Source organism: Salminus brasiliensis, chromosome 17 (genome assembly GCF_030463535.1).
Source record: "Salminus brasiliensis chromosome 17, fSalBra1.hap2, whole genome shotgun sequence".
Taxonomy (NCBI): Eukaryota; Metazoa; Chordata; class Actinopteri; order Characiformes; family Bryconidae; genus Salminus; species Salminus brasiliensis.
In genome coordinates, this window is record NC_132894.1 from 33,613,125 (window position 1) to 33,890,624 (window position 277,500).

General features: G+C 43.0%; 13 protein-coding genes across 18 annotated transcripts in view; 5 read left to right on the top strand and 8 right to left on the bottom strand.

Moving 5' to 3' along the window:
- Positions 1-4,843: 4,843 nt before the first annotated feature.
- On the bottom strand, positions 4,844-119,273 carry furina (furin (paired basic amino acid cleaving enzyme) a). Of its 3 annotated transcripts, none has more exons than XM_072659858.1 (16): positions 118,572-119,273; positions 104,419-104,682; positions 62,940-63,038; positions 53,014-53,109; positions 48,424-48,552; positions 48,070-48,146; positions 36,357-36,445; positions 28,319-28,491; positions 24,246-24,458; positions 21,588-21,688; positions 19,588-19,691; positions 19,174-19,291; positions 15,556-15,735; positions 14,167-14,291; positions 11,268-11,396; positions 4,844-6,909 (listed from the first exon to the last, which is right to left on the bottom strand). In XM_072659858.1, exons 2-16 carry the CDS (start codon positions 104,593-104,595, stop codon positions 6,290-6,292), a joined length of 2,430 nt encoding a protein of 809 aa, XP_072515959.1. In that variant the 5' UTR covers positions 104,596-104,682; positions 118,572-119,273; the 3' UTR covers positions 4,844-6,289. The 3 variants fall into 3 exon arrangements, with proteins under 3 accessions (XP_072515959.1, XP_072515961.1, XP_072515960.1); XM_072659860.1 differs by lacking the exon at positions 118,572-119,273 and adding an exon at positions 118,541-118,559; XM_072659859.1 differs by lacking the exon at positions 118,572-119,273 and adding an exon at positions 117,089-117,245.
- Positions 119,274-122,398: 3,125 nt separating this feature from the next.
- Positions 122,399-143,071, bottom strand: LOC140537790 (stereocilin). Its single transcript, XM_072660044.1, has 30 exons — positions 142,982-143,071; positions 142,492-142,666; positions 141,243-142,379; positions 140,355-140,379; positions 139,827-140,238; positions 137,927-138,814; positions 137,596-137,658; positions 136,809-136,934; positions 136,383-136,549; positions 135,441-135,627; positions 135,231-135,346; positions 135,018-135,150; positions 134,125-134,307; positions 134,004-134,042; positions 133,747-133,923; positions 132,480-132,629; positions 131,628-131,686; positions 130,481-130,604; positions 130,004-130,086; positions 129,786-129,921; positions 129,335-129,531; positions 128,380-128,470; positions 128,119-128,278; positions 127,852-128,021; positions 127,402-127,557; positions 125,617-125,759; positions 125,375-125,523; positions 124,355-124,452; positions 124,099-124,246; positions 122,399-122,526 (listed from the first exon to the last, which is right to left on the bottom strand). The coding sequence occupies exons 2-30, from the start codon at positions 142,568-142,570 to the stop codon at positions 122,438-122,440; spliced, it is 5,685 nt and encodes a 1,894-aa protein (XP_072516145.1). The 5' UTR covers positions 142,571-142,666; positions 142,982-143,071; the 3' UTR covers positions 122,399-122,437.
- Positions 143,072-148,209: 5,138 nt separating this feature from the next.
- On the top strand, positions 148,210-159,906 carry slc39a1 (solute carrier family 39 member 1). Its single transcript, XM_072660921.1, has 4 exons — positions 148,210-148,586; positions 151,596-151,720; positions 151,817-152,119; positions 157,189-159,906. Exons 1-4 carry the CDS (start codon positions 148,472-148,474, stop codon positions 157,540-157,542), a joined length of 897 nt encoding a protein of 298 aa, XP_072517022.1. The 5' UTR covers positions 148,210-148,471; the 3' UTR covers positions 157,543-159,906.
- A 2,764-nt stretch (positions 159,907-162,670) lies between these two features.
- rlbp1a (retinaldehyde binding protein 1a) lies at positions 162,671-168,195 on the top strand. The gene is made up of 7 exons (XM_072660810.1): positions 162,671-162,696; positions 163,449-163,577; positions 163,707-163,911; positions 166,106-166,284; positions 167,233-167,391; positions 167,551-167,661; positions 168,049-168,195. Exons 1-7 carry the CDS (start codon positions 162,688-162,690, stop codon positions 168,193-168,195), a joined length of 939 nt encoding a protein of 312 aa, XP_072516911.1. The 5' UTR covers positions 162,671-162,687.
- A 991-nt stretch (positions 168,196-169,186) lies between these two features.
- Positions 169,187-189,641, bottom strand: abhd2a (abhydrolase domain containing 2, acylglycerol lipase a). Its single transcript, XM_072660101.1, has 11 exons — positions 189,491-189,641; positions 187,986-188,079; positions 187,166-187,381; positions 182,135-182,310; positions 181,686-181,853; positions 181,162-181,345; positions 178,808-178,900; positions 178,185-178,286; positions 177,456-177,525; positions 176,776-176,860; positions 169,187-174,238 (listed from the first exon to the last, which is right to left on the bottom strand). The coding sequence occupies exons 3-11, from the start codon at positions 187,372-187,374 to the stop codon at positions 174,024-174,026; spliced, it is 1,302 nt and encodes a 433-aa protein (XP_072516202.1). The 5' UTR covers positions 187,375-187,381; positions 187,986-188,079; positions 189,491-189,641; the 3' UTR covers positions 169,187-174,023.
- Positions 189,642-196,022: 6,381 nt separating this feature from the next.
- On the top strand, positions 196,023-201,569 carry LOC140538386 (uncharacterized). Its single transcript, XM_072660882.1, has 5 exons — positions 196,023-196,062; positions 196,536-196,907; positions 198,564-198,686; positions 200,045-200,135; positions 201,212-201,569. The coding sequence occupies exons 1-5, from the start codon at positions 196,023-196,025 to the stop codon at positions 201,498-201,500; spliced, it is 915 nt and encodes a 304-aa protein (XP_072516983.1). The 3' UTR covers positions 201,501-201,569.
- On the bottom strand, positions 200,790-207,616 carry rasl12 (RAS-like, family 12). Its single transcript, XM_072660883.1, has 5 exons — positions 207,246-207,616; positions 205,748-205,804; positions 205,354-205,427; positions 204,564-204,754; positions 200,790-203,161 (listed from the first exon to the last, which is right to left on the bottom strand). Exons 1-5 carry the CDS (start codon positions 207,355-207,357, stop codon positions 202,822-202,824), a joined length of 774 nt encoding a protein of 257 aa, XP_072516984.1. The 5' UTR covers positions 207,358-207,616; the 3' UTR covers positions 200,790-202,821.
- A 1,622-nt stretch (positions 207,617-209,238) lies between these two features.
- On the top strand, positions 209,239-210,801 carry kbtbd13a (kelch repeat and BTB domain containing 13a). The gene has a single exon (XM_072660881.1). It carries the CDS (start codon positions 209,296-209,298, stop codon positions 210,799-210,801), a length of 1,506 nt encoding a protein of 501 aa, XP_072516982.1. The 5' UTR covers positions 209,239-209,295.
- A 2,885-nt stretch (positions 210,802-213,686) lies between these two features.
- Positions 213,687-224,355, bottom strand: ubap1lb (ubiquitin associated protein 1-like b). Its single transcript, XM_072660936.1, has 5 exons — positions 224,224-224,355; positions 219,976-220,531; positions 217,353-217,546; positions 214,543-214,644; positions 213,687-213,821 (listed from the first exon to the last, which is right to left on the bottom strand). The coding sequence occupies exons 1-5, from the start codon at positions 224,353-224,355 to the stop codon at positions 213,687-213,689; spliced, it is 1,119 nt and encodes a 372-aa protein (XP_072517037.1).
- Positions 224,356-230,752: 6,397 nt separating this feature from the next.
- On the bottom strand, positions 230,753-235,506 carry pdcd7 (programmed cell death 7). Its single transcript, XM_072660020.1, has 5 exons — positions 234,373-235,506; positions 233,850-233,988; positions 232,657-232,887; positions 232,366-232,453; positions 230,753-231,323 (listed from the first exon to the last, which is right to left on the bottom strand). The coding sequence occupies exons 1-5, from the start codon at positions 235,390-235,392 to the stop codon at positions 231,203-231,205; spliced, it is 1,599 nt and encodes a 532-aa protein (XP_072516121.1). The 5' UTR covers positions 235,393-235,506; the 3' UTR covers positions 230,753-231,202.
- A 1,902-nt stretch (positions 235,507-237,408) lies between these two features.
- clpxa (caseinolytic mitochondrial matrix peptidase chaperone subunit Xa) lies at positions 237,409-252,975 on the bottom strand. 2 transcript variants are annotated; one of them, XM_072660018.1, is made up of 14 exons: positions 252,552-252,975; positions 250,446-250,597; positions 249,331-249,448; positions 248,264-248,418; positions 247,987-248,149; positions 245,021-245,062; positions 242,397-242,573; positions 241,782-241,946; positions 241,566-241,654; positions 241,214-241,378; positions 240,586-240,888; positions 240,213-240,305; positions 240,017-240,123; positions 237,409-239,445 (listed from the first exon to the last, which is right to left on the bottom strand). In XM_072660018.1, exons 1-14 carry the CDS (start codon positions 252,604-252,606, stop codon positions 239,355-239,357), a joined length of 1,875 nt encoding a protein of 624 aa, XP_072516119.1. In that variant the 5' UTR covers positions 252,607-252,975; the 3' UTR covers positions 237,409-239,354. The 2 variants fall into 2 exon arrangements, with proteins under 2 accessions (XP_072516119.1, XP_072516120.1); XM_072660019.1 differs by lacking the exon at positions 245,021-245,062.
- A 2,750-nt stretch (positions 252,976-255,725) lies between these two features.
- Positions 255,726-261,511, top strand: spg21 (SPG21 abhydrolase domain containing, maspardin). 2 transcript variants are annotated; one of them, XM_072660830.1, is made up of 9 exons: positions 255,726-255,807; positions 256,683-256,747; positions 257,012-257,173; positions 258,810-258,890; positions 259,013-259,158; positions 259,234-259,342; positions 259,719-259,826; positions 259,935-260,075; positions 260,956-261,511. In XM_072660830.1, exons 2-9 carry the CDS (start codon positions 256,685-256,687, stop codon positions 261,079-261,081), a joined length of 936 nt encoding a protein of 311 aa, XP_072516931.1. In that variant the 5' UTR covers positions 255,726-255,807; positions 256,683-256,684; the 3' UTR covers positions 261,082-261,511. The 2 variants fall into 2 exon arrangements, with proteins under 2 accessions (XP_072516931.1, XP_072516930.1); XM_072660829.1 differs by having other exon boundaries at positions 260,276-261,048.
- A 1,661-nt stretch (positions 261,512-263,172) lies between these two features.
- The window catches only part of ankdd1a (ankyrin repeat and death domain containing 1A), a 16,182-nt gene continuing 1,854 nt past the window's right edge, over positions 263,173-277,500 (bottom strand). The window contains exons 3-16 of one of the 2 annotated variants that reach the window (XR_011977734.1): positions 276,055-276,153; positions 273,925-274,023; positions 272,708-272,812; positions 271,840-271,938; positions 270,356-270,454; positions 270,164-270,262; positions 269,367-269,465; positions 268,470-268,568; positions 268,257-268,355; positions 268,040-268,135; positions 267,210-267,411; positions 266,485-266,616; positions 265,146-265,368; positions 264,621-264,631 (exon numbers count right to left, since the gene is read on the bottom strand). Coding sequence is in view for 1 of the 2 variants with exons in the window: in XM_072660780.1 (XP_072516881.1) it covers positions 265,307-265,368; positions 266,485-266,616; positions 267,210-267,411; positions 268,040-268,135; positions 268,257-268,355; positions 268,470-268,568; positions 269,367-269,465; positions 270,164-270,262; positions 270,356-270,454; positions 271,840-271,938; positions 272,708-272,812; positions 273,925-274,023; positions 276,055-276,153 (1,389 nt within the window). In the remaining variant the exon portion in view is untranslated. Of the gene's footprint in view, positions 265,369-266,484; positions 266,617-267,209; positions 267,412-268,039; positions 268,136-268,256; positions 268,356-268,469; positions 268,569-269,366; positions 269,466-270,163; positions 270,263-270,355; positions 270,455-271,839; positions 271,939-272,707; positions 272,813-273,924; positions 274,024-276,054; positions 276,154-277,500 lie in introns of both variants that reach the window. The other variant, XM_072660780.1, reaches the window with a different exon arrangement.

A 277,500-nucleotide genomic window follows, 5' to 3' on the forward strand; every position in this document is an offset into this window, starting at 1 on the left:
TTCTTAGCTGGACAGTAGAGACAGTTACCCCAACAAAAGCAGGATCAACTCTTTTGGATTTCAGAAGAAACAATGAATGAGCAGGTGTCCCAATACTTTTGACTATACAGTATTACTACAGGATTAACAACTATTACCCCGAATTGGGTTTCTAAAGCTTTACGCTAGTGTGCTTTGTTTGAGGGGCTCCTTTGGAAATGAGGCCTCAGCAGGACTCCACCAATTAAAGATTCAGCATCACTCCAGCTGGCCTAAATTTCACTCTGCCCCAGAGGAGTCGGCGCATATAGGATTTATTCACTAGCTGGGACGAACAGAGAGGTCTTTTCAAGTCAGTCAGCACTTCCTTTAACCATGGCCTAGTGCCAAAATGTATATCTAGTTCTACCTCCACTTTATATAGAAGGGTGGTTGTTCTATGATCCCGGTATGACCCCGGATCCCAAATATCTATAAAAGTTTACATATCAGAATCATCAGACACACCAATCAGTCCTGACACAGTTTAGGTTCACCTTGTGCCACCAAAACAGCTCTGACCAATCAAACATTGACTCCACAAGACCTCCAAAAGTGTCCTGCTGTGGTCTCTGGCACCAAGACTAACGTCAGCTGCTGATCCTTTAAGTCCTGTAAGCTTTGAGGCTGGATCTCCATGAGCATCAGTGAGAGCCTTGGGCGGCCGTGACCGGGCCACCAGTTCACTGGTTGTCCTCCCTTGGAACACTTCTGGTAGGTACCGACCACTGCATACAGGGAACACCCCTGATGTTTTGGAGATGTTCTGATCCAGTCGTCTAGAACATCAAAGTTTGGTTCCTGTCAAAGTGGCTCAGATTCTTACTCTTGTCCATTGTTCCTGCTTTTAACATCATCATCTTCATCACCTTCTAGAACTGACTGTTCACTTCTTTATGCCTATTGGATTCAGCCCTTGACAGGAGCCACTAGATCCAGATAAACAGTAATGCACTGAACCGGTCAGAGGGTTTAATGTTATGGCTGATCGTTGTATGTTAACGAGAAGTAGAAGAGCTCGGGTTTAGCCCAGAACACCTTCATCACTGCACCCACACGAAGCCCTAAGCTTTATGAGATTCAATCTTTTTTTGGAAATTTATAGTAGGGTCAGGAGTCAAAGCACGCACGCACGCACACGCACACACACACACACACACACACACACACATATATATATATCACACATTTTTTTTTAGTGTGTGTGTATATATATATATAAATATATATATATACACACACACACACACACTATATATACACACACTATATATATATATGTGCTGTTGCAGCACGTAGACGGGCCTGCTTATTCACCCCAGTGATCATCTTTCCCATGCACTGTGCTATATATATATATATATATATATATATATATATATATATATATATATATATATATATATATATAGCACAGTGCATGGGAAAGATGATCACTGGGGTGAATAAGCAGGCCCGTCTACGTGCTGCAACAGCACTACACACTGAAACGTGAACTGAGATCAGGAAATGATGTTTGCTAGTCCTCCCGCCGGCTGTTCACTCCTCACAGGTCAAAGCTGACATGGCAGTCGCTTGGGCCGTGAGGACAAGATGGACAGAGGACAAGAGGACAGATGTAATCACCAGCTCAGCGTTCCTCATTCCTCTCAGAACACCTTGACCACAACAGGATGCAAAAGGCTTCAAGTAGAACAGTTTCTAGGAGTGGTTTCAGCTGTCCAGTAAATACAGACGAGGCAGCCAATCACCCCATCCTCCTAAATCCTCACTGAATGTAACCAAGAGAGACGAAATGAACTTTGCATAGATCTTTATTTTTGTAGAATCTATAATCCGCGTATTGACATCAATTAAATAAAGGAGAAAAGAAAAATAAAAAAGGCAAATTCTTTAAATTACATGTATGACAATACACAAAAATAGGCCTTATTTTATATTAATGTAACTGTCCTGTCTCAGATATATACTATAGTCTCTCAAACCACAGCTCTCCGTTACTAAGGTACTAGATGCAGGCGTTGGACGACGGAGCGGTTCGAATCGGGCGGAATCCAAGTCCAGTGAAGTCCAAAAGGCTTGGTGTGAGCGAGACTCGGCCGTGCCAAACGTGGATGGGCCCCCTCTAGGAAGGGGGTGGTATAATAGGAGACATTCAGCCCTTTGGAGCAATGCATCTTCTAAGCGTTGTGAGGACGACCTCACGTTCCTACGCTAAACTGGGAGTTTGCAGACAGATTGCGCCAGTGGTGACTGCGAATAGACCGTTTACGCTGTATAACAAGGGTGGGCTGGGTTTGGGGATGGGACAGGTTGGGGGGAGTGGGGGAGCGATGACCCTCAAATTATTAAAAAAAATAAAAATAAAAAAGGCCAAAATCACAAGCATCCTAAAGGAACACACCAGTAGTTTAAACTGTTTGAGGTTTAAAGAAGTGGATGTAAAGGTTCTTGAAGGTTCCTTACACTCACAACTCTGTTAAAACTGCTTCTTAATGGAACTAAAGGTGGTTCTTCTATGGCATCGCTGAAAGAACCCATTGTAGAACCTTTAATTCTAATAGTGTAGGCTACCTTAATGCACTCAGTGCTTGCTTCCAACTCCAAGCTCTTTTAAGTCCAACTCCAAGTCCTGCGTTAAAGGTCCCGTTCATGGTAACTGGTCGTACGCTAGGTTTGGGTAAAACCCGTGGGACACTCCTTTAGGTCTCCTAAGGTCATCCATCTATGAAGGTGATCTCCTTATTTTTACCAGCCTGCCATCAAATCTAGGGCAGATCTTCACACTCCTATGTCCTAGTCATGCCTTCCACACAGGCCACCAAGCACGTTTACTGCTGTAGTACAACTTCTACACAGCAGGGGGATGAAGCTGATGTGCCGAAGCGATTAGTTAGGGCTGAGCGAATGTTGTGAGAAAGGCTCCTACGAAGGCTAATATTTGCACTTAAGACTTTAATATTGAGACTCGTCATGCGGTTAGGCTGCATTATTTAAAAAAAAAATAAAATAAAAAGTTGAACTACGGAAATGCATTCCAATAGCGCCCCCTGGAGAACAACAGTGGCTTAACAGTGGCCTATTTTATAAGCTTGGTTTATAATGTGGTATTACATATCCTTTCAGGATGGAACTCAATCATCCAGAAACCCAATGTTTCATGCATTAATCCAGGACTATTTCATATTAAATGTTTTGATTGTATATAAAAATTGACTGAGGTAATTTCAGAATGCTGGATGAAGGTTGTTCAGAAGTCTTTCCAACAGCTGTTTATAAATGGAAATCTGAAAGAAAGAAGGCCCTGTGGCCTAGAGGTGACTGCGTGGACCATCATACCGATGCAGGAGGGTCCATGAAGTGGATTAAGGAAGCTTTTCGATGGATAAAAACACAAGCATTTCCTTCGGAGCACTGCAGCTCATTCTTAACTTCACGCAATAGAACTGCTCTAATTTTTGGTTGGTTTTATGTCTACTGAGCGGAGAGGAGCTCTCACTTCTTTCCTGATCTCTATAAAGTAAAGTAAGGTACTCTGTATATTTGCTAATGTATGCTTGAAAGGGCAAAGCAATGAGAACAAAAATGAGAAAAATAAAAGTTGAAAAGTGAATATATACACATAAAATTTACATTAAAAGCTGGGAAAATAATGAAAAAAATTAAATATTAAAAAAATAAATTGAGGTAAAGGAAGAAAAAAAAACTGAAAAAATACATTTTAAACAAGTAAAACATTTTGAAAGTACAATAAATCATAAATCTTTCCAAGGCAGGATTTAATTATCTAAGATTTAAAAGATAGGGAAGCTCATATTCCCTATTCCCTAAAACAATATTTATTAAACACAATAAGTCAAGATATCTGGCTGCCATAAATATGGATAGATATGGACTCTCAGAGAAACCCTATTGCTCCAACAACCTTGGCACTATAATTAAGGTTGAGCACAAATACAGTCCAGAAAGAAAGGAGGGAGAAAAAAAAAAAAACTTAAACCAATAAATAAAAAATCGTGACAGGAAATGAATAACATCTGAAGGATGGCGGTAATGTCTGACACATAGACGGAGCAGAGCGTCTGCTGCAGCTCATTTCCAATCGCCACAGTGCTGCGAAATGCATATTGTAGTATCATCATCATCCACAGCAGACTGTGAAAGAGTAGACAGTGTTTTAGCAAGTAGGACTGAAGTTACACAGCTGCGCTTACTTGAGTGCAGTCTGATGCTCTGCAGCCTTGAAGAGAAGACCTGTGGACTGCTCTTAGTGTAATGCTGCTAGAAGAAAACCCGGCTATTTATGCTACTATTAAAAAACACCCAGAACTCTGATTTAATGGTCTTCCGCAAGCAAATGCATCCGATTTAGGCATTTGCTGTTATTTTTCTAGCCCTGTGTGAGACCATGGTTATTAAATAATAATAAAAAAAAATGTCAAACAATGTCAAAACATTCACAGCCTTGACCGAGCACACCAGTCAAAACGGAGATGATGTATATATTTACCTGACGGACTAATTCCTTACTTATCCAACCAGATCAAAGTTAAAAAGTGACGATCTATTCCGACTCCCTGCCTCGCTCGACTAGAATAGCTGCAATAAAAATGTTCATAGGATCACTTCAGCCCTTGTAGTTTTTTCAAAAAGTCACTTAAACAGCAAATCCAAAATCCCCGCCCCAACACGCCACGCCCACCCCGTGTCTACATGTGATACAGTCTGGACTTTAAGAAAAGAAGGTAGAGAGGCTCATCTCAATCCCCTCGAGGCGTCTGTCCCAGCTCTGATAGTGTTTTAATTCTTTTCTTTTTAACCCCCCCCCCCTCCCAGCAGAAAAAGGAATTGCCAAAGCCTTCACTTCAGCTCTGAGCAGTGCTGCTGAACGAACTCGGAGCAGCTGCCAGAGTGTACGGAGACAACTCCCCTACAGGGAGTCGAAGAGAGAGCACGAGGTTACTGCAGTTTAAACTGCCTTCAGAAAATGAAGAAAAGAAAAAAGGAAAGACAAAAATCATAAGAGATCGGCATTTCAAATGCTTGGTGGGAGCGTTGCACTCGGGGTATGCAGTGGATCTGTGTGAACGCAAGTGTGTATGGGTGCATGTGTGCGATTTGCATGCCAATATCATGACTCCAGACTACGAATCGCAAGAGAACGCACATAAAAGATATGATCCTTCACAAAAACAACAAAAAAGGCCCCCAGCGTTGGCAAGGCTAAGATTCAGCATTCAGACTCCTCCACTGTGATTCACTTCACTCTAAACGAATCACCTGCGATTCATTTCACTCACCACCCTTTTTCCCCCCAGCAATGACCGGTTTTCTTCTTAAATCTCATTGGGCAATCTGAGACGTGACTAAAACGAAATGAAGAAGGGGAGACTAAAAAAAACAATCATGTGTTTATTTATTGTGTGGTTTTTTTTTTTGTTTTTTTTTTTTTGGAGAGCCCTGCTGGCAAACTGCGACAACCGACTCTTCTCAGTTACGTTCCAGCCGTTCAAGTGTTGGAGGCTTTCCTATAGAGGCACAGACGAGTGAGCTGGCCGGGCAGGTGGGGTAAAAAGTGGGTGGATCAGGCTTACTGAGAGTGGTCCTGACATTCTGTTCAGCTCAGCTCACCAAAAATAATGAATAAATAGCAAGACTGAACCCTAAAGCCCAGGGAACACTGACGCAACACTCTCCAACAAACACAGACAAACGTTTAGGTTGGTGTGTCACACCTGTGTGCTTCTGCTGGAGTGTCTGAATGATGTTTTTTGGCCTAAACATTCTCTTGCAGAAATGGTTGCAAGACTGGACAAGTCTGACAGAGCACTGGCAAAAACAATCCAATCCAATCTGACCAGTTTCAGTTAAATCAGACAGGAACCACAATGGGTCTATGGGCCTATGCGACAGCTCCAAGCAAAGTGCACTACAAAGTGCACACCAATGATCTGAGGGGCATGTTCAACCTGGCAACAGTAAATCTAAAAAGAACACCCATTTGTGGGCGGAGCCTGAATAGGTCAATTCACACTGGTTCATTTGGGTCGCTGTTCTTGTGGAACAGTACAAATGCCAACATTTAAACGTTGGTCTTTGCTGGAAAATGTCGGGTCAGTGCTGCACAATCTTAAGAGAAGCAGGAAAATCGAACCCGTGAAGGAAAGTTGTGACTAAAAAAAAGCAGAAAAGAAAAAGGGGGAAAAGAGGGGGACAAACGGCGCAATCGTCAAGGAGAGGCCAGGCATGGGACTGGGTGGTCGGGAAAGGGTTAAAGAGCACTTTGTGTTTTGATAAAGGCAGTCCTCTCGTTGTGGATGTCAAACTCCTCGTTCTCGGACTCCGAGATGCCCCCATCCTCGTGCCACACGCTGGGGATGCCCTTGTAGGACACGACCCCGCTGCGGCCCAGGCCGAAGCCCGAGCGCATGATGGAGCCCGGCCCGGCCTCGACGGGGTACATTTTGGTGTGGCTGCTGGAGCGCAGCTGGAGCAGTGCGAACACGCCCACAAATGTGGCCACGATGAAGGCACAGCTGACCACCGCCATGGTGGCAGGCAGGCTGGAAGAAAGCTGCAGACGGAGGACCCCCGACGAGCCCCTGGCCGTCTGCTCGTCTGGGCCGCCATCGGGCGACTCGCGCTGGATCTGGTTCTGGTGCAGGCAGGTGCTGGTAACCGGGTCCAGGTGGCTGTGAGGGGGGCAGGAGAGGCAGTCCTGCTGGCCTGTGCCGTTACAGGTCAGGCAGAGGGCGTAGCAGGACTGGCAGGTCGGGTGGAGGACGGGAACCACATCGTTGTTGGAGAGAGTGGAGCTGGAGACTGGCGTGAAGCCTGGGGGACATTCTTGTATGCAGCGCTTCTGGAAGAGGTAGAAGCCTGGGTTGCATTCTGAGGAGAGGAGAGAGAAATCATGTTATTCATTAGTGACCATTCAAACATCACCAACCATTAGACTCCAGGTTTGTCCATTGTTCTTTTGATTGACCACTGATCACCTCCCTCATCACCTTTAGAACTCAAAGAGCAACAATTGATTTCCCTGGACTGTCTATGCCTACACCTAACCCGCAACGGTCAAGGAGAGGTTAGACAGGGGATTGGATGGTTGGGAAAGGGTGGAAGAATAATTTGGCGGACATCAACCTACTCATTTTGCCCTGTCCTCATGCCAGGAATGCCTTTGTAGGACATGACCCTGCTGTGGCTCAGGCCAAAACCAGAGTGTATGATGGAGCCCGGCCTGACCTGGCCTAGCCTCGGCTAAGCAAATTTTGGTCAGGTTGTGGGAGCGCAGCTGGAGCAGTGTAAATTTGTCGGCAAAGGTGGCCATGATGCCTGGGGACGGGCCCAGAAGACCCAAACAAGCCCCTGGTCGTCTGCTGATCTGGGCTGTGTAACATACTGTATATAAAATTGAGCCTTGTTTATTTACCCCCGTCCTCGTGTCACACTCTGAGAAGGACTCCCTAGTAGGACATGACCCAGAGTCAGAGCGCATGATGGAGCTTGGCCTGGCCTTGGTCAGGCTGTGGGAGCACAGCTTAAGTAATTCAAATACATCCACAATGGAGGCCATGATAAAGGGACAGCTGACCACCTGTCCATGACAGGCATGCTGGAAGAGAGCTGCAGGCCTCTGAGACCCTGACGAGCCCCTGTCCGTCTGTCGATCTGGGCTACCGTAGTATCGGTGCAATTGCACCATGGTTATTTATACTTGATGTCTGCCCTATTGTAATTCCATGACTATTGATGACCTCACCCACCATCTGGCAGAGCGGGGACACTTCAAAGCTCTGCAAAATCAACCACGGCTGAATCACCTAGACTGACTGTCTGGAGACTGACTTCACACCTCAGATGCCTTTTACTAGACATATACAAGGCCTGCTCATAGTCCGCAGAGTATAGCGCGCTACATGGTGGCCCCGACACTGCAGATGTTCTCCCTTCTCTGGTTGATGGTAGTTCAAAAAGGTCTGCAGCAAACTTCTGCAGAGGCAATCTTCACCCACCAAGTCTGCTGGTACAGCAGGAGCGAAACTCGCTTGACATTGATCCCAGTTAGGAGCATGTAGGTCAACCGAGATGCTGCATAGTGGTACTGCTAGTTGTCTACTGTATTGCCCCAGAAGATAACTAGTGCACAGAGGTTGTCTGGTCTTGCACTAATAAGATGCTCAACACATTGAAGAACAACCTATTAAAACAACTTTGTCATTATTAAAGCCTGCAGCTCAAACTGCATATCAGTTGTGATCCTGAAAGACCACCTGAAATGGTCCTTTATGCAGCAGAAATAAGGGGCAGTAAAATATTTGAAGGCCTAAATCCATTCAAAATGAAACTATTCATTATGACATTCCTGTACTAAAGTCGTCCAGTCCATTCAACTGCTGGGGCAAGCAGCTGTGTGTGTACGTGGCATCAATCTGCACAATTTTTTCTTTGTGAATGATGAGTTTTGAAGATCTTTAAAGGAGTTATTCCCCCCCAAAAAAGCAGACATACTGTTTTTAGCTCAGTGCCACACTACATGCCCCTTGTTTCAAAAGAAAGAGTAAAAAGCAGAGCAGATATACTGCTTAAACCACTTGGGGGCTATTAAAAAGGGTTGTACGGTTCACCCAATAGAGACGTAAATCCTCTCAAATTAAAAGTGACATGCTGTAGTTTATCCTCCGTCGCCGTTTCAAATTTAAATCCGAGTACGGAGCCAAAAACATACTGTGTCACTGTCCAATTACTTAGAGAATGCACTGCAAGTCCCCCAGAGCACACCCTGCAAAAAGTAGCATATGCCAGCTGTGCTGTGCTGAGGCTGAAGGCATCTCTCCGCAGGGAACAAGAATTCACCTAGCTTACCTTTGCCTTACAGATGGTACATACAGACGGTAGTTCAAAAAAGGTCTGTGGCAAGCTTTTCTCAAAAGACATCTTCGCCCACCAGGACTGGTGGTACAGTCACACAAAGTGTGAGGAAGAACTCACAGTTGGTCACAGTCAGGAGCATATGGAGCGACAGTGGAGCTGCACAATATGGGCAAAATGCCACACTGCACTGCTACTGCTAGATGCACAGCCTGTGCAATCTACCAGAAGAATGGTAAACCTTTGACATGACGTGGCTGAAGAAGCTTGCTTTAGTCTGAATACCTCCACAGACCTGGCTGATATGCTGCTGGCCCTCCACGTGCCACCGAAACCACTCACATCACAAGACTACTGAAGGTGGATCTGAGGCATCTGGACCAGCCCAAAAGCTTGGCCATTTTGGAGATGCTATGACTGCTCCAATGATCTGAAACTCATCGTAATTGCTCAGATCTTCACACCTGGTCATTTCTGCCAAAACTCGACCATGGGAACCGACTGTTCAGCTACTATCTAACAGGTATCCCAGAGGGAGCACTGCACTGGTACCCTGGTCTTAATGTTTTGGCTCAGGAGCAATACTGTTTTCATCTATTTTCCTGGTCTTTAGCTGTGCAGTTTGGATGAGCCTGTGCCCACCGCAGTCTCAGCTTTCTGTTCCTGGCTGACAGAAGTGGAACCCAACTCAAGGCAGTCCAGCAGTAATATTATTGGTCTATTATACCATAGGCGTCCACTAATAAACTCATCAAATACAAGAAATGCTTATGAGGCATATTTTCAGACCTGGGCTAACAGCTCACGGCATCTGCGACAGTCTGCGAACAGCAGAGTGGACAACTAGAGCAGGGTAGTTATTTAGCCAAGCAGCAGGCAAGACAAACATTGTGTCCAATCTTTGAGAACGGAAGCCAGACTCATTTCTAACCCAGCGTTCGAGCGCCGAATGGGTCCTCGGTGAAAGGTGCAGTAAAAGTTCACGCTGCTGTCCACAAACAAAAGCTTGGCAGCTGCAGCCAATACAGCCTTTGCTGGAAACTCATTCCAGAACGGCATCACGAACAAACAGTATAAAAGCACAGGATATGATCATTAAACACTCATTAAATCAAGCAAGGGACAATAAAACAGCTGTTGGGTTTAAATGTGTCATGAGCTCAAATAAATCTCATTTTTATATCATCGCTGTCAATTTAAAATCTCATAAATTCTAAATAATTTCCTTTTTTTTTTTTACACCCTGTAAAAATGACAGCTGTTCTTTATATTGAACATTTCATGATGAATGAACATTAAGAAAGTCATGAGAGATACAATATCCACAGTATTATTTTTATACACCAATGAACCACATTACGGCCATCTGCCACACGCTGTCAAAACAGCTCACTCTTCACGACCTATTGAGGTGGTCGCAGCGGTGCCTGGATCCAAGACATCCCATTAAGTCCTGTATGGTGTGAGGTGGAGCCTCAGAGAATTGGGCTTGTTGTTTTTAGCAAACTTGCCATTTTGCACTGCCTGCCATCAGCAGCCGGAGCCAGAGGGAGCACAATTGGCCTTGCTCTCTCTGGGTGGGCAGATGGCTCACACCCTCCCCACATCACATCAATGCAGACGTCCACTAGCCAAAGCACCAAGCACCTTTCCTCCAAGTGCTTTGGTTGCCCGGTGGCAGTCTGAAAATAGGTGGTGGCTGGCTGCGCATGAGTCAGAGGAGACGGGCGTCATTCCTCACCTTGCCAGTGTCTGGATGTGATAGGAGGAGAGTAGCAACAAGCAGGCTGGGTAACTGGCTACTTAAAATTGGGGAGGAAAACTGGATGTGTCCATTGTTGGCACTTTTGACAGTGGACAATGGCAAGCATTGGCACTCCCACTAATCTGCAGCTACAGCAGGGGCCACTGGATTCCCTCAACCGTCATTAAAAATCGACGCCTTGTGCTACAGTAGCTCTTTTGTCATATAGGCTCAGACGAAACAGCCTTGTTGCCCACCAACTTCTTCCTGGATATATCTGACCAACGTCAAGAGTTGCTCTGGTCTTTACACCTGTACCCCTATACCCAATACACTGACTGAGAGCTGAATATTCAACTACCATCCAACATACTGTATATCCCAGACCTTCACATGTGCTGCTGCCAAGATAAATAGAAAATTTGCCTATATATATATATATATATATATATATATATATATAAATATTATCTTAAATGCTTATATTTAAGTGTTCTAAAGGCTAGCAGCCATATCGACAAGAAGCAGATCTCTGCCAGCAGTTAACCAGTCAGCACTACATAGTTCCTGTGGTGCAGGTGCAGGAAAGGGCCTGCAGGGGGTGCCCTCTCCTCAGCAGTCAGGCTCTCACCTGTACACATCTGACTGAGGTCGTAGGTCTTACAACTGCCATCAGAGGGCTGGCTGGAGTCTGAAGTGGACGGGCCACCGGACGAGGAGGCAGTTCCGTAGAGGATCAGTGTGAACTGGGTGAGGGTGCCTGAAAAACAAAAAGAGAGAGAGAGAGAGAGAGAGAGAGAGAGGGTGTGAGAAAAACAATTCAGAATCCGTACTGAGGAAACTCCAGGCGTAGCTCCAGCTACTGTAATGATCCACAACAACAAATCAGCACTCTCAGATTGATCAGACGAGGGCGCAGGTTCAGCGTGCACCCCGGCTGCGGACTGGGCCGCTTTACAGCCTTTTAGAATCGGCTTGCTTACCGAAAACACTGATGGCTGAAGACTGATGGTCTCAAATTTAGTTCTGCCCCCTTTTAAGCACCACCATTAAAACAGGCTAGGACTGTGAAGAGTCTACAACTCGCAAAGCCATTAAGGCTAATGCAGTCAAAACATCAAAGTAATTCAAACAACAGATGGCCTACTTAGGTAAAACAACACACACCCACACCCCAATCATGTGTGTCGGTGAATTGGGACAAACCAACAAGGTAAAGCTCAGCGTATATATTTACGGCATGCAAGGGTGGCTGTGGAGCCCTATAGCAGAGAAGGGAGGGAGGGGGGGAGGGGGAGAGAGAGAGAGAGAGAGAGAGAGAGAGAGAGAGAGAGAGTGTGTGTGTGTGTGTGTGTGTGTGTGTGTGTGAAGGATAGTGAGAGACTCAATCCTGTGATTTACTTAGCCAGATTTAATTAATAAGATTTACAACAGGGTGTGGAGAAGGGAAACAGCTAAAGCCAAGACCACTCATAAAAAGCAGAAAAGAGGAGGAAGGAGGGAACAAAGGGAGATGGATTCAGAGAGAAGACACTCCTAACTCGACGTGAAGTTCACTAAATTGGGAGCCAATTTCTTCGAGCAACATTTTTAACACCACCCTCAGCTGCTGTAGCGCAGACCGTGCTTTTGAAGCAGCAACCCCCATTAGACTGCTATGAAAGTCGCAGGGACCGGCCTGAACGAAGTCGACCTGCTCGATTGTAGCAGTGGCAGATATGGCATGTCGGCATGGCTGGGTGTGGGAATCAGTCCGATATTAGGAGAATATCCTTGACGGGATATCAGAGGTTCAAAAATCTACCCTGAAACTTCTCTGAAACTCACCGTGTGTGTGTTCCTGTGGCGTAGTCGACCGCTCAGACACGATGGCCTACTTTTAGATGCTCATCGTGGGAGAAGTGCTTTAATTAAGAGCAGCTAATTGTTAAAAGTTAAAAAGTTATTGAGGATTTGAAGTCTGGCTTTGATGTATAAATACTAACCATGTGACAATGGTTGATTTAACAAGCCTGTTTACAACCCTGTTATTCTGCCTCAGCATGAAAAGAAAGAAAGAAAAAAAAAAAGCTCTGTTTTTATTGGTTGCTTTATGGCACCGGCGTCGGCTCACAGAACCCACCCACATCTTATAGCACAGTTTTAACGCTGTAACAAAAACACCTCCCACCCCCAGAGTTGTACCGGATAGTGCTGCTGTCCTCTCATTGCACCCTCTCAGCGTCATGTGCTGTTAACAAGCTGAAGAGATTGCAGCCAAGTAGCTTTTAACCTTGCCCCCACTCGCTTCCCTGGGTTTGGCTTTCCAGTTAAACAAAAATAAAATAAATAATAATAAAAAATAATACTAAAAAGGTGCTTTTCGGTTCAGTTTGGTTCAGCTGAGGGAGCACAGAATGGAGAGACTAAATTGTAAAAGCTATCGTTAACAAGTTTTAGCTTTTAGCATAGCTTTGATCACCGTCTGGTCCCCACCTGGCTTTTGCTTTGTTACTGGGGACACTGGCACAGGAAAAGTCGCGGTCAAATAGCCTGGTTCCAGTAGCAACCCGTATTCCCATACGAGTCTGGAGGTGATGAGCTGCTCTCTAGAATCAACACCATCATATTCCCCAGAAGTCGCAGTCTGGTTATACGGTTTGACCTGCTTTGACGGTCGTTTTCTCTAGGGGGCGGGATTTATGCAAATGTAAATGTGTAAATACAACAAAGCAAGGCTGTGATGTAATAGTTTAGGGGTTTTGGAATTGGCCCGTTTTCCAGCTCTGTTTTGGTTCTGCTGCATTTGTCAGTTCTACACACATGGGGGGGGGGGGGGTGTAAAGGACAGAAGAAGAAAGTCCTAATGTCCCCTATGGAGACAGAAACCATAATAATAACAACAATAACTGACACTCTTGGAAAGCAGGGACGTGTTAATTGTTGCCATGACAACACCTTTCCATTGTTTTGCCACTGACTAGCAATACTGTGAGTGCTACAAACAGGAAACACACCCTTATCCTTATGTTTGACCATGACACTACATGACTTCACCTGAGCTTGTAAGAAGACGAGCAAAGAAACTGTTCAGAATTCTGACAAATTAAACCTGCATGTCGCTCACATCTCTCAAGCTCAGCCTTTAAAAAGCAAGCAATTTTCAGAACAGCCAAAGCAAGGCTACTGACCTTGATGAGAAGAAGAAATAAAATATATACATATAAAAAAAACAAGAGAACCTCGCTGAAGTTCTCTCCTCGCTGCCACTCTCTCGTTTATGTAAAAATGCGGAACACTTCGCTAAGTCCAGCTAGTTACAATTGCAGAGTGTGCAGAGATGCAGCACTGTGGAAAGCCAGAAGCAAGGCTTATCACTTCAGCCGAAGTGCCTGGCCTACGCTCCTCATGCATTAATCACAGTATAAAACAAAGGGTGGCTAAGGCTGTTCTGGAGGCTCAGGCTATTCTGAAGCGTGGCAGTACATAAAATGTAGTACAGGCAGAAGGGAGAAGGAAAAAAAAAAAAAAGAAAAAAAAAAAAAAGTTACCATAGTCGCTGGCTCCAGCCACATTTTCAATCTCCAGGGTCCACTCGCCGCGAGGGTCCTCGTCCCAAGAGTGGGTGGTCATGAAGGCCCAGTCGCTGAAGCCTTCAGAGGAATAGTCATGAGGTCTGAAGGAAGACGGATATTGAACTTTAGTCTTTTAGCAAAACAAGCAAGTCGGTATTTGGCTAGAGGAAGAAAAGGTCTAGAGGTGGCGGGTTCACAGAAATCTCACTAGACATGATAAGACTCCACTGAGACTTTTAAAGGTTTGTTATACGCTATGAGACGCTATGCCTGGAAAAGAAGACTACTAGCCCACACGTCCTTTATCTCACTTCTATCTCTACTTGCTTACCAACAAAAACAATGTCAGGGGTTTAAAGTAGCTCAGAGGTCTAGAGTGCCATCACTATGGCCTGGGGGTCCCGATGGAAATACTGCTTTGCCATCAGCTTCCGGTGTCGAAGAGAGCACAATTGGTTGTGCTCTGTCTAGGTGGGTAGATGGTACTCTCTCCCCTCATCACCCTTAAGCCATGTTGGCTGGCACAGCAGTCTGCCAGCTGGTTAGGTAGAGTTGGGTATCTGATGCTTTCCCTATAAGCGTGTCTGCTGTCAGGCACACTTGAAAAGCGGTGGTGGCTGGCTATGGTTGTATCAGAGGAGACGTCCTAAATCCTTACTCATTTTTGTCAATTTGCATAATACAAAAACTATTCACTATGTTGAAAGAGGAAACTACAGATTAAGGTTAATTAAATCCTATAAGTTGGGATGTACAGAACTTTGTACCCCCCCTTCCCAAATGAAAGTGTTATAGAGGTGGGCATAATGATAATATTTTATTGTATCGTCCTAAATTACATTATTGTGATACACTATGTTTTTTTTCTGAGCATATTATGGACATCGCCAGTGCACAAACACACTGACCATCTGCATGTTTCATTAATAAAAGCATAATTAGCTCTGTCTGACAATATTGTTTTATTGTAATATAACATTTTACAATTTAGCACAAAACCTATATCACATCAGGATAAATGTTTTTCAGAGCATATTGTGGATAACAGTAGTACTCAAACCCCAGCAAACTGCACATTTCATTACACTGAACACAATTAGTCCTGTTTCAATAGATTTAGTACAGCAAAAATTGACTAAAATCACTGTACTAAGTATGAGGTAGCACTTTAATGCCATTTTTAAAATAATTTTGTGTTTGTGCCAAAATATTGTGATAAACACTGTTGAAATATCTTTAAATATCATGATCGTATTCTTTTTTTTTTTTTCCCATAACGGCCAGCCCTAGTGAAACTGCCTGTCTCTTGGTTTTGAATTAGAGGGGAAAACGACACCGTGTAGAGATAGGCCGTTGCCTCCTGACCTGGGAGCAAGCAGGGTGGATCGGGTGCCCTGTGGGCTGATCAGGTAGATGGCCAGGTTTCCTCGCCGGTTGTAGGACAGTGTAAGCTGGGCTTGAGCATGCTCCAGAGAGCTCACAAAGTTGGGCTTCCCTGCACATGCATCCACGTTCTTGGAGATCACCAGGTGGCTTCCAATGTTCCTGAAGGCAAGACAAAGCACAGGTGAGTGCATGTAGTAATTAAGCTCGATTTAACATCCACCTCTTCTCTTCTGAAGCGTGCTTGGAGCACTGAGGGGTTTGTGAACTTTAGACACAATAGAAATTGACAAGGACTTGCCCCTGGACCCCCTAATAACACTTATCTACACTAACAAGCAACGCTGTCTGCAATTTGGCAGCATTTGCATCACAATCCAGCTTTAATTAGCTCACAATCAAGTTACCGCCTTGAAGTTGACTCGAGTCACTAATTTGTTTGGCTTGCTTTTGCACTTGAGGGCCAGAAGCTTCTACGACTTGTTGCTCCGTAGCTCCGTAGCTCGAAGCTCCCACCAATATGAAGGCATAGGGCACGAAAACAATTCCACCATCCTGAACCTATTTTTACACACTAAAAAAACAAAGCTGACAAACAACCTGAGTGTACCCGTCAATCGTCCTGGTTAACAGCGGGGTTTCCAAAACACCCCTTGTAGGACCACCCACTGCTCCACGTATTTCACAGAGCATTGAGAAAGGTCATAGAGCACACAAACACTGCATTTTTAGCATCTTCGTTTTTTCACCTCAAAGGACATGTTCGTTACTTGATAAGTGGGAGTCAGGTATACTGGGAATGTGGGGAAAATGCACAGCATTTGCAGAAAAGCATAACTCTGGGAAGCCCTGGCCCAGACAATGGCTTGTTGGAAGGAGAAAGACTGCACAAGGTTGGCACACACGGTGAGACCCCTGGCGGCCTCCGAACAGCTTCGAGTGTGATAAACATTTACATCTGGTCAGATAAGACCGCGAGAGGCTGCAAGACTCTCAGCCAGCAGCGAGAGTCCTACTACAGAGCCCTTTCTCAGTAGCTTAGGTTGTGGTATGTGTCCCTAACTCCTTGCCAAATCTCCTGTAAGAAGCTTAGTACAGTGCAGTCCTATTCATGAAGTAGAAGGTGGGAGAAGGGCTTAACGTAAAGCTATGGAGACAGGAGCCTGCCTATAGTAGGTGAAGAGTCGGAGAACATGAAGGAAGACTGCTAGAAAAGGGTATGGCTGAGGGTGGTGCAGGACTTGCAGTCTAAATGAAGGCAAGAGAAAAGGTTGTCGACGCGGTTGGGTAATCTCTAAGCCGAGCCAGAGTAGAGTAGTGCTGGCTTCGGACTCAGGCTTGAGATATTTGTTCGAACCTGAGAACACTGGCCTATTCCATGTCTGGTTGGGTTGGGTATTCCAGAGCCTCTATTTTTTTTTTTTTAATAAATAAACCTTTAATGGATTTTGGCTCCAAATTTCTTTCCATATTTTGTTCCTCCCAGGTTTTATTACCATAGTCTTAAATCTGGCCAGCTGGAATTCATCAGGTCTATGACGCCTAGTGCCGGGCATCGCAATAAACTCGCAGATCACAATATTTTCTAAAATATATCGAAGTACTTAATGATTTTAAGCCTTGCATTAATAAAGTTAATGAACACATGCTCATACAACAACGCGTCATAAATAAATGTGTGCTGGGGGTTGGGGAGTCCTCATACCGTCTCTAAGAGTTACCCAAAAGAAACATGCTATTCACTATTTATGTATTCTGTACTGTTTTAGAACAACCCGAAAGACTCATGAAGGTCATACAAGGGAACTTGTGGTCAGGTCATATATATTTCATATCATTTATCATAGATAAATAAATAAAAAAAGCACACAAAACACATTTATTTTACAGACATGAAAAATTAAAAATAATATATACACACATGCATGCACACACACTCCCTATGACTACCTTTGATTTCAAAAGAAACTCTGGAGATGCAAGTGTCTACAAACTTTTGGACAAGTGTATATACATTGTGTAAAACTGATTGATGAAGACAAACGAGGTCTCGATGTTGCCGAATAATCTGATGCCAGCGGTCACGAGGGATGTCCCCATCTGATCCAGCGACTCTGGATCCAGGCATTTTTAATGGATCGGGTATCAGCTTTTAAAGTCCGATCCACTTGGGATACTTTGGTTTTGTCACAGCAGAGCACCCTCTGGGCTCCTCTAGGCACCATTTAAGATTCTCAGCTGCCGCCTGCCGCACTGAAGGACTTCAGAACTACCCTAAAAAGAGCTTTATCAGAACTGATAAACGGGCTGACTCAACCCTCGGCAGCCAAAACCAGGCGTAAAGGTCTTCTTTTACTCAAACTCTTCATTCCACCTTAAATAGCGCAGCAGTTACACTGTTAAAATGCACACAATATAAACTGCTGCGCTATTTAAGGTGGACTGGGGAGATAGAATCAGAATGTGTTTTGGGTGCTAACAGGTAACGTCACAACACTTCTGTTTAGGGTACTTACGTCTACGGTAGGGTACTTGCGTCTAGGGTATTTACTAGTGTAAATTAACAGCACGTCTTGCACATCCTGTTATTTGTATGAACGCACAGATCGGATCAGATCGGTTTCGGCCAACAGTGAGCATTAGGGTACTCTCATTGAACTAGGGGGGCCAAACGAACTGGAACGGGACATCCCAAGCTGTTACTGTTGCCATCATTAAGAACTTCAAGTTCTACTTGGTCTCTGATTGGTTTTGGTTAGGTGGAGAGAGTGGAGAGAGATGGCCCTCAGGCTTCAGTGCGAATTTGGATACCCAGGCTGGGTAGAACATTGCTGGTTCTGGGTTTCACCCGGTTTGATTCAAAATTGCAGGCCCTGTTAAAGCTCTACTCCAGGCAGCCCTCTAAACTAAACTGGGCTCAGCTCCAAAGCTCTGATCTTTTCCATAACGTGGAAGGCTAAAGAGGCGGAGCTCTGCTTAGATGAAGGGCGTTTGTGTACAGCCTAGTGTACATGGGGGCAGGGGGGGATTGGGGACGGGGGACGGGGGGGGGTGAGTTGCAGTTGTCAGCAGAGACACGAGACTGGTGTATACACTCATCTGCAAGTAATTATTTCCTTCAGACATGCACCACGGGTGGCACATGCGATCTCCCCACCTTCCACCCCAACCCCTCCCGCTCCCTCTCCCTCACGGCGGAACATCAAACCAAGTCGAGCGTTTCAATCTTCTCTCGCTCCGACTGCAAATGCGACGGGCTATCAAACACGGTGTGCCGTCACTTGTGAATACACCGCTCACTTCCTATTACAGCCTGGCTCTTCATGCACAATCCCCAGCTTCCCCAAGGGCAGATCCGCGCAGAATCTCAAACACCGGTTTATAATGCACCGCAGGGAAAGCCTGTTAGCCACATGTTAGTAGTAGACGGAATTCTAATGGAATTGTGACTTCGGCCCAAAAAAACCCGCAAAACACAAAAACGGGGCTCAGGAATGCATAAATTAGGCTAGTTAGGGGTGATCTTGTGGGTGTAAATGTTAACCGGACCTGGCTGGCTATGGGTCTGTGGATGAGGTGTTATCGCAAGTGCTGACTCACCTGGGCTCGGACACTAAGGAGAGGACACACTTCTGCTGAGGGCCAACGTTGGTCCAGTTCTTGGCCAGGCCCACGATCGCAGCGGCATCCAGCAGGCCGTAGCCGTAGGAGTGGCTTACTAAACAGTGAGCGAGGGGGAGAGAGAGGAAGAGAGAGGGAGAGAGCGAGCGAGCGAGAGAAAATCAATATCGCTGAAGGCAATCAGGCAATGACAGGAGGTTCGGTTTAATAGAAGGCAAAGCACATGGTGACATTATGAGACAGCCAGGGAATTGAGGAGGACTGCTTATGCATTCCTGATTGCTATAATGAATGTTAACATCAACATTCGGCAAGGCGGAATGCTCAGCGGTTCCGTCAGCGGCTGTGGAAAACAAGAAGCAGGACAGAGCAAGGAGAAAAGGCGCTCAGTACCTTTACGGCCGACCCCGTTGGTCCTCCAGTCGTTGGTGATTAGGTGGGCTGGGTTGGAGGTCCTCACCACCAGGTGCTGCATATCTCTCCACGTCAGGTTTTTGCTGCCAGAGCAGAACACAGAACAACGTTCAGAGCAATTCACCCCCCTTAGAGCTTTTATTTAGGCACAATACACTGACATTTCAGTCCAGGGTGTCAGGTACAGAACTGCGCTCTCTTTGGTAAAAACCCAAAAACAGCTCTGTCTTAAAGGTCACAGGTTAGAGACAGACTCAAAGGTTACCCTGTCGCTTGTGGGCAGGTTTCATGGAAGGAAACCTCAAGAGCTGTTGAGAAGCTCTATGAAATGACTCATTAGCCGGGTTTTTATACAAAGGCTTTTTTCAATCACAAATATCTGTTTTCAGAACAAAGCGATAGAAACGGAAATTGTTCGTAATGATTAACGAATATTTATTAAGCGTTTTTTTCCATTCGGCTTTAGCAGATAAACAGTCTGACGATAGAAAAGACCACAAAAACCTGCACTGGAATCTGACAAATTTGATGAAGCATCAACCAACAGAAATGCTTCGAAATGACTCTGCAGTGTAACAGTAAACAGCTGCGGCTAACTGACCGGGTTTAAAACAGTGGTGCATTAATGTGGAACGCCGATGTTGTGAGGCGGTCATATGTGTGCGTATATCATGTATTTTACAACTGGTTCGAATGTGGCTCAGCCAATCAGTGTTTAAGCATTTTCTTTCTTTCTTTTTTAGGGCAGATCACTTGGGATACTTGGTTTTGTCGTAGCAGAGCACTCTCTGGGCTCCTCTAGGCACCATTTAAGATTCTCAGCTGCCGCCTGCCGCACTGAAGGACTTGAGAACTACCCTAAACGTTGTTAATTTGTGAGCTTTTTACAGTGAACCAAATTAAAAGAGCTTTATTAGAACTGGTAAGTGGGATGAGTCGACCCTCGGCAGCCAAAACAAGGCTAAAGGGTCTCTTTTTCACAAACTCTCCATTCCACCTTAAATAATGCAGCAGTTACACTCTGCTGTTGAAATGCACACAATATAAACTGCTGCGCTTTTTAAGGTGGACTGGGGAGATACCATTAGGTTTATAAACCGGGACCAAGTGTGATTTGTATTTACGGCAGTGGTGTATAAGTGAATTACACTCCTCAGCTGTAGGGGGAGCCCAGGACCAAAAACGATTCTTTGAGTTGTCCTGGTTATGTTGTATTGCTGCGGTCATGCAGAAACATTGTATGTCCATTTTCGCCGTTTTTCACATTTGGACATAATTTAAAACTGACAGTTGTTCTTTATATTGTATCAGAATTTCAGAAAATAGTAAGTGGACCGATAGAAATGCTTCAAAATGACCTGTAAAGTTGCAGTTTTGAAGATACAAGGTTTTTGCATGACCAGGAATATAGTGCACCACCATTAGAAGTGCATGTGTTCGTGTAAATGCAGGTACTGAAAAGTGCAGGACAGAGTGGGTGACAACACCGCCTATCCCAAAGCAGATTAGCCTTCGGTCCCACCTTCTAGGCAAGTCCACCACTCTACACTAATAACAGACCTTGGGCAAGATGATGGTTAACATGGGTAACATGATGGTTCACAAACCTCTCAAAAGTCCCTCCATAAGCATAGCTCTTACCTTAAAATCAACATGCTGCGCTAATAGCTTCAGGTACTGAAGTCATAACTCCTCCCCCTACCTTGAGAAACCCAGCAAACCTCTAACATTCTGGAGCTTATTCAGAAGATCTACAGGCCTAATGTAAAACTGCAAGACTATTCCTCATTTCAATGGCCTCAGGTCAACCACTACAGAAACAGCTGCTGGAATCTGGCGTCCTCTCTCTGCCCGTGACTAGGCTGCGTCGATGTCCAGAGCGCATGGCGTACAGTTCCCCTTATAAAAAGTACTGGTAATACGAGGCTGTTTCCCAGTGCAGCACCTGTGCAGATATAATTGATGAGGGTTAGACTTACTTGGCCTCCAGAGCGAGGGCGATGATGCCGGCTGCCAGAGGCGCTGAGGCCGAGGTGCCGGTGTGCGAGTCTGTACACTTCTGTCTGAGATCTGTAGTGATCTGGGGGGGTAGAAGATGCAGGGAGACCACAGTCAGAGAACATTCTGCACAGCCCACAGTACTCAAGAGGCTTTTACACCTGGCAATAAGGGGAGTTTCATATCTGGAGAGTATCTGGATCTGCTTTGACTGGATTTAGTTTACACTTACTACACTATTTTACTTTCCTGCATACAAATCACTTCAACACAAACCCTGGTGGTCCCGCTCTGTTGGGTGGGTGGCTGTTTTGGTGTCAAACGGTTTAGAGGAACAGTGATGGTTCCACAACAAATGTCTCAAAACACTGCCAGCTATGGTTGATCATCTACTGGTAAATAAGCATGAGTGCAAACACAAAGCGAGACAGACAGAGAGACAGACAGAGAGGTAGGCAAAGACAGGCAGACATATAGAACAGATTAGACCAGCAGACAGGTAGGCAGGCAGACAGACGTACAGATGAGCTTAGGTAGACAGGAACTAGACAGAGATAGATTGGGGCGCAGAGAGACAGATAGATTAGATGAGCTAGACAGGCAAACAGACAGACAGATGGTCCGACATGTAGGCAGAGAGACAGCCAGACAGATATATTAGATTAGCTGGACAGACAGCCGGACTGACACATTAGATATATGGACATGTGTGATCCAGTCACTAGAAAACGCACATTAATGGGAGGTGTAAACAGCCTCCATGAAACCATACGGAAGCAAGAAAGCCGGGATGATTCTGACGGAGTGCGTAAGGGGTCTCGGAACGGCTGGAAGGACGGATCTCTGCTCTGACTTGCTTCCCAATGCATCACAGAGTGCGGAAAGTCAAAATTTGAGGCGAGTGTGATGGGCTTTCTCTCCCCCCCTTTGTTTAAGGGCCAGCAGGTCGGCCTGATTAGCCCTGAGGTCTGAGATGACATGGAAAAAGGAGGCGAGAGAGGGGGTGGGGGGGTATATCCTGGGATGTGCAGTCACTGAGACAGAGCTGCCTTGGTTGAGGCTAAGTGCCAAAAAAAGGCCAAGCGGCTGTGTGAAAACGTGACAGCTCGGAGACGAGCGTGCAGCTATTCACTCTTCCTCATTTAAATGGGCTTTCAGTGAGCAGGGGGAGAGGAAGATTGCCTGTCATGGTCCCTGCTGGCTAGACGGAGCTGCTAAAAATTAAAGTTTGAAATCTGTGGTTTAAAAAAACTAAACAAACAAAAAAAAAAGTCCAGGGAGAACTTGCTGGGCTTGCTGTGCTTTCTAGCAGAGCCAAACTCCAACAAATGAAAGCGAAAACAAGCGCAAAGGAATGACGGAGCAGAACAGCGAGCCCTGTAAGAGTATAAGATTACCGCTCTGACTCGAAACGCAGACTCGTAGTCCTGTACAAAGCATCAGCCTGCACGCCGAGGACACGGCCGGACGGTCTGGAAAAGCGCTTTGGCAGTGGACGCCACGTTATGAAACACAATACAGACCCTTAGGGCGAACGCAGGCACCCTCCCTCCAACTGAGCGCCACACATCACATGCTTTCCTCATCGGCTCCCAGCGTGCTGCGGTCCACCCTCGAAACCCTGCGGGACTCGCTGCTCAAATACCGGCTGCTTTTATCAGAGCCTCAAAGCGAAGGCCTCGCTAACAGAGCCTCCCGGTCCGCACATTACCGACATTAGCATTCGGACCTGCTAATCCACACAATTACATGTGGTTTCAATCACTGAAGCCTCAAAGAACGGTGTCAAAAAACAACAACAAAGGGATGGCATTGGAGAAACCGGCTTGAGAGGCCTACAGGCGTTTTCTACAGTTTCTTTGTGTCGCCCAAAAAATTGGGCCACTATGTTAGATGCTGAACACGCTCAAACACGACGTTTCGGGACATAAGGAAATCATCACAGTCTTAGTATCTAATATAACGGCTAAAAAGGGTTCTTTGAGCGAGGTCTGAAGAACCAATTCTGGTTCTGTGAAGAACAATGTCTGTAAAAGAGATAGTAAGTGCGAGTAGCTGAGTGGTCTAACATGCTACCACTACGGCTCGGTGGTCACGTGTTCTAATCCCAAAACATGCCATTTAGCCATCAGTGACCGGAGCCTGAAGGAGCACAATTGGCCGCGCTCTCTACAGGTAGATAGATGGCAGTCTCCCCCCTCACCACTCATAAACGATGTTGGCTGGCACAGGCGTCTGTAAGCTGGTGCGGTGGAGCTGGGGACCTGGCACTGTCCTCCGGCACAATACAAGACTTCACATGTATTTGAGGAGACATGCGTTAAGCCCTTATCCTCCTAGTGTAAGGATCATTGCTATTGCTAGGGGGAGCTATAAAGGGGTGGGTTAAGTGACCCTACCAAAATCCCCTTTGCAGCAAAGAATTATTAAATAATCTGAATACAGATTCAGAGCGCCGTATGAGACACAGTGTTACATTCACCAAGCCTTACATGATGTTAAACTGTTAGCTATTAGCTTCCCCTACCTCACAGCTCCAGCGAAAAACCAAAAAGCCGTCTGATGGCTTGGCTGATGAACTACATGTGGGGTAAGCTGGGGAAACGAGCGAGCTGCTCGGTGTGGTAAGATGGACTCACAATCTGCTTCTCGTTTAGGCCTCCGCTGCTGTAGGTGGTGGCGAGGGTGGAGGAGCAGGCCTCGCTGTACCACGGCACGTTTCCATACTGCGTGCTGCTGCTGATGGACAGCGTGTAGATGCTGTTGGTGTAACCGTCACAGTTGCAGCTATCCTTCTCCCGGCCGCCGTTACCTGATGCCCACACAAAGATGGAGCCGAGCCCTCCGCGACCCTGGACAACAAAGGGAAAAAACACAGGGAAAAGGGAGGGGGTCAACACCAACACCTTTTATGTGCCCCCACCCCACCACACCCAATGGAGGACCGCTCAGATTTGGCCACATAGCATCAACATCTGGTTCTGAGTGAACGTCCTAATACAGTCAAACACTTTGGGCAGAGAAACACTAAGACCACTGCAGCATCCGAGGACACCAATACACAGTCTGGGCTGGGACTGTTCTGAAATCTGGGGAGGGGGGCTGTTCAGCTGTATCTTCGGCTGAACAGCACGGCCGCTCTGTTTAAAACAGGGCGCTGCTGGACAATGCTGGTAGTCTCAGGTCCATTAATCTTGTCTTTTCATATCCTGGAAAGACAAAAGATGCAAAATTCCACTGGACGTTTGCGGGCTACCTCAGCGGCGGACAACTGTCCAAATCGATAAGACGGACGGAGAGAAATTCACGGGGCGTGTTTTAATATCCCACATGGCTTTCATTTCGGCCCGCTGTCGCAGGGAGAGAGGGACCGGCGGCGCCGATAATTCAATTCAGATGCTGTTTGCTCATTACCTTTGATCGGGCTTTGTTTGCGCAGCCCTCCACCGCACCTCGGATTCTCAACAGTGAGGCCATAAAACGTCCGCAGAGAAAAGGTGAAGAGCGTGCCACAAAACAAGCCCCTAAGGTAAGGGACATTTCAGCGCGCTCTTTGGAGATGTAGCTTCTTTGTCCATGTACGCACCTGCTGGACTGCGGGCATCCACTCGCATGTGTTTGCACAGCCTCCTGCTTTGTTTGCTTTAGGATTTACTCTGCAACATGGATCTCATTTCCTGAAACAGATCTGACTGCTGGCACAGCACAGCGTTCGTGAGCTGGCCGACGGAGAAGGCTCGCAAGTTGGATTAAAGGCCATGGGGGGGTGGGGGGAGCTGGGCAGCTCCGCGCCAGAGCTCTTAAAGAAATGACGCGAGGCCGATAGATGGGTGGTTCACCTTGTAAACGGGGGAAATATTAATGGCCAATGACGGACAATAAAAACGGGATCTTCAAAAGGAGGACTAGTGTTGAGTGGGCCTCAAGACCTTTGGCTTGCAAAAACAATACAATGACTAATATGACATTAATATTACACTATACATGGACAAAAGCTAGGGACACCTACACATACTCTGGCCCAAATGCTATTACTCCCAGCCGCCAACTTGGGCCAGCAGCAACGTCGATGCCGCTGCTTCAGGTGGCTTGGGTCAGTCTCGTTTAGCTTGGTTTGAACACCATATCGAAGGGGGAAATAATGCCATTATATAATAATAATGCCATTCAAATAACACCCCCCCCACCACCACCACACCCCACCCCCCTGCCATTATTCAAAAAGGACCGTCAATGGTCACAGTTAATGACGTCAACTGAGCCAACATGGAATATCCGATGGTTGGCTCTAAGCATGTGTCCTAGCTCTCCTAACAGGGGAATTGTGGTCATCTTCACCTTCCTAGTGTTGGCGGGCACTGATAGTGATAGGGGGGAGTTGGGTTGACCTTCCAGGTTAGGAAGGTTAGGTCACTCTGCCTGTATTTTGGCAGTGTTTTAGAGACACCCTCTGTGCCGGTGGAAGCAGATCCATTAGCTTAACTAGTTTAACGTACGCGTCGTACGTTAACGGCAAAGCGTTTTACATCGAGCATCCCAATCCCAACCCAACCCATGCCATGCCAACCAGAGACCAGCCACGGCACGTCCCACTGGCGAGATGGCGCTTATGAAAGGCTTAAGCCAATCTGATATTTCTTCTCGCAGGTTTCAGGTATACTTAAGATTCGTAATCTTGCATAAAAACATCGGTAAGACTCAACCCAGGGCACCTGGTCTCGTGTGTGTGTGTGTGTGTGTATGTACCTGCGTCATAAAGCTTCCACAGACATGCACTAGTAACACAGCTTCGCCCAGGCTCACACAGGCTTCAAAGCACCTGCCCATTATTTAGGGGTAAAGCCTCTATGCAGACACAGGTGTCGGAATACTTTAGACGGATTAGTCTGTACATTGTGTGAACGCCCCAAAAGCTTGCCCCACAGATGAACGACCACTCACTGCACCTATAATTACAGTAAATTAAAGTCTTTCCTAGTCCGCGGCGTATTCATTAGTTCGAGCGTAACAGCTATTTTGCTTTGGAAGTCCTAACACAACACACAGTGTGGTACAGCAGACAGCAGGGAAAGCCTTGGCTCTACTGTCTGCCATTGTCTGCTGGCTGGCCTCAGGCCAGTTTCACTACTTCAGCAAAGATGGCTGAGTGTGTATATGTGTGTGTGTGCGAGGGAGGCAGGGAGGGGGGGTGGTGGAGGCTGAAATTAATGCCGTTCTTCTTCTCTTCATGTTATGGCAGTTTAGCACGAACCCCGTGAAGCAATTAGGCATTAAGAATGTCTACACCACACACGCTCCGGAAAATCTGCATAAAGATTTGTGTGTGAAAATCACCCTTTAATGTGACATTTAAATTAAACCAATGTCACTCCAACTGCTAACTGCTAATATGACTCAAGGCTCTCGCTAGCAGAGCGTGCTGGAACCGAATCAAGCAATCAACCGAACCTCTAACCAACCGTCCTCCACCGCCCCTGCTGCCCCCCCCAGCTGACTTCAAAGCAAATAAAAATAATAAATCTCTCTCAGGGCATTCCGGACTGTACATTCCTGCCCTGGATAGATGCCTCCCCTGGTAACAGTTGGAGATTATGAGACTCAGTGATGCATTTAGGACCTAATTCAATTGAGCGATGGCCACCAGTCACAGCCGGTTAGAGTGTGTTCAACTCGGACCGCGCGCTAACGCGGCGTAGCGGTGGAAATACAGCCGGAGCTTAAAACGAAGGAGAAGAATAAACACCATTTGAAAGTGCAGGTTTCACTGTGATTAAGGACTGCAGCGCCGCAGTTACGACATTAACTACAGGTCGAACAGAGAACCGCTCAGCATTTTCTTGCAGTTACAAAAACAAACAAACAGTATATTCTACTGGATGCCCCCCCTTCAGTCCAGCCAGCACAGCGCAGGGGATGTAGGTGTTCAACTCCATCAGCAGCAGCAGCAGCTTACCTGATTTACCATCATTTAGCCCTGATTTACCACCAAACCAGGTGTTGATCTGAGGAGAACTCTAAATAATACTAGACTCCATGATAGAGGAGAACTTTGGAGATGTTCTAATGATGAACACAGTGATGGAGAACCTCCACCACTTTCTGTAGGAGTGTTATTATTAGTGTTTATTCTAATATCAGCGATTTACTGAGTTCATAAACACTCCCTGGGAACCCAAATCTGAGTTTTCTTCCTATTTACCTTAATCTGGTTCCTCAGGGCTCCAGTGTAAATGTACCAGCATATAAATATCTTTATAAATATCCTCCCAAAGTGTAATATCCTCTCCATGTGGAATGGCCGGTGCCAAAAGTGGGTCAGGTTTACATCAGCATACCCCTGACCAATCACAAGGCTAACATGGCTCCACCCTGGAGAACTGAAGCTACCAGGGGAGGGGCCGTCCAGCATGCACCGGCGTCTCTCATGGTGACAGACGGGAGGATCCAGACGCAGCACCATAGCCAGGGTGGTCTGCTGCTACCCTGCCCTACCGGCAGAGCTCAGTCCCGGATCTCTGTAAAGCTGCTTTGTGACAACGCTGGTTGTGAGAAGCTATAAAAATCAATCTGAATTTGAATGGAATAAATCCATACAGAGTCTGGAGCTTACAGAAGCTGTTCATAGCAGTCTCTGCTGTATATTTCTGGAGCTAATTATGTAGTAATAATAATAATAATAATAATAATAATAATAAAAATAAAATAGGCAGACCTCAGTCACTCCTCGCAGAAAGGCTTCTTTGGCCAGCTTGGCAGGCCCATCCACGGTCTTGCCATCATCCTCTGGTCCCCAGCTGGCACTGTAAATGTCAATGTGCTGAGGGTTGAGGCTGAGAGACTGGGCCTCCACCACATCCGTCACCTCTCCATCCAACATGCGCACTCCTGTCCAAAACACAGAATCAGTCGGGTTGAAAAGGCGCACGCTCATTAGGAGTGTTTATTTGATTGAGCAATTAGGAGTGAAAATCACATCATTTTAATCCATTCTGAAACTGAAGATTTCACTGATATTTGTCCGTGGTCTTGCCTGTGGAGAACTCCGAAATGGATCCAGTTACTGTAAGTATCAGTCTGCCTTGTTCGCCAGTAACCTAGCAACAACCAGAAACGGTTGGTGTAGCCTAATGGGCAACACCACCACCTTCCCATTGGCAGACTAGGTTCCGATTCCCCAGCTGGGCAAGAACATCACACCACATCACACCAGCAAGAGTCCTTGGGAAGACTGCTAAGTACTCGCCATGTTATAAATGACCTGAAATGAAGCTTCCTAACTAACACAGCCGCAACGTGGAAATCCAAACCCAAACGCTCCCATTACAAACAACAAAGGTGGAGCTGAGTGGATGGTTGAAGGCTTCCACCCAAACGTCCACACGTCAGCTCTTACCAATATGTGGAGGGGAACCCAACACCAGGACATCCTTATCCGTAGAAATGGACGGTTATGAAGCACTGGTGAAGCCGAAGTGTCAGAGAAGCATTGGTGGGTCAGCTCTTAGGCTTCCGTCTCGCCTCACAAGCACCAGACACCTTCGTTTCACAAACCCCATTTTGTGTGTTAAATTGGTTCGTTGAGTGATGCCATAGAATCACCCCTTTTGCAATAGAAAGGGCGAGTGTGAAGAACCTTTAGGAAGGAATCTGTACATCAAAAGAAGGTTCTTTAGAGCTTCAAAAGGTTCTTTACCCCCATTTAACTACTAACTGCCTTGTAATTATATTATTATTATTATTATTATTATGACGATGATGATTTCAGTAGTAGTTATTGTGTCAGGCCTAATATACATATGGGGGGGGGGCTTTCAGTGCTTCCTGTAATAAACTTGCATTGCCTGCATCAAAACTGCCAGACAAAAAGGTCCTGATCTGTGATCTACTTTTGCTTTTCATCTCCTCACAAATATGTTTAAGGATTAAAGATAAGAGGGTTGACCTCTGGTGAGATCAGATTATCATCCTAATTCCCACAGAAAGAAAGAGGCCCAAAGTGAAGAGGACCTAAAGAGTCGGATCAGAGTAGGATCGGGTTCCTCCCCCGTTTCTGGCGGGGGTGCAACCCGAGGCCCTCCCTGCTATAGAAATGGTTTAGGAATACAGGTCACGGCCATAAAGTTTTATGGATTAAGTTGCGACCACAATACGTACAGCCCTTGGGGGTGAAGATGGAGCGGGACATAAAAATCACCTAAATGAGAAAGTGGCCCAGTCTCCACTGCTGGATGAAACAATGTTCCAGATGGAGACTTTCTTTACCTTAACTCCAAGGGCTTAAAAGGACTGCGGTACACTGCTACAAGACATCACAAGAGCCTGTGCAGAATATAAAGTCACGCTGAAAAAGAGACGGGAAGAGAAGAGGAGGACCTCAGTTCCCGAGTTCATTCAGAGATGACAGTCCACTGCTTTCCCCAGCGGTGCCAGGCTTTATAAAGGCTGAACAATGACCGACTATCAGTTTCCACTTCCTCGTACAAAAAAGAACGGCAAGACCTAAGAGAGGCGCGATGAGCAGACGAGACCCCTCAGGCCAAAAATGTCAATTGTGTTTGAGTTATTGCTATTGATTTGGGATCAAATATGTGCTGTTCTGTCGCCTGTGGGCAGAAACCGCGTACAGACGCCTTGATCCGATAGCCGAAATAACGTGCTGAAAAATATCTGGGAAATCTATGGCAGACATCCTCTCAACAAAGTGACTTCCATGCACAGCAGGGGAGATGGTTCTCAATACCACCAGCTCCACCCAAACAGCCAAGCCCTTTTAGGATCACCAAATCATAGTTTTCCATAAAAAAAAATAGCACTTGTCGTTGTGTTGAGGTCACAGATGGATCTGTCTTCTGCTTTTACCCAATCTGTGCAGTAAACACACACACATATACACACACACACACACACCAGTGAAACACACACAGTGGACAGTGAGCACATGTGCCCGGAGCGGTGGGTAACCATTGTTGCGGCGCCTGGGGAGCAGAAAGGGTGAAGGGCTTTGCTCAAGAGCCCAACAGTGTCAGGTATCGAAGCAAACAAGCCCGGGTATAGAACCCACAACCCTGTCATCAATAGCCCAGAGCTCTAACCGCTGGGCCACCACTGCCTGGAGCGGTGGGCAGCCATCGCTGCAGCGCCTTGCTCAAGATCCCAACAGTGGGAGCTTGCCGAGCCCGGGTATCGAACCCACAACCCTGTCATCAATAGCACGGAACTCTAATCCCATAGAATTTTCTGATCCGTAGTCAGACGTGTCATCCATTGGGACACTGGCCTGACGGTGTAGACAACGACCAGCAGCGGTGAAATGCGGTCAGTTTCAAACCTCACAGTAAGAAGTTTAAAATGACCCCTGAGAATGAACCATTTACCCAAAGTATGAATCTGACGGTGGTTGGATGAGAATTCTGACCATTCTGACTCCCTATTGGTTTGTAGTCGATCCATCACACCTGCACACGTCCCGTCCCTCTCCAGCGAGCTCACAGCAGACGTCTGTAGTCTAGTATGAAGACTGTGTCCGTGGCAGAGACTCAAGAGAGCTGCAGTGAAACGTCCCGACTGAGCCCCACATTTACATTCCAATAAAGCTTATTGATCACACGCCTCTGAAGTCTGACTTTCTGCAGCTTTACAGAACTTCTAGACAACGACTCCTCAGTAGTGCACTATAGACCCCTGTGGCGCGGCCCAAGCTTTCGGCCTTTGTTTTCTTTCCATTACTTTTACTTTTCTACTTGAAGTCGTTCTGAAACCAGTACTTTTACACTTTTACTGGAGTAAAAAGCTTCAGTTGATACTTCAGCTTCTATAGAAGTCTTTTAAACCCTAGTATCTCCACTCACTTCTACCTGAGGAATGACTGTGAATCATTTTACACCTTTGGTTACGGTAAGGATTAGGGTTAGGGTTGCATTCAATAGACAAGCCTTTACATTCAACTTTTGCATTTTACAGGCTTTCAGTTGAATGTCCTGCAAGCATCAACAAGGCATCTATAATGGATCTATAATGGAAGTACTGGGATACCCTTACATCCAATAAATAAAAAATATATTACTCATTAATCAAAATTTGATTGATTGTTTACAGTTTTGCTGGTGCAAAGTCCATTTTTGCCATATTCTGCATCAACCAGCAGCTAAAGCAGGGATGGCAGCCAGGTCCTTTATCTACATTCCAAACGTCTTTAAGTCAGTGGAGCACATCAAGAAACCTGTCCGTGTTCAACCCGTCCTTAACAGAAAATAAAAAATGCATGACTGAAGATCGGGCAAAGGATTTTCACCTCATACGAATCTGAACATCTACTTTGGAAGGTTTCGCCCAACACTTGTGACAGATCTGCTACCAAGTTCTTTCCAACAGTGGATTTTCCCCCCCTTCTCCAAGTCCTTCCAGGCCAATATGTTGGGCTAATGAGTGCTGGCAGCGGAATACGCTCTGTACGCGGTGTCTAAACTAGAGCACGGCCCTCTGCTGCTTCCGAGGCATCCCTTAACAGAAGGCAGATCCGGGCAGACTGAGGCCCTCGCTGTGGGTCAGCTTTTCAAAGCAGCCCTTCTCTTCTTCCCCAGTTCCTTTCTTTCTCTGGACCTTTCGGAGAGGCCTCTAAAACTTATTAGGGCAGGGCTTCCCCTTACGGACGCAAGGTGAAGCCTGACTGCGGATGGTTGCTTGGCACCTGCTGATTCTCATTTGGAAGCGAACCCAAGTAGAAGTTCTGCTACATGGAAACATAGAAGGTGGGGCGGATAACTGAGCTGGAGCTGGGCGATATGACCGTATTTTATCGTATCGTGATAAATTTGATCATCGTGGTATACAATACATAAATATCGTCATATTTAAGTAAAACTCACAGTACTCAGTATGGGACAGTATTTGGTCAGCAGTTTTTAATAATTTTACACCATTGATGCATTTTGTCTACGTGGCGAAATATTGCGTTAAATATCGTATATCGTAAAAAAAATCGTAAAATAAATATTGTTCTATACAATTTTAAACATATCACTCAGCTCTGCGTGGAGCTTTATGGGCGAGCGAGAAAGAGAGAAGAGAACTTCTGTACGAGCTTCAAAAGGGGGGGAGAAAAACTGTTCCATGACCTAAAAACAGATTCAAAGGAGGAGGGTGGCCCAAAATATTCCCCGATGCTCTATGGGGAGAAAACGATTGCCAACAGTCTCAACTGGGACATTAGAAGAGGATATTACAGGGCAGCAAGAGGGGGAAAAAAAGAGCTTTCCAACCAAGCTTTTTCCAACCAGTGAGGGCAGCAGAAGACTCGGAGAACTGAGTGAGCATATGTTCCAAAACCTGTGACTTCCCACAGCTTCACATTGCTGTGGTCTTGATTGGAGTGTTCTAGCTAATGCAGATATCCAATTTCTCTCTTGTACAGGAACAAACCCAGCTAACGGAGAACGTTACAAGAACGTTCAACAGTGTTCTTGAAGGGTTAGCCTGTAAGGTTACAGAAATAACATTCCAAGAACATCCAGAAAACAAATGGTTTTCTCACACAAGGTTCCCAGTTTGACCGGTTACATAAAAACGTTCTCAGAAGATCCAGAAAACTTGACGAATTTAACTTTCTAGGAACCATAAGCTGTAAAGTTGAGAGAACGTTCTTCTGAAGTTTTCCGAACGTAAATAAACCTTACATAAAAACATTCAAAAAAGTGTTTAAGAACCAAAACTTTGTAACGTTCAGAAAATGTTCTACTAACCAAACATTGTTAGCTGTGTACTACCAATACTGACACAGAAACGTTTGGATTAGAATGAAAAAACGTAGAAACTGCAACCTCCCTGAATCATTACAGCATTACAGACGAAAATCAACCATTTCTGCAGGGTTCTAAAAGCAGCATCATGAAAAGTGGATGTTTTCGTGCGGTAATCAAGCCTGAACCTGGTCTGCTCAGTTCTGGAGAGAGGTTCTCGTGTAGCTCCACCAGAGTTCTACAGTGCAGTACTGTGACAGATGCACCAGTCAGGCTTCTATAGACACGACTCTGAAGCTGCTGCTTTAAGGTAAAATTGCTGCAGAATGTTGCTTTAACGTCAATTTAAAACAAAATTAGACTAATACTTCTGCTCCTACGATATTATTACCACTATCAGTAGTAGTTACATCATTATTCCTCATCAATAACAAAGCCTAGACGTTTAGGTGGACCTCATATGGTAATCTTTAGCTTTCACAAAGCGATGTATCGTAATATTGTATGACCATGAGTTATATATTAAACATTAAGCAGAAAAACTGACAAAGCAGAACAAACAAAACAGGGTTACAGCTTACAGCTTTTTTTCTTCTGCTGATTTTCTAGGTTTTGGACACTTCTCTCTGCCGTGCTGAAACGAGCTACTCACGGTTCCTTGAATACTGAGCCAGTACTCACGGTTCCTTGAATACTGAGCCAGTACTCACGGTTCCTTGAATACTGAGCCAGTACCCACGGTTCTTTGAATACTGAGCCAGTACCCACGGTTCTTTGAATACTGAGCCAGTACTCACGGTTCTTTGAATACTGAGCCAGTACCCACGGTTCTTTGAATACTGAGCCAGTACTCACGGTTCTTTGAATACTGAGCCAGTACTCACGGTTCTTTGAATACTGAGTCAGCACTCACGGTTCTTTGAATACTGAGTCAGCACTCACGGTTCTTTGAATACTGAGCCAGTACCCACGGTTCTTTGAATACTGAGCCAGTACCCACGGTTCTTTGAATACTGAGCCAGTACTCACGGTTCTTTGAATACTGAGCCAGTACCCACGGTTCTTTGAATACTGAGCCAGTACTCATGGTTCTTTGAATACTGAGCCAGTACTCATGGTTCTTTGAATACTGAGCCAGTACCCACGGTTCTTTGAATACTGAGTCAGCACTCATGGTTCTTTGAATACTGAGTCAGCACTCACGGTTCTTTGAATACTGAGCCAGTACCCACGGTTCTTTGAATACTGAGTCAGCACTCACGGTTCTTTGAATACTGAGTCAGCACTCACGGTTCCTTGAATACTGAGTCAGTACTCACGGTTCTTTGAATACTGAGTCAGTACTCACGGTTCTTTGAATACTGAGTCAGTACTCACGGTTCTTTGAATACTGAGCCAGTACCCACGGTTCTTTGAATACTGAGTCAGTACTCATGGTTCTTTGAATACTGAGCCAGTACCCACTGTTCGTTGAAAAATGTGCCAAATGATCCAAAATGTCCAGATATGAATAATGCACACTGTGTATCCAAGATATGAGTAAAATAAATTATACTGAGCAGATATAATCTGACAACATTGCAGATCCTGTGATTGTGACTTCTGCACATGGACACATCGCGGCGGCGATGCTGAAAAGGCATATTGTGCAGCCCTAAGCTCTGGATCCGAGGTGCAATCAGACGACCTAGCAGAAGCCTAGAGCTAAGCCTAGCATCAACAAATGCGCTCGCTCAGAGTGCTTGAAATCAGCGCACACCGCTAAAAAAAGAAGCACATTAAAAGACAACAACAGTAATGGCACTTAAACCACGTCCATCACGTTCTCCTCTGGCCAACAGATCTGACGCAGCAAGGCTAAAGCACCTCCAATTTGCAAATATGGCTCTTCAAGAGGACGTGTGCAGTCATCTGAGTGTTTATTTACAGAAACTGAAAGAATTTGCACATATTTGCATTCGTATTTGAATAAATCACATACGCCACCATCAAACCAGCGCACGAATCCTAAGTTATGATGCCAAAGCACATCTCGCACGCTTGGGGAAAATAAATAAATAAAATAAATAAAAACGTCCCCAGAGATTCATCATCTGATCTTCCTCCATCTACACATACAGGATCAGAAGCAGCAGCGTACAGGTAGGAGGAAATGTGCGGCAGTGTAAAACCCTGTTGAGGGTGGGGCTTATATGACCTCATTAGAAACGCTTTTAAAAGATGTACAAACCCTGGGCTAGCATACGTCAGCCGCTCCTGTGTGGCTCATTCATCTTGCCACACCTCAAGGGCTAAGGTTAGCCCAGCGCTTGCTTACGGATCACGTTGCTTAGCTTCAACAACAGAGAACCCGGACACAGAGGGTTACGCTCTCCCTTTCGCCCTTGTAGTGCCTCGGAGAACCCAGAGGATTGGATGTCACCTAGCCAGCCTCCAACAATCGAAGGACTTAGCTGGGTCCCAAAGCCCAAAGATGGCAGGCAACACACAGAGAGGTAATGAGATAAAATATGCAGTGAACAGGATAAAAGTGCCTCCGTCAATTAAAAGGATTACACATGCTTACACTGAAATCTGCAGCTTACAGGGGCCAGCGCTGGGGCCTGCGATAAGAACACACTTTCACACACTTCTGCTACTGAGGCAGGGCTAAAGCTAATGACTAGGACTACACATATATACATATATTTATATGTGTGTGTGTGTGTGTATATGTGTATATGTATGTGTGTGTGTGTGTGAATATATATACACACACACACACACACACACACACACACACACACATTTATATATATGCAGAAGCGCCTTTGCTTTGGAGTAGAGATTTCACTCCTAACCTGCTTCTTTCTGATCAGCATGCCGACGCTAATAAGGCCTGTGGGACACGATAACAGCTTGACAAGAGAGCAGAAGAAGAAGAAGAAGAAGAAGCAGCAGCAAACAGGGTGATGGAGCAGAGAAGACCATATGCCTCCCCAAACTGCACCAACTTCAAACCTTCAGTCGACTCACCTCCGATCTTGGCATTGTAGGCCACTCCGACCCCACAGATGTCATTGTTGGCAATGGCGGCCACCTCTCCGGCACATCGCGTCCCGTGTCTGATGGTGAAGAAACGGAGAGAGAAACTAATGGTTAGGGTTTTTTCTCTCTCTCTCTCTCTCTCTTTTTCTTTCATTTGTAAACACACAAACTTAAAGGAAAAGTCTGATTAAAAATCTATTTCACATGATTGATCACTGACCTCAGATACAGTCGACCAGCAGAGACATGTTTGACATCTGAGGTTTGCTTCTGTAGTCCAGAGCGGGAGCTGCTAGGCTAACATCGCTAACACATAGTGGACTTGGACTGTCACCAATCTCATTTGAGTGATACGGCCCAAAAACTAACCAAACTGTATTTATTGTCTGGGGGGGGGGGGGAGTCTCTCAAAGCTGCAGAATTAAAACTTTAACAATGAGCAGAGTGATGCCACATTGTTCTGAGGTCTAAATTGTTACGGTTCCTTAAAAATGGCTCTTTTTTGGTTGTTTTTATAGATCAAGTCGTGCCATGCTCAAAAAAACCACATCAATCTGTCCGCTCAGAACAAACCAACATCTGTTTGCGTTTTGAGAGGGTTTAGAGATGTTCCTGGCTGTGTATTCAACAAGAGGAGATTGGTGACAGTCCAAGTCCAGTGTTTCTTAACAATGTTAGCCTAGCAGCTCCCGTTCTGGACTACAGAAGCAAAGTTCAGGCAGTAAACAGGTCTCGGGCTGATTGACTGAGTTCGGCCTCGGTGATCAATCGTGTTCATCTGATTTCAACTGTTCCTTTAAGGCCCCCACACACACACACACACACACACACACACACACACACACACACACACACACACACACACACACACAGTGACCCAAACTGCAAGCTAAACACTGCTTGTTACGTCCTTGACACGACAGCGAGGGTTCGAGTATTCTGATGATGTCTCGTGGAGCACAGTCCCGCATTTCTCTTGTGTATTTGTACAAGTACAAGCTGGCACAACAGAGCTGGGGGGGGGGGGGAGAAAATAAATACACCGGGGCCGACAGGTATCTGGCTCGCTTCTCCCTCAACTCGAGGAGCTAAAAAAATATAATAATAATAATAAAAAAGAGCAGAGTAAGCAAGCCTTGCCCACAAACATCTAAACATTTCTCTACATCAAGGACGACCTTGAGTTTCCGCGCCTCCGTTGCTCCCATGCGCAGTCACGAACCGGGGAAAATGAGATGACATGCTACCATCAGACTGGCAGAGTTGCCAAATTAGATTTACGTAGTCAACAGAAAGCTTAGCTCACAGCCTCCTGCTCCCGAGGATTTCAGCCCTTTCTTCCCCGACACCACCAGCCAGAGACTGAGGGCGAGGGGAGCTCTTCAGAAATGACGGGAAATGGAGGAAACGGCAGGTCGTCGCATTTCTGCTGGGTTTATTGGCCTGCGATACGGATCAGACACGCTCAGCCTAAAGCCTGCCTCTGCATGAGGAACTGTACAGTGGTCCAGAAACAGCTGGAAGGAACTTTGGGAATGTACTATTCAATCAACTGTGGGGTGACTGAGGCCCTCATTTCTACTGGAGATGAGCCTGGATTCTTTGCCTGGGTGAACGAGTCTAACAGTGATGTTAGTCAGTAGGCACGAATTTACATTACTGAGGAACCCGAGGAACCCGTTGTGAAAACACTTCAGACTTCAGGAGGAGGTTCTCTGAACTTGAGCTTCACAAGCCTTTGACTTTGATGTACTGCTAATCAATGCTGTCAGGCAGCCAGCGAGCGATGTACTCTGATCGCTGCTGATTAATGGCTAGAGCGGGACTCTCGAGTGGCACAGCCACCTAAGTGCTGGCTCCATCGTCAGCAGATCGGCCGTTCGATACCTGGTAATGCCACAGCTATGTGTGGCCAGGGGTCCCAGAGAGGAGCAGTTGGAGGTCTGTTACAGAACAGGCAGTTAGTGTTGTCCTCCAAGCGTGTTAACCTCCAGTGACACTGTCCAAAAGATATGGTTGGTTGGCTGGGAAATGACTAGCCTTTACTATCCCAGCACTGGTGCCATCATGTGATTGGGGGTTGGGGAGTCCTAGTCATGGTTGGGAATTGGAAGAAATTGGTAGAAAAGCAGAAGAGGCAAACCACCTACCTACCATCTCGACCATGCTGTAAGATGTGAGCATCTGCTGAGCTGAAACCGATTGGTGACCACTTCACCATCTATGCTGCCCTTTAGTCAGCGGTGTGGTCATATGGAGGCAACACCCAACAGGCATCACTGCAGCTTCTCTGGGACCTGGCTATCCCACACTGCGATTCTCCAGCTTGAAAGCAACTGTCCCAAACTACCTCAACCTACTTTCGATGGATGTGTCTGGAATATTGTAATCCAACAATGGATCCAAAGAAGCCTCAGCAGTGTGAGCAGATCAGGACGGAGAAGAACCGAGGTCTATGTTGAGGTACATAACAGAGCGTGTTCTTCAGGGCACTGCTAAGCAACAAATTTTGGGTTCCCACAGCAAGAACTTTCCAATCGATGGTTGGGTGGGACGACACCTCGGTCAAACTGGTCGAAGATCACCAGTGGAGCTTGAGCATTAGCATCAATGGAAGGATACTGTTTATTGGCGAATATCTACAGCCTATTCTGGTCTAATCTTCAGAAAGCTAGGTCAAAGATCTTCACTTCAACATATTGCAGCATATTACACAACCCGAGACAGACGAAATCTAGGTTTCCTCAGAACAGTCTGTCAGGTCAGCGGGGTCAGCTCAACTCAGAGTCAATGAATAGAGCCAAAAAGGATCAATGAAAGCTCTGGAGATCGCCTCCAGACACCAGTTCTAGGAAAGCACAAAATGTCAGAGGTTAGCATTGTGGCCGTATTCACTTCTGTACGAACTCCAGTAAGTATCATCATGGGATGCAGCTTACAACAGAACAGTTAAAGCCTAGAAAAAGTCTCCAAGTGATATCCAAGGGTCTAAGGGTATATGGGTTCAAACAAAAGCTGCCAATAGGGGTCTTTGGGGCACGGCCGTAGCATGTCCTCTATAAGCGGCTATTGCGGCAACTGAGGTCCTCGGGTGTGAAGGGCCTTTTTAAACGTCACGTTTCTTCTTCTATACAGAACTGCATGTCCAAATCAAGAACCTTTGGGGAGCCTTTACCGTTGCGAGTGCGTCTTCCACTGTATAAACGTCTCTCAGAGTCTCTCGCGCAGGAGATTACTAAAAGCAGTGGTGCCTCCTTTGACAAAAGCCATCACTGACAGCATATTGTTCTGTTTGACAGTCACCTTGCTGCTCCAACAAAATGAGCTACAGGAGCTACAGTTGCACGAGTACAGAGTCAGTCCAAGAACCTTCAATCTCGCACACGACTCTGCCTTGCTCGCAAACTCTCTCCCTCGAAAAAATGAAAAGCCAGGCCAGTTCAAAGATAGTCGCGGGCTCCTTTTGATAGATTAACCTAATAAGCCAATCATGCAGCATTAACAACAGGAGAGAAAATGAGACTTTCTGCTTTACTCAACTGAAGAAAATTCATCATTTTAAAACCCACGACCATCTGCTCTCTAATAGTGCGTTTTAGAAAGAACTGATCTAATCCCTGGGGTGCTCGAACGAGATGCTAACCAGCAGCGTCCTGCCAAACCCACAGTCTTGACTGTCATGTTGATGAGAAAAGGATAATCTCTGGACGTCTCCCGGGAGGACCGCTGCTTGCCTTTTTAATAATATAAACACAATATTATCATCAATTTATAAAAATAAAGGAGCTACAAAGGGTTCTTTGGGAAATGCCATGGAAGAATCACTGATGGTTCCATAATGAATAATGGCAAAGAACCTTCACACCCACTTCTTTACAATGTTCAAAAGGTTCTTCTCACACACACACACACACACACACACACACACACACACACACACACACACACCTCTTGCAGGAAATCAAATCTAATTAAGGAAATATAGCTAAAATCGCTAAAACTGAGGTCTGCAAGCAAGGTTGTTGGTCTACTGGTGTGTAATAACTATATATACAATTATAGCGGGTGAATGTGCTGTGTGTGTGTGTGAGATTGGGGTTTCTATAGCTAGCGTGTGTGTATTAGCATTAGCGTTAGCCTCCACTCACTTCTGAATGGGCTCTTCAGTGCTGGTTTAAGAACAGAGAAAGGCGAGCGTCGGTTCTCCCGCTGGTAAAACGGAGCGTTTCAGTGGAAGTTTTATAAAGGGTCAGATATTATGGTCTGTTTTCAGGTTCCACTGTAAAATAACTCCACACTGCAGAACCTCAGCTTTGAAATGTACCGTCTGAGAACGTCCGCACTGCTGCTGCTGCAGCCGGCTGGGAGTAATGTTCGTTAATGGTGGTTTGAGGACACCAGATGGCGCTCTGAACACCTTGGTTAAAACGAAGACTTGGAACTGGATTGAGATTCAAATGGTTAATTAAAATTAGCCTGGACATCAAGACATCTCACAAACCCAAAAAAGGAGTTTCCCCAGAAATGCATGCCCACGTCAAGAACCGCTGTTGATCGGTTATGGTTAAGGGATAGAACTAACTCTCTCTCTTTTTACCTTCTCCGATTAAATGGCCACCCAGCCCGACCTGTTGGAAGACTGCCCGCTGAGGTCCCCTCTACCTGCGTCAGACCAGCTGCCACCTACCAGTCCTAAATGGACCTAAATGGACTCTTAACTATCTGCCACTATTAATATTACCACTATTAACTATCTGCTGTATCTGGTTTGGTAATTTTTATCAATAATTTATAAATAGTTCTGATCAGAGGAGGACGGGCCGGGTACCCCTTGTGAGGTTCTCAGGTTCTCTCCATTAAAGACCTGGTTCTCTATGGAAGCGGCTCTTCTATGGCATTGTTCAAAAAAACTTCATTTTCTCAAGTCCAAGAGCAAAATTCACTGAGAATCTGCAGTCTCAGCAGACCAGAACATTATTTTTCAAGAGGCCAGACACCGGGCATGGAAATAACCCGCAGAACAGTACATTAGCAAAAGAAAAACCTTCCCAGAATAGCAATCATACTTTCAGCATGACATGCATAAAAGGGCAGCATAAATGATGCACAGGAGAACCCCACGGGGCCTTTTTCATTACCAGACTCCAAGCTGTGGCGTAAAACTATAGGGCTGGCCCGTCTCTCCCAAGAGACAACACCGTCTTGGTCTCATCCCTTCATGCAAGCAAACCGGGGTTGACACGGACCTCTCTGACATTAACTGCTCTATTTAACAAAACAAACAAACAAATAAAAACAACAATCTGAACGGGCCGCGAGCCATTCGCCACAACCAACTGCGGTAGGTCCAGCCGCACTTTTTATCCCATTCAAAATGCAGTCCAGGCACAATGGGCTGCCAGCAGTAGACTGAAAAATTACCCCACGCTCTGGCATTCAAATGGCAGGCTCGCTGCCGCCGAGTAAAGGCACAAAGACTCTGCGAATGATCCAGCTGCCACCCCCGAGAACCGCTGGGTGACTGAGGCCCAAAGGCACAAAGCAGAGCAGGCGCAGTAAAAGGTCTCGGACATTTTCAAAAAAAAAAAAAAAAAAAAAAACACTTTTAAAAAGCATCACCGAGTGCCACGGGGGTACTGTGATTTGTTTGTAAACCTCTGAATGCCAAAATGTGCCCGTGTTCAACAAGGCCGTGCAAACAAAGCAATCAAATGCTGGCATATTGCACAGGAATGAGCCGGCGATTGAAATTTTTGAGCATTTCATTTAATCTAATACATTCAATACAGAAGGATCCATGGCCAGCTGAAATTGGATTAGGTGGTTTCCCAGCTGGCTTATCATTGCCCAGATGCAACAGCTCCAAAGCAGCAGCCTCAGTTCGGTCAAGTAGCTGCACATTTATCACTGGCTTTTTAGATAGTCAAAAAGTCAAAGCATGGCATCGGTCAGCACAGCTGGGCCTCTTAATATTATAATTATTAAGATTATTAATGGCAATGAAATAATGTGAATAAAATGCTACTAGTTACTAAGATTTGGAAAACACTAGACCTCAAATTCACAGCAGACATTCCTGTTAGAAACGGGATGGGAGACTCAGTCTCTGAGTTCTTGCTGCTGGGGGGGGGGGGTATTTGAAATAAATCCAAAATCTCAGTGCACAAGGTGTTCCCTCGCTCTACGAGGGCGGCTAAAGCAAGAGGACCTCTTAGTAGGTAGAATACGTCCTCTATGCACTACCAGTGATGACCTGGTGTGATCTCTGGTGGGTTCACCAGAGGCAGGGTCAGATTTCCATGGCAGGGTAGATGTACTCTGGGTAGATGAGTGGGTGAATGTAACTTGACAGAAAGGATGCACAATGGCAACAATACTGGTATTGTTTGTTTATATATATATATATATATTTTATATATATTATATATATTTGTTTTTTTCTGGTATTGGTTTATATATTATACATATATATAAAAGATTATATATCAATCACACACATACACAGAGCAATCCTAGTGAACGCATGATTTTATTTGATGTATTTACTGAACTCAGGCATGACTAGGTGACTAAAATTTTACGCACATTATTAATATTACAGATTTACATATTCCAAAATCATATTCCATCTGGCCCAAAATCAGATCAGCACAACCCTAGTTAACCTGAAACGAATATTCGTTTTTATGGTACAAGGCAACATCTCTGTGAAGCTTCCCGGACAATCCTCCAAAAATATGCAAGCAAACTAGAAGGACCTTTTAAAACCAATTAAGGACCAATTAAAATTACTAAAATGCTACAACTACCATCAAGTACATTGAGCCTTTAAACGTTATAACTATAACTATTCTTTTCTTTCTTTTTTAATTACTTTTTAAATTAAAATAATTCAGTACAAAAATTATTGTTGGCATTTTCAAGGTTCTTCATAGGACCACCGGCTCTTGAAGAACCCCAATGGAAACGGAATTATATTGGTGTGAAAGATAGATTTACGGCACGGACGTGAAAAATACTGCATGTCGACATCAGCCCACAACTGCCATATCGCAGCATCCCTATTATAAGCTCAAATATCCGATATCTGAAGTCCACAGTAGACACAATGCTTCCCAATGTTGAATTTCACCTTTCGCAGCTTTAAACAGCAGCAGCTACTCTTCAAATGGAGAAAAATCCATACACTTATTCCTCCCTAAATCCTTCACTTACAGGCTAATATCTAAACATAAAAACCCCGTTTGGCAGCCAGACAGTTCCACCAACGAATGCAGAGGCAGACTTCTGTACAGTGACTCAAAGCTGGCAGACGGACCAAAACACATTCATACTTGTACTGTAACTCCAGTGACAGCCAAAAGGCCTTTTCTTCTGATTGTGCTGCCATAACGCCGCCGAGAAGACGACGTGCAGGCGGATGATTTATCACGAATACTTAACCATATGCAGCAGGACTACAGAAAGCTCGGCAATAAGGAGGGAACTTCGGCTTTTAGAGAGCGAGAGTGTGTGTGTGTGTGTGTGTGTGCTGGGTGCATTTCGTTTGTTTCATCCCGAGGAGAAAGACTTTTACGCGTTATTAAAAAACGATTTGAAAGTAGCGCTCTCTTAAGGGAGATAGATTTCATGCTGTTATTGTTCCTCTTAGCTCCACTAACCTCATCTGAGCTGTCGGTTTCTTCACAAGAGCCACGCTGAGTAACTGGGCCACTTCTATAGAAAAAAAGGGTCTTAAAAATTCAAGCGTTTAATGCATTATTCACTCCATCCTGCACACAATACAGGAAGCCTGTGTGCACACCAACAGCACTCATGTCATGGATTTCTCAGAATCTCCAGATTGGAGACTCTAAAAGAGCGAGCGAGTGAGTGAGCGTGCGAGAGAGAGAGAGAGCGAGTGGTGAAGAGGCTTGGCAGCGGAGAAGATATTACCTTGAGTAAACATGCGGGCTTGGACAAACTTCTTGCTGAGGTAAAACGGGGGTGTTTGTGGGAGTTGCCCTCCGCCGGCTGCTGATCCGAGGCCAGTTTTGCGGCTGCACCGAGAGTATTTAAAGCTCACGGTTTGCGGAGGGCAAAAAAACGGTCCTGGGTCAGCTCAAAAATTGCATGCTTCCACATGGACCAGGGACGTGGAAGAAGAAAGAGGGCTTTATGGAGGTGAACAGAGATGGGCTTTCTCACAGGGAGCGTGCAGAGACTCAATGCCGTACAGTCTGCCGACAGGGCACTGCAGCACTGAGGCCAAAGGGAGCAGCATTAAGCGGAGACCTGATTATTAGAAGCATCAGCATAAAAATGCACAAAACAACACTTAAACACTGATTAACTAATCAGTGGATTGTCTAAATGTTGTTTATTTTAAGGCACAATTTTATATTTAAAAGTTTCATAAGCAAGCAAGAAAGTGACTGAATATACTCCTCCTATGGTCTCAATCAAGCTCTCTGAATGTGGCATGTCCAGCTGTTGCTATAGGAATGAGGCGGCCATTGAAATTTTTGAGCATTTCATTTAAGCTAATACATTCAATACAGGAGGATCCATGGCCAGCTGAAATTGGATTAGGTGGTTTCCCAGCTGGCTTATCATTGCCCAGATGCAACAGCTCCAAAGCAGCAGCCTCAGTTCGGTCAGGAGACCAGGATCTGGACTGGACAAGGATGGAGGTGTGTGTCAAGTAGCTGCACATTTATCACTGGCTTCTCAGATTTCTGCAGGAGACTATTAAAACCAGTTGCCCTGCTCTTCGCAGAGTCCACTACGGTCAACACACTGGCCATTTGCTTGAATTCTGCACTCAGATCCAATACAGGGTTAATCAAAGTCATTGATTAAATAATAAAACTAAATGGTATTACACAGCCTATGGAATGATGGTCCTGGTCCTGGAACCCCCTCCCCCCAAAAATTAAAATTTGCTTAGGGCCCTATAAAGGCTTGGGCCGGCCCTGGCACTGGTTTCATTTATTTACCTGCAAGACGAAGTGTGCTGGCAGGGCTAATAGCTAACCTCTTCAGCTTGCCAACAGTACACCATCCTGAGAGGACAGCAGCACTGTCCAGTAAGACCCGGGAATAGTTACAGTGTTTGTTACAGTGTTAAAACTACGTTATTTGTGGATTCTATGAACCTATGAGTCTTTCTTCTTATTTCAGGAGCCCTCCATAAAAGGAAAGCCAGTGTGCTTCATTTAGATGCAAAATAACAGGGTTGTAAAACAGGCTTGTAACACCCCCCTCAACCAAAGCCATATACCTCCTACTTATACATCAACAACAACCTCAAATCCTCCATAAGGCTTTCTGTTCTATGGCCCATTTAAAAGTTCAGCTCTCAAGCACTCAAGTTCACTACTTTTCAAAAGCACCCATTTTGCATGCCAGACTAACCGTGGCATGCCCGAGTCGCTGCACTGTGGGCTACACACTGAAGTTGCTCTCAGATAGCCGTCCCGCTGCAAACTACAAAGCTTAGCCGTACAGCGCAGGACCTTTGATTTCTACCCGCTTGTAACTATAAGCTTTTCTGCCTGTCATCACTAATCATGGTTCGCCTCGAGATAGAAACGGCTCGCTGGCCAGCGTCCCAAACACCAGACAGATTGAGGAAAATCCCAACAAGTCGGGGTAAGCGCAGAGTATTAACAAATAGCTGTCCGTAAGCTTTTATTTATTTATTTATTTATTTTTTATAAGGTCTTGTTGCTCCTGATAAACTTAATTCAATCACTTGGGTCTAAGAGGGAGGACGAAGTGGGTGGCAGAGCTCTGCTGGTAAAACACTTCTTTAATACAATCTGCTCCCAACACTAAAGCCGCCCTCTTCCCAAATTTACTTTAATCCGAGGCTGTTTACCCAACTTAAAACGGGCCACAGAAATCACTTACGGGTGTGGGTGTGTGTGTGTGTGTGTGTGTGTGTGTGTGTGTGGGGGTGGGGGGGGTTTGGGGGGTCATTTCACAGCTGCCTTCATTCTGGACAAGCTGGCTACACTGGGTTTAAGTCCTTAAATTGATTTCAGTATAAACAGGATTACAGTAATGGGAGGGGTACTTGCATCCCATAGGAGTTTAAAACACAGTGAAAATTAAAAGGCATCTTCAGTTTACATCATATTAGGGGTCAGTACTAGTGTTAGCGACCAGGCTGGAGATGCGAAGGCCTGTATTTGCCATGGTATGCTTCATTCAGTACAGCTTTATTGGATGCTTTAACCGGACAGCAAGACAAGCACACATTTGAATATAACTATTTGAATATGATATAAGCCACGTTTTATGTAAAACAACATACTTCAAAGCTCCAGATCAGCCACTACGTAATTTCTTAAAATTCTAATTTCAGCTAAATTTCCCGCATTTCTGTAATCTTGCAAAAATTGTGAAATGAGAAGCAAAGAAACTTTAGCGTAGAAAAAGTTATGCAGAAATTCAAAGGCTTGGCCTGTTTAGTTTCGATTTTACGTAAGCTTTTAACCATTCAACCCCTTAAAGGAGCTGTATATGATTCTGGACAACAGTTAAAATCCTTACTGATACCCTTGCTCCATTAAGGGTTTAAGCTCTGCCCCTAAAATTCATGCATGTGCGTTGCCAAGGTATAAACACCGGGCTTGTGGACTGTGTTGCAGTCACGGTGATTAGCACTGGCTAGGTTGGGAGTTAGCAAACAGTTGTAACAATAGCTGTGAAACAAGTGTAAAAGTTAAAACTTGCCCCTGCCCTGTGCACGAGCCTGAACGACCCCTGTTGCTGATTGGCTTGAACAGTGTACGCCCCCCCGCCCCCCGGTCACGCATACAACATACCAGAGAGCTAGCGAACCGTGAGGAAACATTCACTGAACTTTAGAAAAAGTCTTTTGCATACAGTCTTTCGCAACTAAATCGCATACAGATCCTTTAAAGGTGAAAATAATGTAGTCATAAACTAACCCAGACATGAAGAACCTTGTGTACAGTTTTTTTGAGCGGCTGCAGTTTCTGCGTAGCAGTTGCCCCCCCCCAGAATACACTGAGATTTGTCCAGATACTTTAAAAAAAAAAAAAATGTAAACCTTCTCTACAGAACAGAATTTTCTACAAGCTACAAATACCAAATTTGGCTAAACTAGTACTCGCAAAACTAGTAGTGCAGTTTTAAGTTTTTTATTGTTTGTTTATTTTATTTTATTTTTTTAAGCAATACAACACTAGAGGGAGCTAATTACCGTGAATTAACAGCACGGATATGATGAAGCAGACACAAGCTGAAGGCTAGTGACGTATTTTGTCACAGCAGAGCCGTTATTTCACAATAATGGACAACCTTGAGTGTTCTGCTGCACTTTTCTAGTTCTTTATGCAATGAAGAACCTCTTTTGGTTCCAAAAATGATCATGTTCATAGCATAGACATGTGTGTGAGAGTAGAGTGTGAAGAACCATTAAGTTGCTAAGGAACTTTTACACCAAGGGAAGGTCCTTTAGGCCTTTAAGAGGTTGTTCACGCTCATATTGTACATCTCTATTACCAACATGGATCTTCACAGAACATCGAGGGTTCTATTCCATGGCATTGTTTAAGGAACCTTTAAAAAGGTATTACGACGATCTGGACGACGTGATTTTTCAGACTACGAAAATATCTTCTCAGCTGGGTAACGAGGAGCTACTGCAGCATAACAGAAGCCTTAAAAGCATCTGCTGCAAACTTGCCTGTTATCGTTGAGCTGAGTGTATCGAGGCTGCGGGTCTGGGTCACCATCATTCACGTCATAGCTAGCATCTGGATCCTGGAAAGACGACATGCAGGAAAAAACAAACACACATGTTCGTGTTTCATTCTGCTCAACCAAAGTACAATAAACACGCCCGCAAATATCGGATAAATATCAGATAACACGTCGGACACTGGTCAACTCATTTATAAGATACAGGCCCTTTTTTTTTTTTAAATGATCAATTATCTGGTAAAACTGCGAGATCATTATATCATCCCTAAAAATCCAGTTCTAATTTCGCCCTATTTTAAAGCCTAAGGAGGGGTGTAGCTTTTCCTTGCACACTCACATAATTCCGCTCAAGGTCTGGATGGTTCTTCTCGATCCCGTCATCCAGGATGGACACCACCACACCCTGTCCGGTGACACCTTGCTTCCAGGCCTCCTTCACATTGAGGTCACGGTGGTTGCTATTGTACTGAAAAACAACAACATGGGAGACGTGTAAGACACTTTCACAGAGTGAAGGACACCATAGGCTACAATGAGGTGCTGCAGAAGACGTTTAGGATTGGGAAGTGTATCACAGTCTGGACAAAGCACAATACTGCGGCCATGCTGGCTGCCACTGCTCAGACGACGCGATGAAAGCACAGCATGGCATGCTTCAGGAACCCCCCACAGAAGAAGACTATGATGATTAGACGCTATAGAACACGTCTGAAGCGCTTACGGCACTCGCTCGTTTACTGCAGATGACGGTCTTCTTGCGAACACACAATAGGAACTCGAGATGCTAATGAATACGCAGAGATCCGCCAATTTCCTCTCATTAACAAAAGCACACTTTAAACACACCAAGATTCCAATTTAAGATAAAGACCTCCAAACTCAGCTCTCCCTCATTCTCGGGCGGCTCTCTGGAGACCCTTGCAGCAGAAATTAATCAGGATTTCCAGCAGCGAGCGGTTTCACAAGTGTTTCGCAACGAATCCACAATAGAGGTTTCTAGCTCCAGCTCTCAGATACGCAGTCGCAGGCCAGCGACCTTGAGGCGACCTCCGGTCGGACAGAAACTGCCACCCGTCCGCCTACCCGCCCGCCGTGGGACTGTGGGGATCTGACCTTGGTACCCTTCTCTCTGCCTCTGCACCGGCGCTGCGGCTCGCACTGCGGCCTGGGCTTATTTAAGCAGAAAATTGAATTTATTTCACAGTGAGCCTCCTCTCTCTCTCTCCTCTACCTTCATCGTGTCAGTTAACATCCCCTGGGTGGGTTGGGGGGATTGGGGGGGGTTGGCGCATAAAAGGAAAAATAACAGCCAAGCTGGTTAGCTTGGGTTCAACCACCCAAGACCCCCTTCTATGAGGGTTGATTCCAATTGAAAGGGCAAGCGCAAAGTGCGGCGTAAAGGAATCTTATCCAATTCTGATGGTGACGACTATGAAAAATTGCAGGTGTTGACCTGTGGTGATGCTCGGCTGGTCATTTGGCGTGATAGCCCGTCATCACTCTCATGCCGAGTGAACGTTACATGACTTTCGCCACATATTTGTGTGATCGAGCTGCAAGCGAAGCCCTCGAGCTCTGCAACAGATCGCTGCCAAGAACTTGGGGTGGGGTGTGAGCACCTCCACGAAGAGCAGCAGCCAATGAGAGTGTGAGAGGAAACTGTTAAACATGGTGGCGGGAGGGAGTCACTGGAGAAAAGATGCAGGAAGAAAGGTCCAGACAACATCGACAGCAAAAATTCAACAACAAATCAGCAGATTAACAAACTACAAATAAATAAACCGTAGCACTAGACATTAGAACCTTAGCGTTAGCCTCCACCCGGTTCTGAATGGGTTCTTCAGTGCTGGTTTTAAAACAGAGCGGTTCAAAAAAGGCGAACGGTTCTCCGGTTCTCCCGCTGGTAAAACGGAGCATTTCAGTGATGGTTTTATAAAGGGTCAGATATTATGGTCCGTTTTCTGAGAACGTCCGCACTGCTGCTACAGCAGCCGGCTGGAAATAACGTCCCCTAATTGGCGCCTTGAAGACACCAGATGGCGCTCTGAACACCCTGGTTACAACAAAGACTCAGAACTTGATTGGGATTAAAACAGCCGATACCCCATCTGTTAAAACAGGCCTGGATCGGTCCAGAAGCCGATGGATCTGATCGGGACAGCCCTGACAGCCCTCGTCTTAATATTACTCTATTTATCATTTTCTGACTTCTATATTTCAATTTAGAAATATAAGATATGCCTTGAAATGCTGCTTGCACTTCATACATGGTGCTTTGCTGGCTGTGACTTTTGAGGGTGTTGCTTTCGTGAATTTCTCTCTCTTTGGCCGCCACCTTAGTGTAAGATCTCTCTCAGGCGTTCCTCAAAATAGAATTTCTGCTTAAAATGGAACAAACAATCAGCATGTTTACAGTGCAGCGAGATCTGTCCAGATTAATGCACATATCAACTTCACAGCTTTTTTAAAAATACACACATCACTAACAACTACAAAAAAACCCTGTCAACTTTGATGGCTAATCATTGCAGTACTACAAAATGCAGCACTGCGGTTACACCAATGCATACTGTTATCGTGATGCATTCTGTACTCTACACAACGCCTTAAGAGAGCCTATATTCAACATTTCTTACTCTTTTCCCCTGCTGAGAGAGTAGAGCTGGATGATGATATTTTATCGTATCGTGATCAATTTGGTTAATGTGATGCACCATAAGCTTTTCTAAGCATATCGAGGATACTGTAAGTGCACATTTCATTGTTTTATTAGATGAAATGCAGTAGTTGTTGAATAGAAAGTATCTGAATAGCACTTCTTAAGAATCGGTCGCTAGTGATGTATTTAGTCTGTTATGATAAATATTATAAATATAAAAAATATTGTGAGAAATGGCTTTAAATATCGCAATCTAATATTTTACCATATCGCCCAGCACTATGTGTTCTCCACGACCCTTTTCCAACCCTCCTTTATCCCTTGGAATTACACTTGGATTAATTTTTTAATACTGATCTATGTAAATAAGCTCTGCTCTGACTGGCTGCTCTGTAATTTGCCTCATTTAAAAAGGAGTCCAAATATTATAAATATCATAAATATCTTGAGAAATGGCTTTAAATATCTTATCTAATCACATCTAATATTTTACCATATCGCCCAACCCTATGTGAGGGTTCTCTATGACCCTTTTCCAACCCTCCTTTATTCCTTGGAATTACACTTGGATTTTTTTTTATAATATATTTTTATATTATATTATTATAATAAAGTATATCTTATACTGATCTACATAAATGAGCTCTGTTCTGATTGGCTGCTCTGTAATCTGCCTCATTTAAAAAGGAGTCCAGGCTGTTGCAACGCAATTACTACAAATGGGTGGAGCTAAACTGCTGTAGGCTGAATCTACAGAGATATGTAAATACTTTGGGTTTGTTTTGGTCATTTAAAAAGCCCTGCTTAGGCTCCGTATATGGACTGGGTTCTTTAATGCAGTCCTGACCGGATGTTGGTCAGGAAACTAAAAGCACACATTGAAACGATGGGATTTATTAAAGGGCTTATTTGCATAACGGTCAATTTTCAGTATCAGTAGTGCAAAAGCCAACAAAAACAACATATTGTGCAGCCCTAAGACACACTGCACTGCAGCACAGAGCAGCAGCGCGTTCATATTGCTGGCAGATTTTCACACAGTCACAAAACAGACAGGCCCTCTTTTACTAAATGAGACAAAACCATCTATTGTTTCCTCAGTTCATTAGTCGGAATCCGGCGGCCTAATTCAGTGGATGCTCTCCCCACTCACTCAAATGACAATGCTATTTTCTTGACAGTTAATGATTTTGGTTACATTAAGAAAGTTAAATTAGAATAAGGAGGAAGGGTTGGGGGGGGTGATGAAAGCAACTCAGCCTTTTTACACCCTTTAAATTTATGTCTATAAATTATTTGCGAAGATGGGTCACGTTATCAGAAGCGAGGGCATACATTTTAATGAGTTCTGCGCCATTCCAGCATCTGCTTATTCCCTCATCATAAACAAAAAAAAAAACACTGCAAAGTGCTTCGTATAGCAGAATTAAAGTAAAATCAGCATATTTAATATACTACACAGAGGAGGACACTCGCAATGCCTTGACTGAGCACCTTCAGCTAAATGTGGAGATGCAGCTCATTGAGGAGCAATCTATAGACCATGGCTGTAGTACGGTCTTCGAAGTAAAGGTGCTACAAAGGGAGATGCCATAGAAAAACAACAACTTTTGGGCCCATAAGAAAGGATTCTGATGAAGGAGATGTCTGCGTGAAGAGTCCAGCCCAGTCTGCAGAGATTCCTGCTCCCACAGACCTCCTGTGCAGGAATCCAGCCCTCCAGGACCAGAATTGCTCACCCCTGTTCTATGGCATAGCCTTCGAAGAACCTCGAAGAACCTTTTGTAGCACCTTCATTTTTTAACAATGTCGTATCAACAGTAGTATGCTGTAGATACAAGTATGCTGGAAGTATGCTGGAGATACAAGTTTATTTTATTTATTTATTTTTTTTGAGTGACAGCAACGACAAGCATAGCCGGCGTTCCAGAATAACAGAAATGAAGACGGTTGAGCGACTGACAGAGCAACATGTCAGCCATCAACCTGCATATGTGCTACACAGTACTGCCACGGTCACACTGACAGCTTGTTTGTGCGCTTGTTGTTTGAGGAGGCAAAGCAAAGCATGCCACACTGATTAGGAATTACGCTCGGCTGGGTGGTCACGTCAATGAGTTCTGCGTTGCATAATTCAGGGTTTAATAGAAGCAAACCGAACACAGCCGACACAAACGGAATTGCGTCCTTCTACCCGGATCTGATGGAGCTTTCACCTTCTCCTGAACGTCTGAGGGAAAGACAAAGTCTGCAGACACTCTCACTCACCAGGTACCACTGCTGTGCAAACTTGGGGTCATCTGGCTCGGAGTAAATATCCCTCTTCTTCCGCTGTTTCACCACCTGCTGTTCTGCCCATTTTACCTGGAGAGAGACAGACAGACACACACACACAAAAGTTAGAGTGGAAGAGAGTGTGTGTGTGTGTGTGTGTGTATATTTTGAGATGACCCAGTGTCATTATTCGGGGCAGCAGAGGCCAAAAAGTTGGAGGCGGCAGCTTGGAATCAGAAGGTCACTGGTTTGATCCCCATCCTCCAGGACCGGCATCCACAGCTTAGGTGCCCTAACCCATAATTAACCCTGGTGCCGAAGAAGCCACCTCTGGTGTGTATTTGTGTGTGTGTGTGTGTGTGTACCAAAATAGTGGAATTTTATAGAAATGCGAGGATCAGATTGTATCGGGATCGGTATCGGCCGATCGCCAACACCTCGATCGGGACAGCCCTAGTTGTCGGCCACAGGACATCAAACTCAGCTGTTGCAGCGTCAGTAACTCTGCAAACACCAGCATCCTCTCCGTCCACACCTGCTAACCTGAATTCTACACGCAGCCGTACGGTCACAGCGCTGCAGCGCTCCCCACGTCTAATCACAGATCAATCTCGCTAGCTTGTGTAGAAATGTGATCAGCAGGAGAGCGTCAGCAGGACACGAGGCAGCACTTTTCTGCCCGCAGTAAAAACCACCGAAAATGTAGGTGACAAAATGCAGCCGCACGCTTGAGAAAGTGACTACAGGATCAGAAGAGCGCTCGGCTGGGACGTCACACTCGAACAGTGTGTGTGTGTGTGTGTGTGTGTGTGTGTGTGTGTGCGTGCGCTGAGCTCTGTAAACTGCAGACGAATGCAGAACTGCTTCCTAAACGGTGGAACGTTTAAAGAATAAAAAGTGAGAAAAGGGTGAGTCTAATATTAAACTAATTAACCTAAAATAATGAGAGAGCGACAATCATAATTGTTTTAATGAATGTGAGAGCAGGAGAGAGCGTGCATTGAGAGAAATAAAGAGAGAGAAAAGGAGAGAGTCCTTTTCTCTCCCTCCTTTTCTCTCTCTCCAGAAAGACAGACAAGGAGAGACAGAGAGAGAAAAGGAGAGAGAGAAAAGGAGACAGACAGAAAGACAGACAGAGAGACAGACAGAAAGACAGAAAGACAGACAGAAAGACAGACAGAGAGAGAAATAAAGAGAGAGAAAAGGAGACAGACAGACAGAGAGACAAGAAGAGACAGACAGAGAAAAGGAGAGAGAGAGAGAGAGAGAGAGAGAAAAAAAGAGAGCAAAGGAGAGCAAGAGAGAAAAGGAGAGAGGAGAGAGAGACGGAGAGAGAAATAAAGAGAGAGAAAAGGAGAGAGACAGAAAGACAGACAGACAGAGAGAAAAGGAGAGACAGAGAGAGAAATAGAGAGAGAAAAGGAGACAGACAGACAGAGAGAGAGACACAGAGAGAGAGACAGAGCGAGAGAGAAACAGAGAAAAGGAGACAGACAGAGAGACAGAGAGAGAGACAGAGAAAGCAAAGGAGAGCAAGAGAGAAATAAAGAGAGAGAAAAGGAGACAGACAGAGCGAGAGACACAGAGAGAGAGACAGAGCGAGAGAGAGACAGAGCCAGAGAGAGAAAAGGAGACAGACAGAGAGACAGAGAGAGAGAGAGAGAGAGACCACATGGTGTACTGTACGAAGTCCCTCCACTGGGGGGGAAAGGCTAGTTTGTCCTGCCCCAGGCGCGTCCCCTGCAGGTCTGCAGCAGCGCAGCGGCGAGATCAACACACAGTCAGATCCAGCAGCTTTAGTTCTTCCACCACGTGAACGTTAGCAACATTAGCAAGCTAGCATTTGTAATAGCAAACATGAGTAAATCTGTCCCACCGTTCAGCCCCGCGTTCACTCCGGTTCAGCTGAACTCTCGTTTTATTGGCCGCCTCCTTAAAAATGCCGCATTACGGGCGGAGTTTTTCTGCTGGAGCTGAACATGGATAAACAGGGTGGAGTGGAGACTCTGGTCAGGGTGTTTGGGGGAATTATGAGTGGGTTTATGAAAGGGCAGCGGCCTCAGCCACTGATTACGACACGGCCGGAAGCAGTCTAGCTTCACTACTGACATTTCCACCTTAATGTGGTTACATGCTTTAAATACAATATAATCAAAGTCTTTCAAGCGTTTAATGTCTGTTTAATCTACTACAGCCAAAAAGATCAAAGACTTCATTTATTTCATATATACTGAATATTATTAAAAAGACGCTTCTGTATGCTGTCGATTATAATTCTTAGAAAGAAAGTTGGAAATTTGAAATTGGCTGGTCATGTTTTAAATAAATAAATAAATAAATTAATTAATAAAGTCGACCAAGAAAACTGTAAACGGTGCATCTCTAAAAGAGACCTCGACAAACATATAGAAAACAACTGCAGAGAGCGCGAGAACTTGCGAGAGACCGCGAGAAAGGTAAAGAATTAAAAGAGTGGAGAGAAGGAACGAGAGAGAGAAACAGACACAGAAAGCGAGAGAAAGCGAGGGTGAGACCTGAAAGAGAGACAAATTGAGGGCGAGAAAGAGAGAGCACGCGAGAGAACTAGCAGGGAGGAGCAGTTAAAAAACTGCCGACTGCAGCAGATCGCCCGCCCGGCCACCCTGACGCTGCCCCCCCCCTCCTTGCACTGTGATGTTTCACTTAAGCAGCTGGAGTGTCCAGAAAATGTAATAGAACAGCAAAGGCCAGCGGAGCAGGAGGCGTAAGAAACACAGAGCTGATAGCACGGCCAGGACGGCGGTGGCAGCCCTGAATGAGGATGACTAGAATACACCACAGCTTTCCCCACAGCGACTGCTGGAGGGAATTACCCGCTACCCAGCGCTCAGGTTATGAGTGTTCAACTCCTCGGCCCACGCTCATAAATCACACCCTGACTTCACTTTCCCCCCGATTAACGCCCTTCCTCTTGCTTTTACTGCTCGCTGACGAGCGATACTAGCCTGGAAACGACACTCGCAACAAAAAAAGTGTGAAGAGAGGAGCTCGGTTTGACGTCGGAAGACGGAAGAGACGTAGGTAACCGTTAACCGCATTGACCCAGATTGTGGTTCGAGGTTCGGGTGACTGGTGGGGGCCGTGTACTTCAAAGGCAATCACAGATCACCCTACATGACCTGCTTCCACAGAAACAAGCTAAATATTGTCTGAGCTCGGTTTAGATCCATAGATGATCCTCCTCTGGCGGGCCAACGAGGCACGGAAGCAATCAAAAGCAATACGCTCATTTCGATCGGTCAACAGAGACCAACAAAACCCTGGTTTATTACCTTCACGCTCGTGTCGAAAGCTTTCCGATAAAAAAGGGTGGATGGAGGAGCGGTGGACGCTTTCAATTTCTCTCTAATCCTCTACGAGCTTCTGGAACTGAGAGGAGATGACCTCCGAATCTTCTCCCCGACGTCAACGAGACTCTAGAAGTGTCCGTGAACGGCGAGCGACGAGTAAACAACACGAACCCAGAGCTTGGAAAGGAAGTCGTTTGTCCTCAAACACCTTGTTGGCTTGTTCTTGGTCATGTTATTAAAGAAATTTTCACTGAAATGAATCATATTGCAGATATTCTCCCATTTCATCATTTTTCCAGAGGTCATGTTTTGGGCACTGTGCCTTTATGACTTCTAATCATCACCCCCACAGGAATGAAGGCTAGTTCGGTCGCAGGTTCGTCAGTTGTCCTTCTCTGAGGCACCTTTGGTACTGTGGAGGAACCTCTTAAACCTCTTTCTTCAAAAAACCTTCTAAAAACATCTGTTTTGCAGTACACTGTTAAAAGTAAAAGATCCTTGAGGAACTTTGGAAGGTTCTTGAAGGTTGAAACTGTGGAGGAACCTTCAAGAACCTCCCAAAGTTCCTCAAGGATCTTTTACTTTTAACAGTGTACTAAAAAAAATGATGTTTGGGAGATGTTCTGACCCAGTCGTCTATCCATCAAAGTTTGGTTCTTGTCAAAGTGTCCAAGTGCTAGTTGCTACGAGTAAATGGTTGTGTGGGGAACCCTGCAATGGACTGGCGCCTTGTCCAGGGTGTATTCCTGCCTCCTGCACCCAATGATTCCAGGTAGGCTCCAGAGCGAGGACATGCCTGACCAGGTTGAGAAAGGTGGGGGAAGATGAACGGAAGATTCCCTTTAAAAGACCAAATTCACGTTTCTCTGTAAACTTATAATAGAAGTGTACAGACCTCTGCATGCGTCAAAGTATTCCGACATTCCTCCTCCATAGGTGGGAAAAACGAATAGGAACCATCATCATCATCATCATCATCATCACCACCAATACCATTGCATGTTGTCTCTCCTGTTGTTCCTCCCCAAAAGCTGATGCTGGAGGTGCTGCAGCAGCAGTCCTGTAGTCCTGCAGAATAGCATCCACGTCGCCCATTAAAATACTGACCGTCCCAGCCAACTCTAGAGGACACAGGGAAGGCCCAGCCACCTGGTATGATGGTCAACAAGAGTTTGCCAGCAGAAGTGTATTCGCTGCTTCTGGAGTTTTCATCTGTTTGGAGTAGGAAGTGATGACTTCTGCAGGTTTGAACAGCATTGTTGGTCCCATCGTTGAGATGTCAGGAAGCGGAAACCTGGCGATGCCACAACGTACCTTGGCTTGAAAATCCACAAGAGAAGCCCAGGCTACCTTGAATTTGACAATTAGTGATCTCATCCAAGTGCTTTGAGCTGTCCAATGACCTTGGAGATTCACATGATGCACGCACCCATTCTGACAAAATGCAATACACTACTGGAAGGGTAGGGGGCAACATGGAGAGCTGAAAAAAAAAAAAAAAACTGTGCCTCAACAGGCACCAGATTCTTCGACTTCGAAACATTGTAAATCCAGAAGCACATGCTCAAATCAACACGTGTGTGTGGGTGTGTACGCTCCTAAACATCAATAATCACATTCTGTTGATCGATAAACCACTTTTACGCTTAAGCAGCTGCTGAGGGAAATATGGTAATCACACTTCCACGCAACACCTACACCGAGCCCCCACAAAGCATTCCGCACCCACTACAAAACATGCTCAAGGTTCTGCAGCCAATTCGCTCATATTAAAAGCGATTACTGATAAACAAGTCAAGCTCAACATCCCAGCATTTCAGGTATATTCTGTCTGTGCCGGTACGCCTTAACAGATGATAGACATTGGCAAATGCCTGGGGCGAGCAAGTTATCTGAGCTATGGGGAAGGACTGAGCGACGCAGACCACAGACTCCAGCACTGGAGATAAAATCTCCATTATAAATGAGTCTGCAAGCTGGTAATCTGGAAACGCTTAAGAACATCCCTGCTCACCAGGCGTTTCCAATATAGCGAGTAGTGGGTAAAAAACCTATTTGAAGGAGATATCTGAAGCTCTAGGCCAAACGGCTCATGAAAAGCGAAGCTATGATGTCAATCAAACAGGCCAGAAAGCTTCTCTTTTGGAAAAGCTTGCACAAAACAATGCTGGCGTCCTCCTAGCATGTCCCGCAACGGATTTCAAAGAGTGTAATAAAGGTAACAGTGTTCAAGGTGTCGCTCAATCAGTGGCCTTTTTCATGATCGGGTCTGTTTAAAAGCTGGGAGGCTCCCCTTTCAGCTTGGTGCTAAGGGAGCAAAGGAATTCAACAACAGGAAGCGGAGAAGGGCAGCCAAAGGAAATCCCATCAAGACTTGTTGAGAGGGAGGACAAACTTGTGTGCCACAACTGCACTGGTGTAGAAGCTCCTCACGTATACATTCAAATCACCTGCCTAGGGATTCTGCAACGTAGCGTGATCGTACGGGTGACATCAATACAATATTCCTTTACCTCGCTGCTAAATTTGAAGGGCTTGTGGCTTAGCTAGTAACGCCAAGGTAGCAATGCTGGGTGAGGCCAGTATGGTAGTAATGCTAACATTGCAATACCAGTGCTTACACTGCAATAGCAATGATGGCAGCCAGCACATTAACATCGCGGTAGAGACGCAGGGCAAGGCCAATGAGGTTGTAATGCTAACATTGCAATAGCAGCCAGCATGCTAACATCGCGGGGGGGCAAGGCCGGTGGACAGCAACCAGACTCCACCAAACATATGACAAAGGATATCCACACCCAATCAAATCCAACATCTCCATCTCCACCAGTACTAAAACAGCCTGGCCTCCATCTTCACTTGATGAAGTGGAGCCATCACTGAGGCACTCGCTCACCGAATCAGCTTCAGGACCTGTCTTTGTCCATTACTCTGGTCTTGGCTCTATTAGTCACGGTTTAAGGAAGTGGTTTTCCCAATCAGTCCCATGAACCCAACCCCCTTCACTGTTTGTTCCAACGCATAATTGAACTCATGAGGGACCGAGCTGGTGAGCTGAATCAAGAGAATCGAGAACAAGGCATCACGGAAAGGCCCCAGCCCCCCCCAGAACTTGAATATGCAGCCCTGAAGTGTGGCCCAACGTCTGCTCAAGCTCAAGGACGCCGCTTGACCACAGTTCCAGTATACTCGCTCGCATTCGAAAAGACAAACGAGCACGCCCAGGCCACTCTGCAGCCGTTGTGGCGGGATCCCAGGTGGCCTCATTATTCACACACCTCATCACTTCTGCACACTGGACAATGGAGTGCTTTTCCATCTCCGGGCAAGTTACGCTTACTCCTGCAGGCCATTCCAGCAGCATCGGGTCGCAAGCACGTCGAGGCAGGTTTTCAGCCCCCTTCTAGAAGGTGAGTAATAGCCCATGTTGATCCAGTCGGTGATTTCCATTAAGGAGACTTCTATAGCCCCAGGAGCTGAAAGTGTGGGGTTAGGGTTGCACACCGCCTCACATCTCGCCATCTGGACCGGAGCGGGCCGGCGACCGACAAATATTCAGGCGCTCCTGAACGGCTGCAGATGTCAGGCCGAGCCATTGAAGGCACTGAAATCACCTGAACTTCAAACGGTCACCTTTTAGACTTCAGAGAAGCGGGAAGGCTGTTCTTACGGCTGGGGAAACAGGCCGGGGGTAGGTGGACAAGAAAAGGGCAGCACAAAGGAGCTTCTGAGGTGTCTTTCAACACGAACGTGGCACACGACGACATGAAAGCAAGCGCAGCTGCGCGGTTCGAGCCGACGGCTGACAGGGAAATGTTTCAATCACGTTCAAAAGAGAGCATCAGAGCACCAGGAGAAACGGACAGCAGAACAAGTAAGCAAGGCTCATCACTGCGGAGATAAGAGAAATCTATTTCCGAACAGGCAAGAAATCTCAGGCCTTATGGGGCAGGGTGGGAGGGTAGGTGAATTTGGAGGGGGGTAGGGGTGCTTAAGTTATGCTGCTGAAAGACGCATGACGTGCTTTAATTCATTTGATCAAACACTTTTATTGATGCAGCATGTTCGTAGCTTTCATCTCCTGAGCCACAGTCAGTATCTCCATCAGTGGTAACTCGGGGCGTGAAGATATACAATTTTTTGGCCAAAATCAGCCTCAGTGTCTGATAAAAGCCTAACAAACAAGTCAAGTTTGATTACACAACAAATATAAATGTAATAATGATATTTAAAATTATTACGGTATATATACCCCCCCTTCCCACCATCAGGGTTGTTCAGCAGAACAGTGGAAACCATTGCAGTATATGATAGTATTTAATATAACTTTCTTATTAATATATTTTTTTTAACCCAATTACCCCCCCCCCCCCCCAAAAAAAAATAAAAAAAAATTAGCCGACCCAATTAACCCAATACACCCACCCACTCACTCACTCGCTCACTAGGACTCCACCCAATCACTTGTAACGCTCCTAACACCAGGACGGAGAAGACCAGCACATGCCTCCACTGGCACATGTGCAGTTAGCCACCGCCGCTTCTCAAAGTGCTGCCAATGCATCATCACTAGGTAGCCAAAGCACTGCATCCCCATTTCCTATTATGAACCATCACGATTCTTTAGATCACAGACTGCTGGCTTCTTACTATTATCATCTTCACCACTACTCTTACAATCTCTTCATTATAGTACATTACTTATTATATTACTATATTATGATGATTACATCAGCACACCTGAGCAGTAGAACAGTAGTCTTATGTGGCGGTTCGGTGACTTATCAATAATTGGGGTTATTCGTTGTAACCATGGTGAGGACAGCTGAGAGGATCATCGGAGTCTCTCTCCCCTCCGTCATGGACATTTACACCACCCGCTGCATCCGCAAAGCTACCAGCATTGTGGATGACTCCACCCACCCTTCACACAGACTGTTCTCCCTCCTGCCATCAGGAAGAAGGTACCACAACATCCGGTCCAACACGACCAGACTCTGCAACAGCTTCTTCCCCCAAGCCATCAGACTCCTCAACACAACTCAACTCCTGAACTGTTGCCTTTTCTGTTACATGCTCTCTCTCTCTCTCTCTCTCTCTCTCTCTAACCATTTACCCCAGATAAAAGGGGAAGCATTTTTGCACAAAGCATTTGCACTAATAACTTACTACCTCACTGGACTCTATTTATTACACATTGCACAATTTGCACACTACAGTCATTATTTATTATCCTCTGTCTGTACTGCGTTGTGTTGTCTGTCCGCACTTGTATTGTGTTGCAGTTGTGTTTTGTATGCACTGGGTCTATGTTGCACCATGGTCCTGGAGGAACGTCGTTTCGTTTCACTATGTACTCTGTATGTAGCTGAAATTACAATAAAACCCACTTGACTTGACTTTGGCTGCTTGCTGGGGGTCTTAGGTTTTCATGTTTTGTTGACCTCTTGTCCTTTTACTGCTTCCTATAAAGATGCTTTGTGACGTCGGCTGTAAAAATCTATACAAATAAATCTGATATGAGATTTGATCCCCAGCTCCGATGCATCAGCTAACAGACACCCGTGTCAGCCAGTATCGCTATGGGAGTCAGTAAGTAAGAATAAGTAAGTAATACACTGAGGCGTGAGCGCAGCACTTCATATGTTAGCATTTCCTTCCACCAAATCATGGTTCCTTAACTGGCAGCTTGTTGCTTCATCACAGCAGCAAACTGCACTCACTCCTCCTCCAGACTACAAACTAATTACGCTCGGTTTGCTCGCTCACAGAACCGTTTTCATGTCAGTTTGATCCTTCTCAAGGCTTTTAGTTTCATTTCAGCTCAGCTTCTTTTAATCAGGGCTTTTACGTCTTAGTCACTCCTTGGTTCATTATAAGATCATATGAGCGGAATGATACAGTGCTTGTGGAGGAGAGGAAAAAGGAAAAAACACCACCCTGTTACGGCGAAATAACAGCACGAACACTGCATCACTCCACTCATTTAATCTTGGCCAGAACGCCCAAACAGCTTGAGTAGCCGGAACGAACTGTTGTTTGATGCTATCCGTTTACTTCCCCTTACAGACAACTACCCTGCCGCTCCAATCCGGCTGGCACGCTTCCAAACTAGACAGCACTGAAATTAAAATCGGAGTTAATTAGTGGTCCGATATCTGTTCTCATATTTCCCCAATATACCACACACACTCCTACTGGGATTCATTTCGAAGGATTCTTTGAGGGCTAACCACTTTTGGATCCATAAGAACCCCTGTTCTTCTCAAACTTCTACAAGGTTCTTCGCTCATCTCACCAGAGCTGATGCAGAACCTGTGCAACTTAAGGTTTTTCACCAATTTAAAGGTTCATTGCTCACTCGTAGTTCGTTATGCTACCAGGAGTGGTTCTTTTGGGGCACCACTTGAAGGAACCCTTTGTAGCACCTTTATTTTGAGGCATGTAGAGCCTAGATCTGTTCTTTTACCAGTGCCATTCCACTCTGAACAAGATGACCCATCGGCCTCAGAGGTTTCTGGCACGCCCAAAGTGAGCAGCACCATGATGATCACCTGCAAGAGAGCTGCATGCACTGTATTGCACTCATACCTGGGGTTCTCTGTGCAGGCGAACGTGTGTTCCTCTGTGTTCAGATAAAGACCTCTTCACCACCCTGCGGTGCCGGAAATGATAGTAATCTCCAAATATCTGCCCAGACACACAGAGACAGAGGGGGAGAGAAAGAAAAAACACATTCAAGACATTAAAGCGCATTCGGCTAAAAGACAGTTATTTTAAAATGGAGTAAATAACACACACACACACACACACACACACAGTGTTTTCTCAGAAAACAAGATAGCGCTCAGATAACACACACTAAACCACATCCTTCCACCTACAGCAACAGAGCACGGCCTTTCTGCGTGACTCGAGACTTCTTGCTAATTCGCCTCGCGGAAAAAGAAGGATACTTTGGGTAATACATCACTGCCAGACACGGACCGAGCACGAAAGCGTCAGCCTGAATCACCGGCACAACGGGCCGAGGCAGACACAGAAATCAGAAAGATCAAAAGAGTAAGTCAGAATGGCAGGAGCTGTCTGCTCTCCAACATAAAGGAGACAAGACATCAGAGAGAATATCAGACCACTACACTTAATGAGCCTTCCGACTCCAGGCAGCCTTAATAGAGATGGTCAGCATGGAACGAACCGCAATGTTCACAGGTCATCTGAGAGAAGGCCAGCTGTTGCTCGTTTGGGCAAAAAAAAACAAAAAAACAACACAACCACCCAATACCTGAAGATCCATCTATTCATTCACAAAAAAAAATCATGGCACTTTTTTTCTTAATATGTTACACTGATGTGCATCAATATGTAGTAGAATTGCCAGATTAAAAAATAATAATAATAATTAAAAAAAAAATTATTTTTAAGGTTGGGAATACCTACATCATAAAATACAACACACACACACACACACACACACACACATATACACACACATACATGCAAACATACACACACACTTATTATTTATTTATTTATTTATTTATTTATTTATTTATTTTAAAAAAATACATCAAAATCATAGCACTTTCTTTTTCCTTAAATGTTATACTGATTAAAAATAAATAAGCAAATAAATAGTAAAAAAATATATATACACAAAAGACAATGTTTTATACTTTGTTTTATTAAGGTTTTTAACCATCATAAAATACAAAATGTGCGCATTTAGATTATATACACATAAATAAATAAATCATAGCACTTTGGGATTGGGATTTGGGATTTAACCGGCCACCCTTTCACCACCACTATCATTATTCTACTACTAGAGAATCCACTGACCCACTCATACCAGCGCAACACCCCCCGCCCCACAGGTCAGTCCTGTAGGGCGCTGAGCACTGAAGAGAACAGGGTGGAAGGAGGCTGATAAACAAAGCATGCAGAGAAGCAGATGGAACAGTCTGGAATTACAGATCTACACAGCGCTCCAGTTTGGGAAGTGGGAACAGGATATCACTGTGCATCTCTACACCTGACGAGCCTGCCTGTAGTCAGCTGAGCCCAGGCGTAAGGAGCAGTCCAAAGGCCCGAGCTTCAGAGCGGCAGCAGAGCAGATCGATTCCCCCTTCTGATGAAGGCGAGATGTCAGACGTAAGCGGCGGTTCATGCACTGCTAGGCTCCTGATGTGGGCTTGAGAGGCCAAGAGGCATCTAACTGTAATAAAAAATAAATAAAAAAAGACTGCACGGCAAGAACCCGGCCTAAAGCTCCTGCCCAGAAACCCTCAGCAGCGCTCCAATAAAAAGTTCTAATGGGCCCTGAATGACAAACTGATGGTTTCATTAGCTGGGGAGCAGCTGAATCCATCACTGTCAGTTCTAATGGAAGGAGGAAAAATTAGATTGTAAATCTAAAAGGAAAAGAACGTGGCAGATGATCAACAGTGAAGATCTGAAGCAAAACATGCCAAGCTCTAACCATCTACCAGTGGACCTGGGCTACGTTCAACGACATTAAAAAGAACCTCAGGTTTTAAAAAAAAGATTCACGAGGACCTCGGAGCAGTAGCCTGGAATTGATTCCGAACTTCTCCTTCAGTTAAATGCACTTTTTTGGGGTTTTATTTTACTGAACATAACCATAAAGCCTCCTCTTAAATTTACAACAGGAGAGCAGCAGAAGCCTTGCTCACAAGATCAGGACCGGGACCGGGACCAGGGCCGGGACCTCTGCGCACCCGAACAAGATGTTCCCAGAAAGTCAATTAAATAAATCAGAACGAAAGCAGGGATCAACTCCGTGACTCAAGGTGCTAAGCCTCTTGCGTAGGCTTTTGCGCAATACAGCGAGAAGAATTACGGGGCACGTAATGTGATCCCTATATTCTGGGCTCTGATTACACACTGAGATAATGGTGCTTTGCTAGAGGGGTAGCAACCAAGCGAATTCCATTGAAATGGGAGGGATTTCGGGGCCTGGATCTCTTCCCCTCCCCTCCCATTTAATCTCCAGTAAACAGGCAGGATTACAGGACGTGGACACAAATACCCTCACCCAAACAAAACCAGCGTGGAGAAGAGCTGCAGGAGCCCCTGAGAAAACAGCTTTGCTACTGTGTAGCGGTGATGAGGCGATGGGAGGCGAGGGGAGAAGGATCACGGGAAAGAAGGGAGACGGACAGAAAATAAAATGTGAACCCCCAAAAAACAATAAAAGCTACAGAACAGATCGCAGTGAGAGATAATGAAACAGGAAGGGAACAAAAAAAAAAATATAGAGGGGAATGGAAACTGAAGAAGTGCTGACATGTCGGATAAGAGTTCGAGCTGCTCCTCTGAGAGCATTGTTCCACACAAAGCGTGGAGAGGGGAACGTGGAGTCCAGAGTGAGCCCCACTGCGGGCCAGACGAGATAAGAGTCTTGAAAGGAAGAGCATCAATCTCTGCTGGACCGCGGAGCTCGGCACCACAGCGAGCCAAGATGGAGATATGGAAATCATGTCAAATCAGACCACCATCGCATCAACAACACGCTCAGCTGCTTCAAGACGTCCGGGAGGCTACGCATATGGCAGCCGTGTGTCGGGCCCTAAAAGACGGCAACAAAGCTCGGGAGACGGCGGCTCTGCACTTCGGAAATAGGATGGAAAACTGGGGCTTTTACAGGAGTTTCTGTAATAAAAACACACAATTAAGCCATATTGCTCATGTGCTGCATTAAAAGACCCTATCAGATTATGTGTGGGGGGAGGGGGGTGCTCAGAACCTACATTTCCTAAAGGGGCTCTTCCAAAATGAAGAGCGAGCCTGAGCAAGGCCTTGGTAAACTTCTTGTAGAGCCCATGTTCATCCAGCTTTGTTGGTACTTTACAGCATGCGGTCCTATTCTATTAGTCCTGAAATTGACCAAAGTTGCATAGCGCCCCCTGCAGTACCACAGCACTCATTCAGTAGAAGTAGAAGTATACAAAAGGTGTTGACCATTGAATGTCAGCTGTCGAACGTCGCCAGGCTATTGGCAAGGCCATTGATGCTCCCCAGTGTTGGCCCTACTAGATCGGTCAGCACTGTTTTAGCCAAGAGAACTGCAGTGGCACCATTCATGTTTCGCAAAAAGGCCTTCAAATGCTGGCATGTCAGCGGGTCAGGAGAAATGAAAAGATGGCCTAACTACCTCGCTGTGTAACGGTGACCTTTGTCTGGGTCAGAAAGGAGGTCCCAAAAGCTCTAGAGCTCAGAACGAGAGTTCGCCCAGCCCCATGGTTGCCTAAGCTCAAACATCCACCAGTAGAGCTGAAACCGACTAGATCATAGCGGCACCTGCAGTAACGGGGTGCTACTGGCACCTTGCCTAATGCCAGGCGTGGGCTAGAGGGGTACAAAGCCCCCAGCATTAACTGTGGAGGAGTGGAAGAACAATGTTCTCTGGAATGAATGCTTTGGGAGGAGTTGGGGAGTTGCATCCAACAGCCTGACCTCCCTATCGCTGTTGTGGCTGAACACAATTAAATCCTTATGGCAATGCTCCAAAATCCAGTAGCAGAAAGCCTTCCCTGGACAGCGCTCCAACAAAAGCAGGATAAGCGCTCTCATTATATCGGAAGAACGATCGAACAATTCACGAGCAGGTGTCCCAATACTTTTGTCCATTTAAGCGGCTACACTCTCAGCCCGTTCCATGCCCGTATCGTGCAGCCCTGCTGCAAAACATTACGAGAATGACTTCGCAAAGCGTGTTCCTCATGTTATGACTGCTAACCTCATCAACCAAATGCAGCTGTGGCTCAAAAATGTGTGCAAGGCCAAGTCTGAGAGGGAGTGCTCTGCCTGGAGACTCGCAGTGCAACGAGAAGGAATGCAGGGAATGCAGAGGAGCCAGATATTTATGGGCAAAGTTGAAATCCTTTCGCAAAGAGGCCTTAAGATGTAGCCAAGAGACTACGGTAATGCTAGCCTGTCAGCGCTAGCCTCCGACGCCGTCTAAAAGCAGAGCCGTGTCAGAAGAAAAGAGAAGGCGGCCTAATTACCTCCCTGTGTACCTTTGACTCATCCTCTTGGGTCAGACAGAAGGCCCAAATAGCACTAGAGCTCGGAACGGGAGCTCGGCCGGCCCCCTGGTTCCCACACAAATTAGCGCCATTATCTACAATTAGCCTATGCCTAGCCTCACGTCTACCATTAGACGTGGCTCTACCTAAAAATCTGCTCTGCAATCTTCGGGAGGGCACGTCTTTCTGCTAAAGTTTAACCGGTACGCAGATCTGAGAGAACGTGAAGCAGATAAGACGGAATCTGTGGAGAAAAGGCAAAGAAAACAAAAAGGGACAAGCAGGCTTAATGTTTCCAGAGTCAGCATGGAGCAAGCTAAATTTGTGACAGCCCCGAGGGACAATTACTGAAGCGGAGGGGCTATCCATCAACATCATGGGATGCAAAGCAGCACATGCTTTAAAATAGCCCTGCGGTTGTTTATTTAATAGTCAAATCAACGCCAAGTTCAACTTGGTACAATAAAACAAACAAACAAACAAACAAACAGCTCATACTTTTCATTTCTGCCAAATGAAAGTTTCAAGATCTCTCAGATCCGCCACCATACATGATATGAGAAGATCTAGGGTGTCCGTTACGAGCTACAGCATATACCCTTCTCCACCTGCAAAACATCAACACCACCAAAATCACATCTTCTCTATAGAGCTAAAATTTGCCTGAAGACAAAGTCGTCAGAAACCACACCCCATCTCCGCTGTAATGGAAGAGGCTGAGGTGGCAGGCTGGAGCCACACTGGCAAACAACAGATAACTAGCAGTTTCCCTTAATACCAGAGCACTGAATCTGCAGCAGACGGCCATCTGGAAACTTTTCTTTCCTCTCCTGCTCGTTCACTCCTTCCCCTCTGTCTGTCTTCTAGGGTTTCTCCTCCCTCACCTTAGCCATTCTTGTTATCCATGCTGTCAATCTTACAGCATACGACAGCCAAGGGTTCGCTACTCCAGTTGATGTTGAGTAGGTGTTAGCCACTCTTACCAACGATGGCTAGAGGTTCGCCACTCCAGCCGGAGTCGCCTAGGGGTTCGCCACTCCAGCCGGAGACGCCTAGGGGTTCGCCACTCCAGCCGGAGACGCCTAGGGGTTCGCCACTCCAGCCGGAGACGCCTAGGGGTTCGCCACTCCAGCCGGAGACGCCTAGGGGTTCGCCACTCCAGCCGGAGACGCCTAGGGGTTCGCCACTCCAGCCGGAGTCGCCTAGGGGTTCGCCACTCCAGCCGGAGTCGCCTAGGGGTTCGCCACTCCAGCCGGAGTCGCCTAGGGGTTCGCCACTCCAGTTGATGTTGAGTAGGTGTTAGCCACTCTTACCAACGATGGCTAGAGGTTCACTACTCCAGCACAAGTCGCCTAGGGGTTTGCTACTCCAGTTGACAATGAATAAGTGTTAACCACTCTTACCAACGATGGCTAGGGGTTCGCTACTCTAGCTAACATCGGCTAGGGGGCTTTGCTACTCCAGTTGACGTTGGTTGCACATACAGACCAGCATTAGTACAAAGAGAACACTTAAAAGAAAACTTGAAAACAACAAATCTGAACCACTCAGCACCTCACGCTAGGTTCCAGGCAATGGTGCGACAAGTCTGAGCGAGCACTTCTGCTAACTCTCAGAATTGCAGATTAATACACATGTACTCCGCACCACAGGTGATCCTTGAAACCACTAACCTCTCGCTCTGCGCTTAACCAAGATTACACTGCAAAATAGAGTCCAGGTGTGCATGAACGATGACCAATTAGGGCCATTTCTCAACACAGCAGCTGTGGCGGGAATGGCCCGATGCCATGCTAACCCCGGGAACGCTTAATGACTTGTAACAGCACATTTTCTCCGAAATGCAGGTCCATTAGCATTTCTCCTCCTGCAAACGAACCCCCAGAAGATTTGGTGCAAATTTACGAGAAGGACCGCAGAGGAGGCGGCAGCAGCTGCACGCTACCTTCCCTGGGGATGGAGCAAGGAGAACACACACACACACACACACACACACACACACACACACACACACACACACACCGGTCACTGTGCTTTACAGCCAGCACCTCTCCAGCAGAGCCAGCGGCTCCATCCAGCTCGGCCCTGTCCGGGCTGCCTTATGCCAGGGCCGGTCAGCTTTATGGAGCGCATCAGTACGTAAAAAGTTATGGGTCTTGTAGCAGAGCAGAGCACTTCCAGAGACGGACGAGAGACCACAAGTCAGCGGAGGTCTTCAATTACTACATTCTGGACCCTGTACAACTGCAACATTCTGGAGGCCTTATCTACAAAAGGTCCATTGTAATCAATTAAAGGTGGATCGATGCGCCGCCCAGCACAGTCCTCAGTGTCTGCACTGGTCAACTGACTGCTGCACTGGAGAATGTCTGCTGGTCAATCATTCACCCAAACAAAATGAGCTGGAAAGCTCTTAACATACCAACCCACCCCCCAACCCCCCCCCCCCCCCTCCCGCTCCCGCTCCACTTTAGGAAGGAACAGTAGGAATAGTTGGGGGCAATCACAACCGAATCAAAAGGCCAAGACAGCTCCCTTTTTCTCTCTGGAAAAAGACCCCAAACACTTGACCATTCATGGTTACTATAGAAACAGACAGGGTGCGCATCAAATTTGACAACTTGGTTATAACTGCAGCAAATCAGCCCAGCTGATAACAGTGTCCAACCAGACGCGGGCGTGTAAACTGTCTGCTACACTCTAGCTTCTGCTTTCACAGAGCTGAGAGCCGTGCGATGGGCGGTGGTGCTGCGGGAAACTGGACTCTCACGGTCAGAAACCAGGGGATTCACTTGACCCACTGAGGTTTGGGAACGCTGGGCGGAATTTCGGCTACTGTGAATAGAAATCTGCTAAAAGTATCAAGTCAAAGGTGAAGCATTCTGCTACATTATAAGCAAGATTAGGGGATTTTTTTCGGTTTTGTTTACGATTTTAAAGCGAAATTTGAAAAGTAGCCCCACGCAAAAGTTCGGCAATTCAGGAGATTTGAGTGCTCAGATACGTTTTAAAGAGATCTCAGACCTTAATGAGCTTGTTAGCGCTATAGCTTGTTCACGATCATCCTTGAGAAAGACACAGCCATACTCTGACCCCTCAAACCTCATCCCAGCAATCAGCAGCCATGGGCTTCTTTAAGCAGCGGCCTAGCACTCTTAACGTCAAAATAACCGATAGCTACAAAGCAGGTTGCAAGGTAGCGGTAACGTCCGTTTGGGATGTAAATAAGACCTGGCAGCTTAGAGGAAAGGTGTCAAGGTCTTGAAGGCCAAGAAAACTTAGAATTACACAAACCTCCATCCCAAAAAACTGCAAACCGCTGTTTGAGCGCAAAAGATCTACAGGAAGAGCAGCGGTGCACTGTTCTACTGTGCAGCGATATTTGCACAAATTACATTCACTAAAGAATCAGCATGTCAGACAATAACCTTCCCAGCGTCCTCACCGTGAAACTCTGTCATAGAAGCATCCAGAACCAGACTGGTGCTTAATTTTAGAACGTTTAAACGGCACTGTTCGTTCACGTTAAGCGAAGCCATGTCTGGTGGGAAAAGGTGCAGAACTTCATTACGAGAATACCTCTTCTACTGTTAAGTACAGGGTGGACGGATCAAGCCTACGAAGGAACAGTGCATTCAATTAAAAAAAAATTCCAGCATTTTCTCAGACGAAGACCAACAGAGGGCGGCTCCTACAGCAGGGTAATGGGCCTAAACGCAACTGTGGACAGACGTCTAAAGAACGGCGCATGCAAAACAGCCCAAGAATCCCACAGATCCCACAAACTAGAAGCCTCTTAAAAGAAAGAGTGGGCGAAAACCAGCCAGACAGAAACGAAAGGCTCTTAGCTTCTCCGAAAACTGTTAACAAGCTGCGGTTCTCGCCAAAGGCCAGTTACTAACATTTGCATTAGTGAGTACTGACCCGGAAGGATGCCTGAACCTTTGCTTCGGGCCCTTTTCCTTTTTCGTTATTTTGACACTGTAAAAGATGCCAATGCGAAAAAAAGTCTTGCTTAAAATATTAAATATTTAAAGTCACGTCTTTTGGAATTTGGGCCGTCTTTTATTCGCTTAGCTATTCAGAGTAGAAGAACCTTTGATTGGGGAGGGGGGTTCCCAAACCCCAAATGCCACTGTACATACATTATTCGGCATCCTGCAACTGCAGCCAAGCGGCCATGGAGAAAAGGCTCTGTTACAAGCTTGCCGGACGTTACGTAAAACCTTAGGTCTGCACTTCCGAAGAGTAAATTACAACTTCTGGCACCATTAGCAATGTTCTACTTCTTATAGTTGAGAAACCCACAACGGTTTACAATCCTGGCGCTGTTGCAATTGACCTACATTCAGACTTTGTGTGCATGGGAAGCGAAACCAAGAGATATTTCTCCAAGAGAACTTTCCGGAATGGGCTATTATTTTAGTATTATACATTTATTCATATGGTAATACTACATTTTGTGTTCAGATTTTTTATTTTTTTATAAATAATTAAATAAGTCAGGTCATTAAAACATGAGGTCCATCTGCCCAGAACCAAAATTAGTGGATGGATAGAGGACAGACAGATGGACATGGTGATTACTGTGTATTAGCTCCAAGTGTTGCACTCTTAAACACGGCTCAGTAGCTCTCTCGCACACAAAGAATAAAAGAGAAATAACTGAACTAGGTCATTATCTCTCTCCCGGTCAGAAACCAGGGGGTTCAATTGACCCACTGAGGTTTGGGAACGCTGGGCGGAATTTCGGCTACTGTGAATAGAAATCTGCTAAGGTGATGACCAGGCAAATTTCAAAGCTTTAGCTTTTTTGGACACCACAGCTTTGGACACAGCCATACTCTGAACCCCCCTAAAACCCAGTCCCAGCAATCAGCAGCCATGGGCTTCTCTAGGCAGCTGCCTAGCGCTCTGAACGTCAAAACAACCGACAGCTACAAAGCAGAGGACGACTATATACGTCATCATAATTGTTTGCGATACATAATATTTATCACGATACAGTAAATTAATCAATATCGTCAGATTCTACTAATCAGATCCTCACTCATAATGAATACAGTCATTTATCCTCGACATCTGCTGCTCTTCATCTAATTAACCCAGTCTCTTGTTAGCACTATTCTTGCTCACGATCATCGTTAAGAAAGACCAGGTGATGACCAGGCAAATCTGACCGATAGCTACAAAGCAGAGGACGACTATATATGTCATTATGTGTCATAATAGAACAGCTAAACCAATTTAGGACACGGGGCGGGAAAAATAAATTTAAAAATAAATAAATAAATAAATAAAAATCAATCAAATCAGCAAAGAGCTTCAGCTTCGATTCAACTCCACTGCCTTTATCAACTGTGCATATTTAAAATCAGAAGCGCACAGCCTTTCTGTCGGGAGCAGTGGAAAGCCCCGCGTTGACGAGCCAAAGCTGATGCAGCACAGCAGCGCGAGGAGCACTCAATTTAACTCAACTTATAGCTGCTGAAAGCAAAGATAGACTATCTGAAACCATTTGTCTTGTTTAAGCTCAGAAGACCTCGTTTAACCCAGACGACATCTGACCTGCACATACGTTAAGTAGTCTCGGGCTGATGACTGCCTTTAGAGGTGGGCTTAATGACCATTTTAGTAGACTGTGGATGTGGCCAGTACTTAAACGATGACCAGCTGCGCTGCTCGGGTTCCATTATTAATGTATAAATGTATAAATAATGATCCAGTGTATAAATAATAAACCAGCCTCACAGTTTAGATCAGACGAGCTGCTGTTTAATCTGATCAGTAAAATCCCTTTTTTTAAGCATCAGTTTCTATAGTCGGACGTTCTGGACTGACTGATTTAGTTGAGACTTTTCTTAAAATGACCGTTTTTGTTGTTGCTTTTTTGGACACTACAACACAGCTTTGGACACAGCCATACTCTGACCCCTCAAACCTCGTCCCAGCAATCAGCAGCCATGGGCTTCTCTAAGCAGCGGCCTAGCGCTCTTAATGTCAAAACAACCGATAGCTACAAAGCAGAGGATGACATATATATATATATATATATATATATCACACACACACACACACACACACACATATACACACACGTCATCATGTCATTATAGAACAGCTAAACCGTTACCATTTGTTATAAGAGAGGAACTAGGGCTGGGCAATACGGTAAAAAATACTATATCACGATATTTAACGATTTTTTTGGCGATACACGATATTTATCACGATACAGTAAAGTAATCAGTAGCGACAGATTCTTAAATACTACTATTCAGATCCTCTCCCGTACCGAATCCAGTGATTTCTACTCTATAACATCTGCTGCTCTTCGTCTAATTAACCCAGTCTAATCACACTGCTAGTAATGAAACCTGCAGCTGATCAGTGTTTATTAAGCAGTAATAACAGTCTCCTCCATATGATTAGAAAAGCTTATTATTTGTTACAATACCAAAATTTATCACGATACGATAAAATATCGTGATATTGCCCAGCTCTGAGCCTCACAGTTTAGATCAGACGAGCTGCTGATTAATCTGATCAGTAAAATCCCTTTATTTTAGTATCAGTTTCTATAATCAGACATTCTGGACTGACTTAATTAGTTTAGTCGAGACCTTTCTTAAAATGACTTTTATAGTGTTTAATATCGTATAATTCAGTCTGACTCTCCTCCCTGACCAATCAGCTTCTTACCCTTCAAAGGAAGTCAAGGTAGTGATTTTACCCAAATTAATTCGGATAAAAACATAGATCAGCAAAAACAAAAATGGAGATACAAGTTTTGTTCCGGCAGCGACGACAACCTAACACACACACACACACACACACCCTAGACATGACCTTTTGGTGTGGGAGGCATATCAAACAGTTTAACCACAAAATACAAATGAAGGTCACTTGAAGGTCAAACGCCTTTGCTACATCAGATACTATTCTTCATTCCATCCACATGCTGTAATGACCACGAAACACGCCGCTCCCGTCTCGCTGGGTCAGCAGCATCCAGATTACGCATCGGTAAACACTACAAAAACAGTTGCATTGTGGGATGAAACCACCCCCCCACCCCCCCCAACAACAACAGTATGCTGGATCATGATGGATCACTCCATAAACACGTTTCTGATGAACGGCGCTAAACGTGTCTGCAAACTACAGAATGGAGACGTCAGCGTCCAGTTTGTTCATCCTGCCGTCGCTCCCTGAGCCGCGATCTCTGTGGGAAAAGGGTTTTTCCCACAGAATAAATAAATAAATAAAAAAAAAATAAATAAAAAATTCGTTATGACCACAGGCAATTAAATTTCTCTCAGTGTGAAAACTGTGAAAGGAGCTGAAGGAGAGCGTTTAATGAATCCAAGCCCCCTGCCACACATGCAAGATTATCACCTGCCCACCAGACATGAAAGGCACCAAGACCAAACGTGACATTTCAGAGAAAAGGTGAACAGAGCTTTAAAAAAAAAAAAAAAAAAATTACACATGCAGGCCTTGAGGATGGATAACGGCCTCGGAGATATGAGGAACCGGCAGCACATCCAAATATGACCATTCAGAAGAGCACAAAGCATCTTCTATGTATTTGTCGGAATGGGAAATCGTACCATTTGTTATAAGGGAGAGGAACTAGGGCTGGGCGATATGGTAAAAAAATACTATATCACGATATTTAATCACAATATTTAATCACAACTTTTTTTTCACGATACACAATATTTATCACGATACAGTAAATTAATCAGTAGCTGCAGATTCTTAAAAACTACTATTCAGATCCTCTCCCGTACCGAATCCAGTGATTTCTACTCTATAACATCTGCTGCTCTTCAGCTAATTAACCCAGTCTAATCCCACTGCTAGTAATGAAACCTGCAGCTGATCAGTGTTTATTAAGCAGTAATAACAGTCTCCTCCGTATGATTAGAAAAGCTTATTATCTATCACGATACCAAAATTTATCTTGATACGATAAAATATCGTGATATTGCCCAGCTCTGAGAGGACGCGGCGAGGGCAGATCATTTCCTGGATGCCACTAAAAACAAACAACTCCTCGGGCGGCAGCTTCCCAGGCATGAAAAATCATTAGCGTCTGTAAAGCCGAACCTTCATTCCAGACCTGGTCAGGGAAGCCCTGTGCAATGATTTCCTCCCATCAGTGAAATATGGCGAAGAGCAGGACGGTGTAATTTTTGGGTAATGGGACAATCCGTCTGACAGCAGAAAGCATTATTAATCAAACTTTTTTTTTTTAGTTTCAGCTGCAGATAAGCAACTGTGCCCAGAAAGTGCTGCACTTTAAACAGAGGGTGCACAAAAAGATGGATGGGGCGAGGGAGCTCACTGGAAAGTTAATCTTTACTTTTTCCGAGGGCCGGCGCGAGACGCAGAGCCACTTCTGCCGAGCCACCCCATTAACCGGCGGCCGTGCGTCAGCAAGTTAACAAGCTGCACCAAGGGCCACCGCTGACCTCCATGCTGAGGGCTCACCACGCAGGCTTTACTGTGCATCGGTGGCACATCTCAGCAGCACCCGTTTCAGGAGATGCGTTTTCAGTCTCTGCTGTAAAAGGACACAGCATATAATATTACTGGCTCCTCGTCGGTTTCCCCTTTCAGAGTGGTACAGAATTCAGGCACACAGAGTCCTTGCTGAAGGGGGGGGGGGGGGTGATTGAGGGTAGAGCTGGGCGATACGACTCGAGCTGCTCAGGTGTTTAAGTTCTCCTCCATGTTGCTCCACAAGACCTCTGAAGGCATCCTGTGCCACCTGACCTGTGACCAAGGCTGTCCATAATCGGCCCAGTAAGTTCAAGTGAAGTGGGGCTGTGAGTGTCAGATCCTGTTTGGCCTAACCTGGAGCACGTTTTGTAGGTACTGACCACCGCAAAATGGTCACTACGAATGTAGTGGATAGGCAAATGCATGTTTTGTGTCTGAAAGTTGCTTCTCAGTTTTAACTATAGAGTCAATATAACAGCAAAAGGTCAGGCCATTAAAAAAGGACTTGGGTGATGTTCATTATTGATTAGCTACTGCAGCCCTGAAGAGACTAGAGAAATGGACATTATCTACATTATCATGTCTTGGCTGATCTTCTATGTTTGGGGTAGGGTTGCAACAGTATGAAATTTTCACAGTATGATCCTCATCATTTCAGGGGGAAATAAATAAATAAATAAATAAATAAATAAATAAATAAATAAATAAATAAAAATAATAATAGTAATTACGTTTTCCAATATCACAGTAGAAGGTGTTCACAATGCTTACTTAATAATAATAATAATAATAATACATTGACCCTTAATGGAATTTGATGAACAAAATTTACTATAGTTAAAACAATTTATTAAATAAAATATGTAAAATGTCAACATACCTAAATCTGTTAAACCGCTGTAATCCTAGTGTGGGACAATGTGAAAAAAATATTTTTGTTGTTGAAGCGCCTCTTTAAATAAACTATCATGGTCCCAAATATTTCACATTAGCCGGATTCTAAAATTCCTCTGAGTCAACAAAACTTGAAGTCACAGGACGTGGCCGGAACAGCTCCCTCCAAGCAGCTTGGGGTGAAGCGTTTGGCCGGAGGGCGAAACAGCAGTGGACAGAAGGCCACTTGAGCTTTCAAGGAGCACCCAGAGCATGGCTTGTTTAAAAAAGGCCAAATGCTACACTCTCAGAACCAGACTGGATCACATCCAGAACCGACCAACCATCAACACCACGCCGAGCACAATAGTTTGAATAGGTAATCCAGATGCAAAACGCGCCACATCACAATGACATGAGGCAAGATGCCATTAAAATAAGGTCAGGGGACCTTAAGACTAAGGTGTGCACAAACACGTGCTGGTCAAAACTTCAAGGCCTTCTGGCTACAGACAGATCAGATGAACAACAATCGGTTCAGCGGGCTCTAAACACGCTCACTGGATCCTGTCGGAAACCTCAAAACACTTAAACCGTCTGAAAGTACAGCAGCCTCCCCTTTTCCAGCATTGAGAGTTATTTTCAGCGAGCGGCGAGAAGAACGCCTGAAGTGTGGACTTCCAGCTGCATGAACATAAGCAGAGAGAGAAAGAGAGCGAGCCATCAAAGAATGTGGACGGTTACATAAGCGGTCCTACATTAAAAACAGCCTGTTAAAGACAGAACTGGCTTCCCCCAGTATTTTTATTATTTATTTATTTTTTTCTCCCAATATGTTACCTAGGAGGATAAGGTCTATAAGACCTATCCATCGCCAAAGCCACACTGCCGGGCAGCGCCCACACTCTGAGGAAGGTCGCCAGCTCTACCACACCAGCTAACAGTCACCTGTCGCAGGCAAGGCAACACTGCTTTAAGAGTGATGAGGGGAGAGGGAGAGAGAGAGAGAGAGAGAGAGAGAGAGAGAGAGAGAGAGAGAGAGACAGACAGACAGACTACCCACCCACAGCCAATTGTGCTCTCCCAGACTCCGTCCACTGATGGCAAAGCAGCATGGTTCGGAATTTAGTCGCGACCCCCGGATCACAGTGACCGTGAATTCAACCGAAAAAACAACAACAACAACAAGAAGCAAGTCCAGCAGTGCTTAAAAGGTATGAGCTTGAATGGTCACTCATGTGTCCCATTCATGAAAAATGAGTCATTTTTAAAAACCTGACGCTGCCGTCCAGGAGAGCTCCAGGCCGAGGCAGCCGGCGGTGACATTATTATGCAACGGTTGAGTCAAAGGCGAATTCATTTGCTTTTTCCTTCCAGCATTTGGACCCATTCCCGAAAGAGCAGGCTTGATATGACATATGATTAGGGTTCGCTCGAGCCTCAGGGGGAAGGCTGAAGCTCATCTCGAGTGCAGATGTGTAAAAGTGAAGAGAAAGTGACATCTTAAGACAATTCAAACTGCAGAGCTGGAATAATGGGCTCACACATGTGCTGATGTCATTTTCACTTCATGAATTTACATGAGTAATGAAGTCAGCTGAAGATGTAAGGCGGGCCTCCAAAACCACACCAAAGCCACAGTCAAAAGAGCCCGGAGCCAAAGCCCAAGTAAAACTCTGTGGAATCGGATTTACACTTCAATAATAAGTAAAGGTCAACCTCAAGCAATATGGGGAGAACATGAAGCACGACGGCAGGTGATCAATACTGTTTTGTAGCAGAATTAGGGAGACCGGATTCCCAGCCCCTGTCCCGACTCAGAAACCAGCATTAGCAGCACACACACCAACCAGTCAGGACATTAAAACCACCAGTACTCTGACCCATCGAGGCATGGTCTCCACAAGACCTCTAAAAGTTGATACCTGTGGTATCTGGAACCAAGACAAATGCTAACAGCATGTGGGGTGAGGCCTCCATTAGCATCAGTGCGTCTGGAGCGCCCATGACCCAATATTGCCCATCCTTGGAGCTCTTTTCATAGCCACTGACCACTGCATACCAGGAACCACTCAAAAAGACCTGCCTGATTTTTTGTAGATGTTCTGACCCAGTTGTCTCAATCTGCCTCTTGTCAAAGTATCTTACGCTTAGTCATTTTTTCTGCTTTAATATTTAGGATTAAAATGATTTAAAACCACCCACTGCTTCATATTTAGGAGAACCATTAATGATCTCAGGTTCTAGATAAGCTTGCACTCAATCTGTAGGTGCGAATTGTAAATATTGGTGAATAAATCTCAAAATCACGTCATATTTTGTTTTAAAAATAAAAAAAAAAATCATTTCCACCAGATTTCCCCAGATTTGAGGCTCCAATTGGCTCACCACTATGGCCCAGGCCTGATGCCACTTTGCCATCAGCAGCCAGAGTCGGATAGACCAAAACTGCCCCCCCCCCAAGTGGGTACATGGTGCTCTCTCCCCTAATCACTCTTTTTAATAAATAAATAAATAAATAAATAAATAAGGCACAGGTGTCTATTAGCTAGTGCAGAGGTTAGCCGTACCATAACCTCTTGACTTATACCTTGGCCCTACCTGACACTCCTTCATACTTCTCACCGGATGGAATTCCCCTTAGGACTCCAACCCCAGCCTAAAGACCAATGCCTGTCCACAGCCGCCTCAGAGCTTCAAATTAGCCCACAAACACAATCTTAGTCATAACATGCGTAAAAAAGATTCACCAAAAACTTGCTGACGCTAAATTCTAGAGGACAACACCCACTTTCTTCCCCTTACACGTGGAAAATGTGAGCAGAAGACCTACTTTCAAACACATGGACACTGCTGGCAAAGCCATTCTAATGGAAGCTGGAGCCAGTCCTGTTCCACACAGTCAAAACAGTACAGAAGATTCCAGCAGACCATCATGTCGGGTCTTATCTGAGACATAACTCCTGTCCTGTCCTTGATACAGCATGTGCAGGGTCAGATGAGAACTACACACTCGCAGCCCTCCCTGTTCTAATGGCATGCCCGTGAGGCTGAAGACGAAGGCCTATAAGTGGACGGCAGTCAGAAGCTCACTTCGCTGCTTTGCATCTGCTTCCTTCAGCACTGCTCCCATCATTTCCCTGGCAAATTAGAGCAAGAACAAAACTGGTCTGGTGTCAGTCACATGGGCCGGCAGGGACAGGGCTTAATGAGACCCTTTTCTCTTTTTTTTTTGAATGCTTTCCATTTATAATGAGGAGGCTCCTATTTCAGGCTTGCGCTATAAAACTCCATAGGCTCCCCTACAGGGACTCCATCCAGCCTACAGAGACAGTAATGGTCACTGACAGCAGAATCAGAACACGCCAAGCCTTAACAGGCCAAGCTTAAACGGCCTTCCACGGTTATGGTAACTTTTTTTTTTCCCACCTCGAGACATTTAACAGGGGATTCCACAGATTTTTCACATTTTCCGAATAATTAATATGAACTCATTCAGAGAGGTTGGGTGTGAAAGGCTCTGTTTATGAGAAAGTTAGTGGAACATTTAACGCCTCCGTCACAGACAGTTACGATCTTACGATCAATAGTCCTTTTTTTTTAGCACCATTTCATCATTTCCAACATCACTCATAGGGCCAGCTTAGGACCAAAGTACCTATTCTTTATAAAAAAAAATTAAAATAAATAAATAAATAAAAAAGGGGCATAAAATGACCTCCGTTATGTTTCCTGACCATTTCATGGGACCCTGCCTGGTGAAGGACTCAAGTCTTGCCCTCCGAGCTTTAAGACGGAGACCACATATTTACTAGTTTTAAAATTTGAAGGGCCCAGGCTTGTGATTAACACCAAGGAAGCAATGGCAGGGATGCTGGGCGAGTCCGCTGATGTAGCGATGCAGGGCTCGGCCAACGGTCGACGGGGTAGAGATGCTGGGCGAGGTCGACAGGGTGGCAATGCTGGGCGAGGTCGGCTGGGCAATGAGTCCGACAGGGTATCGAGGCCGACGGTCGACAGGGTAGCAAAGCTGGGCAAGGCTGGAGAAGTAGCGATGCTAATGCAGCGTTAGTGATTGAGTGCTAGGCAGGCGGTAAATGGGGTATCAAGGCCGGCGGTCGACAGAGTAGCAATGCTGGGCGAGGCCGGAGAAGTAGCAATGCTGGGCGAGGCCGGAGAAGTAGCAATGGTAACGCGGCATTAGTGATGCAGTGCTAGGCAGGCAGTAAACGGGGTAGCGAGGCCGGAGGTCGACAGAGTAGCAATGCTGGGCGAGGCCGGAGAAGTAGCAATGCTGGGCGAGGCCGGAGAAGTAGCAATGGTAACGTGGCATTAGTGATGCAGTGCTAGGCATGCAGTAAACGGGGTAGCGAGGCCGGAGGTCGACAGAGTAGCAATGCTGGGCGAGGCCGGAGAAGTAGCAATGCTGGGCGAGGCCAGAGAAGTAGCAATGCTGGGCGAGGCCAGAGAAGTAGCAATGCTGGGCGAGGCCAGAGAAGTAGCAATGGTAACGCGGCATTAGTGATGCAGTGCTAGGCAGGCAGTAAACGGGGTAGCGAGGCCGGAGGTCGACAGGGTGGCAATGCTGGCTGAGGCTGGCTGTCGATGGGATAGCGGTGCTGGGCGAGGCCAGAGAAGTAGCAATGCTGGGCGAGGCCAGAGAAGTAGCAATGGTAACGCGGCATTAGCGATGCAGTGCTAGGCAGGCTGTAAACGGGGTAGCGAGGCCGGAGGTCGACAGGGTGGCAATGCTGGCCGAGGCTGGCTGTCGGCGGGATAGTGGTGCTGGGCAAAGCCGCAGAAGAAGCGATGCTAACGTGGCGTTAGCGATGCAGGGCCGAAGCAGCGATGCTTATGCACAGGTTCCGTCACTAAGCAAGGAGACACAACCTCACCTTACCAAAGATCATATCTCCTCTCGGCAACAAAGATTCTTACTAGCTCTTGTGGTCCTCAGACCGCCAGTACGAGAAAACGTCTTCTTACACGTGTCTCTCAACAAAGTCTGTCACTCAGCCGATCAGTCAGCCTCAGACACTGCCTCCTCTAGACTAAAAAGAACAGCTAGATTTGAGCTGTAGACACTGAGACCCAGGGTCCCATCACAAACACTGAAGAAAATGAGAATTCTGAGAGAATTCTCCCTTTAAGGCTGAAAGGATCTCACAGGGTCACATGTGCTCATCAACCCTTAGATTAAAAAAAAATAAATAAAAAAACAAAAAAACAAAAAAAAAAACACAAGAGTGAGGAAAATGTTCTGCGGTGGTTCAGGCATCAACACAAGCTCCTTCACATGCACTTGTTTTGCATGGGGAGCTGGAATATGACTCAAACTCCACAAGAGAGGGAGTGCGAGGCCAGTGAGACACAAATCCTACACACCTAACCCAGATGTTACGCAAGCGTGTGGGAGTTTCAGCAAATTGTTTGCTTCTGTGGTTCCCATGGAGGCCAATATTACGTGATAAAAATCACGTTAGGATTGAATTTGGTCATTCAGCCTCTCCGGAGGGAGACGGTTATCTCGTGTTTTCTAAGCGGTCTAAGAGAACTATCTGCTAGTTTGTAAGAACAGAGATTTGGTGGGACAACAACAACAACAACAACAGCGGATGGCTGCATGGTTTCACTCTGCGCTACGGAGAATGGAAAATGCAGGAATATTCTGATTCCATTCCCTGATATACCGTCCAAGTCTGGGAAGAGGAATGTTAAATGTTAAGGCGTTGGCATTTAGACTGGGTTTTTTGGGGGGTTTTTTTTCCTCCTGGGGGGAAAAAAGAAAAAAGAAAAGTAAGAAGAGACTTAATTCGCTGTAAAGTCAGAACAGCAGGGAGGACGAGCAGGGAAACGGGATTGAGTCACATCCGAAAGCGCTCAGCAGGGAATCTGACATGATCAATAAGCATAACCCCAGCAATCTCTTGACCTTGAGAAACCCACGCTGGCCATTCACCCATGGACACATCTGGCCTCAAGGTAGAACACATGCTTCTGCTTTTAGTAACGCTGCTCAACATCTGGAGCAACTTTTTCCCCCTTCTTAAAGACGGCTGAGATCAATTAGCATATTAGGATCTCGGCATCTGATAAACATCACAGACATTATGATGGAAAGCGAAGACCAGGTGGGACCAGGAGGCCATTGGGGAAGACGTATATTGGGGGGGTAGTTATATACTATAGGGCCAAAAGTATTGGGACACCTGGTCATTCATTGTTTCTTCTGAAACCAAGGCTATTAAAATGTCAGAATCCTTTTGAGTAACTAACATTTTTGAGCATTGCTGTGAGGACTTGACTGCATTCAGCAACAAGAGCGTTAGAGGTCAAAATATGGACGATGATGACTCCACCTCATCCTCAACTTCCCAACTAATCCCAAAAGTACTGGATGGAGCACCAACACATTTCTTCCACTGCTCCACAGCTCAACGCTATGGGGAATTATACCCCTCTAGCCCACGTCTGGCATTAGGCAGCATGGCGCCAACTAGTTCAAGTCATGAGTGTCCTATTCTATCGGCAGTACTTTTCTACAGGGACTAGACAAGCTGTGAGGGCATATGTATCAGCAATGCATTTCTAATGAACTAGATTGATAGACTAGATGATTCTGACTCTGATTCAGATTCAGAATAATGATTCTGATACATGTTTAAAAGGCCTGTATTCAGTTGTGGGTTTGGTCCCATTACCTCCATCTCTCAATACTGTTCACAAAGATCAAATGTCCAGATGTTTGAATGTAAAAAAAAAAAAAATGTATACTAAATTTTTTCACTTCTATAAATCCTATAACTCCTCCACCGACGGTACACTCATTTAACATACTGCCAAAGAACAGCCAATTTGCATTTTTAGCGAAACACACGCCCACACGAGAGAAGCCTTCAGTGCTTTATATTACAGTAACTGGTGTCAATACATGGGACGGGGGGAGGGGTTGGGCTATAAAGACATGGGCCACCTGGGCCCAAACTTTATTTTAAGCTCTGGCAACAAAATCCCCCATGGTTAGACAAGTGAATAAATAAAAGAAGGCACTGAATAATTCAACAACAGGGAATTGGGAGGAGACAATACTACCCATATCAGCAGCACACACACACACACACACACACACACACACACACACACACACACACACACACACACGGCATCATAGCTAGCAATTGAGGAGACGCTAATGGTCACGTTCAGGGGAGATAATAACATGGGTTTATACAAGGCCAGTTTTTTTTGTATTTTTTTTTTTTATATATAAAGCAGGTCCCCATATAACCCAGGCGCACGCCTCTTGCTCAGGACGTACAGAACCACACCCACAAACCAAAGCGTGCAGAGAGGAGAGCAGCTGAAACTGCTACTTTCTTTCGGGAGCGTTCCGCTGTCGCTCTAGGGTATCGGCCGCCGGGCGCTGGGCAAACACATCTTAGGTAACCCGAGCACAAACTGCATCTAAATTACAGTCATTAAAATGCAACGGCTAAGCTAAACTTTATATAGCAGAGCTTATGTAGCAGGTTTTTAAAAGGCGGCTTTAAAAAAAAAAAAAAAAAAAAAAAAAAGCCTCATCATCCAGTTTTCACACAGTTCTTATCTTCATAAATGGCTTATCTGTTCATCCAGATATGATTCAGTGATCAGAAGAAAAGAAGAGCAAGAACAACTGTGTGTGTGTGTCTGTGTGTGTGTGTCGCAACGAAGCTGTGGGTTCATTAGCGCTCTTGCTAGCAGTTATTTCAGTAGTGGAGTAATGGACTGATCTCTTTGAGGATTCATCAAGTCATCCTTATGGCCGTTTAATAAAACCAGGCTTAGGGACGTCCCGCTCCGGTTCAGTGGATCGGGATCAGAGCGGATCCAGGCATATGGATCGGGTATTGGCCATTTTAATGGCAGATCCAGTTCCGATTCTTTGTTTTAACCCCGATTTTCAGAGCGCCACCTGGTGGCCACGAGCCGCCACTACCGGACATTATTAGTGCGGACGTTCTCAGGAGGTAAATAAGACAGTTCAGAGTCTGCAGTGCGGAGCTACTTTACAGGGGAACATGAAAACGGACCACACATAATACACCCCTACAACCAAGAGCTCCCTCTTGTGAAGAAAATTTAGACTGTAGAACACTCAGTCATATTGACCTGTGGATATTGCACTTATAATTCAAATGACAAAGAAATCAATACGGCAAATCAGATCAATTACATTTGAATCCTTTTTATTTTTATACTGTATTAGATTTCAATTTGAATCATGGGAGCTCTAAAGGTAATTAGGCAAATTGTTGTAGATCAGTGTAGCTAATTAGTCCTACTTCTGCTGACCCTCAAGCTTTCCCCGACTCGACACACCTGACCCAGCTCATGAAGAGGGCTGGACGATCAGTTACATTTTACATTTATGGCCTTTAGCTGGCGCTCTTATCCAGAGCGACTTACAAGGTTACTGGTATTACAGAGACGGGTCAATGTAGTGTTGGCAGTCTTGCCCAGGGACTCTTATTGGTGTAGTGCAGCCTAGTCACCCAGACCGGGAAACGAACCCCAGTCTCCAACGTGGTGTGGTAGCTCACAGGCAGGTACAGGGGTCATCTGTTGCACCACACGAAGCACCAGTTCATAAGCTGAATCAGGCGTGTCGAGTCGAGGAACCCTCGAGACCATGCAGAGGACAGGAGGAGCAGGACTGAAAAGCACTGTAGCGGCGTCCGAAACCTGGTGCGCTATTTCGGGCTTCCGTAATTTCGTAGCTGTGTCCAAAAACGTAGTGCAGCGTTACAATCTCACATTGACTACAGTATATAGTGGACAAACAGCGAGCAATACCCATAATCCATAGCATTGTTTAGTTCGAATAATTGTGTGCAGCATCTCTGAGGAAGACCGACACCCATTTCGTGCCCGAGATCGTTCTTTAGAATAGTGCTCCATGTAGCGATCTGGTGTTTTACATGTAGGGGAGCGTATAGGGCACGGTATCGGACACGGCTCGTTTTAGAGGATTTCCAGCTCAATTCTTTCAGCTACATTCTTAAATGGCTCTTTGAGCGATGCCACAGAAGAACCGCTTTTGGTTCCATGAAGAACCATGACTGCAATAGATAGAACATTTAAGCTTGGTAAAGAACTTTCCTCACACTCCTACAAACTAAACCATGGAATTTATGGAACCAAAACAGGTTCTCCTATGGCACTGCTCAAAGGACCATCTAAAGCACCTCAATTTTACGAGTTCGGGGGAGGTGGGCCTAGCACCTGATGTTTAAAAAGCTCCTACCACTTCCATCAGAGCCTTTTTTTTTCCCCCCTCTGAATGAAATGTCCTTGCAGTCGAAAGGCAGCATTTCCCTTTTTTGGGGGGGGGGGGGATTAGAACCCATGTTGGCGTTTGCAGGTGCGTCGGCAGCACTGAACCGTGCTAATGAATCGTGCTGGTCTTCTCCGCTCTGGAACATTCCATTCCCCAAATGGGGCCGGTGGCGGTTCTGCGCCTGTCAAAGAGGAGGTCAGCCGGTCACCATGGCGACTGGTCGGAGGTCACAGTTCAGGCCCGTCGCCCTGCTGCTTGGCGATGGGGTCTGGGAGAGAGGGAGAGAGGGGCTGGGGGAACTTTTGAAGTTCTAAAACCCCGCTGCTGCTGCTGCTCCATTATGTTCCTCTCATGAGCAACAAATTGCCTCTCCTAAACTCGCATGAACTCTCCCTCGCTCTCTGCTGCCTCGGCAACTCGCCTGTAATCGATGGAGCATCCCATTTTTCTCAGAGATCGCTGACCATAAAGTGACAAATGGGCATCGGACACTGTAACCCTGATATTTTACCAGCGAGGTACTTTGATGGAGCGTTAATGTGAGCGTTTTCTTATATAAACACTTTTTTTATTTTATTTATTTATTTATTTATTTTTGAAAGCCCTATAGAGCAGACCTGCCAACAAAACCAGATGATAGATGGCTCCTCTCGAGCCAGCCCACAATTTCAGCGCGTCCATCAAGGGCAGCTTTGGTGGGAAGGGACTGAGGAGAAAGCTGTCAGCAAAATGTTATGAATGTTATGAAGAAAAAAAAAAAACAAACAAAAAAAAACAAAACACTGGTTGTAGAATCTGCACCAGCGGCACATAGCTTAGCTATTTTCAAGGCACTGTAATTGCTGGCCGTGTGGTTTTGCGCCATGTAGGAGTGAGCGAGCTTAAGGATGGCAGGGCTGGACGTCCAGCGAAACCAGAGCTGCCTGATCCCAAACACCGCAGTGGACAATCCAAACGGAGACGGCTGGCCAGGGTCCCGGTACAACATGGAGATGGGTACCGGTGAACCTGGCTGGCTGAGGCACTCCAATTATAACCTCCCCGGCTTCCTGTCCCAGACTCCGTGGTCAACTTCGCGCTTGCCAAGTCGCAGAGCTGCGGACTGAGCCGAATGCACTTCAGATGCTGAAAAAGACCCAAAAAGACCCAAAAAGCCAAGTCGCACAAGCTCTCCATGGGGCAACGAGCCCTTGGGGCTCTTTTCGGTTTCACTAAAATTCAACAACAGATTTCCTCCACAAATCCAGCGAGCTTGAACCCGAGACAACCGAGAAACCTTTCAGGCTCACCTGCCACTGCAGCTCACATTGTAAATCACCTCAAGGTCTCACCAGATCTCCAAGAAGTGAAAAAAAACCCCACAAAAACAGAAGGAAAAAAAAGCCGACCTGACAAAAGATGTTTTTGGCTGAACGAGAGCTCGAGATGCTGCTCAGAGGGAAGCAAAAACGTTCAACCACTCCAAGCTCCACGCTGAAGTTCAACCACGTCATCTGGTCTTCCAGGATCTTCTAGGTTAACTACAGTCAATACTTTAGACACACCAGTTAAACACACACACACACACACACACACACACACACACAGAGTACACTGGTGCTTTCTTCATAGCTGGCACCATCTCTAAAAGAAGATCCAAGGCAGAGTGGGGGTCAAGGAAGGTGACGAGAAGGTGGAACAAGGGGTTAGCTGTGACAGTCAGGCATCGACAAGCCAAAGTGGCAAACTGCAGATAGCAAAAACTTAAAAAGTGTGTAGCTGTAACCATGGCAACGCGAGGCTTTAAGCATCAGCAGGGCCGAGAAGTGGATAACTGGGTCAGCGGGGGCAGGCAGGCAGGCCACCACTGCATGCCTTCATACAGCGACTGGTATTTACAAGCCTTAGCTAGGGGGATTTTTTTTATTTTTTATTTTTATAAAAACCTTGTGAGAAAGATTATTTCATGCAAGACAAACAAAAAAGATGTGATCCTAAAAAAAGGAAACATCACAGAGTAACTTGAGCCAAGCACAATATCTGCACTCCTGATGTAAAAAGAACTTGAGCGAATGAGAAGAGGAGAAGGACGACTCCCATCGCAGCGAAGACCACCACCGAACACTACAACACCACCACGCATCCCTGGCATCTGGGCAGGACGGAGACAATCAAACAGCAATTTCTCCAAACAGGAAATGCCGTTCCACAATGTAACGAAGCACGATGTCGTTTCTGCATTAAGACATGGCCGGCATAGAAAGAGCTGGTTATCAACACCAGCATCCTTCAACAGCTCCCGCTGGAAATGGGGCCTACATTTTCTCCGTCCCGACAATGAGAACAAAAATCACCAAGCAAGTCAGAGTTGGCCTTTGTAACCTCTTAATGAAATGCTTGGAATTACGCCCAGCAATTTTAAGTGCATTATGAATCAGACAGCTGATGCTATCAAGGCTACAAAAATCAGACAAGCTCTCATTACCATAGAAATGACACTGGTGACGCTTTCTAAATGGTCCTTTTTGGACGGAATAAGCACTCAACAGTCTCTCAGGAACACATCATCAACAGCACGACCACGGTGAAGCCTGGGAAAACTCTCCACATATTAGGAGAAGACCTCGGAGGGGTTAGGATTAGAGGATTAGGGGTCGGTAAAGTCCGTTAAGGTAAGGTAGAGGGTTGAGATTAAGGTTAAGGTTGGGGTTAAGATTAGAGCCAGGGTGAGGGTGGGTGTTAAAAAATAAGGCCAGTCATAATTAAGGCCAGTGTTCGGACTTAGGACTAGGACTAAGCCCGCAGACCCTGTATGCAAGTCCAAGCATCAATTCTTTAGCCCATAGCTACCTACTTCAGGTTCATCACAAGTTTCATAGGGCCTAAAATTGAACCCTGTGGTACTCCACAATGTATGATACAGTAAATGGTTATCAAATAATGCAAGGGTTATAATAAAATAATAATAAAAGATTAAGGGTCAAAGATTAAAAATTAGGATTAGGGTCAAGGGGAAGGTTGGGTTTTGGGTTGAGATTAAGGTTACGGCTAGACTAAGTTGAGGTAAAGATTAAAAATTAGGATTAGGGCCAAGGGGAGGGTTGGGTTTTAGGTGTTGGGTTGAGATTAGGGTTGGGTCTAAATTTTGAGTTGAGGTAAAGATTAAAAATTAGGATTAGGGCCAGGGGGAGGGTTGGGTTTTAGGTGTTGGGTTGAGATTAGGGTTGGGTCTAAATTTTGAGTTGAGGTAAAGATTAAAAATTAGGATTAGGGCCAGGGGGAGGGTTGGGTTTTAGGTTTTGGGTTGAGATTAAGGTTAGGGCTAGATTTTGAGCTGAGGTAAAGATTACATTTAGGATTGGGGCCAGGGGAGGGTTGGCTTTTGGGTTGAGATTAAGGTTAGGTCTAAATTTTGAGTTGAGGTAAAATACTAAAAACTGGGATTATGGCCAGGGGAAGGGTTCAGTTTTAGGTGTTGGGTTGAGATTAAGGTTAGGGCTAGATTTTGAGTTGAGGTAAAGATTAAATGTTAGGATTAGGGCCAGGGGGAGGGTTGGGTTTTGGGTTGAGCTTCTTAACAGTACGTCCTTAAGATATCTACTTCAGATGCTTCCCTACTGCTAATTCACTGCTAGTACTGATAGTAAGAGTCTATTGATCATCTACTAAAGGACCATTTAAAATGCTACCACCTTAAAAAAGGAAGAAAACCATGTACCATCCGGCCTTCCTCAGGCTACTCCCACACCGTGATTGTGAGCAACGTGCCCTCAGGCTATGCTTAATTATTTAAATTCTGATAGGCTACTCTTCCAAGTCACGACCTCCCGCAGCCACAAATATACACAAACACGTGCCTGAACTTGCAGATGCTTGTAATTCCATGTCTGAGGTGCGTTACAGAAACAGGGCAGATGTTCTTGCACTTAAGAAGGCCGAGGGCTGAATCTGAGGGGGTTCAGGTTTCATTCCAGGAAAGGTGGACCATGACAAAAAGACAAGCGACCAGCACCAACCTGGAGGAGTTATTCAATCTGCCAGCTCAGTCTATGGATAGCACGGTCATCCCAAACAGGACAATGAACTTCCTTCCACCTGGACGACTGACCTCCCTGTCACAATGGGACAGGGCATCTGTTGCGCCCAATATTAGGAGATATTTTTAACCAGCCGAGAGTCGGCTGAAGTGTTCGCCTTTCTCTCAAGGTTTGGACCAATTACGTCCTTCCTGTAAACTTTCCCGATGATTTATCTTCGTGACAGACAGCAGGTTAGAGCACGTACTCAGGCCAGAACTTGACGAATTAAGCCAAAAGCTGCGGTGAACACGATGCAGACGCCCTAATGAAACCCCACTCGCTCGGACGACCACACCAGACATTACAGCTCAAGCAAAGTCCCGGAGCCAAGTGTTTTTCTGGAGAACTGGAGCCAGAGTGGGCGGAGGGTGGGGACATGTGATGAGAGGGACGCTAGGCAAATACCTTAAAGACATCTGGGTTTGGTTACAAGCCCTCCTGACCTGTCTGAGGCTCAGCTCCATTAAGTGAACCCATCACTCACTGTGGGATGCCTCGGCGGCTGCGTTGGGCACTCTTTGGGGGAAGCTGGTCGGAGCTGCTCTGGACAGAGTGTGTGGGGGGGGGGGGATACAGCCACAACATTAAAGGAATGGGTTCCATGTTTTCTGTGTGTTCAGATGTTGGGAGCATGATATCGGAACCACACAGTAATCCACATATAAACCCTGATCACTTCAGACCCCAAAAATTCACCTGCGGAGTTTGAGATTAGAGGCGTATTGATCCCTCTTCAAAACCCATCAAAGCTGATTTAGTATTAAAGCCCCTACGGCCCCATGATTGCTGGTTCAGTCCCTAGTCATGCTGCCTGCCATCAGCAGCCGGAGCCTGAGAGAGCACAATTAACTGATCTTGCTCTCTCCAGGGTAAGTATATGCTGCTCGCTCGCCATCTCCCCACATCACTTTAGTGTAACGCTGGCCAGCATGGGCGATTACTAGCCGATGCATCGGAGCTGGGTACCCAGCTCTTTCCTCAGAGCGTGTTGGTTGCCCGGTGACGTTGCCTTGGCGACAGGTTGATTGCACATGCGTTGGAGGAGGCATGTCAGTCGTAATCTTCCAGTTCCGGCAGTATTACATGTGATGGAGGGAGGGTACTAACGAGTGGGCTGGGTATAGGGCTGCCAGATATTTTTATATATATATATATATATATATATATATATATATATATATATATATATATATATATATATATATATATATATATATATATACACCCGGAAATGATCCAACAGGTCATGATATCAATAATGCACTCTGTGTATGGATGACCATGATGATCATCTCATGGTGGATTAGATGAGGACTGAGTTGAAACTAAAATTAAATCCAATATTCTAATATTCTAATGACAAAGCTGTTATTTGCGTGTTAGAATTCTCCTGCCCGCAATAAATCAGACTTAATAACTGATATATTACATTATGAGCATTTCACACAGGCCATCAGATACCCCAACGTTCATAAGTGGTCATATAGTCAGAATATTATGGCCACCAGAAAGAATCGGCCCATCCCATCAGCTCCACTTCCAATATCTGATCACTGTAGTCCTATAACTCCAGACTGTAGTCCATCTGGTTCTCCTGTAGTCCAGCTGTTCTTCAAATGGCCAGGATGCCACAGGACTGACCACCACAGAGGAGGTATTATATTTTATTATATTATACTCTACTCTATTAAATCTAGTCCCAATTTCTACATTGTGCACCACCAGCAGACATCAGCGACTGTCCAGGATTTTCATATCTGTTCATCTGTGGGTTAGAATTTGCGACCAGTCCACACCCCCAGACACTTACAACACACACTCCAGATCACTCCCAAAATCCACACTGGCATGCCTCTCATGTGTTGGAGCTTGTCTTTCAGTCAGAGGTGTAACCAAACTTCTCACGGCTATCACGGCTTGCTCTGACAGAGCTGACGGCTCTTAATATCCTTAACTCTCGTATTTGAGCCTTGGGCTTTTGCAGCTCCCTACTGGGAGAAAAAAAGATTAAGAACTGAGGTTTCAAAATAATAGCTCAGCTCCGACTGCTTACTGGAACGTATCTCTCATCAGCTGATGATATTTCCACATTTAAAAAAAAAACGAAAAAAGCAACACTTTCATACTGCAGAAGAGTCTGCTGGTAAACACTGCGAACCTGGCAGCAAGGGTGTACAAACAAGCCGAACTCACGGCTTAGCGAGCTAATTAGAATGCCTCGAGGACGTCATAAGCCGAGCTTCGATTTAACTCAGCGTTTTCTTCATCAAAGCTCCTAGTTAACTTCTTACGTACACGGCACAGATGAGAGCGTGTCCACCAAGATAGAATTCCCAAAGATGATGCGGGATGATTTACGGATGTAAGAAGACGAGGAGGAGATCTTCCATTACAGCTCATCAAGGCTCGAGGAACTAGAGCTCATTAAATCTTTCGTTTGAGAGCTCCGGCACCAAATAAAGCATTCCTCGCTTGAAGCTGGAGTAAATAGGCTTTTTAAAATTTAGACCACATTAAAGGTCAGCAAATGAGGAGAGCTGTTGAGAGGTAAACATCTGCAGACACTTAGTCAGGAGATGTACGTGTTGCTGGTGCTGCTGCAGGTCATCCAAACTGACATTAAACCTGAGGCGTTCACTTCAGCGCTAAAAGACTTCAATTAGGCACTCTCAAAACACCAATCGAGGAGAGCGTGGCGATGATCTCCAGCTTTGAAGAAGCTCTTAACCATGCAGTAAATACAGTGAGTCATAGCTGAAGGAGTTTCCTCCACTTGATACCAAAAACAGCGGGTTGTAGAAAGCAGGAATGTAAGCACTTTAGCAAGAGTCTCTTAATGACGACCTGTACAAACCTTTATCAAGGTAAACTGCTACTTCACACGGACGGGAATTCACACTCACGGTTTATGCATTTACAGAAACGCAGCTGGAGATAACCTGGATAGGGATGTTCTGATACGACCCAGGCATATATTTTTAAATGGATCGGGTATTGGCTATTTTAATCCCAGCCCAGTTCTGAGTCTCAGTTTTAACCACTGTATTTAACCAAAGCTCCACTAACGGACATCATCCCCAGACGCCTGCAGCAGCAGTGCGGACGTTCTCAGAAGCTAAATAAAGGAGTTGAGGTTCTGCAATGTGGAGCTATTTTACAGTGGAACCTGAAAATTGACCATAATACCTGACCCTTTATAAAACTCTCACTGAAACGCTCCGTTTTACCAGCGGGAGAACCGGCACTCACCTTTCTCTGTTTAGAAACCAGGAGAACCCATTCAGAAACAAGTAGACACTATAGAAACCCCAATCTCTCACACCGTACATTCACACACTATAAACCAGTTATTACACACCATTAGACCAACAACCACAGATATCAGTCCAGAGTGTGTAGCACTACACACTTAACTACACACCCAGGATATGATTAGACTGCAGTGCTGTAAAGGAGCTGGGAGCTGATTGGTCAGGGAGGAGTGTAAGACTGGATTAGAAGATATTAAACACTGTAAATTAGTCATTTTAAGAAAAGTCTCAACTAAACTAAATCAATCAGTCTAGAACGTCTGATTATAGAAACTAATACTGAAAATAAAAGGATTTTACTGAACTGATTAATCAGCAGCTCGTCTGAGCTAAACTGTGAGGCTGGATTATTTATACACACAGAGATCAGACTGAAATTGGCTGATATTAAGAGACTCTAGGGGGGCAAAACAGCCTAAACCTAAACACACCGGAAAAAGCCATGCATTGTATTTTGCATTGGAAGTGGCATTTGAATTACATTCCAGTGCAATTCATCCTGACAGCTCTACCCTATAGGCTACAGAGACAATAATTGGCAGACTGTCAACACAATCAATGGGACTTAATGAGAAGCATTTGCGCCGACTTTTTTCCCCTCGTTCCCCACCCAAAACAGGACGACAACAAGCTCAAGGGCACCACGTCTAACGCTGCAGTTCAGAAACGTGCCTTGGTTGGAACACAGTGTTCGACAGACCGTTTGGTTTTTCCGTCCTGCCGGCGCTACCGTTCTGAACAGCGAACGTGCAGACATGCAGACGATTACGACGATATCTATTGACATAAAGCTTGTCGGGTTTGGGAATCAGACACAGAGTGCGCAAGGATAAATTGAGCGAAGAACAATACTTTGTGCTGCCTGGCTGCCTTAAGAGCACTGCCCTTGATGCTTTTAGAAGACATTCACCACCCCCACCTAAACCCCACCACAAACACCTCCCTCTATTACTACAAGCGACAAGCCCATCTAACCAGGCCATTAGCTTCTGCTTGGAATATGCCATGAGGTTTCTCTACTAGGGATGTAAACGGTCTAATTTTGATATTTTAGCACCTATGAAAATCAACCGCAGGGAAGGAAGCTATTGGCTTACTTTCTAGAAGCGATCACGGAGTAACAGGTAATGGAGGCTGACTTCTGATGAGCTGGCACAAACTCTTTATGTGGAGGGACTCAGCCCTCTGCCCTCTACCATCTACAGTCCACAGCTATCCATTTTGCAATTGTGTTTCTAAGTGGGTCACTGGTAGACCTGGTTGCCTAGTCTGCATTTGAAGGCCTGATCCAGTGCGGCCTGACGAGGTTGGCTGCTAGCTCTAGCATCAGACGCCGTGCAGGCTTGGACCTCCAAATTCGCGGATAAATGCTTTGTGGTTGAGGTGATCTCTCTGATCTTATGAGACAAGATATACCTGCAGAGGACAGTGCTTGCATCATTATTATTTTTTTTTTATATAAAATGGAAATGTGCCATGAAGGAGAGGCCAAGTAGTCCAGCTTTATTTGCCTCAATCATGTGAAAGTGACCGATAAGGTTTGCTCATAATTAAGAAGGCCAATGGAGTAGCAGAACCCTACACAGATAAACCCATTGAGAGACCCCTCCAAATTATTGAATTCAGGTGTCTCATTCAGTGGCATTGCTACAGGTGTGTAAAATCAAGCCCCTCGCCATGCAGTCGGCCTTTCCTACACACATTAGTGAAAGAATAGGAGGTTCTAAAGAGCTCACTGAACTCCAGCGTGGTTCTGTATGTAATAGGAGACACCGCTGCACCAACAATAACAAGTCAGCTGGTGAAATTTAGACCTTCCCTCCTAGATCTTCCTCCATCAGATGTGAGTGGTGTTATTATTGAACAGTGGAAGCGTTTAGAGGAACCACAGAGAGGGACTCAGAGCCACAGAGTGCCTGTCAGACCACGTGAAGTTACAGAGCGGGGTCAGGGCCGAGCGCTGAGCTCGTCAGAGCAGAGTCCAGAAAAGCTCCAGACCTGCTGCTGCTGTTAGAGCTTAGAGCAAAGGGGGACCAGCTGCATATTAATGCCTATGGGTTTAGAATGAAAGGTCATAGAAAAGCTCCTGTAGGTGCATTGCAGAGGTGTCCCAATACTTTTGTCTATATAATGGTTTGTTGGTGGTTTAAACAGTGCTCCTGCCCCAGCATGCTCAGTTGTGAAAACACTACCAACGCTAATCTCTAATGCAATATTTACACCGGGGTGATTTTAAATGTTTTTGCCGTGAGTCCCAGAACTGAGACGGCGATAATGTGAAAACCATTCTAACACGAGAGAATAACGGCATTAAAGATTAAAGCTTGAATAATTATTATGCTATTTTACTCGACTGAGGCGCACGCAGGACGAGAGGAAGCACCTGCGCAACGGCACTAAACCAGTCAAACGTCTCGCTACTTTACTTTGCCTTGCAAGCCACGGTCAAAGCTCTCAAAGGACCAATTATGTGCTCCGTAGAGTTTTCCTCCCTACGGCCTATTCCAGTCCAGTCACTTCTGATGCTCAGACGTCTGTTTCGCATTATCGGCTGAAGCTCGGCTCCATTTTTAGGGAGAAGAATTTCTGCGAGCCGAAAGGGCTGAGACATCACCCACAAAATCAACAATGGTACCGCCACCATCGAGAGAAGGGGTGGGGGGGGTTAAATCGTTGGAAACATAGCCACGGTTCCCATGAGTGTTTGCTTCATTTGTAAATTGCTCAAAAATAAGCAGCGCTCAAAACGAGGCATGGGAATTCACCAAAAACATTTTGCCAGGGTGGCATGACAAGGACATGGGCCAAGCTTTGTTTTTCTAAACTTGCGCAGTGCCGCCACAGTGCTGTACAGTCCTCTTCTACCCCAGCAGAGAGGAGTTCTTTGAGGACAGGCAGAAGAAACTGTATAGAAGAAGCACAAACGGACTACACTGACAGACAGGAAACAGACAAGCAAGATATGCGTGTACAGTTATCAGCTCCAAGATCAGTGTAAGCCATAGCTACAACAACTGTGCAAACACACACAAACACACACTCTCTCTCTTTCGCGTACCCAACATGCCAACCTATGACGGCTGTTAAGTACGAGTTCTTCATTCTTCAGGAGAGATTTCTGAGAAGTCTAGATCGGAGATAACTCGCTTGCAGAAGGAAAGAACAGCCAAGAACAACTGAGCAGTTACTCTTTTAGCACAACCAACAAATAGCAATAATAGCCTTAGAAATAGACCAACTCATTGGTTCAACTTGGACCCTACCAGCCACGACATCTACGATGGATACCCATGTGTCCACAGTGTCCTCTTCTCCGAAAACAACTAAATAAATGGTCTCCCAAGCATTTGGACTAGAGGTTGTTAAGATGATCCGCACAGATTCAACCAGGTGTGTGTATATATAGAAAGGAGGGCAACGCTATGGATCTGAACAGATGTGGAGATGGTCAAGAGCAGCTCTTACTAAGAAAAAGAGAAGATCCTCCTGGTCTCAGAATAACAGACTTTGAGAAGAGCTTAACGTTAGCCTGCCTTTTCCGTTCCACAACCACCTTTTATGTATGCTTAAAAGGTCACCGTCCTGCTGGACCACCCAATTGCGTCTAAGTTTTAAACGTCTAGCTGATAGTTTGAGGTTACTGAGATGGTCCACTGAGTTAAGGCCTTATTCGCCCTAGTTTGTGCAATGGGCCAGTTCAACCACAGTGCCAGAACATGATGCAACCAACACCATGCTTAACAGCTGGTACAGTGTGTCCTTCAACTCCAGTCTTGGGGCCTACTGCCTTCCATTTATTCTGCAATTCCCATCCAAAACAACCCAAATTCAGATCCTCAGCTAATTATTAAGCCCTTATTGAGATCAATCAGGTGCAGAGGACTTCTAGAGATTTGCAGGGCGAACTACAGAAGCAAACCTCTGACACAAAGTCCATCCAATGTGTTTCAGTGAGGTAGAAAATCCATGAGTCCTTCAGATCTCTCAGTGAACCACTCCTTTAAAACGACACAAGATCACGCCAGTTCATGAAACTTCACCGAAAAGGTCATCAGACGTAGCCTCAAGGCATTTTTTGATGGCGATGGCGGGATTCCTGAAGCCCAGACACTGCTTAGTACAGTAGAAGCCCAAGTAGCAGAACAATGTTGTCTTTATTTTCTTGACAATCTGCGCACTGGAAAAGAGCTGGAGGGCCCTGGTCTAATAAAACCGAGCTGAAATCTGCTGACCTTCTCCACCAAGGCCATCTCATGACACCCGCTCTACAGAGGGCCCTCTCTTCAACCCACGAGCCATTCCACTACTCCATTAGTCACGTACCGCAAACCTGAGGAGAAAGAACGCAGGAAAGGTTCCAACAACTCGCGCTCTGACGCTACTTTGAAGTCCTGATGTTCAAGGTGGAGCTTCGTGAATTACTCAACATCTGTTCAAGATGAAAGCCCAAAGCCTCCTGAAGAGCTGACAATGCTGTAACTACTCAAGTATTTATTGGAAAGCTCCCCATGTCTCAAAATGTAGCAACATACAAGGAGAACGCTAGGTAAAATTAGTGCTGGGATCATCAATGACCATATGTTGGAACGGGATCGGGATTGAGCAACAGTCCTGGCATAATATCTACTGGAACGAACAGTAAATACTTGAAGTCAAATACTCTCCAATGGACCTTGACTGGGATCAATTTCTTCGTGAACTCTTTAATCAAATATTTGCAAAGGCCAACAGCAAAACAACGGCCATGACATAGGGAGGGAAGGGGGGTGTGGGGGGCGAGGGGTACGGGAAGCTACAATACAGCGTCCTAAATAACAACCTCTGATATAATCACTATATTTTGTGCTGGACAGCATAACGGTCTCTGGCATACACAAGTCCATATTTGGTACCTTATAATGGTGGACGGGAACCCTCCCGGGACAATAATATGTCATAAAAGCTTCAGCTGCAGCCTGTGATCTCGCCTTCTCTCTGCGTGAGCACGGCACCTGCGACGGCCTGCTTTCACACAGCTGCTCGAATTCCTCCGCAGATCCCTTCCTGGGAATTTCAGCAAATAGCTTTGATCAAACTGTACAAAATAAGAGACGTGAGATGTGAGGTCTATAAAAAGAATTACTACATCTTAATCACTCAAATAAAAACTCCAGGTCAAGGTTTAAGAAGAACAATTTAAAGGGATCACGAGAGACCACTCCATACAGCGCATACGAGACCACTCCATTATTTTGGAATGAGCCGAAATGCCTTTGTTCAAGGCAATGCCAAGTCCTGAGCCACGAGATCCAAACACAAGAGCTTGATAACATAATGAAACCTGACTCAATAAGCAGTAAAATAAAGACAAGGCATCTGGACCGCTTCCAAAGTCCAGAGGTACCCCCTCCCACCCCACAGTCCACACCCCCCCACCCATAACAGACTCCACAACAGTCTCCGGACTCCACTACATTTAAAGGCCGGCATCATAAATCTAATCACAACGCTCCTCATTACCATAACCAAATCACCTCATTTATTACTTCACTTAATTCAGTGAAGGCTTCCGAACTGTTGCACTTCCCAACATGGCACGGCCTGGCTGGTCGGACTTGATTTCCTTAATGGGATGTTTTAATGGGGAAGCGGAGGGGGGACGAGGAGGCTTGCGCGTTTTCGTTTAACAGTATATCAAGTGACCTGCCCAATAGGAGCTCCTATGTCGCCAGCTCAACCAAGGATGACATAGGAGCTCCCATTCAACGGGTTCTGACCTTCTGAGCTATCTGGCGTTCTCAGAGAGCTGGGGGGGGGGGGGTCCTTGGCTTTGTTTACCAAAATTGGAAGTTAGGTTTTGAAATGGCTCTCTGTCTTTTAAGTGTCGGCCCAAATCACCGGTAGATTGTCAGCGAGATCTCCACTGATGCGGTTGGTGTGGTGCAAAGGATAAAACCACTACCTGCCAGTGAGCTACCACACAATGCGGAAGACTGGGGTTCGATTCCTGTTCTGCGTGACTGTGCTGCACTACGGCAATAGGAGTCCTCGGGCCAGGCTCCTAACACAGCATTGGCCCATCTTTGGTGCAGGAGTAACCCTGCAAGTCGCCCTGGATAAGAGCCATGGTCGGGAGTCCTAGAGAGCATAAACAAGTATAATAACCGGAACGCAATGTTCGGCATGATGGTACATACCACATTAAGAGTTTTTCTGTTTAGGGACTAAAAGATTAAGTCTAGTCATGTTCTAGACAAAACAAATGAAGATCTGGAGGCTTTTCCCATGGGTTGAGAGTCATTTTTGGATGTATATTTACAGAGATCACATTGTGGACAGTCTAAAACCAGTGCCCCATCAGCAAAGTTAGCCTAGCATCGCCAATTCTAAACTCAAAAAAGCAAACTTCAGATACCAGACATGTCTTGACTGAGCGAATTGCATCTGGGATCTGTGATGAATCAGCTTACTTTGATGTTTTTTTGCCAGACCGCCTCTTTAAGGTTGGTCATCGAGGTATAGGATAACACTCCTAGCCCTGTAGATGGCCCAATCACCTTGTTCACTTGCCTCAGGCAGGCTCACCTACGCCTAGTGGCAAAATGTACTTGGAAAAAAGGCTACGCCCACAGCCATTACCTACCTATGAGACATAGTCAATAATCGCTTCTCCATGCATCTCCATTCTTGTTTCTCCATGCTTATAACCCTGTAGCTGCTCTGAACACTGTGTAAATAACTGGATAAATAGACCAATAGAAATGTTAACGTTGGCGTTCAGTCTTTAAAAGCGACGCTGCAGTAAAACCACTCGATTCATCAGAATAAACGTGCTTGACGTATGAAACCATTGGATATTGCATATTCCATGGAACCACTTCAAATACTGTTTAAAAAGAGATGTCTGGGCTTGTTTGCACATCATTTAGCTTCAATACAAATCCAATAGCTTGTCTTCTCACAAAGACAGCTGCCAATTCTTTCAACATTCCATTCACTCCAGCTGTACCACTGCAATTACGACACCAGAGGCCACACAGCGATGTCCTCTGAAGCTATAGCGCGGCCTGGTTTATTGGAACTGCCTGTTCTATGGGCAGTCTCTGTTGAGGGGACATTTTAATCAAGCTAGTTTACATAGCTCCGACTCCTACCCCAAAAGGCACCGGATGGGAATTTCAAACTCCTTCCCTCCCTAATAAGCCTACACTCCCACAGCCGCTGCCCCACAGACAGATCTTCTCGTTACAAGATCATGCCCGGCCCCACAGGACTAATTAAACTAATGAAAAACACTAGTTGCAAACACTTAGGCTGGATGAGCCTTCTGACCACAGACCATATATCTAGACGTATGTATCTAATCTAGAACTGCAGCTAGAAATTAGTCCAGGGAGAAACAAATAAAAAGTATAATTAAAAAAAAAAAAAAAAAAAAGCTGTTAGCATTCAACTAATGCTTCCAGGGGCTAGGTAATTTCACCTTGATGGAATCAGACTTTAAGACGCACCAAGAAAAACAATAATATTTCACTTTTCCCCCCCAAAACAAAAAAGCCTGCAAACCATTTTCAATTATGTACAGAACAGAATTGGGTCTGAATCCAGAGCTACCATCAAGCAAACTGAACTGCAAGGTTCAATTCTTAATGTCAAACGAATAGAAGTAACAATCTTCTGGCTAATAACCTTTCCATCCAGGGAGCCCTACAGGCACGCTAAACACAAAATGACACATTTCAAACCGAGCCAGCAGAAACAACCCGTCAAACACCGCTGGGCTGGGTACAGGCCAGGTGCGATTACCATTTATTCAAAAATACAATGCTTTCCCAGCGCGAAAGGTCAGTGAAATTGTATTAGCACGACTGAATTACAGATTTAGCCAATGAGCCCGAACAACTGGGGGGCCTATCCAACAACATCATATTGAGTTTGTGCTCGTGTAAAACCTTTGGCTTCGAGAGAGCATTTCAGAAAAATACAAAAAGGGAAGGATTATAATTTAACAAGGCACAATCAGGAGTTCTCAAACCAGCAGAGTTGGGACAGAGAAATATATATAATTAAAAAAATATATATATGTGTGTGAAGAATGCTGGTTTAGTACCCATTCTGAGGAACAGCGTTAATTACAGCTTCACTGCATTCCAGCACTGGCCAGCCCATCTGACCATTCCAAAATAATAAACTGCATAACTGATCAACTTGGCTCAGATTATATATCCTAAAAAAAAAAAAAAAAAAAAAAAAAAAAAAAAGGCATAAATGATGGTGCTAGCCTGCTGCTTCGAAACACTACAGAACGGAGAGTGAACCGACTTTCTTGGCACAGGACAGGTCCACCTCAGTATCAGCCTCGAGGCACTTATTTCCATCAATTACTAACTGCTGCACATTCTGCGCCATCCAAGAAGCATGTTAGGTGGAGGGAGCCATTCATCATTAGGCTTTACTGTACCATCTGGTTATGAGACTGGTTTACTGTGCGTGTCTGAGTCTGTATAAAGGGCAAGATTGAGCAACACTCACTTACTTAAATGAATAATTCAGTACATGGTCTGCATCTATTTACGTCCGGCCCCTTTTTAAACCGTTTATAGTTAATTCATTTGTTAACACTGAACACCAAAGTCTAAAGTATATGGTGATCGGAGCGGCAGAGTGGATCGAGCAGTGACATGGCTGAGGATGAACAGATCTGGGACGAGTTATTAATCCTAAAGCGTAAAACTACTTTCTGTATTTTGCGGCGTCCCGCAGGGTTTCATTTTAGGGCCGATGACACTGTCGTAATCTTTGACGGTGATGACGTGTGGGCTTACATACAAGGTTTAGGGGAGGTTAAAAGGGTTTTTAAGGGTTAAACAGAAAACAACAAGTAACGCTTTAGAGACTGTGTGCTGTTAAATCTGTTAACCCTCCTTTATCTAGAAGCTATATGAGATGAAGAAGTGGAGAAGGCTGTGGAAATGACCTGCCATGGCCTGCAGCAAAGCGCCTTTCAAAATAGCAACCGGACAAACATAATGGCGCCCAAGCAGGCAGGAAAATGTTTTATGCATTTTAGCACCCTCCCAGAGTGCTCCAAACATCATACATGAAGGAAACCATCCTAAATTTATGAGTTTCCTCTAAAACGAACAGAGGTGGAAGAGAATCTATAATTCTAATGAGACCCCAGCTTGTGCAATGACCTTTTGTGAGTGCTGTTTCAGACTAAATAAATAGGCCAAAGTCCTTTTAAAGTCCTTTTTGTTTTCTTTACCTGGTAAGAAAGTTGGATCATGTGTATCTTCGACAAACACGATGTTCAAATACCAGCACTAGAAGGGACATCCAAACAGCAGTGAAACGCAACTGCAATGATCCAATTCCGAGAATACCACCTAATGTTTTACTGTAACAGAAATCCTGGGCTTTCCATGGAAGAGAAACTGAATGAGCCCTGTTTGGGAAGTCCGCTCCTCTGATCTGGCCTTTCTTTTACTGGAACGCATTTGGTGTCGGGCGACATTTCAGCTCTTTAGCCTCTTTGGACTCCATGAAACCATGAAAAGGTGCCTCCTATGGTATGTGGAACCAAGGTACTAGCAGCAGATAGTTCAAAAATTGCTGGTTGCAAGACGGAGCCATTGTGGATCGGACCTGTTGGACTGAGAACTGGACAAGGTCAGGATAACATTCTCGAGGAACCAACCGGTGGTGCAGACAGAGGTCGCTGCCATCAGGTCACTGGGAAAACCAGGGTCATGAAGGAGTGTACCACCTCAAAACCAGGTGACCTCCTTCCATTGCTCCAAGGTTTGGTCCAGTTAGAGGGTTAGACAGCACCGACAGGTGTAAAGGACCACATATGCAGCAGGCGGTGATGGGAAGCCTTAACCTACCGTGACCTACCCACAGGCCTTCACGAGTTACAGGCATCCAACACCCGGTCACTAGCTCTTGGTTTGTCTCACATTGGTCCACTGCAGGGCTGCTCAATCCTGGTCCTGGAGATCCAGCACCCTGAAGAGTTCAGATGTTAGGGGTGTTCGATTCAGGGTGGAGCTAAACTCTGCATGGTGGTAGATCTCCAGGACCAGGATTGAGCAGCCCTGGTCTGCTGCGATCGCATTCTAATAATATAATATAATATAATATTATGGTATACTGTAGGTATGCTCCACCAGTCCACAAGCCTTGCTCCATTTGAGACGTTCCAACACAGTTATCTGGACAGAACGATCTGGCCCTGCTCATTTGTCGAGCATCCATCCATCAAATCCACTACGAGAACCGACTGTTCAGAGACCTCCTAAGACCTTGACATGTGCTGCTGTTGCGTGATGATTAACGCTCATCACTCTGTGAATCGTTGAGTGGTCAAGGTTTGGGTGGTCAGGGTTTATCAGCATGCACGTTCAATTTCAGAAAGATGAAAGTGTGCTTTGCACTGCAAATTTCAAACAGAACCAAAAGCTCTGTCCATCTTTGGTCACCAAGCTAACAAAAGGGCCAAGAAACAGGAAATGGGGGACAAAGGCACTGTCTATGTCTGCGCTTCAGTGAACAAGACATTTTCTCCTGCCAGATCAAGACATTTTAAGGGGAATCTGCCTTTTTCTTCATAAAACATGAAGGCTTTATTAAATTGTCACCTTGATGGAGGTGAGATGAGCATTGCACGAATCAAACTTCCTTTGTTTTAGACGTTTCTAGGACATGGTGTGACAAACACTTCCATACAAACTATGATGTGAAACGTCAAAAGATGATAAAAAGTACTTAAATGAACCCCAAAAAATATATTAATTGAAACGTAACCATGACAAGCTAGAAGAATAACGAGAACCCCCTCAAATCCCATCAGAGACATCACGTTAAGGAAACCTTCTGGTACCTTCTCTCCTTCTAAAAACGACTGCACTGCAAGCCTCACAGTAACCAGGACGAGAGCTCGCAGTGCAAACGCTGCATACTCACATTGCCGTGGTTGATGAAGTCATGCTTTCTGGCTAATCTGTTGGCTTCCTCCTCTCCGCCAGCGATGTGGACGGCCCATGCGTTGGTGTAAACCTTCTGTCCTAGGGACGGTGTCACCTCAGAGGTCAGGAGGGTCAGCAGCGTGGCAAGCACCAAGGAGGCCAGTCGGAGCTCCATCAGAGAGGGTGGAGGTCACTGAAACAGGAAGTCCTGATGCGACCAAGATCCCTCCACACGGCAGCTTCCTGTCAGGTGCGAGATGTCCTGGACACACGAGGGAAGGAGGGGAAGGGTAACGTTAGTGATCAAGGTATGATCTAGACCAGTATACCAGAACAGGTTTAAATTTTTTTTAAGGCCTTCCCCGCCCCCCCAAGCCCACTGTAGTTGCAAATTTAACGACATTAAGTTTAAAAGGGAAATCAAGCAAACCTGGATGAGCCAGTCTACTAAATGTGCCTGAAAACAGTCGAAAGACCATTCACTCGACTCTGTGCTTTCAGATACGAGGCTTTATCCTCTAAACGGGTGAGATTTGAGCCTCAGTTAGCTGGCCATTCTTGGCTACACATCGCTGTCCATGGACCGTTAGCTCTTGGGTATTTGGGATGGACCGCAGTAGAGTAAATTTCCTTAATAAACACCCTAAAAAAACATGGTGCAGAATGTTTTGGGACGTGGCATCAATGCATACCCTCCATTGTGTCCCTATTCAGTTTCATAGTAAAGCCCAAATGTATGGGCAAAGAAATGTGGCCCCAATATATTATTATCTGCCTCCTTGTCTAGTGATAATCAGTTATGGCTAGGGCTGGACGATATGGTAAAAATACTATATCACAATATTTAAAGACTTTTTTTGCGATGCATGATATTTCAAATTCTTAGAAACTACTATTCAGATCCTCTCCCGTACTGAATACAGTGATTTCTACTCTATAACATCTGCTGCTCTTCATCTAATTAACCCAGTCTAATTACACTATCAGTACTAAAACCTGCAGCTGATCGGTGTTTATTAAGCACCAACAGTCTCCCCCAAAGCTTATATTGTTATCACAACAACAACATTTATCACAATATAATAAAATATCGTCATATTGCCCAGCTCCAGTTACGGCCTCTGTGAAATTCACCCGAGAGAGAAGGGATGGCATTGCTCTGAATGAGTCATCCGAAGCACCAATGCACTCCCCATCAGGGAGTTTATTCCAGTCTATAAATTACCTATGAGACTTGAGGACGTCAGGCAGAGGCAATAGATTTGCAAGTTAGACATATGCAGAGTCTGCACCTCGCTTTAGCGTGCCTAGCAGAGTGATGCTGAAGAGCGTTAACTATACAGCCCAGCTTACCACAAAGACTGACATTTCCACTGATCTGTGCATGAGCACAGTGCACGAGCTCGACTGCTAACCAAAAAATTGTGGAACCAAAAAAAAAGAAAGAAATGAACTGGCAGAAATGTCAGCAGTTCTAAGCCACTTGTCAGCCTAAAACTGGAAGTGGTAAAAAGAAGAGCCCTCATGTCATCTATTACAGACCGACGAGTGTCGTCCGGCCTTGGAGCTTCCCGCACGAAGCAGCAGACTGGAGCGGTCTGATTGAATCCGATCTTGTGTTTGTTTAGTTTAATCATTTGAGAGCTATTAGCCTACAGGGTGATTGAATAGTTTAACGAGCAGGGGGGAGAACGATAAATACAGCCAGTGTTCACATTTGCAACGCCCTGGAAAATCATTTTGCTCTGGTGGAGGACTAATTCGCCATCGTACACAAACACCTGTAATTGCTTTGAGTTCGAAGTGTGTGTGTGTGTGTGTGTGTGTGTGTGTGTGTGTGTGTGTGTGTGTGTGTGTGAGAGAGAGACAGAGTGAGAGATAGAGGCTGGGTGGATGGCAATCCTGAAGACAAGCTCGTCCTTGGAGCGGTTTGTGTTGTGAAAACCTTCGCTTGCTTCTTGCGAGCATTTCAACACAAGTCGTTTTGATTGCATCAGCAATGCTATGCCCTGCGATTAACTGCAAGGGAAGTAAGCATGGCCATCAGCTGACAGTTAGCATCACGGCCACCTGTGTCAAGTGCTAATGCGTGATCACTGACATACAAGGTGGATAAAGGTCAAGGTTGGGGGGGGGGGGGGGGGGGGTTGGGGGATCAGGGACATGTAATAACTCTGTTCTCTTCCACTCAAACGGCCAAATATCAAACACTATGGAGCGTCAGCTTTCCCACCCCTCTCAGGATTCTATTCTCCACAGCTTCAAAAGGATGCAACCAGACAATAGTGATCGCCAATACTACTTGTCATGCACAGGCGTAGATTCTAGATGGGTCGGTCGAACATCAGCGGCTCAGATAGTCTTTGACTGCTGGTGAGGCTTGATACTATTTCCAGGTCTTTAAATTTGAGTCAATTTGAGTCCAAACCCAGAGCGGTCAAGCTGAAAAAGGCATGGCCACTATGATCAGAGGATCGCTGGTTCAAACCCCGGCCAAGCTGGCAGCTATCGGCAGAAGGAGCCCCGAGAGAGCACAATTGGCCTTGCTTTCTCCAGGGGGTGGGTGGGTAGATGGCACTTTACCCCACCCCACATCACTCCAGTGCAGTGCTGGCTGGCACTGGTGTAGCTGGCTGATGCGTCGGAGCTGGGTACACAGTGCTTTCCTCAGAGCGGGTCGGCTGCCTGGGGATGATGCGTAGGCTGCAGTTCGGAAAGAGAGGCCCAGGCTCTCGGTCTTAGCTTCCCAGTGATGGGGAATGGAGAGTACGTATGGGTTGGGGTTGGGTAATTGCTGATCCAAATTGGGCAGAAAAAAAAGAGAGAGAATTATCAAAAATATAACTAATAATAATAAATTTGAGTTTTGGGAAATTTCACAGGGCCATTAGACTTTGGACATTAGATTTATCTTTTTCAATAGCTTGTAAAACCATTGTCCGGGGGAGGGGGGTGTAACTACTCATAACCCCTCCTCTTGCTCCACTTCAAACCCAAAAACACTAAAGTTGCTTTCTTTGGAATAAGGCATTGTGCCTTATCTCTGCGATCAGCTGCCTTATTTCCTCCACTCCCTCTGCCAGACAGCAGCTACCTCTACAGCAGTGCCCTCAGACAGGTTCTTCCTCTATCTGTGCCTGGGTCTTTAAACTCCTGGTGCTTGTTCCACCCTGTTAGAGCAGACAAAACATCAATGCAGATACCGGAGCGTTCTCAGGAGTTCCAGACCACCGAACCTGCTCAGCTGCTCACGCTGCCTATTGTGCCCTTATCCTGTTCTTCTGCTCACACTGCAGCCCAGCTTCTTTATAAACAAGTCCACGCTCAAATAGTGTACACTGGTACACTAAAACCAGCGTGGATAAGGCGCTAAAGTATCGACAGCTGATTAAGATAAAGCAGACATGATGTTTTTGGTCACCATTTTTAAGTAAAAATAAATAAATAAATAAATATACATACACACACACCAATAACGTGAGCAATAACCAACATACTACTACTATATAACATGCTATAATACTACCATGACCACACAGTCCTGGATACCCTGCCTAAATTAAACCAAACTGTCTGCTTGTCTGGATCTACTGCACCTGCCCGCAGATCATCATCAGTTTCCAGCCTTTTCATCAGTTGCTGGAATGAACTGGACCCTCATTGTTCAGAGAAACACATCCGCAGCTGTCCAGGCATCACAGGTCATGTACAATGGTAACAGTTGGATTGAAATTGTGTGTGTTCAAACTACAACCCCAATCCCCAATAAATAAATCCATACTTGTATGGTCCTTCTGGACCATTGGGAGGTCAACTCGCGTACTAAACCAGACTTCGGATGTTTGGGCTAACTATATTGTACCGTACAGCCTGGTGGAAATAACGCAAGTGATGGAAAAGCAGCAGGACAGGGAATCAAACCTTCAGTCTTCCAAGAATGGGATGGTCGTAGACTTATTGGAAAGTAACAACGGGCCCAAATAGCATAAATACTGTTAATACTGGACAAACTGGGGACACGTGTCCACTAGGTTGTGTTTTGTTTTTTGTTTTTTTTAAAGCAAAGGTTTTCAAAGGGTTCTGCTTTCTGGGGATCCTGGACACAGATGGCTGTGGCATCACTGGCAACCTCCCAGTGATGGGGCCCAACGCTTAGACAGTTACACCACTCTGGGCGCTTACAAACATGGTTTGTTTTAGGGAAGCAAAAATGTGGTTCTTCTGTGTACCGTTCTCAAATGACCATTGGAAAGAGGGCTGTGTGCTAGAAAGAACCTGGCGATATGTTGCACATCATGATACAGAGGTTATTATTAATAATCTGCGATATGTCACAGAACTGTAAGGCCTAATTTTCTTAAAAATCTAATTTCAGGAAAACTGCTGTAGTAGTAAAATACACCTTTTTATTATCCAATCCAAACAGTGGGATGTGAAGACTGAGCACAACACTGCTCTCTAGTGGCCGTGGTTTAAACCATACAACATGAACCACTGTCGGACATCAATATTTACATGTAAACTAATCTAATACTCAGTCAAAATTTTAAATGGTAGTTTTTGAGAATCGGTACAGTACTGCAAAGCATAATATTGAGACGTCAATCTATCAAGATTGTCTTACACCCCAATAATGCCAGAAAGCGACTAGGACAGTCTGTTTAACTTTCCTATTAAAACAGACACTAAAGAATATGTTTACGTTTACTGGGAGTCCGTTTCTCATCGACTGTGAACAGTCATCCTCTTTATTGTCCTGGATGTTTTATTATAGTAATAAAAACAGCAGTAAAAGTAGCATCACCACCATCATCATCATCATCATAAGGATCCATATCCGTGTCCCATGGAACTTCAGTTAGGACCAGCCACAAGTCAGTGTGTGCATTAACCCAAATAAGGTAGCAGCTTCATCAGTGATCAAGTGACTGGCCGTTCAGATCAGTGAGTGATTTTAGAATAAGGTACTGGCTGCTGCCATGTCATTCAACCCCAACTACAGTTTTCTACCATCAACACATTTGATTACATTCACTTCCTCCTAAAACCAGGCAGTGACGACAGTGCTCAGAGTGGTATGACAACCAGAGCCCATGCCTGCAAAACAACAGAGCATTTTTGTTACAGTACAGGGAAGTAGATGCTTTACTGTCACCACCTCCAAAAAGAAGTGCAGCTATATATATATATATATATATATATATATATATATATCTCAACACACATATAATCACCGTCCTGAGGTCTCGTCTCGTCCAGCCCTACCTGTTCTACCACTACACTCAGCCCTCCTACCTTCAGCTTCATGGAAACACTCCTTATTGAAAATCTGGAAAAAAGAGCATTACTGCTTCTGGGACGCAGCAAAGGATTTAGCAAAACAGTTGAGAAGAGCCGAGAACTACAAGTATTCCAGTACTGGAATTCTCAGTCTCTTAAAGCTGACCATCAGCCGACACAATGCACAAATACAGCCCCACAAGACGGGCTAGTCCACAATAATAAACCTCAGTAAATCCCTATTTTAGCACCAGTTTCTAAAATCAGACTAAACTCTAATCTGATTTACTTAGTTTGGAGCAACTTTTTAATCTCTATAGAGTTTAATATCTTACAGTCCACTCTGACTGACCTACCTACCTGGCCATTCAGCTCCCAGCTCCTTTACAGCTCTGCAGTCTGATCACTCAGACTCAGATTCTGAATGCGCCGTTCAGAGCTGGCTTAGAACCAGAGAAAGGAGCATGGTTCTCTCGCTGGTAGAACATCATAGCTTTTCTACCATGGTCTGGGTTCAAACCAGGTGTTATTCTAGAGTACAGGCGGGAAGGGAGGAACGTTAGATCTTCCCAAATGGAGATATGGTATAAAATATCTGCGCACGGACAAAAACAGCAGAAAATCGACCAACATTTTCTGCAAGAGTGACGAGTTTAGACCCTCCTCTTCTGTCCGATTAGCTAAATCACTCTTTACCTGCTGCTCTGCAAGACGTCTACTGTTGCTGCCGGGTCATGTTTACAGCGAGGCTCTGAGCTAGTGAAGTTTTCCTCTTCCCCGAACTTCTACGTTCCACCTTAAATAAAGCAGGAGTTAAGCTCAGGTGTTGAAGTGTTTTAAGGTGGAATGGAGAGTTAGCTTTAGAACCGACTCTAGCTTTAGTTTCGGCAGCTAACATCGCTGCTCTCATCAGTTCAAATAAAGCTCGGTTTAGTTTTCCTCACTGAAATAATGTCCCAGATGAACTGTGTGTCTGTCTGGGGCCGTTTTAGAAAAAACGAGAAGCTCATCTGCAGCAGCTGAGGATCATGTCTAATAATGGTGCGTGATGGCACTCCGAAGTGGATCGGAACCTTAAAAGCTGATACCAGATCCATTACAAATGCCTGGATCGGCCCTGATCCCTAATCACTGGAGATTAGAATGCTCAATGCTGCATTTCTCCTCACGCTCCGCCTTCTCGCATTTACAGCACCGCCTGCAACAGTGAGGGATGTTCACAGCAGGTAACAAACTGCTTTGTGGGTTAAAGCTTCCAGAACCTGCAGTTCCAGAGTTTCTGCTGTTTAAACATATACGTTAGGCTACGTAGCTCTCCCTGAGAGACAGAATGATGTCTTGGGCATATGTCGCGAGTCACTACTGGTTTAAAAACGAAACCATCACAGAAACATCCTGCTTCTGTGTAAAAACCATCATCTAACCACACTCTCCAAACCGAGAAAGCACCAACCTCTTCTTCTTACAGCAATATAAAAGCAAAGGCTGAGGCTCAAATGCCTCCCTGCTTACTATGTAGGGAACGAGGCTCGTAAAAATGATGAGGCTACAAAGGGTTCTCAGAGCAATGCAATAGAAGAACCAGCTTTGGTTCCATAATAGATGTTATGAGATGTTGATCATCTTTCTAGAACCAAAAATGGTTCTTCTACTGCATTCCTTCAAGAACCCTTTACAGGGTGCAGTTCATGAACGAACAGCTTCTACACCCAAAACTGGGCACTGTGTGTTAGCACTGGTTGCATGACCTTGTATTTAAGACTTGGCGACTATCTGAGTGGAGAAACCACATCTTCTGTGACTCATGTAGTGCACTACATATAGCGAGGAGGGAGCTAGGAGAGATTTGGCCACAGTGTCGCAAAAAGTTACAGCATGGTAGAATAGTTATTTTAGATAAGGTGTCCCACAACACAGGAGACATCAATCCATCAGAGTGAGCATTATCCGGGCCGGGTGATTTCTCTGCAGCATTTTACAGTCTCAGGCAAACAAATCACCAGGATGCAGGATATCACACACACACACACACACACACACACACACACACACACACACACAGAGAGCAATGGAAAAACATCTCTATTTGTGTGTTTTCAGTTTTCTCCATCATGTGAACCCTCTACACAGTGTAAACCCTTCTGTACACAGTGTAAATACTTCTGGATGAAAGGACCAATAGAAATGCTCCAAGTTACCTGGAATAAACTCTAATTTTACACCGTTTTCCATTTAAAGTTCTTATACACTATATTTCCGCCTTCTCCTGTTACGTCCCCGTTTTTAGTATACAGTATTCTTGCTTTTCATTGGACAGCGACGATTATGCAAATCAGAAAACTTTATTGACCCCAGGTGGGAAATTGCAGTTGTTAGAGTGGCAACAAGAATAAAAATAAAACGTAAAACAAAAGAGAAAATTTAATTTGTACATGTTTATAAATGTGAATATAATAAAGTGGCAAAGTGGCAGTAACTGTGATATAAATCTAAATATAGAACATGCTGTATACAGCAGTTCAAATATTGCACATATGAACAGTATAATTAGTGAGTATTTCACAGATGAACCATAGAACCACAATTACATACATGTGAGCTGTATCTTGTTATAATGACCATATTTAGCATGGATTTATTCATAATACTTCTCATATTGACTGCACATTGCTCTTTGTTGCATGCTGACACTATTTGCACTACTGTTGGAGGCCAACTGTATCTATCTAATCCATCAGTAATCAGCGCACACACACACACACACACACGCTTCTAAAATAAATTTTAAAAAAAATAAATAAATAAATAAATGGTGCTAAAGGGTTCAAGAGATGCCATAGAAGAACCACTTTTGATCAACTGAATAACCGTTTTGTACATCAGGTGTGTGTGTGTGTGTGTGTGTGTGTGTGTGTGTGTGTGTGTGTGTGTGTGTGTGTGTGCGCGCACGCATAAGAACCTTTTAAATGGTTTAAAAATTTATATTTAAAAGGTTCATCACACAAAAATGGTTCTTTATGGAACCGAATATGGTTCTCTCTCATTCTTCTAAGGCACAGCTCAAAGACCCCTCAGTAGCACCTTTACGTCCCAGTGTAACACAAGCTAAAAACACTGGTTGGGTACCGGTTGATACCGAACCTCAAGGTTCTCGAATCAGAAAACTCTGAGCAGAACCATCAAGGACACCTTCACTGGCTGTGCTTGACCACTCCACAACCTGCAGACACTTGATTTGTAGGTGCACTTAAAAGCGAGCACATGACTACTCAAGTGTACTTCTCAATACCGGACACCACACAACGCCACACAGTACCAAGACATCCCGTTAGGTCCACTTTGACTCATGCAAAGCATCTGAATAGTTCTCCCGCCTCTACAAAAAGCCATTACAGCTCTACTCGTGTCATTTCCCTCAGGATAACTGCAGAAGTTCGAAGTAAGCTGCTTGGAGCCGGCGTTAACCTGCGTTAATTAAGAAGTGCTCACATGGGCAAAGGCATTAGAGAAAAACACCACCAGATGCCAACGACCATTTCCGATGGAAAACAAGGTGGACGGGACTCAACAGCAGTATAGTATATACAAACATCACCCCCAAAACAGTTACGAAGAGGTTCAGGTAGCGTACCTGTCAATTACGCAATACAGACCAAACGTTACCTTTAGAGCGCTCAGCATTTGCCGTCCTAGTTTGGCTAGTTTTCATATTAAGATTACTCTTCCACAAATCTCACGGTTCTGATCGGATCACGGATCAGACCATTTTTGAGCATGTATTTTTTATAAATACATACATACATAAATAAATAAATAAATAAAGGGAGTGTGTCATTTTATTTTCAGTTGGCTGGGTTTGTGTTAGGGAGGAAATTTCACCAGCTGGCTTCTTCTTGTTGTTGCAATGGTGTCTCCTATTACATACAGAACCACGCTGGAGTTCAGTGAGCTCTTTAAAACTACCCGTTCAAAAACTGCATGGCTAGGGACTTGACCTTATACACCCGTGGCAATGGCACTGAAAGGGGTGTGTCCCAATACTTTTGTCCTGTAATGTTTCTGAATAACTGTAGACTCAGTAAGTAGTACAGCTGAATAAACAAACATTCACAGCACACAATTTCAGATTCTCAAAACAACTTATTTCTTACATCATTCGAGATAAGTATGCGAGACCGGTCCGGGAACTCCGAGCACCCAATCAGAAAGTGTGTGACTTGCTAACGCACTGATTTTTTTATTAGTGCCATTTAGTAAGCACAAATGCTGGAATGTGACACAGCAAGCATGTGACCAAAGCAAAAGCAGTAATTGCAGTCAGTCGTAACGTAGCAGTCACTGCAAGCCCCAACCAGTCTGAAATAATTGCTACTGCAGAACAGAAAAGCAGCAGATAGAGATTAGGCCTAAATAGCAAAGATGATATACTGACATAATGACTAGAGACTAACAAAGGAACACACTGCCCCACACACACACACACACACACACACACACACACACACACACACACACACACACACACACACACACACACACACACCTTTCCTCATTCTGCAGCAGTGCTAGGTAACAGGCGGACCCTGGACCCTTGATCGATGAACAAACTTAAGAATTATTGAACTTTCTCTAGTCTCAACGATACAGGTAAAGCTGGCCAGTAAGCTCAGGCAGATCACATGACTCTACTTAGCCAATCAGATCTGTGCGAGCGAGTGACACATATATAGGGAAGAGATCAAAAACAGCAGTCAGAGAAGAAAGTGAGTAAATTAGAAAAAAGCTAATTCATGTGGTGGCTATTAAAAAAATAATTAAATAAGATTATAATTATAATAATTATAATAAAATAATAATAAATAAATAAAAAAAGATAAGATAAGTCATCAAAAATGGACTTACAGGTACAGGTTTACTCTTCCCACGGTCAGTTCTGTCCTAACCAAGTATGTCTCATGTCAATTATTAAAAGCAGTGACGTCGAGCGGGATCTATTAGGATAGTTCATAGGCTTTTTTCTATTTTATTTAGAGTATTTGTTATTAAAAATGACAAAAAGTCACATCAAAGTCTTTTTTTTAAACATATCATAATCATCTGGACATTGGATCGGCATGTAATCAATACTGAGAGGTGGAGGTTATACAGCTAAACTCACAACTGAAGACGTGCCTTTACAAATAATCTGTAATGAATAGAAATGTAACGTCCCTGTGAGGATCAAATTACTACACCCTACGCCCCAAAGCAAATCACATTCATTTCTATGGCGCTTTTTACTGCCGCGGTCTAAAAGCAGCTTTATAGGATCAGTAATCAGAAAGAGGACAAGAGACCAACAGACATTAAAACCCAACACTATGACCCCAGTGAGCAGCCGAAGACAACAGCGAACAGTGAAATGTCTGATTTCTGATTGTCCAGAGATCTGTTTAACCCTCTTCCCAGCCTCCTCTGCATCTACAACCTTCTTCTGAAGGCCTCAGAGATCTCTCTGGATCTGGCTATGATGGTAATGATCTTCACCCCTCACTTCAACCATCAATCCAGAGCAGACCAGACTAAACGTCTGAGGTTTAATAAGACCGGCTCCTCCAGAATAATCCTCTCCAACCATGTTCTGATCATCTGCAGCTGATTAAGAAGAGAACTGCATTTCTATTCATTATATTTTACAAATTGTTTCTAAAGCATTTCTTCAGTCTTGATCACATGCTGATCCAGTGTCCAGATGTTTAAATAAGTGCAAAAACACCAAGATTCCCATGGCTGTCCTCATTTCCTCACATGACCCTACTGCAGAAATATTCTGAATTATAACTGCACATGTAATCTGACGGGACATTCAGGTGCTGAGTAGATAAACTACTAGGATACGGCACGTCCCGGACCTCGGCTTGAGGAAATTCTCTCCAACTGAACCTTACTGACTTGTAATTAAACACCCCGATCCTACAGCATTCCAGCAAAGTGTGATTATCACCACCACCACCAGCACCAATCCTAAAGCTTCTCGGTCAGAAGATCGTCAATATTCAGCTTTCAGCAAGTACATCTACTCCGCTGTCAGAGCCAGATACCGTATCTTCATGAGCTGTTCCTGACTCAGTGATAAATCTAATGTTCAAGATATGCTGAGCAGGCTAAAAAACATAAATACTCATCACTAGATGGGGCGAATTTATAAAGATACATTTGACTGCCCCTTCATGAACTTACACTTAGGCTGGTTTCCACAAATACACACCAACACACCAGTTATACTACACATACATATACTGCTGACGTTGCTAAAGTTGAGCAAGTTAAAGAAACATCTAGAACTAATCAAAATAATACATTTTCAGGTCATGTCACATTAACACAGCGGTGAAGGTGAGTAAATTCATGCATAGTCTCCATATGCTCCCTATATATACACACATACATACACACACACACACACACACACACACATATATATATATACACACACATACATATACATACACACACACACACACATTTACATATAGCATTGCACTGTTTCAGCAAAATAAGCTATAAAGTTCTAAAACACACACACACACACACACACACACATATATACACATACATACACACATACATGAATATACATACACACATACATATATATATATATATATATAAATAAAACATATGTATGCATGTGTGCATATATACACACACACACACACACACATATATACACACACACACATTTACATATAGCATTGCACTGTTTCAGCAAAATAAGCTATAAAGTTTTAAAACACACACACATATATATATATATATATATATATACACACATACATACACACATACATGAATATACATACACACATACACATATATATATATATATATATATACACACATACATACACACATACATGAATATACATACACACATACACATATATATATATATATATATATACACATACATACACACGTACATGAATATACATACACACATACACATATATATATATATATATATACACACATACATACACACATACATGAATATACATACACACATACACATATATATATATATATATATATATATATACACACATACATACACACATACATGAATATACATACACACATACACATATATATATATATATATATATACACACATACATACACACATACATGAATATACATACACACATACACATATATATATATATATATATATATATATACACACATACATACACACATACATGAATATACATACACACATACACATATATATATATATATATATAAATAAAACACATATGTATGCATGTGTGCATATATACACACACACACACACACACACACATAATATATATAGTGGGGAGGTAAAGAAGACAAATACTCACTTTGCCACGTTTACTCACAATTTTCAGCTCAAACCAGGGCCGACACAGACACTACACAGACGTGTCTAGATACTAGACCTTCACCGTCAGGCTTTTAAAGCACCGCTGACACTGATTTCAAAGTACACCCACTCCTGTGACATCACCTGAGTTTGCCTTCACTGCCTCAGCCATTAAAAAATAAATAATCCAGCACCCTCCAACAACACCACCTCCTAAAGGCCTACAAGGCTGTGGATTCCTATTAGCTGGTGTTAATCAGAAGCCGAGCACGCTAGACTGTCCGTCTCCGAGGCCCCTGTTTAAAACACAAGCAGACAATGACTTCTTTTCCCAGTCCAGCCTCACTTCTCCCTCCTGTGAGTCACGGCTTACACGAAATCTTGAATATCAGGAAGCTTAAGGCTAGACAGAAGCGAGAACACTCAAATCAGGTCCAAGGCCGTTAAATCTCAGCTCCTTTTCCCTCTAATCTAAAGGGGGGCTGTACTGGAGGGAGAACAGGCTGGGTAAACAGAACACACGGCAGTTACGAGGGTCCGTAAGCCCCACGGCCTGGGTCAGTGTTAAGGAAGCTCGCTCCAGGGAAACTGGGCGCAGTCCCACGCGTATATTACTCAATACTGTTTAATCATTAGTGAGCAGCGCTGCGGTCATATAGCTACAACCCTCGTATCTCCCAAACTGTACACTAAAGGAGAAGGGGCAACCCCTATGTGAGTTTCAATGGAAGTCAATGTGGAGCATTTCCATTCGTCATGAACTTTTGATAACGTGAAGACCAGGTTGTTGAGAGACCATGACAACGTCCTTCAAGATCATACCAACTTAGTACTGGACTGGATGACCCTCTTATGAGCTGTAGTCCACGCAGATCACTGCAACCAGCTCAGCTGGCTCAGATGTTCCTCAGCTCAAAACACTACAAACTGGCCTCGGTCTGGAAGCTTCTCAGCTACGAAATTAAGGAAAAACACAGATTCAACACAACTGAGCTCAACTTTATAGTGTTATGGATTCATTTCAGATCCATTTCTTCTAATGGTTGCATTAACTGCACATTTCCACACCAGCTGACCAAGCTTTTCCTCAAGCAGCAACTTTGAGAAGTCTCAATTTCACAGCTGGAACAAAGAGACCAGACCCAGACCCTACTTGTTAACATCTGGAAAGGTGGAAAAGTTAGTTCCAGCACTTCTCCAAGCTGATCCAGGTCTAAGTGCTAGGCTCCTTATCTGAGAGCATGGGAGGAACCTTACCGTATCTAGCTAGCTTCCTAACCTAGCTAGCTCAAGAAGCCTCCTGAGATTCCTCCTCCTCCTCTTCCTCTTCCTCCTTCTTCTTATTCTTCTTCTCCAAGACCACCAAGAAGACCACCTGAGCTGAAAGTTAGCCCCAAGCCTTCCCCAAGTGAATTGAGACCACTAGGAAGCTTGATAGCTACCTACCTACCTTCTCTGTAGGAGCATGAGAGCCAGCTTACCGCATCTAGTCGTGCTGAAGAAGACCACCGCTGGGATGCCTCCTCCTCCTCCTCCTCCTCCTCCTCCTCTTCCTCCTTCTTCTCCAAGGATTGGGAACTAGACTGCCTAGCGCTCTGCTCCTGCCCGGGGCTTCCTGCACGTCCCTGGGGGGCAAATAATAACGGCAGGAGTGGGCTTAGTTAGCTAAACGTCGTGGGCGAGCAGCTCCAGCTCAGCTCCGGCTCCTGAAGCTCCCCAAAGCTGCTCACAGCAACAACGGCAGGAGCCTGAGCTGGAGCCCGTGTAGTGTGGAGGCTAGGCTGGGGAGGAGAGGAGAGGCGAAGGGGTGCCGAGGGCTCCGTCGACGGACTGGAGATACAACCTATTTTACAACTCTCTCTCTCTCTCTCTCTCTCCCGCACACACACACACTCTCTCTCTCTCCCGCACACACACACACACACACACACACACACACACACACGCGTGTGTTTACTGTACAACAGGGAAACTTTGGCGGCTCCATCTTCCGCTACGCGACCTAGCGACGGCACGCGGACTCGTCCCTAGCAACCGACACGCCGACGTCACCGTCGTACACATCTCGAATCGTCAAATAGACAAACAAACAAACAAATAAACAAGCAAACAAAAAACGCGATCCAAAAAAAATACAAACAAAACAACAACGCTGCGCACCGCCAGCCGTGCAGAGGGGCTGCCGAGGAAACACGTCACGACGTCACGGGCGGACGCGGTTAGGACACGCCTACTGCGTGAAAACAACTGGCGGGTTTCTGGCGGCATCTGCTGGACGAGCGGTGCAATTACAGCCACGGTCACAAAAACATGACCACGACTGTCCACAAATGTTCGCAGTGTCGACGATCGGCATGGAGTATGATGACCTTAGATATTCTGGGTTGTCTTTCTATTGGCAGGGCTGGGTTTGGCCCAGTTTTATGCATGTGTGAGCAATGGTAAATGCAGATATAGCTAGCTGCTATGCTACCTAACTGTTATAAGCACTAGGTAGAATTAGTAGAATTAAACAAATGGAATTAAAAAGCATTTAAATATAAATAGATTTTTTAAAAAATACAAATAATGGTTGCTCAGTTGAACACCTGAACACCTTGATCCATCACTGTGTTCCTCATTAGAACATCTCCAAAGTTCTCCTCTCTCATGGAGTCTAGTATTATTTAGAGTTCTCCTCAGATCAACACCTGGTTTGGTGGTAAATCAGGGCTTAATGATGGTAAATCATTAATGATTGATGATGGAGTTGAACACATCCTCCACGCTGTGCTGGCTGGACTGGGGGGCGTCCAGGAGAACCCCGGAGGAACCGAGCTCTGTTCTTCAGACTAGCTCACCGACAAGATCTCACTACTTTCTTTCTTCAGAATGAGAAGCTCTTGTTTCTCCTTTTTACTGGATTTATGTTCACCTGCATCTGTTTAAGTGTGATATTTTCTGGTTTTACAAGCACCAAAGCAAGTTTTTCCTCTGTACCGTACTGTATAATGTTGCCATCACACTAAAACCTTGTATCTCCAAAATGGGAACTATACAAAAGAAGGAAAGGATCTTAACACTCAGTGGACATCAATGTAAAAAGATCTTATTCCTACACAAAAGCTAAAATGTGGCCTGTATTGGTAGCTGTATAGATCCTCGGATTCCATGCTGGTCCCACATTTGGATGTCCACCAGGGTCAGTGATGGGACCAAGAGGGGTTGTACACAGCACAAGGGGCCTAGATGGGACCCATGTGAGATTAAGGTGGGCTGAAACAATGGAGCCCATCTAGGAAGCCCAACTGGGTCCTTGTAACAAAGTATGTACAAACCTACCTGAAACCCACCTAGCCCACGTTCCAATAATGTGAGCCCCACAGAGCATGTTGGCTGGACATGTTGGTACAACTGCCAGACTTACACAATGTCAAAAAGGGGCAAAAATTGAGACAAGGCTTTTTCGTGACCGCGACAATATGGAAAATTTCAATCCTTTGCCTACAAAAAAGGGGCTTTTATTACAATTAAATTTATATATATATATATATATATATATATATATATATATATATTTATTTATTTATTTTTTTGTCCATATAATTGACCCTTAATTAAAGAAAGAAAACCTTAAAATCCCACTGTAGTAAGTAACTGGTGGACTGTGCTAGCATTGCTGCACCCTCAGGTAGTGAAACTCACTAAATAGAATAACTCAGGCCTCTTTTGGTCAAACTGCACAGCCTACCTACCTTGGCCCAGTTTTTCATGAGGCTGAGAAACAGTTTGCCTTCTTTTTAGTAGGTAGAGAAAGGAGCTCGTACCGCTGTAGGCGTGAGGTGAGAGGAAGCTCAGCTGAAAGGCCGCAGGCCCAAACAGCCTGCTGTGATTCACTCCCACTCAGCCAATACAACACACCTGACTCAATCAGCGGTGGGAAGGAGGGGGACTGGCTTCATAAACCCCACACCCGAGGAGAAGTGGTGTTTGTTAGTTTGGTAAAAATAATGGCTGAAGAAAAAGTACGTTTCCAAAAACCAACTCAGGTCGAAGTACAGAAGCATCAGGTCACAAACTACAAGTTTTCACTTAGGCCAAACATGGTGTCTCAGATATGGCATGTTTGGTGTCTCAAGTGTGCTTCTTTAGTTTTCCACTGGAGCTACGAGGCTAATGGAAGTCTATAGGCCTGGGGCGCATGAGCTAATCGAGGGCTCTAGGTTTGAAAATGAGCTAATCTGTCATGACTGTTATTGTTTGTACTGTTATTCAAGCTAATTTGTTTGTGTACAGTAGTTCAATTCAGACTATAAGTATAGTGCAGCGTAACGACAAGATACACCAATTAAAATGCAACAATTTTCTTACATTTACATTGGAGGCGTTTAGCAGACGTTCTTCTCCAGAGCGACTTACAAAAGCACTTCACTGTTTACTCAGAAAGACCCTTAGCTAGTTTGTATCGGCTAGAATCCAGAAGATCCTTCAAGCTGAGACTCTACTAAAGATTTTGATACTAAAGACTGAGATTCTACTAAACACAAGTCAATATGGAGACCATAGTACTCTTCTCTTCGCCTGAGTACTCTCAGAAGAGGAGGGTCTTCAGTCTGGGTTTGAAGACAGCGAGTGTTGGACTCTGCTGTTCGGACACCCAGGGGAAGCTCGTTCCACCACTTCGGTGCAGGACAGAAAAAAGTCTGGACGCTCGTCTTCCGTGGATCTTAAAGGATGGCGGGTCGAGCCGAGCCGTACTTGAAGCTGGAAGGACTCTTGGTGCGGATCGGCTTTTGACCATCACCATCAAGTACTGGTGGAGAGGCTGGCTGGTCCAGTCTTGGCTTTGTAGACCAGTGTCAGGGTTCTGAATCTGATGCGGGAAGCCAGTGAAGAGAGAACACAGCAGAGGAGTATACATGTACATGTACATGGGAATAGGACTTATGTAAAATAGTCACTCCAACAAAAGCAGGTGTCCCAATACTTTTGTCCTTATAGTGTATGTAGAAATTAGGTGGGGGTCCATAAATCTAAATCTTAGGCCTAGCTATTGTAGTTCTTCAACACTGAGTATGGCAGTTGATCAGTGGGTGTGTGTGTGTGTGTGTGTGTGTGTGTGTGTGTGTGTGTGTGTGGCTTCATGGCTTCCACCAGTGCTAGGCGCAACAGATGGTGAAATAAAAAAGGACAAAAGTTAGAAGATCAGTGTAGAAAACTCTCCTCTCTGCACTCAGTCCAGACTGTCCTCATGCGACAAAATAAACAGGCCTTCGTTTTTTTCCTGATGTTGGTTTTTAATCAAAAAATGTACGAATTTAATAAAGTAGAGCAAATAAATAAGAGCGAGGTGCACTCCTGTTGGTGTTTATAATAAATGCCACAGAATACACAGTAAAAATAAGGCGCATGCTGGGAGGTTGTCGGCAAACTGCACCGAAGGAGCCCGGTTCCTGCCTGCGGAGACAAACACACCCTGCGTTACAATGACAAATGACGTCTAGACAGCTGTCTATATATAGCGGAAAATAAAGACATTTGCAGATCCTCCTTGTTTCATTCTGAACAGCGAAATACAAAATAGCCACATGGACTCTAATCAGGAGCTATTTAGATCAGTCTCCCTCGACTGAACCCATAAGTCAGCTATTAAAAGAATTAAAAGAACACATCCTCCAAATACAAGTGTGACTGATAATGTATAAAAGCTATTAGGAGGCAATTAGCATAATGCTCATGGTCTAATGCTGACTGGTTTCTTTTTTATTCATTCACTAGCAGTACTGACGTACTACTTCAAAGGCCTACTGATGTAGGTGGACTGTATGTAGCCTAATGTAGCAAACTCCCTCCCCCCCATTGAATATGGAGTACATATCAGAGCCATCAATTAACGATACACTAAACGGCCTTCTACTGATGCATTCAGCTACTCTCAGTTGCGCCTGTTGCTGACACAGATGCCTAGCATGCTAACTTGTTCAGGCTAATGGGCTGACATGGTGATTGGTGAGTCTCGGCCTAGAGTAGGCTAACTTTAGCTAGTAGGTTTAATTCAGGCCAAAACAGACATGCTAACAGATTAGCAAACTGGTTTAAGGGAAGTTAACACAGGCAGACCACCTATAGCAAGCTGGTTTCATTAAGGCTAACATAGGAAGACTAACCATAGCTGACCGGCTTAGTTCAGGATAACAGGGGTGTTGCTAAAAGTGTACTAGCTAATATTACTAGTAGTAGCTCACAGTAAAATCAAGTACGGGGAAATGTGATTAGGCTATATTAAATGTATGTAATTTACATTTTTACATTCAAACTGTTTACAGCAGAGTTACAGCACTGTTAAAAGTAGAAGATCCTTGAGGAATGTTCTCCAATGTCTAACCCTACTGAGCTACACACGTAAAAGTATAGGATCCTTGAGGGACTTTTGGAGGTCCTTCCGTTTGAAACTCTGGAGGAACCTCTTAAGAAGCTTTAAGGAACCTTTTAAAAGAAAAATGTTCCTTGAAGCACTTTTAAAAGAGGTTCCTCCACAGTTTCAAACTGAATAACCTCCAAAAGTCCCTCAAGGATCTTCTACTTTTACCAGTGTCGATATGGTGAGAGCTCAGTTGGGTTAGAAGATGGAGAAAATCTGTGCTGTCCCGGCTCTTGGGAAGCAAAAATTGATCACTGGTGTCTTCCAAAAGATTTAAGAGTGGCTCAAGTCTAGTTTCTCAAACAGATTTTAGAACAGTTTGTTCAGGTATGTTTAAGCCTGGACTGCTAAATGAGATGTGATTCATGGCAGCCACTCAGAACAAAGGTTATTTGCCTATATCAGCCTTAAAACATAGTAGCAAAAACAGCCAGGGATGAAGAAAGGTTGGAAAAGCTCATATAACATATTCTTTGAACTGTTTTTTTGGTACATAAACCCACACAAACTTCATAAACGGACCTCAAGAGATCAAAACCATAAAAAGGTTCTGGGGCTCTGTACAAGTCCCAGCCAGCGACATTTCCTCTAGGCACTGTCTGACCCACCTCTGTGCCCGAGCATCACATCGCCTTCATACTGTGCTATGCTTAGTGCCTGTTTCTGCTCACTGTCCAGTTCCTCCCACTGCTCCTCCGTCACTGCCCACGCTTGTTCAACACTCATCCAGGACAGCTGAGCGGCACTAAAGACCACCTATAAGCAGCAGGGTGAAACACACACTTATGGCTTTCAGCTTCAAGTCAAATCATAGCCATTGTTCCTTATATCATTATCAGAAGAGCCAGACTGTGAAGCTCTTACAGCCATCTTTCTGGGGGGTATCAGGGCTATCGCTGCTGGGGTCAGCCCTCCTATTTGTTCTTCTACAAGGGCAGACAACACCATGTCGTCCAGTCCGGCTGAAAAGAGGGGCTTGGTGTTAGTTGTTGGTAAAGCAATGGTTCCACCAAGAATCTAATTTACACCAAACCAAACATGGTCACGTCTGGAGATATGAGGCTAATGTTGCTAACAAGTAATGGAAGCCTATAGCCACCAATTTAGCATAACACAAAAGGCATGCCTAAGCCTCAAAACACATTGAGATGTTACATCATTTATTAGACATGGGAAGGTAGGTTGGTAGGCAGGTAGGTAGGTATGTGGGTGGGTAGACATGGTGATAACTCCAGCTAATTCCTACTAATCCAACTCTGCTGCAGGAGTCTCGGCCTAGAGTAGGCTAACTTTAGCTAGTAGGTTTAATTCAGGCCAAAACAGACATGCTAACAGATTAGCGAACTGGTTAAATTGAAGCTAAGGCAGGCAGACTAACTATAGCAACCTGGTTTAACTGAGGCTAACATAGGCAGGCTAACCATAGCTGACTGGTTTAGTTTGTAATAGCTAGTAGTGTAGCACACAGATTACACTACAACAGCCCGGGTGTCCTGGGGGAGTAAAATGAGGGTATAATAGATCAAATGAAATAGATAAAGCGGCTAGTTCGTAGGTTTTTAAACAGCATTAGCTGTGCATAATGCTAATTAGCAGAACAGACTGCTTGTTCAGTGTAAAATCAGGGAGAGTGAAAGGCCTTTTAAATGATGTCACTGGGATTGCTTACTTAATAAACTAACGAAAGGTCTAAAGGTTAAGCAGAAGTTCAGATATGAGCAATAAGATCAGCTTGTCCAAGAAGTACTGTGTAATTAATACACTTGGTTTTGGTTTGATTGAGTTTTTTTGAGAATTCTGGCCAAGTCATCACCGTAAGCACAATGCCCAAACTGAATAATGCCCACTACTGTCCTTCATCTTAGGAAGTGCTTGGACCCCTACCTGCCAGAGTCCCAATCTCAGTGAAGACCTCAGAACCCCAGCTGCTGACTGGGCCGAAGCCCAGAGGGTTGGAGAGTCGAGCAGTCAGGGCTTCAGTCTGCTCTTCAGAGCACGGCAGGACCGTCTCCCTCAGGAACAAAGCTGCCACACTAACACACACACATGAACGAGAAGTTTGGAGATGTATAGTACGATCATAATCACAGATTTGTAAACAGTCATTAAAAAAAGGGGATAGTGACCTCAGGCTGGACGGGTCCAGACGAGAGATTTCTGAGGGGCTGAGGCCACAAAGCAGATGATCAAGCGAAACCAGCTCCAGCACTCCAAGGTCTTCTGGCTTCTGCTTACGACGTCTCATTATGCCCTGGAGAGCTGCTCTCATCTGGAAAACACCACGCCAGTGGCTGATGTAAGTGGTGAGTAAATGGTTTTAAATGCGCCTACCCATAATTCCAAAGGTAGTAGCCATTATGGCAATAAAAAACAAGCAATTACCGTATTTAAACCAACATTATGTAGCAGTTGCATGTTAAAACAGCAGCTTCAGAGTCATGCCGAAGCTCCACTGACTGTAACAGGGAGAACGGCGTCTCCGTCTACTACAGGCCTGGAACGCTGCTACTGCACTATGGTACATTGGTGGAGCGGCAGGAGGAGAACCTCTCTCCAGAGATGTTAGCAAAACGCTGCGTAACCCATAGAGTCATATTAGTGTACATTCCTGTAGTATTACTCTACCGCCTACTTTACTCACATGCTTCTATACATTCAGATGTTCACAAGCTTCTGGAGCTCTCAGCTTGTCCAGAAATGCATGTGTACAGCGCTCAAAGTATGATTTGTATTTACAGCAGTGGTGTAAAACGGAATTACACTCCACACCTGTTGGGGGAGCCAAGGAGCAACTTTTAAACCATTATACTTTATTTTGTTGGGTTTTTTAGTTACTTTAGCTTTATAGCTCCAGTGCTAAAACAGGACAAAATTAGCTCCAAACATATCTCAGCTGACCGACTGGGTAGCTATAGGAGCCCCGAACTCGTCCTTTACAGTGAAGTGTAGTGTAGTGTAGTGATAGCACAGTGGATAATATCACTGTCAGCTGCTGAAATTACATTCACTCTGTGGACAAAAGTATTGGGACACCTGCTTATTCATTGTTGCTTCCAAAATTGAGTTGTTGTTTTTTTTAAAGAGTTGATCCTACTTTTAGTAACAACTTTTTACTAGAGTTTGGAGCATTGCTGTGATGATTTGATTGCATTCAGCGACAAGCGGATTAGTGAGGTTACTCCCCAACCCATTCCCAACTTCCCAACTCATCCCCAATTCCCCAACCTGTTCCCAACTTCCCAACTCATCCCCAACCCATTCCCAACTCACCCCCAACTCCTTTACTCATCCTCAACTCCTTTACTCATCCTCAACTCCTTAACTCACCCCCAACTCCTTAACTCATCCTCAACTCACCAACTCACCCCAACCTCCCAACTCACCCCAACTCCTTAACTCATCCTCAACTCCTCAACTCACCCCAACCTCCCAATCTCACCCCCAACTCCTTAACCCATCCTCAACTCCTCAACTCATCCCAACCTCCCAACTCACCCCCAACTCCTTAACTCATCCTCAACTCATCCCCAAATTCCCAACTCATCCCCAACTCCTCAACTCACCCCCAACTTCCCAATTCACCCCAACTCCTTAACTCATCCTCAACTCATCCCCAAATTCCCAACTCATCCCCAACTCCTCAACTCATCCCCAACTCCTCAACTCATCCCAACTCATCAACTCACCCCCAACTTCCCAACTCATCCCCAACTCCTCAACTCATCCCCAACTTCCCAACTCATCCCCAACTCCTCAACTCACACCAATATGCCAATCCAGTATTACACACATTTAATAGAGAATTGCTTAAGAGTGTGTGTAATACTGCACTGCAGAGGGAATTCATCTCTGAGCAGTCTTTGATTCTTTATTTCTTCAAATAAACTGAGAGCACAGGCGTCAGAACTCACCTTCTTTGAGCTCCATTCCTTAAAACTCCCGAGCTGAGCCACCACAGCAAGGTCAGATATGTTAGCTGCCTGCAGCTCTCTCTCACCCATCTCAGTGGCGATACAGCCCAGCTCCAGCAGCTGCTCGGGCCTGAGCGCCTTCACCGGCTTATAGAGCTAGAAAATGAAACAAATCTGATCCCCTATTCATATCAACACTAATCCAGAGTACTTTTACACAATAGGCAAGTTTACAGACGAAGGTTTGGGCCTACTCTGTACTCAAAAGTTTGAAACTGTGGAGAACCTCTTAAGGAACCTTTAAGCAACCTTTTTCATCTAAAGCATTTTCTTAAAGGTTCCTCAGAGCACCTTAAGAAGCAAATTGAAGAACCTTCAAAAGTTCCACAAGGATCTGGTACTTTCTGACTAACAGTGTAGGAAAATAGCTACAAGTGTTAAAGGACTGACCGGTCTGAGCTCTGCCCACAACGCCCCACGTTGCTCAGAATCCAGTGAGGCATCCAGACCCATGAACTCTACACACTCCTCTAGCTCCCTTCTCTTCATTCGACTCAGCTGATACCAGCGCCAGGCCGAGGGGAAGGTTCCTTTGACGTCCGCACAGTTGGGTGTTGGTTCTGATAATCACACAGTCGGTTCACTCACAGATAAGGTCTGATTAAGTTCCGTAAGCTGTAACAGATGCAGGAAATTGAAGCCATAAACAAGCCTCACCTCTCCTTGTCCATCTGCGGCCTTTGATGATTTTGTGAATGAGGCTGTAGATCTTGTCTTTTAATCCTTTCAGGTCAGCACACACTTTACCAAGCGTGGAGTCCTTCCAGTGCCACTGACTCTGCAAAACCTGCTCAACTGTGTCTTTTCCTAAATCGTCCTAACAGAGACATGACCTTCAGCATAATGGAGCAAGACAGGGCAGACTACCTGAGCTATAATGATAAGGACTGTCTGTCAAAGATACTTTTTTATTCTTACCAGCGGTAGAGATCTTATCTGCTGGGGTGACAGGGTGAACACGAGACGGCCTGCATGTTCAACATCCCCCACCGTCCATGATTTTGGCTCTCTGTGGAGGGAAGAGTAACTAGATCAGATGCAAACCTAAATGATAACTGATCAGCACAGTGATTTATCAGTCTACTCAGGCTTTTGTAGAGTTCACTAACACCGAGAAACTAAATAACTGATCAGCTCAGTGATTTATCAGACTACTCAGGCTTTAGTAGAGCTCAGTAACACTGAGATCAATAACTGATCAACACAGTGATTTATCAGTCTACTCAGGCTTTAGTAGAGCTCTTGAACACTGAGATCAATAACTGATCAGCACAGTGATTTATCTGTCTACTCAGGCTTTAGTAGAGCTCAGTAACACTGAGATCAATAACTGATCAGCACAGTGATTTATCAGTCTACTCAGGCTTTTGTAGAGTTCACTAACACCGAGAAACTAAATAACTGATCAGCTCAGTGATTTATCAAACTACTCAGGCTTTAGTAGAGCTCAGTAACACTGAGATCAATAACTGATCAACACAGTGATTTATCAGTCTACTCAGGCTTTAGTAGAGCTCTTGAACACTGAGATCAATAACTGATCAGCACAGTGATTAATCAGTATATTTAGGCTTTAGTAGAGCTCAGTAACACTGAGATCAATAACTGATCAGCACAGTGATTTATCAGTTCACTCAGGCTCTAGTAGAGCTCAGTAACACTGAGATCAATAACTGATCAACACAGTGATTTATCAGTCTACCCAGGCTTTAGTAGAGCTCAGTAACACTGAGATCAATAACTGATCAGCACAGTGATTTATCAGTCTACTCAGGCTTTAGGAGAGCTCAGTAACACTGAGATCAATAACTGATCAGCACAGTGATTTATCAGTCTACTCAGGCTTTAGTAGAGCTCAGTTACACTGACTCACCCCAACAAGCTCCTCTCTGTGAGCAAGGCAGCTATTTCACTGAGGGATTCAGAAGGCATGCAGTATTGTCTCAGATCTTCCAGGCGCAGCTTCAGAGCCTCTCTGTCCACCTGGGCTAGAGCATCCCTGTCCAGAAAGAGCAGGAGAGGCCCTAGCAGGTCCATGGAGGCCCCAGAGAGATGGTCCTCAGATATACCCTGGAAAATGTTTGCAAGTGCACTCTGCAAAATCACTGTCAGCTGGGACAACGTGTAAGAATATTGATTTGATTCAGTTCAATCTGAATTAGGAATAGCGGGGCCTCGGAGCAATAATATTATTTTGACAAAAACAGATATTGCAAAGCCCTAGGGTACACATTCTAATGACTCTTATACACTCTTACTGAGCATCTAAACAATGCCTAAATTCTCCCATTCCAGCAGAGTGTTGCAAAAGCTATTTCTCTTACAAGAACATCAATAGCTTTCTCAGCCAAGGCCATCTGCTTGTGTCTTGGAAGCTGCAGAAAATCGATAAAGTGTTGTCGAATGTGGTTCAGGACGGCCATGAGTGAGGTGTTGGACAGGCGCTCGATCATCATCAGTCTGGGAGACAGCATACAACAGTGAGGCAGGGGCTAGATGAGGAATGAGCTTCAGAGGGAGGAGGGAAAATGACTGATCTTACGGTAATCCTGCAGTAAATGAAGAGCTGAGGCCATTCAGGTCTATATTTGGCCTTTTCCGAAGCTCCTCCACCACACATTTCCTCTGTTGAAACATAATTGGTTAGAAACCACTTATTCATTTTTCCTAAGCCTGTATTGTACTGGCATGCAGTACTTCTCTGAGGCCTGATGTTTGCCTGGTCATTTGTTTTAATAATGAATCAGGCTGAGAAGCCTTTAAAGCGACTGCCACATGGCTGGTAAACGGCTATTAAACAACTGCATCACAGCACAATGATGGTATTGGCGTATTCGCTTATCGTTTGTTATGTACTGGCAAACCGAAATGCAAACCTTCAAGTGCTTTCATTTGTTACAAATGCCATTAGCACTGGCAGAGCACTAGACTTTGCCTTGGCATGACAATCGGGAAAACAGTAGAGACCAGTTATTTTGAATTGCTGCGATTGTCTAAAGCTTGTCTCACACATTCTCACCAGAGCTGGCCTCAGTCCTCCTGGCAATTCCGTGATAAACCGCAACAATTCAGAGAAGTCTGATTCATTGGCCCAGTGCCGCAGCTTCTTACAGCTCATACCGCTCGCAATGCGACCCAAACGTCTGCAATGGAAAGCAACAAATAGCGCAATACTGCAGAAGGCCGTAAAGTAGGAAGCCATAAAACATTAGGATTTAGTCTGCTGTTACTGGTTCAAGTAGGATAGATGGATACGAGTGCTCAGAATAGCTGAAGTGGAAATAACATTGCATATGGTAAAATATAACATAGGTGTTTTATAATGTAGATAAACAGATTCTAGTAAAATGTGCCTCTCACATTGCCATAGCAACAGCAGCTGCTAACATTACATAACTAAGCCTCCATCAGTGAGCACCAAGACATAAGAAAGGCCTGAATAAGACGACTTTCCTAGACGTTCCCGGGACATCTAGATTGGTTTGACGTTTGATGGACGCTTTTCTGGACCTGGACAAAAACTAAATTTAGACTTTTCGTACCTTAACCGTAACCATAACCAAACCATAAACCATGATTTGCTCAAAAATGTCAATAGCATCACAACGTCTTTGTATAGGCCAATTTAGTCAGGCCAAACTGGCCCGAAACTGAGCATCCATAGATAATTAGAGTCGGTGGTATATTGGTGGTGGTGGTGGTGGGGGGGGGGTATTTAGGATGATTCCAAGGGCCTGTGACTGACAGCGGTTGTGCCATGTTGACATTAAGACTTCTACTACGCTTTAAGGAAAGCGCCGGATACCCAGCTCTGATCCATCAGCTAGCAGACGCCCATGTCTGCCAGCAACGGTGATCTACCCACCCAGAGAGAACAAGGCCAGCTGTGCTCTCTCAGACTCTGGCTGCTGATGGCAAGCAGCATGGCAGCGCCTTAGTCTGCTGGACCACTCGGAGCTGCACATACTGTTTTAATAAATTTAGAAAAAAGTTTATCTAGTTCAAACAATGTTGAATTGTATTGGATTCATTGTTTTTCCAATTTTCCAGCCTGGCAAACATTACAGCCCCAGCTGGCCCCTTAGTCTGTCACGATTAACCCAGACTAATAAACAGCTAATAGAAAGAAAGCTAAAAAAGTTGTGGGGCAGCCTTGTATCACTTACAGTACTGTATCTCTGGTGATGTTCTCCGTCTCCTGGATCATTCCGAAAAGCAGCTGAGCCTGTTGAATGAAAAACATGAGCAGTTGGATGGCAATCAAGATGGAACGTGATACGGCTTTGGCCGAGACTGAGATCACTCTAATGCGAGCATTATTAATTCATATTCCCTTGTGGAAGCTATTGTACTACAGTGAGACCAATTTGCTAAGGCAGCTGAGGGGCAGTTTGTATCAATTTACTGAAAGGCTCATCTGCATAACCATCATCAGCTGATTCAAGTACATACACTATATGTCCAAATGTTAGTGGACAGCCCTTCTAATGAATGCATTCAGCTACTTTAAGCTGCACACATTGCTGACACGGGTTGTCTAGTCCCCGTGGAGAAGCACTGCCAATAGAATCTCTGAATCTCTCTCTGGACTCTCTGGAGCAGATAACCATGAACCTATTGGCACCATGCTGCCTAATGCCAGGTGTGGGCTAGATGATTATATAACACCCCCCAGCATTGATCTGTGGAGCAGTGGAACTGTGTTCTCTGGAATGATGGATGGTGCTCCATCCAATACTTTTGATTGGGATGAGTTGGGGAGTTGGGGGAGTATGAGCCAATACTCCTCCCAAATCTAGTAGAAAGCCATCTTCCCTGGACAGTAGAGACAGTTCCTCCAACAAAAGCAGTATACAATCTTTTAATACTTTGAATTTTGGAAGAAATGCTGAATGAATAGGTGTCCCAATACTTTTGTCCATATAGTGTATGACATCAGCCCGTAAGAGTTGTGTTTAAAACACAATGGTAATTATTTAAAAGGAGCTGGTGAGGCACAGGGATGATCAGTGTTTTACCTGCTGATGGGACCAGGGCATGTTCTGGTATAGAGGAAGGCCCTGAATGATTGCCTGTCCATTGAGCTTCATTGCAAGTTGTTTCAGGGACATGACAGGTAGAAGGCAGTGCAGGTACAGCGTGATGTTTGCTGATGAACGCTCCAGACCCTTTAGATAAACGGGAATGAGTAGTTAGATCAGAGAGGGACACGACTGCTCTTACATCTAATTACATAATTAACAGGCCATGATACATGCTGATCAAATAGTAGGGATGTCCTGATCGGGATCGGTCCGACCCAGGCATATTTTAATGGATCAGGTATTGGCTATTTTAATCCTAATTCAAGTCTTTGATTTAACCATGGTGTTCAGTGCTGTTGTGATATACTGACCTGACGTTCTGTTAGCTGGTTGTACTCATTTGGTAACAATTTAACAATTTATCTAGACCTCATCCAAGCCTCACTCTCACTCGTTATCTTATTCACATGTACACTGTTACTATGGTAACCAATCAGGAAAGTAATTGCAATCATAGTCTGAACGTAGAACAATCACTCTAAAAATCTGATTAACCCTGCGGTGTAAATAAAGCCCTAAAGGTTCTGTCCAGATGTTTTTGAAGACTTAGCATTTCTGAAAATTTCCTCATCCACAGAAAACCTTAAAACAGCCTTAAACTCTCACATGAGCATGCCACCCCGGCAGAGGACCCTACCACCTCTCAAAAGTTGATGTTATATTCATCAAAGAAGCAGTGTATCGGCCAAAATAGACCTAAATACTAGCTGCGTTCCAAAGCCTAGGCTGCTGTGAAGACTCTTGCTTAGTAGCCTACTGTTCACACAAATGGAACAACTAATAAGACCATGTGGTGACGTCACCAGAAAGGTCCTGCCTCCTGCAACTGCAGCACAAAACTTAAAATACGATATACGGACAAAGGCTTTAATTATTTAATTATTTAACACTTCACAAGGTATCACAAACTTTTAAGACTCTGCTCTGGCGGCTTCGTTCTCCATTTTCATGTTGCTGTTGTTTTCCTACATCAGTTTTGTCCTCGAAAGGCTGTATATGAAGGGTCCTTCACTTTGGAATGGCCTTCTATGAGGGCCTAGGCTTTGGAACAGCTACTGTTTCTAACAACATCAGAGATTTCCTCACTGTGTGCGAACAGAAGGTCTTCATACCTCAATCAAGGCCTAAAACTGGGGAAAAAATCAACCATAGGCCAAAATGATATATTTATAAGCATATCCAGATTCATTAAATGCAGTACCTGCTGTATTGCGCTGGAGACCATTGCGCGATGGCCCGGCTGCAGGTCAGTCAGCAGAGAGCTCCAGCACCGACATTCAGATGTTCCCATCATGTCAGGTACACTCAGGTTTCTCAGAAAGGCGGGAGTCAAGCCCGTCAGTAATGGCCTGAGCCTACATAATGTGTCTGCACTGATCTAAACAGGAGAGCTGAATGAATACAGCTGTTCTCAGAGCCAGTGCCATTCAAACCTATAGATCCTGTGTCACCACTTACATTCGTTTCTTGGGCTATTTTGCTGAGGATCTGGAAGGCCTGGAATGGAATAAAGAGGTCAACGGTTCAATTCAGGGCAGAATTTGATTGGTCTTAATCTTGAGTTAGATGCTGTGCTTACCTGTGCAGGTGGAAAAGTGGGAATGGCAGGCAAAGAGAAGAGCTCCAGCAACTCAGATGAGGAAAGAGACTGCAAGAACGAGGCGCCCAGCTGGGGTAAGACTCCGTGCAGAGAGGCCAGTGCCGAAGAAGACAAGACGCTGGTGTTCAGAGATTTAAGAGTGAGGCCCAGCCAATGGGAAAGCTGAACACGGGAGAAACTGTGTCAGTTTTATCAGCTGTTGCTGAAGTCACAATGCATAATAAGCATTCCCAGCTAACATGTCCATGTGGGGCCTGTACAGGTAGCCCAACTGGGAACCAGAGCGCTTTGTCCACGTTGGCCCCTGAGAGGGGTTCATCATTGGTCCCATCTGTGTCGTACTGTACACTGCATTCAGGGCCTAGATGGGACCCATATTAAGGTGAGATTAAGGTGAGCTGTAATGATGGGGTCAATTTAGGAAGCCCAGTATAAAAAACACATGTACAAACCCACTCAGAGCCAATCTAGCTCATGTTCCACACATACGAGAAAGGGCCCATAATGTAGTTGGTTCGTGAGGTTCAATTTCCCAGGCAGGTAAGCCCACCAGTCCCTTGGCTTGTATATAAGTCGCTCTAGATAACAGCTTCATCTCCATCCATGAGGCCTGTCGCTCACCCCACCGGTATTTAAAGCCTGATCATCCTCATGCAACGCCATCTACAGGAGCCTGAGGTTACTACCACCTTAAGAAAACGCAAGGTGACTTATTTTTGGTTGAACAGGACAACTTTACAAGAGAAGAAAAACCGGCAGATTCAGATTAAGTCGAAAAGTTAAAAAAAAAAACGAAAGAAAACGGAGATGCGAGGTTTTTGCATGACTGCAGCGATATATTGACATAGGCACTGTAAATAGGGCAAACTCACTCTGCTATTTCCACTGACATGGCCTTCTGAAATACATTTTGCAAGCTGCAGCCACAGAGCCGGCGAGACAGGCGAAGTAGACAAGAAGCGGTGCAGCTCATCTGAATTCAGGTAGCATATTAGGACGCCTAGCCTGTAGCAGAGGGGAAAACAACTGGTTAACCATTTGTCTTGTTGCCCAACTGTCCAATACCATTCAGAGTAATGTATTACCTCATTATTGTCTCACTGGTCAGATTCTTCCTCTTGCTGAACAGAGTACGAAGCACATGGCGCCCTCTTGTGGCATCCAGGCTGCTATTTGCCAAAAAATCCACCAGGGGGCTGAGCTGTGTGGTGCACCAACATTAAACATTTAACTGTGGTCTCTTGCAGATTTTGGTGAAACATCTACAGTTTCGAGTTTCGATCTCTGCTACCCACCTGCTGGGATGTTAACTGCTGGAAGTGGCTGACAGGGAGGTGTGGGAGCAGAGGAAGGATGGCGGTGAGGAAGTATGGTGGCCAGGTGGAGACGTCTCCTACCACGCTTGACTGTAGGAGGCGTTTAGCAAATGCTTGCTTCTGGGGGGACTTCATCTCAGAGCTGTGGTCACGAATGGCCATCAGCCTGAAAAAGAATGCAGGTAATCTGGACATCCGAAGAGAATTGGGATTTTTCAGCAGTGTCAGAAGAGTCAAATCTCTGGCTTTAGACCAGGGTTCTTCAGTTAGAGTTCTGGAGGGCTTATTGCTGATGCACATATAGTCAATAGTGGAATGGACAGCATGGTGGATAACACCACCACCTCCAAGGTTCTGGGTGTGGGGTGGTGGTATTATCCGCTACGCTGTCCATTCCAAATGCACCCACTGCACTACATACACTATATGTCCAAATGTTTGTGGACACCTCTTCTAATGAATGCATTCAGCTACACAGCTAGTCTAGTCCCTGTGGAGAAGTACTGCCAATAGAATAGGACTCTCTTGGGAAGATAAATATGAACCTATTGGCACCTAATGCCTAATGCCAGGTGTGGGCTAGAGGGGTATAAAGCTCCCCAGCATTGAGCTGTGAAGCTGTGGAAGATCTGTGTTCTCTGGAATGATGGATGGTGGTGCTCCATCTAATACTTTGGGTTGGGGATGAAGTGGAGTGGTGATCATCCAACAACCTGACCTCACTAACATCTTTTCAGTGAGTGCAATCAGATCCTCACAGCAATGTTCCTCCAAAATCTAGCACCTAGTCTTCCCTGGACAGTAGAGACAGTTACTACAACAAAAGCAGGGCCGACACTTTTGAATACCCTTGATTTCGGGAAAAAACGATGAATGAGCAGGTGTCCCAATATTTTTGTCCAGATTTTTGTCTCTACTCACACACTGTCGTTGACCATCAGCGATGCAGGGAAGTTCATGATATCGGATACAGACATGTAGGGGATGAACTGTGAGAGGTCAACAAATAGCTCTGGTGTTACACGTGGAAATTTGTGGATGAATGCTGCGGTCATTGTCTCCATGGCTTCCTGTTCCTTTGGGGAAGACTTTGGAGGACACCAGAGAAGACAGACAAGAACTTTGTCAATAAAGACAGTATAAAACAGCGGCATCCAACCCTCCTCCTGAAGAGCTACCTTCCTGCAGGCGTCATCCCAGCCCAAATCGAACCCAAATCAGGCAGTAATTAGGTAGATCAGTGGGAAGGTACCGTAGCTCTTCAGGAGATGTTTTGGAGACCACAGTACTGCTAATTCTACAGCAGAATAAGGCACTATATAAGACCATCTGTAGCCGTCAGACTACCTGTATGGTCTCCACTTGTAGCTGGTCCCAACTCTGATGGACATGAGACAGGAATCTTTTCACTGCGTCTTTTTCTGCAGACAGCACAAGTGAGCGTATGCTCTCCCTGGGCATCTGGAGGTATTCCTAGACCAGCAGCAACCAGGACATCAGAGATGACAGGTTATTGTTTTGTGGACACCCCTTCAAATGAATGCATTCAGCTACCTCAGCTAGGTTGCACTCATTGCTGATTGACAGATGTGCAAATGCACACACACACACACACACACACACACACTTGTCTGGTCCCTGTACAGAAGTACTGCAAATAGAATAGGACATTGAGGAAGACTTTGGAGGACACCAGAGAAGAAAGACAAGAACTTCATCAATAAGAATCTAGAAGTTACCCCCCTGCTGGTTTGTCTAGTCTAGTCTTTGTAAAGAAGTGCTGCCAATAAAATAGGACTCTCTAGAGAAGATAAACATGAACCTATTGGAACCTAATGCCTAATGCCAGGTGTTGGCTAAAGGACTACAAAGCCCCCCAGCATTGAGCTGTGGAAGAACTGTGTTCTCTGGAATGATGGATGGTGGTGCTCCATCTAATACTTTGGGTTGGGGATGAAGTGGGGTGGTGATCATCCAACAACCTGCCCTTACTAATGCTCTAAAGTCTTCCCTGGTCAGTAGAGACTCCAACAAAAGCATACATTTGAATACCTTTGATTTCAGAAGAAGCAATGAATGATCAGTGTCCCAAAACTTTTGTCCATATAGTGTATTAACATTCAGTGAGCTCTACCTGTATAAGAAATCTCAATGCAGATGAGTTGTCCTCCTTTTGAATGAGATCCCAGAGAACAGGCTGTTGATGGAAAAGGGCAGGAAAATGAGCTTAGCGTACTGAGAACTGCAACCAAAAACCAAAACCTGTATCTCCAAAATCTCCAAACCTCTACAGGAACAGGCATGGCAAGTTTCAATGAAAGTCAAATAAGTTATTTTGGATTTTGCATTTCTATTGGTCCATTCAATATGAAATTTGCATTTTAAGGTAAAAATTGTGAAAAACGTCAATACTGGAGATACAAGGTTTATGCAGGACAGCAACAATCAGTTAAAATCGCCCTTACACTAAAACAACTAAGAAGGTCCTCCTTCAGAGATGGGTTCCTCTCTCGTCTAAGAAAGATCCCAACGGTCTGGAGCACGCTAACGGACGCGTCTGGCCTGAGAGTTGCCCAGAAGGAGGCGTTGTCCAAGAGGCTGGAGAGTAGAATAGCTTGGCCAAGGCCTTGCCTCACCTCGCGCTCCCCCTCGTCCAAGCCAGCCGACAGTCCCACAACAAAATCTAGCACCCTGAGCACGTAGCTTACAGTGGCCAGCCAGCCCACACGTTCATCCATGACACCTTCACACAGGCTTAGCTTGTGCAGAGCCTCCTGCAGGATGGGCATAGGGTTCACACAGAGCTGAGACGTGTCAAAGTCATACGGGGCAGGCAGCATGTCAAACAGCTGCTGAAGGACACACCGGGTGCCCTGCTTTGAGTCTGAGTTGGGGTTGCAGTAGTCTAAAAGTAAGGGCTGCCTGCGAACTAGCATGAGGTAGCGGGTCGTGTTCTTGCAAATGTAGTCCCTCAGCCCTACAGCGTCTCCACAGAGGTCAAGCAAAGTGGCGTTGGTGAGATGATCTGCTGTCCAGTTTGAGAAGTCACAAGGCGTGTCTTTGGAGTCGTGGTGGGAGTCTTTGGGCAGTACTTTAGAGCAGTATTCAGCTGCCCAGCCATCAAGGGGTAACGGAGAGGTCCCATTGCCACACAAGGCCGAGATCAGAGCGGAATTGTTGGGCAGGAAGCACCTCCTGAAATCGTGGGCGCTCAGAGATCTGGTGCTAAGCATTTCTAAGCAGTCTTCGGTCGCGTCACTTGCAGAACTTGCAGAACTGTCTACGGAGAGCTGAAGACAGAGGTCATCAATGCTTGACTGGTTGAGGTAATGGTAGTCCTTGGAAATGGCAGCCTGAAAAACATCACAGGTATAGCGTTTATCTTTATAAACTTAAGACTTACAGGAATTATTAATATATTATTTATTAATATTAAAAATATTTTATTATTTTTAACTGTAGACAAAATGTAAAATGACAGACTTTCTCTGTAAATTAATTAACAAAAATTGTTATTTTATGTTTTATTTTTAAATGTATTTCTTTTTTTTATAGAAAGAATACTATAAACTTTTATGCAACCAAAACATGCAGATAATAATATAAATGTTTGTTGGTCATACTAACAAGTTTCACTGTCATTTTAGACAAAATTTTATTAACTAGAGAATTATATACACACTTAAAAATGTGATTATAAAAAAAATAAAAAATGTAAAAGTAAAGTCAATTATTCCAATCAAACTTCAGCAGAAATCCAAAAACATTTACAGAAATATTAAATTGAATATTAAAAAGTTTCTGACGAGAAATGTATTTATTTATTTTTCCTGAATCATTACTATTGAACACCTTCAGTAACGTGACAACACTAAAAGTTCTACAGCAAAAAAATTTAAATGTTTGAGTTGAATTAATTTTAAGGTTTTAAACATATGGTACAACAACGTAAATGCAGTAGGTTAGACTAACTCATAAAGTCATAACACTTTAGTAGAATTATTGATTTTCTTTATTCTAATATTCAGGATTCCAGAATATGTAAAGTAAACGTGTTTCACTGCAGAAATGTGAATAAAAATGTCAAAAAATTCATCTGTAAATTTATTGTTTTTCCTCATAATTTGAATTGGGATATTCCACCTTAATTTTGCTAATGTTTTGTGTTTGGCAGCCACTGCTTCCAGCCATTTGACTGTTTTTTTACAGTGTACAAAAAAGCATGTGAAGAAAAAAGTCCACAAGTCATCCGACCATCCGGACAACATTATCTAGTACCTGTTGGGCTCGCTGAAGCCAGAAGGACGAGTTGGCACAGACTGTATTATTAAATTCTTGCGCGAAGAATTCGCTGCACACGTGTACCCACAGGAAATCTTCCTCCGCGGCCGAGAGGTACCACGCTGCGTTGGTACAACTAGCATGCAGGTCAGGCGTTGCATGGCTGATTTCAGGGTCCAGTGTGGCTTCACCTCCATCAAAAAGATTACAGTAGAGGAACACCGTGAAATTTGAAACCCCAGTCAGACCGGGTATAGAGGCATTGCAGGCGGCCTCCAGAATCTCAGCCGAGGCTGACAGGTCTGTTGCGTCTGTCGGGTCGTGGTACGTCAGCTGAGGCTGGAGAAGTCTAGGCCTTTTTGCTGAGGCCTGTTTTCTTGAATCGTGTTGTTCCTCCTCCGAAGGCGTGCAGGACATGAAAGGCGGCCTACTCGGCAAACCCTGTGAGGTGAAACCCATGGCTTGAGCATTCCACGTCAGATTATGCCTAATACCCCTGTGTGACAAATGGTAGCACATTAGTGAGAGAAGTGCTTAATAAGGTCTGGAGTGCTTTCAAACAGAGCTCAGTAAGAATGAACTGCGGCGCTTTCCCCAGGCTAAGACACTTACCACAAAATCAATTGTCTCAGGTCACCTTTGGGGGGGAAACAGAAAGTGGAAACAGTAATGAGTGAGTTCAGGAGTGCATGAGTACAAATCACTGATAATCGCAGAAGGTTGCACAGGGGGGCTTTACACAAATGGTGCCCCATGTAATACCATAGCCTGGCACATAATGCCAGGGGTATATGGTTACTTACGTCAACAAAGGAGCAGATAGATTATCCAGACCATCGGATTTAGAGTAACAGGGATCTGCCTAATGACTAACATGGCCATTGTGATTTCAGCAGTTCAACAGTGAGCTTCCATGGCTACACTATACGTCCAAATGTTTGCGGACACCCCTTCTAATCAGTGCTTTCAGCTACTGACAAACACATACAGCTAGTCTAGTCCCTGTAGAGAAGCATTGCCGGGAGAATTGGACTCTCTCGAACAAATAAACATGAACCTATGGGCACCATGCTGCCTAATGCCAGGGGTGGACTAAAGAGGTATACAGACCCCCAGCATGTGGAGCTGTGGAGCAGTGGACAAACTGTGGTGGTGCTCCATCCAATACTTTTGGGATGAGTTGGGGAGATGAGGACGATGAGGTGGGGTGGTGATCAATCATCCAACATCCTGACCTCACTAACGCTCTCGTCGCTGAATGCAATCAAATCCTCACAGCAATGCTCCTCTAATTTCTAGTAGAAAGCCTTCCTCTCTAAACAACAGAGACAGTTACTCCAACAAAATCAGGAGACACTCTTTTTAATCTCCTTGATTTCAGTAGAAATATTGAATGAGCAGGTGTCCCAATACTTTTGTCAATATAGTGTATGCATATCAACTCTTACTGGTTATCTACAAATCTGAAAACCGTTCTATAAGTATGAGGAATAGACTTGCCCACAGAGCATCTTCCCTGGTGACTGGTGGACTGTGGCTCCCCCACCATGCTCCCTAGATCATCCAGCAGAGCCATGGTCACACGCGATACCTTCCTCCTCAGGTTACCGTACACAGTGCTGCCCACCCTGTGCAAAAGCCCACGCCTTAGGCCATCAAGACCCTGCAGGAGGGCCGGGTTATGCTCGGCAAACTGCACAGCCCTCTCCCCAGCGTTTGACCTCGACAGGGCCTGCAGAAGCAGCTTGTGCATTGAGGTGAGGCTCTCCGTCTCATGGGTCGCATTGTCCAAATGATAGTTCTCCTCTTGTAAGACCTCTGGGGGAACGCTAAACGGCTTGAAACGCCCAGTCGAGAGAACGCCATCCTTGTGGTCAGTGGCTACACCTGCGGGGTGCAGATTCACCACAGGTTTCCAGTTCCTTGTTTCTAGAAACGTGAGGACCTGCTGCAACCAGCTCAAGTTGAAAGCGCAGTCATTTCGTCCTTTCAGGACACAGATAAATCCCTGGAGACCCGCACTGGCCTGGCCGTAGGTCCCGCTGACCAGAGCCTGGAGCACTGTGTCGAGCAAAGCGCTGATAGTGTTCCAGTGCTGTGACACGAATGTCAGGATAGGTCTTTGCGGCTGCCGCTCCATGAAGGTCAAAATGCTCTGCACCAGTCCCAGTAGTCCATCCCAATGCGGGCTTCCTCTTAGAGACAGGAAAAGGTCCTGGAGCTTGAAGCTCGGCCTAGGAGGAACCCTCCCATCCCACTGTCCGAGTGACGGCCTCCCGTCAGACTGGAGGAAAGAGTACAACAGGTTCTCCCAGAATTGATCATTGCTGAAGGCCTGCTCACCATCATCTAGCTCAGCACTCATCTCCTGAAGATACATCGAGATGTTGTAGAGAAATCCAGAGAGTCTGTTCCGATCAATTGGCTTCTTAAGAGACGGTAGACGTTTGGTCTTCTTGGGCAGAAGCCCTAGAGACTTCAGACCTCCAACTATGTTCCGTACGACCGAATGGATGGGTTCACCCTGCTGCCTTTCTGGAGACGGCCACTCTCTGCGGGGGTACCAACCTCCACCCTTCCGCCATATCTCAACCAGCTCTTTCAGAATGACTTCTCTTTGGTCTTCTGGTTTACCTCCTGGACACAAAGCCTACATGTTAGTCTACAGAGCGTCCAATGGTCCACCGGTGGTTGAAAGGTAAAGTACAACTACGACACACTTCACACAAAAGCCCAGCATTTTCCTTACCTCCGGAAATGGTTGACACTTCACCCAACAGGACCATCACCCACATGATAATTCCGAACTTGCCCATTATGCACGACATTCCTCAGCTTCAAGCTTCAAGTCCAGACGAAGACATATCGCTGCCCCTTTGAGAGCACCTGCTGCTATAGAACTCCTTTAGGAGTCGCCTAAGACGCTGAGGGAGTAAAATGTCACACTGCGGAGTGGATATTAAATCTTAATGACTGCCCACTGTCACTTGACTACACTTTCACAAAGCAGACTGCCATAGGTTTATCTACACAGACTGTATATGGAGACGTCCTTAGTTCCAAAAGGTGGTCCAATAGGTATTTTAATGAAGTGCTAGTCAATGTAAAAAGCACTAAATAGGTTCTTATACATAGATTTGTGGATTAAGCTTTAACCTTTAACACCCTGAATTGACATTTCTTGGCATATTTATATTTCTAAAACCTCATCTAGCAACTTAGGTGTCAGGCATACTTACACGCATCCATAATTCATCCAGTCCATCAGTTTCCGTGAATGAAATGCTGATTAGAACCCCATGAAAGTATAGCAATGCTCTACACAACTTCTTCTTTATTTCTCGCTCACATTCACTCTCTCTCTATTTCTCTCTCTGTTTCTCTCTCTCTCTCTCCCTTCTGTCAGCGAGTGTCACTTGTTCGATCTGTTCCCCCTCCCAGTCTTTGAGATTCAATTGGATGCACAAAAGCTCCAGCTGGAGCTTCGGGTTTCAGCGCCATCATTGCAGTACGTGCCAGCTGGCTGATTTCTGAAGGGAAAGGGATGAAGGCTTGAGGATGATATACGAGACCAAGCAACTTTGAGGGGCTCTTGTTGTCCTGTTATAGAACTTTGTAGCTGGTCAGGGGTTTGGGGATTATGAGGATTGTGGGTATTATGAGTTTATGAGCATCGTTAATAAATACTAATCTCCATTTTTGCCATTTTTCACTTTTTCACATATTGTGAATCCAGCAGTTTGGATCTACATTGTGTCCAAATTCCATGATGAACAGACCAATAGAAATGCTCCAAATTGGCTCTGAATGAAATCTTTTTACATTGACGTCCATTGAAAGTTAAGCAGGTTTTTCCCTCTCCTGTAAAGTTTAAAGAAGCCGGACACATTCTGATTACTGTGGAAGTAAACCACCCAATACAACCAATACAAAGAGTATGATCTGATTCTGAGTTGATCTGATTACCCTGATTCTTCTTCTTTTTGTCAGTTACAGAAAATCCCATTGGCTCTTGATGTGTTTAATTAAAGGGAAATTCCACCAATTTGCTCCAAACTTTCTGCATGATAACTTCACTGAGATGTAAACATCAAACATCACTCAGAGTACATTTGGTGTAAAAGGCCAGAGTAGGCCAAGGTTTAAAGGGACATATGTGGACCCCCCCAGTCATATGTATGACATATATGGCATATCTCTTTAAAAGGCAACTAATTTACTAATATTTAGAATTTACTGAATTTACTGTGATGTCACAAAACATAATGAATCTACATATTCACCTGTTCAACCAACAGAGGTTTAGCCCTGCCCATTTATGCTGAAGTTATAAGGCCAACATCGCTTTAGGGAGTGATGAGCAATTGGCTGTGCTCTCTCAGGCTCTGGCCACTGATGGCAAAGTGGCATGGCTCGGGCCCATATGTCAACCCCCCTATGCCATATTTTGAATGAATTGTTTCAGTTATGTCATAAAACCCAATTAATTCAACATAATTATCTGTTCAACCAACAGCAGTTAGGCCCGCCCATTTATGAGTGTTTCAGTTAGTAGTGCTAATTGTGCTCTCTCAGGTTCTGGCTACTGATGGCAAAGTGGCATGGATCAGGCCATATGGCAACCCCCCCCCCAGGCCATAATGGTAGCGCATTAGACTGCTGAGCCACTCAGAGCTCCTGTTTAATAAAATGGATAAAGAGATCATGGAAAAATAGATAAGTATAAGAAGACAAATTAAGCCAGACAAATGTAGGATATGGACCCTTTGGGCCTTTAAAAGCTGTTGCTGAAGGTTATTCTATAAAATCATCATAAATAGAAACTGTCTAATGTCTGTCTGAGACATTATTTTATGATTTCATACCAAATCCACTCTGAATGGCTTTGTTTTATAATTCTCAAGCACTGAATTATAGAGAATTTCACCATTTTTGAGACATTGGTGGAATTGAATGATAATAAGGAATAGTTTATATATATATAACATTAAAGCAGCGCCTAAAACAAAGCCCAGCATCTGAATCCGAGCTGATCCGATTATCCCGAGCACCTTATTCTATTCTATTTGTCAGTCACACAAATCCCCCAGAATCATTTAGAGCCTGCCCTCACTCTATATAACTTTGGACAATGTCCTTGAGAGTATTGCTTTCCGCCCGGTAGTGCCAGGAGGTCTCCTGCAGCTGTCATAAAAACAAGAGCGGCGCTAAGTCCCCAGCTCCAGACAATCAGGCCCTTCACTAATGTACAGAATCATCTCTCTCATGTCTGAGCGCTGTCTGCTGGGCCGGAAACCTGAGCAGAAGCAGTGAAAGGGCCGGCACAGCCTCCCCACAAGCCCTTTTAATTCTGCAGCAGTGTCGCCTGCAGCGGAACAATAACTTCCTCTTGTATTATTGATGCCTCGGGGAGCGGCGCTCACTCAGCGGCGTGGGGCTCAGTTGGCAGCAGGAATATTAAATGAGAAACTTTACTCTCTCTACCTTCGGCCTAACTTCACCCACATGCTCGTGCTCCTGCTGATTCTGAGACCTAAAAGTGAATAAAGGCTCGAAGGGGCAAGGAAGGTGTATCGCAGAGGTCAGGCCGAGGTCCTGGAGGGTCTTAGTCCAGCACAGTCCAGTTATATCCCTGCTCATACACACCTGATTCACCTCAGACGATTGTTAGTAGGTTTGGTAGGTGGGTCAGAGCAGGAGGATCACCAGATTGTGCCCTGCAGGACGGTCCCCGTGTGTTACTGGATACATTTAGAAAGGCCTGAAGCCACCAAATGGCTATAAAATGCCTTTAAAAAGGAGGTTCTTCAATGGTTCTTCAGTACAGGTCTGCTTTTTTGTTGGTAAAAAGCTCTTGTAGATGGTTCTTTATAGAACCTTACACAAAAAAGCAGCACTACATAGAACCCTCTTTGCTTAGAGGGCACCAATAATCAATACAGCCTTCACTCTCTAGAAAGAAGGTCCTTCAAAAGTTCATGACAACTCAATAAACCATATAAATAAAACAAAATATGGGCAAAAGTATTTGGACACACCTCATAATCATTGAATAATTCAGATGTTTCATTCAGTCCGATTGCTACAGGTGTAGAAAATCAAGCCCCTAGCCATGCAGTCAGCCTGTCTTACACACCTTAGTGAAAGAACGGGAGGTTCTGAAGAGCTCACTGAACTCCAGAAGGTTCTGTATGTAATAGGAGCAACAAGAAGTCAGCTGGTGAAATTTCCTCCCTCCTAGATAATCACAGACCTGACCAAGCTATTCATCCAAGCTAGTTTGACCAAGCTTGTTGACCAGTATGATGATCATCCAGCTTGGTCATACTGGTTGACCTAGCTAGACCATGGTCTATCAGCTTGGTCGTGCTGATAGATCAGCTAAACCATCAAACTCAAATGAAAACATACCAGCTTAACCAGCTGGTTTACCGGAATAGGGAATGTTTCTCCTCTGAATGACCAGCTTTGCAACCTCATTGACCATCAAAGACCAGACAATTATGGCTGCTATGGTGCTTTTAGGCTATCAGAATCCCCACCTACAGCTTATTCAGTACTAGTGTACTCTATGGGCACTATGGGAGGACATCACATCAACTGATTCCTATTATTAAGAGCACTGAGGCCTACAGTAGTCTGATTGAGTGCACTGGGAAGGCTGAACTCTGCACTGCACCGCCTCACATGAACACATGAGGGTGTGACTGATTCCAGTCACAAGACTGTCATGTGTCGTTTCAGGGAGTATGTTTAGCTCTGCTGCCCCCTGCTGACCCAGTCTGCCCCATCCTTTCCATCTTCTCTCTTCTTCGTCATTCTGTCCTCCTAAAAGCTCCTAATTATACTCGAGAGGGTAGCCGGGAATAACACGTGTCTCTGTGACTCGGAAGCTTCCAATAAACCATATTTCTGGCCGCGCAGAGTCAGAGCAGTGAGGGGCGGAAGCGCCCAGTTCAGACAGCGCGGTTTGTTTACGACCCGTTTTCAGACAAGCTCCGCCCACGCTGCGCTGTGATTGGCTGATAAGCCGGCTGATTTCCATGTTGTTTTGTTGTTGTTATTGGTGTTATTGTAACTCCAGAGCTTCAATAACCCGATGATTTCTAATATAAACATCATTTACTGCTTAATCTTAATTATCCGGGACGAAAATATGAAAACATGATAAAAAAAAAAAAAACACGAAAATATTAATACATTTACACAGCAATATTATACAGAGAAGAAAATATTACAAATTATATAACAACAGCAACAACCATAACAATACTAATATGTGTATACTACTATAATTATTATTTATTCTATATTATTAATATTATTATTATTATCATCATCATCATCATCATATAAGTGTTGCACGATCGTTAAATTATTATTACAAATAGTGAAAAGGGTATACATTTACAACAGAATACACTATTAGGTTAATATATGAATACAGAAAGATTATATAGAGGCGAAAATATAAATTACATAATGACAACAGCAATAATAATAATAATAACAATAATAATAACAATACGCACAAATGGTCATTGTTGTTGTTATGATTATCATAATCTATACTATCTTGTGTTGTATAGTCCTTATTGTATTGTTAGCGAATTGCTATAAGCACATAAAATAATTATTATTTAAGTAAAAAACTAAACATAAATAAATAAATAAATAAATAATACATTCGTTTCATTATTATTATTATCATTATTATTATTATTATCATAATCTATACTATATTGCATTGTATATATGCATATTATAATGTACACTATATTGTATTGTTCGGTATTGTTAGTAATTTGCTATGGGCACATAAAATAATTATTATATAAGTAAAAAAACTACAATAAATAAAATAAACAAAAATAAATAAATAAATAAATAAATAATAATACATTCGTTTCATTATTATTATTATCATAATCTATACTATATTGCATTGTATATATGCATATTATAATGTACACTATATTGCATTGTTCGGTATTGTTAGTAATTTGCTATGAGCACATAAAATAATTATTATATAAGTAAAAAAACTACAATAAATAAAATAAACAAAAATAAATAAATAAATAAATAATAATACATTTGTTTCATTATTATTATTATCATTCTTATTATTATCATAATCTATACTATATTGTATTGTATATATGCATATTATAATGTACACTATATTGTATTGTTCGGTATTGTTATTAATTTGCTATGAGCACATAAAATAATTATTACATAAGTAAAAAAAACGACAATAAATAAAATAAACAATTTTAAATAAATACATAAATACAATTAAATAAATAAATAAATAAATAATAGTATGAGTCTTTTAAATATTAAACGCTAAGATCTACCAACCAATCGTAGCGCTCGAGGCGGGGCTTGTCGGAATACGGGTGGAATACGGGTACTGCTGGTAAACGTCACAGGGCGGAGTTTCTCCGGAGTGTGGGGTGCAGCATGGTCCTCAACAGAGCCCAGAGCTCCTCAGAGAAACCCAGGATATGATCAGCCGAGCTTCTTTTAAGGTCCTCTTTCACCCAGAAACACCACAGAGACACCGGTGGCACCCTTAAGATGCGTGTTGCCATGTGACTGGCTGATTTTTTAAAGTCGTTGTAGGGAGGCTAGCGCCAGCTGGCTGTGTTCAGAGGGGGCTTCGTCTCCTCCCGGTTTGTTTACCAGCAGCTTCTGCGTGTTTACTGAGCCGAACTTCAGAGATGGACTATCTTCTGCAGGTCAAAGTGGGCGCACTGGTCGGCCTGCTGCTTCTCACCCTGTTGTTTGGGTTTATCCCTGCTCGGATGAGATGGTTCCGGGAAACGACTGGAACAGGTAAGAACCTGACCAGTCCTCTAGAACTGGAGACCCCGGTTCTGCTGGCCAGTGTAAAGTTCTGAGATTGCTTTGGATGAAGGAAAGTAATGACTGAATCCAGCTGTTGCGCAATCTGCTAATGAGACTAGAGCTGGCAGAAGTGTGGCACATGACCTGGCCATGCTGGAGTGGACTGTATTATATTATAGGGCAATATGACCATGATCAATTGTATTCTTGTATGGAGGATGCTGCTATTGGCAGTGCTTGAAGAACATCAGCTGATCAGCTGTAGATTTCAGTACAGACAGTGTAATTAGTGCTGGTTCATTAGATGACGAGCAGCAGATCTTATGTGAAAATCACTGCTCAGACTGTGAGAAGACTTTAATAGTAGCTGTTAAGAATCTGTGGCTGCTCATGCAGTTTTCCACATATGTCTTTAAATATCGTGATATAATATTTGTACCATATCGCTGAGCCCTGATTATATCTAATATCATACCTTTTCTCTAAAATTTTCTTTTTACAGGAGACGGGGAAACAACTGCCAATGTAAAAACGTTTAAGTAGTTTTGGAGCATTTCTATTGGCCTGTTCCTCAGACCTAATCTAAAGAACAACTTTAGGGTCTTACATTTAGTAGGAAATGAAAGTGAAAGCAACAGAAATGAAGATGTAAGATTTTGCATGAAAGTGACATATCTATATATTTAATCTGCCACTACTGGTGCGTTTGTTTGCATGTCAAAATATCACGGTAAACATTGTGCACTGTAAAAATGTCTTTAAATATTGTGATATTATATATATTTTACTGTATCGCCCATCCCTAGACTTTAGAGAATTAATGGATTACAGATGCAGTAAAATAAATGAAATTCCCACTGTTAAGTACAGTAACCCATTTGAAATATCGCTCAGCTCTAAACATCTGTCCATTAACATGAATGTGATGTCACTGTGCATACCTAATAATATTAATAATGACAGTATACAGATGCTAATACTTGTCCTAATGATAATATTCAAGTGATAATACTTATACGAAAGTATTTTCATGTAAAGATTGCAGCTGTATACCATTTTTAGGTATACCATGATATGACAATCACTAAACATTATTTAACTAATAATAGTGAATAATTAGAACTGTGAAATCCCGTATACTATGATACCGTAAATCCCTGATATTTTCCAAGACCTTATCATACCATTGCAACCCTAATTTATAAGAAAAGGAACCTACATTCCTGAGATCTTTTTTTCAGCCTGTTAATTGTTTAGGTTTTAATTAATACCTTTTAAGCTTTGCTATTTTATTTTACACCACAAATTTCAAAAATAGAAGCACAGATAATAACAATGTTCCTGCATGTTTTAGACATTTCCTCTGCAGTTCTACAGTGCTGCTATTGATGGCTTGATGGCTCCTTTACTTCCACTTCATTTTACAGAAGTAGTCAAAGGTCGTATTAGTTTTAGGCCCTCTCTCCACCTCTGACAGTGATTATTCTGAGTGGTTTACACTTAATGAACATCTTTATCAGTGAACTTTGCTTGTCTGTCTTCCAGCAACACTGCAGCTGTTCTCGAACCCCCCCGTCTTTTTTTTTTTCCCCGTCTGGATCTTATTCTCCGTGGCTTATCTCAAAGTAAATGGAGTTTCTCGACCATTTACTTGGTCTGTGAAAGTGATAGAACGTGGTTTCTATCGTCTCTACACTTGGAGAGCTCCAGCTGGACGAGAAAGACAGTACAGTCAATCAGAAAAGCGAGATCCCACAGGCTGATGGTTGGGATAAAGGGGTGATTGTATGGCTGCTGCAGATATGTATGTATTTTTAGAGTTCTGTGACCACATGTGATGCAAACATCTGGCACAGCACTCTAGAAACTTGCTGGTGTTCTAGCCATTTCATTGCTGGGTGTGGGGGTTTCGCTAAACTGATCCAATTCAAATAGGGCCTTATGATATGTATATATATCATGATACAGGGGTAGGCCAGTCATGATAACCTTGCTATCCAGTTATCGTACTCAATGATGTTTTACTAAAATAGTAATGATTTTTACTACAGAATATGTACAATTAATTTATTTAGACCCATTTATTTATATCTGGTATCTTTCCCCCACTGGGAACTGTCTGTTTCCGAGCTATGAGATACAAGCTGTACAGGGCTAGGATAGTAACACTAGCTGAGGTAACTAACCTTGCCATAACATTTGTTTGCTTCCCAAAAGACTGTCTGTCTTTCTGTGTGTAAATTTTAAGTCACATGTGATCTACTGTGGCGCTCTGTGTCTCTATAGATTGAATTTAATGCAGTACTCTAAAAATGCTGCATTATTGTACAATATATTGTACAATAGAGGACATACCCTGAATAGTTTTGCTTTGCTCTGTTTAAAAAAAAATTCTTAAGCTTTATTTATTTATGATATTTAAACATTTTTATATACCAATTCCAATGTCTGATTATTCTTAATAATTAAACGTTAGTAGGCCGCACATTAAAAAGATGAATGTGAAATATTTTGTTCTGATATAAATTTTAAAAAATATATCAAGACATGCCAAGACTTGTATCGGGGCCCTTCGACCAGAAGATCGTGAGTTCAAATCCCGGTCATGCTGCTAGCCATCAACAGCCAGGGCCCCGAGAGAGCTCAGTTGGCCTTGCTTTCTCCAGGGTGGGTAGATGGCACTTTCTCCCCACATCACTTCAGTGCAGTACTGGCTGGCACTGACGTCTGCTGGTCGATGCAGCATCACGTACCCAGCTCTGATGCATCGGCCAGCAGAAACCAGTGCCGACGGTTGGGGAAACAGAGGTTTTGGCTGACGTACGTCACATGTTTTCACCCTTCCAGTGTCGGGAGCATTGATTTTCATAGTGGAAGAATATGTATCAGATCAAATCTGAAATATAATATACCACCAGGAGTAACCTGTTAATTTCAGTAAGTTAATAATCGTGTCTTGACTCCGCCCTAATTTCTGTTTTTGCTTCTCTTCGTCAGAAACCCATCAAATAGTGCTGAGTTTTATCAGCTGTTTTGCGGGCGGAGTGTTCCTGGCTGCCTGTCTCTTGGACATCATCCCAGACTATCTGTCTGACATAAGCGAGCAACTGCAGGGGCTGGATGTGAGTTAGCTCGTGTTCATAACAGACCGTTGTTTCCACTGGCGCCTGAAGGAACTTCTCTGTCCTGATCTTTCATTATTTTCCTTATCTAAACAGGACAGTTTCCCCATGGCCGAGTTCATCATGGCATGTGGCTTCTTCACCGTCCTGATCCTGGAGAGGCTTGTCCTCAGCTGCCACGGCCCCAGGAGCGAGGAAACCGCCCCGCTGCTGCCCCAGGTGGGCCACGGCCACGCTCATGGACATCGCTCTGTGAACGACCTGGAGGGCAGCGCTCATCACGTTCACGTGGACCTGCAGGCCCATTCTTCTTTCCGCTCCTTCATGCTGTTTCTGTCTCTTTCCCTGCACTCTGTGTTCGAAGGATTGGCCATTGGTTTACAAACTACAAACACTAAGGTAAACACTTTCTGTCGCAACACGGGTGTCAAACTTTGCTCCGCCAGCCGCAATTGATCTTGTCCAGTTGACCGTGTTCTGTTATGGATAAATCATTATGCATTATCGAAGTGGTCTCTAACCCTAGTAGATAGTACCTGCACACAGACTGATTTTGGATGCAACACTAATCCACTCCACCTGAACAAATCAATTACTGCCCTCAGAAGTCCCTGATTTGGTAAATGGGGTCAGTTAGATTTGGGTTGAAACCTCCAGGAAGGTAGGTCCTCAGGAGGAGGCTTGGAGATGACTGCATTATCTCTTCAACCTCTATTTCATCCTCTACTTCAGGAATGCCTAATTCTGGTTCTGGCTACAGCAATAATGTATAAGTAATGATTCATGAGAAAAACAATGTTCCCAGCTGGGTTCACCAACTCTTACACGTTCTCATCCTCTCACCTCCAGCAGAAGCATGTTCACGTCCTAGCTGAGTGAGTAGAAGTGAAAGGTGGTGTAACTGCTGACGTGCTTTTTAACATGGGAAAGTAAAACCCAATCTCATCCTGTCACCCCGGAGATGCACTCTTATCTGCAGAGGCTCGGTTTTCATTTTCATGGAAGCCAAACAGGAGCCCGTCTCAGCTGTTTCACCATCTCTGGAATCAGTGAAATCATGTGCTGCTCCAGCTTAATTGCAACGAGAGCCTGCAGCTACACCAGCTCACTGCGGAGAAGATCGATGGTGACTGGTTGAACGCAAGGTGTAAACAAGCCCAGAGTGAATTCACACTGACTCTAGAGTTTTCAGATTTTCGGCCTCCCGTTCGCTTTCAGACCAGTCGGAGGGCTTCGACTGGAGCGAAACGTAGTAGCGTGTACTGTATGTTACACATTCAAGGAATTGTACTTGGTGTGAGCAACACTTATGAGTTTGACATGTAACAAACACACAGACTGTTAACAAGTATTACACTAAGAGAAAAAAATACACTAAATGAGTAGAATAAGTTACTAAATACTAAAAGTAATAAGAAGTTGTAAAAATAAATAAATAAATAAAATCTGTAATCAGAAATCTATACTGTATGCAGTATGAATACTGCATATCCATATGTAGCCTGAGTAGACATCTATATTCAAACTATTATGTACAGATATAATGATATAATCATTTACAGAAAATTAACATCTGTACAGCTGTGCAGAGAATCCTAGTGCAAATGTTATGTATCAGAACTGTGTAGCAGTGAAGTTCAGTTCAGTGAAGTTTAGAAGCTCAGTTTAGTTACAGATTGGGTTTATAGATTAGGTTTGTAGATTAGGATTGTAGACTAGGTTTGGGTTTGTAGATTAGGTTTGTAGATTAGGTTTGTAGATTGGGTTTGTAGATTGGGTTTGTAGATTAGGTTTGTAGATTGGGTTTGTAGATTAGGTTTGTAGATTGGGTTTGTAGATTGGGTTTGTAGATTGGGTTTGTAGATTAGGTTTATAGATTAGGTTTGTAGATTAGGTTTGTAGATTGGGTTTATAGATTAGGTTTATAGATTGGGTTTGTATATTGGGTTTATAGATTGGGTTTGTAGATTGGGTTTGTAGATTGGGTTTATAGATTGGGTTTATAGATTGGGTTTGTATATTGGGTTTATAGATTGGGTTTGTAGATTGGGTTTATAGATTGGGTTTATAGATTGGGTTTGTAGATTAGGTTTATAGATTGGGTTTGTAGATTGGGTTTATAGATTGGGTTTGTAGATTAGGTTTATAGATTGGGTTTGTAGATTGGGTTTGTAGATTGGGTTTGTAGATTGGGTTTGTAGATTAGGTTTGTAGATTAGGTTTGTAGATTAGGTTTGTAGATTAGGATTGTAGACTAGGTTTGGGTTTGTAGATTAGGTTTGTAGATTAGGTTTGTAGATTGGGTTTGTAGATTGGGTTTGTAGATTAGGTTTGTAGATTGGGTTTGTAGATTAGGTTTGTAGATTGGGTTTGTAGATTGGGTTTGTAGATTGGGTTTGTAGATTAGGTTTGTAGATTAGGTTTGTAGATTGGGTTTGTAGATTGGGTTTGTAGATTGGGTTTGTAGATTGGGTTTGTAGATTGGGTTTGTAGATTAGGTTTGTAGATTAGGTTTGTAGATTAGGTTTGTAGATTAGGATTGTAGATTGGGTTTGTAGATTGGGTTTGTAGATTGGGTTTGTATATTGGGTTTATAGATTGGGTTTGTAGATTGGGTTTATAGATTGGGTTTGTAGATTAGGTTTATAGATTGGGTTTGTAGATTGGGTTTGTAGATTGGGTTTGTAGATTAGGTTTGTAGATTGGGTTTGTAGATTGGGTTTGTAGATTAGGGTGTGAGGTGTCCACTGTGGTTTAGGAGCGCTACAGCTTTTGGAGGGGAGGGCTGTTAGCGTTTCGTGTTGTGCTGATTTTGATGGTATTGATGGTTCTGAGTCTTCAACCAGAGGTGAATGCCTGGAAGATGTAATGAGAAGGGTCAGCTGTAATTTTGCCAGCACGATTCCTCACCCTGCTGGTATAGATCACCTGAATCGTTGGCAGATTGCACCCAGGGATCCTCTCTGCTGTCCTGATGATGCGCTATAAGGAAAGCTGAGCACGGAAATGCAGTGTTTGGGTCATTATCAGGGGACAGATTTTGTCAGATCAAATTAGAGTGATCAGACCACTCACTACCTCTGAATGTGGTTTAAGAGACAGATCCTGGCCACATTGCAGACGAGTGTAAATGGACAGCACATAAAGGTTGGAGCAGAGGGCTGGTTTTGAGTCTGTGAACTGGCAGGAAGTGGCAGTGGGGGGAGTGTGTGCTAAAAGCTGACTAGATGACTGATCAGCAGTTTTGATCTGGTGGTTTAATCTGATATTTGACAGCGTGTACTACGCTGGCAGTAACTCGTGAGAAACCATGTGTGAGTTACTGGAAGTAAAACAGAAGTGGCGTACGTTTTGAGATAGGCCTGGCTGATTAATCATGGGTCACCAATCTTATTTACCATTCGCCTTTATTTTAAGAATGTAAGCCTGCTTGATGCGAGTAAATGTCCCGATACTGCAGCTCCATTTAAGGTGGAATGGAAATTCGTATAAGAAGCCGACATCTGCCTCGTACGTAGGGCATCCTCCAAAATGGGCTGTGCTGGTCACCTCCTCCCACTCTCTCTGCAGTCTCTACAGACCATGCTGACCCCGTCTTCCCACATACGTTGCTCTCATTTTGTGCAGATGGTGGCACAAATCTTAGGTTACCACTAGGTAATGCGAGGCAAAAGGATAGCTGGAGTTTTGGGACGTGTCCGGTTTGGTTCAGCAGCAGGTTGAAGCCGTATAGTGGACGACCCCTAGTTGTTTAGTGTGCAATGGACATTTCTTCCTATCAGCAATCTCTTTAAAAACCTGTAGTGTTTTAGCTGCGTGAGCTTTTGAGTGAGTAAAAGTGTGAGGGCTAACCTTCCCATGCTCACCATGTGACGCTTCATTAGGGTTACATTGACCTCCGTGAGTCATAGCTGAGTCCAAGGTTGCCAAACTTTTCTCACTCTGCTCAGCGAGATCGTAGTCATGGTTACACTTACACAAAACACAGCATGTGCAAATCATCGCCACCTTCAAAACAGACCAATAGAAATGCCTTAAAATGGCATAATCTACATGACAAGGTTTTCATAGAAAGTTTGATTACGACAGTTTGTTACTACAGCCTGTACGGACAAAAGTATTTGGACTTTTACTGTCCATGGAAGGCTTTCTGCTACATTTTGGAGAAGCGTCGCTATGATTATTTGATTTCATTCAATGACTAGACAAGTGATGTTGTTGGATGATCACCACCCCACCTCATTCCCAGCTCCCCAACTCTTCTCGAAAGTATTGGATGGAGCACCATCCATCATTCCAAAGAACACAGTTCCACAGCTCGATGCTGCTGGGGGGCTTTATCCCCTCCCACCTCATGAATGCCTGGTGTTGGATCATGTTCAGGTTATATAGATTTTGTCAGATCAAATTAGAGTGATCAGATCACTCACTACTTCTAAATGTGGTTTAAAATGAGTAGCACATAAAGGTTGGAGCAGAGGGCTGGTTTTGAGTCCGTGAACTGGCAGGAAGTGACAGTGGGGGAGTGTGTTCTAAAAGCTGACTAGATGACTGATCAGCAGTTTTGATCTGGTGGTTTAATCTGATATTTGACAGCGTGTACTACGCTGGCAGTAACTGGTGAGAAACCATGTGTGAGTTACTGGAAGTAAAACAGAAGTGGCGTACGTTTTGAGATAGGCCTGGCTGATTAATCATGGGTCACCAATCTTCTCCTCGAATGCAGGATGTGGCTGCATGTTTTCAGGAGCTTCAGAAAAGGTGTTTCAGTGCCATAGAAGATCCACTTCCGGTTCCTTAAAGAACCATGCTTGTAATAGAGCTATTGGGTGAAGAACGTTTATATCCAGTGAAGGTTCTTTAGACCTCTGAAAGGTTCTTGATACTCAAAAATGCCTCTTTATGAAACTAGCCATGGTTCTTCTACGCCCAAAGCCAAACCATTTGAAACGCCTTTATTTTAAGAATGTAAGCCTGCAGGGCCATCGGTCCTTTGTGGAGATGATTGGTTTAAATGGATTCTGGCCGAAGTACGTCCACATGCAATATGTTGCCAAATGTTTGTGGACACCCCTGCATTTATCTACTTTAAGTTGCACCCATTGCTGTCACAGATGTGCAAATGCACATAACCACAGCTTGTCTAGTCCCTGTAAAGAAGTACTTCCAGTAATGCCAGGTATGGGCTAGTGGAATAGTGGTGCTCCATCCAGTACTTCTGACAACATCCTGACCTCACTAATGGTGGATTGAATGCAATCAAATCCTCACAGCAGTGATCCTCCAAAATCTAGAAAGCCTTCTTTACTCGGCAGGAGAGACAATTACTCCAACAGAAGTTTTTTTTTCTTTTTTTAAAATAAGTATAACAATGCATGTCCCAATACTTTTGTCCACATATGGAAGTAAATAATCATATAAATATATATTAGTTAAAGATAAGCATCAACAACTTTTTTTATACCCAGGTGTTGGAGATTTGCATCGCCATCCTGGTCCACAAGAGCATCATCGTCTTCAGTCTGTCAGTGAAGCTGGTCCAGAGTGCAGTCCGGCCCATGTGGGTGGCCATCTACGTCACTGTCTTCGCCGTAATGTCGCCGATCGGCATCGGGGTGGGCATCGGAGTCAGCGAAGCTCAGTTCCATGCGGGGGCGCTAATCCAGGCGGTTCTGGAAGGGCTGGCGGCCGGAACGTTCATCTACATCACCTTCCTGGAGATCCTCCCTCATGAACTCAACTCTCCAGAGCGGCAGCTCCTCAAAGTCCTCTTCATCTTAGTGGGGTTCTCAATTATGGCTGGTCTCTGTTTTCTGGGCTGAGAGAACGTTGCCCACTGGCCCACAGATGTTTCTTATGAAGCTTGCGTGCATAATACAGCTTCCTGAAATTGGAAAGTTCTGCAAAGAAGAGCGTTTCTGACCAACTGACCGAGTTAATGATCAACTTCAGTCCATCAGAGACGGACACTGATTGGACTTGCTTTAGAGCGAAGGTTCATTTTTGCCGTAGACCAAGAGAAGCAGAACACACACTGTTTACCGTGAAATAGGAAGGTGACATTGTTTGTTTGTTTGTTTATTTGTTTATTTGTTTGTTTTTAAAATCCAAAATATCATTTTAATATTAACTGACACTTTTGATTGACACATTTCTAACAAGTTTCATTCATTTAATTTTTTTTAAGCCAACTCTACATCTGAACGTGACTGAAACACTGCTATCCCAGCAAGTGAAGTCATCTTAAATATTGTCAGTATATCTATAACATATTGGAGGAATAATATACAGAATATTGCATTCATTAATATTGCATTAATTAATTATTAATCTAGAGCCCATATCCAGAATTTGTTTTTTGTATTTTATTTTCTTCCTTGTGGTCCACCTAAAACATTTAAAAGGTTTTATGTTCCAAAAACAGACATTAATTAATTTTTTATGATTTTACCATTTATCAACATCTCTTTATTAAAGGCCGCTGTTTTTGATACTGTACCTTTAAGACTGATATAAGATAAATAGGCTCTCATTCTGATTGGCTTTTCTTCATTGGGCCTCATTCAAAAAACAATCAGAGCTAAGAACAGGCGGGTTGAACTGTGGTAGGCTGAATAGGCGGAGATATGTAAATGAACTGGTTCTTGTGAGGTCAGAAAAACAGGCTGTGTTGGGGTTTTGTTGTTTTTTTAAGAAGAGAAATAAATAAAATAAATAAGTTTAATAACAATTCTATAGTAATGTTAAATCTCAAAATTGGATATTCAGTATAAATAATATTTGAGATGATTTCACTTGCCAATATATTTTTTACAGTGAAGAATATATATATATATATATATATATATATATATATATATATATATATATATATATATATATATATACACACACTATTATTTTTTATATATTTTTTTTTAATGGCCAAAAAGGGTCCTCTGTACGACACTGTAGTAGACCACTTTAGGTTCCCCATAGAAGCTGAGAACGATCTGAAGATCGTTTTGAAGAACAATTTGAAGAACCTCCACATAATGTAAAGGTTCTGTGAAGAACCCTTTTAAAATGTTTAAAATATTTTAGGGAACCAATAGTGCTTCTGCTACACATTTTAAAGGGTTCTTCAAGTGTTTTTAACGGGTTAACATAGATCCATGGCAACTCAGAGAACCATATAAATGCTTAAATGTTCTTCAGAACTTGGGATCTTGGGACCTTTTTCTTTATTTAAGAAAAATTGTTTGATTCAGCTTTAACAAGGGTCCGAAATCACTTTATCGGTACTATATGGAACTAAGGCTGGGCGATATGGTTCAAATATTAACCTTAGACGTACAAAAATGGAGTAAAATTAAAAATAAGTTTATAAGAATTATTCAGATACTTTCCCATAATTAGTAGTGAATTTTATTTTTTAATTAAAATCCTCTGCAATTCATCCAATTAAACCAGACTAATTACACTGTAATGAAATGTGCCATCTATCTATCCGTGTTCTTTAAGCACTGAGGATATCCTCAATATGCTTAGACAAGCACAATAACAAAATGAATCACGATACAATCTAATATTATCACATTGCCCAACTCTTATGTGCTCAGAGAGTATGGCATTGCTTATATAAGTGTAGTATAATCCATGTAATCGATATCTGCTTACATTTGTCTTGTAAGTTGTTTCTAGACTCATGTTTAAGATCTTTTTTTATGCAATTTTTTAAAAACGTTTAACTGCTGATTTGTCAGAGACTCTAATATTAAACCCTTGGTGCTTTTGTTTTTAAACAGTATGTGTATTTATGTCATTATGTGATCAACGACTTGAAGTTCTGAGAAGCATTTAATGCGACGAGGACTCTGTTAACACACTGTTGCTCGCTGCACCGTATTGTTCAGTCTATTGACGTTATTTAATCTGCAACAGATTTCTACATCTATCATGCAGTTACAGCATGTTTACATTTCAGCAGGACAGAAATGCACAGGGCTGTTGAGGCGTAAGGAGTAAGGAGACTCCTTGCTAACGTTGTAAAGCTGGTATCATAGCTTGGTTAATACAGTGCCTTTGATTTAAAGATGGCTTGCATAAATCTGTGTATGCTGTCTATTCACTCGGATACACAGATTGAAGAGAATTGGTTGGGAATTGTTGAATTTTATAGAATACACAATCAATAAATCCACTCTGGAGGAAAGCATTGTTATACTGTGTTTTTTTTTTGAGGGGGGGGGGGGGGGGTTTCTAGGTGGAAAATAGCACTTTGTATAAAAGTACAGAGCGGACAGTAACTAGACAATTGGGACTTAATTCTGAGAATTACTGAATAGAGTTACTGCTCAATTACATTTCAAGGAGATATGTATATAAATATCTATTCTTTCTTTTGCCAATCAGTTGAGTTATGGTGCAGTTGATTGTATCGTTATTTAATAAAAAATACGGTCAAGTTTGTATTAATGTTGAATAAAACTTACCTGTTTAATGACCATGTTAAGACTTAAATGGACTCTTAACTATCTGCCACTAATAATATTATATTATAACATAATATTAGATTATATAATATCATTACTCTCATTCCTTTGACCATCACTGCCATGACTGCCATATTAAGTTATACGACACCATGATTAATATATTAGGATTATGATCAGAGCAGTTTAACAGTATAGATGGTTTGGTAACTTTTATTAATAATTAATAAATAGTTCTGATCAGAGGAGGACGGGTCGGGTCCCCCTTGTGAGTCCTGGTTCCTCCCAAGGTTTCTTCCTCCAGCTCTGAGGAAGTTTCTCCTTGCCACTGTCGCTGTTGGCTGCTCACTGGGGGTCTTTTTTTTTTACATGTCTTTTTATGTTATTTATTTTTTTCGGTCTTTTACTAATGATTAATTATGTAAAGCTGCTTTGTGACAAGAACAGTTGTTAAAAGCTACACAAATAAATCTGCCTTGACTTGAAACTGCCTGCAATTATGTTAATCCACCCTCCCACCAAACAAAAACCACTTTTTATTTGTTTAATCATTAACTTTTGACTTTTACACCCAACAGCCATAACATTAAAACCACTTAAAAACCGCTTAATATTCTGTAGGTCCACCTCCCTCGTGCCAACGAAACACCTCTGACCCGTGGAGGCATGCCCTTTACAAACCCTTTACTGTGGTATCTCAGGACACTTCCAGGTCCTCCAGATCCTTTTACAGGTCCTGTAAGTTGTGAGGTGGAGCATCCATGAGCATCAACGATCCTTGGGTGCCCATGACCCAGTCTCCGGTTCACCAGCACTTTTCTTGAAGCACTTTTGGTAGGCCACTGCATACCGGATGGGATGCTGTGGAGATGTTCTGATGACCCAGTTGTTGTCTAGAACCTCACAAAATGGCTCTGATTCTTAGGCTTGTGCATTTCTCCTGCTTCAACACCTTCATTACCTTCAAGAACTTCAAGAAAGATCTAATATATCCAGCACTTGACAGGAGCCTTCTAACTGAAAGTGTTTTTTTATGTCACATAACTGGTTTTAATGTTATGGCACATTATTTATTTTCACTCTGGTTTCCTGAGTCATTCCCAGGAAGCATTCCCAGGAACAGGCATGAACAGAACTTGCCAGAACATAAAATGTCTCAGTGTGGACAAGGTAGACGTAAAGCTGCCAGCTACAGACCACCAGGTGGCAGTGTTGTCATTACAGTGCTAAGTCGGTTTTCAGCCAAAGGCAGACATCAGCCATAACATTATCACCATCTGCCTAATACTGAGCAGGTCACCCTTATGCCCACCGCAGTAACCTCCACAAGACCTCTGAAGGCATCCTGTTGGATCTGGCACCAAGACGTTAGCAGCAGATCCTTCAGCTTCTGGAATTTGTGAGGTTGGGCCTCCATAGATTGCAACAATGACACTTAGGTGCCCACAGACCCTGTCACCGGCTCACTGGTTGTCCTTCCTTGGAGTACTTTTTTGGTGGGTACTGACCACTGCAATCCCACTGAACACTGGGGTATGCTCCGCCCCTATTTGGCCGGTTTATTATGCAAATTAGACTAAGCTGCTCTGAATTCCTCTCTGTGACAGGTCAGTTCTTCAGTAAGTGACACTTTACATCATTCTGCTCGGCTTGCTGCCCCAACACACACAGCACCGCCCCTCACCCGGCCCCACTGAGTCTCCTGCTGTACCCCAGCCCTCTTTCTTCTGCTCTTCAGTCCAGCCAGTCCAGCCACTGTCCCTGCCCTCCGGCTAAGGTAAGGCATCGGGTCTGATCTCTGGGTTTGATTATCATGTACTTACAATTCTTCAAATGTCGTTGTTCATCTTTCACTCTGAAGTATAGACTGGCTTTCTTAGAGTAGGTGTTTGGGCCGTTATTTCTGATGTTTGCTGGTTTAGGATGATAGATATAATATGTGTAAGAAATAAGGTCATGCTGAAATGGTGATGTGATTGCCAAATTCTGAAGCAGGAACCATGAGAAACAATCTACAAAGCCTTGTATTGGAGCCTATTTGAGAGTGTAGTACTATTATAGTGAGTGTCCATAGGTTCATAGGTTTGCTAATAGGGACTTTAATCTCTATTAATAGCTATAATACAACTAAAATAATCCATTTATACCCTCGTTACACAGAGTTTCTTGTCCTCCACATGAGTTTTGCAGTCCTACAGATCAAAAAAGACCCATGAAACTGGATTACAGCAAAGCGTTCCCTATGATCCGTAATATATTATAATATAATATGTAATATATATAGCTTCTTTTCCAATTCTATTTCATTTCCTGAGAAATAAAAAACTGCACCGAGACTCAGTCCATGGGCTAAATATGAGAGTCAGTCTGAGGCGACTGTGTAAGGCCCGGTGCAATGCAGTAATCGAACCTCCAAAGTTTCAGGCACTGTAACATCTGAATTACACCTCTTTATCTTCAGTGTAGGTGTGGCTGGTGAAAGATCTCGGCATCATGGCTTCCGTAAGTTCTTTTGTATGGTATTTCTATTGTGAACAATTATACATCGATCAGCCACCGCATTTAAAACCACTGACAGGTGACGTGACACCTGTCATGGGGTGCATATGTTAGGCAGCAAGTGACCATCAGGTCTTGAAGTTGGTGTGTTGGAGGCAGGAAAAATGGACAAGCATCTGAGCCACTTTGACAGGAACCCAACTGTGATGGCCAGAGACTGAAGCTGTCAGAGCATCTCCAAAACATCAGGCAGGTCTTATGGGGCCTTATTGGGGGGGGGGGGGGGGTCTTTCCCGGTGAGCAGTGGTCAGTACCTACCAAAAATGCTCCAAAGGATGATGCCATGGCCATGGCACCCAAGGTTTATTGATGCTTAGGCTTAGGCCCAACCATACAACTTACAGGACTTAAAGGATCTACCAGATACCACAGCCACTTTCAGAGGTCATGTGGAGTCCATGCCAGCGGTCAGAGCTGTTTTTGGTAGTACGTAGTGGACCTACTCAGTTTTAGGCAGGTGGTTTCAATGTTATGGCTGGTTGATGTACTGATATTATAGCTGGAGCTGTCTTTAGCAGTGGGTGTTTTTGCAAGCTCCATGTGGTCTTGTGAGAGAGATTACAAGCCAGTTACTGACCTGCATGACTGGCCAGGCTGGGAGTTGGGTGGGGGTTTAGTGGGTTACTGTCCCCATCAGACATGGGATTAGTTTTCTTCATGGGATAGTTTGCCTCTGTTCCTTTCCTTTCAATCAGACCGGAACTTTCCGCATGGTGTCGGAAGAAGAACAGGCCCTGCGGTCCAAGCTAGAGCACCTGACCGTGAAGGACCATGGGCCAGTCTTTGGGTTGTGCAAGAAGCTACCCGATCACACAGTACAGAAGGTAATGTGTAAGCTGCCATTGACCCAGCGGGTCGTCCTCCAACAACCTTATGATCTTTCCTGCTCTACCTTGCCAAAGTAGGAACTCCATAAGACCTCCTGCATCTGAACATAGCTTCTTCACTAACAGGCAAAAGATGAGTTGAATGAGACGGAGGAGAAGAGGGTGTCTACTGTGAAGGAGCTGAGGTCCCTGATCAAGGACAAGGCTGGAGAAGGGGACAGCCTGTCTGTGGGCGTGCAGGAAAAATTTGGGCACCAACCAGACTCTCTGCTTCTGAGGTTCATCCGTGCCCGGAAGTTTGACGTGACCAGGGCGCACGAGCTTATGAAGGGTACTTGGAATATTCCCTGTCTTCACATTTACCTCACACAACAGGGGGGCCCAGTCCTGGTCCTTGCGATCATCCTCCCTGTAAAGTGTAGCACCTAAAACACATGATCCAGGTAATGAAAGGCTTTGGGATCATCTGAATAGTAGATCCAGGTGCAGTGGATCTGAACTTGCCAGATAGGTAGATCTCCAGGACTAGAATTGGACCCCCAGCCCAAGAGCAACTGAGACTTTCCTGTGATTGGGAAGCCACTACTATGAAACCTGATGGAGCTGGGGACCTGGCACTTTTCTCAGAGCGTGTCAGCATTGTAGGGAGCATTGCTGGTGGTGAGGGGAGCTACAAACGGACATGGCAGTACCCAGCCAAGTCCTAACCTCCCCATATGAAGACCCTGATGCTAGACCCAGATAATACCTGGCCCCAACCAAGTCCTAACCCCCCCATATGGAGACCCTGATGGTAGACCCAGATAATACCTGGCCCCAACCAAGTCCTAACCCGCCCATATGAAGACCCTGATGGTAGACCCTGATGGTAGACCCAGATAATACCTGGCCCCAACCAAGTCCTAACCCGCCCATATGAAGACCCTGATGGTAGACGCAGATAATACCTGGACCCAACCAAGTCCTAACCTCCCCACGTGGAGACCCTGATGGTGGACCCAGATAATACCTGGCTCCAACCAAGTCCTAACCCTCCCATATGGAGACCCTGATGGTAGACCCAGATAATACCTGGACCCAACCAAGTCCTAACCTCCCCACGTGGAGACCCTGATGGTGGACCCAGATAAAACCTGGCTCCAACCAAGTCCTAACCCTCCCATATGGAGACCCTGATGGTAGACCCAGATAATACCTGGCCCCAACCAAGTCCTAACCCGCCCATATGAAGACCCTGATGGTAAACCCTGATGGTAGACCCAGATAATACCTGGCCCCAACCAAGTCCTAACCCGCCCATATGAAGACCCTGATGGTAGACGCAGATAATACCTGGACCCAACCAAGTCCTAACCTCCCCACGTGGAGACCCTGATGGTGGACCCAGATAATACCTGGCTCCAACCAAGTCCTAACCCTCCCATATGGAGACCCTGATGGTAGACCCAGATAATACCTGGACCCAACCAAGTCCTAACCTCCCCACGTGGAGACCCTGATGGTGGACCCAGATAAAACCTGGCTCCAACCAAGTCCTAACCCTCCCATATGGAGACCCTGATGGTAGACCCAGATAATACCTGGCCCCAACCAAGCCCTAACCCCCCATATGAAGACCCTGATGGTAGACCCAGATAATACCTGGCTCCAACCAAGTCCTAACCCTCCCATATGGAGACCCTGATGGTGGACCCAGATAATACCTGGCTCCAACCAAGTCCTAACCCTCCCATATGGAGACCCTGATGGTAGACCCAGATAATACCTGGCCAGCAGTGGTTTTATGGTGGTCCTTTTCCACTGACAGATCGGTGGCTGATGAATTGCTCAACAGATTGCTCTACAGTTGGTAATTGTGAACCTCCAACTTTTTTGGTCGATGTTCTGGTATGGAAATGGAAAATGACTTTCTTGGAGTGAAGGTACTTACTGTGTAGATCCCTCATGTATTCCAGCAGTAGTATGCAAGGTTATAACCCTGGGACAAGAAACTGTCTTTGATTATCTGGATTCTGGCCCCTAAAAAGAAAGAAGATGGACTGTGCAGTTATGGCCATCTAAACCTCCTTTGTGTGCTGTTATGCATCTCTGGGTGCTGCTCATCACTTTGGATGAAAGGAATGCTTCGCCTTAATTGGAGCCCTCTGAATTCTTTCACAGAGGCTCTTTGTGTGCAAATGGGGCACGTTTATTGTCACAAAGGCCCGTGGGATAGTTAGGACCAGGCAGACGGGATGCGCTTTGACGCACTGGCCCTTTCACACACATTAGAAGCTCTGGTGTCCTGCATAGGTATGCACGGTTGTCCCCGGAAAAGACATGCGAGCCACACTTCACTGCTCTTTACACCAGTGTGAACGGAACTGCCGGAGTGGTTAATTGGTCCATTAGATACTGCGCTAGGCCACGAGATGAAGCAAGACAGTGAGGCTATTGTGTCTCTGTGTGCTGTTGTTTAAGAACCATCATACGATCAGACAAAGCAATCACCCTGGCACCTCTTAATCTTGCTGTTTTCCTGGCAGGTTATGTCCGTTTCAGACGGGACTACCCCGAGCTTTTTGAGAATATGACCCCCGAAGCGGTCCGCAGCACCATTGAGGCTGGCTACCCTCGGATCCTCTCCACTCGGGACAAGTACGGCCGTGTGGTGATACTGTTCAACATAGAGAACTGGGATTTGGAGGAGGTCACGTTTGATGAAGTATGTCCAACATCGTCACTGACAGTTAGCTCAGCTTCTGATAACATGCTCTTTCCTTTCATTTTCTCTCCGCCCCCGACGAGCCCCCAACGATCCCCCAAACTACGCAATAGCATACAATGTTAACTAACCACACGTCTTTAGGCAACCTAGCCTAGTTCCACCTAGAGGCAGCCAAACGCACATAGGCCTTGCCCTGTTTACTATACAGTCCACTGTTTTGGAAAGTCAGCTTTTTTTGTAGTGGTCTCTAAAAAAAACAGTAGTGGAGAATGTCCACTCTTGAAGTCCCACCATGCACTGTGTCGTACACTATATGGACAAAAGTATCGGGACACTATTTATTGTTTCTTCCGAAATCAAGGCTATGAAATAAGCCTTTATCCTGCTTTTGTTAAAGTTACTGTCTCTACTGTCCAGGGAACACTTTGTATTAGATTTTGGAGGAGGATTTGCTGTGAGGATTTGATTGCATTTTGCGACAAGAGCATTGGTGAAATCAGGAGGTTGGACAATCACCACCCCACTTTATCCCCAACTCCCCACGATCATTTTAGAGAACACAGTAATAATGAAATGACGACACTTAGACAGCAGCTCCACTCAAGACCTCTCAAACAAACCTCTAAGATGGACCTAACCGCTTTAGAAAAATAAATAAATAAATAAACATCCTGCGACAAGAGCATTAGTGAGGCTGTTGGACAATCACCACCCCACCTCACTTTATCCCCAACTCACCACAATCATTCCAGAGAACACAGTGATAATGATACAACACTTAGACAGCAACACCACTCAGGACCTCTCAAACAAACCTCCAAGATGGACCTAACAGCTTTAGAAAAAACAAAAAACAAATTATATATACATGACAGTACTCCTACATATGTTAAATATTAAATATTTCTATTATTTATTGTGTATGTCTTATGTATTATACTCCAGACTCTGCGTGCATACTGTGTCATCCTGGAGAAACTTCTGGAAAATGAAGAGACTCAGATCAACGGTTTTGTCCTCATTGAAAACTTCAAGGGCTTCACCATGCAGCATGCCTCTGGCATCAAACACACCGAGCTGAAGAAGATGGTGGACATGCTGCAGGTGAGAAAGGCAGCAGCCATGTGAGCAGTTCTTTGCTAAATTCAGAAATGAGAGAGCTTGGTGTCGTATCGATTATTTACGGCTCTGTGTGTCCTAAAGTGAGGAACTGTGAGGAGAACATCAGCGAAGTTTATTTTCATGGCCTGTTTCTGTGTACAGGACTCCTTTCCTGCACGTTTCAAGGCAGTGCATGTGATCCACCAGCCCTGGTACTTCACAACCACATACAATGTGGTCAAACCCTTCATGAAGAGTAAACTGCTGGAGAGGGTGAGTGGGGTGAGAACATACCCTGTGCTGGTAAGCAAGGTAGATGACAAGCATAGCGTATGTTTTCATGTCAGTCTGAAGAACTAGCTCGTCAGTCACCTTGCCCTGGTCATCCAGCTTGGTCAAGTTGCAGATCTTGCAGCTAGACCAACTAAACCATCTAACTCAAACAAAAAGACGGGATGACCTTTGCTGGTCGAGAGCTAAGCTGGTCAACCAGCTTAACCGGCTTGAGCTCACAAGGGCTGTTTTCATCAGAGAGGTGTCCGATTGCCATCAAAGTTCACTGATGCTATGGAAATCTGAGAAGATGGCCTAAAGTAGTGGCCCCTACACCCTATTCACAGCATGTCAGTACGTTTGACCTCGTCTTCATCTCCTGCTTAGGTTCTCGTTCATGGCGATGAGTTGGACGCCTACTTCAGAGACTTTGATGCTGAAATCCTTCCTCCAGACTTTGACGGGAAAGGCCCAAACTGTGATGGGAAAGAGACGGCCATCAAGCTGTTTGGTTCTGAGGACACGGCTCTTTAAAAGGCTGCACCAATGCACAAGATCGGCAATATATATTTTTAATATATGCAAAAAAATGCACTAGAATAATCCTCTAGATGTTCTCACTGAATGGAACTATAAGTTGTTATTTTGATTAGTTTATATTAGATTATTAATGTTTTTTTTAAACAGTTTCTTTCTTCTAAATCTGTTGGTTTATGATGTAGAGAATTACTGACATCGTTTTTAATACAATATGATGGAAAAATGTCTGTTTGTGGTTTAATCACCTTAAGGTTGCAGCCAATGATTTAAAAAGTGATTTATTACATAGTTTAAAATATATACTTCTATAAATAAATAAATGTATATAAATACATCCATACATATACACACACACACACATATATATATATATATATATACATTGTGTAAATGTATATTTGTATATGTATGTATGTGTGTGTGTGTATATATATATATACACACACACACACACACACACACACAAGAATCTGAGATACCAAACTGTGATGTTCTAGACGACTGGGTCAGAACCTCTCCAAACCATCAGGCGGGTCTAGTGGGGTGTTCCTTGAAGGGTGAAGTAAGGCTTACTGATGCTTATGGACCCCACCTTATATCATGGTACCAGATACCACAAGATGCCTTCAGAAGTCTTGAGCTTAAGCTGGAGTTCTGGGGGGCTGTGAGCTCATGGAACCTAAACCCAGACCCTCCCTTCCTGGGCATTGGCCTGATCATCAGGAGACGGATGGTTCCAAACAAGGTGATGCTACAGAGACTGCATATCAAGATCATACGTCCCTCCAAATTAGGTAGTAAGTCATTTGTAAAGCAATAATAATTGGGTTGTCTCCAATCACTTCCATGAATAGAAAATTGGGAAACGCTGAAGGACAGAAATGCTTGGCTGCAGTGTGATAGGTCAGTTTTAAGCTCCTTTCAGCCTACAACCACCTACATATCCTTTTATAAACACAAAAAAATTTACAAAAGAATCACCCAATTTTTTTTTTTTTAAAGAAAATAATTTATTTTGGAACACAAGAACCATATTAACCCAATACTTCAATCACACACCATTGCTTTTTTCCCCCAAAACAAAAATACACACACAGGTGAACTAGATGTAGGATTTATGGTCAATGAAGGGTGGGATATGATCTATTGATGGGCACAAACCACTCATCAAACACACAGCACTGTGAAGACAAAGTAGATCATCAGGGTCGAGTCTAAAACTATGCAGTAGAATTTGCTGGAGGATTTATGATTGACGTTTTAATAATGACGGAGTGAGATTTGGCCAATGGTTTCATGAATATTATAATCTAAAATAGAATTAAAAATACTATTTTTTTTTTAATTCAATACTTTGCTGGGTTGGAGATTTCCAAAAAACAGATAGCTCACCAATGCGGTTGGGGGGGGTGTAGCTGTTGGTTCTCGTCTCTACAGTGGTCTTTTAATTATTAATTTTTTTTACAGCAGTTTTAAGTGCTATTTCTCCATACTCCCAATTTGACACTGTTTGACGCTTTTTTTTTTAGGACAAGGCTATTCAGTTTGGCAGAGAGAAAGGAGGTAAAAATAACACCTTATTGCTGATATCATTGTCCAAAAACTTCCTCTGGTCCATATTACATAAGCTGTATGTAGCCAAGCGTTACACATTTCTTTACATTGTGGTTTCGGTTGTCAGAACCGAAAGGTGGCGATATGATGCACACACACCGACAGTCATTCGCTGACAATCATAATCCAACACGAGTAAATAATTGAGTAAGAATAACAACAATAATAATTATTATTATAATAAGACAAAAATATATAAAATACAAACGCAGCAGAATTAAGTTAACCTTCCAAAAGGAGTTGCGATACATCGAAAGCCTGCGTTTTTGTGCAAAACAAACAAACCCCCAAAATAAGGGAAGTGAAAAACATTCAGAAAGGCAGAGGTTCTGAATCAAGTGACAGCAGAGACCGAGACGATGCTGGTGTGCAAGGCCCAAATAGCTCCGATCCCCTGGCGTACGCGCCAACCAGCGAGTCTTCCCTGTCGGAGGTCCTTTGGAAGAGTACAAAAGCTAGAACGCCTATTCAAGTGAAGCACTGCAGAGCAGATCTGCAGGACGTCTCTACAAGGTTCTCCATTTGAGTTTTGACTGATTTTAAGACGTCAAAAAAGGTCAAGAAAGGTCACGTTCCAGTAGGCCCAGGAACACTTGGTGCAAGTGGCAGTACAAAACCTACAGAGTCAAGCTCGTGTTCACCACCGTATCCTCTCTGCTACTTCGGATAGATCTTCTAACTTTCCGAACGATGGGACAGTTCTCTGGTTCAGGCTAAATAGAAGGCTGAGGGGAACAGTCCGGCGATATTCAACCGTAGCCTGATCTGTAGCGTACAGTCGTTTACCACTGAACGTAACGTCAACACAGTCATCTGGACTCGCCTCGAAATTCACTTAGGACTGAAACCTTGGGCCAGTTGGCCAAATCAGGTCCCGCCTTCCAAATGACTTCAGTTTTAAGAGCATTTCAGCTCAACATGGTATTTTTTCCTACATAAAGGGACGCGAGTCAAATGTACCAACTGCAGTAGATGACCGTACGCTACAAGTGAGGTCAACGGAGATTAAGCTGAGGACTGCTGGAAAGTTCCTTTTTTTTTTTTTAACTGAAGGAAAAGGAAATAAAACGCTGTTAAGAAACAAGATTACGATCATAACAATTATCACAAAACCTTACGAATAAAGGACACAACGCTTTGGACGCAGTCCTGCATATCATTTCTCCACAACTGCTCAGTTGATCCATCAAAGAAAAAGCAAAGTCTTGGGGTTTTCAATAAACATGAAATCAGGGTGGATTCTATATAGTGGCAATGAGGCTCTGCAGAGCCTCTTAAACGTTTTAAAGCCAATATGGATTAAAATACAGTGCACAGAGCTCAAAAGTAGTCTCAGGATACCATCAAAAGTACTTAACCGCCTCTTTCCTTAATGTAGATCTGTTTTTGGTGCAGATTCCTTATTTGGAATATAGCCTCAGTCTTCTAGGTCTTCTAAAAGGACCTCCTGCTCAGCCAGACTTGCTGGATTTTCTCTTTTTAATCAAAAATGTCCCTTTTTATTCCCAAGTTGTTGCTGCCAATAAACCCACCCCTTCGTAGCTCAACACTAGGAGGCTAACAGACGGCTGTGCCGGCCAATGTCACTTTTAGAGTGATGAGGAGAGACAGCACCATCAACCCACATGGAGAGAGCACGGACAACTGTGCTCTCTCAGACTCCGGCTGCTGATGGCAAAGCGGCATGGCTCGGGGCGGAGTCTCTCTTTTTTAAGGTTCTGAAGTTAGGAAGTTTAGGACATTCTGATTTGATTTTTTAATTTAGATTCTCTACATTTTTGTTATAATGAAATGTTTTGATTTGGCAAATTAATTCAACTTAATATTCAACTTTTCAAAGGCAAGATCTTTTAGAATATTAAAGAAATTGATTGAAATGGAGTCCATTTATGTATTTTGCAGTGAACTGGGCTGTATTCTTACTTTTCTGGTTTACTGTGGTTCAAAGTGTTGGGTGATCATTTCTAATCCCGCTAGAAAGATATTTTTTAATAAAGTAAAGCATACCTAGACTACTTCTGAGCCCTGTACTGTACATCTTACACTCTCAAAAATAAAGGTAATTCAAATGGTTCTCAGAGCGATGCCACAGAAGAAACACTTTGGATCATTAATAAAAGAAAAAATATATATTGGTCCAATCCATGATTGTACTACAGACGTATAACCAGTCAATTAATAAGGAACCCTGACAGCAAGTAAAGGTCCTTTAGACCTCTATGGCCTCACTCAAAGAACCAATTGAAGTTCTATTACTTTCTAAGAGCGTAGCTTTGCCTTTCCTTCCAGACATCCCATCCCATTTCAACCTCAACACAAAACCTGACAGCAGGGGGCGCTGCAAACCAAGACACTTCTAATCAAGAGCTTCTATTACAAGACAACGAGCACAAACATACAGCCTCATAACCAGGCAGGTTGTAAAGACCAAAAGATCAACCGAACAGGCCAGCTTTCACAGACGCGGGGTTGAAACGCGCACCGACGTCTCCCGCTGGAGCTACAGCTCTTACAACTCTTACACCGATCAACTGCATATCAGAAAGGTCATAATCAAATCTATCAATTAACAGTGCTCAAACCTAAGACACGTCCCTAGGTCTTCTGGAATACCCGAGACCCCTCTGGAAGTGTCTCGGACAACAGTTAACTTCACGGCTACTCTTCTTTTAAAAAAAGAAATAATAAAAAATCCTTTTTTTTTATAATAAAAAAAACAAAACAAAAAAAAAACGCAACAGGCTTTGGTGAACACAAGGGATCATAGAGTCATTTAGTCACTTAGTGTGGACATCTCTCCCTCCGTTGCATCTCTCCCTTGTTGCATTCTACTAGTCTCAGCTAGTCTCGGCTTTTATCTTCAAATCTCTGCTAATTACTTAATAATTATGGCAAAAAATAATAATTATAAAGTGCTTCAAAAGGAACACTCTGGTGTTTTTCTACCTAGTCTCCATACGCAGCATCTGTAGCTTGTGGTCGAGTACCATGCAGGATCTACATGGTCATGGGTCTCTACAGTGGTGGTCACCCTATGACTCCAACCCAAACACAGCTATTTTATTGCCGATCCATCCAAACCCACCAGTGATCCTACAGGTTTCTTCAGGGACTAATTCAGTATTGTGGTCAATCCTCACTCTGGTCACCATCTTCCCCTGCGATGGACTGGCACACTGTCCAGGGGGTTCTCCTGCCTTGTGGCTTATGATTTTGGATAAACTCCAGACCTACCGAGACCCTATCCAGGAAAAAGCAGATAAAAAGATGGACTGCTCTGTTGCACAACGATCTATCTGAATTCTCTACGGCATGAATGTATATTTTTAAAGAATACATTTTAGGCCAAAACGTTATCTGCAAATTACTGTAAGACAGGGTCTCAGTTCTCAGGCACGCTTTGCTTCAAACTACTCTGAATGACTTCTTGTTTTCCCATCTGGTGAAATTCTGAAAACACAAACAAGTCGTGCTCTGCCATTTTCTAGGTCTGAGGTAATCGAGCCAAAGCTACAGATACAGCAGAGGGAGATCAGCCTGAAAAACGCTGAAGTGTTCCCCTTATTTAAAAAAAAATATATAATTAAGAAAGTGGTTAAACTGAGGAAACTGGGAATCTGAATTCCGCCAGTCGAGTCAACACAATCTGTTGGTTGTGTGTTTCTTCAGAATGAATTGTGCAGTTCGAAAAGCGATGAAACGGCCGACAGGGGCAGAGCGGAGAGCAACTTTAACAGCGCAACCAAGTACCAAACCAGCAGTACGTCTGTCCGAGCTATAAGCACACAGTGCCCGCATAACAGCCCTTCTCCGCTGGTTATGTAGAGTGTGGCATGTTGTGGTGGCCTACAGTAGCTGTTGGTACTGAAGTATCTCCGCATTAGCAGCTGTGAGATGCTGAGCGTCCTTTCCTCTCCTCCTCGGAGCTCGATCGTTAATCGAGGGTCTGTGCGAATCTACATATCTAAACTGGACTACAGACTACAGTGTACACGCTGCCCTCGGCACGAGTCCGCTCATTTTTGGTCGTTATGCTTTTCCCTGTCGTTTCTCTTGCTCTGGAAAGGCTACCTAGTCGTCTGTATAGATGGTGAAGGTCATGACGATTCATGTGTAAAGTGAGACTGGTCAGAATATGGGATGTGTGTGAGTGTGTGTGTGTGGTTTAAGGGGCGAGTAGTTATGAAAGTGGTGAAGAAGGTGAAAGGTTAAGATGTGCTGTCCGAGCATTTGGTCTCTGAGGTGTGAGTGCCCTGGCTTTGGCACGCCGGCTTCTGCTTCTCCCACTGACACATGGTGTTGGCGTAGCCCACGATGACCTTGTCCATCCAAGTGAGCGGCTGGGGGAACAGAACAGCACCCTCGAAGAAGCCCAGGTGCCCGCCGTGCAGCGTGAGGGCGAAAATGACATTCTCTTTCTTTTCTAGAGAGAGCGAGAGAGGGAGAAACAGAGACAGGCATTATGTCAGGTCATTAATGCAGGTACACACTGTTCTGTCAGGGTTCACTCAGGGTAATGGACCCACAGTGGGAGCGGACAGGACCTTTAATCTCCACCCATCTGGAGGTTCAGACACAACAGCTGGAAACGCTCTTCTGCACCTGATCTCTGACGGACACCATGACCACATGTCCTCCACTCTTCCACTCCCAATTCAAGAGATGTCTGTTAAACAAGACAGGATGTTCTCCATCCCACACACTGATCAATCCATTACGCACCCTCATCCGAGGACCACACACACACCTTAAACACAATAAAACATAAGAAAACAATGCAAGACGGGGCGTACCGATCCCAGTCAAAAGGTCACAGACACGGACAGAGCTGTTTGCAGTGTACCCCAGGCAGCAGCTGAGACTCCACTCATTTGCCTGCTGAGCTGTAAATGGGGCCAGAGGCCCATAAATAACTCCAACAACTCACCAAATCAACAGTCACGACAGAGCAAGACTCGCACACACACGGTTAATAAATCATTCCCCAAATACTGGACGGCCTACTTCGACCTCATTGATCCGATACTAGTGTAAACAGCTGGACAGTCAAATCAATAGTGTTTTTGTTTTTTGGGGGTTTTTTTTTGGACTGAACACAGGAAACATCTCCCAATGCACCAGTTTCTACATTACACTACACTCAAACTGATTTTTGAGGTACTCCATAGAAGATCCATTCTGGTCCATAAAGAACCATGTCTGTAAGACATTTACATTTACACTGAAGGCTTTTAGCAGACGCTCTTCTCCAGAGCGACGTACAAAAGTGCCTCACTGTTTACCTCACTGAAAATATCTTCAGCTAGTTTGTATAGACTAGGATCCAAAAATAACTCCAAGCTTAGATAATACTAAACACAAAAGTCAACATGGAGACCATAAAACTCAACACTACATTTCACCCAAGTCCTCTCAGAAGAGGAGGGTCTTCAGTCTGGGTTTGAGGACAGCGAGTGTTGGACTCTGCTGTTCGGACACCCAGGGGAAGTTCGTCCCACCACTTTGGTGCAGGACAGTAAAAAGTCTGGACGCTCGTCTTTCTGGATCTTAAAGGATGGCGGGTCGAGCCGAGCCGTACTTGAAGCTGGAAGGGCTCTTGGTGCAGATCGGCTTTTGACCATCGCCATTAAGTACAGAGGGGCTGGCTGGTCCAGGCTTGGCTTTGTAGGCCAGAGTCAGGGGTTTGAATCTAATGCAGGCAGCAGCTACAGGAAGCCAGTGTCGCTGCATTCTGGATTAGTTGATAGAAAGGTGAGAGTGTGAGGAACCTTTCAAAGATCACGTATCAATTTTTCACTAAACCAGCAGCTTCAGAATCATGCTGACTCTTCACTGACTGTAATCGGGAGAATGGAGTCTCCGTCATTCCCATTTCCCAACACACCGCATGGCATCCTCAACTTTAACTCATCCCAAAAGTATTGGATGGAGCGCCAACCATCATTCCAGAGAACACAGTTCCATGGCTGCTGAGATGACCTCGGCCCGATTGTTTGGCATGCACCAGAGTTGGACAGGCAGCTCTAACGAATGCTTAGGAGGAGGTTCCCAAATTTTTTTTTTAAATAAATAAATAAATTAATAAAAAAAAAACTCGTAATACAAACAAGCATCAAAAAAGAGTAATCATAACAGTACAGTAATAGCAAAGCCCTTAAACTAATTTACAAAAGATAGTTAATATATAATCGAAATAAGCCTTTAGCCTTTAGCCTGGGTTAAAGCAAAGCTAACAGTGAGATTAACCCCTCCACACAGTAAAAAGTGGGAGTCTTTCCAGTCTCCATGATTAAGCATTTCAGGAAACACTCATGCTTACCAGAAGCCAGCTGCATGTGAAGGCATCTCTGGCACACATGCCAGTCTAAGAATAGCCATGTTAAAGGGACGGCCTATTAAAGCGGCTATTCTTACGTTTTGCATGGGGCTGGCCTGCATGCTCATCTTCTGGAGTGAATAAGCAACAGCGATGTGTAAATACCTTGCTGGAAGGTGTTGATGTGTACAGACGGTCAATCTATTTAAAGTAATCCCTCGGTAATGCTAACATAGCTGCTGATCATTTTAAAACGTGGTGGTTTTATGAGGTAAAAACGTGAAAATAATGCACGGAAGTGCCATAAACCTTGTAAATGTGGACTTACAGCACTCCAGACAAGCAGAAAGTCACAGGACACCTACGCTAAAATATCTGCATTGTACTCATTTTACTCCCTTTACTGCATATACATGTACATATGCATGCTACATTTCGCTGTAATGCTGATCCCAGAAGATCTAGTCCCAATGCTTACGTAAAACCCTGGATATCAGCATCGGCCCACGAGTCCCCAATTCCCATACCGGTGTATCCCTAATTATGACTCACTTCTGAACCAATTCCTGCAGAAAACAGTTCTACTCAGGACACGTCAGTATAGGTCTAATAATAAAACATACTCAGCAGAAAGGTGGAAGTACCTGCAAGGGTGCGAGGAATGGTGAGGAGTGAGCCATGCACAAGAGGATCATCACCAGAGTTCACCAGCAGCAGAGGAACATTGACCTACAGCACACAGACAAAATCTTATTAGTATTATTTTATCTTATTCTAATATCTAATCTTATCTTATTATCTGTTCAGTAAGTGTTTATTAGCCCAGGAAAACACTGATATTAGAATAAACACTAATAATAATAACACTCCTACAGAAAGTGGTGGTGGTTCTCCATCACTGTGTTCATCATTAGAACATCTCCAAAGTTCTCCTCATGGAGTCTAGTATTATTTAGAGTTCTCCTCAGATCAACACCTGGTTTGGTGGTAAATCAGGGCTTAATGATGGTAAATCAGGTGAGCTGCTGCTGCTGCTGATGATGGAGTTGAACACATCCTCCACACTGTGTTGGCTGGACTGGACTGGGACGTCCAGGAGAAACCTGGAGGAACTGAGCTCTGTTCTTCAGACTAGCTCACCGACAAGATCTCACTACTTTCTTTCTTCAGAATGAGAAGCTCTTGTTTCTCCTTTTTACTGGATTTATGTTCACCTGCATCTGATCTGATGAGATCTGGATATTACAAGCAACTGCACTGTACTGTACAGTACTGATTTTACTGACTGACCTTAAAGCAATAGAGCAAAGTTGGTTGTACTCACATTGTGAATGTAATGCACACAGCTTTCTTTCTCGTAGTACTCCTTTAAGGAACTGTGGCCATGGAATTTCCTGAAATGTGAAAATTAATATGGATTACAATCCAATCGTTTTAATAGTTTATATCCCACACGTATAACATACATATATATATATATGATATTTAAAACTATAGTAATTTTCACCAGAATTCAGCAGAAGTCAATAATCAAACAGGTCAGGATATTAAAAACGCAGGATTGGAGCGAAATTAACAATAGTAGGCAGCCTCTCATGGAAAATGTGTACAGTGCAGAGTTTCCGTTTCCGTGAAGCTGTTAAAAAAATAAAAATTATATATATATATATATATAAACAGGGTGTTTTAGGGGTGGCCTTCATGTCCACTGTAACCAGGTATGTCAACACAGACAGACGAAAGCAGCAAAATGTCCTAGTCTGTTCTAGAAGAGGAACACGACAGTGTTTGTTAGTTCTGCAGATGAGAGTTCATGTTTGCATAACAAATCCAGGCACTTGCAACTGCTAACAGGCCGGATAGTCCCTTTTGTGGGCCATTTCTGACAGCTTCCTCAAACCTCTTCAGAAACGCCTCAATTACAGTGCCGACCAGAGGATCCAGTTTCGCTCTGACGGCAGTTAGGCATGCAGATAGAGCGTGGGTTTTCACATGAGGGTGACGGAATTGCATAACGCCTGCTCGCAAGCACAAAACGGCGCTGAGCACGCACCTCATGATGTTGTCGTCGATCTGCATGAGGGAGGTGGCGGTGAAGAGGCGTCTCAGATCCGCATCTGCCATCTTCGGGGAACCTCCCCCGAACAGGCTACCCCTAGGGAACAAGAACAAATAGAATTCAACTACAGTCAGTACCGTACAGATTTCACTGAGTGGAACAGGAGCAATAATTTAATGAAAAATCGAATTTACAGTTTTCCTGTGGAATAGGACTCTCCGGAGCAGATCAACATCATGACCCTATTGGCACCATGCTGCCTAATGCCAGGCGTGGGCTAGAGGGGTATAAAGCCCCTCAGCATTGAGCTATGGAGCAGTGGAAGAGCGGTGTTGTCTGGAATGATGGATGGTGGTGAAGCTCCATCCAGTACTTTTGGGATGGGTTGCAGAGTTGTGGATGAGATAGGGAGGTGACCATCCAACATCTTGACCTCACTGATGCTCTAGCTGCTCTTGTTAAACCCAATATTAATAATGAGGTAATGATACCTTAACATGTCATGACTGATGCCTTTCAAATAAGTCGCCTCAACTTCAACATGCCGGCCTAGCTTTTCCAGTGCACTCGCACAGCAAGTTTGGACCCGTCTGAAATGATTAGAAGCTCTGAGGTACCTGTGGGACAGAATGATCTTCTTCATGTTGTCTGCCATGAGGAAGTTGTAAAAGCGCCGGCACTGGTCCCACTGCAGAAAGGTCTCCTGAGCCCTAAACACACAGACAAAACACAGGCAGTATGTCAGTCACGTGCTGCCCGTCTGAACCGACACACAAAAACAGGCTAATCCTGCCATCAGTGTGACTGGGTCATCCACTGATTGCATATTGAGACCGTGTGTGTGTGTGTGTGTGTCGTGGCACAATGCAATCAAGTCTTTCACAGTATATCGCCGCTGTCAAGTAAAAAAAAAAAATAATAATCTGATCTCCAAAAAGTCAACTTTACAGGAGAAGGAAAAAAAAAACCTTCTTAACTCTCAATGGAAGTCAATGGAAAACGCTTTTAATCCAAGCCATTTTGAAGCATTTCTATTGGTCCATCCATTATAAAATTCATATCTTTTCAAAATGTCCTTTTTTGTATGATAGCAATGCTAAGTAAAACTATCTACAGGATGATACAGGATCCACAGCAGATGACTGATGAAAACAAAACAGTGTGTCATAATAAATATCACTGTATGAGCTCACACTCCTCCTATTCCAACTAAAAAGGAGTACTGACAGATCTGTTCTGTGAAATCTGCTCATCCAGAAGAAAATAGACACCGAAATCCTGTCCAATGAGAACCACAGTGTTGGGTAACACACTGAAAAACACACAGATCCACACCCACAGGCCAAGTCTGCTGACACTCTAGAATGGCCCGGCTGAGCTGCTGGCCGGTACGGCAGGAGATCTCTCCAAAAGCCAAAGGTGTGGCTCTCACAGAACCAGACTGAAAACACAGCTGCCACATTCCACTGCAGTTCCCCTGTGTGTGTGTGTGTGTCTGAAGTTCTGGGTGGCTTGAACTTTCTTGAGAGATTTCAACATCTTCCAAATTTCCTCCTTTGGCACCGAAAGGAAGACGTATGTCTTTTTTTTAACGTGCATTTTGTATATTTGTTAACGTGTTGCTGCAGAACTGGACTATCTTCAGGCTGGGAATGCTGGCCTCCAAGATTGTAATACGCATGTGAGAATGACAGCACACAAACAAAACACACACAAGACATTGTCATGGTGACTGAGGAACAGCAGCCCCACTCTGGATCGTCAGGCTGAGCTGTGTATCTGTGATCATGAGTCTTCCGCTCTCCCGTAGAGGGTCGATTACAGCTTCTCCAGAAGAACAGAAGAACGTTGTGGCTTCCAACCAAATGAATGCAAAGACATACTGGGTGCTCGTCTGTGCAGAGCGAGAGAGTTCACAAGGGCTGTCAACTCGGCTCATAGATTAAATTCAAATTTCAAAGCTCAGCAGGTCATACATTCAAATACACTCCTATCGGTCATATACTGAAATACGTTCAGTGTTCAAGAAGAATATTTGTATGTGCTGGATGTTTGAAAATATTTCCAATCCATGTAAATACATAATTAAAGCCACAATGGATTGTTTTATTTAGGGTCGGCAATGGCGTGCTCTTCTGTGAATGGAGAATTTCCTAATTTGAATGTTTGACAGTCCTACTTATCACTATGAAATATAGTGGGTACTTATATCATTGGCCTACTGAAATTGAACATACTGAAATTGGAGACACTGCAATTTGCAACTGACCCTTTATGTCAGTGTTTCTGGGAGTTTTTAGACGAATCAAGCATAATCATGTAAGAAATCACAAACAAATTTGATATTTTGGTAAAAATAATCCAAGGCATTAATTAAATTAATTAAAACAATGTGCAAAAGTAAAAGTATCGCCATGTTGTTAAATTTGCAACCAAAGTTTGCACAGTAGAGACCAGAGGCAGAGCCAGACTCGTTCACCTACTCATTTGGTAGACCCGCCCCCTCCTCCCAGATCAAGCCCAAGTCTCAGTGTCTCAGACCGCCTTCACTGAGCTTCCCGTGCAGAAGCAGAGCGGATTTCCCCTTGGATTCCCAGTTTGTCCGGTAAGCGGACGCTCCAACAGTAAAAGTGCAGCTCATGTAAGCTCCACTACAACTCAGCTACTACATATAATGAACAGAAAGGGCACCATGCAGCCAGGACCGTCAATCACTTCACTCCTAAATGTAACCCCGCCTTCTCACGATAGAGCAGAGTAATGTTAAAAACTGATTTCTGGGAGAAATGTAAAAACATGGGCCAATACTAGCACAGGGAAAAACAAAAAACACTAGAGATAACAAGACGGCTGTTGAAACATATGGGGATGGGCGGAGCTACAGATCATACTGCAACTAACAATCCCTGGTGTCTTTCAGTGTGTATTAAACAAACAAAAACAACATCACACAGCCAAACAAACAGCTTGCCTGAGTGCACTGTAGCCCTGGCACACGCTCACGCAGCACAGCACTCGCTCCTGGTTGGCTCGGTTCTCTCCCAGGAATTTGCAGACGATGTTGCCCCCAAGACTGAAGCCCACCACGATCAGCTGGGTCTGGGGGTACGTCTTCTTGATGTAGCCAACCATGGACGCGAACTCCCAAGTACAGCCTAGAGAGTGTGGAGAGGCTCGGTATTAGTGCGTAGACATACAGAAGAGTTCTCAGAAGACTTCAAGAAACCTAACACACAAGGGCTGCATGTCTGGAGGAGAACAGGTCCAGCCTTACTGTACGTCACAATGTTAGATGTGAATCGGGGCACAGGCTCAAGCACAGGGCTAACTCAGGAGCTGCAGTGCACAGTTAAAAAAAACAGCCAAGAAAAAGGTTTCTTCACACTGTTGCAGGTTAGGATTTAAAAGCATGTGCTCGCGTGAACCGTACGAGTCACGTGAGTCACACGAGCCACGCAAGCCACGTCAGTGCCGTTCCCACGAACAAGACCGTACCATAGGTGAACATGCGGGGGGAGGTGAGCTCGATGTTTGGCAAGGCCCCGAGGTGGTTGAGCACAGCACAGCGGTAGCCCTGCTTCTGCGAGTGGTCCACGAACGTGCGGATGTAGTGCTTCTCGCTGTGGTTCCCGATCCCCGGGCAAATCACCATGGTGACGTCAGCTGCGGACAGAAAACCGCAAGACAAGAAAAGCGTGGCTTATCTGTGCCATGAAATTGATTTGCATGTAAACAAACACAGCCAAAAGATGTGGGGTACTGTACGTAGGGTGTGTTTGCACTGGTTAGCGATACCTAGGAAAGAATGCAAATTCGAGACTTTTACAAGGGTTTTTGTAAAAGGAGTCTTGTTGACTTTCACAAGGCACTTGGGTTGCCATGTGAGGTTTAGCATTTCACCCCAGTCTGAAGCGAAAGCAACTGTACTCCCAGGAGATACTAACCTCCGCTCTGATGATCCGCCAGGGGTTCAAAGAGGTCAAAAGTCGCTGTGGCGCCATCCTGCATAGGCAGATACTTGCGCAGGCCGGTCGGATGGGGTGAACTCACCCGGCCCAACTTGCCGTACAGGGCCGTCTGCAAATGCCCGCTTTTTCCCCACAACAAAGGAGGAATGTATCTGGAGGAGAAAGTCAAATAAGACAAAAATAAGCAACAGCACTGATCCACTTAAGACTGAGTCACTCTCAGTTGGGGCGTCTCATTTATGACTGGTGAGTGGTAACGATACGCAGGCCTGCAAAACCAGATAGCAGCTAGACGACCTTTAGCATGCTGTGAATGAATAACTCCTTATACTGAGCACTCAATTTAAAGCCGAGCCTCCTTATGCAAGGTCAGAGCTTAATCTGCACCAAAGACGCAAACAAAAATACATAAGAGGAACCTTTTGCTGGGAGGACTGTGTACACACACATACACACACACACACACACCTGTGCAGAAGTGCTCTTTATTGATGTAATAACCAGTCAAAACGGCTACTAAGCACATCATCCATTTTTCAGGCCTCATATATTTCTAAGGACATCAGAGACCACTGACTGTACCTGACTGACTTGACTTGTACTTCTACCTCCTTCAAGGCAATTAAGTGGACTCTAATCTAATCTAAATTAATTTAAGAAGGTAAACTATCTGCATATGGAAGAAAAAAGGAGAAACAAACAAAAAAGTCAAATAAAAAAAAAAAAAACACAGCGCATCCAACAAGAACAAAAGCCTTGTATATCTAAAGTATATCTGCCCCCATGAACAATTACACAGAACCTGTTCTATTACATAATCCTGCTGTACAACCTTTAACGCATAATAGCACTTAATTATGTATTAGTTAACGAAAGAGTATCAGCTAAATGTCAACAGACAGTCAGGGCTATAAGACAGCTCAACAATCTGGTCACCGTGGCACTGTGGACCTGCGAAAAACAGCTGAGGGTCAAGAAAATAACCAACTAGAGCCCAATTTCCCACAAGCTGTGCAGTATTGAGATCCTCTTATGGGGGAAAGCGAGTGTTTAAACGTGATGCTTATTCTACCATTTAACACTGACTTTTCTGCTAAGAGGCTTTTGGGAAATGCAGTCTAGAGGAGTAAATCTAGCTGCAGTTACTCAAAACAACAACAACCACCACCCTTAAATAGCCTACCAAACTGCCTACGGCTATTAAGCACAAGTTCTTCTACTTGCTGTGGAGAAAACACATAAAATCCACTTGCATAAGGAGTTCATAAATGACCCATGCAAGACCTGATGGACCACCAAAAATGCCCCCATCAGATAAACAGCACTTAACAGCACTTACAGAGGCAAAACTAAGCTCCACTCTAGCTTCAGATCTGAAATCAGACACAGGTATTTGTGCCAGTCTTTCCACCGTGTGACGATGACTCAAAAGGTCTGAAAGCACATGGAGCCGATTAAGAAGCTCCTACTGAAAAAAATAGACTAATTTGAAATTGCAGAAATTGCAGAATCTGCTCTTCTCAGAACGCCTGACTGACCACCCCAGAGTCCAAACCTTAACATTATTGAATGAGGGTTTGGTAGGACTTGGATGGCAGGAAGGAGAAAACGCTCTGTGTGTATATTACAGTACATCACAGTACACACTGGTTGATGGGTACAGGCATTCCTCTGGCCTACTTAAGTCTACAGAATGCTCACAGTACCATCAACAGCCAACCACAGTCAGTCAATGACATAACCATTCCCTGACTTCCCGAACAGTACCTTTTTATAGCAGTAAGTACAGTTCAGGCTCAGTGGAATTTTGCATGGAGATGATAATGATATGATAAGCAGAGCGTGAGGGCAGTTGCTCCACTTTCCCAAAGCCTACGGTCAGTCCTCAGAGCGCAGTTCCAGGATGCTTGCAGTGGGTGTTGCTGCTCTGCGAGAGAAAGAGGGGTCAGATTACTGCTGACTCCGGGCAGCGCGGTGCAGGTGAACTGTGCACGGTTATGCAATGGCTCGGCCCACGTGCAGCCACCGTGAAACAGCTAGAGCTGCTTGCTGCCTTCGAAGCGTTCAGGGCGGAGATGTAAACACTGCGCATCGAGAGACAGGTCCTCAGGTTCACGGCACGGTCTACCCAGACAGGCTCTTCGTGTTTATACTGTTTATTTGGCAGGCCACGATTATACTATGAGGAACGGCAAGATAGCTTGTCCAATGGAGTGAAACCAAGGATTCCACAAACTCAAATCTCAGAGGCAGGAGATAAACATAAACGTGGCCAGCATGGCACCACATTAGATCACTCTTTAAATGTTCTCCATGTGCCTTATATAAGCCAAGCTACACCAAGCTACATCTTCTATTCACTGGGTGCTACACTGGTCATCTCTTATTCACCATGCAGCACTGACATTCAAGTACGCGTCCAATTGCTATCTGACCCGAAAGGAGAAAATGGACTGGATGAGCAGTTTGGCTCTCGTTTTGCGGAGACAGCCAAGGGCACTCGGTCCAGCAGGGAGGTGGGAGACATCGCAGCCGTTTAGCACACACTGTTACAATTAAAATCTGCAATGAGAGAGAAAGAGAGAGAGAGAGCAGTCCATCGGTATCTATTTCACAAAGCCGTCCCTCGTCCTCCGAGCCTCTGCAAGCCATAACACAGGACCTGCCCTGTTACATAAGATAACTGCGGAAGCCTTAAAATATAACAGCACTTAATTACGTGCCAGTTAGCAGTTATATGCACTAGCTGCAAGACAGCTCTACAACACGGTCACTGTGGATGATCAGATAAGCAGGCTAAAAGAACCAACTAGAAGTGTAAATTTAGCTGCAGTTAATCCAAACGCAACAACAAAGGTGACGAAATGCCCCTAAATAGCCTGGGACACTGCCTACCGGGAACTGGAGTCAAACAGAAGATTAGGCCTAGCCTACGACATCCAGTCAGAAGCAAAAAAGGGCTTTTTAAGACAACAAACAGTCCAGTGTCTGCTTGTGCGAGTTTGCCTCAGGTATCTCTGAGCCACAGCGACGCTCGAATGCTAGTGATAAGCCCTCAGGAAGGATATAACAGCAACACAACTTGACAACCATGATATGAAAGGGGTTGAACACCTCTATTCAATTTGCACAGGCTTCATATAATACAATCCACAGACTGGAGCAAATAAAAACACTCATTAAATACAAATTAAAAGAACACCACAATGAGGACAGAAGCCCAGAGGCATTTATAAGCTAGGAATTTCCATGTTCTCATATTTTCTGCTCAGGAAAAAAAAACATAGCGCATCCAACAAGAATTCTGTCACTTTTAATACAGTCATAAAAAAAACATGTTAGCTCACAGAAATGTGATACAGGACTCTGCAAGTGTAACTCTTCCACACAAACTCCACAGTTTCATGTTTAAAAAAATACAAAAGAAATAAAAGTATGTAGGGTGTCCATAAGCTTCATGGTTTCGGTGCTCATGTAGGTGCCAGTATCGGCGCTGATACCGATGCGGTATCGGGACAACACGAGTGCTCAGCATTGGAGAAATGCTGATAAGACATTAAAAAAAAAAGCAGTGTGGGAGACTTTATCACAATAAGGATAACATATCGTCCCATCAACACACCCACAGGATGTGTTGGCATGACACACCTATCAACGTTCAAAAGTCCAGAATCATGTCCCACATTCTGGCCTAGAACTCCCGAAGACCTTTTAATCCACCTTACCCTGCACACCCAGATCACTCTGGCTTACTTGGAAGGTATGTCTCTGGAACAGCTCGGTCAGTCGAACAGGCTAGAACCATCAAGGTAACAGGGTTTAATGTAATTCTGTGGAACAGATGAGGACAGCGGCTGGCACTGTGCTCCAGCACTGATTGATCCTTTGGTGAGCAGAGTAGTAAATGTGCTGCAAAACAAACCATTACATAACCAGGCGGGTGTCGCTTTAGGTTACGAAAGAGAAGCCCACTCGCCCACCACCTTGTTCTGGGGCGTCACAGACTAACGCAAACTTTGAGCTCAGGGACGAGAAAGTACAAGACATGTCCTTACAAGACCCGAACAAGTTTTTGGCAGACTACACCATCTTCTTTTGGCACAGTTTTCATGACACACTGCTTCTGGAATTGAAATGCAAGACCCAGGCAAGACTGACAGGAGGTTTATATGTATATGGTAAATATTTCTGCTGTATTTGCTCGATATGCACACATGACCTTACCTGTGCAGTGCATTAGAAACTATTCACAGCAATAAAAGTGTAACTAAGGGTGTGGATGAAGAGCACACCCTGTTTTTAAACAAACCACTCAGCCAGCGGAAGGAAAACGCCTGAATTCAGCGACGGATTATGTAATAGATATCAAAGAATATTGGTCCAGAGAATCGGGTCAAAGGATGTAATGTGAATGTGCCTTTTCCCTCATTGTTTCTATGAGCCAATAAATATTTACAAGTGGAAGTATGACCATCCTGGACCTTTCCTCAGGACAATGCAGCCTCAAAAACAACACATTTTCTTACTTATCGTCAGTCAGCCTTTAGCCCCTTTAGCTAATTCAAATCTGTGAGAAGTGGGTGGGCTGCATGTCCACACTAATCATAGTCAAATGGATCAGGAAGTGGAATTGGTGCTTGGATTTGAGTGCTATTATTATTCCCCCCCCCCCCCTTTTATATAATAAGCTTGTGCTACCTTTATTGTTGGATGCACTGCAAGTTTCTATACGAGTCTGCACACCCAGCTCACTTCGCTTTGGAAAGCCAGTTATTGATTGGTTTCTGTGGTGTGTACAATCATGGGCGTTCCTGCTGAAAATAGTCGTTTGACAAACAAAGCAAATCAATGACTTTCCAGCTTCCCTAGATCGCCTTAAGGTAAGAGCATTACAGAAGACGGTGGAGAAGATCGACATCAGCTCAAGCAGGAACAGACACTGTGTGAATCACATGTTAACTGGAGAACAGAAATAAGTACATCCATAAGTCCAGAAGCCAAACTCACTCTTTGGTCAGAAGGGGGCAGGACTTGAGCAGAAAGCGGTTGAGTGCCGTGTCCTGGTAGGTGAGGTCCGGGGGAGCGGTAGGGCTTTTTAGGTTGAGGCACCGGACGACAACGTAGAGGATGGTGGCGACGGCTGCCAGCTTCATCCCGTCGAACATGGCCGGCATCTCCGGCGCCACCGGGTACACTTCTGAATCGTGAGACGCCATGGCTGGCCTGAGACGAGACACGAGAGACGGGACATTATAAGACTGTGTCTTAACCAGTATACAAGTTACCACTGGTATAAGCCCCCCCAAAAATAATAATAATCTGCCCTCAATTTATAGAAATGAAAGATTTTGACCAGTCCAGACAGAGGTTGTGAGGTTATAAAAATCCAGTATGTTTACATACGCCAGCCTAAGCAGCCTACAGGGGTTCAGCTCCACCCTGTCACGCTTAAGTAATACAGAGTGTTTCAGCCTGTTTTGCTAATTAAGTGAGAACAATACAGTCCAGCCAATCAGAATAGAGCTCATTTACCAGTCTTAAAGGTCCAGTAACAAACAAACAAATAAATAAATAAATATGGACTGAATTGCAGAGTGGCTGATATGTTTACCTAAAAATGAATTGCGTCTATTTTCAGTACATAAACCTATACATACAAATGCAATACCAGATTGTAGGATATTGCACCTTTAAAGCGACACAAACGCAGAACAACATTTACAAAACCGGAACCTGTATAACCTGGGTTTTGAGACGTTCTGATAAAAAAACAAACAGGAACAGGCGAGTGTGTTAACTCTGGAAAAAAAAAATTGGTGTAACTTACTCTGTTGCTCAAGTTGATTTCAAGGAAGTAATCTCTTGTGCTCAGTCAAAGAAGTCGCACTTGCGGGGTTTTGGTCACAGTGTTTAGGTCCAAACTGTGAAGAGAAACATAAGAGTCTTACACAAGAGATAGAGGCTGCTTATCGGTACAGGAGGTTAAACAGGATGTTATTGGTTAATTATAAAAGATTTGAAGTTTCTAGATTTGACTAAAGTCATTAAATTAAGATGGAATATAAATATGGATTTTTTAAAAGCGATATAATATAATAGGGGTCCTTAAACTAATAACTAAAATAAATAAATATAAATTATTGACATTATGGATAAATACATAAGACTCTCAAACACTTTCAAAACTTTATATATATATATATATATATATATATATATATATATATATATATATATATATGATTGCTGGCCGTCAGCCACCATCACAAGTTATGTTAGATAAGCATCACAAGCTCAGCCCAAAATAAATGAAGAGGAAACACCATCAAAGACACCACAGAATAATCCTCAGACTAGTCAACTCGGCCAGAAGTAAAGCAGGGTATGAAGTAGAGTCGTGGCCTTAAATATTAAATAATCCATAAATCTTGCATTATTTATAAACGCGAGACAATATGATTTCATTAATTTTTTTTAATTTTTTATATTTAATATTTTATTTTATTAAAGACTCATTTCATACTAGACTCATGCCTTTATAACCTTTAAATATAAATAATAATTAAAAATAAATAACAATAACAATAATAATAGTAATAACACCCCTGATATTACATAAAGCACATAAATCCTTATTTTCAGCTTCGTATAAAATGCAGATATTTGTCATTTAAAACATTTAAGATAATAAACAGGTCGTGACCAAGACTGACTAACACAGCACACTGATTCACACCGCTGAAGTTGACTTCTTGGCCGAATTATCCGTTCCACCTTAAATGGTGCACCAGTTGCGCTGCATCTGTACAAGCCTCGGCGTGTGAGCGCTGCGCTATTTAAGGTGGCACTGAAAATTCGTGAACTCGCTGGCGAACTTCAGCTTCGTATGACTCACAGGGACTACTAACGCCATTTATAGTGTATATACACACACAAATCACATACCTAAAATGCTTTCTTGCGTATATAGAGATGTTATTTCTAAAAAAATACTGAATATGAATGCTTGTTTTGTTTTTTCCTCGTGAGGCCCGACCACTCGACCACTCGAGCACTCGAGCACTCGACCACTCGACCACTCCGCTGCTGTTTAGCTAGCTAGTCAACAACACATGACCTAAAGCCACTGAACATCTCTCATATATGGCTTCATAATTTAGCTAGCTACTAATCAACAGAAGAAACCTATTAACTGGGAGCAGGATGGATGGATGGATGGATGGATGTTCACTGGAGAGACAGCAAAACAGAAGCATCGCTAGCCAGCCTTAGCCAGGGCAGCTAGCGAGTTAGCTACCCATTAAACCATCACTGACAAAACACAACACCTACCTGCTCCTGCAAAGCCTTCCCCAGCAGATCCCTTCCCCACATATATGTAGAACTCAGCTGTCTCGGTGCCTTTCCATAAGTAAACCTGTCCACTAGAGCTGCAGCATTATCCGCCCTTCCTTTCTAGCAGCTTCTCCCTCCCTCGCCCACTTTCCCACCCAGCGCGGAGGACACTTCCTACTGTACCGCTGCTCATTTACATACCGCCGTTCCTATTGGTTAATAGTCCAAACACGTCACTGGAACAGCCCCTCTTATTGGTTGTGTTCCAATAAGCGCCTCTTACGCTCTAACTAGATAGAAGTTGGGGCTAGTGTATAAAACGTGCAATATTACAGGCCTATTCATTTCAATAACTTGATATTTAACGTTGCAATATGCTTATTAATTATTAATACAGTTGTTAACATATAAATATAGAAATATCTTTAGATTGGTTAGAGATGGATAGTAGCATGTTTATAATAGAAGCTAATTATAATAAAAATACAGCCCTTTAATAATTTCTGTCCCACATGGAAAAGGGTTGTGCTGAAAGTCAGCTAAAAGTCATTGGACAGCTGAACACATGCATGGAGGATGCATGAACACAAACTACCGTAATAGCCCGGAACTCGTTAAGCTGCACCCATCAGCCATACCATTAGCACTCCCTGCCTAATATTAACTAGGTTCCCCTTGTGCCTTCACCACAGGTCTGTCCATTCAAGGCATGGACTCCACAAGACCTGTGAAGGCATCCTGTGGTATCTGGCACCAAGACATTAGCAGCAGATCCTTTAAGAACTCCTGTGAGTCGGAGGAGGTGGGCCCTCCATGAGCATCAGTGAGCCTTAGGCGGCCATAACCCTGTCGCCGGTTCACTGGTAGTCCTTTTGAGGTAGATATGTAGATACTGACCACTGCATACCAGGAACACCCCACACCACAGGCCATTTCCCCTGCTTTTCACATGTCACCTTCAAGAACTGACTGTTCACTTGCTGCCTAAAACATCCTCCCTTGGCCGGAGCCAGTGTAGATGAAGATAATCTAAGTTTTCACCTCACCCGTCAGTGGTCATAATGTTATGGCTGATTGGAGTCTAATCAGAAGTAGTAGAGTTTATTGCTCGCTTATAGGGAAATTCCACCGATTTTTTTGAGATATTTACCAGTTGGGATGTGAAACCATTGAAACCACCGCTTGCTGGTGCATTCCTGAAACTGACCACTGATGACATATTAGAGGATGACTGACACCAATGGTACAGCAACAGATAAACAACAGGATCATCTCTAATTTTATATCTACGATAATTTTATATCTGCTGGGCCTGGTCCACTCTTACCAATACAGCACCTGCCTAGCAAACTGGCCTACTTGGCAAATTGGCCTAATGGTTACTGTTATTGACAAACAGCCATCACATTTGTATACCCATCAGACACCTGCAGGGTACCTGCTTAACCCTTCAAATTGTATATATTTGTGATATTAATTGATTAATAAATCAATTTATTAATAAATCAAGAACTTGGAACTTCCATTAGACACCATAATAAAACCAACAGGATTTTTAGGGATGTTTAATGAACACTACTCTAGTCTAGACTCTACTGTACACATGACTGGACACACAGCTCCAGACTCCAGAGCTGCAGAGCTCCAGACCCCCCCCCCCCCCCATTGCAATATTTTCTACTAGCGCCACCTGGTGCACACTGTGTGTAATGGCTGGAAATTGTATTATTTATTATTTTACAGATCTGATTTGACCTCAGTACACTTACTCACCTCATGTGTGGCAGGGGAAAGAACATTTGTGGCTTTCTGCTTGAAGAACCAGCTGAAGGCAGCGCTGAAAGGGAATCCTCTTGAGCACGCAAAGGCTGACGGACAAGCCATGAGGTGTCAATCCACTGCTCTCAAAACACTGCTCATCCACTGGGACATCCTCCTGACCCACCGTGACCCTGACCAGCATGAAGCGGATAAGGGGATGCATGGGCACGGGTATTTCCCAACCTCTAATAATTAAACAGCCTGCTTTTCTCACCGTGTCAGGGAACGACCTCTGCTCTGATGAGCTGGACTGTGCTGTGCCTCATTTGTTCAATAAAATACTCAGAGTCAAAAGTTTGTGGACACCCCTTCTAATGAATGCATTCAGCTACTTGAAGTTGCACCCATTGCTGACACACACTGATGTGCAAATGCACACACACACAGCTTGTCTAGTCTGTGTAGAGAAGTACTGCCAATAGAATAGGACCCTCTGCAGCAGATAAACATGAACCTCTTGGCACCATGCTGCATAATGCCAGGTGTGTGCTACAGGGGTATACAGCAAACCATCAACTGTCCAATGAAAAACATGTCCAGCATCTCCAAAAAAGGGACTTTACAAGAGAAGGCAAAAGTTAACTTAAGTTTAAATGGATGTCAATGTAAACAAAGATACGTTTATTCCAAGAGCATTTCTTTTGGTCCATTTATCCAGAATGAACGGACAAAAAAAAGGAGATACATGTTTTTCAGCAGACAAAATTACTACAGGCACTGCATTTCCCACAATGCCCCAGCGTCTTTCCAAAAGCTCAATCAGCTAACACTTTCTGTCAGTATTTATTTATTTATTTATTTATTTAGTGTGCAGAGTCATTATCATTCATAAATAGCTCATAGCTACATATATATACTTGCATATATACTTTGGCTGTATTAAGGCCACTTATAATTGCATAACTGTGGGAAATTATAACAAACACCATCATATAAATCATCAGCTATGAAAATATAAACATAATAGAGGAAAATATAATATATATAATAATATATATAATATAATAATGTAAACAGTGTCAGATATTTGTGTCAGGTGGATTGTTTAGGTGTTTGGAGATCAATACAATTGTACTTACTTAATTTTGAATATAATGTTTTAACAATTAAATCCTTTTATTTTACTTTACTTGCTTTTGGCAGTTTAGTAATGTCCAATTATTATTACTACTTCTACTACTACTACTAAAATAATAATAATGATAATAACAATAATAATAATAAGAATATTAATAATCACTTTTCAGGAACCAAAAATGCAAAGAATTGTCAACACTGGCTTGCAAAATGTGATAATAGTAATAACTAGTAATATTGTTATCAAAATTAGGATGCTATTATTTTTTTATTATTATCTATTAATATTATAAGGCAAACAGAGGTGGAAAAATGTGCCGAAGTCATGGACTCATGGAGTCATATTAGTGTAAAATCCTGTAATACTACTTACTCTACTGCCTCAGTCCACATTCTCTGTGTGCCCCAGTACAACAGTTAGTCTAGAAATGCCCCTGGGGTCAACGGTGCATTTTAATACACGGGCCTTTAACAGGCCTTTCAAAGGGCCTAAAGGGTTGCACATGTTCTTGGCACCATAAATCTGATTTTACAGCAAACAAGTGGTTTATGGCACATATACAGTACTTGTGAATGACATCTAACAAGTTCCTTTCATTTCTCAAGTTACTGAATAATCCATAGTACTTACTGAGTAATAAACCCAGGCTCCGAGGGGTTAACTGTGCAAGTGCTTGTACTGTACATCACATAGAAGTGAAACAAAATCCCAACAAGCTTTAAAACTAAAGCTTATCACCCTTTTCACTTTTTACACACAGCAAACGGTCATTCACCCAGTGGTCATTCACCTCGTTGTGCCTCCATCTATAAAAGAACAACAACAGCTAACGGCAGCTAACATCAGCACATGCGCCAGGTGTTTGACCGCTCAGTCACAGTCAGCCTTCTCCAGTCCTCTCCTCACCTCTGATCCACTACACTAACATAGCCAAGCTGGCCCAAGGCTAACCAAACACTGACCACGAAGAGCCTCGATCAAACGGCCTTGCAGAGTGGAGGTCAGCGCTAGCTGAAACAAGCAGTACTTTCATCAGCAGACAACATTTAAAGAGACCATAAAACCTGAAATCAGCAGCTTCCGAATCATGCTGATGAGCCACTGAGCCTGACTGTGACCGGCAGAACGGCATCTCTGTCACTGCCACTCCGCAAGTTTGGAGCTGCAGAGCTGCAGGACGCTGCGTAACCCGAGTCATATTTATGTAAAACTCTGTAGTGTTACTCTACCGCCTCAGTCCACATGCTTCTCTACCCTCAGAGGCTGCTTCTGGAGCTCTCAGCTTGGCCACAAATGCACGTGCACAATTGTGGACACAACTATATAAAGAGAACTGTAAGACATTTTTGCTTATGGGCTCCCCCTACAGGCGGAGAGTGTAAAGGTGAATGTATTTGTCACTGTACTTTAACCCATCTGTGGTAGTGAAAACACACACACACACACACTAGTGAACTAGGGGCAGTGAGTACACACACACCCAGAACAGTGGGCAGCCAACTCCAGTGCCTGGGGAAAGGCAGAGAGGGTAAAGGGCCTTGCTCAAGGGCCCAACAGTGGCAGCATGCCGAGCCTGGGAATCAAACCCACAACCCTGTTATTGATACACCCCGGTGCTCTAACCACTGAGCCACCACCCCTGTAACAGAGTGTAATTCACTTGTACTCCACTGCAGTTGATACAAATTTTGAGCTTTGAGCGCCCCCTTGTGGACAGTAGAGTAATATTACAGGAGTAACACTACAGGGTTACAGAGACGCTATTCTCTCTGTTACAGTCAGTGAAGCATCTAATATAAATGTTCATGTTAATATTTGTGTGTGTGTGTGTGTGTGTGTGTGTGTGTCTTTATTAGGACTATTATACTATTCCTTTATTTATGTGTAATTATGGCCACATACACACTGTTCTGTATAGTAAAGAAGAGGTTTCTACCATAGAGAAGAAGCATTAAACCAGGCTAACACATCCAAATGGTTCTTATAGTTATAATTATATATTATATAGTCATAATTCTATACATTTCCATTTCCTTTACTGCAGAACTCTATATAGTGTCTCTACCCTTTCTGTTTACTTACTCAAAATAACTGTGCTGCTGTGAATTCATCTGAAAACGATGTTCATGTTGGAATGAAGTCAGTATAATGCAGTGCAATCGAGCCGTAAAGCTGTCCCCCACTGCGTCTGCTTGAAGGAAATAAAGCGCACAGTGAATTGGCAAGAATTACACCAGCGAATCTCCTCCCACCTGAACTTTGGAAACAGACTGAGGACTGGCTCGAGGACATGCAGCCTCTCTTCTTCATTCCTGTCCCGTGAGCTGTGCAGCCCAGGTGAGTAGAGTCTCTTCACTGCTCCATCATCCTTTATAATGACTCTCTGTGTTGATAAATCTGTTATTGATAAGCAGGGCCTATCTCTGTTCTCTTCTGTTGTCAGTGAGGCTTCAGCCAAGTCGTGTTTATTCACGTCTGATTGTTGATGATTAAAGCTGATAAGATAGTCCAGCATGTAATGTGTGTAATATGACCTGATTAACACATATATACATGAAGGCTGTATATTCTGGGGGGCTTTATACCCCTCTAGCTCATGTCTGGTATTAGGCAGCATGGTGCCACTAGGTTTATGTTTATGAGTCCTATTCTTTTGGCAATACTTCTCTACAGGGACTGTGTTCAAGTGTAAATGATCTGGTAGATGATGTACTGATGTGGACATTTGTGTGAGATTAGGCATGAAAAACCTGCACAAATCTGCCTGCCTGTTTGGAAGCCTGAGATGAGTTAGAACAAGCCCTGATTAGCTCATAGGGAGGGGATTACTCCTTAAATGATACACTATCATCATCATTTACATCTACATTAACCTCTCTGGGTCTTCAGAAAATATTCCCCAACACTTCTACATTATAACCCAAGTGTTATAACACAGTAATGCAGCATTTATCTGACTTAGACTTTGAATTGGTTAGCATTATCCCCTAGTATTTATTTATTTATTTATTTATTTATTTATTTATTTATCCCAATGTGGTGCTGCCAATTAAGCCATCCAGCCACATGCGGCACCTGCTAACAGACGCCTGTGCCTGCTAACATCGCTTTAGAAGTGATGAGGAGAGAGCGACATCCACCCACCCGAAGAAGGCACGACCAATTGTGCTGTCTCGGACCCCGTGTGTCGTCGATAGCAAAGCTGCATGGTTCAGCATTTGAACTTGTGACCCCTGGGCCATTGTGGCAGCGCAATAACCCCACAGTGCCACTCTGAGCCCTGTCCCCCAGCATTTATCCTTAAGACCTTTAATGCTGACACTGCTCATGCACTGAATATGCTTGTATCTAACTAAACAATGCATATTAATGCTGTGGTCTGGACCACTGGCCTGGATGTAGCTTACACAGAAAGGATAGTCACTAGTCCGTATCTGTAAAAATCTGTAAAATTCTAGACGATCTGGTCATCTCTATGGTCACATTCGGACAAGGTTGAACCTGATGATTTCTTCCTGTTGTATGGAAAGCCTGTTAAAACAGGAAGAATCTATGCAGTGAATTCTAGGAACGTAACTAACGTGATCTCTTGTGCAATGCTGGCAGACTCTGATGGCTCCGCTTCAGGAAATGCTGCGACTGTGGATAGCACTGTGCCTCATGTGGCCAGGTAACCCAGCTTTCTATTAAACAAGCTAAAACGTTGCTTAAATTGGTCTAGACAGACAGATAGACAGGCAGACAGACAGACAAATAGACAGACATAGAGATAGACAGACAGATAGACAGGCAGACAGACAGATAGACATATAGATAGATAGATAGATAGATAGATAGATAGACAAAGACAGACAGACAGACAGACAGACAGATATATAGACAGACAGACAAACAGACAGACAGACAAACAGATAGATAGATAGATAGATAGACAGACATATATATAGACAGACAGACAGACAGACAGACAAACGGATAGATAGATAGATAGATAGATAGATAGATAGATAGATAGATAGATAGACAGACAAAGACAGACAGACAGACAGATAGACAGATTCGATTTTGGCTCATCAAACAACACATTCTGAAATATTGCATTTTTGTTTATGTTAATAATCATATATCCTTTCGTTTCTGTAGGTGCACACAGCTTCATGATCCACAACGCTGTGGAAGGTCTGTGTCTGGAGGACTCCCTCAAGGATGGTGGAGTTCAGTTAAGGAGATGCAGTCTGGACTCAGAGCCGCAGCAGTGGCTGTGGACAGAGAGATGGTTCCTCATGAATGTGGGCACTGACAGGTGTCTGTCTGGCCTTCACGATGACCCTATCCAGACAGTGGAATGTGACAGTGGACACCATCTTCAGTGGCAGTGTATGAACCACAGGCTGATCAGTGTGAATCGTTCTCTGGAGCTGAGTGCACAGAACAGGCGTCTGACTCTGACCAACAGCGGAATAAACACCGGGTGGAAGTCCTTGGATGAAGCAGACATCTGCCAGGAGAAGCTGAGTAAGTCTGAGGATGGACGTGTTCCAAGTTGGTAGAGCTACACAGAATAGGCCTATATTAAAGGGCCCATATCATGGAAACCTGAAGTTGTCTTAATTTGATATAAAATAACCTTATGTAGCATTTGAACACTGTCAAAGTCCGGTTTCTGGCTCAGACTGTCCTGAAAGAAAAGCAACAATGGCCTGTTTTGAATTTTACATTTTTGTGATGTCACAAAACAACGCATTTACATATTTCTGCGTATTCAACAAATTAGCACAGCCCATTTAGCCTAAGAAGTTATAAAACTTCAGTCTCCAGTCCATATATGGAAATGAAACCACAAAAACAACTCATTCATTTTTTGTGAATTACTAGTGCATGTATATACTGTTTATCCGATTATTGATTATTGATTCAGTCCCAGGTGTTTTAGCCCAGACTGCTTTATGAATGAGGCACAATAAAGCACAGCTAACAAGAACAGAGCTCATTTACATAGTCCTAAAGTCTTAAAGTCTTAAAGGCACACCTTCTTTAGTTGTAATAGTTAAAGAAATGGCAGGATATGGGCCCTTTAAACCACACTAATGACCCCTTAATTTGACCCCTAATGTAATGTGGTTAAAGACCGGTCTGCATTGCTTCCCCTAATAATCATGAGAAAGCCTTCATTTCAAATCATCTAAGCAGCTGTGATTGGTCAGGACGTTCACCACACAAAATAAAACATCCCATAATTAGATAGAGGCTTCTTTGCTTTTGCATTTTGATGAAGATAGGGTTTGTCAGGGGTTTTAAGCCATGGCGAAGGCGGTTGATCTATGTAGATCCACGTCAACTTAGAGAAACATTCAGATGCCTAGGGGTTCTTCAGATTGGTGCAGATGATTCCCCACAGACCTTATAGGCACTAATAATGGTTCCTCTGTCAGCACCAAGCTAAAGAACCCTTTTTGCTGAGAGAGTATTATTAGTAGAGTACCATAGTAATGATTAAGAAGCAGCCCTAAATGGTGGTATAGTTCCAATATTCATGCTGCATATTCACACAGGTGGTGAACGTAGCTGCTTCTGAAGAGGAAGGCTATCTAAATTAGTTCATACTAATGATATTATTAATACAGAATGGGACTAAGGGGTCAGATGAAATAATGGCTATTGTCATGGATGACCACTAAACAACAAATCATTGGTTAATACCCTGTGAGTCGCATTATGCTCTAAGTAGAACAGTGTAAGAGGCCTTAAAACAACCTGACCCGAGATCACACTCAGAAATCTTGCAAAAAAAATATATTTAAATATAAAATAATATAATATATTTTTTTAAGTATATTAATCACAGTTGCAATATATACCCTATTATTATTGTTATTATCATTGTTCTTATTATAATATAACAATATATGATTATTGTTTATAATCATAAATCAAATGTATACAGAAATACATTATAAATCATTTGGTTCACCACATTTTGTGGCGTCCCACAAGGTTCGATTATAGGGTTTATACTGTAATGCTAACTATGGCAGTAATGTAGTTAAGAGAGTGAAAATCCATGCACAGGGTTTAAGGGGTTAAACAGAAACGTGTGGTATCAATACACAAAAGTTCATACAGTGATGTGGTTTTTAAGTGTATGAGTGTATTCTGTGTTGCCCACCACAGGATCCAGACGGCAGAGTGACCCCAGTGAGTTTGAGTTTACAGAGGCTGACAGGGCCCTAATGGGCCAAAGCATGACCGAAGAACAGAGAGAGTACCTCCGGTGGTTCTACCGCACTGAAGACTGTGAGTCTACCCAATGTTCCCTATGGCATTTTCACACGTGTTTTACATAACATATAACTATCAGATACATCTGAATGGATCTAAATAGTAATAGTTTAGGGATATTGGAGGGCCTGAAGGTCCACAGCACTACAAAGTGTCTTCCCAGCTTTAAAGACAGCCATAGAGTTAGATAGATAGCATATTACTCCTTAGTCACCTGGGGAAAATGCTCAGATACAGGTTTACAAGCCTATTTACCACCCTGTTATTTGGCCCGAGCTCTGCTTTTATTGTCTGGTTTACAGCAGCCCAATGCCTCATAGCTGCAAAGCCAAGCTTAGCCTAGCCTAGCTTAGCTTTTAACACCTTAATAAAAGTGCAGGGTCTAAGCAGACAGTATTGCTGTCCTCTCAGTGTCCTCTCTGTCTCCAGTCAGCATGGTGTGTACATAGCTAGCTGAACAGATTGTGGTAGGGTCTGGTAGGGTTAGCTGTTGGCCTAACATCCTCCCATTTTTTAGGGGTTTAAATAGAACTGGTCAAGACTGTGATGTAACAGTTCTGGGCTTTTGAAATTGGCTCATTTTACAGCTCTGCTTGGTTCTGCTGGATGTTCTTTTGAAGGAGCAACAGCGGTGTTTAAGGTTCAGGGTTTGTCACTTCCATGTACTTAACTCTCACTACTCAGCTAGGCCAAGTTTCCCATTTTGGGGAACCTTTACAATGCCTGATTCATCTCAGATGCTAACCGACAAGCCATCCATGACCTCAATGAGGTTAAGAAGATAAAATACTAAACGGAGCAGGGTCATTGACCTCCACAAAGTGGGTTTGGCACTGCTAGTTTACAGCCTATAAACATAATCAGACATGATTGCAATGCTGGTTATCATTACAGCTGGCAGCACTGACCATTTATTGCCCAATTTTGATCTCTGGAAATGAATTCTCTAAAAAAGGTCTACTGTGCAATCATAAAAGATTACCCAGAATTCAAATCTACTGAAGAGACAGAGGAAACGCACTAATGTGATATGAAATATCATTAAAATAGGCCCTTGTGATTAGACTGCTGTTTGTGATTAGACTGCTGCTACTTTTTAAAATTTCTTTGCTTTCTCACTTTCCTATTTATGTTTACCCTTCTTATATTCTAAATTTATTAGAATTATTAGCATTATATTATTTATTCAATTCATTGCTCTTTGGGAGTAACTGGGACCCCATTTAAAGTCTCCTTGAATTCTTGAATCCTATACCAACCACAGAACTGACTGATTGCCCAAAGATAACAGGCCTTGCTTTACCATTTGCGATGTTTGTAAGACGGTAGACAATGTTTAGCACCCTAACAAGACCTGGTTCCTTCTTTCACAGCCACTCCATGGGTGTTTGCAATGCTGGCCTTGTCTTTCCTGGCTCTCATGTTGGGCTGCGTGCTCTTGGTCATGGGAATGATGGGTAACAGGTCAGTATTCACATTAAACACACAGTGATGGCTACTTGGTGGGGAACTTCTGGGGACAGTTTTGATTTAATGTGAAGGTCATTGACATAAAGTCACTCCCTTATTCCAATATTACTTCATTCAATGGCAAAATACACGCTACACACATTGTATACATCAAGACAAGCTAGAAATCGTGTTGCTGTTTGAACTGCCTTTGCGAGCTAAAATGACCTAAAATGCATTCTGAGCTTAGCTGGGACACAATAAAACATATTCTGAGCATGATCAGCATCCAGAATTGTAGCAAACGATGGATGTCCATGTGGGAAGAAAAAAAGTAAATGTATTTATCAAATATATTTTAAAAATACTTTTAAAGATATTTTTGAAACATATATTTGGATTATATATAAGATATAATAATAAATACAATTTAAATAATAATATACAAATATAAAATACCAATAAATATATGTTATTAAATATTTTTTTAAATGCACTTGTTTTCATTCTGGCTTTAAAAAATGCTTTTATAGACTAAAATCTATATTTTATATAGTCTTAAATCTATATTTGCTAATACTTAACTTTAAGAAATGCTACATATCTGTGATGAGTATTTGGATGTATGGCATTATATTCTTTAAAAAAATGTAGTGTGTGAAATTATTTAGTTTTTTTTTTATTAAATACAATATTATATAATAACATTAAATGGCTAAAAAGGAAGTTCCTTTAATTTCCTTTCATTTCTGCAAACTGGAATTGAAATAGTTTAAGAATCTAGCAGTAATGTTGACATTTATGATTCTGGTCTGTTAAAAATTATATATATATATTTTATATTTGTATGAATGAGCATTTACAAACTAGGAACCCACTGAAACCCATTCATTTTGAACTCTCACAAGATAGCGCCCTCTAGTGTATGACCAGTCCAGAACACCTTACTGCCTGACAGTTCTCCACACCAGAAATCCTTTGATTCAACAGTTATATGTTCCAAAACCCAGGACTAGAAACTGGCCTCAAGTGGTCCAAATTCATCCCTCTTCTCAGGGTCTTTCTGACCTTCCTTCTCATCCCTTCTGCAGAAACAGGAGGAAGATAGCCAAGTACAAGGCCGCTTCCTCTGCAGTCTCTTCCCCAGCGAAGCTCGAGCTGGAGGAGCTTCAGGTCATCACTCACGCCAAAGAGGTCAACAACTTGCACTCTGCACCCACGCAAGACAGTCACCTGGACATGAATGAATCAACAGGGGGCGCCAGCGAGACAGAGGCGCTGAAGCCCGGGGAAATTCTAGTCTCCTGGAAGGATGGAAACGTCTCTAATCTGTTTTCTGATCCTCTGAAGGACAGAGAGGACGAGAACATACACCAGTGAGACATGGACCAAATATCAGTTCATGGACCAGATCAACAGATATCTCCTCTGATCAGCCATAACATTAAAACCACCGGCCTAATTTTGTGAAGCTCTGCCCCATTGACTTGGCGTGGACTTCACAAAACCTCTGAAGGTTGCAGCAGATCCTTTAAGTCCTGTAAGTTGTGAGGTGAGGCCTCCATGAGCAGTCATGAGCTTGTTGCTGGTGCACTGGTTGTTCTTCCCTGGAGCCCTTTTGGTAGATACTGACCACTGCATACCAGGAGCAGCCCACAAGCTGACCCAGATGTCTAGCCATCACAGTTTGGTTCTTGTCAAAGAGGCTCAGATTCTTTCACAAGCTTCCAGCACCTTCAAGAACTGACGGCCACTGGAACCAGACCATCAATGTTATTCACTACTACACCTGGCAGTGGTTTTAATGTTATGGCTGATTGGTGTAAATTGAAATAATTCATAAGACAAAGCAAAATAATTCCAATATAAAACTGGAAATCACTACATTCTGTTGGATTTGTGGAATAGACCATCACTGGAGCCGCAGTTTACTGTGTTCTTTGGCGCAATAAACCCGACTCAGGAGTTCATGTGGGATTCCAGGACTTGGATTGACCATATATATATATTTTTAATAAATTTTTAATTTTTAATAAACAAAATATGTGGAAAAAATCCATAAAACCCTGTGTGTGGAGTAAAGGCACAAAAATGTTGTAAATAAAATAAAATAAATGTTGTAACTGTCAACTCTGTTAAATGGCATACTTGAAATGTCCCCGTAGCTTCAGAATAGGCCGTATGGCCAGTTGGTAAGGGTAAAACAAAAAAGTGGTTAATCTGAATTTTTTGGTAAAAGAAATTTTAAAATTAAAAAATTAAATAAAAAAAATAAAAATTAGGGACTACTTTGCCATACAGTATATCCCTCCACCCAGCATGTAGCTGTTAAGAAATAAGGTGTGTTTTAGGCCAAAACTAGGATTCAAAACTATTGTAATACAACATCTCAGGCACCAGGAGCGCCGTAGGGGGGTGGGTTTTAGGACAATTCTGAGGACCCTTAAGAATATATTAGAGAATTATATTATCTGTTATAGTTGTGGGGCCCAGTGTAATGTCTATTCATGGGGTCCAAAATCCCAGTATATCTGTAACCATTTCCACTTAATAATCTTTAGTGAGGGAGCTTCTATAGGCACTGATTCTCAACATCTGATTTGTCCGAAAAATAAGTATCTCCCCTTTAACTGTGGTAACTGTGGTAGAACCACCTGAACACGTCACGTATGTCCCAGTGCCAGCAGGGGGCAGCACAGAGTCAGAAGATTTTGAAGCCTTTGAGAAGGGTGAGCGTGGGGGCCCTGCGTTTGCTCTGGGCTCTGGAGGACTTGACCGTCACCAGCTTGGCGGTGGCCGGGGTGGGCAGCTCCTTGTAGCAGGGCAGGAGTGGAGGGGCTGCTGAAAGGTTGATGGTGGGTCTGTCTTCGCTGATGAAGAGCGGCCGGACCGTCAGGCTCCTCTCAGCCTCGCGCCGGACCTCCCGGACAGCTTCGTGGAAAACATGCCGGACAGACAAGAAGTCCAGACAGGCGGACACCTCGAAGAACAGGCAGCTGAAGCGGGCAGCCAGAGATGCACCGTCTGACTTACTGACCTGTCTGCAAGTGAGAGAGGGGTATGAGTACAGGCTGGTAAAGGTACAGGTATTGAAATCTACTGTAAACACACTCTCACCACCAGGTAACACTCAGGAGCTCAGGTACCTCAGGACAACCCTTTCCTCCTGGCTTTCATTCCTCAGCTCAAACAGCTGCTCTGAACTCCTGCTTTCAAACCCGACTCCTCACACTCCATAAACCTGCTGCAGTTTAAAGCCTTCCTGATATAAAACCGCCCCTAAATCTCCTCAGTAAACAACCTCAGGTGCAGGTTTACTGTGATCTCACCCAGCTGTCAGACCATCTGGATGAGGCGTCACTTACTTCTAAGGAGAGCGAGCAGAGGTATCTGCTTCCTCATGGCTCACATCCATCTCTAAATATTTAACCACTGTACAGGTTATAATTCAGGATCATTTACTGGAGTAGCAAACAGTGATCACCTCACACCTTCACCCTGAAGTGTGTTTCCCATCCACAGCAGATCTACTTACTGTTTAAAAATATTTAATCACACATTCAGGTAATGATCTTACACACAGACACATTCTAAAGCATAACTAGTGCTTATTTATTACATTTAATATTTATTATTAATATTTGTATTGTTATTTTTTATTATTACATTATTTGATATGTTAAATTCAGAAAATGAACAGTAATTATCTAGAAATATTCTGTATTTAAATGTTAAATTTTGTTAGATTTATTCACTAGAAAACCAACAAATGGTAAACCTTTGCATAAGATTTTATTTGATAAGCAATAACTAGTACACTAAAGATGTATGTATGTATAAAACATGTTTAATATACTATAATATACTTTCATATACTTTAATACACTACAAAATATACTTCAATCTAATCTTTAAATTATATGTGTATGAGTTATAACATATGTAATAATTATTTAATAAATAATCCATAATTAAAAACAATTTATTTATTATTTATCAATTTATGTGTCATTCTGAGTATTTATTTGGAAACAGGACTGAATTAAAAAATTAATTCTACAAGTCTAGTTTTCTGTTATTTTGTCAAGATTACTCACCTCGAGATTTGAATGCATTTTTTTATTATTATTATATATATTTTTATTATACATTTATTCTTGTAGTTATAGCCCTCTTAATTATGTATAATTTATTATTTAAAAATATTAACATTTATTTTAACTTGTTTTTATTTTGTCACTGCCCAAAAAATAAATATATTACATTTAATTACATATTAATTATATTTTTTTACTTTGAAAAATGAACCAATAGAAATGCTCCAAATAGATTTACAGTTTTTTTGCTCCTCCTGTAAAGTTGCCATTTTAGAGATATTGTCTTTTTGACAGGAACAATACTGTCAAACTGTCTCCAGTGTCTGAACGGTGAGTCTGGATGAACCTGTATCTCTCCATGTCCACTTTGTTGCCCAGTAGAATGATGGGAGCCTCAGGCTGCAGGCCTTTGGTGTACAGCGTTACGGTCTCCAGATACTGCTGACACACCTCGAAGCTGTATCTGTTATCGATACTGTAGACGATGAGAAAAGCACTGGCCCAAGCCAGGTAACGCTCACAGTTCACAGGTCCATCCTGAAGACAAACACAGAGCAACAGCAGAAGATGAAGGAATAGGCTGCTGAGGTTAGAGCTTCTCCTAAGCTGCCTGAACCTGAACGCAGTGGCTAGTCAGAACACGTCTTACTGCTACTGCTTATTTTACATAAACAATCTCGGGCTGACCACATCAATTACCTTGATTAATGAAGAAATGATTGATTAATTGAGTAATCAGAATAGACAGCACAACAATCAGCGCTCTACCAGTCTAGCTGACCTCTGTTGACCTCTCTGTTGTCCTCTGAGATCAGATTTGCGCCCCATTCTGACGGTTGCTCTAAGCATTACCTGTATCTACATGGTTTTATACATTTATGCACTGCCGCCACACGATTGGCTGATTAGATAATTGATTGGCATGAATGAGCAGATGTGCTGGTGTTCAGTCCTCCATCAGGTTCTACGGTATGAGGATCTTAGGTAAGAAGACCTAAGTAAATCACAAGGGTTTGGAGAAAAGGCCACGAAGCAGAAGGTTCCTGAGGATGGAATCCCTCATGCTCATCAAGCTCATCATTGCCTCTGCATGTCTGTTTCAGATTAAACTCAATCAGAGCAGTGCAGATCATTACCTGGTCAGCCGTGTCCATCACTTTGACCAGAACTGGCTGCTGGTCCACAAGCTCCTCTGAGGAATACGTGTCTTCTACAAACAGAATCGAGAATGGACACCACATTTTTCATTAGGCCTCTTCACATCAACCACACTCCATATTTTTCCAACATCAAGGCTTCCAGCGTCCACATACTTACGCAACAGGTCTGACTCAACATGTTTCTCCTGCAGGAGGAAATTGAGGCAATCCATCTGCTTACCATATGACTAACGATTTAACAGGTTACGGTTTAAGCGAGGCGACAGCGTGATATACTGGACCTTCTTAACCCGTTTCAGAAGACTGGACTGCACAGGACAGAGTCATGCACGGTCAAACGACAACATGCTGCACTGCAACTGCAACTCACCGAGGTTTGGATCGTATTCGCTGATGAACCTCTTTGTGAGGAACTTCACAGTCAGGGCTGCAAAAAAGGACACACACAAAGTTCCTGTGACTCCAAGCATGGAATTACAGTCAGTTATATAACATAAGGTCTCCTGGGGGCCGTGGAAAGTCGACTTCCCCCCAAAACATTCTCATGAAATATGACATTTGAGTAGGCGCTTCCTCTCCCTCCAAATAAACACTGCTTACCATAAGCAATGGCTAGCTTAATACAGTCTAGAGACAACACTGCCCCCGATCCCAGATGTTGCTAGAAGGCCTACAGTGGAAAATGCTGGATCGGATGGATATGGGAGGGAAATCTGAACGAATGGAGATACTACCTCCACCAAGTTTAAAAGCAATTAGAATTACCACTCTTGTAAATATCCCCATTATATATATAGATTACTGTGGTCAGGTGTTCGCTTAAGATCTCTATTCCAAAATAAACATAACATGAACTTATTAATTAATAGGTTTAATTAATCAAGTAGACAAAAGTCAAAATACTTTTCAATTAATGTATCACATAAAACTATATATATATATATATATATATATATATATATATATATACAGTATATATGTATATATATGTCTAAATAATAATAATTATATATTTACATATTCAATAATATTTTATATAACATTTTTATTATATAATTTAATATAATATAATATAATATAATATAATATAATATAATATAATATATTTTAAGTAGCTTTTATGTTGAAAAAAGTCAAAAAGTGTACCAAGAAAATAATAAACTAGTGATAAATCTGAAATAAAATTAATCACTATTTTGTTTATGTCACTATAGCACTTAATACAGTCATAATTTCATAATAATGTAATAACACCCAACCTGTTACTGAAATGTGCACATATGCAATAGTCACATTGCAGGATGAGCAATGTCAAATTATTCTCACTAATCTCATTTTACATGCCATATTTCCCCAAGGCAGATTATATATGGGCAATATGATTTATCTTACTCCAATAGTGGACACCCAGAGTGCATTACCAATAGAATGGCATGTCAATCACTGACTTTTGGTGATATCTGGTGGAAAGTGTTTTTTTATTTTAATTATTTTTTTTGTGTTGTAATATATATTTTAAGAAAAACAATATTATATATAGTATTATATGTGTATTTATCAATGTATTTAGTTAACAAAATGTAGGATTAATTCTTGGAAAAACGTATTACAATATTAAGTGAATACCCCTCTGCCATGAGCATTACATTCAAGACCGAAATGACTTCAAAACAATTGTCTCAGTCGTCTGGTTCCATTCACCACCACTGTGAGCAATTCTGACTGGGTCCTCTTTCTCTGAACCGGAGCGCTCCACACCAAATCCAATCAGATCTCTTTATTCACATCATAAGCCTTTAATTATGCATCCATTTTAAAACGTTGGTGGATTTCCCCTTTAAAGCTGAGTATCATTATAGATGCCATACCTGACTTGCCAGAACCCAAAGCTCCCAGCACCACCACATTGCACTCTGCAGGCTCGTGCTCTGGTACTGTCACGATATTGCACGTTCTGGATTTCCCAAACATCAGAGCCATCCTGAGCAGCAGGTGATGCCCTGGAAAAAGGAGCGAGTTCTCAGCAGCTCTGCTTCACCTGTCTCCTGCAGGAGGTTCTGCTTGATGGACACTCGTGAGCTTCTTTCGCAATCCAGCAGGACTTTCCAGGGTTTCTTCCACCGCGCGCCATCCCCCAGTCTCACACAAGCGCATCTAGGCGTCCTGTGGTGATCTGGCTATCTGGGTAAGTCGCTCATGCTGTGCAGAGGCAGAGCTCCTGAGGCTGAGAGCTTCTCACACTGCAGGCTGAGCAACGCTGTGTGCGGATGGTGGAGCTCGTGTGGGCTTGGCAATGTGGAAACCGCGCCTCCCAACTGAAGACACTGATCCCAGATCACACGGTGCACCCAACCAACCACATGGGGTAGCACAGCAACCACTTTAACTGCCATAGCAACCACTAACCTTAGCATGACCATTGCAGCCATGCTAGCAAGCACCTTAGCACCCATTCAGCAACACCTAAGCAACCTACCTAGGAACACTTTAGCGCAATCACCATAGCAACTGCCTGGAACACCAAGGAACACCTTAGCAACACAATAGCACTCAGCTACTATCACCTTAGTGACTATCTGAAATACCATAGTAACTGGCTTAGCAATATTGTCCCAGTGCAATGCTGTTGCACTCACTTAACAACACCGTAGCAACCATCAGAGACAGTATTGCAACCACTTAAAATACAGCAGCAACCACCTGCAACACTTAAGCAACCACCCTGGCAACCACCAAACACCTTAGCATCACAATAGCACCCAACTAGCATCACCTTAGTGACCATCTGAAACACTATAGCAACTATAGCACAATAGCAACTGCCAAGAAAGACCTTAGCAACCACAGCAACCACCTGGAACACTTAAGCAACCACCCTGGCAACCAATAAGAAACGCATTAGCAACACAATAGCACCCAACTAGCATCACCTTAGCGACCATCTGAAATACCATAGCAACTGCCATAGCAACCTCTCAGAAACACCTTAGTAACCACAGCCACCACCCGAGACACAATAGCATCCACTTTAAATACAACAGCAACCACCTGAGACACTATAGCAACCACTTAAAATACAATAGCAACCACCTGGAACACCTAAGCAACCACCCTGGCAACCACCAAGAAACACCTTAGGACCGCAATAGCACCCAACTAGCATCACCTTGGCAAACATCTAAAATACCCTAGCAACTGCCTGAAACACTATTAAAGCAACCGCTCAAAATACAATAACAACCACCCAGAACACCTTAGCAACCGTCATAGCAACAACCTGATATGTTATAGCAACCACTCATGCTGATTTGAGCAATTATGGTATGGCAGGTCAGTGTTTTGGGAGACTTTTTTTTCTCTGTTGGTCAATCACGCTGGAGTTAAATATTGGGCTGTGTCTCAGTTCGGGTGTTATTTTGGGCGCACACACGTGGTGAGATGATTGATATGCTCAGCCCTCTCCAGAACACGACCCTGGCTGCCATGCTATTGTTGTGTCCCCCGGCAACGCACCTGCACCTATCAGATTTACATGCTCTGAAATCCTACCAGGAACAAAAGGTAGTAAATCACGAGTGAAGTGACTGCCCCCTCCAGTCCCAGTGAGGTGCCTCTGCTTCCCCCCCTCCCTCTGTTTTTCAGCCGTGCCTGTTACTGCCATGGTATATGTGCCACGCCATGGGACACTGCCGGCACACTCTTTGCTTCTATCTATAGCCATCTCTATTCTTGTAGCGCAAACAGTGGACAGCGCTCAGTCAAGTGCATTTGTCTCTTGCTTTGCAGCTTTGCAGCAACCCAGTTAGTGCTGTCACTGCAGGCAACTCCGTAGCGATGAAGCACCAGGTGCCCTGAACCTCATCAAAGATCTGCCGTCTGCTGTGTTACGGATTCTCTTGTGCACGCTTGCAGGTTTCGATGAAAATCCCTGACAGTGGCTTGATGGAGTCCAGCAGCTGTGCTGGCTCAGAAGAAGATGGAGCTGCGAAGGTCTTGGAGAACCCGGCAGTGAGAGTGAGGATAGAAGGGGACGTTTTCACTGCGGACAAAGTGCTCTTGGAAAGCAACTGCGAATACTTCCGGGCGCTGTTCCAGTCGGGAATGAAGGAATGCCAGCAGGAGGAGATACACCTCCAGGTAGTGAGCGCTCGTGGCTTTCTGGTTGCACTCCAGGTGATCCGTGGTGAGAGACCTATTCTGAGCGATGACGAAATCGTCAAAGCCATAGAGTGCGCCGCCTTCCTTCAGGTGCAACCTCTTGTCAGGCATCTCATGAACCTTGTCAACTCTGATAACTGCCTTCTCATGTATCACACAGCTGCTACTTATGGTGTCCTGGAACTGTCTAGGAGCACAGCTTTGTTTATTCGGGACATGTACCAAGACTTGAAGGAGGAGGTCAGGTGTTTGCCCAAGGAACTGATCGATTACGTAGAGTCCCTCGTTCCTAGTACGTACGTTATGGTCGGCACTCATTCTCCCAGCAACCAGCAGCTTCAGAACTTCATGAGGACCGTTTGTTATCTCGATGAAGATGAGAAAGACTGGAAGGTCCTCACTCACCTACCGCTTGATGCCAGCACCACCATGGCTGGGGTTACAGTCCTCAACGGCAAGCTCTACATCGTTGGAGGACTTTACGACCTTAGCAATAGAGTGGTAGACTCCGGCTTCTGCTATGATGTGGCCTCAAGTACCTGGAGCACATTTCCCAGTCCACAACAGCTCCGTTACAACTGCACCCTGCTAGGACATGAAGGTTCCCTCTACGCTCTTGGCGGAGAGTTTGAAAGAACCACCATTTCTTCTGTCGAAAAGTATGACGTCTCCACGGACAGGTGGAGCTTTGCTGCGCATCTTCCGAGACCTGCTTCTTCGGTACCTTGCACCAAGAGCATGGGCAGGATCTTCATCTGCCTCTGGAAGCCTAAAGATGCCACAGAGATCTACGAATATCTACCCATCAAGAATGAGTGGGTTCTACTGACTACGCTCATCAGGCATCAAAGCTACGGACACTGCATGGTGGCCCACAGGGACAATTTGTACGTGATGAGGAATGGCCCCTGCGATGACTTCTTGAGGTGCATGATGGACTGTTACAACCTGACCACAGGTCAGTGGACGGCCATGCCGGGACAGTATGAGAACAGCAAAGGGGCTTTGTTCACCGCCGTGGTGAGAGGCGACTCCGTTTTCACGGTGAACCGCAGAGCAACGGTGGAGTATTCCATCGAGGGCGACAAATGGAGGACGAAAAAAGAGATGACAGGATTTCCAAGAATTGGCTCCATGTGGACTTTCCTCCTGAGACTGCCAAAGAAAAGCAAAGAGCCTCTGGGAAAGCCAGAGTTGAGCAATGGCCAAAATTTCAAAGTCCTTTCTGACCTTCGTCCAAGCTCTTCTGCAGAATGCAATGATTGACTCCATTAAACATCTACAAACACAGATTTTAAAGAAGTGATTGTTTATTGAAACAACACACTTGCTTCATTTTCCTCCATGACTCAGGTCAGGCAGAATTCCTCATACTGGGGATGCTCAGATATGGGAATTGCTGGTTGATGCTGATAGCTGATATTTGTCATGTACATTTCCGGAGATGCAGATTGATTGGTTTTTGTAAAATGCAGAATTAGTCGGCTCATTTCTACAAGGTTACAAATGCAGTAAAATAGTTAAATATTAAATATACTATATTTTTCCTTCATGCAAAACCTTGTATCTCCATTTGTGATGTTTTTCACTTTGACGGTGGACCAATAGAAATGCTCCAAAATGACTCAAATCATAAAATTCCAGTAAAAGCTAACAAGGTTTTACCCTTCTTCATTTTGGAGATGCAATGATTTTTCATGACAGTGACTGTTTTCTAATTTTCTACGGTCATATCAGAATATTAGGACCACCAACCTATTAGTAGGAATAACCACCTTAGCTTAGCTCCGATGACACTAACGAGACATTGCGACATGGACTGTATTAGTGGACAGAAGATGTCCATTATTGAGGTGCATTGATTGCTCCCCTCTGGCATCAGTGGCCAATGGGGCACCATTGTTGGGCCATTGTTATGCGACTCGGTACACCTTCACTACGCCGGCTCTAGAACATCCCACAAAGTTAGAGAAGTTTCCGAGATGCTACCACCCTTCCTTTGCCCGGTACCCTATTATCATGCCCTTTTGAAAATCAGTCAAATCGCTTCCTTTGCCTGCGATGATCAATTCGCACTCTAGACAGTGGAACATGATTAGAATTATGGGTCAAAATTCATATCTGTTCCAGGTGGTTTTTTAAGTGGTTGCTATAATGCCTTAGGTGGTTGTTGTGGTTGCTAAGATAAGTTAAGATAAGTGTTAACTGAGTGCAACGGTATTGCAAAGCTGTTTCTTGGTGGTTGCCAAGGAAAACGCTGTTGAGAACACATAAACAGTGCCTCGTTCAGACAACAATGTAGCAACGTTGTGTTTATCTGAAGATCAAGGACTTTATTGTTATCCATCAAACCAAGCTATATCTTTACAAGGCACTGTATCGGTCACTGTATCTAAACTGGTCAGGTTTACACTAACCTTCTTATCCAAACAAAGCATTTATAGAATTAGATTACCATGTAATCATCGGTCTGTGCACTTCAAAAGCACAAGTGACATACCCCTCTAAAACCAGATTAAGGCAATTAGAATTGAGTGACAGAATAAAATGGTCATCCTAATCTACGAGATGACCTCCTGCGCTGTGGACATGGATATTATTATTATTTATTTTAAGGAAAAGGTGCTGAGAGCTGATCATTTCTGTGTGACAGCTCATCCGTCCACTTCAGGCCTCTTAAACAGTCATGCCAGAAGAATGGGGTCATGAAGGCCAAGGAAAGCAGAAGTTGACCAAGTTGTCCTCTCTCAAGGCCGTGATTTTCCTCAATTTTCTAATAGATGCTCATGGAAAGTTCTGAAGTGAGTTCAGTCATTACATCGTTAGCACTGAGACATAACTAATCAAGCCACCAATGAAAACACTCTTTCTTCTTACGGCTGTGCTTAGTCTATCAGTGGTGCCGCTTTTCTCTAATCTTTTAAACATTCGTAACCCCACAGCCCCATACGAGGGTCGTTAATAGCACAAACTTGACAAATGAGGAGAGCTGTTGAACAAGAGGTGGAGAATGAGGAGACACAGCAGAGATTGTTTAGATTTACTTTAATCTTACGTTATCAGCCAAGTATTCTTTGGCGAACAGTCCATTAGCTAATTGTTATCCTCCATCTTAAGAAGTAAGTGATTAGAGGGGTTATTTGCGGGCATTTCTTTGAGGATGAGGACAGTCACTTTAACCCTATCACATCTAACGCCATCTCACAGCCTTAAAAATAAAGGTTCCTAGTCTTTCACATTGCTGTTGCCATTCATAGTCTGCAAATTCAGCTAAATCAGCCTTGTTTGATCAAATGTCTAGAATAAAACGGCTGCCATGCATGTAGAGAGACCGATTTAAGAAAAAGATTTACGAATTTCTCATATTTTTCCAGGCTGAATATGTTCAATGTACTGAATGCGTCCTGCATAAACAAACCAGCCTGATCTGAAACAGTTTATATAATAAAAACATTGCTTAAATACAGGAATCAAGCTCATTAAACATGTAAACAAAAATTTAAACATATGTCTAAGTTATGAAAGTTGATGTTAAATACAATTTTAATTTATAATAAATCCTGCTAGAATGAAGAATAGTGGTATATGGTATACAGTATATCGTCACGGTCCAATAAAAAAAAAAAACATGTATCTCCAAAGTGACTTTACAGGAGAAGGCAAAAATGCTCTATGGAAGTCAAAGTAAAATTGGAATTCATTACAAGTAATTTAGAGCGTTTCTATTGGTTCATTCATCCAGAGTTATTTACACAGCTACAGGGTTCAAACCATGGAGAAAACTGAAAACGGAGACACAAAAACAGAGATACACGTTTTTCATTGGACAGCAGTGATATGCTATATAGCTAAATGTCCTCAGTATGTCTCTGCACAAGCTGCATTGAGAGCTTTGCTTTCCCATCAAGGCCACAATCCTCATTGTTTACTGTCAGGTCAAGGTCAGGGGTTTCCCAAAGCAGTCCAGTCGACCCCAAGCTCTGCATGTACCACCTGATCCAGCACGGGGCAACCTTGTTAGTTGCTGAGTTAATGAGCTGAATCAGGCGTGCTGGATGAGGAGCTGGGGTAGGGAACCTCGGCCGTAAGCCATTTTGATACAATTTCAACAGCAACACCCCAAAACATTGCGCATGGCTTGGCCGATTTGGTCACGCTACACGCATCATGAGTTCCTCCAGGGCACGCTCGCGGTGGTTTTCGTGCACAAGCAGCACTTCTTTGATAGCGTTCTGCTGGAAGCCCATCTCATGAAACTGTGTGAGCAGGTGAAGAAACTCCTCGGCCTAAAAGACAGAGAAAAGACATGCTGTCAGTCGGGTTACAGGTGACAACACAGGTGATAGCCTGCAATACAACACAGGTGATAGATAACATGATGGTAAAAGGAATGATGAAGTTGTTTGACTGTTTGGCTTCGGCTTCTTGCATTTAATGATGGTGTAAAAGAGAAGGGATGTACGCTATGTGGACAAAAGTATTGGGACACCTGCTCATGTTCATTTTTTCTTTTGAAATGAAGGGTATTAAAAAGTGTTAGTCCTGGTTTTGGTGGAGTATCTGTCTCTACTGTCCAGAGAAGAAGGTTTTCTACTAGATTTTGGAGGAGTAGGAGGATTGCTGTGAGGAATTGATTGCATTCAGTGACGTGAGGAGGGTCCTAACATAGAATAAAGGAATAAAGATGGGCTCTTGTATACTAACAATGTTACTTATAAAGGGTAGAATTTTCAGTTTTACACTGCTATTAGTGTGATTGGTTCAGGTTCACGAATAAATGGCAAAAAATAACCTCACTGTTTTGTTAATGGTGTGGACTAAATACTGATCAACTGATCAAAATAAGGCAGACCAATCATTTCTAATGTCAGATTACATATTTAATAATATACTTTTTATCATTTACCAGGTTGTATTCCAACCTTAATGTGTAAGAAGTTTTTCAATAATCACAATACTAGTATTTTATCCCTACTGAACAGCATAGGTACTATTTTTAGACATTACCTTGGTCTCGCAGTTCTGAAACATCTCCAGAGCTTCCTCCACCTGAGCTTCATCATAGCCAAGTTCACACAGCCGGTCGCACGCCACCAGGTAGCTCAGGATCTGTGGGAGAACATCCAAAGATCAGGTCACATTGCACCAATGGCAGTTACATCAGAGCACTGCTTATAAACAGCTTTACACTCTTCAGCAAAGGTGTTGGGTTGAGCGATGCCAAAAAAGAACCAGTTCTGGTTCCATAAAGAACAACATAGAACCTTTCAATGGTTTAATAACACTAGCAGTATATAAAGGTTCAAGAGGAACCACTTGTGGTTCTTGTGGCTTTAATCCTTAATGCCACACGCACACACATATATACAATATACGATGACAAAAGTATTGGGACACCTGCCTATAATCATAATTTCTTTTGAAATCAAAGGTATTATAAGAGTTTCTCCTGCTTTTGTTGGAGTAACTGTCTCTACTGTTCAAAGAAGAAGACTTTTTACAAGCCTTTGGAGGAGCACTGCTGTGAGAATTTGATTAAATTCAGCAACAAGAGTGTCAGTGAGGTCACAATGGTAAATGATCAACACCCCACCTTATTCCGAAAGGTGCTGGATGGAGAACACAGGTCTTCTCCACAGCTCAATGCTGGGGGGCTTTAGACCCCTCTAGCCCACACCTGGCATTAGGCAGCATGGTGCCAATATTCTACTGGCAATACTTCTCTACAGGGGCTATGGGTGTCCACAAACATTTTAGGATATATATTGCAGGTATATAGTAAGAGGAGATTTGGATGCAGAGTCACAATTCGTGAAACAGGGGACCTCATGTTTAATGTAAGATGTACGCTGGATGATGGTGTGGAGGAACATCTCCAGCTCAGATGGAAAAGAGCCTGTCCAACAAATCTGCTTTATGGCTTGAGGATCTTTTGATCATAGAAATGCTGGTCAGAGCTCTATACAGTAGCACAGGTCAGATGTTTGCTGAGTCACTGTGCAGCTAAGAGCAATCCCAAAGACAGGTTTCCTCAGCTCATTTCGGAGGCCAGTAGACAGAGCCCAGTCTACTATTTTAGGTAATCTTTGAGTCATCTGGGATTTTTATGAGCTCTGCATGCAAGGTCACGAAGTCAAGATCAAGGTTTCTCTTTTAAGATATCATTTGTTCCGCATGATCCTGAACTTTTCTAAATCTTCTCAACATCAAAGCCCTTTCTGCATGCCTCACCTGAGCGGCTGGGTAAGAACCACATTCTCATGGGCCTCGCAGGCCACAGCAATATTACTGTAACATCAGGGGCAAATTCCCCCACAGCAGTATAGCAACACTCCTGCTTTTGCCCCTGACTCATCCCATCTCTAGAGGGACTCTGTGGGATGTTGAGAACCAGCTAATAAATAGCAGGTTGTGGAAACTTTGGGGGGATATAGTGTCTATTTTTACTACACCCCCCCCAACCCTTCAACATGACCAGAACCAGATTAGCATAGCTGGAAGCAGATGTTCTGCCCTTACAGAGGAGCTGCATTGAAATGCATGGCACTCTTTAAAAATAAAGGTGGACTGGATGTGAGGTGAGGTCAAAAATGGGACATGTAATGTATTCCTGACATTCCTGAAGATATCTAATCACTGCGTCTGACGTTTCCGGAATGTTTTAATATCGAGATGCACAGATTACAATTTTCTTGACTGATTGACTGGAGTTCCTATCGTTCCCACTCCGGGCCAGACCACTGCGAGTCATATTAGTGTAAAATCCTGTGGTATTACTCTACCGCCTCAGCCCACATGCTTCTCTACCTTCAGATGCCACTTGTGGATCTCTCAGCTTGTCAACCAATGCCTGTGAACAGCTGTCCATGAGGGGGCGCTTTAAGCATGATTTGTATTTACAGAAGCTGCGTAAAAGTGAATTACACTCCTCACCTGTAGGGGGTGCCCAGGAGCGAAAAATCTTGAATTTTGCATAAAGCTGCTTTAAACAGGCTGTTTTTGTTGCAGTACCTTTAAGACTGTTAAATGTAAACTACCTCCAATTCAAAATACACCTTGGCAGGTTAACGTCCACTCATTTAGAACCGTACGCTTGCAGAGATGATGAATATGCAGGCTTATTTCGTAAACATGTTGGGTTTTGTGACATCACAAAACCTATGGATTCAAAGCCGGCTATTTTCACAGCTATGTGAATCTTACAAATACAATACAAATAAACCCAGGTGGTGTCAATTTTTCTGTGATCTTGGCCCTTTAAAGTGTCTAAAATATAATATTGGACACTTTAAAGGGCTCATATTGCACCATCTCATAGTCTTATAGTCTTAGGTAGCCATGTTGTTTAGAAATCAGTGTGTAGCTGACCAGGGCCTAAAAAAGAAATGGATGTCCAGTGGGATTGGTGGGAAAGGACATTTGAGATATTCCAAGCCTTTGAAGTGTGTTTATAACCAGTGTAGCCAGTCAACTGGATGAAGGCAGGGGTGTATAGTGTCTTACTACCAACCTATGCTGGATTTGATATTAGTGTATGTCTAGAACTGAATAAATGGGTCCACAAAGTCCACAATGTCATACTGTGTATACTATGATAATTGCCCAGTCTGGGAGTGCTGTAAGGCAGACACATTTCCCTTTAGGGGTGAAGTGAAGAGCGGAGTGTATAGTGTACAGGGCAACACTGCACTAATGACAAAGTGGGTGCAAACCAGACCTGACACCCTGACTCTGCGCTGTATCTAAGCCTGAACTCATGTTTCACACCCAGTCACCAATCCCCAATCCCTGCCTCAGCTATTCCACCCCCTACTGACCTGCTCTGGGCTGCTCTGGCCAGTCTTTTGCAGGGCAATGATGGCGGTGCGCAGCGGGTAGCCGCGCTCAGTCACTGCCTCCAGCAGCTGCCGTTCTTCGAGGCTCAGAGCCGAGAGCAGCTCCACTGAGGAGTCCAGGGGAGCGGCGTGGGAACCCAGCGGCCGCGAAAAGGCCAGGGCCAGGCCTGGAGACTGTGGGGACAGAAAAATAACAACAGGGCCTGTAAAATCAGTATCCCCCAGAGAGGACAGGAGAGGAAACACTACCCTGCTGCTGAGAAATCCAGTATGGAAAATATTACTGGATGGCAGAGCCCTGTTAAAGCCTTGCAGACAGGAATGAGACCTTGCCTTAAACATGATTATTATTATTATTATTATTATTATTAATCCAGTGGGAAGACTCAATACTGGTAATACTACTACAAAATACCTTTTTAATACTACAACTACTACTACTACTACTACTACTACTACTACTAATAATAATAATAATAATAATAATAATAAGTTATACTAAAATGCAGCTTATATATATAGGCAATACAAAAATTATATGAAAAATAAAATAAGAAAATAATGATAATAAGAATAATATTTATTTATATATGATTTTTGAATACTAAAATCTAGCTCACAATATAAAATAAAAGGAATAAGTATAACAGACATTAATAAATAATTAAACAAACAAAATAATAAGTTAATTTAAGAAAAAAATAAATGAAAAAAGAAAATGAATAATAAAAACTTTTTTATTCATAATACTTTTCATAATAATACTACTACTAACACTACTGCTAAAAAAACAATAATAATAACAACAACAACAATTATAATAATAATAATAATAATAATAATAATAATAATACTGAGTTAACAAGGACTTGTAGTTTAGTAAAAAGCATAAAATACTAGGAAAATATATATTTATATGAATCAATTGTCTTATCCAGAGTGATGTAAAGTTAGGAGTCTTGCCCACTCTCATTGCTGTAGTGTGGTCTGCTTTCCTGGCTGGAGAACCTTTTCCGCCATGGAAAATGATGTTGCTACCCAGTTCACTACACCAACTGTACAGTACTGGGATTTACGAGCTTTCATAGATTTAAGCCATGTGAGTCATTTGGGCTGTTTAAATTCAGTGGTTGGGGCAAACTGAGCTGTAGTCAACCTGCATAGATGTATAAAGTACTCATAACACGCAGGTGAGGTCATGGACATTGATAGCAGACAGCATTAGCTGTTAGTCTGACCAGCCCGTTCCATGTGCTAATCCTAACAAACCTGCTGCAGCTTGGCTCCAGGAAAAGACTTTACACTGGCTATTATTAGCCACTTCATCTTTAGGGACATCTAAGAAACGCATATTGATAGTGAAACTAGCCAGGAGCGGTCAACAGTATCTATCACACCGACCAATGCAACACTGATGACCATAAATAGCCGCAGTTTTAATCTCAGTGGGAATATATTCAAAATAGAACAACGGGGCGACCGATTAGGGCTGTGTGAACAGGGCTGTTCGTTCTGCTGACTAAAATATCCTGCTCATCCATGTTCAACTGACGCAAAGGCCTTCTGAGGACAGAGGCAGATGGTGATGAGGACTCTGAAGAGGAGTCAGTGAATTGCCAGTTGTTCTAACCATAGAATTTGAATGATAGGCTATTTGCTTCTGTCCAAATATAGTCTACAATTAAATATTAATTATATAATACATATATAATACATATATCAATCAATTAGTGAGTCAGCCAATAGATAAACCCAAATGTAAATATCTAAACAAAAGTACACTGTATTATATAATGTAGGGTATATTATAGGATACTTAAACATAAGTTTTCGTTATATTATTCGATATTATTCTATATGTATATAATATTATAGTTGTGGGCCATTTTTGCCACTTTTCACGTTTTGACATAATCTAAATCTGCGATGTGTTCTATACATTGTATGTAAACTTCATAATGAATGGACCAATAGAAATGCTCCAAAATGACTTTCAATAAAATCTTTTTACATTGACTTCCATTGAAAGTTAAGAAGGTTTTTTCCTTCTCCTGTAAAGTTGTCATTTTGGAGACACAAGATTTTGATCCAACAGCCATGATATGTAAGTTTATATAGTGTGTATATTACTATTAGTATCATAAAATGTGCACATTACTTTGACTTATTATGTAGTAATTACATAAAATAAAGTACTTGTAGGCACAAATGTGTGTATAATAATTATAAATACATTCTACATCTTTGATTATGGATTTCCCTGATCCAGTTTAGCTGGTTTATCTCACCTGTTGTCAGGTGTAGTAGCAGCGTTTTAAAAAAATATAGAAAATTAGAAGCCATACAGGCTATACAGGCTATATGATATAATACATTGCACAGTATATTAAGTAGATATTATAATGTACTCTATAGACATATTATAATATATCCTAATGTAATAGGCTGGGATGTCAAACTAGGTTTTTTCTAGATCAGAGCTCTGGAAACATTCAATCCCAGCTCATGGATTCTTTGCTAATTAGCTGATGAGCTGTGTCAGATGTGTGTAGTGAGGCAGGGTAAAACATGTGGCCTGGAATGAAGCCAGTTGGATGCTCCTCATCTTTTCCTACCTGTGAATGTCTATGTGAGCCGCTGTGGTCTGTGCTTTGGCTTCTCCTGAAGTAACTTCCGGTGGGCCTTGAGTCTGAAAGCGAGGTTTGCCGGAAGCTGACGTGCCGCTGAGCGGAGAGGCCGCAGGATGAAGGCAGGTTGAGGAAGTTGGAGGAGCAGCGAGGGTGCAGGTCCTTCATGCCTGGCCCTTGTCTTGTTAAGCCTGAGGAGCTGCATTTTGTCCCTTCGTTCCCTGGGAAGGACACCTCCTCATTGTCAGAGTAGTTGTCGTCCTCTGAGTCGGAAATGGTGAACGTCACGCGGGCTTTCATGGCGCGGTAGTGGGCTGCGTTCAGGCTGCGGCTGCGGGGCCGAGGGTTGGGCTCCCAGAAGTCGCTGCTCCAGCGACTGGCTAGCCTGCTCTCCTGGGGACTGCTGAACATCATCCAGTATGGAGGACAGGTTGGACATGTTCCGGAGGTGGAATTAGGAAGGGGTGCGGAAAGGTCAGTGCTGTAGCCGCTCTGCAGACCGGTCAGGACCCAGTTCTCCAGACTAAACGCATACTGTCAAAACAAGAGAAACGAGACCAAGAGGCAACCTCAGTTTGGCTTTTTTAAGCCATTATAGCTGGCATTGGCAGAATGACTTCCAAAAAATTAAATACTGTCCAGGAAAATCATCTTAAATATAATGTTTCTTATTTTTTGACTGTACTAAGAAAGAAAATAAGATGCAACATATTTCTGCATACTATATTAATGGGTATAAATGGATTGGTTAAATAATCTCCAAATATTCTCAGAACAAGGTGAAGCAGGTGCATGGCCTACTGTATAGGTTCTACAGGTCCTAGGCCAGAGATTACTAAAATCTGTGTTCACCAGACAAAGATGTTAATTGGTCAAGGGTGCCAAAACTTTCACATACAATTGTATTTATAAAACGCTAGGTAGGTTACATTAGCTGCTAACAGCTGTTTGCCACTAGAGGACCATTTTATTGCTTATAAAGTTCTTATAAACAAGTCATTTGTTCACTTGTGGGACTTCTTTACAATGCCGCCGGGCAGTTATTTCCAGTTATACAAGACCAGGTTCTCATATCTATGAACAAGGAGAGACCAAAATACTGGAAACTGGATCATAATTTAATATGATCATTTATATTAAATTATTATATCATAATTATATATCATAATTTAAATCACTGTCAAAAACTGACAAAATGAAGAGTTTCAATGCTCAAATAAAGCATAATTTTCTGCTAGTTCTGGCTACTGCGCTATCTTTACCCATAGCCTGATGCCATGTTAAGCATTACGAGAACTTCTATTCATATTTCAACCAGTGGCCGGTCTCCTCATTTACAAGGTCTCTGACCATTTGGACAAAGCAGAGTTAGCTTCAGAGCTAATTCATTATTTTGTTCCAATTTTGGAGCATTTCTATTGGTCCATTCATCATGAAATGTTGATACAATATAAATAATAACTGCCAGATTCATATTATGTCAAATGTCAAATACATACAACACTGTGCAAAAGTTTTAGACCCCTATTTAATGAAATTTAGAATGAATAAATCTCCTTATCTGGACAGTAAGTTTTTATCTGCTCAGTAAAACACTGATATTAGAATAAACACTAATAATAATAACACTCCTACAGAAAGTGGTGGAGGTTCTCCATCACTGTGTTCATCATTAGAACATCTCCAAAGTTCTCCTCATGGAGTCTATTATTATTTAGAGTTCACCCCTTCCTCAGATCAACACCTGGTTTGGTAAATCAGTGCTATCGTGATATCGCTGCTGTAACACAAAAGCCTCAAATGTCCAGAGTCCTCCACAAATTTAAAATGTTAAATAAAAAATATATAAAATACTTTCTAACGTCTGCATATTTGCTATAATTTGTTGAATAACATTTCAATGAAAACAGTGTAGGTTACTGTTAGATTAAAATCTTAAAATTCAATTATTATTAATACAAATTAGCATAAAAAATAATTCATATGACAAATAGATGTGAACTTATGGAATGGTAGAATATATGTTTAGATGTAAAATATCAAATACATACTGAAAATGACACCAACCATCACTATAATGTTTATCATATTTGAAATCTGGTTTAAGGAAGAATCCAGCTTTGTGGAATAGTGACTGCAATGTGTGTTCATGTCATTATATTTGTGAACTTGGTATTCGGATGCCAGAGGATCTAGCCCAGCATGAACTTTATAGAAATTCTGTAACAGCATTCAGATCCCACTTCTTTTGCATTTTCTTCACCGTGACGGATCCCAAGGCTTCACTAAACATTCTCGCATTTGGTAAACACAGGCCTAGCCAAACATTACGCAACAGATTCAAGCCCATTCATTCCACTTTAACATAATACTGTGCAAAAATGTGCTGCGAGGCAGGTAGGAAATGTTGCTTCTGGATGGACCAAGGCAAATAAGAGCGAACCAAAGACCAAACCAAAACCCAGAGCAGCCGACTTCCATAAAAGGCTCTGGCAGGCTCTTTTCTGATCAGATAACTACAACCTCCACTCAAATAAATGGCAAAGAAAGGCTTGTTTTCCCGTGAAGAGACTTCAACCCATGTAACACAATCACATGGCCTTAAAGTGGAGTTGGCGTTTAGCCCGAACTGATCTACAGTGCTATCTAGTGTCAACAACAGTCATCAGCCAACGCTCTTTTTATGGAGAACGTCTCGTGCCATGACACTGAGTTGAACCTCATGTTCTGTGCGCAAGAGCTGCTTGGCAAGCCTCAAAGATAACTGTACAGCACCGTATCAACTCCACATCAGCCGAGCAACTGCATGACGAAGATGCCATCAAGCCCTTTTTGCAGATGGGTGATCCATCTGTGTTTTCCCATGACACCGCTGGTGCTCTCAGTGATAATTACATTAGGGGAGCAAACTGTTGGAGCCAGCAGATGTTCTAGTTCAATTACACTGCTCTGGGTATGGAGGTACATCTTGGAGGAAAACACCCTTGGAATAACATCCTCTGAGTAATCACCAGTGTCAGAGTCTAGTGGGACGGCCTAATTCAGCGTGAGGGGCCGCGGTTTACTCCATAAGATTTCCTTCCAACCGTAATCCAAACTTCATGGTAGTGTTTACAGATGGCCCCCGAGATCCTGAAAGAACAGCCCTGCAGGCCAGAAGTATGGAAGCAAGCAGGGATTTTCAAAATACTCTACAAGCAAGTTCATTTGCCAGCGACCAACAAAACATCTGCACCCTTGGCAACAAAAGAAAGTTCTGTATGGTTCTCAAAATTCTGTATTCTGTAAAGGTGCTTTAACCAGGAGGAGGACCCTTGCCTTTACTGAAGAACCCCCATTGTCTAGGGCAGGTTTCTGAACAATTACCACTTGGTCTTTGTCTGAAACTGGGGCAGACAAAGACTGGGGACTGTGATAATCTGCTATGAGAAATACTGCACAAATTACACTGCAAATGGCAATCTCTGGGGCCCAAGCACTTTGCCGTACCCTATGGCGCCACTACATAGGCCTTTTTGCAGATACAACACAAATAAAGGACAGACAGGTTTTTAAAACGGCCTCCTTTCAAATAATTGTCGAAGAGGTGTCTCGAAGGAAGCTGTCTGCCAGAGTTTGTAAACATTGACCTTTTGACCTTGGCATGGTAAGTCAAAATGCAAAGAAACGGTCTTTGAAATGACTTGATGAATTCTCTTAACACAATAATTCAGTACAATGTGGTTAATGAGTGCTTCTGTTAGTGAATCTAATATGTAAACTATATGCACAAAAGTATTGGGACACCTGTTCATTCATTGTTTCATCTGAAGGTTTTATCTCAAAGGTTTTAAAAAAAGTTCATCCTGCTCTTGTTGGATTATCTGTCGCTACTGTCCAGGGAAGAAAGCTTTCTACTAGATTTTGGAGAAGGATTGCTGTAACTCCTCCTTCCCCAACTCCTCCTTCCACTGCTCCACAGCTCAATACCATTGAGGCTTTATACCCTTCTACTCCACACCTAGCCTTAGGCATGGTGCTAATAGGTTCATGTGGGTTTATTTGCTCCAGGCAGTCCTGTGTGTGTGTGTGTGCATTTGCACATCTGTGTCAGCAACAGATGCAACAGGTGCAAAACGTAGCTGAATGCCTTCATTAGAAGGGGTGTCCACAAACATTTGGCAAAGCTCTTTCAGACATAACAGTTTGAACAGTCAGTCCTGAGTGCTGACAGTAAGTTCTCCAACCTCTGTCTCCTGCAGGATCTTCAGGTAGTCTGGCACAGGGATGTCCGGAGCTGTGACAAGTTCCGCCTCCTCTCTGGCCTCTTCCAGGGAGCCCAGTGGGATTTTAAAGTGCACCTCATGCAGACACGCCATTCTCACCGTCACTGATCTGGAAGCACACAATCAAAAGAGCGTTCAGAGTCAACCTGACCAGACCTGACGTATACTGACCGATGGGATGTTGCATGTACTTACTTACTTACAGTTTACTTCTGCCGATGATTGTGCTGACGTGATTGATTTTATGGCTGAGGAAATGAGGCAGGCGTTTAAATGCAAGAGGGCCCAGTCCATCACTTTTTTAGTCTACACAAGATGATGGAGATTTCCTAAAAACATTGGAAAATGTCCAAAATGTCTAATATTCCCAAAATTAACACTTGACTCCTCATTTCCATCAATAAAACACATTACATCAGCACAGTTTCATCTTCCTGTTTGCTCATGCTTGGCATCGACTGCGTGGATTATATTAATATAGAAATAAAGAGCACACTGAAATGACGTCAGTTCAGTCAATTCATCAAGAAGGCTGTAAACCCTCTTAACGTTCCATGCTTGGCATCTTGTGAGCAAGGCTTTCCCTGCCTTTTCTCAGAAAACTCCTACATGAATACGTGTCTTCCTTTAATTCGCTCGCTATATTGGTTTGTTCTATTACACAACGGTGGACGTGAGCACAGGATTAAGGATTACAGATTACAGAGTCGCCTGTAATCTTGGCCATCTGACCGTCTCGCAGACACCACATGCTGCACTGCGACTCACCCACTACCCTCTACACAGGCTTTGAGAGATCATAACAAAGACTTCTTGCTGGTCTGGGATCACTTTTGGAGATAGCCCCCCCCCCCCCCCCCCCACACACACACACACACACCCTCATAAGAGGCCTGTACTAGGCTGTTCCCTGTACTGGGTCTTTAACCAATAAACTGGACCCATGTGTTGTTTGTCAGATGAACTGTTCTGATATTAAGGTTCTAGAGATCACTAGATGATTTGGCAGATAAAATGGCCTAAAATGATGAAATTCTCTGATAATAAGGTTCTACTTATCAATTTATTGTTTGTCTGATAAAATTGTCTGATTTGACCGATATATTGTTTGTCTGATAGAATAGTCAGATATTAAGGTTCCTCTGACCTGAGTAATGTAGATCAGTGTTGTGTTTGACTGATAAAACTGGGTCATTTTACAGTTCCATTGACCGATATATCGTTTGTCTGATAAAAGCATCTGATATTAAGGTTCCCCTGACTGAAATATTGTTTCTTTAATCAAAATAGTTTGCAATTTTATGTATTAAAATACATATTATTATGTATTTTTGGTTCTTAGAAAGTTCAGTCTGTTTCCTGTTTTTAAGAAGTTTTCTGGAAGTGTGTAGAACATTTATTTGTTTGTTGTCATAATTTAATTCAAGCTTTTCACATTTGGTCATCATATTTTTAAAAAGTAATGCAAGTTATTATTTAATTGTTTATTATCAGTGTAAATTCAGATAATATTTAATTCTATATTTAAATAAATGCTCCAATTTTTAAGTGTGGAAAATGTGTAATGGCTCATTGTTAAATATTATTTATCAGTGTGATTATGTATCAATTTTATTTAATTTAGTTTTTTTATTGTTTTGTATTTTGTTGTATTTTTATTTTTGGATAACTTTCCATAATGTTAGGTTTTGTCCTAATTGGAAAAGTTGCATAAGAAACCCTTTTAAAAACATTGCTGAATGTTCCTATAATGTTCCCCGCGAGCTGGGATTACGGTTTCACAGTGATATTGTTTGTCTGATAGAATAGTCAGATATTATGGTTCCTCTGATCTAAAAAATGTATTTCGTATGTTGTGTTTGGCTGAGAAAACTGGATAACATTAAGGTTCCACCGACCGATATATGGTTTGATATATCTGATATGTCTGATTGAATAATCAGAAATTAAGGTTCCACTGACCAATAAACGATATATCTGAAAAAACATGATATCAAGGTTCCATGGATTTATCCGAAAACCATCAATAACATCTCTTTAAATGCTCTTGAACACCAAGAGAACCTGCAGTAGAGACACATCCATTTCCTGACTAACAATAAGAACCTTTTGTTTATCTGAATTTGTAGCCCAGTATCACAAGCCTTTACACATCATCCAGGTTCTCAATCTAAAGCATTAGCTTCCATCTGAAGAGACAGCCGGCCAAAGCCGCCTTGCTGGAGCAGCTGCACTCACAGCCAGCAAGCATCATCAAAAAGCCTGCAGCAGAATGTTGGGAAATCTGCTCAGGCTGGACTTTCCGACGATGCCGCTACGAAAACTACCCGAAGCAGATGGTTCTAGACTTTAAAAGCAAGCCTGGGTCTTAGCTGCCAGCTGCTCGGTAAGCCCTTAAGTTGTTTTCGTTCTTGTGAAGGACAGAACAATGGAAAGTTCAAGAAGTCAGATGGTGTTTGTCTTCAGCAGAAGCCTTCAGCCTACCTTTAAAGGAGGCTTTGGCAAATCGCTGCCATTCCTAGGCCTAAGAGAGTGACACTCTGGCACAGGAACCTCAGTCTGGTCGATAATTCAGGATGATTGAACCTAACCAACTGAAATACATTCCATACGGCCATGACTGGATCATCTGCAGAGGTTTTTGGGCACAGATGCATCGGATATCTGATGTTCTACACCCTTCAGATGGTTCCTTGAATGGTTCTTTAGTAAAGGCAATGGTTTCAACATAGACTTTAACTCACACATCATCTAAATGCATACATAGCTCATTAAAACCTCTTGTATATGGCACCCCAAAGGGTTCCACCATTGATATGAGTCACAGAACCTTTTTTTTTCACTGGTCATATTTATTTGGACACATATTTTAATATATTCAGGATGAAAGCGATTAAGAATTCAGGTGCAGAAAGTACAAATCCACCACAGGATTATGTTCCAACTGCCTGGGCATCGCCTTAAGCATTAAAAAAACCCTTTTTTATTAAACAAGATCTAGAAGTGATGGTGACAGAAACAGGAACAGGAAGCCAACAGTAAACATATCCTCCCTGGAAAATATTAGAACTGTGGCCTGAGGATGGAAAGCTGTTATTTTCCTCATATAAGATCTAATAAAAACACTCACCAAATTTAATCCTGTTAAAATACACAAATTCTTATTTCAGCTATCATTTTAGAGGCTGGCCTTCTGACCTCTTACAGTCTACGACCAGTCTGAGGTCGTCGTAAGATTAAATAAATATATTAATAATTATTTAAGAATATCAACTGAATATTATATGCTGTTTACATTGTAAACCATGTATTTTACATAAAACTGATCTATTACAATCCTCAGAGGTGGGGCAAAAAAGCTTGAAAAGATTCAGTGGCACCATAGAGAGTGACCCCTGTGCTTTTTATACTAGGTGTGGGTGAGGATGAGGTCAAATCTTCAAATCTTTCAAATCCAGCTCAGTTAAGTTACTGTTTGTTGCTCATTAGTGTATTTTAATAAATTCATTGAGCCCCAATAATGAACCTTTGCAGTAATGAAATTCTGAAAATTCATATGTCATATGTGTGAAACTGTTGAACGTGCTGAGGCCTGGCTGAGATGTTGTAGTGGACAATGTTAATGTTAAGGCAGCTGGCTGAGTTTGTTTGGATACGGGTGCATGTGTGTGTTTGGCTGCAGTATCTACGCTCTTCACCATTATGTTTATTTAGCTGTCTCTCGTTGGGGTGGGATGGGAAAGGGGGTTTTGTTGTTGTTGTTGTTGTTGTTTTTTTTTTGTTTTTTTTTATTAAAAGGTATTTTTTCAATAAAAATGTTGTTTAATATAAATAACAAACTGTTTTCTTAAAAACGGAATAACAAACAGTAAAATTATTAAATACTTTTTGAAAAAATAACTATTTATCTTAAGTCAGAAGTTAAGATCGTTAAAAAATTGAAGAAGAGTTTTTTTTTTTAAGACTCTTCTGTGAATTCGGCCTCTGCAGAAAACCTGTTAAACAGTATTGCCTCCAGACACGACATTAAAACTCTGTTTCTCCGTGAAAAATCCTCCCTGTGTTTATATGAACCTTTACAACCAATCAACTGAACCATCTTTGAAGAACACATTTCTCCCAGTTTACAAGCTCAGCTCCTAGCAGAGAAGCGAAACACCCACATGTGCCAAAAACAAACAGCCTACCTGCGCTTCTGGAGTGTGTGTGCGGTCCGAGGGCTGAGGCGTGTGTGATGTTGCCGCTGTGTCGGTCTTAAGACTAGAAGACACCTGCTTACACGGATAAGACACTCTCTGCTCCACTAATCCACTGACATAACACCTCGACATCAGCTGTTTACGTGACTCCATAACACCTTATAACACACACACACACACACACACACACACACATACTATTTCAGGCCTTATTGTTCAATCATTACACTTAAATCATTCTGCCAGTATGAATTATTCAGTATCCACTAGCTATTATACATTTGTCACTATCTAGTATAGACTATTCAGTTTCTACCATAACATTAATCTGTACTCACTATGAATTATCCAGTACTCACCATACATTGGTCAGTATCCAGTATGGCTTATTCAGTAATTACTGTGACATATTTAGTATTCAATGTGAATTGTTTAGTATCTAGTATGAAATAACCAGTATGTATTACACATTTGTCAGTATCCAGTATATATTATTCAGGATCTACTGTAACAATATTCAGTATTCACTATGAATTACTGAGTACCTTGTATGGATTATTCAGTATTTACTTTATATTTGTCAATATCCAGTATGAACTATTCAGTATCCAGTTATTTAATCACCAATATGGACTACTTAGTATTTTCCATGAATTTAGTCTACACAATGTATACAGTATGAATTCTTCAGTATTTACTATACGTGTTAGTATCCAGTATGGATTATTTAGTGTCTACCATAACATTATATAGTATTCACTATGAATTATTCAGTATCTAGTATGGATTATTCGGTATTTTCTATATATTTGTTAGTATCCAGTATGAATTATTCAGTATCCAGAATGAATTATTTAGCATTTACTACACATTTATTAACCTCCAGTGTGGACTATTGAGTATTTTCCATGAATTTAGTGTACACAATTTATGCAGTATGAATTCTCCAGTATTTAGTATCCAGTATGAATTATTCAGTATCGTCCATGAATTTAGTATCCACAATGAATTGTTCAGTAACTACTATGGATTATTCAGTATCTAGTGTGTATTATTCAGTATTTACGATACATTTGTGAGTATCCAGTCTGAATTATTTAGCATCCAGTTATTCAATCATTCAATCTTCAGTATGGACTATTTAGTATTTTCCATTAATTTAGTATGCACACGGTATGCAGTGCAAATTCTTTAGTATTTACTATACATGTTAGTATCCAGTATAGATTAATCAGGACACGCCATAACACTATTGAGTATTCACTATGAATTATTCAGTATCCAGAATGAATTATTCAGCATTTACTAAACATTTATCAACCTCCAGTATGTACTGTTGAGTATTTTCCATGAATTTAGTGTACACAATGTATGCAGTATATATTCTCAGTATTTAATATCCAGTATGAATTATTCAGTATCGTCCATGAATTTAGTATCCACAATGAATTGTTCAGTAACTACGGCGGATTATTGAGTATTCACTATATATTTCTAGTATCGATCAGGTTCTTAGTATTTACTCGTAATTGTCCGGACACTATTGTGAAGGTAGTGTGTCAGTTGTGTAAAAGTGAGGAACTGAAGTGCGCACTAACACACAGGCCCTAAAGTGTTTAAAGGGTTAAAAAACACTTCATTTAAACCATTTTACAGTTTAATTCCAGTTTAAGTCTGTCAGACACTTTTGTTTGGAACGTTTAGTGAAAATAATAACCTGTAAACACTCAAACTACATCCTAAAAACTACATCCTAGGGACCACGTGTAAACACGAAGCACAGCCGCCAGAGTCTCCATCATCAGTTCAGGGAAAAACACTGCGTAATCTCCGAGCCAAACATGTTAGCACGGAGGCTGGCTGCTCGACACGTCCTGCGACTAAATCTGGAGAGCTTCAAGGACTGATTTAGACTCTGTATAGACTTCAGGGCACTCAGTTAGCAGTCATACATGCTAATGAGGGCACTGATTAGCATACGAAACTTGCTATTGACTAATGACCTAGTGATCGTCACCAATTAGCATGAAATCTTTTTTAAGTAAAACTAATCTTAAGCTAATATTAAGAGACTTTTTACTTTCATTAGTTGCTTTTTTATTATTAAAATTAAAGATGCTACCAGCCATTCTGATAAAGCTTCTTCACACTCTGAATCTCTTATGTAGCCAAAGATGGTTCCTCTACTGAATCTTCCAAAAAACCCTAATTAGCTCCTTTATTTAGATATTTTACTACTCCTGAGAGTCTGAGAGTTTAACCAGTGCAATAAATAATCAATACACTCAGAGTATTTGGTAGAACTTTATTTAAAGGCCCCCAGCATAAGGACTTCATAATAGCTGCATAAGCTTATACCAATATTCACAAGACAACCTGTGAGGCTTTATACTGGACACAGATACTGAACCAGCCACCAGTACAAGTGATTTGGACGTCAGTGGGAAAATAATTCCCAACGCCTTATAATACCTGTACCACTTAAAGGCATCTCAAATCTATATTTAATGAGGTATTTATGATGGATTCATCTCCAGAAGAGCAGAATGTGTAGGTCACGCTGGACTACAGCGCAGGAGGCCTGGATTTTATTCACTTTGCTGCATTTATTAATTCTCTCAAAAATTCTTATTCCATCATCATCATCATCCTCATCGTTTTCAGGTTAGCAATGGCAGTCCGTAGCATTCAGTAGTGCAAATGAAGTGACTAGGCACTCAAAACTGGTTCAGTAGACAGGATCACTTCTCCAGAGCAGTGGCCCAGACGTCGTCTGCTGGAGGGTCCGGCAGGACCCAGCCCTGAGGGACAGACGTGCCGTCAGGATGATCCACTGGAACCAGAAACTGATCCCATTCTCTCCTGTAGGGACACAGAAACATGCGTTACTAATCACTCATTATTTTCATGAATTAAATTAGACGACTACATTAATTATGTTTATGTTTTAACGTTTTTTGGAAGCAACAAGTTAAATAATACACAATCTACTGTCAATTTCTACCAGCTTCCTCAGCGTGCCGTTCAGAATGTTAACTTTTATAAACACTGGTGTTTGGCAGACGTTTAGAATCATAACTTACATTATATGTCCAAATGTTTGTGGACACCCTTTCTAATGAACTCATGAATGCATTCAGCTATATCAGATTGCTGTGCATTGCTGGCACAGATGTGCAAATGCACACACAAACACACACACCTCATCTGGTCTAGAGGAACTGCCTATAGAATAAGACTCTCTGGAGCAGGTCAATGTGAACCTACTGGCACCAGGTGTGGGATAGAGGGGTGTAAAGCCCACGCCCCTGCATTGAGCTGTGGAGCAGTGGAACAGTGTTCTTTGGAATGATGGTGGTGCTCCATCCAGTACTTTTGGGTTGTGATGAGTTGTGGATGAGGTGGGGTCAATGCTTTTATCCAAATAGTGCACATTCTAATCAACCATTTCATTAAAACATTAAAAGCTATTATTACATTAGAATGATTGTATAGGGTGGTCATAATTCCAGAATTTGAATTTTGATGCAGATACAAAGTGGAATATTGCAATGATTGAAAACATACTATATATATATATATACACACACACACACACAATATATGTATTGGTCCCTGGGTTCCTTCATTTAGGTTGGAGAAACTGTCTGGAAATGCAGACTGGATTACAGCTTATTTACGCAGTTTTTTTTTGTTTATGTTTTACCACCATTAAGAATTTTTAGCTTTATAGATTTAAATCCAGAACAAAGTGAAACTCAGAATACTGGACTGTTCGCAAAAAGACTCTGTGAAACTCCACCACACGCAGAACTACATAATCTATGTACATAAGAGAGGAGTGATTTGTACAGGTACAGCCGGAGTGTTCCTGGTAAGAATGCAGCGACGGCTGGTTCCTCACCTTATTTGGATCAGGACGGGTAGGGAACGCTCCGCCTGGGTGTAGTATTCTTGGAAAGGCTGAAGTGGATGATCAGGAGGGAGCTCAGCTGATGGCAGAAAGAGCAATTTGAGAATCAAGCAAAACACAGAGACACACACACACACACAAACACACACACACACACACACACACAGTGTCATCTCAGCAAACCAAACGGGGGGGGGGTAAAACAAGGACAAAACACACAGACTGAGGAAGGTGCTGCCACCTTGTGGTGACAATGGGGAAAAAGACCAGTCTGGCAATTACCTCCAAACAGCATGCTGTCGATCTCCTGTTTCTTAAGCAGCAGCTTTTCCCTTTCTTTCTTCAGCCGCTTTTCCCGATCCCGTTTGCGCTCCTCCTCTTGCTCTCCCTCCAGCATGACCATCAGGGCTTTCTCCTCGGCCCCGTAGACGGCCGTGCGCTTCTTGATCAGACTCCTCAGTCGCGTCAGATGGCCCTCGAACACCTCGTCACACTCTTTTTCTGGGAACATGCCTGTGAGGATTAAGAGCAATGTCGGAATGTCAAACCGGAAGCCAACGTCCGAAAAAAGTCTTGCAGGATGGTGGGAAAGACAAATACTGAAGACAGAGACAAACTGAGACATAATAAAGCATATCATCATGACCATGCAGAAACCTCGTAGGTGTACAGGAGAAGGAAAAAAACTTCTGTGAAACTCTCAATTAGGGTGGCAAAGGGGCGGAAAATTTCCGATAAATTTCCAGTAAATAACCGGTATCTTTAGCTCGGGAACTTTGGAAATATTCTAAAATGTAAACTTTCCATGAAAATGTTGGGAATTTATTGGCACTAACAGGAAATATTGGATAATTAAAAGGAACTAGATCATACACTATCATCAATGTACTGTTTTTTTTGTCAACAGCAAACATGAAGGCATAACAATACAAATAAATTTGGCATGGAAATAAACAAGAATTTACGGGAAGTAACGGGAAAAAGCTTAAAGGTGAGAAACTTACATATAGTTGGTAAAAAATATATACTGAAGCATAATCTTAGCTAAAATATGTAGATATGATACCAAAACAGTTGAATAGTAAGGCTGCTCCTCATTCCCAGGCACATGGAACATTACACTCTATTGAGAAAACCACACCCCCTGCATCCACTGTCCATTCCTCCACTGTCCATCACATGTACAGCACATGTCCAGATGATTTCTATATGTAAGTTTCTCAATTTTAGCTTTGAATATTCCCATTAATTCCCATTATTAACTACGGTAAATTTCCCAACATTGAAAATTCCCAGATACTGCAACCCTACTCTCAATGGAAGTCCATGTAAAGTCATCTATTAGCCTTTCTATTGGTCCACTCATCATGAAATTTGGACACAACGTTAAATAAAAACCTGCCAGGTTCACAACCCACTTTACAGCCCGGTTTTGGTTCTGCTGAGCAGGAAACACATAAGCAGCAGTTGGTCACCTTTCCTGGACGCGGCCTCTTTGCGAAGTTTCCTCAGCTTTTCCAGAGCCTTGAGGATGTCCAGCATTCTCTTGGCGTCCGCCTGTTTCTTCCTCACCTCCGACAGCACAGCGTCAGCAGCCAGCTTCAGCTCGCGCTCCTGCAAGGGGTGAATTATCAAGGATCATGTTTAGATCATTTTATAAGTCATCCGATCCATCCAAACGATGCATGAACATTAAGGTACATGAAGGTTCTTCAGACCTTAGGCCTCTTCAAGGTGAAGGTGCTCTGAGTGGTCTAGCAGACTAAGGCGCTGCCACTATGACCCAAGGATTGCTGGTGATCACAGGCCATGCTGCCTGCCATCAGCAGCCGGAGCCAGAGTGAGCACAATTGTCTACTGGACCACTTGGAGATCGGAATATGTCCGATGCTTGATGGCTACATTACAGTGGGTGACCATAATGGGTGACCCCCCACCCTACCACGCCCTAAGCTGACCCAAAGCCAGGACACAGGACACCCCTTACAACCACCTCACCCTGTTCTTCTCCTCCAGTTCTTGTATCTGCTTCATCTGGAACTTGTCTATGGCTGCCTCCCTCTCTGCAGCTCTCCTCTCCTCCTCCTGCTTCTCCTCCATCCTCTCGGCTCTTCTCCGGCGAATGCGGGCCCTCTTCTTTCCGAGCAGCTCCAGGCTCTTCTTGACCCTGCTGATGACCTCTCCGTCCTGCAGAGCTGCCAGCCTCTCCTGCAGGCTGCTCTTCAGCTCCACGGCTCTGGAGTAGGCCTCAATCCACACGCTTTGGTTCTCCAGGCTGCTCTGCAAGGTTTGGCACAGCAGGGTCAGCTCGGAGAGCAGGTGGACCGCGCCGTAGAGCTTCTGCCGGAAGGCCGAAACAGACTGTTTGGAAGCAGGTTGAGCTTCTGCTGCTGGCTTCTTCCTTCTTCTCCTCTGCAAGAAACCTTTAACCCACTGCTCGTCTTGCAGCCGCTGCCTTGCATCTGCATCAGAGGTCACTGGCCTGGTGTTGCTGTTTCCTTTATTTTGGCCATCCCCCGGCCAGGAGCCCTCTGGGGTGGACAGCTGGTGAGCAAACCTGCTGGGTGATTGACGGTAATCTGGAGAGAAGCTGGGACTTGGGTTGACCGGTGGAAACCTAGGCTGGTGCACCGGTGGTGCTGGTGCTGGTGGTCCAAAATTTGTGAAAGGCACCCCCTGGTCAAACTGCCCCCTATCAGTCCCAACATGCGGCGGCGGCTGCTGCTGCTGCTGCCCCCTGCTGGCAGCATGAGGCCATGGCCCGGTCTGCTGCTCGCTAAAAAAGCCCGGAGGTGGTCTGTTGGGGTCGAAAGGTGGAGGATGAGAGAACGGAGGAGGTCCACATGGAGGGACCGGCGGCTGGAACGGAGGCCAGTGGCCGTGCTGAACAGGCCAAGGCGCTGGAGGTGGAGGGACCGAGCCGGGCGGCGCTCCAATAACATACCCGCCACTGCTACCGAACCCATGACCCTCTGCTGCTGCGGGGGGCCCCGCTGAGTACGGCGGGTGGTTGTCCATGTCCCCCGTCACCCTGACTGGAGCCGGTCGCGGCGTTTTTGTGCTGAAAGGCCGAGCAGAGCAGCGCTAAACAGCGCAGCCTCTAAATGCTGCCCGCTGAACGGAGGTGGCGGTCGTCACTTCCTACCTACGAGCGTTTGGGTGTGTTCCAAACGGAGTGAACGCACTAGTTCTAGGTTGCTTGAAAGGGAGCACGCTAATGGCGGCCATTTTGTAGGGCCCCAAACTGAACTAGCCGTTCCCTCAGATTAGAGCTGAAACTGTTCAACTGAGGGAACAGCTTATTAAACTGACATCATGATTTTTTAAATCAAGGGGACTTTTATTAAATTATAATAAAACATTGTTTAATAAAGGCATAATAATGTATTAAATCAAGGGGACTTTTATTAAATTATAATAAAACTGACTGTTTAATAAAGGCATAATAATGTATTAAATCAAGGGGACTTTTATTAAATTATAATAAAACTGACTGTTTAATAAAGGCATAATAATTTATTAAATCAAGGGGACTTTTATTAAATTATAATAAAACAAATTGTTAAATAGAGGCCTAATAATTTATTAAATCAAGGGGACTTTTATTAAACAATAAAAAAACTGATTGTTTAATAAAGACATAATAATTTATTAAATGAAGGGGACTTTTATTAAATTATAATAAAACATTGTTAAATAGAGGCCTAATAATTTATTAAATAAAGGGGACTTTTATTAAACAATAAAAAACTGACTGTTTAATATAGGCATAATAATGTATTATATCAAGGGAACTTTTATTAAACAATAAAAAAAATGATTGTTTAATAAAGACAATTTATTAAATCAAGGGAACTTTTATTAAACAATAAAAAAACTGTTTGTTTAATAAAGGCATAATAATTTATTAAATCAAGGGGACTTTTATTAAATTATATATAAAACAGATTGTTAAATAGAGGCCTAATAATTTTTTTAAATCAAGGTTTATAATTTTATTAAATTATATATATAAAAAAAACAAAACAGATTGTAAAATAAAGCCCGAATCAGAATCAGATTTATTGGCCAAGTATGTTCACATACACAAGGAATTTGTTCTGGCTGTTAGTAATTTATAGTGTTAACAATATAGTTTTTAAAATCAAGGGGACGTTTATTAAAATGATTAAAAATGTAAATTAGTAAAAAAAATGTAAAAACATAAATTTAATAGAGGCCTAATAATTGATTAAATCAAGGGAATGAGTTATTAAATTGAATGACCCTCTATGGGCTCTGTGTGATGGCAAACAACATGCATGTTATGATGACATAAATAACCGGACCGGACAACTATTGATAATTAATGCACTTTTTAAAAAATGAACAAAAAGAAAACATGTACTTTCCATTTCTAAGAGGTGAGGCCTTGACATAAATATATATGAATATGCATAAGCCTTCAGTTTTCCCCTTTTACATGCTCTGCATTTATAAAAGAGAATCTAGTGATGCTACACTTATTTAGAAATTTAGAAATAACTGGAGTTGTTAAAAGGAGGACATGGATTATTAAATATAATTTAATTTTTGCTTTTCTAATGTATAATTAGTAATTATTTAAGTGTAAACAGGGGGGGGTGCTTATGTGGTTAATCAAGTGGCTAATAGCCTTTAAACAGTGAAAATCGTAACCTTTTTTATTTTTAATAATTATTTCTGGATGGTGCTGCTGTTCTCTTCATGCAGTGCTTCCTCTGGTCAGCCCTTCTCTTCATGTGGCTTCACTGGGTCGGCCTAGCCTTTGGGTTTAGCCTCGGCCCCACGTTCTCCACAAGCAGCCGCTGCGTTTAGCCTCATTTAGGCTTTCGTTAGTGGGCTGGGTGAATGTCAGATTTGTGGGCATTATTGTAATGAAGGAAGACTCGTTGACGATACAGCAGTCTATCTGGTCACATTATTTTTTTTGGTGCCCCATGATAACCCCCTTTACACAGAAAAATACTCCATTAACGTAAAAAGCTGATGTGGGAGAAATGAACCCAGAGCTGCTCAGAGAGTGAAGGACAGCTTTTATTAACCCATACATTTTACGACATTTTAAGACAGCCTACAAAAGAACAGGGAGGCCTGGGATCGGTCTGCTTAACATCTCAGAGAAAATGTGTTGATCTAGGATCCATAAATCAATGAACGGTCAGCGGGTTCAGCCGATTTATTAAAGTGTAAAGCTGAGCACTTCTACTGTAGACAGCACAACATTGACAAAATGCTAGTATTGTGATCGTATCGGTGCATATTGCGACATAACGCCTGCTGGAGTGTCGCATGATAACGAAAGCACGGTGGCGATTAACTGAGGTGGCCGGCTTGGATTATTACTGTTGTTTTTCTTAACTTCATTCACTTCGATTAATCAAAACACTCAACTGTGACGGATCGGTATCGCCAAGACCCGCATCACGATAATTAGCAAGCAATATATTGTGCAGCCTTAAGATCAACGGCGTGTGAAGAGCAAAAGAGGACAAAAAGTAACGGGGGAGGAGGATCCTAGATCAAATATTTTTTTTCTGAGAAATCTGTACACATAACCCCAGCTGTGAAAGAGCTGAAATTCGTTAAAAAGTCCATCACGATCTGTCAGGTACTTCAAACACATTCAAAAACAGTGCCTCCACCATGTTTGGCGGATGTGGTATGCTTTGTTATCCGCGAGCCCTTCTTCTGCTTCTCCGTGCTCTAGCTAATCCTGGTTTCATCAACATTTCAACCTTTCTGTTCTTGAGTTTCCGGTGGTCTAGATCTCGACGCTAACCCACCTAATTTAAACACTGCAGGTTGGTGCACGACACAGACGATCAATTAACCAATCTGCACAGACTTGGTAAGTAGAACACCCATTGGAACCGATGCTAATGTCTCATTAGAAGGTTCTCCAGTCAGAAGGCGAGATGAGCGTTGTGTAATTTACCAGCCTGGCTTGTGAATTACACAAACATGCAAAAGCAAAGAGCAGAAATGTGTGCAGTGAGCAGTGGGATTAGCGGGGTGTTTTTGGAGGAATTCTGAATGCGTCCGGATGGGAGAACCGTCTAATGCAGGGGGAGGGTCTTTATTTCCGGACCGGGAGGGTCCAGCACATTTTACTCATCTGTCTGAACTGAAGAACCTTAGTTTAAATGTGTTACGGCAATAAGACAGACAGCGCTCACATATCAGCTCCTCAAGGACCAGCCAATCAGCAGCGTTCTGGAACAGTCATCGTTCTAAACCAGTTCATTAAAAGATAAATCCATGCACAAAAATACTGCAGCATGAAGGGTAATACAGACAGCAGCAAATATTTTATATAGAACTATAAAACTCTATTATTACAAAGTTAATTTGGTAAGAACTACGTCTGGTGTGCCACGATACGTTCAGTCACAGAGATTCCTTAGGGAGTTTCACGGTCAACTAAGAAGTTTAGGAGTAGAACCAACCAAAAAGAAAAAGTACCTCGGCTGGTAAAACTTAACAGATTTACATGGCAGAGTGTGACCTAACGATCAGTACATTATCTTTAATAATAACAGGTTGTTTAACGTTATGACTAAGAGGAAGCTGTGATCTTTATCCTCTCATCTCCGTTCAAAACAATGAAACCAAACAGCTCATAAAAATCAAATCAAAACACGCCATCTGTTTAGAAAGGAATAAAATATCTCTTTTTTTTTACACTTTCTATTAACAGTCGCTCACTGGGAGGCATAGTTCATTTGGTTTAAACACATCTTGCTAAATCATTTGTCCATAAGCAAAATTCAGGATATGGAAAACTCCAGACTGTGACTTACGGTGAGCTGACACACGGTCATTAGGACAGATCATTCAGGGCTAGATCATCTCTGTGTGTAAATGGACCCATGGTGACCAATCACTTACTTATTAGACTGAAATAAACATCATTTATCGCTCAGAGCTTAAATAAGGAGATTTGTTTGCGTCGGCTGGTTTTAATTCTTGGCAGCGTCAACCTGCCTGGTCCAGTTCTCTTCCTCGATTCCAGAGTCATATTCCTCCTCAGCGGCCTCTTTCGCTGGTGTTCTGGAAAAAAGACAAAAAACAAGCATGTAGAGGAATATATTACATAAGAAGCTGATCTGCCAACATGTTAATTAAGTTATTAGAATAAAAACTAGAATTAACTAACTTATCTGGACAGTTAGTGTTTATCTGCTCAGTAAATCACTGATATTGGAATAACACTCCTACAGAAAGTGGTGGAGGTTCTCCTCTCTCATGGAGTCTAGTATTATTTAGAGTTCTCCTCAGATCAACACCTGGTTTGGGGGTAAATCAGGGCTAAATGATGGTAAATCAGGTGAGCTGCTGCTGCTGCTGATGATGATGATGGAGGTGAACACATCCTCCACGCTGTGCTGGCTGGACTGGGGAGGGGGCGTCCAGGAGAAACCTGGAGGAACCGAGCTCTGCTCTTCAGACTAGCTCAGCATTCAAAATGCAGCACTGACCTTAAGTCCACATTATCCTACTAATACTTTCCCTACTTCCTCGAACAGCATGATCAAGCAAAAATGCTAAAGCTAAAAAAAAAAAAAAAAAAAGGAAATGAAAGTCCATCAATAGAACTTTGACGACGATCAGGGACTCTCACCTTATGTAATGAGGCTCTGCTTTTCCCTGCACCACTTCCTTGTTTATCTCCACAGCTGCGATATCCGAGTGTGGTACTTCAAACATGGGGTCCAGCAGCAGTTTCTCCTGTTAGAGGATGACAACGTGAGTCACCAGCGAGGATAATGAGTGAACACGAGAGGCACTCAGAAACACAAGCCTTTATATACACTCACCATTATAGACCGAAGCCCTCGAGCACCTGTCTTGCGTTCCAGCGCCATTCTGGCAATTGCTCGCAGGGCATCATCGGTCACAGTTAGGTCACACTGAGAAAGTGAAGGAAATGGAGAAGGAGTTGAGAGAAGTCACATGTGGCTCATTTCACCAACCCCATAAAGCAGCGGACTGCATTTACAGCATTTAGCTCACGCTCTTATCCGGAGCGACTTACAAGGTTCCTGAAAATCATTCCAGTGTTTCAAGCAGATGTTTGCAGATGTTTGTAAAATCATGCTCAATACACTGGACCAAAAACCAACAGGTTGAACTTCATGTCAAAGCCAAGAGGCCAGGGATTTGGAGAACCCTGCTATAGATGCATCTAACCTTGTCCATGCTGAAGAGAGCCTGGTACTGGGGCACCACAGCATTTCGAGGTTCGGTCAGAATGCGGACAAGTGTGTCTTCATCCAGGCTGTGCAGGGGCACCACCACGGGAAGACGGCCCACAAACTCAGGGATCATGCCAAATTCGATCAGGTCCCGTGCCTCCACAAGTTTCAGGAGCCGATCTTTCTCCTCAATCTCGGCCACAGCGTCCACCTCGCCGCCCGTGATGTTGGCCACGTCGGCTGCTGCCGCTGCCCGTCTTCCCTTACCCAGGTTTGATGGTGCGCCAAAGCCCAGATACTAAAATGTTAATATATACACACACACACACACACACACACACACACAATAACACTGGGTTAATAGGAACATTTTAAACTTCTTAGAACCCCCCAAAAGATTAGTTATCTTTAGGGTGTAAAGAAAGTCATTAGGGCTTAATTAACTAAAGTACAAATGACTTCCCACTGACCATATAGTGCACCAATCTGAGAGCTGACATTATTTAAAGACCTAGATGGTGCACTTTACAGGGAATAGGGAGTCATTTGAGGTACAGCCTTTGACCATTACTGGCTAGACAGTGAGCAGGTGGAAAAAGTGTCTGAAATAACTGAAAACAAACCTTCTCATTCTTTCTTCTGCTGATTATGCGGTCCAGACCATTAAAAGCCCCAGAAGCAACAAACAAGATGTTTGTGGTGTCGACTTGCACGGTCTCACCCCTCAACTTGCGGGTGTTTTTCTCAGGAACATTTACAATAGTGCCTTCCAAGAGTTTGAGTAAACCCTACCAAAACAATGCATAACACACAGATGCAACATCCCACATACTGTGAACCAACAGCAATCAATCAACTGCACTTCATCATTTCATCCACTAAGTAACTTCAATGAGATTAAACACTTCAGTTTTAAGGTGTTTTAAGAGTCTACGCTCTGCATTACTTAAGCACAGAAGAGTTATGATGACTGACCTGCTGAACTCCTTCTCCTCCCACATCTCTCAACTGATGGATTCCAGGCACACTGCCAATTTTGTCTACTTCATCCAAGAAAACGATGCCTGTGAACAAAACAATAGAAGTCAGCACACACCAGCACACACACACACACACACACACACACACACACACCATCATTAATGAGGAACATTACCTGTGCTACAAACATCATCCCAAACATTAGCCTACCCTGCTGAGCTTTCTCAATAACATAGTTGGCGTCCTGCAGTAGTTTGGCGATGACTGACTCAATGTCCTCTCCCACATAACCAGCCTGTGTGAGGGTAGTGCAGTCACAGATCGCGAAAGGGACATCCAGGCACTTGGCTAAAGTTTGGGCCAGGAGCGTTTTGCCTGCAATACAAATGACAAAGACTCAAACTCACAGCGTTGGTTCATGTCTCATATGCATCTGGGCTTTTAGACATGCGCACACACACACACACACACACACACACACACACATATACATACATACATACATACATATATATGTACACATATATACACTAAATAAATAATACACTCCCAAGTTAAATCAGCAATTAAATAGGTATTGTACTTAAAAAATATGAAGTGTGTATTAATGACAATTACGGAAAAGATTTGTTCCCTTTTTTCGCTTAAAAAAATCTACAAATCATCATTTCAACAGGGGTGTCCAAACTTTTGCCTACAACTAATTATATATACACAACTATACTAATGTTCCTCCACTGCATTAATGTAGCAGTCACTGCATGCATCAGCCTAAACCCTCCCAGCATGAGCTACACTCTGAGAAAACCATGAGCTCAGTCAGACCGGAGCCGGTGGGGCCCAGCAGCACGATGTTGCTCTTCTCCAGCTTGATGTCGGTGTGGGTGGAGTCGAGCACCTCTCCTCCTCTCCTTTCCTGAGGAGCCTGCTGGTTCACCTGCTGCTGCATGGAGGCTCCCAAGGCGTTACCATGGGGGCTGATCCCTGCAATCTGCAGCAGCTCTGGAACAAGCACAGCAGGAAAGAAAGATGGCATTAGACATAATAGCAGTAGGCATGATAGGGTCTCTCTCCACATGATACAATGGATCGCACCCAATTTTCATTTACATCGGCTCATACATGGGCTGTGTTCACACTTCAGGCTAAATAGAAAATTTGCTTCTTAACCCACTGAACCCTTCATTTATTTTTCAGTTAATCCTTATGCAGGAACTACTGTGAATATTTTGGTTACAGTTTAAATTAGCATATTTTGTGGAGTCCCACAGGGTTCCACCTTGGGGCTTATGAAATTGATGTTAATTATAATGTAATATAATGCAATATAAGCAAAGTAGTGAACTGTGGGCTAGAGGGTCTAAAGGGTTAAAAGTGACCAAATACTTTAGTTATTTATTACAGATATGGATAGATAGATCGATAGATAGATAGATAGATCAGAACAGTGCGATCTGTAGACAGAGTACAACACGAGCCCACAGAGCCCTCTAGTGGTCAGGGTTTAAACAGCACAAAATGAACCACTGTTCTTGACAGGTAAACTATTCTTTAATTCTTTTGAGAATCGATACAGTATTGCAATACTTCGATATACTGAGATTTTCCACATTTGAGTCTGATTCCCTGGCCAGGCAACACCACACACTATCTAAAGGTCCTTGGGAGGACTCTAAACTCCCTTTCTCCTCCCTGCGTACCATACTTGCAAGATAAGAGCGTCAGGTAAATGCTGTATATGTTATGTAAATTGGTTGTCATAGTAACAACATACTCATGAACACTGCGGGCCTCTTCCAAACTCACCTGACACGATACTAGGTCAAGTGTAGGACAGGGAGATACGGTAAAAAATATCATATCACAGTATTTAAAGACATTTTCACAATACATAACATTTACCAAAATAAAAAACAAATTGTTTTTAATTAGTTAATGATGGAAGTCATTAAAAACTACCGTTTCACTCAAAATGTAAAGACTGCATCCGATAAAATCAGACTAATTACACTGTTTGTAATGAAACAAGCTGTCTATCAATATTCTCTATCAAAGTAAAGCATATTGTGTATCACAGTATGAAGAAATATGTCGTCATATTGCCCACCTCTAGTCAATAGTGCAAGTAACTCTCATAATTAATTTCCATTTTGCCTTTAATTGTGCAATTTAATGAACTGAAAGTCTTGCACACTGTAATTTGGCTCAAACCAGCACACACACACAACCATGCGTGTGAACTGGGACACACTTCGGGAGAGGCTGTATGACTAGGGAGGGACGGGCAAACAAACTAAACTACAAAAATAATTAATAAATAAATAAAACCAACACACAGAATGAACATACATCTCACTAACGTAGGTCATGTGAAAATTCTCATTGGAAATTGCATTTTTCCATTTAGCCTGTAAACAATCTCCCAGCTTAAATATGATTTAGCCTCCCATTATACATTTTGTGGACCCTCTTTTGGCCCAACAGAACTGCCCAGTTTTGTTTTTTGGGTCAGATTTTCAACAGGTTTACTGGCAGCTGGACAAAAGCTGCTGTCACTGCAGTCTTTCAGACGAACAACCCCAGTGAGTGACTCACGTCAGCTTAACCAGCACAGCCAAACCAAAGGGATCTAAAGGGATTTCCTGTGGCAAGAAGCACTGCAAACACCAACTGAATGAACGTGTCTGATGAGTACACGGAGGGGGGGGGGGGGCAACAAATAGAAGAATAGCTGAAGATTAGACAGTGATAACCTAAGAACATTAAAAATGGATCATGAATTTCCTGAAAGATCTCAATTACGTTAAATAGGCCGTCCGAATTTCCATGAGGGGGAAAAACAAATCAGTTCCCACATGACCATCATTTAAAGTGCAACTTTGTTCTTCACTACAAATAACAATTCACTTGTTCAGTGAACGAGCCGGTGGCCTGGTTACGTGACAAACACTCTGCTACTTCCCGGTATTCATTTATAAATGCATGCACTCATGCTGACGTTGCTGGACGGTTGCATAACACAACCAAAGCCTAAGTGAAAGGAGGTTACTAGGACACACTCTCCTCTCATGCTCAGCTTGGAAACAGGAGCTGATGAGCTGGGAGCCCATTAGCATTTCACACTCGCTTTTACTTGTAACTCCAGAAACCTTCCTCAATCTCCTATCCCTATATAAAAAAATATAATAATAATAATAATAATAATAAATAACACCCCACACACCAGATATTAAAGTAAATGACAGACAAACAAACACATCCAGACACAGTGCTTTGGCATTTGTACAACAAAGCAACTCATAAATCAATCAAAATAATCAAATTCAAAACAACAGAAAAGGAGGCGATTCGTGTTTTCAGCAGGTTTGGAGAAATTATAAAAAGCATAAGGAGACAAATGATTAAAAATAAAAAAATTAAAAGTTATGGGCATTAACAAAAACACTTACTTGTGAATCTGTACTCATCCTCCCGACGCCTTAGCTCTAGCTCTACAGAAAAAGTAGGAGATTTACAATGACATCACTCCCATTATGCACATCATATGTTATTTTATCTTGGTCAGTAAAGCTTGAAAAACCCTTTATATTGTACAAATGCCAAAATCACAACACACTGAAGCTTCCTGAAAGGGAAGGTCCACAATAATGTGAGCAGAAGTGCAACCAATTAGGAGAGACAGCATATAAAATACATATATATACAATTTACATTTCCCCATTGTTCACTAGATTATTCAAAAATAAATAAATGAAAAACATATTATATTATATATATTTTTTTTTTAAGTAAAAATGTATAAACATGCAACTGCATTAGTGCCGTTCTTGATTACATCATTTGGCAGTTGCTATTTACATCTCTTTATATATGCATCAAATTGACAAATAAAAATGCTCCAAAATGACCTGCATTGAAGGTTAAGAAGGTTTTCCTTATCCAATAAAGTTGCCATTTGGGAAATGCAACAAGTTTTTGCATTACGGTGATTAATAATATATATATTTATTTTTTAATATATTTTTTTATTATTAAATTAGAAAACCCTGATTATCTATAACAGCCATTTTTGTCCTTACTGACTAACTTTTTGGCATTTTATATACATTTAGGAGCCTCTAAATTACTTCTCTTAATTACCATTTTAATTAGAATCCCACTTTGAATTCTAACCCCATTTGACAGTAGGGCTGGGCGATTTGGTAAAAATACTATACCACGATATTTAAAGACTTTTTTTGCGATACACAATATGTAATTAGACTAAATACATCAGTAGTGACAGATCCTTAAAAACTACTATTCAGATACAGTGAATATGCAGTGATTTATATTCTACATCTGCTGCTTTTCATCTAATTAACCCAGTGTAATTACACTGTCTGTAATGAAACCTGCAGCTGATCAGCGTTTATTAAGCACTAACAGTCTCCTCCATATGATCAGAAAAGCTTATTGTTATCACGATACCAACATTTATAACGATACGATAAAACATCGTCATATTGCCGAGCTCTATCTGACAGTCCACTCCTTCTACAGATGATTACATTCAAGCTGCCAGATGAAGATCAGAGGGCAAAGGGATTCCTACCACTGCCTACAACTGAGCTGAACAGACACAGAGGTTGTGTCGAGGATGTAAAACTCATTGAAAATGTCTTAGAATTTGAGAAATGAGTTCTGGTTTGGTCCAATCTGCATGCTTTGATCATGAGCAAGACTGAAAAACAAAAATCACTAAACTGAGGTAAGGCTCGAGTTACATTCTGACGGAGCTCTATGGCAACACTCCCTCCGTTAATGCCATGTTTGCCATGTCCCACGTCATTTCAGGATTACGTCAACCCTGATAAATTGGTCTTTCAGCTCCTAGCCAGCTACAAACCAGGGCAAAGAGAAAGCAGCCAATCATACAGCTCAAAACAAATCTGGTCCTACATGGAAATAACCGGGTGACTTATCAGACCATCAGTCAAATCTGTGGTAACTCCACAAGCACGCAGATGAACGTGGAGTTAAGCAACAGTTCAGCAACCTTGACAGCAACACGCTGACCTTAAAGGAAGACTGCAGCGTTTTTTCAACCTAATCTCGATCTGCTGCATCTGTAGCACACGGCTGATGAGCTACGACCATAGAGTTTTAGAGTTTCCCCAAAAAGAACAGAAAACCTGTTTACACTAAACACACCTGTCCTGGTTCATCACTGGGACGTCTGTTCTCTTTCAATATAAACAGCACCACAACTACCCAGATCCGAATACATAATTCTTATACAAGATTATATCGCCGCTGTCCAATGAAAAACATGCATCTCCAAAATGGTGACTTTACAGAAGAAAGCAAAAATGTCCTTAACTTTGATCGAAAGTTCAAAGTCGTTTAGAGTATTTCTATTGGGCCATTGGTCTATTTATCCAGAATATTTACACAGTGTACTGGTCGGCTACAGGGTTCAAATCATGGAGAAATCTTTAAAAAAAAAAAAAAAGTACATGGCTTTTTTTTTATTGGACAGTAGCAATATGCAATGACTGGGGTTTTCAACAGGACAATTCTGCATTTCACAATCCCGCCTGACAAGGGACTTCTTCCAGAAGAAAAACGTTCCTCTTTTGAACCACCCTGCTGATCCCCCTGATCTAAATTTGATTGAAAACATTCAGGGAGGTGCGACATGCACTTTCGACTGGAGGTGAGAACCCTGACCATGCCTTCAGCATAAAAAAAAATAAAATAATAATAATAAATAAATTAATTTATTAATTATTTATTAATAATAAATATAAATATATATATATATATTTAAATGTATCTCTCATTATACTGTAGGCTTACTGTGGGAGCCTTTATTAGTAGGTTTTATGCCAAAAAGGGGTTCTTATGTGGGGTACACTCTTAATTTTAAATAAAGGTTGAACAATGCCATTAAAGCGCTATTTTTGATGGTCTTCTAAAGGTTTGAAAAAAACTGAATAAGTGTTTTTACTAATTAATTAAAAGGTTCTTTACAAATGGATCTTCTATGACATTACTTGAAGAACCCCCTGTAGCACCTTTATTTTTAAGGTGTATTACTACTATTCCTCAAGTCTACCTTTCTACACAGTTCATAACTACAAACTCAAAGCTGGGCGAAGTTCGTTTTCATCCTTTTTGAGGGTGGAAAAAGTTCTCCAACTGCTACACCTCCTTCGCTCAGAGAAGATTCCAGCATACTGTGACAGCAGAGCCCAAAAAATTCTATTTCTGGTCTCTGAGTAAATCAGCAAATCAGCGAATTAGTCCAAATAACTGACTGTAGTAATCAACCGTTTGGTACAGATGCAGAACAGTAGGTTAAAAAATGTGAGTCTCTCTCTTTAAAGTCCAGGTATTGTTGGTGTTTTTTGTTGTTCGTACACACACAAACCTCGGGGTGTGAGAGATCCCTGCTTCTCCACCTCCACCTGCTGCTGTCTGGAGCCTGCTGGCATGTTGTTGTAAATGCGCTTGTAGTGATTGTACACAGCCACTGACAGCACCTTCTTCGCATGGGCCTGGCCCACAACATACTTGTCAAGGTAGGCAAAGATCTAATGAGGGGAGAAAAGAGGCACAGCGCCACATAAAGAGGGGTCGTACACCAGATTCCAACAAAGGGTGTACGCTTTTTAACTGATGATAAAGCGGGCATTATGAAACGGTACCTTCTTGGGAGGTGGTGGGGGTTTCTGTTGGAAGGCCAGCTTCACAGCTTCAGCCGCTGATTCGGGGTCTTTACTCATACTTTTCTTGGTGTCCGTTTCTGACAGCACCACGAAAAAGTGGTGGCATTTTTCACATTTGACAAACCTAGTGGAGGCTGAGAGGAAAAAGATATGATGTTACAGCAGGGTATGCAATCATACACCAGCAAGCAAGCACCAGAAAACAAGAGCTAGACTACCAGACAGTTCAAAATACTACAGAACCAAAGCAAAAGGACTCAAAATTTCTTCTTGATTTTGTAGTAGAACAGTATACAGATGCAGCAAAGCTGTCTGCCCAGTTCCACACATTCCAGGATGTACCTCAGCAGCCTATAAAAAAAAAAAATCAGCTAACTAAGACTGGGAGTAATTACTGAATGATGACCACCACCACTGGAAGAAGCTGCCAGTAGTTATGCAAGCGGTTTATTTTTAGCTTCAAAACAGTTTGTCCGGTGTACGGACTGACATCCCACATGGACAAACTGTCCACGAGGCCAAATGACACAATAGCTATGACGAAGGAGGGTCACAGGGGAACATTTACCTGACAGGATCACCCACATATTCAAAAGGTATCCAGCCACCTCCCTCTTCAGGATGTACTATACATAAAATGTAGCCTGACTGCTGAGACACACACACACACCTTATACAGTACATAATCTCAATGGAAAAGCATTGACCAACAGAATGGGACATAAACCTGAGGTCAGCACGCCCAATGCCAAGCATGGTCTAAAGGGGTATAAGGGCTGTGCAGGCTGTGCAGGCTGAGCAGCGGAGCGCCAATACTTTGGGATGAGTTGGCCTGGCAAAACAACTCATCCATGATCTTGTCATAAAATAAAATCCACAATGCAATGTTCTAGAGCCTAGTGTAAAGCCTTCCTAGAAGAGCAGAGGCTGTTCTAGAAGAAGGCATGAGGTCAAACACCCTATTAATACCAGTATCTTCAAAAGCAACATTAGATGAAACCGGTGTCTACAAACTTTAGGACACTTAGCATAAATACAATCCTCACAGACAAACGTTTCCACGTGTGTGCAGGGATCTCCACATTTGGGGCAGCGAAGCTGACTGCCGCCTTTCCCTGAGGCGCCGGAGCTGGATTTCTTCCCACTTCCTTCACCGACAGACTTCTGAGAAGGAAAAGCGAGTGTGACTTCCCATTCAACTTTATAAAAGAACCAGGTCTACATGAGTAATCAATTTTTATAATCATCAATCTCATGATCACTCCTAAGAGCTGCGATAACGGAACGGATCAAATTACGTCAGAAGGTCGCGACCTGGAGTGACACAAGACTGTTAGGAATGTTGTATTAGGAGCCGTGCCTAATATTAGAGCAGGGCTGTGCTCCTGAGAGCCAAGAAATGAACTGAAGGTGATTAAAGCACTCTGCCAATCACTCTAATTATTGTAAAACTCTATAATGAACAACCAGCCTTTAGAAACACGTCAAACTATGAGGATTAGTTGAGCTCCCAGTGTTGTGATGCATGCTATATTACATACACACACACACATATATATATCAGTATATATTTCCTTTGTATGTGTGTGTGTATATAATTATATGTATGTATATATATTATATATATAAAAATCTGTATATATTTCATTTGTTTAATCATTTGTGCAGACGTCAAAAATCCCATTTACTTAGGAACACATACATCAACACTAAACTAACCCCACAGTGTGGCGGCTGTCCTCTAGCCTGGCTAGCTCTTGATGATCCTATGATAAGGCACTCAAAATAATACACGACTGAGTTCTGTGACTTTTACACACAATTAAATGAAATCCTATTTTCTCCCAACTCTTATTTTCTCTCATTTGATGGTACAGTTTACAGTCTTTACGGTCAATTACCGTCACAATTCGCAGATGACACCGCTATGAAAATACCCTGACATCTTGAATCTGCTGAAATACTTAAAGTCCATATTTCATTTCACCCTGTGTTAGTTCCCACCCAGTTCTCGCCGACTGTTGCACATCCTGACACATACCATTTTAATCAGAGTCGTTTCTCACATCACAGAAACACTGCAGCGTATTGATATCCATTCATAACAGAAAGCAAAAAGGGGTCTGAAAAGAAAAGAGAAAAAAATATATCACAAGTATACCTTTCCACCATCTCCATCCTTCATCCCATCCTTGGACGCATAGTACACAGAGGTCTCTGAGAAAGATCTTACAGGGACTTTACGGCTCAGGCGAATTTCATGAGATCCTGCACGGCTCAGAGAAAGCAACTGTACTCTTGATCCATGGATCCCTGGACAAAAAGAGAAAAAGCTGTCATTTCAGTCATCATCAGTTTTATCATTGTCCACCATAACAATGACAATCAGCTTTGATAGACAGGTCCTCCCAGATCTAAACTTTTAAGGGAAAAAAAACAAAAATGTAAGTTGATTATATGTCGTCTATTTGGAAAGTAGAAACGGCATCCAGACAGGTTTTCTAAACTTGCTTTGATTAGAACGGAGACTCTACAGGATGAAGGTAGAAAAATTATATTTAGAGATATTTCCCTCAATTTATTACATCAGTCCCTTAATTCAACAATCCGTTCCCTGAATGTTTTTCTCAATTTAACAAAAGCGACCCTTCTAAACTGAGGGGACAATTTACTAAATCAAGGGAGCGGACTATTCACCTGAAGAAAAAAATGTAATAAATGGAGGGAACAGTTTATGAAATCAATGGAATCGAGGGAACGACTCATGAAATTGAGGAAATCAAGGGAACTATTTAATAAACTGAGGGAACAATTTATTAAAAGGATGGAATAGAGGGAACGACTTGGTCAACCGAGGGGACTACTTATGAAACCGAGGGGACGACTTATGAAACCGAGGGAATCGAGAGAACAATTTAATAAACTGAGGGAACAATTTATGAAATCGAGGGAATCGAGGGAACAACTCATGAAATTGAGGGAATCAAGGGAACTATTTAATAAACTGAGGGAACAATTTATTAAAAGGATGGAATAGAGGGAACGACTTGTGAAACCGAGGGAACAATTTAATAAACTGAGGGAACAATTTATAAAACCGAGGGAATCGAGGGAACGACTTGTGAAACCGAGGGAATCGAGGGAACGACTTGTGAAACCGAGGGAATCGAGGGAACAATTTAATAAACTGAGGGAACAATTTATGAAACCGAGGGAATCGAGGGAACGACTTGTGAAACCGAGGGAATCGAGGGAACGACTTGTGAAACCGAGGGAATCGAGGGAACGACTTGTGAAACCGAGGGAATCGAGGGAACGACTTGTGAAACCGAGGGAATCGAGGGAACGACTTGTGAAACCGAGGGAATCGAGGGAACGACTTGTGAAACCGAGGGAATCGAGGGAACGACTTGTGAAACCGAGGGAATCGAGGGAACGACTTGTGAAACCGAGGGAATCGAGGGAACGACTTGTGAAACCGAGGGAATCGAGGGAACGACTTGTGAAACCGAGGGAATCGAGGGAACGACTTGTGAAACCGAGGGAATCGAGGGAACGACTTGTGAAACCGAGGGAATCGAGGGAACGACTTGTGAAACCGAGGGAATCGAGGGAACGACTTGTGAAACCGAGGGAATCGAGGGAACGACTTGTGAAACCGAGGGAATCGAGGGAACGACTTATAAAACCGAGGTAATCGAGGGAACTATTTAATAAACTGAGGGAATCGAGGGAACGACTTGTGAAACCGAGGGAATCGAGGGAACGACTTATAAAACCGAGGGAATCGAGGGAACTATTTAATAAACTGAGGGAACAATTTATTAAAAGGAGGGAACGGAGGGAACGGGTTAATAAACCGAGGGAACGGGTTATAAAAAGGAGGGAACGGGTTATAAAAAGGAGGGAACGGGTTATAAAAAGGAGGGAACGGGTTATAAAAAGGAGGGAACGGGTTATAAAAAGGAGGGAACGGGTTATGTCTCTAAACGTTACTCTTTCTATCTTGTGACTTTAGGAGCTCTGTAGTTTAGCCAGCAAACGGCTGTCAGGCAGTGTTGGCTAACCGGACAGTAATAAACTCCCCTTTCTGTTAAAAACACTGGCTTCCAGCGACGTTACTGAACAGTTTACTGGCAGCATGTCTATAATATTTAACTACTTTATTCCTCCAACAGATTTCCCCTACCTAGCATAGCCACCTAACCGCCGGCCTCTGTGCTAAGCTGGGGCTGAAGCTCCAGCAGCATAATAAAGTGAGTCTTACCTTTATGAGCTGAGTTTACGATCAGTCTCGCTGCTGAAGAACAGGCACAAGACATGGTTCCGTGTGAAATATCCGAATAAAATAAACAGCAGATTTGCTAACCTGCTACCAGCTGTATATCACTACCATGCAGTTAGCTGAGCTCGCCAGCGGACCTGAGCGCTGAACGGCGGCTGTAGGTCCACTGCTGCCCTCCTTAGTCCGCTGGGGTGAAAAGGAAAATGTCAGTAGTTGAAGGAAACTTTAAACAACCGTGGAAACCAGGCCAGAACACCAGCCTGCTCTCAGGGACACAGCTGGGCTGGGCTGGGCTGGGCTGGGCTATGCTAAGCTATGCTAAGCTAAGCTAAGCTAAGCTAAGCTAAGCTAGGCTAGGAGACTGGGCTGGGTGGTGTAGAGCTGTTGTGGGTTGTGGCCAGATGACGACAGATAATTATAGTCCAGCAGGTTTTGGAGCTTTTAGTCTAAAACACCACCATCAAAACAAGCTAGTATTAATTAAATATATATATATATATTTAGTACATATATTAATAATATAAAATCTACTGATCAATGAACCCATCCTGACCAGTCAAACTGCCAGGACGACACAGCCTTCATAAAGCTAATTAGCTACTTGTCATTTATTATTATTTATTTATTTTGTCTATATCTATCTATCTATATAAGAATTTATTAAAAGGTCTGGTTAAAAATATCAACATTATTTTTTAATACCAGTATAAACTGGTATTCCACATATCTACACTGTGTCAAGCTTAAAAAGCCACGAAAATGTCTCTGTAATTCATGTAGTAGAAATCCTCATTTTACACTTCAGTTATGTTCTGTTAATAATATCAGAACTATTGATCCATAAAGACATTCAGACTAGTAATATTGTCAGGATGAAATTTGATTAAGTAGTTTTGTTTACGTTACCATTGATTTACGTGTAATATTATTCTGTTCTATCTATAATTAAATGTTTACATTAAGTCCAACTATATATATATATATATTTATAATAAATATATAATAAACATAAACTAATACACATAAAAATATTTAAAATATAAAATAATGTAAAATAATAAACGATATTATTAACATTGTTAGTTAAAACATAAATGAATATAAGGTGTAAATAAAACTAAATAAAATTATATATATATATACCTATGCACATACACAAAACCTGGAGCAAAAAAATATATGTTTAAATACATTTGATATATATATATAAATATATATATATATATATAAATATATATATATATATAAAATAATAAAAATAAAAACATTATATATTATATTATGAAATATTGTATTATATATATATATTTATGTAAAATATTTTGGTTTACTCCCTTCATATATATATATATATATATATATATATATATATATATATATATATATATACATAAACTAATACACATCAAAAATATTTAAAATATAAAATAATGTAAAATAATAAACGATATTATTAACATTGTTAGTTAAAAACATGAATATAAGGTGTAAATAAAATTATATATATATATATATATATACCTATGCACATACACAAAATCCTGGGGCAAAAAAATATGTTTAAATACATTTGATATATATACATATATATAAAATCATAAAAATAAAAACAAAAATAATATATGATATTATGAAATATTACATTATATATATATTTATGTAAAATATTTTGGTTTACTCCCTTCATATATATATATATAATTATATAATATGTAATAAACATAAACTAAAACACATCAAAAGTATTTAAAATATAAAATAATGTAAAATAATAAACGATATTATTAACATTGTTAGTTAAAAACATGAATATAAGGTGTAAATAAAATTATATATATATATATATATATACCTATGCACATACACAAAATCCTGGGGCAAAAAAATATGTTTAAATACATTTGATATATATACATATATATAAAATCATAAAAATAAAAACAAAAATAATATATGATATTATGAAATATTACATTATATATATATTTATGTAAAATATTTTGGTTTACTCCCTTCATATATATATATATAATTATATAATATGTAATAAACATAAACTAAAACACATCAAAAGTATTTAAAATATAAAATAATGTAAAATAATAAACGATATTATTAACATTGTTAGTTAAAAACATGAATATAAGGTGTAAATAAAACTAAATACAATTATATATATATATATATACCTATGCACATACACAAAACCCTGGGGCAAAAAAATATGTTTAAATACATTTGATATATATATATATATATATATATATATATATATATATATATAAATCATAAAAATAAAAACATTATATATTATATTATGAAATATTGTATTATATATATATTTATGTAAAATATTTTGGTTTACTCCCTTCATATATATATATATATATATATATATACATAAACTAATACACATAAAAACATGAATATAAGGTGTAAATAAAACTAAATAAAATTATATATATATATATATATATATATATATATATATATATATATATATATATATATATATATATATATATATATATATACCTATGCACATACAGAAAACATACACATACACAAAACCTGGAGCAAAAAATATGTTTAAATACATTTGATATATATACATATATATAAAGTCATAAAAATAAAAACAAAAATAATATATGATATTATGAAATATTACATTATATATATATTTATGTAAAATATTTTGGTTTACTCCCTTCATATATATATATATAATTATATAATATATAATAAACATAAACTAAAACACATCAAAAGTATTTAAAATATAAAATAATGTAAAATAATAAACGATATTGTTAACATTGTTAGTTAAAAACATAAATGAATATAAGGTGTAAATAAAACTAAATGAAATTATATATATATATATATACCTATGCACATACACAAAACCCTGGGGCAAAAAAAAATATGTTTAAATACATTTGATATATATATATATATATATATAAAATCATAAAAATAAAAACAAATATCAAATATTATATAATGAAATGATAATATATATATGTGTGTGTGTGTGTGTGTGTGTGTGTGTGTGTGTGTGTGTGTGTGTGTGTGTGTGTGTGTGTGTGTGTGTGTGTGTGTGTGTGTTCGTCACAAAGTGGTGATCATACTGAGCATGCGCAGAGCCGTGAGTAAGATGCGGAACTCGCTGTCATATGACTTTTCGGTTTGTTGCTAAAATGGTGCTGATCCGAGGCTGAAGTCTCCGCTAAAGGTAAATCAGCTCTAAAGAAAGCACAGTAATATTATCTGTACCTCGCTGTGGTGTAACACAGCCCTTTACGACATTTCCATGACTGTTTTCAGTGTAAGAATATCGATATTTCGCCCCGTTTTTCGCTCCTTTTTCTAATGTTCCGTTCCACCTTAAATCGGGCAGCTGCTCCGCGCTCTGCTGTGCAGCTCCAGAACGCAGCTAGTGCGCCATTTAAGGTGGAACGGGAGAGACGTGTGTGAAGCCAGCTGGATCAGACATTTCAGTACAAACATGTCGAGGAGGAGAAACGTGTCTGATTCCGCGTCCAGGAGTATCGCTAGTCAGTGATCTCGTTTAGTATGAGCTGTTATTATCATAAGAATTATTATATGGATGTGTCGCTAGTTGGGGCTGATGAAGTGATCCATCACAAACAGCATGAAGGAGGGTAAACTGCTGTGGGCTGGTTTGGACCCCTGATGAGAGATTTTGCCTTTTAGTTCTGGCTACAGTGCAAGAAAAAATCCAGACACCATTTATTAAGTATAATTATATTCAAATATTAATCATAAATAGGTGATGAGTGGCAGAATAGGTGCTGTATGGTTCTGTATATGTATGTATGTATATATATATATATATATGTGTGTGTGTGTGTGTGTATATATATATATATATATATATATATATATATATATATATATATATGTGTGTATATATATATATATATATGTTCTGACATTATTTTATTAAAAAAAATCTATTATTGAATTATTTGTTCACTTTAACAAGGCTTATGATGTTACATAAAAGCAGTACTTTTAGGCACTACTGAACATTATTGATTCTGTAGTCCTCTTTATGTTTTAACCTGTAAATTGAATCTATTTTAGAAATGGAGGAGATAAGAGTGTCTCCTGACTACAACTGGTTTCGAAGCACTGTGCCCCTGAAAAGGGTAAGCCTATCCTCCTATTATTCATTTAGGTCCAGCGGGATCAGGTTGCCCGGTCTGATTATTATACATTTTCACATTTTAGCCTCAGTGTTATTTTAATGTGTTTGATATCCCATGGCCACGTTTCCTCATGGCTTCTTAAGTCTCTCCATCTCTTCATGATTTGTACCATGTGATCCAGCCTTGTGATCCAGCACCTTTAGGAATGTGACTGAGGGCAGGCCGCTGTGCTTGTGACGCTGTGCCGCGTTTGCTGCTTTTCAGATCATTGTAGATGATGATGACAGTAAAGTCTGGTCGCTCTACGACGCCGGGCCTAAGACCATCAGGTGCCCGATCATCTTCCTTCCTCCTGTGAGCGGTACAGCTGAGGTTTTCTTTCAGCAGATTTTGGCTCTCACCGGTTGGGGCTATCGGGTCATTTCGGTAAGCTTCTTGAAACTCACCGGTGGTCAGTGTGCCGGTGGGTCATTAAATATCTAATCTAATCTAAATTTGTCTTAAATGAAAAGCTTATGAAAATTAAATGAGTAAATATATATAATAAATAAATAATTTATTATGACAATAATAAAGTCTTACATTGAGTTAGTAGGTTTACATGGACTCTTATTAGTTATTTTTGTTACTCTTTTATTACATCTAAGACCTAAGAGAGTTGATTTGTTTGAGTTACAAAGGTGATTTTTAATAAAACAGTTTCACTTCACTTTGAAACCTCAAGTTTCAGCTGAAAATTCCTTTTAGCTCTTTCTGTCACTGCACCGGAGTTTCTTTAAAAACTACGACTCTCTAAAATGAGCTGTTTTCAATTGAAGCTCTTTACTTAAGATGAAGGTTTTTACTTAACAGCAGACTCTTATGGTCAAACTACTCAAAACATTACTGACAACACAATTAACATACAAATTATTAGTCAAATTGTGGTTGTTGTATCACATGACTGGGGTTCGATTCCCGGTCTGGGTGCCTGTGCTGCACTACACCAATAAGAGTCCTTGGTCAAGACTCCTAACACTACATTGGCCCTCCTAGTAAGTCGCTCTGGATAAGAGCATCTAAATGCCATAAATAAATAAATAAATACATGATTTGATGTATTTGTTTGTTAGATTACATTGAAGACCTTTAGTACCTCCTTAAATAAGCATAACTTCAGGCCTGAAAGGCCTCAGAGCCGCAAGTATTAATGTTAAAATGTCTAAAACTCTTACAGTGTGAGTGTGTGCTACTTCAAACTTGATTGGCTGCATGTTCTGATCAGATTCGATTGATCCAGTTGTCTTTTCTGCTGTTATCTGCCCAATCAATCAATCAATCAATAAATCAGTCAACTAATTATTATTTGAATGAATGTGTGCATTAAGAGTGACGCTCTCTTACAATGTAACTGAGCATTAAACACAAGCAAGAGATAGTAAATAAAAATAAAATAATAAAAAAAAAAAAATAATAAAATGAATAAATAAATGAAGTAGAATAATGAATCAAAAGTAACCATAATAATCGTATTCACAAAGTGAAAATTAAACGAGTTTATTAGCAGTATTAACCTGCTGCTCCCTGTTAAGAAGACAAACAGCTTGAGAACCCGCAGGTAATGGCATGTTCAGCAGGCTTTCCATTCTGCTCCAGCACTGCTTGAAATAATAGATAGTTTTACTGTATAATTAAACACATTTGAGATGATATTAATTTTGGTAAATACTCATTCATGACTCCTAAAACCAAACATCACTCCACTCTTAGGTCTCGTCTTGGCTGGGTGTGTAATGTTCATGTAACAGTCAGTGTTAGTTAGTTAGCTCATCTTTACGGTTATGTGCATTGAGGGTCATTACTAGCGAGAGCGCAGTTGAGAAGAAAGTGGGCTGCTGCTGCTGCTGCTGCTGACGTCCACCTTTAGACCTGGCTTAGTGTGGTCTGTATAGTGAAAAAATGAGAATCTAGCTCTACGCATCTCAGATACCCTAAAGCACCTGCTCTTAACTCCGAGTTAAAGAGAGAGTCACAACGGCAGCAGCTCAACTTGCTCATTTACCTCGTTCTGTATCTCCTGCAGCTCCAGTACCCTGTCTACTGGGACCTTCTAGAATTCTGTGATGGATTTAGGAAGCTGTTGGACCACTTGCAGCTGGATAAGGTTTGACCAGCTGTCCTTTTTGTTAAAGGTCTCATAATATACTATACCCATCTAGCCATTTATAGTCATAAGTACATTAACTCTTTTTTTTAACCCCCTGTTTTTTATTTTATCATTACTAGGTACACTTATTTGGAGCTTCCTTGGGAGGATTTCTGGCTCAGAAGTTTGCAGAGGTGACACACAAATCACCTCGAGTGCATTCTCTCATCCTGTGCAATTCATTCAGCGACACATCCATTTTTAACCAAACGTGGACAGCTAACAGGTAGGACTTTGCATGTAACACATAGAACTTATACACAGACCTCCAGTGTTCTCACATTTTGATGTTCCCTTGCAGTTTCTGGCTGATGCCAGCCTTTATGCTGAAGAAGATTGTTCTCGGGAACTTTGCCAAAGGACCTGTAGATCCCAAAATGGCAGATGCCATAGACTTTATGGTTGATAGAGTAAGTATTCTGTGCTCTTGTGTACATTCGGTTGTAGTGCAGTAGAGCTGAGAGGGGTTCAGGACTTGCTGAGTAGAGAAACTCCGTATGAAGCTCAGTGAAAAGGTATCAGAAGCACCGTTGATTGGCAGCTAGGCTGTGTATGGAATTGATGTGCATGCTATTAAATCCAATATTACTGACTCCTATGAAGGCTGATCAGGCACAGAAGTCTATGTGTTTACAGTATTGAAGAGACTAGACGGTGCGTACACCTCGCTTTGGTGTTGTAGACCAAAATTTGGGGAAAGGAACCTTTGTTCTCATGCCCGAAGCAAATCCGCCTCATTCCTCAATTCCATTGATTGGCTAACAGAGTGCGCTCTTTGTGTTTCAGCTGGAGAGCCTGAACCAGAGTGAACTGGCCTCCAGGCTCACCCTGAACTGCCAAAACTCTTACGTCGAACCTCACAAAATAAAGGACGTTGCAGTTACCATTATGGATGTAAGTTTTTGCCTCCTGACACATTGGATTTAGCTAACTATCGCCATGCCAGGCAGCGTTACTGTGTTCCTGTGATGAGGGTGACTGTGTGTGTTGTGTCTGCCGCAGGTGTTCGATCAGAGCGCTCTTTCAAACGAGGCAAAGGAGGAAATGTATAAGCTGTACCCCAATGCAAGAAGGGCTCACCTCAAAACTGGTGGAAACTTCCCGTACCTTTGCAGAAGCGCTGAAGTCAACCTTTACATCCAGGTGAGTTCAGTTTATTTGTCTTAAGCCCAAATAAAAAAAAGTTCTCAGAGGTGTGATGCTGCTGGGAGCTTTTCATTGTGTAACATAGCCTGTAGTCTATAGTGTTATTAACACATCGCCAAAGTGTGACGTTCTAGACTACTGTCTCAGAACATCTCCAAAACATCAGGCAGGTCTTGTAAGGTATTTTTCATATGCAGTGGTCGGGACCTACCAAAAGTGCTCCAAGGAAAGACAACAGGGTCATGGGTGCCCAAGACTGGACATGGATGCTCATGGAGGACCCACCTCACAACTTACAGGACTTAATGGATCTGCTGCTAATGTGGTGTCTTGGGGGAAGATACCACAGCAGGACGCCTTCAGAGATCTTGTGGTGCCCATGGCTTGAGGGGTCAGAGCTGTTATGGCAGCTCAAGGGGGACCTACAAAATGTTATATAGGCATATATACAGTCAGTGGTTCAGCTCTCAGTTCTCATTCATAGAGCTTGTGGGCTCTAGTTACAGTGGAGGCTCTCAAGGGAAACTGGAGCTCTACTTTGCTGGTTGAGTTAGAGGTCCACAGGTCATCTGCGAATGCTGGCCAACATAAGGTGCTGAAATTGTGCTTTAAAGAAGCTTTAGAAACAATACAGTACAGTGTGCAAACAGCTGGGCTTCAGCCTGTTCTACTGTGGATGGATTGAAGGGTCACATTTTTGGAATTGGAATATAATCTTACATAAAAAAAATTAAAATAATAAATTAAGAACGTAATGTTAAAAGTTTCCCTTGTAATGCTACTATTTGGAGATATGAGGTTTTATGAGGACCACAACAAAATAAGACCCTGATGTTCTCCTCACTTCATCACCAACTGTTTTATGGTTTGGCTGCAGATACACCTGCGACAGTTCCATGGGACGAGGTATGCCGCCATCAACCCAGCTATGGTCAGTGCTGAGGAACTCGAAGTCCAGCAGAGCAGCCTGAACAACTGCAGAGAGAGTGACGGTGAATCGTGAGAGGACCCCTCCATCCCACAGCACTGGGCCAACTACAGAAGCATTAAACAGCGCTGTACATCACCTTCCAGAGAGGTCCCCCGTTGGTGTCATGGTTTTCTATGATGGATCCAATCAAAACAATGGACTACAAGAGCTTATTTTTACTTTACAGAAACAATATTTTGATATTGTATTATGACTGTAAATAATTTATGTACTTGGTCAGCGCAGATTTCACAGGATGCTTTTTTGAACTTGCTGCCTTATGTGATATAAATACCTTACGTCTGGTCGATTTTGCACTTCTTATTGTCCTATTTTGTTTTGGGTTTTTTTTTGTTTGTTTGTTTGTTTTTTCTTTCATCCATTTCCGCTTTTTTCTTTTTTTTTTTTTTCTTCTTTTGAACGTTTTTGTAACTCATGCACTGATTAAAAGTATAACCTACAAGTGTTGCATGCTTAGACGTTTTTAAGTGTAAAAGTATCTTTATCAAGTACAGATCAAGCATTGCTGTCATATCTTCTAAATGACAATGTTTAAAGCAACATTATGGAAAATTTGTATTTCTTGCTCCTGGGCTCCCCCTACAGTGGAGAAGTGTAATTCACACTTGAGCTACCACTCAGACATGCTTTACACATGCATTTTTTGACTTTTGAGAGATACAGAACCGGCACTGAAATTGAAAGAATACGTTGGTTGACTGAGGTCTTTACAGGACTTTACACAGATATGAATTACGCCGTTCTCGTGAACATTGTCCTGCTTATTCGAAGTCCAGACTAGTAACAATAGCAGCTCTATTACAAGTCAGTGCAGCATCACCATGATTTTGAAGCTGATATTTTAAGGTAAAAAATTTACATAATGTTGCTTTAAGAAGAGGGGGGGGAAAGAAACCTCAATGTAAGTCAGTGTAATATTTTGGATCACTGCAATTGGTCCATTAATATTTTTGACATGATATAAAGTAGAACCACCAGGTTCACATTAACCCTAGAAGTGTAACATGATAAATGTAAAAAAAGGAAAAGGTTTTTGTTATGACGATGAAATATGGGCACACAGGCTTATATTACAGTGCAGAATCACTTATTATATTAATAATTGCTTAACAGCTTAATGCCAGCTAACATTTGTGCTGTTTTAAGTTTTTAGGAACCACAATTTCATTAAAAGCTAAAGAATAAAAGTCATTAATTATTTACTGTAATTATTTTACAAAATATCTGCTTTAAGATCTGTACAAGAATTCTGTACAAAAAATATCTGCAAAGAATTCTGTACATTTATTTTCTTATAACTTAATTTTTCAAAGATATACAGCTTTCTCTATCATTCACCTAGAGGTCTGTTCATCATGCTGGACACATCTTGCATCTACTCATTTTTTCTTTTTAAATTGTAGCATCTCAATGCAATATATATATTTTTATTATATAATTATATATTTTTAAAAAATGATACCCAAACATTTGAATGATGGATAGTATTACTTTGTGAAGCAGATTTGCAGGAGAGGGCAAAAACCTTTCTAACTTTAAATGAAAGTGCATGTCGAATTATTTTATTCCAGGTCATTTTGGAGCATTTCTATTGGTCAATTCATAAACAAATGTAGACACAATGTAAAAAAAGAAGCGATGCTCTTTCTGTATAAGCGTGATCACTCAGCCGGTATATAAGTATTGAAAGCATTTCTGCACGGGACAGAAATTCTCCGTTCCTGCAGGTCAGTCATGTGGAACAAAGAAGGTCTGACGTTTAGCCCGAGTTGCTGATCCATGTCTGAGCTCACGCCTGTGACTCCTAATACCCAGATTTGAACATCGGGAAAGAAAGTGCCATTTACGAGCTATGTCAGTTCAAACTGGTTTGGATTCATTACTGAGGAACGTTTGTGTGCAGAAATTCCACAAAAATGAGTTTCATAATTCTTTAATAGTTATTAATAACAATCCAGAAAGTGTGCATCACTGCACCATCCACAGCCTGCGTACTTTACACATAGAAAAGGATTCATTAATCCATGATAAATTAAGAAATTTCTCTTGATAAGTGGTTCGGTTGGCCCTGTATTCGGATATGGTATATTTATTTTCTTTAAAAAAAATATAATAATCATACTAATAATAATAATAATAACAACAAACAAAAATTAAGTATAGAATTATACAATTTTAAAGCAGTACTCGGGACATCTGTATGAACTGTAGAACTGAGTAGTGTATTAATAATGAATAATTGTGAGAAAACTAGTTTATGTAATTTCATCTGTAGGTTCAGCAAAAGCCAGGAGGCTTGACTAAACACAATCACACAATCTCTTCATGAACCAATCAGCCCAAAAAATCCTGATTCTAGCTCTAAAGGGACAATTAAACATTAGAGTTTTTAAAAAATACCATTTTACTATAACATTTACATAAATCACAGTTTAAGGTAAGTCATCTTTTTTTCTCCAAAAAAACAAAACAAGCAAGCCTAGTTTTGCCAGAGCGCCATTGGCTGGATAGAATTGTCAATGTAATTTCAACAATGGGGAGATATAAAGAGCTCTTTACAGTGAAAAAGGTTCTGTGGCATAAACTGACCTCTATTAGGTTTCATGGACCAATTATTATGTGACCCTGCCTGGTAAAGGACTCAAGCCTTGCCCTCAGAGCCTTAAGATGTGGACCACGTATCTGCTAGTGTTGAGATGTGAAGGGCCTAACACAGCAATAGCGATGCCAACACCGCGATGGCAATGCTAGGCGAGACCGGCAGCCGTCGGTACTGTGCTGCTGACGCCACAGTAGTGATGCTGGGCGAGGCCGGCAGTCAGCGTTGCTGCGATACTAACACCGATACTAATCTTCTCAGAGTAAATGGTCACCCAGCCCGACCTGCTGGAAGATTGCCTGCTGAGGTCCCCTCTACCTGCGTCAGACCAGCTGCCAACTACCAGTCCAATGAGCAGACCCCGCCCCACCACCACCCATACCAGAGGCACACCCTCCTACCACTGCTACCTCTCTAATGACCATGTTAAAACCTAAATGGACTCTTAACTATCTACCACTGTTAATATCAGACCATCATGACTGCCATGACTATATTAGGTTTTATGACACCATGATTATTGTATTATGATTATAATCAGAGCGGTTCAACAGTTTAGATGGTTTGGTAATTTTTATCATTCATTTTTAAATAGTTCTGATCAGAGGAGGACGGGTCGGTCCCCCTTGTGAGTCTTGGGTTCTCCCAAGGTTTCTTCCTCCAGCTCTGAGGGAGTTTTTCCTTGCCACTGTCGCTGTTGGCTGCTCACTGCGGGTCTTTGATCCTTCATGTGTTTTTATGTTTTTTATTTTTTTAATTACTAATTATGTAAAGCTGCTTTGTGATGACAACAGTTGTAAAAAGCTATACAAATAAATTTGACTTGACTTGACTTGACTTAATGGACTCTTCCCTCAGGCCGTCAGTACGAGAAAATGTCTTATCTAGAAAAACAAGAGGCGGTCCTTGCGTTTCTTCTAGCGGTTCGGCAAAAACATCTACTGTATGATAAAGCCATGCATTCTGCAGACAAGATCAAGGGCAAAAACAGTAGTAATAACAAAAGTAAATTAATAACAAGAGAAGACGTCAGGCATACAACTAATTAGGTTCAGTATTTCTTTTTATTTTTTTTAACAACACGGTTTGGAGGCTACCTACATAGGGACCTTACACTACGCATTAGCATTGAAAAACACTGTTCTTTTGTAGTCCCTTATTATTTTTATTATTAGTTATTTCTAAAAGTGCTTCATAACAGGGATATACAAGAAAAAGATGACCACTGATTTAGAGCCCTAATTTGACCATTTTAGGTCATCTTGTGAAATAGGATTTTTAAATAGGATATGCAATGCTTATGTAGGAATTATAATGCCTATATTCTATACAGGAAGCCTTCAAATGAAGTGTTACTCGAAATTTCTTTACAGTGCATTGGCAGTACGTTGCTGACCCTAATACACACCCTTGAAAGGTTGCTAAAATGACGTAGCATCACTGACATGATCAATGAAATGATTGTCGTAGCCCTTACATACGGATTCAGTCAGGTGGTCTAATGGGTGAACAGCTGCACTTCAGTGCCTGGGTTGTGTTGGGTGGTTGTGCTGTGCTGTAGTTCACTTCGTCACAGTCGTTGTAAACGTCCACTTCTTCAGAGATTTCCAAGACAATCAACTCCTCCTTCTCCAGCCTTCACATTGTAGTGCACTTCTTAGGAGAGACTGGGTCTGCATTGGCTTGCTGCCGGACACTCTCTGATGGAAAGAAGCAGAAAATATCCATTACTCAAGATGGCAACTTATATTTCAGTAAAAATAAAATGTAAACAAAATGCAAAACAAAAATTACATATCCATCATTTCAGGCTCATTTATATCTATATTTACACTGAAGGCGTTCTTCTCCAGAGAGACGTACAGAAGAGCTTCACTGTTTACTCAGAAATACAGTATGGAGGGGCTGGCTGGTCCAGTCTTGGCTTTGTAGGCCAGCATCAGGGTTCTGAATCTGATGCGGGCTACAGCAGCTACAGGAAGCTACAGTGAAGAGAGAACGCAGCAGTGGAGCATAAGCCCAGCCCCCTCCCTGGCAGGTGCACGGTGATAGGCTCCACAAAGGTGCCTAGTTTCAGTCAGGGACAGCTGTTGTTTGATTGGGACAAGAATTCTCAAAAGTTGGGATTTCATCATTAGCAGACTATAGGTTCCATCCCTGGTGATGCCACAGCTTTCCCACATGATTCCCACAGAGTATAACTGGCCGCACTCTCTATGGGTGGGTAGGATGGCCATTCCCTCTCCTCCCATCACTCAGTGTGATGCTAGCCTGTATGGGTGTCTACTGGCTGATGTAACAGAACTGGCAGTTAGGGAGAAAATCAATGATATACCGAGACAATGATAGATTAACTGGACAGAAGTATTGGGACACCTGCTCTTTTATTGTTTCTTCTGAAATCAAGGATATTAAAACAAGTTTCTCGTGCTTTTGTTGAAGTAACTGTCCAAGGAAGAAGGCTTTCTACTAGATTTTGGAGGAGAATTGCTGTGAGCATTTATTTGCACTCAGTGAGAAAGCTGGATGTTGGATGATTATCACCCCACCTCACCACCCTACGTTATCTCCAACCCATCTCAACTGTACTGGATGGAGCACCACCGTCCATTTTTCCAGAGAGCACAGTTGTCAATGCTGGAGGCTTTATACCCCTCATGTAACCCACGTCCTATTCTATTGGTAGTACTTTAGTACTCTACTACTAGACAGCGTAAAGTAGCCGAATGCATTCGTTGGAAAGGGTGTCCACAAACATTTGGACACATATTGTGGAAGTGTGAGTGAGCTGTTTCTGCTGTCTTTGACCTGCTCACCTGCCAAATCCATCCTTGAGATCCCCATCAGGCCTTCAAATAAGCCTTTAATGGGGTTTTCTCCAGCAGTCAACACGCCGTGCAGCCAGATCAGCAGCATACGATGGCCGTGTTCTTTGTAGCTTTTTGTACCTTAAAATGACAGAAACAGTCAGTTCAACATGCAGTGACCATATGATGGTTTCACATCTGCCTCAAAATGTCTAAAATGAGGAACATGGGTCAACCTTACAGGCCTTTCAGTCTAACCAAGCTCATGTTGGACTTCGCCTTTTCCCCCCAGATGTATTGAATGCCATAGTGCTATCTACAAAAAGTATCTCTGCTGTTGTGTTGAAAGCAGGAAAGACCGGCAAGCATAAGAACCTAGATGAGCAAGACTGGGTCAGAACATTGTGGGGTGTTCCTGGTATGCAGTGGTCAGCACCTACCAAAAGTGATAGAGTCATGGGCACCCAAGGCTCACTGATGCTCATGGAGGCCCCACCTCACAACTTACAGGACACTGTTATGGTGCCAGATGCCGCACGACACCTTCAGCGGTCATGTGGACACCATGCCTTGATGGGTCAGAGCTTTTTTCATGCCACAAGATGGGCCTAAACAATATCAGGCAGGTGGTTTTAATGTTACGTCTGACTGGTGTATGTGTGCTGTTTGAGGCAGGCTAGAGGGTAAATTAGGGGACCAGTGAAGGCCCACTGTGCTATGTGGAAATGCTATACCTGTCCACTCATGTTCTATGGCTCGTATGTGAGCGTCTGTGAATCTCCAGTGCTGAGCCAGTCTCTTCCACTCTCCAGGCTTCAGGTACTTAGTGGCCAGCTTCCATAAAACAGATCGGATGTGCTGCGTCTCCAGCTGATGGTCCTGCCTGAAGGTCAGATTCCTTCCCACGATGGAGTCACAGTCACTGTTCACATTGTCCTGCAAAAGTCAGGTTCCAAATCAAACATAAGTAGATGTGTAAAGTTGCCCTTTTAGAGTTTTTGTGCGACAGAAATGATATATGCGAAATGGACAAAAGTATTGGGACACCCGCTCATTCATTGTTTTTTTCCGAAATCAAGGGTTTTAAAAAGAGTTCATCATGCTTTTGTTGGAGTAACTGTCTCTACTGTCTCTACAGGGAAGAAGGCTTTCTACTAGATTTTGGAGGCGCATTGTTGTGAGGATTTGATTGCATTCGGCGACAAGAGCTTTAATTAGGTCAGGATATTGGATGATGATGATCACCACCCCACCTTATCTCCAACCCATCGCAAAAGTACTGGATGGAGCACCATCATCCATCATTCCAGAGAACACAGCTCTTCTACTGCTCCACAGCTCAATGCTGGGGGGCTTTATATCCTTCTAGCCCAAGCCTGGCATTAGGCAGCATGGTGCCAATAGGTTCATTTGTAGCTGCTTTAGAGAGAGAGTGTGTGTGTGTGTGTGTGTGCGCATTTGCACACAGCAACTTATAGTAGCTGAATGCATTCATTTGAAAGGTGTCCACAAATATTTGGACATGTAGTGCACATATATATATATATACACACTGTATATCCACCTGTTCCCACTTGTAAAATCGATCAGCTTTGATAATCATGTCCACAACGTTGACATGATTTCCTCTGGCTGCGACATCCAGCGACGTCTTTCCTTGCTGCAAATGTGGAAACGCAGGAACGTAGAAGTGTATTATTATTATTTTATTCATTTAATCAGCTGCAGATAGTAGCAGTAGCATTAAATAAGTATAATCTGACCAGGATTTGGAGCTGTACCTTGTCGAGTAGCCTGAGATTGACCCCAGCAATGAGTATCATTTCAGCTATGCTGTGGCGTCCGTGTTCTGCTGCTATGTGCAGAGCTGTTTGAAGACTCTGTGGAAGACATTCACAGTTATCCTCAGTCTAAACCATATTTTTCATTTTTTTGTATTTTCATATGTTCTGTTGGTAAAGGCAGCCTAAAGTAAAGACGTGTGCTGTACTCACACTGTCAAAAATGTCCAGGTCACATTCTGCGTCGATAAGTATTTTTACGATCTCAGTGCAGTTGTTGAACACGGCCAGGTGTAGTGCTGAGGTATGGTTCTGGTGAGGGATGATAAAACAGGATCCATTTTAAGCAGTTATGGAGTTTACAATACAAATAACGAGAAATATGATTTAATAAGCTATCTGTTCGTGTACAGCGGTGCTTAAAAGTTTGTGAACCAGTTTGAATTTTCTATATTTTTGCAGAAATGTGACCTAAAATTTCACACAGGCCCAAAAAGTTGATAAAGAGAACCAAATCAACCAAACGAGGCAAAAATATTAGATTTATAGAATATTAGATAGACAATGAGGTCCAATATTACTTATCTGTGAGTGGCAACAAATTTTTAAAAGGTGCACATATTTGTCACTGTACAGTGTACACTGTACAGCTAAATGTGTCCTCCGCATTTAACCCATCTGGTAGTGAACACACACACTCACACACACATGTGTTAGGGGCAGTGAGTACACACACACACCCAGAGCGGTGGGCAGCCAACTCCAGCGCCCGGGGAGCAGAGAGGGTAAAGGGCCTTGCTCAAGGGCCCAACAGTGGCAGCTTGCCGAGCCCGGGAATCGAACCCACAACCCTGTTATTGATATCCCGGCGCTCTAACCGCTGAGCCACCACTGCCACCACACATTTTTGAGGACCTGAGAGATGTTGATGCTCATCAGGCTGGAAAAGCTTACAAAATCATCTCTAAAGAGTTTGGACTCCAATCCACTGTCATTCAATGGAATGGCCGACCCTCCCCGCATTACCGTTCCAATCAGATAAGTGGCGGCTAAGTGTTTCTGGACCAGTAGTGCATCAACTGCTCTACTGCTCCCATCATTTGTACTTACAGTGTCCACTGAGTCCAGGCTCACTCCGGCCTCCACGAGTAACCTGGCCACTCTGTCAAAGCCATGCTGGGCCGCAAAGTGAAGAGCAGTCATATTTCTCTGAACAGGGAAAAGAACAACCTCATATAACCTCATAGAACCTCATATAAAACCCTTCTCAGTAGCAAAGCAAAAAGTCTCCTCCTGTCCAAAAGTTTGTGGACACCCCTTCTAATAAATGCATGCAAGTTGCACCCATTGCTGACAAAATTGTGCAAATACACACACAGCTTGTCTGGTCCCTGTAGACTGATAATAAAATAGGACTCTCTGGAGCAGATACAAATGAACCTATTGGACCATGCTGCCTAATGCCAGCATGACATTAAAGCACCCCAGCATTGAGCTGTGGAGCAGTGGAACTAACTCTGTTCTCTGGAATGATGGATGGTGCTCCATCCAATACTTTTGGGATAATTTATGGAGCTGGGGATGATGAGGTGGGGTGGTGATCATTTAACATCCTGACCTCACTAACGCAATCAAATTCTCACAGCAATGCTGCTCCAAAATCAAGTAGAAAGTCTTCTTCTCTGGACAGTAGAGACAGTTACTCGAAAAAGGCAGGATGTACACTTTTTAATTCTCTTATTTTCAGAAGAAATAAGGAAAAAGCAGGTGTCCCAATACTTTTGCCCATATAGTGAACCAGTTTAGAGGTGCCCAGCTCCTTAATGAAGTTCTCTCCATTGGGAGACTAGAAGCCCTTAAGCTCCAGCTTCACATCAAGCTGACAGTATTGCTGCGCTTACACGTACGTTCGTCAGTTCGTTGATGCTGCAGCGAGCCTCCAGCAAGAGCCTGACGCACTCATAATGGCCTCCGTCCACAGCCAGATGTAGGGCTGTCATGCCGTCCTGGCAGAGCAGAGAGAAGCATGCACAACCTAAGAACAACTCAGAACAAAGCACAGAACATCTACTGAATGTGGACGAAGCTGTTTTACTTACAATGTTCCTCTCGTTGGTGTTCTCCCCCGTCTCCAGAATCTTCTGGAGAACCTCTGTGTGGCCATGTTTGGCCGCCAGGTGCAGAGCTGTGTTCTCCTCCTGCGCCCAAGCCCAAGACACAGTAATATCACAGGCAATACCACACTAAAGAAGCATACAGCAGCAATGCATTCATGCTTTATTAAATAAGAAATCTTTAAAGAGGTAAAGTTGATCAGACAGGCTGTAAACAACCCGTAAAATGATTTACGTTCGAGCTGGTCAAGCCGATTTAGCTGGTTGACCAGCGTAGCTCTTGACCAGCATAGGGTATGTTTTTGTTTAAGTTTGAGTTGATGGTTTAGCTGGTCTACAAGCATGATCAACCTGACCACGCTAGACAACAAGTATGACCAAGCTTGACCACTCTGGTTGATCAGCATGGCCAGATTGACCACTCTGGTCGACCAGCATGACCAAGCATGACCAAAATCAAATGTAACATACTGTACTGGTCAAGAGCTGGTTAGCAGCTAGGGTACGTTTAGTGAATAACCTGAATGACCAGCTCAAATCATGCAAAACCAGCTGGATTTTTCAGCAGGAGCTAAATATTGTTCTTTTATAATGTTAATTTCCATAATAAACATTAACATATTGCCGCTAGTTACCCATAAACCCATTTTTTTTAAATAAATGTACATAAAAATACATTGCCGCAAGAATTCATAGTGAATGGACCAATAGGAATGCTCCAAAATGACCTCAAATATTAGAATACATTTTTCCATAGAAAGTTAAAGCAGCAGTCCTTAAGATTTTTTCATTATATTTGAAAGCAGTAGTCTCTCTGAGTGGACTTTTCGTAGTCAGAGCGGTCTGGTAGGTTTTCGTGGGAGTTTTCCATGGCCATGTAATGTCTCTACGCAGTGACGTCACATGCACAGCCTCTAAAAGAGGATCCAGAACCGTTTACCTGTACAGTCATTGCTTGATGCAATTACACATTCTGACCAGAGAGGTCTCTAAATCCCCAAATCCCCCGAAATTACAGACTGTTGCTTTAAGTTGCTAATTTGGAAATATGTGCTTTTTGCATGACAGCGACTATACTGATATAAGCCACATTTCCAGACACAACTTGTGGATTTTACGGATCGCTACACCCCTGCGGACTACAGTACATTGTGTTCTTGACTGGAAACCTTTTTGGGGGGTCTTAATTCACTGCTCTTTACAGTCGGTCACTGAACAACACTGACCCTTTCTTGATGTTACTACACAACACCAAGCAGAACCCCACACAGGTTCTAGCTTCAGCCTTATTTTGTGTCCATTCAGAGCCTGACTCATAAACCATGACTCAGAAAGCGTGCTGCTAATGACCTGCTTTTGAAGAGCTCTGCTCTGTGCTTAATTTTCCAATCAGTGGGAGGCTAATTAGTTACAGCGGGGGTTGCAGAGGCAGGCGGCTGAACATACCAGAGCCTCCTGATCTTTCTCACCTTGTCCTTCAGGTCGCGAGCGCAGCCCATACCAATGAGGAACTCGGTCACCTCCAACTGCCCGTGCTCTGCTGCCAGGTGAAACGCTGTCTTACCTGACTGACACACAGGACCAGAAGGCCGCAGGTTAGATAGGACGTCATTTTCTGGTGAACTTCACATCATCACTGCCAGCTCAGAGTCACAGAAGTGTGTGTTTAACATCCCGCCCCGTTCTATCACATTCTCGGAAACATTTATGAGGGTTTTCCAAGCAAGCGTTACTCGGAGACTGTTTGAAGGTTTTATGACTAGTGCTCCCTGGTCTCCCAGACACGTCTCAAATACTGATAAAGGACCAGCAGAGCTTGTTTTAATGTGCATATCTCGGGTTCCTCTGGGTGGCGGCAGAGGCTTGAGTCGATTGAGTCAACGTGGACCAACTAGGTAGTAGTGTTTAATAGAGAGTGGACAGTGAGTGGACAGACACAGTGTTTAAGCACTCCAGCAGCACTGCTGTGTCTGATCCACTCATACCACCAGCACAACACACACCACTAACACACTCGCCACCACCATGTCAGTCAGTGCAGTCACTGCAGTGCTGAGAATGACCCACTACCCAAATACTACAGTCTGAGAACAAACAGGGTGAAAGGAGGCTAATAAAGTGTATATATATATATATTACTAATACAGTAAATAATCACACTGTTTAAGTTCAACAGCCTTGAAGTTCTTCCATTAGTAATGAAATATACTGCTTAGTTTACCACTAAACATCTTGTGTTTCCCCTTGCCGCCGCATCCTGAACGCAACCTAAGCAACAGCTGAACTGTCAGTTAAAGAATTGTCACAGGGGTGATGTTAATTATGCAAGATCATCACCTTGTCGACTCGGTTCAGTCGCACGTCCTCCAGGTCTTCCATGATGAACTCCAGAATGTGGGTGTGACCCCTCTGGGCAGCACAGTGTAGAAGGTTCAACCCTTTCTGAGAATGCAGATGGGGTATTGTACAGGTCAGTGGACAGAAAAAATAAAGTCCATATTGAATACAGCTAAGCATATAATAAGACTTACACACTTGACTAACAGTGAATAATGATGTGTGTCCATTAATAACCTACTAAGTGACATATGAATGGCAGTAGTTAAGTACTGACATCTTGTTAGTCATTTTGTTAACTTTTTTATAATATTTTACAGTTTTATAAATCAGATAAAATAAATTGTTTGATAAATACCTAAAAACTAAAAATAGGTTAAGATGCTGAAGTTTCATTCAGTTAGTAGATAATGCAATTAATTTCCAGAAAATATTATATATTTTTTATATATTTTATAATATATTATAATTTGAAAAGTTAAAAGTTTTAAACGAATTTGCTTAACAGAATTGTTTTAAAAATAATTTATAATAATAAGAACTACAGGATATTATTTAGCTTTTAATTGAGCTCTTGCTCTTACCTTTAAACCTTTAAATAAAACAGTTTAAAATGTCTTCAATCTCACAGAATTTCAGTGTTATTATATGTGTTAATATATATATATATATATATATATATAATGTTTTTGTTTTTCACATTTTGCCATAATGTGAATCTGGCAGCTGTTCTTTACACTGCTTTCATAATGAACAGACCAATAGAAAGGCTCCAAAATGCCTTGGAGTAAAATCTTTTTACATTGACTTCCACTGAAAGTTAAGAAGGGTTTTTTCTTCTCAAAAAAGTTTTAATTTTGGAGATTTCGGTTTTGTGACTGTAACGATATATATACTTACAAGCTCACACACATAGGCACATATAATATACATTATATGCAACTGAGTACAGATAAAAAAGACACATTCAATAATACTAATAAAAAATAATAATTATAATAATATTAATGTAAACACCTTTAGATGAAACTGTTCAGTCTTCATTTACAAGGTTTGTTTAAACTGTATCTTTCATGCTTTGCTTTCAGTTTCACTGAGACTCCAGTGCAGACGGACGATGTGTATTCTGCATATTTTAACAGCTGAGAACAAACAAAGACCGCTCTGCACTCCCGCAGCCCCACTCCCCCGCAGTCAGACCAGAGCGAGAGCCTTACTTTGTTCTCACAGTTGAGTTTTGCACCAGATGAGACGAGGATCTGCAGGATTTTGAGGTGGCCAAACCAGGCGGCTAACAGAAGAGCGTTCATCCCAAACTGAAAACCAAACACAAAGCTGTGAGAATCGGCCGTCTAAGCAAATAAAGGAGCTATCCAGCTACATAATAAGAGGAGAAGGCTAATAAGCAATGTGTTTCTCATTAAAGCTAATTAGGAAAGATATTCCTTAGATACTCAAACTACAATCACACTTCAAATGCAGGTACAGCTGCAATAAGATGCTCTATAAAATGGGCTGATTGTGTGTGTGTGTGTGTGTGTGTGTGTGTGTGTGTGTGTGTGTGTGTGTGTGTGTGTGTGTGTGTGTACTCTGGGTAAAATGTTATGAAAATCTTGAAAAATGGGTGTTTCTATGAAATGTGCCAAAGTGTTATTAAGTATCATTAATACTTATTGTTAACATGACATAGTAGAATTAATTTCCACATGTCTGTATTGGCCAAAATGATATCTGCATCCAAAATATTAAAATAATTTTTTTATATCTTTTTAGTTTAGATTATTATTAGAGTTTAGATTATTTTTTTATCTTTAGTTTAAAACTTATTTTAAACTACATTTAAAATATATTAATGTTAGCATTATCTGCGTGTCCCTGTTTATATCATTTATCCTCATTCAAAATAACAGCCTTAATTTTGTGAAAATGTCATGCGTTTGTGTGCAGCCCTAAGTTCAACTTACCACCCAGTCACAATAATTTGTTTAGTCTAATAATAATGCACTGCTATAAATGACATCACAAAAAGAAAGTGACGGCACCTGAGCCTTGAAAGCAGGAAAAAGCTTTGACGTTAAATTTGTTGATTTTGGATTCTTCATCGCCGTCAACCACCCCGTCACGCAAAATAGAAAGTTAAAACTGTTTTTTATTTATTTATGTCTTCTGTTAATGCAATGTATATATATATATATATATATATATATATATATATATATATATATATATGGTCATTCTAGGATGATATTTACCACCCTGTCACGTTTTATTGTAAATATGGCTCCCATGTCTGAATCAAAATGCTAATATCACCAGGAATTTTTTGCCAAAGGTCGGAAATTATGTATTTTCTGCTCCTTCATGTTGTGGATTTAAAAAAACTCCATACAGTCACCATACAGCCAAGTAGTGTCCTAGTGTCCTTCTGTATGCAGCCCTATTGTCCTACAGCTCTTTGTCAAATATGCACATAATAAAGAAGCTCTGATGTAATGAAGGGAGTCATTCACTGTCAGGTGGTTGAACAGGTGATTAAACAGAGAAGCATGAAATATTCATCAGCGTTAACACTCAACCGTCCCGGGCTGTACATTACGACCTGGGCATCTGTGCTGTAGCCTGGTTAATGTTCTAACAGTCCTGGGAGCTTTCAAAGCACAGTGGATTATTCAGTTCAACGTCACACAGGGATGCAGGATGACTGGATGAGGCTGCATGATATGAACAGAATACTGTACAATTATCATATCACTACATATAGGTATTACAATACATCTTACAATAAATTAAAGGAAATTTTCGCTAATTGTGCATAATTGCACGATGCAAAATCTGCATAATTGACTCTTTAAGACGTAAACAAAGCCAGGATGGTTTGGTGTGAGAATCTCTGTTCTAGAAAAGCTTTTACAAAAGCCATTTTCACATATTGTTATGACCCTGTGTGTCCTATGCTGGATGATAGTGGGATAGATATGGCTAGCAGATGGAAGGTGCAGCAATTAGGGGACGCAACTGAGGTGAACGGGGTCGTGCTGGTTTATAAGGGATTTAAGGGGCTATAATTTAGCGATCTTAGGCCAGCCGTCAACCGAGCACCATGCAGCTTGATCATGTGTCTTTGCTATCGTACCGACTGGAAAACTACGCCCTGCACGGCTCGAAACTCTCAAAAGCTATGTACAAAGTCTCTTAATGAATCATGGGGAATTATGGGTCATTCCCTTTAAGAGCCAGGTGCGGTCTGACTTTGGCGGATTGCTATTTCAGTGGTGTAAAGCTATACACAGATATGGTGACCCCTGCCGATACCCTGAGAAGCCCTACAGACTGAGACAGATACATACGCTGTCCATATCGTCCACCATGGTGTCATGGTCCAACAACAGCCGCAGAGCGTCCATGCTGCCTGCCCCCGCAGCCCAGTGCAGCGCCTTACGATCCATCTGCAGGTAGAGAGGCAGAGAACACACGGAAACCATGCTGTTGATTCAGGTGATACTTAAACATTGACACAGTGATCATGGACTGCTCTTAGCTTTATAAAAACACATCCCGTTAACACAGATGGAGCCAGACCGCAAAGAAGACAACAGCCAGCTATGTTTGCTGTGTAGTCGGGCACAGACTGCTGCTCTGCAGGGTAAAATATGGGTCATATCTGGTGATAAGGGGAGAAAGCAGAGGCTTTCCGCTGCAAAGCATTCCAGACACAGGATCTGGCACACACGGCAGGCTGCAACACAACTTCCCGTGGGCCAGCTTCCTTTAATTTCCGCATGCTGCTGAAAGCTCAGTGTGGCGCTCTACATCAACCCACTTAAAGGGGCTGTGTGTCCATTTCTGTTGGAAAGTAATGTGGAATATAAAACTATGTATATGCATCAATCAGCCATAACATTAACACCACCTCCTTGCTTCTCTACTCACTTTCTTCACAGTGGAGTTCTATAATTCCAGACTGTATCCATCTGCTTCTCTACATACTTTGATATTAGCCTCCTTTCACCCTGTTTGTTCTTCAGGACCCCACAGGACTTGGATTTGGGTGGCGGGTCACTCCCAGCACTGCATGGTGGTGGTGGTGGTGGTATGTTAGTGGAGTGTGTTGGGTTGGGGGATCAGACACAGCAGTGCAGCTGGACTGAGAATAGTCCACCAACCAGCCGACAGCGTCCTGTGGGCAGCAGCGTCCTGTGAGCACTGATGAAGGACTAGAGGATGACCAACACACACTGTACAGCAGCAGATACAGAGCTTCTGTCTCTGACTTTACATCAGCTGATCAGTGTATATATATTGTGTGTATATATATTTTACATTATTTTTATTATTATTATTTTATTATTTATTATTTTGTATTATTATATTTGTTTTTATCGAATCAACTGCAGTAAACCACTTTCACACAATATCTGAGCTGAGCAAAGCAGCCAAAGTTCAATACTGTTTCAGTAATTCAAAAAAAGTACATAAAGAACTCACTACACTAAACACTACAATGTGAATAATAAAATTCTTAAAAATATAAAAAATATAAAAAAAAAACAAAACATAATCTTCCACACACATTTCCCTTGTTAAGAAATATATAATTTTATGTTATTAAATTACTCTATTCCTGTTCTGAGTCTGTAACTCCATCTAATTGATAATGCAATAGTGAGTATTTTTTCCTCTATTATGTAGTGGTGGTTTGCAATTTTCCGAATGATGACACATCCACTGATCACCATGCCAACATACAAAGCAGAAAGGCCTCTGATTGGCTCTATTCTACCCTGCTTGTGCCT

What these genes read in the sequence shown, in the direction of transcription:
- furina (XM_072659858.1), bottom strand. Translation starts at nt 104,595, where the DNA reads ATGGAGCTCCGACTGGCCTCCTTGGTGCTTGCCACGCTGCTGACCCTC. An exon ending in GCCTGCACAGAGAACCCCAG is followed by an intron (nt 53,110 to 62,939) that starts GTATGAGTGCAA and finishes GTCTCTCTCCAG; the next exon opens with GTAAAATGGGCAGAACAGCA. An exon ending in TCCACCCTGCTTGCTCCCAG is followed by an intron (nt 14,292 to 15,555) that starts GTCAGGAGGCAA and finishes GTCTTCCTTCAG; the next exon opens with ACCTCATGACTATTCCTCTG.
- LOC140537790 (XM_072660044.1), bottom strand. Translation starts at nt 142,570, where the DNA reads ATGTCGTGCATAATGGGCAAGTTCGGAATTATCATGTGGGTGATGGTC. An exon ending in GAGGACTGAGGCCAGCTCTG is followed by an intron (nt 130,087 to 130,480) that starts GTGAGAATGTGT and finishes ATGTTTCAACAG; the next exon opens with AGGAAATGTGTGGTGGAGGA. An exon ending in TGAGATTGGGACTCTGGCAG is followed by an intron (nt 124,453 to 125,374) that starts GTAGGGGTCCAA and finishes CCCTCTTTTCAG; the next exon opens with CCGGACTGGACGACATGGTG.
- slc39a1 (XM_072660921.1), top strand. Translation starts at nt 148,472, where the DNA reads ATGGACTATCTTCTGCAGGTCAAAGTGGGCGCACTGGTCGGCCTGCTG. An exon ending in AGCAACTGCAGGGGCTGGAT is followed by an intron (nt 151,721 to 151,816) that starts GTGAGTTAGCTC and finishes TTATCTAAACAG; the next exon opens with GACAGTTTCCCCATGGCCGA. An exon ending in TACAAACTACAAACACTAAG is followed by an intron (nt 152,120 to 157,188) that starts GTAAACACTTTC and finishes TTTTATACCCAG; the next exon opens with GTGTTGGAGATTTGCATCGC.
- rlbp1a (XM_072660810.1), top strand. An exon ending in CCGATCACACAGTACAGAAG is followed by an intron (nt 163,578 to 163,706) that starts GTAATGTGTAAG and finishes CTTCACTAACAG; the next exon opens with GCAAAAGATGAGTTGAATGA. An exon ending in AGATGGTGGACATGCTGCAG is followed by an intron (nt 167,392 to 167,550) that starts GTGAGAAAGGCA and finishes TTCTGTGTACAG; the next exon opens with GACTCCTTTCCTGCACGTTT.
- abhd2a (XM_072660101.1), bottom strand. Translation starts at nt 187,374, where the DNA reads ATGGCGTCTCACGATTCAGAAGTGTACCCGGTGGCGCCGGAGATGCCG. An exon ending in TGCCCCCTTCTGACCAAAGA is followed by an intron (nt 182,311 to 187,165) that starts GTGAGTTTGGCT and finishes TTTCTCCTCCAG; the next exon opens with ATACATTCCTCCTTTGTTGT. An exon ending in GTGTGCATTACATTCACAAT is followed by an intron (nt 176,861 to 177,455) that starts GTGAGTACAACC and finishes TGTGTGCTGTAG; the next exon opens with GTCAATGTTCCTCTGCTGCT.
- LOC140538386 (XM_072660882.1), top strand. Translation starts at nt 196,023, where the DNA reads ATGCTGCGACTGTGGATAGCACTGTGCCTCATGTGGCCAG. An exon ending in ACTGTGCCTCATGTGGCCAG is followed by an intron (nt 196,063 to 196,535) that starts GTAACCCAGCTT and finishes TCGTTTCTGTAG; the next exon opens with GTGCACACAGCTTCATGATC. An exon ending in GTTCTACCGCACTGAAGACT is followed by an intron (nt 198,687 to 200,044) that starts GTGAGTCTACCC and finishes CTTCTTTCACAG; the next exon opens with CCACTCCATGGGTGTTTGCA.
- rasl12 (XM_072660883.1), bottom strand. Translation starts at nt 207,357, where the DNA reads ATGGCTCTGATGTTTGGGAAATCCAGAACGTGCAATATCGTGACAGTA. An exon ending in TTTGGGTTCTGGCAAGTCAG is followed by an intron (nt 205,805 to 207,245) that starts GTATGGCATCTA and finishes CCTTTTTTGCAG; the next exon opens with CCCTGACTGTGAAGTTCCTC. An exon ending in TGATGGACACGGCTGACCAG is followed by an intron (nt 204,755 to 205,353) that starts GTAATGATCTGC and finishes GTTTGTCTTCAG; the next exon opens with GATGGACCTGTGAACTGTGA.
- kbtbd13a (XM_072660881.1), top strand. Translation starts at nt 209,296, where the DNA reads ATGAAAATCCCTGACAGTGGCTTGATGGAGTCCAGCAGCTGTGCTGGC.
- ubap1lb (XM_072660936.1), bottom strand. Translation starts at nt 224,355, where the DNA reads ATGGCGTGTCTGCATGAGGTGCACTTTAAAATCCCACTGGGCTCCCTG. An exon ending in AGATCCTGCAGGAGACAGAG is followed by an intron (nt 220,532 to 224,223) that starts GTTGGAGAACTT and finishes TTGTTTTGACAG; the next exon opens with TATGCGTTTAGTCTGGAGAA. An exon ending in GCCAGAGCAGCCCAGAGCAG is followed by an intron (nt 214,645 to 217,352) that starts GTCAGTAGGGGG and finishes GTTCTCCCACAG; the next exon opens with ATCCTGAGCTACCTGGTGGC.
- pdcd7 (XM_072660020.1), bottom strand. Translation starts at nt 235,392, where the DNA reads ATGGACAACCACCCGCCGTACTCAGCGGGGCCCCCCGCAGCAGCAGAG. An exon ending in AGAGGCCGCGTCCAGGAAAG is followed by an intron (nt 232,888 to 233,849) that starts GTGACCAACTGC and finishes TAATCCTCACAG; the next exon opens with GCATGTTCCCAGAAAAAGAG. An exon ending in CCCGTCCTGATCCAAATAAG is followed by an intron (nt 231,324 to 232,365) that starts GTGAGGAACCAG and finishes GTGTCCCTACAG; the next exon opens with GAGAGAATGGGATCAGTTTC.
- clpxa (XM_072660018.1), bottom strand. Translation starts at nt 252,606, where the DNA reads ATGTCTTGTGCCTGTTCTTCAGCAGCGAGACTGATCGTAAACTCAGCT. An exon ending in GGGATCTCTCACACCCCGAG is followed by an intron (nt 245,063 to 247,986) that starts GTTTGTGTGTGT and finishes CTTTTTCTGTAG; the next exon opens with AGCTAGAGCTAAGGCGTCGG. An exon ending in GCTGGGCCCCACCGGCTCCG is followed by an intron (nt 241,947 to 242,396) that starts GTCTGACTGAGC and finishes TTTGTATTGCAG; the next exon opens with GCAAAACGCTCCTGGCCCAA.
- spg21 (XM_072660829.1), top strand. Translation starts at nt 256,685, where the DNA reads ATGGAGGAGATAAGAGTGTCTCCTGACTACAACTGGTTTCGAAGCACT. An exon ending in CAAACGTGGACAGCTAACAG is followed by an intron (nt 259,159 to 259,233) that starts GTAGGACTTTGC and finishes GTTCCCTTGCAG; the next exon opens with TTTCTGGCTGATGCCAGCCT. An exon ending in TTGCAGTTACCATTATGGAT is followed by an intron (nt 259,827 to 259,934) that starts GTAAGTTTTTGC and finishes TGTCTGCCGCAG; the next exon opens with GTGTTCGATCAGAGCGCTCT.